General features: G+C 42.1%; 3 protein-coding genes across 6 annotated transcripts; 1 reads left to right on the top strand and 2 right to left on the bottom strand.

Moving 5' to 3' along the window:
• Nucleotides 1-77,574: 77,574 nt before the first annotated feature.
• FREM3 (FRAS1 related extracellular matrix 3) lies at nucleotides 77,575-165,000 on the top strand. Its single transcript, XM_035112018.2, has 24 exons — nucleotides 77,575-82,997; nucleotides 84,786-84,875; nucleotides 107,962-108,108; nucleotides 115,219-115,449; nucleotides 116,316-116,441; nucleotides 124,245-124,496; nucleotides 139,745-139,894; nucleotides 140,946-141,155; nucleotides 141,545-141,742; nucleotides 143,091-143,255; nucleotides 143,797-143,979; nucleotides 145,048-145,178; nucleotides 145,835-145,993; nucleotides 147,682-147,985; nucleotides 149,091-149,222; nucleotides 149,587-149,918; nucleotides 155,347-155,539; nucleotides 155,941-156,045; nucleotides 156,255-156,382; nucleotides 157,475-157,609; nucleotides 159,147-159,273; nucleotides 161,132-161,319; nucleotides 161,412-161,558; nucleotides 162,149-165,000. Exons 1-24 carry the CDS (start codon nucleotides 77,777-77,779, stop codon nucleotides 162,677-162,679), a joined length of 9,585 nt encoding a protein of 3,194 aa, XP_034967909.2. The 5' UTR covers nucleotides 77,575-77,776; the 3' UTR covers nucleotides 162,680-165,000.
• Nucleotides 165,001-165,443: 443 nt separating this feature from the next.
• SMARCA5 (SWI/SNF related, matrix associated, actin dependent regulator of chromatin, subfamily a, member 5) lies at nucleotides 165,444-189,154 on the bottom strand. 2 transcript variants are annotated; one of them, XM_035111682.2, is made up of 24 exons: nucleotides 188,768-189,154; nucleotides 184,035-184,109; nucleotides 182,041-182,207; nucleotides 181,295-181,395; nucleotides 180,247-180,347; nucleotides 179,158-179,337; nucleotides 178,136-178,291; nucleotides 177,915-178,046; nucleotides 176,648-176,716; nucleotides 174,036-174,145; nucleotides 173,710-173,936; nucleotides 172,879-173,000; nucleotides 172,634-172,786; nucleotides 171,940-172,072; nucleotides 170,664-170,812; nucleotides 170,383-170,502; nucleotides 170,176-170,286; nucleotides 169,516-169,629; nucleotides 169,222-169,344; nucleotides 168,527-168,659; nucleotides 167,557-167,675; nucleotides 166,888-167,100; nucleotides 166,053-166,163; nucleotides 165,444-165,713 (listed from the first exon to the last, which is right to left on the bottom strand). In XM_035111682.2, the coding sequence occupies exons 1-24, from the start codon at nucleotides 188,891-188,893 to the stop codon at nucleotides 165,648-165,650; spliced, it is 3,111 nt and encodes a 1,036-aa protein (XP_034967573.1). In that variant the 5' UTR covers nucleotides 188,894-189,154; the 3' UTR covers nucleotides 165,444-165,647. The 2 variants fall into 2 exon arrangements, with proteins under 2 accessions (XP_034967573.1, XP_034967574.2); XM_035111683.2 differs by having other exon boundaries at nucleotides 169,222-169,308.
• Nucleotides 189,155-198,464: 9,310 nt separating this feature from the next.
• GAB1 (GRB2 associated binding protein 1) lies at nucleotides 198,465-287,979 on the bottom strand. Of its 3 annotated transcripts, XM_060278631.1 has the most exons (12): nucleotides 240,019-241,241; nucleotides 237,970-239,778; nucleotides 226,272-226,566; nucleotides 222,751-222,964; nucleotides 219,585-220,186; nucleotides 216,541-216,626; nucleotides 215,745-216,051; nucleotides 208,763-208,852; nucleotides 204,867-204,960; nucleotides 204,138-204,261; nucleotides 201,891-202,010; nucleotides 198,465-200,635 (listed from the first exon to the last, which is right to left on the bottom strand). In XM_060278631.1, the coding sequence occupies exons 3-12, from the start codon at nucleotides 226,327-226,329 to the stop codon at nucleotides 200,477-200,479; spliced, it is 1,854 nt and encodes a 617-aa protein (XP_060134614.1). In that variant the 5' UTR covers nucleotides 226,330-226,566; nucleotides 237,970-239,778; nucleotides 240,019-241,241; the 3' UTR covers nucleotides 198,465-200,476. The 3 variants fall into 3 exon arrangements, with proteins under 3 accessions (XP_060134614.1, XP_034967501.1, XP_034967503.1); XM_035111610.2 differs by lacking the exons at nucleotides 237,970-239,778; nucleotides 240,019-241,241 and adding an exon at nucleotides 287,658-287,979; XM_035111612.2 differs by lacking the exons at nucleotides 208,763-208,852; nucleotides 237,970-239,778; nucleotides 240,019-241,241 and adding an exon at nucleotides 287,658-287,979.
• Nucleotides 287,980-288,358: the final 379 nt, after the last annotated feature.

The raw sequence follows: 288,358 nt of genomic DNA, 5'->3' as shown, positions 1-288,358 counted from the left end.
TTCCCTAAACAGGGCTGCCTTGAGATGCCTTCTAAAGGTCTGGTAGTTGTTCTCTTTGACCTCTAGTGGGAGGGCATTCCACAGGGTGGGTGCCACTACCGAGAAGGCCCTCTGCCTGGTTCCCTGTAACTTGGCTTCTCGTAGTGAGGGAACTGCCAGAAGGCCCTCGGAGCTGGACCTCAGTGTCCGGGCAGAACGATGGAGGTGGAGACGCTCCTTCAGGTATACCGGACCGAGGCCGTTTAGGGCTTTAAAGGTCAACACCAACACTTTGAATTGTGCTCGGAAACGTACTGGGAGCCAATGTAGGTCTTTCAGGACCGGTGTTATGTGGTCTCGGCGGCCGCTCCCAGTCACCAGTCTAGCTGCCGCATTCTGGATTAGTTGTAGTTTCCGGGTCACCTTCAAAGGTAGCCCCACGTAGAGCGCATTGCAGTAGTCCAAGCGAGAGATAACTAGAGCATGCACCACTCTGGAGAGACAGTCAGTGGGCAGGTAGGGACTCAGCCTGCGTACCAGATGGAGCTGATAAACAGCTGCCCTGGACACAGAGTTGACCTGTGCCTCCATGGACAGCTGTGAGTCTAAGATGACTCCCAGGCTGCGCACCTGGTCTTTCAGGGGCACAGTTACCCCATTCAGGACCAGGGAGTCCTCCACACTCGCCCGCCTCCTGTCCCCCACAAACAGTACTTCTGTCTTGTCAGGATTCAATCTCAATCTGTTAGCCGCCATCCATCCTCCAACCGCCTCCAAGCACTCACACAGGACCTTCACCGCCTTCACTGGTTCTGATTTAAAAGAGAGGTAGAGCTGGGTATCATCAGCATACTGATGGACACCCAGCCCAAACCCCCTGATTATCTCTCCCAGCGGCTGCATATAGATGTTAAAAAGCATGGGGGAGAGGACAGAACCCTGAGGCACCCAACAAGTGAGAGCCCAGGGGTCTGAACACTCATCCCCCACCACCACTTTCTGAACACGGCCCAGGAGGAAGGAGCGGAACCACTGCATGACAGTGCCCCATGACAGATAGCACCTGTACATGCCAGCCACTATGGTGAGATCTATTTAAATTATAGGACAGTGATACCTCGGGTTACAGACGCTTCAGGTTACAGATGCTTCAGGTTACAGACTCCGCTAACCCAGAAATAGTACCTCGGGTTAAGAACCTTACTTCAGGATGAGAACAGAAATCATGTGGCAGCGGGAGGCCCCATTAGCTAAAGTGGTACCTCAGGTTAAGAACAGTTTCAGGTTAAGAACGAATTAAGTTCTTAACCTGAGGTACCACTGTAATTATTTCTAAATTTTGCATTTATACACATAAATTAGCTTATGCAATTTTTATGCTGATTTGTGCCTTCTTTTGCCTTCTTTCCTGATGAAATATTTCTCATTTGGTGATATATAAGCAGCCAGTCTAGGAAAGAATCACCCTCCCACAATATTCTGAGGCATCCAGATGGGGAACAAGTTTTGTCAGGCTGTTGTATATGGAAAAATAAACCCAGGTTAATCTAATTTTCAAAAGACTTGGTGGAGTCTAGCAGTAGACCAGGCATATAGTTTTCCATGTCCCCTTTATTATAGTTCTTTCTATGGAATTTTTTTTTTACTACCTACTGACAAGTCACTTCATTCAAGAAACAATATAATTTATGGTATTATTTTCATCAGGCGTAACACAAGACTTTTCTAATTCTTTTGTTTTTTTCTTTTTATTGGAAAGAAGCACAACTGTCTGTTCAGATCTTGCAGCAACTATTCTTTGGATACAACCACCCGATTTTTGTCTCAAGAGTGTGAATTAACCACATGCCCTCACCCCTTCTAGATTTTTTTTTTGGTAAAGTTAATTTCCTCATAACATTCATTAGAGCTTAACTCTCTGTACACCAAACCAGATTGTTTGTCTTTTACATTTGGCAACGGCACAGACATATGATGTGGTAAGTGTTAAATATACCGCTTCCTTTCACACATGCCTAATACAAACAATCACTAATTCTATAGTACCTTTCATTTTACTGCCCTTTTCTAGGAACCTCTAAAGAGGGTATAGAAAAACATAAATAATGGTTATGTGGCAAAAATCACTTGCCCACATCTTTAAAAAGCAGTAATAACTCCAGCTTTACAGTAAATTTGATAGGTATCACCTTGGCCATATTTCATTTTGTTAAACAAACCATTTCATTTGATTGCTTTTTACAAATGCAAACTTTAACATGGCTCCTGGCAGCAAATAAGGAAAGAGACTGAAGAGGAAGCCAACATCTAAAGGCATGATCTGCAAGTTAAACACTTTCCAGACTTCTTTACTTTCAATGCAAAAACATAGGAAGTTGCCTTACACAGAGCCAGTCACCTCAGTCAGCTGATTTGTCATGAAAGCAACTTGTTAGTTACGTATTTGGGAGTGGTGGCGAGGTGGAGAGAGACTTTATGCTGTTTTGCCTTAAGTAACAAAGCATTTTAGACTAACTATAGGCACTGTAGTAATGGAAAATGGTAGATTTAAACATTGTCTCCAGTGGAATGTAGTACAGTACTGTACTCTGCTAACAGAGATTCAGCAGCCATCTTCCATTTCAATTGTTGAACAGTTAAAAACCTTTGTGTTCCTCTAGGCTTAGTTAGGCAATTAAGAATAGGTGCTTTCATAATAGCAAATTTTTAAAGTGGTTTTTATTATATAGATCAGCGTTTCTCAACCGCTGTTCCGCGGCACACTAGTGTGCCGCGAGACGCTGGCTGGTGTGCCGCGACGTGCGGCGACGAGAAGGGCAATTTTGCAGCTGCAAACTCCACCTCCCTGGGCGTCCTATTTCTTCGCCCCTTCTAGTTTCCACAGACCAATCAGCTTTCATTATTTCCATTTTCCCCATGCCTCACGTGACAGGATCATCCCAGAATCCTTTTGCCAAGATGGCAGCCCCCAGCAGCTAATAGTGCCGCACGTGTGTCTCTTTTTTGGAAAATCGAGCGGACTTCAAGTAGCTACTTTTAAAATATTCAATCTCCATCATTCAAAAGGTAGTTTGTTGCTAATTCACAGAGGCATGAAGACCAAATCGTCCTCTCACAAGTCCGAGAACACGCACAGGGTAAGATACGGGACGGCGGCGTCGGGTGGGGTGGATCAGAAACCCGGATCTTTTAAGAACTCGGCAGTGCTGACCCGCCGGAAAGCAATATTTGGCAAGTGTTTCTTACAGTCATAATTATAATATAGGGCGGCACAGAGTTAATTTTTTAAACTTTTTTAATGGTGGTGTGCCTCGTGATTTTTTTCACGGAACAAGTGTGCCGTGGCCCAAAAAAGGTTGAGAAACACTGATATAGATTATTGTAAACACCTTTGTTTTATTGATATAGTGGCATATAAATGTTTCTAAATACTGTAAATAAAATGATGGTTTGGAGGTGACATCCCACCCTTTTGTACTTTAATTTTCCTATGCAGTTGTGTATTAACCTGTTCATCAATAAACAGCCTCTTGTTCTGGGAATACGAAGTGAGTAAACCTGTTTTATATTCAAGGACTTATCGGTGCATCTTGCTCAGTTGTCTTTTACTCTGACCATCTATGGCTTTGCAGGATTTTGGAAACTTAAGAGGGTCTCACAGTCTCTGGTCCCCTGCTACTTACTACCCAATGCTTTTAACTGGAGATGTTGGGGATTAAGCCTAACACCGTCCACCTGCAGAAATGTTCATGCAGTTATGGTGCCTCCAAATGAATGGTACAAACAGTTTCATTTCCTTTATTGAAACCAACAGAACCAAAGTACAACTAAACAAAGCAGTTACATTTGACTGGATCCAGACTAGTGTAACAAATAAACGACTTGGCTTTAAATACAATTTTCACACATATTTTAAACCAGCTGTTTATAATTTAAGATGTAAGGCTACATTGCTCAGAATGCTCATTCCCACTAATAATGCATATTTTAGTCTTTATTGATAACCAGGCTAATCAGATGTCCACATAGATAATGCAAGAGAAGCTCAAAAGGTGAAAACTTGCACTTTCAAGTTACTGGTAATTATTCACAGTGGTCAAAAAGAAACAGTGAAAAGGGAAGGGAATTAGAAAATAAAAGCTGGAGAATCCTGGACTGGAACATTGGTGGTTTTCCAGGATGAAGCCATAGTCAGTGCAGGATCTGCTTCACTGACTGTACAGCCCTAGCATCCTTGACAAATGGCTGCATGTCCTCTGCTAAAATTTTAAGAAGGCTGTGAAAACCTTTTAAAACAAAAGATAATGCGTTGTCTTAGCAATATCCCATTTTTACCTGGTTATTACATTTTAAAAATATATATGAAGGCTATTTTAACTTTGTAATTCTTTGACTATTGCATATATTTGTGTGTGTTAGTAACAAATACATACATATGCTTACATACAACCCATGTGCGTGTGTGAGAGAGATCCTGGTTTGTTACTGTCTTTGGCTATTTGAAAATGTAAGTTATAAACGGATAAGAAATGGGTTTTGAGGAAAGATCTGAAAGGAGAGAGAGAAAGAATGGGGTTGCTTGTTGCTAGCAAAGAACCAGTGAGAAATTATTTCGTAGCTCTTGACGTACCGTGTTGTGTTAATCTTTTCTATCACACTCAAGTGCATCAGGTCATCTTTCAAGGCCTTCACTATAAAGAGTAGCTGATTACATGTAGAGATATTGTCTCTCATTAGCAGCTTTAAACTCATGGGTGGAGATCAAAGAGAACCAAGTGGCCGTGCCTCGTATGGATGAAAGGACACACAAGAAAGCCTAATGCAGAATGACAGCGACCGCAGGCCATCCATTGATAAAGTAGTCAATCCAATATCAAGATGAGAGGCCACATGAAAGATGGGAAATTTGATTACTGTGTGACCAACCCCCCCCCCAAAAGAACAACACCCCAAACCCTGGGCCTTTCATTATTTAAAATGGACATGATTCATCCTTCTCTGGGTGCTGTGCCCCCATGCAAGGGGATCTCCATAGTGTTCAGTAGACCTCTTTCTTCCTTCCCCCTCTGCTTCAATGAATGTGAATGGGTTGTGAAAGTGACTTAAAGGTTTGTGCACACCTCTTAGTCCCACCTTTCAGGCATAGGCCTCTATAAGGTATCCTGGAAGCTCAAGGCCCTGCTCCTCCTCCTCACTGTCATTGTCTCTTTGCTTTTTTCCATCTAAGCAAATAGAAGTTACAAGATTGGGGTGGTGAACTAGGATCCTCCACTTGAGGATGTATAGATTATGCCCACATGGGAACTGAGAAAGCTTAGCAAGCTATTCTTGTATTTAAGATCATGGTTTAGTTGTTAACAGTGCTAAGTCCAAATGAGTGGTCATTAGTAAGAGAAAGTGTTGCCACGAATGATACAATGGCTCTACAGGAAAACAGCAAGTATAAATCTCATTGCTACATTGCTGTAATTCTTCTGATTCGGGGCTCTGCAATTAAGAAAAATGAAATGAAAAAGGTTGCTTATATAGAAACCTTAAATAGGCTTTTGAAATCATTCTGTGCAATTTTAAACATTTTTTTTTAGCAAATACTAATAATGTTAATTTTCAGTGCAGAAATACGGTATGAAGCTTTTCAAATATCACTGCAACTGAAAAACTCAAAGCCATTTTCTATGCATTATTTCAGGGGTATTCAAGTCGACTCCTAAGTGTTGAGGCAACCTCCCTGGACTAATATATGTTGAGATGTTTAACTATTGGTGCAAAGTAATTCAAAAGTCTGAAGATAGGCTCTCTAAGGCCTGACCTGAGGAACAGATGCTGCTAGCTCTGCATATTTAATAGTTTCAAGATGTTTCAGATTTATTACTGCATTATGGACACTGAGTCCATTTAGAAATGTAACAAGGAACATTTTAAATAAAAAGGGCTAAGTGTAGGAGGTGCGCCAAAGGCGAACTTAAGTGATCTTTCCTCTTCATGTGCTGTGTACAGGTTGTTGTTGTTGTTTAGTCGTGTCCGACTCTTTGTGACCCCATGGACCAGAGCACACCAGGCACTCCTGTCTTCCACTGCCTCCTGCAGTTCGGTCAGACTCATGTTGGTAGCTTTGAGAACACTGCCCAGCCATCTCATCCTCTGTTGTTCCCTTCTCCTTGTGCCCTCCATCTTTCCCAACATCAGGGTCTTTTCTAGGGAGTCTTCTCTTCTCATGAGGTGGCCAAAGTATTGGAGCCTCAGCTTCAGGATCTGTCCTTCCAGTGAGCCCTCAGGGCTGATTTCCTTCGGAATGGATAGGTTTGATCTTCTCGCAGTCCATGGGACTCTCAAGAGTCTCCTCCAGCACCATAATTCAAGAGCATCAATTCTTCAGCGATCAACCTTCTTTATGGTCCAGCTCTCACTTCCATACATCACTACTGGGAAAACTATAGCTTTCCTTAAGCATTTCATGCCCCCAAATTTATTATGGAAAACATTTGGTATACAGTGGTGCCTTGCTAGACGAATGCCCTGTTAGACTAATTTTTCGCTATATGAATAGGTTTTGTGATCGGAGGTTGCCTCGCAAGACAACAAGGTTTTCTATGGTTGCCGCTTCGTCTTGCGAAGCGTGGCCATAAAAATGTCTGATCACAAATCTCAGTCTTCTCTTCTCATGAGGTGGCCAAAGTATTGGAGCCTCAGCTTCAGGATCTGTCCTTCCAGTGAGCACTCAGGGCTGATTTCCTTCAGAATGTTATTTTGCCATCTGTTTGTAATTGGCGGGCAGGTGGGCAAAGCATCAGTCACTCACTGCATATTCATCACCCAATGTTAATTATATTAGTTTAGAAAATCTGGTGTTGATAGTCAAAGGGTGCGGTACAATTACCCATCCAGTAGAGCCTATTACGGCAACTGCAACAGCTTCAGTATCAAGGTAGTTATCTTCCAGGATGTTGGCAAGGTCTGGGTTTGTAAATAGAGACATTGTTAAATGTCCATCAGCCTTGTCATACAAAGTGAGCTTTTTCTGTCCCCTGTTACAAACTGCCCATTGTAACCCAGAAGTACATTCTTTTGGAGATGTATAATCTTGAAGTGAAGCAAAAATCTCTAAAGATGGGATTATTGCAGGGATGATTACTGAAGATATTCACTAGTCTTGATCCTTCCTTGATTAGGAGAAGAACTCACAGTCTTTGTGTTTTATGATTCACAGCATGTCAGTATGGGCTAAGTAGCATGACTGGCTTACCTGGTTGACTCTTGATTTTCATCAGGCTCATAATATACCTTGGTGATGGAAAAATGAGCTGTGAGCATAAAGAAGGCAGGCAGTGAAGATTGCAAAATGATTTAAAGCTGGGCAGGAAAGCCCTAAGTATGCTTCCAACAGATTAGTTTCATTCCAAAAATAGTGGTTATGAGAGCTGTAGTGTTTAATACATTAGTTTAAGCAATTAAATATATATTTAATCGACTAAAAAGGTGTCCCTAATTAGTTAGTATTTATAGCAAATACTTGCGCAAACTGAAAGCAAGTACTGTTTTAAGGGACTTTTGTTCATGTAGAGGGAATGTCTGTAAGAACACCCTTAGAGACATTCTTCTAAACCTAGATAATGCTTGCTATGACACATATTGTCTAGAAACATTGACAGTTCACTCCCTGCTTCAGAACTATTGTTAATCAATCAATTAATTGACAAGTAGTGAAATCCTGTGAGCATAGGGGAGACATCATAAACTGAAGTCAGTGTAGGTTCTACTGGAGGTGTGGCGAATCTTTGGGTCTCCAGATGCTGCTGAATTAAAAGTCCCACCAGGTATGGGCAATAACTAAAGGTGATGGGGGCAACAAAGGTTCCTCACAAGGGTGAAGAAATGGGCAGATTCATAGTGTGCATATGTATGGATCAGAGGAAAAGACAGCTTTCTCCAGATCTTGTTGTTGTTGTTGTTGTTTAGTCGTTTAGTCGTGTCCGACTCTTCGTGACCCCATGGACCATAGCACGCCAGGCACTCCTGTCTTGCACTACCTCCCGCAGTTTGGTCAAACTCATGTTCGTAGCTTCGAGAACACTGTCCAACCATCTTGTCCTCTGTCGTCCCCTTCTCCTAGTGCCCTCAATATTTCCCAACATCAGGGTCTTTTCCAAGGATTCTTTTCTTCTCATGAGGTGGCCAAAGTATTGGAGCCTCAGCTTCACGATCTGTCCTTCCAGGGAGCACTCAGGGCTGATTTCCTTAAGAATGGATAGGTTTGATCTTCTAGCAGTCCATGGGACTCTCAAGAGTCTCCTCCAGCACCATAATTCAAAAGCATCAATTCTTCGGCGATCAGCCTTCTTTATGGTCCAGCTCTCACTTCCATACATCACTACTGGGAAAACCATAGCTTTAACTATACGGACCTTTGTCGGCAAGGTGATGTCTCTGCTTTTTAAGATGCTGTCTAGGTTTGTCATTGCTTTTCTCCCAAGAAGCAGGCGTCTTTTAATTTCGTGACTGCTGTCACCATCTGCAGTGATCAAGGAGCCCAAGAAAGTAAAATCTCTCACTGCCTCCATTTCTTCCCCTTCTATTTGCCAGGAGGTGATGGGACCAGTGGCCATGATCTTGGTTTTTTTGATGTTGAGCTTCAGACCATATTTTGCGCTCTCCTCTTTCACCCTCATTAAAAGGTTCTTTAATTCCTCCTCACTTTCTGCCATCAAGGTTGTGTCATCTGCATATCTGAGGTTGTTGATATTTCTTCCGGCAATCTTAATTCCGGCTTGGGATTCATCTAGTCCAGCCTTTCGCATGATGAATTCTGCATATAAGTTAAATAAGCAGGGAGACAATATACAACCTTGTCGTACTCCTTTCCCAATTTTGAACCAATCAGTTGTTCCATATCCAGTTCTAACTGTAGCTTCTTGTCCCACATAGAGATTTCTCAGGAGACAGATGAGGTGATCAGGCACTCCCATTTCTTTAAGAACTTGCCATAGTTTGCTGTGGTCAACGCAGTCAAAGGCTTTTGCATAGTCAGTGAAGCAGAAGTAGACGTTTTTCTGGAACTCTCTAGCTTTCTCCATAATCCAGCGCATGTTTGCTATTTGGTCTCTGGTTCCTCTGCCCTTTCGAAATCCAGCTTGCACTTCTGGGAGTTCTCGGTCCACATACTGCCTAAGCCTGCCTTGTAGAATTTTAAGCATAACCTTGCTAGCGTGTGAAATGAGCGCAATTGTGCGGTAGTTGGAGCATTCTTTGGCACTGCCCTTCTTTGGAATTGGGATGTAGACTGATCTTCTCCAATCCTCTGGCCATTGCTGAGTTTTCCAAACTTGCTGGCATATTGGGTGTAGCACCTTAACAGCATCATCTTTTAAAATTTTAAATAGTTCAGCTGGAATATCATCACTTCCACTGGCCTTGTTATTAGCAGTGCTTTCTAAGGCCCATTTGACTTCACTCTCCAAGATGTCTGGCTCAAGGTCAGCAACCACACTATCTGGGGTGTACGAGACCTCCAAATCTTTCTGGTATAATTCCTCTGTGTATTCTTGCCACCTCTTCTTGATGTCTTCTGCTTCTGTTAGGTCCTTCCACTTTTGTCCTTGATTATGGTAATCTTTGTACGAAATGTTCCTTTCATATCTCCAATTTTCTTGAACAGATCTCTGGTTTTCCCCATTCTATTGTTTTCCTCTATTTCCTCCAGATCCTGTTGTTGTTTAGTCGTTTAGTCGTGTCCGACCCTTCGTGACCCCATGGACCATAGCACGCCAGGCACTCCTGTCTTCCACTGCCTCCCGCAGTTTGGTCAAACTCATGTTCGTAGCTTCGAGAACACTGTCCAACCATCTTGTCCTCTGTCGTCCCCTTCTCCTAGTGCCCTCAATCTTTCCCAACATCAGGGTCTTTTCCAAGGATTCTTCTCTTCTCATGAGGTGGCCAAAGTATTGGAGCCTCAGCTTCACGATCTGTCCTTCCAGGGAGCACTCAGGGCTGATTTCCTTAAGAATGGATAGGTTTGATCTTCTAGCAGTCCATGGGACTCTCAAGAGTCTCCTCCAGCACCATAATTCAAAAGCATCAATTATTCGGCGATCAGCCTTCTTTATGGTCCAGCTCTCACTTCCATACATCACTACTGGGAAAACCATAGCTTTAACTATACGGACCTTTGTCGGCAAGGTGATGTCTCTGCTTTTTAAGATGCTGTCTAGGTTTGTCATTGCTTTTCTCCCAAGAAGCAGGCGTCTTTTAATTTCGTGACTGCTGTCACCATCTGCCGTGATCAAGGAGCCCAAGAAAGTAAAATCTCTCACTGCCTCCATTTCTTCCCCTTCTATTTGCCAGGAGGTGATGGGACCGGTGGCCATGATCTTGGTTTTTTTGATGTTGAGCTTCAGACCATATTTTGCGCTCTCCTCTTTTACCCTCATTAAAAGGTTCTTTAATTCCTCCTCGCTTTCTGCCATCAAGGTTGTGTCATCTGCATATCTGAGGTTGTTGATATTTCTTCCGGCAATCTTAATTCCGGCTTGGGATTCATCTAGTCCAGCCTTTCGCATGATGAATTCTGCATATAAGTTAAATAAGCAGGGAGACAATATACAACCTTGTCGTACTCCTTTCCCAATTTTGAACCAATCAGTTGTTCCATATCCAGTTCTAACTGTAGCTTCTTGTCCCACATAGAGATTTCTCAGGAGACAGATGAGGTGATCAGGCACTCCCATTTCTTTAAGAACTTGCCATAGTTTGCTGTGGTCGACACAGTCAAAGGCTTTTGCATAGTCAATGAAGCAGAAGTAGACGTTTTTCTGGAACTCTCTAGCTTTCTCCATAATCCAGCGCATGTTTGCTATTTGGTCTCTGGTTCCTCTGCCCTTTCGAAATCCAGCTTGCACTTCTGGGAGTTCTCGGTCCACATACTGCCTAAGCCTGCCTTGTAGAATTTTGAGCATAACCTTGCTAGCGTGTGAAATGAGCGCAATTGTGCGGTAGTTGGAGCATTCTTTGGCACTGCCCTTCTTTGGGATTGGGATGTAGACTGATCTTCTCCAATCCTCTGGCCATTGCTGAGTTTTCCAAACTTGCTGGCATATTGGGTGTAGCACCTTAACAGCATCATCTTTTAAAATTTTAAATAGTTCAGCTGGAATATCATCACTTCCACTGGCCTTGTTATTAGCAGTGCTTTCTAAGGCCCATTTGACTTCACTCTCCAAGATGTCTGGCTCAAGGTCAGCAACCACACTACCTGGGGTGTACGAGACCTCCATATCTTTCTGGTATAATTCCTCTGTGTATTCTTTCCACCTCTTCTTGATGTCTTCTGCTTCTGTTAGGTCCTTACCACTTTTGTCCTTGATTATGGTAATCTTTGTACGAAATGTTCCTTTCATATCTCCAATTTTCTTGAACAGATCTCTGGTTTTCCCCATTCTATTGTTTTCCTCTATTTCTTTGCATTGCTCATTTAAGAAGACACTCTTGTCTCTCCTTGCTGCTTTTTGGAAATCTGCATTCAGTTTCCTGTATCTTTCCCTATCTCCCTTGCATTTTGCTTGCCTCCTCTCCTCCGCTATTTGTAAGGCCTCGTTGGACAGCCATTTTGCTTTCTTGCATTTCCTTTTCCTTGGGATGGTTTTCGTTGCTGCCTCCTGTATAATGTTACGAGCCTCCATCCATAGTTCTTCAGGCACTCTGTCCACCAAATCTAAATCCTTAAACCTGTTCCTCACTTCCACTGTGTATTCATAAGGGATTTGATTCAGATTGTATCTTACTGGCCCAGTGGTTTTTCCTACTTTCTTCAGTTTAAGCTGGAATTTTGCTATAAGAAGCTGATGATCTGAGTTACAGTCAGCTCCAGGTCTTGTTTTTGCTGACTGTATAGAGCTTCTCCATCTTTGGCTGCAGAGAATATAATCAATCTGATTTCGATGCTGCCCATTTGGTGATATCCATGTGTAGAGTCGTCTCTTGTGTTGTTGGAAGAGAGTGTTTGTGATGACCAGCTTGTTCTCTTGACAGAACTCTATTAGCCTTTGCCCTGCTTCATTTTGAACTCCAAGGCCAAACTTGCCAGTTATTCCTTTTATCTCTTGATTCCCTACTTTAGCATTCCAATCCCCTGTAATGAGAAGAACATCCTTCTTTGGTGTCATTTCTAGAAGGTGTTGTAGGTCTTCATAGAATTGGTCAATTTCACTTTCTTCAGCACCGGTAGTTGGTGCATAAACTTGGATTACTGTGATGTTAAAAGGTCTGCCTTGGATTCGTATCGAGATCATTCTGTCATTTTTGAGATTGCATCCCATTACAGCTTTTGCCACTCTTTTGTTGACTATGAGGGCCACTCCATTTCTTCTACAGGATTCTTGCCCACAGTAGTAGATATGATAGTCACCCAAACTGAATTCGCCCATTCCCTTCCATTTTAGTTCACTGATGCCCAGGATGTCGATATTTATTCTTGTCATCTCATTTTTGACCACATCCAGCTTACCTCCATCCATGGTTCTTACATTCCAGGTTCCTATGCAATATTTTTCTTTACAGCATCGGACTTTCCTTTCGCTTCCAGGCATATCCGCAACTGAGCGTCCTTTCGGCTTTGGCCCAGCCGCTTCATCAGCTCTGAATCTACTTGTACTTGTCCTCCGCTCTTCCTCAGTAGCATGTTGGACGCCTTCCAACCTGAGGGGCTCATCTTCCAGCGTCATAACTTTTATATGCCTGTTGTCTTTGTCCATGGAGTTTTCTTGGCAGGGATACTGGAGTGGCTTGCCAGTTCCTTCTCCAGGTGGATCACGTTTAGTCAAAACTCTCCACTATGACCTGTCCATCTTGGGTGGCCCTGCATGGCATAGCTCATAGCTTCTCCGAGTTATTCAAGCCCCTTCGCCACGACAAGGCATTGATCCATGAAGGTAGGATCCTCCAGATCCTACCTTCCCCCAAAAGAATAAAATTAAAACACCAAAATAGCTGTCATAATGAAACACACAACTATTGAAGCCAATGCAGCATTCAAGATTAATGCCTCCCATCTCTCTCTCTCTCCTCGTCCCGCCCCCCCCCCCCAACACAGTGGGGAATATTGCTATGCCAAAATTTCATCCTGTTCCCCCACCCCCACCCCCATTCTCCATCAATTAAACAGAAAAGATAATACATTTGTTTTCTTTGTTCACTGCCAGGTAATCCCCAAGTGGATGTGTTGCTCAAAGGGAGCCACGGTGATGGAATATATATGGTTTTAGAAGCTTTTGGAATATTGGTTTTTCAAAAGTATAGGCTTTGGACAGAGGTGAGAGTTGGGAGGGAAATTCTGAACAGTGTCATGAGGAAGCAAGCTACATGACCAGCCAGGCAGGCTGCTCGCCACATTGTCCTGGAGCAGAGTGAATTGAATCACCCTCCTACCACTTACCCATGCATCTGCTCCAGCTTAGTCACGGGGTCAAAGAACAGTGGCTTTCCCCACATGGTGGGTGAAGTCTGTGTTCTAAAGAGGCTAATTGATGTCAGGCACTTTCAGTCTGATCGGTAGACCATGGCAAACAGGAGTGCCCGGATGAGCGACTGTGGCCGGAGACCAGCAGAACAATTGGAGAAGAGTGCCCTGACTTTATCATGCTGTTACTTCATTTGTCTTTCCTCTGGTTCAGCTCCTTTATTAATGACCAAACTTCAATCCACCGTGCAAATAAAGCTACAGCTTCCCATGCTGGCTGAACATGCCACTCCAATATACTAGCCTTCACATACTGAAACCAACCCTTAATCTGCGACTTAGCTTTCCTTCCAAGTTGTTTCCAATCTTCTTGTTGCATGCTTTTTTTTTTTTAAGTCTTCATACCAAGACAAGAGGCTGTCATTGCATTACTATGCAAATCTGTGTTAAAACACATAGTAATCTGAGCCATGTCCTCATGCATATTCGAAAAAGTTCTCAACCCCCAAGTTTTACATATAGTGGTTAGGGAAAACAATAGGCTAAAAGCACAAGTGATATTTGGGAACTGTTTGCTTAGGAGAATAAAACAATGTCTAGGAGAAAAAGATAATGTTCTGATTGCTGCCTCTGTAGCGCCGCCCCCGCTCCCAGAGGGGATTATTTAGGTTGAGAAATACAATACAGAGCAGTGATCTCCAAAATGCTTTCCCATAAACCACTTGGAAATTGCTGAGGGTCTTGGTGGGCCGCCTAATGATTTTTCTTCCCTCTTGTTTTGTAATTGTAATGTGCTGTGCTAGATGCTAAACTGCTTATTTTAAAAAAGTTTATACCCCCCCCCCCATCTTGATGCCAGCTATGACTGTAATCCTCTGAGGAAGGCAGAGCCAACTCCTCTGTCACTTCTGGTGTGTCCACTCACCTTTGGGAGGACGACCAAGTTATAAGACCAATGGAGCAGCCATTGTGCCTAACATTCTTTATATGTAAGTGACTGTGCATCTCTGCAATTGGCACCATGGACCACCTAAATAAAGCTCATGGGCCAAAGGGGGTCTGTGGATCACACTATGGGAATCACCGATATAGGGGGGTTGGCATCACAGCTCTGATTAAATTTGGCACTTTGTCCTCTCAGTGGCAGGGGGGGGGGGATGAGGGGGGAGGAAGGAGGGGGGAGGTCAAACCCAGCTTAAAATGGACCCCTTTGTTCCCCAATACCCATGGGGCTCACTGGTGGCAGAGGTGGGCTTGTGGGTGGAGGGAAAATGAAGGGACAGAGTTTATGTTGTATACTTTGTATGTGTTTTCTTTTTCTAAAAATTAATAAAAATTATTCAAAAAAATTTTTTTGGCACTTTCTGCAGTTGCTCTAATAACAATGTCAGAAGATCCAGTCACAGATCTTCCAGGTAATACTTTGGCCCCAAAGCAAGAGTAGCTGAACTATGGCCCTCCAGATGTTGGACTACAATTCCCATCAACACCAGCCAGCATGGCCATTGGTCAGAGATTATGAATGATAATGGTAATCCAGCAACATCTGGAGGACCACAGTTTAGCCTAAAGGGTTATATACTTAACAGGATAATTAACTCATCAGGTACATTATCTGTGACAATGACCAATGGTGTTCTTGCGTAATTTTAGACTCTGGACTGAACAGTCTTACGAGGTCCGCACATTTAAGAGGGTAATGTATATCACTTCACTTTCCCTGCTTTCACCATTCACCCACTTACGGACCTGATGACAGTGGCTTCTTGCTTTTATAGTAATAGTTTTGTAGTCACTTTAGCTAGGGAACAATACGATATTAAGAGAGTATATAATCTGATAATGTAACTCTTTCATTGTTACCAACTTTTTAGAGAGTCCTTTGCTATTTGGATTCATTTTGTCCTAAAAAGTCGTTCCTGGTTGGGTGTGTGTGTGTGTGTTTCCTCAGTACTTTCACCCCTCTGTTATTGTAGTTGTATTGAACAAAAAATATGTAAAAATGTGGTAAACCTGTCGATGCATTGCAGGGCCCTCTGCTGAGTAATGTCCTGGGCAAGTAGAGGAGACCCCCTTCTTCAGGCTTTCTCCTTGAACTCATGCAAGGCTGTGGTGGCAGGAGTGAGACTTGACAATGGAGTCCTCCTACCTATCACATGATTATTCACACATGAATAATCTGCACGATCAAATAGAGCTTCTGTGGTTGCCAGAACAGGGCCAAGCAAACAGTTATCGGATAGCAGGGTAAACAAGATGGCAGAAGTAAGGACAACTGACTGTCTTCAACTGGTTAATGTATTTTCCCTCTAATCAGCAGTTTGGCCAAGCCATTCTCCTCAGTCTTTGGCCAAAGAGTCTCGTCACTTCACAATTTACTTCAAGTCTGCCTTTCAATTAGGTAATCTATATGCTGTTTTCCTCTATTTTGAACACAACTGCTGGGGGGTGGCTCAAAAAGGGACCATGTTTATTATTAGCAAGTGAAGGAATCATAAAGGAAAAAATGAAGAGAGGTTGTTTTTGTTTCCATTGTGTTCCATCGGATCATTCCTGAATGACATTTTACCATGTAACAAAGAACAGTCATGTTGTTGTGCAACCCTCATGAATACCAAACTAGGATACGCTGGCATTGGTTTAGATTTTTCCTTTGTTATTCCCTAAAATATCAGGACTTTGACATATCCAAATGTTTTTAATATCTTAGAGGAACAAGGTTGTATTCCTCGACAACATGAATGCTTCCCATATGTGTCCTTTTGTTAAAACCACTTTTAAAATCCCCCTTAGATTTTTTTTTAGATGTTAAATAGTTGAGCATTTCTTTCAGCTTTTTGTGTAATAGAACACAGAATGTGGCATAGAGAAGCTGCCACATCTGACCACATCTAATAAAATAGTCATTCAGGATATGCCCAAGCCAGGTCTCATGGTCTGTATCTATTTCCTGAGAAGGTTTCAGGTTAGATTTTCTTCATTTTCCTTCCAGCTTCACGGCTCATGATTTGTGCTCCTTTTGTATCAAATTTAGATTTTGGACAGCAAGGTGTAATAAATGGTGTGGGCTATGCTGATGATTTAGATTTCATACTCACTCTTTACCATAAGGTCCCAGGGTGAGTTACAGCAATATAAAGACATAACATTAAAATTCCGTGAAACAATTTTCAATTGGAGAAATAGGATGAGTCCTTAAAAATATTTCTCAGTTCTCAAAGGTCATGGTAAAGATTTGCAAAGCCTCAAGCACATGATAACTGACGTTCTGCCACTGGGTGGCACTTGATGATGGAAGTAACTCTAGTGGGAATGCTAGGTGGTTGAAAGAGAATTGGAGAGGTTGAAAAGCTTGAGCCAAACCACAGGTAGCCAGCTGAGTTAAACCAGAAATTAATAATTATGTGATGCATGGAGTTGTACAGACAGCCTCCAAAGGAGCCCCAAAGATGGATGCCAGCCAGCTGTAAGAGTGAGAAACAAAGACAAGGGGTTTTCAAAATGACCCTTTGACATTAGCCTGGCATGAAACCTGCTATGTTCCTAGCAGAAGGAAAACTGGAAACAACTGTTGAGGCCTGAAGGAGGGGGGCAGAAAAACTTCATGGTTCAAACAAAACAAAAGCACAAAAGGGAACAAGCTGCTAAGCATGAGAAAAAAACAGCTCAAGTGCATTTTTTAAATGTGCATTTCAAGATGCATACATTGAGGGGGGGGGAACCACATATTTAAATATGTATTTTGTTTTAAAATATATATTAAATAATACAAATATTAGTGGATTTTTTTAAAATAAGGAATTGCAGATTAATGCTGAAGTGAGATGGATGGACTTCTGAATAAGCACATGTGAAATTGATATGGACAAGAAATAGACTTATCCATCCATATCTAATTTTGCTTACCTTCCCACCTGGAGAAGAGTCCTAGAGAACTTGAATGTTTGCTTAGTAAAAATGAGATATAAACTTCCCTTTGTGACATTTTGTTTTGTTAAGGTACTACTAGCTTGTAGCTTTTGCATTCTTTACCCTCCATGACAACATTGCATCAGAAGAGAGCCCCTTTGCCCAGTCTGGGTAGCAGCCCCCAGGTCTATTGCATTACTTACAAAATGTACATTTTGTCTCCTGCCTTGCATAGGAAGGCATAATGGCTACCTTCTGAACAGATAAGGTAAAAGTTAACAAACTTTACAATTACATACTTCTAGTTACAGGTAGGTAGCCATGTTGGTCTGACGTAGTCGAAACAAAATAAAAAAATTCCTTCTAGCAGCACCTTAGAGACCAACTAAGTTTGTCATTGGTATGAGCTTTTGTGTGCATGCACACTTCTTCAGATACACTGTGTATGCACACAAAAGCTCATACCAATGACAAACTTAGTTGGTCTCTAAGGTGCTGCTGGAAGGAATTTTTTTATTTTGTTTACAATTCCATATTAGGTAACGATTAAGATATATAAGGAATCGTATAATAAGGAAAGACCAGTCCTAGCTGCAGACAAGGGAACAGAACACAGCAGAGGGCAGCATTTACTAGTCATTATCACTTTTACTTGGCACGTGCATTTCCACTAAAAAAAACTTTTTAAAATGTTTACTACCGTGTAACTTAGTTTTTAAAGATTGATGAAATGTCTCTTTTAGCTCTTAGCCCTTTTAAAGACTAATGCAATTTTTGAGTCTTACCTATGTTCATGACAATATTTGATTGCTTAGTCTTTAGGGTGATAACAATGCTTCTGTTACTCAAACACAGAAAATATTTAAATAAGACCGCATGCTCAAAATAATTAAGAACAGATTAATTATGCCTTAACTAGGAAGAGATCCTGAACATGCATTCTTGTAAGTTTAGCACACATCAGTGGATCATGTGACATAAAGGGAGAAAGCTTGTAGAAGTTCCCAGGTTCGATCCTTGGCATCTCCACTTAGGGCTGGAAAAATTTTTCCTGTCTAAAACCCTGGAAAGCTCCTACCAGTTAATATAGCCCAAGGATCAGTGGTCTCCGTCTGATGACGGTGCATGGAATGATTAGCCTGATAATCTCCCCCACTCCTTACCTTCATGCATAACATAAAATGTTGTGCATTGTATTTTATGCAGGTTTATTCAAGTCATGGATCAATGCCTTGTCGTGGCGAAGGGGCTTGAATAACTCAGAGAAGCTATGAGCTATGCCATGCAGGGCCACCCAAGATGGACAGGTCATAGTGGAGAGTTTTGACTAAAGGTGATCCACCTGGAGAAGGAACTGGCAAGCCACTCCAGTATCCCTGCCAAGAAAACTCCATGGACAAAGACAACGGGCTTATAAAAGTTATGACGCTGGAAGATGAGCCCCTCAGGTCGGAAGGCGTCCAACATGCTACTGAGGAAGAGCGGAGGACAAGTACAAGTAGATTCAGAGCTGATGAAGCGGCTGGGCCAAAGCCGAAAGGACGCTCAGTTGCGGATATGCCTGGAAGCGAAAGGAAAGTCCGATGCTGTAAAGAAAAATATTGCATAGGAACCTGGAATGTAAGAACCATGAATGGAGGTAAGCTGGATGTGGTCAAAAATGAGATGACAAGAATAAATATCGACATCCTGGGCATCAGTGAACTAAAATGGAAGGGATTGGGCGAATTCAGTTCGGGTGACTATCATATCTACTACTGTGGGCAAGAATCCTGTAGAAGAAATGGAGTGGCCCTCATATTCAACAAAAGAGTGGCAAAAACTGTAATGGGATGTGTGAGGGACAAGGGATACAGGGAAGTCCCTCCCATCTTAAGTTCCAGCCCATCCCCAAGCGCTGGAGAGAGTAAGGAGAGCTCTGCCTCCAGCGGAGAGTCAGGAAGTGGTGTCCGAGGCTCAGGCAAGGTTGTGGAGCCCATGCCTCAGGTGGGACAGGAAGTTGGACGCATGGGGGGGAGGCCAATCCCCCCAACTCCCGAATTGCGACGCAAACGTAGGGGGAAGAGGTTGGGTCTGCCAAAGCTTTGGTGCTGGAAGAAAACGCGCCAATCGCCATTCGGAGGTTCTGACACCTCACCTTAAGGATGCATTTTTACCGCTCTGAACACTGTAAATAATCAGCACTTAATAAAAGCCTTAAAAGACCATGCTGGAGTCGTTACTCTAGAGTAGCCATATCAGGCCCTCTGACAGCAACCTCCGAATCTTTTTTTGGCTACTTTGGAGTGCAGCGATGAGCGCTCAAGAGGCTGAGCATTGGAGGCTGGAGGCCGAAGCAGCGAAGCAGGAGCTACGGAACCTCACAGCGCAGGCACAGCAGCAATTGCATGCCGCTCAGGAGGAAGCGCGAGGGGCGCAGGAGGAGCTGAACAAGCTGGTGGACCAGGTGAGGACAAAAGAGGAGACTGAGAAACAGCTAAGGGTGATGGTATTGGACCTGCAGAAAAAGTTGGAAGAGGAGAAAGCCGCTAGAGGTGGGGGGGGCGCCCCAGCCGCAGCTAGTCCAAGTGAGAAGGGGACAGAGCCTAGTCACCAAGTTTAGCGGCGACCCTAGGGAGTACCTAGGATTCGCCAACTTCTACAGGAAATTCATCAAGAACTTCTCGCGGGTTACGGCTCCCATCACGGACTGCCTGAGAGGCAAGCAGAAGTTCAGGTGGACGCCAGAGGCGCAAGCAGCGTTCGAAAGCCTCAAGAGGGTGTTCGCGTCCGACCAGAACCTGTTCCACGTGGTGCAGGATGCGCCCCTACGAGTGGAGACAGACGCTTCAGACCGGGCGTTGGGAGCGATCCTGTTGCAACTGGACGCCAACAGAGAGTGGAGACCTTGTGTCTTCTTCTCCAGGAAGCTTACACAGCCTGAACGCAACTACACGGTGTTTGATAGGGAACTTCTTGCGATCCACGCTGCTTTCCAGCACTGGCGACACTTCCTGGTGGGCGCCAAGCACCCCATCCAGGTGTGCACAGACCACAAGAACCTGGAGTTCTGGAGAACAGCCAGGGTGCTCAACCAGCGACAGATACGGTGGGCAGAGTTCTTCTCGAACTTCAACTTCTCCATCCACTACATCCCGGGGGAGCAGAATGTCAGGGCGGATGCCCTCTCCCGCAAACCAGAGTACATGGAGCAGGAGTTGCCACCAGCGCCCAGGCACATTCCCCCCCATCAGCATGGTCCTGCGGAGCAGCAGTGGTGAGCGAGGCAGAACTCACAGCACTGACGGCAGCAGATGAGTTTGCCTCCCGCATCTTCAGAGAGTTGCGAGGGGGGAGGGAGCAGGCTAAAGACTTTGAGGAAAGGAGGGGTTTGCTTTTTTACAGGGGAGCCCTGTACCTGCCCACCAAACAGCTGAGAGGTAAGGTCCTCAAGCAGATGCACGACAACCCAACGGCGGGTCATTTCGGAAGGGACAAAACCACTCACTTAGTCATGAGACACTTCTGGTGGCCAGGGGTGCGGGAGGATGTTCGGGATTATGTAAGGGGATGTGACACCTGCCAGAGAGCAAAGGTGGTCAGAGCGCCACCAGCAGGTTTGCTGGAGCCATTAGCCACACCGCACAGGCCGTGGGAAGTAGTGTCCATGGACTTCATCACAGACCTGCCGTCGTCCAGGGGCAAGACCGCAGTGTTGGTGGTGGTGGACCTCATGTCCAAAATGTGCCACTTTATACCGTGTGCCAGGGCGGTCTCGGCAGAAGAGACGGCCAAACTGTTTGTGGACCACGTATTCAGACTGCATGGATTGCCTTTAAGAGTTATTTCGGATCGTGGCCGCCAATTTGTTTCCAGGTTCTGGCGGCGGCTAATGAACCTCCTGCAGGTGGAGGTCAGTTTGTCTACGGCTCGGCACCCGCAGACCAATGGACAGGCGGAGCGGGTCAACGCCATTCTGCAGCAGTACCTGAGATGTTACGTCAGCCAGAGGCAAACGGACTGGGTGGATCGCCTGCCACTGGCAGAATTTGCCTACAACAATGCGGTGCACGTCTCCACAGGGGTGTCGCCCTTTAAGGCCAACTACGGGCGCGACCTCAGATCTTTCCCGGAGAGGGAGGGGGAGGAGGAGGAAGAGGGCCCACAGGCAGAGGATTGGGCAGAGGACCTGGAGACGGTGCACCAGCAGCTCAGAGAACACTTGGAGAGGGCCAAGGAAGCGTACAAGAAGGAGGCAGATCGCCACAGGCGACCGGGAGAGGTCATCAGGGTGGGGGACAAGGTTTGGTTATCCTCGGAAGGTCTTCCCACCAGGGGGCGATGCAAGAAGTTAGCACCCAGGAGGCTGGGCCCCTTCACGGTCACGCAACAGGTCAACCCGGTAGCCTTCAGGCTAGCACTGCCTGAGGACATGAGAGTGCACCCAGTGTTTCATAGATCGCTGCTGTCGCCGTACAGAGAAAGTACCAGGTTCAGGGACAGCGATCAGCCTCCAGAGGGAGGGGGGGAGACGGGAGACGCCCGACAGCTCAATGAGGCAACTGAGATTTTAGACTCAAGGAGAGGGGTGAGAGGGCTGGAGTACCTGATAGCATGGGAGGACACTCCGCCGTCCCACAATGAGTGGATACCGGTGTGACGACCCTGGTCCCACTCTACCTTACTATCACTGCGACACAGGAATCCAGAGGGGAAAACACCCACCCTCTTCTCCTGCCGCCTCAAAAATAAACCCCTTTTCCTAATGGGTTTCTAAGTAAGGAGAGCCTTCCAGCCTACGTGGCCTGGTACCTTAAGAAACTCTAGGCTGTCCCCCCAGGAATAACCTCTTGCCTCCTGTAAAGGGTCTCCCTCAGTTGGATTCCCCCACTGTAGAAGTTTGCCCTAGGCACTCTGGCAACTTCTTGGCACCTCAGGTTACCCTTCTAAGCCTCCTCCGTGTAACTTCAGGACACAAACCACCACCTCCCTGCCTGAGGTGAGTTTGGCCCTCTCTTGAGTCACCACGGCTGTGAGTCCTGGTACCTCGCTGGAAAAATACAAACGGACCTCTTGTTGGCAAAAACAGAGATGAAGTTTTATTGTGTTAAAAACATAAGTGATTCTTTAACGTGTCATTTATTAATTAGCTTTGTTCCAGTTGTACAAAATAAACTCAGTCAAACATTTAACTTTAAGTTTTCCTAGCCTCTTAACTGTCTTCATACAAGCCACCACATAACATCACACCACACCTTCCTCCCTCTCCCTCCTCACTCACCAAACCGACACTCCCTCCTTTCAAACCGGGCACAGTCCCGCCCCCATCAGAGTTCTATGCCAGTCAGGCTGGAGGTGGGTTAACTCTTTGCCAGCCGGGCAGAAATAAACATTTTAAAAGTGCTTCAATTTGTCACATATCTCCCCCACCACAAAGACATTGCGTCAGCTTGCTCTTAATTAACTAGAGCAATGCCAAAGCAATGGGCTTGGGGTCCAAAATACTTCAATGCATTCTATAACATTCATATTACAAAGTCAACTAAATTAACATCTCATAAACTTGTACACAGATAAACCATGTTTGGGCATGTGTTAGATTATAACGCCTTAGCACAAATGTTTTGCTAGGGTTCCCACCATTTCATATAATCATTTGCACCATTCTATACCTCTCAAAAATACCTGGATAAAGCGTCCGCTATGATGTTTTCCTTCCCACTTATGTGCTTACCCTGTGTCTATTACATGAGTTGCTAGGCTGGTCCTCCCTGGGATGTTTGAGAAGATCTGAGCAAACTGAGCAAGGACTAATTTTAACTGCTCCTTTTGCTCTGGGGTCAGACCTTCATCGAATGACACCTCTGCTAGAGTTGTGCCCTTACTTAGCTCTCCCCACCCAGTTAAATGAATTCCTTGGGTCATCTTCCCCTTTACTTGTAACACCAACTTATTTCTGTCAAAATAAGGCTTAAGTAAATTTACATGAAAGTTTTTACATCGGTTCCCTTCCCCATCTAACTCTACCAAATAGTTCACCGCAGATATCCTCTCGACCACTTTGAAGGGACCGTCCCACGACATCTCCAACTTCTTTCGATGTCTTGTTCTTAACACGAGCACACTGTCACCAGGCTGGAAAGTTCTGTCTCTTGCGTGTGCATCATACCACTGCTTCTGTCGACGCTGTGCCTGCTGTAAGTTGTGAGCAGCTTGCTCCCGTAGCTCTTGAAGGTCGCTCTGCAGCTCCTGTAGATACGTCACAACATCAGGGCTGTCGATCTGCTCCTCCCCTGACCACGCTGCTTTCATCAAGTCTAGGGGTCCTCGTGGCTGTCGTCCAAATAGGAGTTCAAAAGGACTGAACCCTGTGCTCTCCTGCGGCACTTCGCGATAACCAAATAGGAAGTGTTGCAGCCTCTCATCCCAGTCGTTAGGATGATTGATGGAATAGGTTTTTAGCATCCGGCTCAGGGTCGAATTAAATTTCTCCGTCAAGCCATTCGACTGCGGATGATAAGCCGTAGTTTTAACATGCTTAACCCCACAAAGAGTTAAAAGCTCTTCCATGGTCTTGGACGTGAAGGATGTCCCTAAATCTGTTATAATTTCCTTGGGGAATCCCAGCCTTAAGAATACCGACATGAGGGCTTTTGCTACAGTCTTTGAGTCAATGTCCCTTAGAGGTATTGCTTCTGGATAGCGCGTAGCATAATCCACGAGGCATAAAATAAATTTATTCCCCCTTTTTGTAACTCTGGAGATAGGCCTGAGGATGTCCACTCCTACTCTGGAAAAGGGCTCAGTAATTACAGGAATAGACTGTAACAAGCCTCGCGTTTTGTCCGCTCTTTTGCCTGCTTTTTGGCAGATCACACAGGACTTGCAATACTCTTCGATGTCTTTGCCCATCCCAGGCCAGTAAAATCTTGCTTGGATTCTATCACTAGTCTTTCTAATGCCTAGATGCGCTGCTGAGGGTGCGTCGTGTGCCATTTGTAGCACTTGCAACCGGTAAGCTCTTGGCAACACTAACTGTTTCTTCCTTTCCCAAACAGCAGCAGTTTTCCTCCTCCTAGAAATTCTATACAGTCTTCCTTCAATGGTGGTAAATAAGCAGGGGTTCTCCACAGTTACTTCTGCAGTAGGACTTTGTGCTTTACCCCACAGCTCTTTTATAGTTTCATCCTCTTTTTGATCACTCAAGAATTGGGCACCGTGCTCCTGGACCACTGGCACGCTAATCAGCCCTTCTTCCTCACCAGGCTCTATGGGTGACTCTATAACTGCAGGAGGATTACTCTCAGTGACTTGAGACTGTGACCTAGTTATCACTTGAATACGGTGCTTCTGACTAGCTAGGTCATTCCCTATTAAAAAGGGTACCTCCAATTCATTTAGGATTCCTACTCTCCATTTGCCACAAAATCCTTTGTAGGTAATATCAACTTCAGCTAATGGTACTTCAAAATGTGGGCCCCATATGCCTTTTAAACTATAGGACTGACCCTTGAGGTACTGCTCCTTTGGAACAAATTGTGATTTGACAAGTGAGACTTCTGCTCCTGTGTCCCTCAAACCTAAACAAGACTGACCATTTAATTCAATTGGCTCCATGTAATCTTGGTTGCACTCCTGCTCAGCCCTCCAGACCTGTAAGACCTTAGAAGTAGTCTCAGCTGGACTGTCTGATTTCTCTGAGCCTTCTGTCTGAGGCGAGCTATTTTCCTGTGACTGCATTACCAGTTTTACTTGTTTAGCTGCAGTAGGTGTAGTTTGCGACTTAACCAGCAGGGGGCACCTGGCACGTACATGGCCCTCACGATTACAGAAAAAACAAGTGATTTTCTTAGACCCTGTCTTGTCAGAAACTGATTCCCTGACAGGAAAATTTTCTTGCCTGTCTTTATTTTCTCTGTTTCTCCATGGATTACCCTTCTGTGAGTGTTTTGGGAATGCTATTTCATTGAAATCTCCTTGTAGTTCGTCTAAGACCTCGGCAACCTGTGCCACAGTTTTCAGTTTTTTATCCCTCAAGAACCAACGTAAATTGCTAGGGATTTGCTTAAAAAATTGTTCTAAACAAATTAATTGTTTTAACTCATCAAAGGCCTTCACTCCACTCCCTTGAATCCATCTGTCAAGTAATTTATCTAAGCGGCTAGCTAGTTGGGCATAAGTCTCTTTATGTTCCTTTTTTGCCTCACAAAAAGCCTTTCTGCTTTGTTCAGCCGTGAGTCCACATCGAACCCTGACCCTTTGCTTAAATACTTGGTAACTTGACAGCTCTTCTTCCCTCAGGTCAGCATAAATTTCACTTAGTATCCCACAAATTTGAGGTCTTAAATAAAGCATCCAGTTCTCCTCAGGTATTTGAAATTCCACACAAACGCGTTCGAAGGTAAATAGAAACGATTCGACATTATCGTCTTTTCCAAATTTGGGGAACCTTTTTAAATTAATTGCGATACTATCATTATTAACTGGGCTGCTAGTTAATTCTGATCGCAAACGTATCTCTTCAAGCTTCATTCTGTCCTGTTCTAATTGAACCCTTAGCCTCTCGGACTGCATTCTCTCCTCAGCTTCAATTCTAGCTTTTTCCCTCTCACTTTCAATTCTAGCTTTTTCCCTCTCCCTTTCACTTTCAATTCTGGCCATCTCAATTCGTAGTTTCATCAGTTCTACCTGAGAATCTGGGCTTTCCTCAGCCCCTTCCGTTCTTTCATCTCCTTTTGCCTCTCTGGGTTTTCTTACGTGAGTCATTTTCCTCACAGGAAAATCCTGATAGACTCAAACCAAACTAGGCGCGTGAGCTTTGAATTTCGATCACGACGCTGCCACCAAAAATGTGACGACCCTGGTCCCACTCTACCTTACTATCACTGCGACACAGGAATCCAGAGGGGAAAACACCCACCCTCTTCTCCTGCCGCCTCAAAAATAAACCCCTTTTCCTAATGGGTTTCTAAGTAAGGAGAGCCTTCCAGCCTACGTGGCCTGGTACCTTAAGAAACTCTAGGCTGTCCCCCCAGGAATAACCTCTTGCCTCCTGTAAAGGGTCTCCCTCAGTTGGATTCCCCCACTGTAGAAGTTTGCCCTAGGCACTCTGGCAACTTCTTGGCACCTCAGGTTACCCTTCTAAGCCTCCTCCGTGTAACTTCAGGACACAAACCACCACCTCCCTGCCTGAGGTGAGTTTGGCCCTCTCTTGAGTCACCACGGCTGTGAGTCCTGGTACCTCGCTGGAAAAATACAAACGGACCTCTTGTTGGCAAAAACAGAGATGAAGTTTTATTGTGTTAAAAACATAAGTGATTCTTTAACGTGTCATTTATTAATTAGCTTTGTTCCAGTTGTACAAAATAAACTCAGTCAAACATTTAACTTTAAGTTTTCCTAGCCTCTTAACTGTCTTCATACAAGCCACCACATAACATCACACCACACCTTCCTCCCTCTCCCTCCTCACTCACCAAACCGACACTCCCTCCTTTCAAACCGGGCACAGTCCCGCCCCCATCAGAGTTCTATGCCAGTCAGGCTGGAGGTGGGTTAACTCTTTGCCAGCCGGGCAGAAATAAACATTTTAAAAGTGCTTCAATTTGTCACAACCGGCCACGGAAGTACCTGAGGAATTTTTAGTGGAAGAGTTCCACGCCCTGTTCCCCCACAGGCCCAAGCCCTGGCACATGGAAAGGGAGGGAGAGGGGGAGGGGCGGGAGGAAGGGATCGCAGGCAGCAGCTCTCCATGGAGATGGGAAGCGGAATTTGAGGATACGGAAGAAGAGGTGTAGGTTTCACCGAGGTCGACTACGTCAGAGGCAGGAGAGGACTGGCAGAACATTTTTACTCCCACCAGCTCTGACGCCACTGACTTCTTGGGATTCCCGTCTTCTCAGGGGGAAGGGGAAAGATCGCAGGATTGGGGGGAAATTTTTACACCCACAGGCTCGGATGCCACAGACTTCTTGGGGTTTCACTCGTCCCCAGCAAGCAGAGAGCCCCTAGGGAGGGGGGGAGAGGAGCCTGGGAGGGGGGTGGATGTGAGGGACAAGGGATACAGGGAAGTCCCTCCCATCTTAAGTTCCAGCCCATCCCCAAGCGCTGGAGAGAGTAAGGAGAGCTCTGCCTCCAGCGGAGAGTCAGGAAGTGGTGTCCGAGGCTCAGGCAAGGTTGTGGAGCCCATGCCTCAGGTGGGACAGGAAGTTGGACGCACGGGGGGGAGGCCAATCCCCCCAACTCCCGAATTGCGACGCAAACGTAGGGGGAAGAGGTTGGGTCTGCCAAAGCTTTGGTGCTGGAAGAAAACGCGCCAATCGCCATTCGGAGGTTCTGACACCTCACCTTAAGGATGCATTTTTACCGCTCTGAACACTGTAAATAATCAGCACTTAATAAAAGCCTTAAAAGACCATGCTGGAGTCGTTACTCTAGAGTAGCCATATCAGGCCCTCTGACAGGATGCAATCTCAAAAATGACAGAATGATCTCGATACGAATCCAAGGCAGACCTTTTAACATCACGGTAATCCAAGTTTATGCACCAACTACCGGTGCTGAAGAAAGTGAAATTGACCAATTCTATGAAGACCTACAACACCTTCTAGAAATGACACCAAAGAAGGATGTTCTTCTCATTACAGGGGATTGGAATGCTAAAGTAGGGAATCAAGAGATAAAAGGAACAACTGGCAAGTTTGGCCTTGGAGTTCAAAATGAAGCAGGGCAAAGGCTAATAGAGTTCTGTCAAGAGAACAAGCTGGTCATCACAAACACTCTCTTCCAACAACACAAGAGACGACTCTACACATGGATATCACCAAATGGGCAGCATCGAAATCAGATTGATTATATTCTCTGCAGCCAAAGATGGAGAAGCTCTATATAGTCAGCAAAAACAAGACCTGGAGCTGACTGTAACTCAGATCATCAGCTTCTTATAGCAAAATTCCAGCTTAAACTGAAGAAAGTAGGAAAAACCACTGGGCCAGTAAGATACAATCTGAATCAAATCCCTTATGAATACACAGTGGAAGTGAGGAACAGGTTTAAGGATTTAGATTTGGTGGACAGAGTGCCTGAAGAACTATGGATGCAGGCTCGTAACATTATACAGGAGGCAGCAACGAAAACCATCCCAAGGAAAAGGAAATGCAAGAAAGCAAAATGGCTGTCCAACGAGGCCTTACAAATAGCGGAGGAGAGGAGGCAAGCAAAATGCAAGGGAGATAGGGAAAGATACAGGAAACTGAATGCAGATTTCCAAAAAACAGCAAGGAGAGACAAGAGGGTCTTCTTAAATGAGCAATGCGAAGGAATAGAGGAAAACAATAGAATGGGGAAAACCAGAGATCTGTTCAAGAAAATTGGAGATATGAAAGGAACATTTCGTACAAAGATTACCATAATCAAGGACAAAAGTGGTAAGGACCTAACAGAAGCAGAAGACATCAAGAAGAGGTGGCAAGAATACACAGAGGAATTATACCAGAAAGATATGGAGGTCTCGTACACCCCAGGTAGTGTGGTTGCTGACCTTGAGCCAGACATCTTGGAGAGTGAAGTCAAATGGGCCTTAGAAAGCACTGCTAATAACAAGGCCAGTGGAAGTGATGATATTCCAGCTGAACTATTTAAAATTTTAAAAGATGATGCTGTTAAGGTGCTACACCCAATATGCCAGCAAGTTTGGAAAACTCAGCAATGGCCAGAGGATTGGAGAAGATCAGTCTACATCCCAATTCCAAAGAAGGGCAGTGCCAAAGAATGCTCCAACTACCGCACAATTGCGCTCATTTCACACGCTAGCAAGGTTATGCTTAAAATTCTACAAGGCAGGCTTAGGCAGTATGTGGACCGAGAACTCCCAGAAGTGCAAGCTGGATTTCGAAGGGGCAGAGGAACCAGAGACCAAATAGCAAACATGCGCTGGATTATGCAGAAGCTAGAGAGTTCCAGAAAAACATCTACTTCTGCTTCATTGACTATGCAAAAGCCTTTGACTGTGTCGGCCACAGCAAACTTTGGCAAGTTCTTAAAGAAATGGGAGTGCCTGATCACCTCATCTGTCTCCTGAGAAATCTCTATGTGGGACAAGAAGCTACAGTTAGAACTGAATATGGAACAACTGATTGGTTCAAAATTGGGAAAGGAGTACGACAAGGTTGTATATTGTCTCCCTGCTTATTTAACTTATATGCAGAATTCATCATGCGAAAGACTGGACTAGATGAATCCCAAGCCGGAATTAAGATTGCCGGAAGAAATATCAACAACCTCAGATATGCAGATGACACAACCTTGATGGCAGAAAGTGAGGAGGAATTAAAGAACCTTTTAATGAGGGTGAAAGAGGAGAGTGCAAAATATGGTCTGAAGCTCAACATCAAAAAAACCAAGATCATGGCCACTGGTCCCATCACCTCCTGGCAAATAGAAGGGAAGAAATGGAGGCAGTGAGAGATTTTACTTTCTTGGGCTCCTTGATCACTGCAGATGGTGACAGCAGTCACGAAATTAAAAGACGCCTGCTTCTTGGGAGAAAAGCAATGACAAACCTAGACAGCATCTTAAAAAGCAGAGACATCACCTTGCCGACAAAGGTCCGTATAGTTAAAGCTATGGTTTTCCCAGTAGTGATGTATGGAAGTGAGAGCTGGACCATAAAGAAGGCTGATCGCCGAAGAATTGATGCTTTTGAATTATGGTGCTGGAGGAGACTCTTGAGAGTCCCATGGACTGCTAGAAGATCAAACCTATCGATTCTTAAGGAAATCAGCCCTGAGTGCTCCCTGGAAGGACAGATCGTGAAGCTGAGGCTCCAATACTTTGGCCACCTCATGAGAAGAGAAGAATCCTTGGAAAAGACCCTGATGTTGGGAAAGATTGAGGGCACAAGGAGAAGGGGACGACAGAGGACAAGATGGTTGGACAGTGTTCTCGAAGCTACGAACATGAGTTTGACCAAACTGCGGGAGGCAGTGGAAGACAGGAGTGCCTGGCGTGCTATGGTCCATGGGGTCACAAAGAGTCGGACACGACTAAACGACTAAACAACAAACAACAACAACATTCAAGTCAGTGTCACCACAGTCATAAAGGATTATGTCCCTGTACCTTAAGACCATGTAAGGCTGAAGTCAGCCCAACTCTTGGTTGGGATATATCCTTAACATAACTTTAATATACAGTAGTTTCCCTTTCATGGCCTTTAACAGCTTGGGTAGGGAGAGGGCAAGAAGTTAATTCACTGCCATCCCCCTTTCAATTAATGTTGGCTAGGGCATTCACTGGTGAACTGGGAGTACAGAACCAAATAACAGCAGTTGTTAGTCCAAATGAATACAGGATTCAACACAATATGTGTCCCATGATTTTAAATTACATTATTTTAAATGTACACACACTCAAACCTGACAAACCAAACTGAACATAAAAATATTAAAAACTGCATCTTGAGAGTGTTTTTGCCAACTTTTGTTTTATTTCACAATCCTTGTGAACCATAATAAGACTGCCACCGGTGGTATTTTGTTAGATGCTTGTTGTGTAAACTTCAGTGAAGTAATAATTTCCTGTTTCTGAAGATGATAATGACTATCAGCAGTTCTAGGAAAACAACACAGGTAAATATGACTAGTGATGCTTAAGCTCTGATGGCTGTATATACACTTTCAACTGATTCATATTACTGATGTGATGTCTTTTTCTGAGGGAAATAGTAGTACTAGTAGTAATAATAATAGTGGTAATTTCTCATTTCTTACTCATCCTATTCCACAGTCCTGCTCCAAGGCCCAATGACCTCTCTCTGCTTCCAGATTGATCCACAAGCCAGCTGTGTCAAGAGACAACAAAATTTTCAGGTGACCAAGCCAGGTAGGCATTTAAGTGGCATTACCTTAACATGGAACGCGGGTGGCGCTGTGGGTTAAACCGCAGAGCCTAGGGCTTGCCGACCAGAAGGTCAGCAGTTCAAATCCCCAAGACAGGGTGAGCTCCCGTTGCTTGGTCCCAGCTCCTGCCAACCTAGCAGTTCGAAAGCATGTCAAAGTGCAAGTAGATAAATAGGTACCGGTACCACTACAGTGGGAAGGTGAATGGCATTTCCATGTGCTGCTCTGGTTCGCCAGAAGCGGCTTTGTCATGCTGGCCACATGACCTGGAAGCTGTATGCCGGCTCCCTCGGCCAATAACATGAGATGAGCGCTGCAACCCCAGAGTCAGTCACGACTGGACCTAATGGTCAGGGGTACCTTTACCTTTACCTTAACAAAGAGACTGGTTTGACCAGTATAGCGGTCCCTTCCCATTTTACAGATACCAAACTACAAGCTTGGAGATCCACAGGCATAATCCAAAGCAAACCTATAACAATACTTTTGGTTCAGCACCTTCTTAGGACTGCCCCCCCCCTTGGTTTGTTTGACAGTTTGAAAACTCTGTAGAAGCACAGGAGACAAAAGTTGTATTTCGGACATGAAGACACTGGGAAACAGGAAACACTTGCACTTCATGTGTCTCCTACTCTTTTCAGTAACTTATTCCCTTCCATAATGTTTTGGGAAACCAGTGTTTTGTAGTGGTATTTTAAGAAGCCTGGCTTGCAAGTGGGTTGAACTGTAAGACCCCCATTCTGTGCCCTCACCAAGCCCTAGCTGCAAAAGAGCAATAGAAGTAACTTTTGTTTTATCTCTAATTCTCTTGGCAGCTTCCTGGGAGCAGTGGTTGTCTGACAACACTCCTGAACCAAACTATAATTTCACCTTACCACAAATTAAAGCTGTTCAACTTCATAACAACTATTATAAAAACAACTGTTAACCTTTTTATCTTCATCTGCCAGAGGAAGATTGGAAGGTGATGAGGCGAGAATCCACGCTCCCCTATAGACCTCTAGGCAGGTAAGATTTCCTAAAGTGAAGTAGTCTAGGGGTTCAACTGAAAAAGCAACAACAACAACTGTGCATTCTCCACTTATCCTGACAGTGGGTATCACAGAAAATCCCATTGAAATGGGTAGACCAGTAGGTCAGGTCGCTAGAACCTATTCAAAGACAAAGCTGTATGAACAGCACCTGCCATTTAGAAATGGTACGAAGTGAAACAGCTAATGAAATCAGAAAATAAGGACTGAATTACAATAGGCCTTATGCAGCCAATGGAGGCTGGTCCATTGTAGTGAATGAAGCACAGTCCCACTAACCTCAATCTGCCTTTATACAGCCCCCACCTGACTCATCCTTACCCACAACTAGTAGTTCCTCCTTCTTAGTCTTTGTGTTGCCTTTTTAAAGGAACTCATCAGGGAATAGGTTGTGGACCACACTAGACTTAGTTGGCTGTGCCCGACTTTGGCTGCTTTTGGCCTCCCTGCTTTCCACCCTACCAGCCCCAATGGGTACCAGGCGCTACTGTCTCCAAGAGTTATGTCCATTTTGCAGGATAGGATGGCTACTTTCTCTGACTGCATCTGCGGGACAGAGATATTTCAGCATAATGAATTTAAGCCAACATAGTGAAACTATTGCACTGGCAATATGCTGGGCTGGATGGCAGAATATGGCAAGGATGGGATATGGGCAGAACTGGGAGTGTGGCAAGGGAGGAGCACAACTCAGTGGAAATCCTACATTCTTTCAGAAGTTATATGCTCCCCTCCTTGCTGCAATAGCATAATGCAGAGGTGGGGGTCTATTTCAGCATTCCTTCATGGGCAACCTTCTAAGGACCTCACACCAGTGGTGGATGTGACAAAAGTGGGTGTGTTGAGACACTCTCCATCCTCAATCCAGACAAGCAAGAGGTATTTTTACAATTCAAGGACACATTCCAGCCAGGTGCAATTACTAAAAGGGGCACAGTGCAGCAGGCCAATGAAGGATGTGGTCTGTGGTTTGGGTGTGGATTGGGCCAGAAGAGAAGCTTGGAGTGTCAAATTTGATGGCTCCAGATCCATAGGAAAGATTTTGAAACTAGCTAATACGGCAATTGATAGTGATGTTCAGAGGAAACTTTATGAAAGCCTTTGGCAATTGGTATATGTGCCCCTTTATTTATCATGACCAAAATGCATCAACTATTTCCTTTAGCTCAGCATTCATCAGGACAACACAGTCAACCTGATGCCCAGGAAATAGCTATTTATTATTAGACTAAAAATGCTTGCTACAGTGTGGGATTTTCTTATCCTTTGCTGAGCTGGCTGCAATAGCAATGCCAAGAACATCTGACTGTACATAGGGATGCAAGCTTTGAAATGATTGTGGAGTACTTTTTACGGGGCCATAGTTTTTTTAAAAAACTATGGCAACCTGTTTATTGAGCATTCACCCTTACTGGTTTTCACATAGTTTGTATGGAGCTTATACACAGTTTGTGTGGAGGTTATAGCCTGCTGTTTATTGAGCGTTCATTCTCATTTGTTTGCGCAAAGGTTTTATGAGGTCACATCAAGTCATTATTATTTGAAACTTTCCAGCACAAGGGAGAGCAGCACAAGAGTGCCTAATCCACTTTAATTGTGCTATTTGTCAATATATGATTGGGGTTGGGGTGGAACATGGGCAATTCTGTTTGCATTCTTATCTACCTTGGTTCTGAGACAGGTATCAGTTAAAATATGCATATTCCAGACCAGCAGAGCGGAACTACACCTAAAGTAGTATTCATTCTGTATGTCTGCATATGTTATTTTTTAAAATCAGAAAACCTGTCAAAAAACCTTTCATATGTAATGGATGGGGTTGAAAAGCATAAGGAATAGATAGGCCCTAATTAGCTGGAGGCTCGCTTTCTTTCTTTCTTTCTCTCTCTCTCTCTCTCTCTCTCTCTCTCTCTCTCTCACTCTCTTCCTTTCTTTCTTTCTGTGCCCTTCACCCATTAAACATGTAAACAAATCACAGGTGGTAGAGCGCTGAAAAGCTGTCATTCTGGTTAACTAACTGTGTCAATTGACTCAAAGAAAACAGCACAATATTAATAGAACAAATCCCTCAAAGAAGGCAAGAAGCTGAGGTTTACCAAATGACCTGGGTATTACCTGGGCATATATATTACCAGATAAGGCCTAGAGGCCTAGTCCAAATCTTGGTGAATCAGGGAGGAAATTTTGCTGATATTTTTTGTTAGATGCCTCATAAGCAGTTTCTCTAGGTGCTGAGCCATTTACACAGCCATGCTAAGTTCTTGATGGCTGCAGTAACTATCCATGATCTGCTTATGTGAATAGACCACCATAGATACAATAGCACAGACAGATCATTCATATCACATCCAAGCCTGGCAATATAAGACATTCTGGTCCTGGGTTAGCCCTTGGCGTGGCAGCTGCAGGAGCTGAATGGTGTAGCAGAGCCACTGGTGCTAACACCTTCCCTTGGTCTGTGAGTCATCATTTTAAATTGCCCACAATATTCTTTGGAGCAATGCTACATACACTGCAGAATTTTTTAATGGTATCTTTCTGCAAGCACCTGGTAAACCTGTGGCAGGAGCCCGACGTAATAGGAGAAGCATTCAACTCAAGTCAAGGACTGGTCCTGATTACATTCTGCCTGGAGAAAGTAGTCAAGTTGTGAGTTCTGAAAAGCTTGGAGAAAAAGGGAATGCTGGCTCAATGCTAATCTCTTTGTTAATCAACTGGCTCCTTCATTTGAGTCATTTGCACTTAAAGGTGCCAATCATCATGTGTAGCCAAGGGTAGATAAATCATATGGCATGTGTATGAATGCATGTGCAATCTATCCCAATGTCTAACTAGAGGAAGTGCAATTACTACATTTGGGCCATTCCGTGAAAAATGAGCCTGATAAGAAAAAAATTATTTTTAAAATATACTTATTTTACTTATAGTTTCATTAACTAAACATATTAAAGTTCAATATTCCAAAGGAAAAAAGAATTTGAAATTATTTTTTTCATGAGAAATTTGAGCTTGAAGTTTCAGTATCACTTTTCTGATTGTGTAGCTTAATTTTGTTCATTTAGGTTGGCATTATTTTTTAAAGATAAACAAAAATTGTGGTTGTCATTGTTGGTATATTATTAAAGTGAATAACTTTGTCTACACATTGGACTTGAAAATTTTTAAATAGGTAAGTTATTTCTATTTTATTTTTATTATTGAATGGGATGCTGTTTCAGTGTCCCACCCGTGACAGCAAAAGGTACAAAAGTTTATTTTGTGATAAAACTAATTTATAGGTTATGTTTGTTTTATTGTGGGAGTATGTATTAGAGTATAACACACCTATCAATAATAAAAATGCAGTTAATTAATGTAAACACCATGAAATTTTAATAATTTTTTTCTGTCCCACCCGTGACAGTTTTCAGCTTGTTTTATTAGGTTGCTAACTGTTGTAGCTTGAGTTAGTGATTTCAGCAAGTGATTTCAGCTCTCTGCAGACAGGAGACAGATTCCTCATGTAATAATTCTTTATTCTGGCAAACAAGACTGAGGGGACTGAGGAGAGGAGAACTAGCTAGAAAGAGATACATTTTGGAGGGAACAATCTCAAGCAATCACAAAGCTGCCTTTTGGTGGAAACCAATAAGACTAAGGAGCCAAATGCAGCTGCTTGAATGAACCAATAGTAGCTGTTCCTTCTGGAACAAAGGCAGTTACCGTTACTTTACCCTAATGCGAATACATACAGTAATACAGATAATATAACCTTTGAATCAATACACAAAATGGGAAAGACTACATCTGCAGAACGTATGAGAAAGCTGCGTGAAAAACTAAAACAAGATAAAAACAAATGTGAAAGCTTCAAAGAAAAGGAGAGGGTCAGAGATAAGAAGAGGCGAGAAAAGATGAAGTTGGTAAAGAATTTGTCTGCAAAATCACTTATGGAATACAGACGGAAAGAAACTGAGCGCAAAAGAAAGTACAGACAAAAGATAAAAGAAAAAGAATCTAGGCCAATTGGCGACACTACTATTCCAGAGATTGGGTCATTTAAATGCCCACAATCTCTTGGAAAGGCTGTTACCAAAGTTAAAAGAGTGTTGCCATTAAGTCCACGGAAAAGAATAGCCGTGTTACGAAAGCTTGTGTATGAGAGTTCACCTCAAGCGTCAAAAACACTATTTGATAAAAGCCCTAAACAGAACACCAAAAGTTCTATTATTTCACAAGATAATATCGCAAAGGTCCATGAGTTTTATAATTCAGATGATATTAGCAGGCAGGCACCAGGAATTAAGGATGTCAAATCTATTAAAGATCCAACAAGTGGAAAAAGAATCAAAATCCAAAAGCGGCATATGAATATGACAGTCCAAGAGGCCTATGCCTTATTTAAGATTGATAACCCAACAGTTGAAATCAGCAAATCAAAATTTTATGAACTGAGGCCTAAAAATATTGACTTAGCTTCTCAAATGCCACACAATGTTTGCGTTTGCAAATACCACGCTAATTTCAATTTCCTAATTGAAGCCATAAGTAGGAAAGACATTTTTTTTCCTTCCACACATTCTGATCTTTTGAGCCTTACTTGTTGTGATTTGGAAAATGAAAAGTGCATGAATGGTGAATGCAAAAAGTGTGTACTTAATTTGCACACCCTAATTGATGAAGACTTAAACATGTCGTCTGAGATTTTCTGGAAGCAATGGAAAGATGACTGTTCTAGCCGGCCTAAGGTTTTTGAAGCAAAAGGAACCATAGAAGAAGCTGTCAATGAGCTACAAAATCAATTTAGTAAATTTAAGAAGCACTTCTTTGTAAAGCGATTACAAGCTAAAGCTTTCAAAAATATGAAGGACACAGTAGCTGATGATGAGGTGATTCTTCAAGTGGATTTTGCTGAAAACTATTTGGCAACATCGCAAGATGAAATCCAAAGTGCACACTGGACCCACAACCAAATCACAGTATTTACTGGTTGCGCTTGGACTCAAGGCAAAGTACGTTCTTTTGCCGTGGTTTCGGATCACTTAACCCACGACAAATACTCAGTATATGCATGCCTAAAAGCCATAATTGAAGAACTTAAGAAAGAATTTAACAGACTGACAAAGGTCAAAATCTTTTCTGATGGGTGTGCTGGTCAGTTCAAAAATAAGTACACACTGTCCAATCTGTGTTTTATGCCTGAAGACTTTGGTGTTGATGGGGAATGGTTTTTTTTTGCTACATCCCACGGCAAGGGTGCCGTGGATGGGATTGGTGGATTAACTAAGCAAGCAGTTTGGAATGCAGTGAAACAAAGGAGAGTAGTAATCAATTCAGCATCAGATTTTGTTAAATGTGCTGAAAAAGCAGTACCGAGAGTGAAGTTTGTCCTTTTAACACCTACTGATATCAGTGCAAATATGGCGATGCTAGATGAGCGCTGGACTTTGGTGAGGAAGATTCCAAACGTGCAGTCCAACCATTTTTTTAAAGCTAAAGACAAAAGAAGTTTAGTTTATGGACCTTCTTTTCAAAAGTCCACCCACGTAGTCTTCACAGAACTGTTCAAGTTAAAAGTTTCTGATGTTTACAGAGATTCTGATAGTGACACAGAAAAACAAGATGGTGTAGCAAGTTGTACAAATGAAACAGATGTGCCGGTGGTTGGAGTGAAGCCGTTTGTTGATGGAGTGACTATTGGGACATATGTTTTAGTTGAATTTGAAACAACTACAAAAAGACAAAGAACCAGGCCTACTAAATATAGATATGCTGCAATATGCCAAAGTAATGTTGAAGATGATGGAGAAGTCAAGGTGATGTGTATGCGAGCAGTTAACAATTCTGGAAAGCTGTTTCAAGTTGATGAAAAAGACATATCATATGTGCAGTTTGAACATATTCTTAGTATCTTACCCCAACCTAATGTTAAACGAGTCAGAAGGAACATTTTTTATGAATTTACTGAAAATGTAGATGTGTTTGAAAGTGGTTAATTGGCCCAGAGATGGACTAGAAGAAAATATTTTTAAAATAGATTTTAATTTTAGTAAATACAACATTATACTTTGTAGGCTATAGTAGATAGTAAGTATAGTAATAGCAAAAGGTTTTTTTGTAATTATTCCATTTTTAACAACCTTAATTGTATGTTAAATCAAGTGTATGCCAGACGCGTCCCACCCGTGACATTTCATTGTCCCACCCGTGACAGCATTTTTTCCTTAATTTTGTATCATTAAATTTCTTAACCTAAATTTCTGATTGCATAGTTGTAACCAATAAACATTGATTTAAACAGATATGCTGAGTTTATAATTGATTCACCTCCCAACTCACAGAGTTTTTCCATAAATCAAACTTATCTCAAGCTCCGTGTCCTTTTTTTGTCCCACCCGTGACAATACTTTAACATTTAATAAAATTGTCAAAAATATCCATAAAAATAATAAAAAATTAGTAAAATGTTCAGTATCTTATTAAGAACATAGTTCAAATTTTGGTTGTTAATTTTTATGTATATTTACATTCTTACACATGTGTGAATACCAAAAAACATGGTCCAAGTGTCCCACCCGTGACAATGGAATGGCCCATTTGTTTCCTTAGCAATGGCATCACCATGAAGAAAACAAAGGCCTCTGCATATTCCCACATGCCGTAAGAATCATTTGGGCACAGTAGGAAGACCTCTTCCTTGATCTGAAGCACAATATGCACATGCACATTCACAATGCCATTTATATGGCAACAGAATGTTGTGCAGTCTTTCAGAAAACATTAATAGATCTTTAGATATTACTCATTACATTACAATATTCAACATTTACACAAGAAGAGCCTGCTGGATCAGGCCAATGGCCCACTGTTCTCACATGTCCAACCAGATACTTGTGGGAAACCGCACAAACAGGATTCAAGCACAAGAGCACTCGCCCCTCCTGTGGTATCTAGCAACTGTTATTCAGAGGCATTACTGTCTCCAACTGTGAAGACAGACAATAGCCATCAGGGCTAGTATCTTTGATGGCTCTCTCCTCCTTGAATTTGTCTAATTGTCTTTTGCGGGTTGTTGTTTTTTCTTCCAGCTGGAGCTTTCCAGAACTCAGTTCTGGCACCTCTCAGGTGGACGCCATTGCCATTCTAAGAGAATGAGTTCATGGTGGGTTCCGGCACCTCTTTTTCTTAGAAAAATAGCACTGTTCTTTTAAAGCCCTCTAGGTTGGTGATCATCACTGTGTCCTGTTGGAGCAAGTTACATAGTTTAACTATGCACGATGTGGAGGAGTATTTTCTTTTATCTGCCCTGAATTTTTAAACATTCAGCTTCATACACAGAAGAGTTTTCAGAGATGCACAATGTTACATTGGTCCTCTGGGAATTCTGCTGTTATTTGTGACATAGCCAGAAGTATATAATCACTATCAATCTACCCCATTGTTTCAAAGGTTAGATTCCCACACAACCTATTTTGCCTTTAGCTCTGAGTTATTGAGTACTGCATTCCTAATGTTCTGTCACACTCCAGTAGCACCAAATATGAATGTTCTGTCACAGTAGACTCAGTGTTATTTACCTCACGAGGCACATTATTACCAAATTAACTCACAGAGCTCTGCTTCTCAACCTGTTTGAGTGCTGAGTAGAGAAGGGCCAGGGATTTATTTGTTTCCCTTTTGTGCAGGAGTCTGGTATACCCAATCCAAAGTTTCTGTTTTGCAGATTGGAACATAACTCCCTGCCAGATTATGCCCTTTCCCAGAATCTGCAACGTACTGTCGGTGCACAAAAAGTGCCCCCAACCACTTTAAAGTTGAAACAAAATGCAGCTTTTGCTGGCAAATACATTGAAAAGTTTACATTTAAAATAAATTGAGAGGATAGATCTATTCATTTTGGTTCTCCCAGTTTCTCATTTCTTCAATTCTTAAATTCAGTTCTCCAATTTTCAGTAACATCTTTCATTATTTGCTATTCTCTCTCACTCTCTCTCTCTGTGTGTGTAGGGGGAAAGATCCACAAAACTGTAAGTCCTGTTGAAAAGGGCAGAACAGCAGGAAAATTGAAGGTTTCATTGTAGGTAGCAAGAGACAGATAAATCCCCAGCCTCCAGGTGAATATGTTGGTTAAATGTTTAGATTAACTCATTTGATTGAAACAATTGGTGCTGAAGGAAGCAGACGCACCCTCTTCTGATGAACTGCTATCTCCCTGTAAAATTGCTGGGCACCACAACTTCCCTCAGGTAACACCTGCTTTCTTTGTTGATAGTTAAGCCCATGTCAAAACCAAGCTCCCTTTACTTAACCTAGCTTTGTTTTTGTTTTTTAAAAAAGCTTTTTGATCCTTAAAAGACCTGGCATAGCTGCAAGCAATAGCAATTACCAATAATAAGGGCTACATTTAGAGTCCTTTCCTCAGAGGCGCTGATCCTTGTAATTCAATGCACACCAAATGAGGAGAAATTGAAAGTTCTGGAATATGAAAAGAGTCCTACTGGATCAGAACAGAGCTCCATCTGGCCCAGCATCCTGTTTCCAACCCGGGGTAGCCAGATGAGTCTAGAAAGTCCACAAACAGAAAATATAGACAACAGTCCTTCTTCCCCCATTGGTTTTTCAAATCTACAGCAACTATATTTCCTCCAAATGTTGCGGTCTCATCTAATCCCATGAAATAGCCATAGAAACCTCTATCTTCCATAAATGTGTCTGATTCCCTTCTAAAGCCAACCAAGACCAGCATTATATCTTCTTGTGGCAAGATCCATAAATTAATGTGATTTATGATGGTGTGCTTTTTTCCCTTTCCTCCTCCTTCCTAAATCTGCTCCCATCAATTTAATCAGGCTACCTTAAATTCCAGAATTATGAGTGGTTAAACCAAATGATTAAAATACTACATGGGAAAACCACTAAGCCTGTCAAACTTGGGTTTTCCTATGTAGTGTTTGGATCTTTCGTTAAACCCATCGTTGGAAATATCCGAATACTAAAGCATCTCATTTCCCTGGAAATTTTGGAGGCAGTGTGATTTAGCTTTAAATGTGGTTAGATTTTCTTATGAAACTCTGTATTAACAGCTGACAATATTGAAACAAAATCTCAGAATGAAAATATTATAATTTCTAATGGCAATGTTCAGTGCAGTATATCTGGAAGTCACAACAAGACTGGCATAGCTAAGTCAGCTTTAAATGTCCAAAAATGCAAAGTCTTGTGAATTCATTCTATTCATTGATCTGCTCTCTTTCCCATCTGCTATAACTCTTTGATTCTTCCACCCAAATCTCTGTAAAACAATGTACTGGCATGTCATTAAGCAAGAACTAAGGAAATCGTTTTGCCAAATAAACTTTCCCGGAAGGATTTTTTTTCTTAGCATTAATACATTTTCTCGTTCTCTCTTGTTTTATGGGTTTGCTAGTCATGTCAGGAAAAGATGCTTAACGTAAAGATATTCAGCTCAGCTCTTCTTTGAAGGCTTTTCTAACCTGATACTATCTAGCTCAAGGATGAGCAAACTTCAAGCTTGTGGGGTCAACTTTCTTTTTTCATTAGATCCCTAAGATTCACCAACTGGAGACAAGTGATTGCATAATTTCCAGGCAGGCAGCTAACTAACTGTGTTAGTTTGTTGCAACAAAATAAATCGGTACATTTGCAAATAAATGCCTTTGTTGCAAAAGAACCCTCCATTGACCTCTTTCCCAAGCACTGTGTCCCTGAAATTTCTCACCTCTCATAGAAGTGGGGTGAGCATAACATTATTTTCTGTTCCACCACAGAAAACAATTTGTAAAACTTTTTTTTCCTAATTAGGGAAATATTTTACTGAACAAGGCAACAAATCATCTTACTTGCATGGCAAACCTGTTCGATGGTTGTAAATGGAGTTATTGGTGAAAGGGAGCTGTGCAGAATGGCAGAAGAAAGATAGCTGCAACCTTCAAGTCTCTGTCAAATGGTAGTAGAATCTGCCTGGACTGAAGCGTCACAGCGTATCTGACATTCTGTTCTGTCTCCTCTATTTATTTGCTTTTGATTCCCTGATAATGAATCTCACTGACGTTACTTTCATTTTCTGTTCCAGGGGTTATAGAAAAAAATTCTTCCTTCCTTTTAATGAAGTCTTATCATCTTTACTGGAAAACTATGGAACAGATTAATCTGGTTTGCATTACATTCTATGGGATGCATTACTTTCTATGGGTACTTTGGATTTGGAACACTTTCGTTTTGGAACAGACTTCCAGAACAGATTAAATTTCAGAACCAAGGTACCACCTTATTGACCTATCCTTCCCTAACCTGAGCTGGCTAGAGCTGGTGGGAACTGTCATTTAAAACATATGGAGGGCACCGGGTTGTGGAGGCTGGATTGTTGTTGTTTAGTTGCTTAGTTGTGTCCGACTCTTCGTGACCCCATGGACAAGAGCACGCCAGGTACTCTTGTCTTCCACTACCTCCCGCAGTTTGGTCAGACTCATGTTGGTGGCTTCAAGAACACTGTCCAACCATCTCATCCTCTGTCGTCCCCTTCTCCTTGTGCCCTCAGTCTTTCCCAACATCAGGGTCTTTTCCAGGGAGTCTTCTCTTCTCATGAGGTGGCCAAAGTATTGGAGCCTCAGCTTCAGGATCTGTCCTTCCAGTGAGCACTTGGGGCTGATTTCCTTCAGAATGGATAGGTTTGATCTTCTTGCAGTCCATGGGACTCTCAAGAGTCTCCTCCAGCACCATAATTCAAAAGCATCAATTCTTCGTATCTGAAGAAGTGTGCATGCACACGAAAGCTCATACCAAAATAAAAACTTAGTTGGTCTTTAAGGTGCTACTGAAGGAATTTTTTTTATTTTAATTCTTCGGCGATTAGCCTTCTTTATGGTCCAGCTCTCACTTCCATACATCACTACTGGGAAAACCATAGCTTTAACTATACGGACCTTTGTAGGCAAAGTGATGTCTCTGCTTTTTAAGATGCTGTTTAGGTTTGTCATCGCTTTTCTCCCAAGAAGCAGGCATCTTTTAATTTTGTGACTGCTGTCACATCTGCCAGTGATCATGGAGCCCAAGAAAATAAAATCTCTCACTGCCTCCATTTCTTCCCTTTCTATTTGCCAGGAGGTGGTGGGACATATACTGTTTAAAATGATGTTCTTGGATTTTCACACCAATCCTGTTTACTTTTCAGCACCAACAAACAACATACTTTGTCACTCAGCCTTTTGCAGGCATTTGATGAACGAAGTCCAGTTGCTAATGAAACTGCATTAAGTCAATTTTTCAATTATGTGTGGAGTTTTTAATTGTGGTATTTATTTCTGGTTTGCATTATTTGAATTTGATTAGTTTGTCTCATGTTTTTATAATGTAATACACCCTGGGATCAATAATTGATAAAGGGTGGACTAGAAGTTAAATGAATGAAAATACAGACTTCACATGATTTTCTAGATGGAAATGCTTTCCTTGTAGAAAATGTGTAAGATCTGAAGTAGCCATTCACAATGGACTTCAAAGGCTCAACTTTAATTTCACTTCACGTGCTAACAGAAAATGCTGAACTCACATTAGAATTGCCTCACATAGAAACAAACCAAGCCAATATTATGACTGGGTATAGAAGACATAATAATAAATGATCGTGTTCATTTGAGTCTTAGGGGAGGAAACATTTTATCCATGAAGCTCCCAGTAGCAGACAAAAATATATGTTACAAGTGTCAGGTAGAGATGTTATAAAAGTGCCTTGTAACAAATACCCATAATATCCTAAAGGGATATTCCTAGTGAGCAGGCAGTAACTTGTCCTAGAAGGCAACAGCAGGCGTGGAGGAATTTCAGCAATGCTTCCAATTGCTACAGCTTGCTGTCTGAAAATGTAAAGGCACCTTAGAGACCCAGCCATAAATTTACTTGGCTTGTAAATGTCATTAACTGTGTTCCATATGGAATTAATGATGGATGGACTGCCCTCATGTCAATTCAGAATCGGCTTGGATATTATGTGCTTTCTTGGCAAATATTTGGGAAGAACTCATCTGCTGCTGAGAGTTCTTTCCTGCCTTGTAATATTGCCATATGCTCTCCAATAGAGTCACGAGCTCAGTGCTTTGTGGCTGATGCTCAGGAGGCAATATGATAACATGGGTGTAGGCACGGGGGGGGCAGGAGGGGGCAATTGCCCCCCCTAGAAGCAGGGCCGCTGGCCAGCCTGCCCCGCTGACCGCCCGGTGCCATCTCCCTTCTCCCTGGCTGGCTGTGGAGCGGGCGGAGGGAAAGCCAGGCAACCGCTTTGCGCGGCTCTGGGGCTTTCCCTCCACCTGCCCCGGCGATTGCAGAGGGGGAGGAGGGGATTGGAGCAGCCCGATTTCGGGCTGATCCTGGCTCCCCCTCGCCCCTGCCGATCGCGGAGGGGGAGGAGGGAAAGCTGGCAAGGGAAAAGGAAGCTTTCCTTGCCCCGCTATGGCCCTTCCCCCACCCCTTGGCCCCGCCCCTTGGCCCGCCCCTTGGCCCCCCTGATTTTCATCCTGGCTACGCCCCTGTATGATAAATATATACAGCAGAACCTCTACTTACAACTGCCTCCACTCGTGGACGTTCCAAGTTGCGACCATGGCAAACCCGGAAGTAACCGACGGGTTTGCTGCCATTTGCACCTGCACAGGAGTGGCAATTGCCGTCCACACATGCATAGAAGCAGGCAATCGCTGCCCGCACTTGCGCACAACAGCTCCTCTCCCTGCGACCCATTTCGCCATAAGGACGGGACTCCGGAACGGATTGTGGTCATGAATAGAGGTTCCACTGTATATTGTCCTTTGAGAATTGTTCCAAACATCATCATTGGCAGACAGCCACTTGGAAATCCAACCCCAGGGGTCGGCAAGGTTTACCTCACCTGGGCTGGTTCACTCCAGCAGAGATCCCTTCATGGGCCGGATCGCACCCACCCACCCCACCCCCACGATTTCTGGCATCTGCGTCTGCAGAGATGCGATTTTGGGCATCTGCGTCTGCACAGATGCGATTTCCAGCACCACGCAAGTGAGTCCCCACGCCACGCTGTGCTGGTTTAGCGCAGCATGCAGGACTTGCCAAGTGGGCGGCTCGGTTCAGGGGCAGCTCATGGGCCGGTTAAACAACCTCTGTGGGCCGCTTGTGGTTGCCGTGGGCCTTAGGTTGCCAACCCCTGTCCAACCCCCTCAAAAACAAATACACTAAGAAACAAAAGAGGGTATCATTTCTTCTAGAAGTGAAGTCATTCTCTGAGTTCCAACCCTTACATTTTCAAAATAGCACCATCCATTCACAAAATGAGGGTATCATCAGGCTCCAATGATCTCAGAGGTTTGTATAAAGAAATTAAAAAAACCTAAACTATCCAGTGGGGACTGAGCATGCTCAGGGGGCACAGAATGCTGACTGATGAGAGAAATGAAAGAAAACAGAATACCTGGGAAGATAGAGGAATGGAGGTGAGAACCTTCAAACGGGGCATGGCTCCCTGGCTGGAACCCTAAAGAGGACTGGTTACAGGTCCTATTTTTTCATCCAGTTGGATGGTTGGTTAAGCTTGTCCACAGTCATAGCAATCAACGAGTTCAGTGAGATGAAGGAGTTTAACATTCATTTTGCACATGAATGAAGGCACAGTTGGGTTAGGGTACCTGATGGATTGAACATTGACTGTTCATACTTAGAAACTCATTTTACATTCTGAGCCAGAGAAGAACTTATTGAGGACATGTTGGTTGGTTCATAATATCTCGAAGCATTGTGATTTGGACAATTCACATTCCAAAGTTTGACAGAATTACTACATGGAAACCTTAAAGCTAGATTCATCTTTGGTGTGACTGAGAGGCTTAAAAAATAATATACTCATTGTTAAACTAAAACAGTCTGTCTTCATGGAAGTAAAAACATATCATTGCTTCAGTCTTATTTTTATTCTGTCAGAGTACAATTCCCCTGGCAATGCTTGTCATCTTTCAAGGTTTAGCACAATTCATTTGAAAAACAACATTAGCTACAGGACTAACATACTGCATGTGGCCATTCTAAAGAAAATAAATATAAATCAGTTCTGAAATTCATTGGTATAACCAGCCATAGACCTCACTTCTAAGTGTCTTTATATTTTGCAAGTGAGAAAACCATATGAACAAGCTGATGTTGATTTATAGCTAATGTGACATTTGCTGTCATGTTTAATAAAAGAGGCTATAGAGCTAGCTGAATATCAATGTTGAAGATGTACATTTTTTGTGTACAAAGCATAGAACTCTGGCAATCTAGAATTGCCCCTCTGTTAATATCACAAATTAATAGAGCAGTAATTCCAGATTGACAGAGTATTCTAGTTATATAGCCCCTTTGAATTAATGAACAAATTAATGGGTTAATGAGAACAATCAGAATATTAACTTATATTTATGGTCTGCATTACACCAAACCAAATATTTCTTCAAATTATTGAATGGGTTGTGTACAATAATTGACTATGTTCACAAAAAGCATTTGTCTACTTTAAGGGACATTTCTCTAAGTTTCTGAACAAAGCTAAGAATTGAAAACATCATAACAGAATGGGCTGTGTGTATTTAAATTTATGATGGTGGCTTTTGGAAAGGTGTTACAAGCTCTGTCTGATCTGCAAACAAATTTAAGAGTTGTCACAAAAGCCAGCTTAGTAGCTATAGAGAAGGTATTTTGGCCATCTCAAATCCTGCCTGTTTAGGCTATGGCTATGTCATTCATCTGTGGATAGCTCAGTTGGTACAGCATGAGCATGGATTTGAGTTCACTGTTGGGCAAAAAATTCCTGCATGGCAGGGTGTTGGACTAGATGAACCTCGTAGTCCCTTCCAACTCTACAGTTCTATGATTCAATGACCCTTGAATCCAGTAGCAATCCAGACACATAGCTGGAGGCTGCAGAGGAACCAGCTAAGGGGCTGGATCAAGCACAAGACTCTGAGCCAACTGATGGAGATCAGGAGGAGCCACAAGTTCCCCATCTTTGATCTAGGGTATAAAATGACTAATGCTGTCTAATTGAAAGGAAGCCAATGAAAGCTAATGTTATGCATTCATTTTCCCCATAAGCATTGGATATTCCAGTCAGAGCAATTTTCTGAACTGTGAAGAGGTTCAAGCAAAGGTTCAAGCAAAGTGCTACAGGAAAGAAGGATGGGATACCTTGTGGCTCATTGTCCTGTGGTGCTGCAGTGACAAAGGGTTATCAACTTTCAACATGTTCACTGTTGCCTATCTGGTTTCTTTTTACAATACACCAACAGAAAGCTTGAAAAAACAAACATGTACGAGGAGAAAAACCCATAAGTGATGCTTTCCCATCCCCTTGGGCCAAAGTCATTCCTAATTGGTGGTCAGGAATAGCATAAACTATACTTCAGAAATGTAACACAGTTTTGTGAGAGCCCCTATTTTTATAGCTTAGAAATCTGAACCAGTACGTTTGACATGAGACCTCAGCAGATCATCTGAACCTTCTTCCAGAATTAGGTTTACAGTACACTATTTTTATTTCTTGCTTCCTGCTAGTGCTTGTGCCTTAGAATAAATGCATGTAGGAGATCATGGCCAAAAAAGAGGCGGGGGAAGAAAGAAGCCCTATGACCAGATGTTTTAAAGTGAACCCTGAACCTTTCTTTACACACACACACACACACACACACACACACACACACACCGCTGGCCAGAAGTAGGGCCTGTTATTTATCTAAGCATGTCAATGTGCTGACAGAGTACCAAAAAGAAAGATGGTTAGCAGAGCTCCACAAATATACTTTGTGTGTCATTTCCCTGAAGGCAGAAAGGTGAATGGGTCAATCACTAGTGAGGCATTTGCTTTAGGGCTGCAACATTTAGTCAATTAATCAGATCACACTTGATTGATTAAAAAGGTGCCCCCAATTAAGCAGGCAGCAGATTTTACTTTTTTTAAAAGACAACTTGGTTATTATTTTTAGTACAAGGAAACCACATGTGGTATTGGCTATCTTAGAAAGGGCGTCTCTGTTCTGAGTCTGTCCCTGAACCCAACTATTGTATTTGAAGATATTGTTACAAAAGTTGGGTGCCTCCCCTCTCTCTGCTGGACAGTGGCAAGAGCCCTTGGGCTCCAAGGCACCCACACAGGGATAGAAGACATGACAGATGCTGTTGTGCTTTAAGAAATATGGTTTATTCACTGATCTGGTATGAAGTAGTTTTTTATGCTCAGAATTGATGTGTGATCACTTTCAGTTTTGCTTTTGTTTCCAGCTTTTTGATGCACATCATTTCATTTGAATCACACTGCAGAGAGAGAGAGAGAGAGAGAGAGAAATCTTAATGTGATTGAGAGATTCTCATCAACAGTCCTTTCTAGCTCTGGGATTCAAAATTGCCAAGTGTGCCACAGAAGGCAGTTGTCTCACTTTGCCTCCATGGGCGTAGCCAAGAGGGGCAGGGGGGCAGCTCCCAGCCAATCAAGTAAAACAATAGAAATATGGTACTTAACTAACTGACCAATCATGTCAGTTCTGCCCACCCCCAACAAAAATCCTGGCTACACCCTCAGGGGGACTCAATAAGAATCCTTTTGCAATGTTCTGAATACCATAAGATTGCAGGTTTAAACAAATCAGTATGTGCCACTATTAGGGTTGGGAGAGCAATTTGTTCACATATAAAGGCTAACCCACCTAATTTTCACTTTCCAAAGTAGCAAGTGGACTGAAATACAGGCATCTTTCAAAATTCACACATCTCTGAGTTTTGGAATGCAGTTCTCCAGGCAAATAATGTGCACAAAAATGCATATATTGGTGAAAAAGATATTCAATAACTTTCACTTCCTTTGTCATTGGTATGAGCTTTCGTGTGCATGCACACTTCTTCAGATGTGGTATCTGAAGAAGTGTGCATGCACACGAAAGCTCATACCAATGACAAACTTAGTTGGTCTCTAAGGTGCTGCTGGAAGGAATTTTTTTAAATTTTTTGTTTCGACTACGTCAGACTAACACGGCTACCTACCAGTACCTGTAACTTTCACTTCCTTTATCCACATCATCAATCAAACTGGTATGCAGGGAATTTTATTAAACTGCATTAAAACTATTTAAAGTGTCAGAAATTGTAAATGGTTACAGATATACAAGTAATTGTTCTATACTTCTACCTGCTGGTCAATGGAGATGGACAAAAAGCGGCAAGATAAACATGGCATTGGCAGGACTATAGGTCATTCTTAATCTTCATGCTGCCTGCTGTCAATATTTTTCAATGGAAATCACAAATGGAAAGAGATATGTTATGCCTCTTGAGGCCCTGTTCCATAAATAGCGCAACAGCAACAAGGGAAAAAACCCTTCAGTATTTATATACTGAGAGATAAAGGCAGGGCATTTGATCTCACTTGTCCTTTGATGCATATTTCCTTTTGTTGTATGAATCTCAGTGGTGCTTGTCTGTCACTTGACTATTAGGACAAGGCCCTAATTCATCCTTTGCAAAGATCAGACACTTTCCATGCCCTACCCAATTTGCCTACTGCACAAAAATGTGTGTAGATAAGCATAGAGAAAAATAATTGAAGCACAGGGAATGGGATTTTAGTGACTTCATTCACAGCTTGTGTTATGGGATGGGGATCACTGCCACATTAATACAGAGCAATAAATCTGCTACTTTGCAATCCAAACCTAAGCAGGCTTAGGTGGATTTAAGCATTGATATCAATGGGATTTACTTCCATGTAAGTATGTGTAGGCTCACGGCTTGAGAGTGCAATTTTAAGCACACTTGGCAATTTTGAATCCCAGAGCTAGAAAGGACTGTAGATGAGAATCTCTCAATCACATTAAGATTTCTCTCTCTCTCTCTCTCTCTCTCTCTCTCTCTCTCTCTCTCTCTCTCTCTGCAGTGTGATTCAAATGCAATGATGTGCATCAAAAAGCTGGGGGGGGGAAGCAAAACTGAAAGTGATCACACATCAATTCTGAGCATAAAAAACTACTTCATACCAGATCAGTCTATTTGACCATTTGGCTTAGTGCCATCTAGTCTCAACTGGCAGCAGCTCTCTAGGGTCACAGGGAGAGATGAAAATAATTGTGAATTTGTTAATGTTTGGTTTTAGACCTATTTTTAATTAATATTTTTTTAAAGTGGCTTAGAAGTTTTCTGTACAAGGTTTTCAAAGTCAAATGATGGTGAATTATTGTTGTTGGGTTTTTTTTAAAAAAAAACCTATTTGCAGTGTCTTCCAAAAAATATGTGAATATTCATCAGGAATCAGCAAAGGCTTATAAAATAATCCTACAGAAAAATAAAATTAAAATTCGAATCAGAATATTCAGACATTGACTGAAATACATGTGCTATGCAATATGGTCTATGAAGGATCGTAATCTCTTCTTCTGATTTGTTGAATAGCCACTACATTATCCCACTTCCAAACCGAGCTTCCAAAATCTAAAGCAAAAAAAGGGGGGGTAGTCTTGTAACATGGTTTCCAAGGGAAATTATGGGAATTAAAACAAGGTATCCTCTTACATCCCAGTTATTTGAAGGAAAAAACCCGTCAGAATGTGAATTCAGAGGTTTCTGATCTTTCAACTTTCTGCCATGAGGCAAATTCAAGTAAAGCTATGTGACCTCATAAAACTTTTAGAATACAGCCTGGAGCTCAGACTAACTAAGTAAAAGTTTTTTTACACTGCCATTGATGGATTGTGCTTAACCAATTAAGCAAAATACAGAGTGTACCTACTTGATTGTACGTGAGACTAAGGGGTGTGAATCTCCCATCTTTACTTCTTTACACTGTTGATATGCTAAATGTGTAGCATGAAGCTACTTCTCCCTTTTTTACTTTTTCATAATTACAGGTGTGGGGGCAGGAACCTTCCTGGGAATGCCGCATGCTGTGAAGGGATGCTTAACTCTCTTCTCCCCAGCACAATCAAAACCAAAATCCATTCCACATGATTAGAAATGTGGCAATAGGAAGTTTTGTTCTTCTAAGCACTCTAGCCTTGGGGATGACAATTTTAGTTCCAGTCACACTGGGGAGGGAAGAGATAAGCCTCTCCTTGCCGTGCTGCAGTCCTGGTAAAGATTTGGGAGGGACCATGTTGCATTCCTGGTAAGGATCATCCTGCCTCCCACCCATTTTGGCACCTGTAATTGATAAAAACTAACGTGGGAGAGAGATGCTACATGCAACACATTAAGCATAATATGTAGGGTTTTTTTCTTATCAGGACATGCTTCTGGTTAGGATCAGAGTGTAAATGGAATTTAAGTAAAGTCAAACATGTACACGCATATTTAAAAGAGGGATTTTCCCAACCGCTTTTTTGATGTAAGAGTTATAGAAAGTGAACTGCAGAGGTGTCGGTTTCAAAAGTTTTCCTTCTTTCAGCAACTGGCACTACCATGAAAGTTTGCTTCTTCTGAGTTGGTTAGATTAGACAACTGTATAGCATAATGCACAGGCACAGCTCTCTGACAGAATCTCACTGTGTTTTAGTTTTGAGAAAAAGCTAAGCTTTCTTGACAAAACAACTGCATCATCACCTCCACAAAGCATCATTTGGAAGCCAGGGGTACTTTGCAGACCCTCCAAGTGTCTCTATTTTCCAGGGACAGTCTCAGATTTACAGAAGCTGTTCTGGTTTCTGATTTGATTCTGGAACCTCCCGCTTTTCCTTAGGTCCCTATTTTCATCAGAGAAATATTGCAGGGTATAGTAGTAGTAGTAGTAGTAGTAGTAGTAGTAGTAGTAGTAGTTTATTATTTATACCCCGCCCATCTGGCTGGGTTTCCCCAGCCACTCTGGGTTGCTTCCAACAGAAAAATAAAATAAAATACAGTAATATATTAAACATTAAAAGCCTCCCTAAACAGGGCTGCCTTCAGATGTCTTCTAAAAGTCTGGTACCTGTAGTTGTTTTTCTCTTTGACATCTGATGGGAGGGCGTTCCACAGGGCGGGCGCCACTACCAAGAAGGCTCTCTGTCTAGTTCCCTGCAACTTGGCTTCTCACAACGAGGGAACCGCCAGAAGGCCCTCGGTGCTGGACCTCAGTGTCTGGGCAGAACGATGGGGGTGGAGATGCTCCTTCAGGTATACTGGACCGAGGGTATGATTTTGGGGTGTGTATAAATTCTTGGGGATCACTGTAAGGAGGTAACAGTAAATAAGGTGTGTTGAGTAAATGATACTTGGAGATGAGAGGCTTGTGACACAAACTCTCAGCTCAGAGCTGAAAATTGAAGCAAGTAAGGAATGTGGTTTGGTAAAAGAACCCCCCCCCCTTTTTAAAACTGATACAGATTTTGTCATATTAAAGAGTTTAAAATATTCATAAATATTAATTAAACATACTGGTTCTGAAGGCACAAAATTGGACCATTATGAACCACTACTAGCTGCTGGTACTGAATCAAGTGTTTTGGCAAGGCAACTACATCAATGGCTCACCTCTCCAAAAGGGTATGGGGAGAACCACACTCACAAACGACATGCACTGACCACATGAACTGACTAACAGTGTGGTGCTGAATTTTTATTAAGAATGATATACATAAAACTGACTTAGGTTGACCACACATGGCTGCAAAATTACAAGGAGCTTGGTTTCTTAATTTAAAAATAAATTAAAAGATTAGCATTTTGCTACTGAAAGGGCAAAAGCTAAAAAGATTAGCAATTTGCTTTTATAAATTCCGCCAATTAAAAAGCTCTTTCCTGATTATTGTTAACAGGAAACGTCTTTCCTGAATACTTAGAGTGATGTTATCATAGTATAATACAATGAATAGCTAAGGATGCCTTGTGCACGAGTTCTGTGACCTTTGGAGACCTGAGGAGACTCACATACTAGGAGTTCATTAAGTCATGATTAAAGGGTAAAAGCTCACTTGACTGCACAATTTTGGGACTGTAGGCTGTTCCTTGAACAAACATTCTAGGCAAATAGCCCCTTCTCACCAAGTTTCTGTCAGCAAGGGAATAAATGGGTTTTGTTTTGTGTTTTTCCCACATTTGGGGGAAAATAATGTTGTTCTTCCATCTGAATACACTACACAGCTTCTCTTTTGTGCAAAGGAAAACAACCCTCCTCTCATTTAAACTAATTTATAACTTTTGAGCTGAGATTACAAGCCTGATAATGTATTTGTTAGGCATTCAAAGATTTAACTGTAACAGCCTCTCTCCATGTTGTGTTTAAAGCAAAGTTGCCTCCCCCAAATTCATTATAAGATTGATTTGCTCATGTCAAGGGTCCATGGCAGACAAATACAAATACAAAAACCAACAGGAGTTCTCAAAACTGTATCCAGTCTGAAATGTTCAATTTCAACAATAGCCTACTTAGCAGTAAAATCCTAAACATATTTACTCAGAAGTAATGTTTATGGAATTTTTGTAAGCAACTTAGAGGCTTTCTTAAAAATCAGGCAATTTTGTTAAATAAATCTAATGGGATCCACAGTGCGATTCTAACAGTTTCTGCTCAGAAGTCCTACTGAATTGAGGGGGTCATTTAAGTGGAGTTGGACTAGTGAAGCATTATCCCTTAGTAATTGTGTTTAGGATTGGAGCCCTTAGATGAATCATAGGCATAGCTGCCAAGTTTTCCCTTTTCTCGCGAGGAAGCCTATTCAGCATAAGGGAAAATCCCTTAAAAAAAGGGATAACTTGGCAGCTATGATCATAGGTGTGTCCACTCAAAAGTAAGTTTCATTCAGTTCACTGAGGCTTTCTCCCAGGTAAGGATAGGATTGCATCCATAATGTATTACATGCATATTAGAATTAGTTTTCAAAGGAACTCGTTTCTAATATTTAATCAGGCACAACGTAACCATTAATAATTGTAGTGAGATGCTATTTACTGACATTTTAATTGTAACGAAAGCAGAGTAGGTTCCTACTCTTGTGACTCTAGGAAAGTAAGTAGGGTCTTTTGTAGGCGGGGGGCAACAGCAAAGAGATTCTTCCATGCACTGGCTTTTTCCTGAGTATGGAAAATAAGTGAACAAATAACATGGTAAATCCCATCCCACGTATGCGGTCTCTCCCCTGAGTTAGTAACTAATTTAAGAAGAGTATCCATCCAGAACACCAGTAGGAGAGCCCATTTAGGCAGTGTTGGCTCCAGGTTTTACCGGGGGGGGGGTTGTCCTTGGGCAGGATACCCTCTTTCCTCCCTGCAGTTGCCCACTTCCTCTCCTTCTGCCAATCCCCACTATTGCCCAGAGAGAAAAGGCAGATGAGTGAACAAGGAAGCAAAGGCTGCTTTTCCTTCTGTGCACTCCATTGTCTGCTGGTGCTCTCCCTCTGAGCCAGAGATACAAAGCCAGTGAGTAAACAAGAGGAGAAGCAGATCCTTCACTTTCTAGTAGCTAGCAGTAGACTCTCTGCATAAGTATGGGCAATAGTACCCAGTGATGCTGACTCCTTAAACCACCCTCTTCACCTCTGTAAACAGGAGCACGTGGTTTAATCAGACGGACAAATTGGCTCTGGAGACCACCAACGCTTGGAATTGGGAAGACAGGTGAACACTCCACACATGCCAGCCCACTGATTGCTATTGTCAATCAGGACTGAGCATGCTCAGTGACTGTTGAATGCTGACTGACTGTTGTGGGGCGGGAGCAGAGTTGAATGACTTGTATACTAGACAGCAGCACTCTGCCATGCAATGTTCTGCTGTAGATCCTATTTGTTTGGTCCATAGTTCTAAACGTCATTCTAAAATGCCTCATAATGTATTATCAGTATCTGAAGAAGTGTACATTTAACATAAGAGCATGCAGCTCTTCATTGGAAGGTTAATCAGTTCATCTTTTATTACTACCGAGATTCTTCTTTGAAGAAGAGGGGGAAAGGCTGGTGATTCTAAACACTTCATAAAGGTGTCTGGAGGCCTTGCTCACCAATAAATCAGAATAAAAGCAGAAATGCGTCATGACTCCTTGTTTTAATGCTCTGCTTTAATCCCAGTGAGAACTCTTAAACTGAGGATACATCCAGGTCACAGTTGATAGCCTTGAGATGAAGGTAGAGAAATATACCTTTCTTCCACATGTCCAAACATGCTAACCTATAGAAGTGCAAAGCAAGGGGGGGAAATCCAAAAACATCTGCTTCAGAGAGCAACCACAGTCTCCATTGACATCCATGGAAATTGGCAATGCAGTATTGGCAAGCCTAAACTGACAGAATATAAGATTTGGGACAAGAGTGGATTTACAGCCAAGATGAACTGTAGTATAACATTTCCACAGTATCCCCTAATTAACTATTGTGCAAGAGGTGGAAAATTAGGATTAGTTTGCCACTCTTCTCAGAGCAAACTGTTGACTCTGTCCGAAATATATGCTACTTTGAAATAAGTATAATTTATTGGGATCAGAGCCTAAAACAAATTTAAGGATATGAATGTTTATTGAATGAATGTCAAATTAAGGATAAAATACTGGTAGTGTTTTAAGGTTGCAGCTACATGTTATAATATTCCTACCTCCTTCCACCTAGCACAATGCTTTCTTTTATCCAGTAAGCTAGGGATAGCCAATGGAGTGCCCTCTGGATGTTGTTGGACTCCACTTACCATCATTCTCAGCCAGAATTACAGGAATTACCAACAATCGATGAGTGGCAGATGAAAATGATGGACTATGCTGAACTTGCTAGACTGACTTGCAAGATCTGAGACCAAGGAGAGACGAGGTTTCAAAAGGACTGGAGTAAATATGTGGACTATATGGAGAAAAACTGTAGATCTTTAAAAACACTTGCAGGATTGAAATAAATCCTACGAATTGACTAAAAAAGCTAAAAAGGAACTGCAAAAAACGGAGTTAACAAGAAACCCGCATGAAGGGAGGGAGGGAAGTCACAGCTCGGCAGAGCAAGATGTAAGAGGAAAATATAAGATGCCTTGTATAAAATATTGTGTTTTTTATTTTAATTTGTTAATTGGAAAATGGAATAAAAATTTATATGAAAAAAAAATACCATCATTCTCAGCCAGCATGACCATGGTCAGGGAAGATGGGAGTTGTAGACCAGCAACATCTGCAGGGCACCATGTTGGGTACCCCTACTGTAAGCAGCTATGGGTGATTTATGGTTGAGCAAGAGGAGTGGGGTGGTTTAACCCTTCCCTTCCCAGCTTTGTCTTCTCAAAATCATACACACACCCTAATAATTTTTCTGCGAAGAGGTGAAACATAGAGAGTCCCCCCATAAGTTTTTAATGGGGTTTGCACAGGCACCATTCCCAGGGAATGGTGCCCCATGACTTGACATTGAATTACTTAGCAGGTGACCATAGGAAGTTGATTTTGCTTGGTCAAGGAACCATTAGGAGCTGGATTCAATTGTTGCAAGCTGAACAGCTTGGTCCAAGAAGAGATTAAGAAAGACTGTGTTTGCCATCAGGTAAATTCTCTGCTCACTGAATTTTCTTTTCACAAATATATTTTTCAATTAATTGTTTTGTAGTGATATTATTATTATTATTATTTTGATTATGGTTATTGGACTTAGCCTGTTTATTTTCTGTAAACTGCTTTGAGCACAAGTATAACTGTGTGAAGCTATGACCTGACTGTCACTATAGATGGACAAATAAGTTAACTACATAACATACGGTAGTTTCCCAAATTACAGAATAATAGGCATGTGAGTTAACTTCTAGGCCATTTAGGTGGTAGATGTGTGACAGGCAAACAGATTTCACCTTGTGCTTCTCCCCTTCTTCCATGTATATATTCTGTCTGTCAAAAAGAGATTAGATCGAAACAAGCCAATCTTATGTCTAGCTTGGAGAGGGGGAAGTTAGGTCTCTGTTTTGCACAACTATGCATTCCTCTGAGCAATCTTTCCAATTCATGAGCTTTGTGCAATTCTCCATGAACCTTAAAATGAAGTTATGTAAACAAAGGATTATCTATGATGGTGGCAGGCAAGCGAATAGTCCACCAATAGGAGTAGGTGAAAAATGACACCAGCAAATTTAGGAACCAACCATTTTGGCACAGTCCCTTTATAGTTGGGCAGCGTTTTCTTTTTCTTTCAAAGTGGACAAATGCAAAAGCAGTGCAAGTCTTATGAATCAACAGACACAAGTTTGCACTGTGGAAAATTATACTGTAGACAAGTCCCTAAGTCTGCTGCCTTTCCACACTGGTCCTACTTAGCACTTTCAGCAGATAATGGAAGCCATTGTACTTTGTGGTTTGTGTAACCTTCTGTTTTTCATTACTCTTTGCCTTTCAAGAACTTGAACCAGGGATAAAGAGTAGCTAGATTAACCATACCATTCTCGTTTTCACCAAAACCCTTTCGTTCGGTAATCCTCACTTTTACCGTATTTATTCTCCTCCTCTAAAGCTATGGTTTTTCCAGTAGTGATGTATGGAAGTGAGAGCTGGACCATAAAGAAGGCTGATCGTCGAAGAATTGATGCTTTTGAATTATGGTGCTGGAGGAGACTCTTGAGAGTCCCATGGACTGCTAGAAGATCAAACCTATCCATTCTTAAGGAAATCAGCCCTGAGTGCTCCCTGGAAGGACAGATCGTGAAGCTGAGGCTCCAATACTTTGGCCACCTCATGAGAAGAGAAGAATCCTTGGAAAAGACCCTGATGTTGGGAAAGATTGAGGGCACTAGGAGAAGGGGACGACAGAGGACAAGATGGTTGGACAGTGTTCTCGAAGCTACGAACATGAGTTTGACCAAACTGCGGGAGGCAGTGCAAGACAGGAGTGCCTGGCGTGCTATGGTCCATGGGGTCACGAAGAGTCGGACACGACTAAACGACTAAACAACAACAACAACAACATTCTCCTCTTCATGACTGACTGTTAAGCATTTTAGGCTGACATATACAGACTTTCCAGGTGTCTTCCATCCATGAACCACTGTTCGGACCCAGACCCTCTTGGGTTCAGTGGGTGGCTCCATCATGTCACCCCAGGCCACATCCCATGTAAAAATTCCACAACATTTTACTTAATCTTGTAACCTTCAGATGTAACCTTTTGCAGTAACATTCCAGTAGAATATTGTAAATGGAATGGACTGAGACCATTGTAGTGCTTGAGAAAACCGAAGATAATATTATCTGCTATAAATAATTGGGTAAGAACAGAAGGATCATTTTATTTCTCCCTCCTCCTAATCAACTTCTGCCAAGACATGATTACCAAATATAGAGGGAATTATTTTGTTCTGCAAAATTTGCTAATTGAAGAGCATGCTTGCCCTACACCACAATTAAACTTAAAGGCATTACAACGTTCTTAGGTAGGTAGATTAAAGACTAACTCTGAAAGAATCTCTCAGGTGCTAGCAAGGAATTAACCTGCATGTACATGAAGATACAAAATTATAGCCACAAGGTGCATCAGCATTTAAAGTATATCATAACATAGTTAAAATAATTTCACCTTGGTATTATAAATGATAACTCAATTTTTCCTGGTATACAGAGAGCAAAGTCAGAACTTGGACCCCATTAATAAGTGAAGTTTTATTCATCATTTTTATGTACTGTTTATTATAAAAATAGCACATAGAAAGCTTTATGGTGATGGCTCAATAGCAGGGGTGCCAATTTGAATAAAATATTGGGGGGGGCTGGTAAGCCCAACCCTACATAATCAATCACATGACATGGCGTGCACACACACCATTTGAATGGGAATTCCCTTCAACTTGGGGGGGGGGAAACTATTTTATTGGGGAGGCTGAAGGGACTTCAGCCTCCAAGGAGTTGGCTCCTATTCTCAACAAGCATCTGACAATAAAAGAAATTGGGTTGGTCCTTTGTATACTTGCTCAGAACTTGAAGCAAATTCCACTGGCTCCCAAGAAAATATGGGGGAAATGACACAAGGAAGTATGGGAAGTTCTCTGCATTCAATGGGGCCTCTTACCTTTTTTCCCCTTGTAGAAACCCAACATGTCCCTTGGCAACCCACTTTTGAAACTTTCCTCCTGCTAATAATAGTAAACAACCTCAGCCATCTATTCTCCTTCAGCTCCATAGCAAGACCCAGGAGCAGGGAGCATGATGGGACAGTGCCATGGAGCCTCCCTCCCAAAAGCAACATACTGTAGCTGTTGGGAGAGTGGCTTTGCAGTATTCATTTATTCATTTACTAGTATCATGAAGCCCATTAATTTAACGGGTGCTAGAACAGACCTGTTGCTCTAGCAACCTCGGGGACATGCGCAGAGCACATCCTGCCGCGTGCCTGCCGCGTGCCCGTGCACACCCGCCGCTTCAGCAGTTCCGCCCGTCCGTCCGAAGTCTCTGTGCTCCAAGTCCCAACGGCTGTCCATGGGGCACATGCGCAGTAGCGCAATCCCAAGGACGCAGGGACTGGACGCAGAGACACTTGCACTTTATTATAAAGGATATTCCTCCAGCAAGCTCAAGGTGGCGTACTCCCCCTCCCCCTCCCCCTCCCTATTTTATCCTCACGACAACCCTGTGAGGTAATTTAGGCTGAGAGTGGTCAAGGGGGGATTTGAGCCCTGGTCTCCCAGGTCCTGGCCCAATACCCTAACCATTACACTACATTGGTGTACATTATTGCCCCACATGTCAGTCATTCCTGCTTGACCACCCATTTCCTTCAGACTCTACTTTTCAGGTCACTCTGTACATTGTTTCACTTCCTTCAGCCAACCTGTCTCTTGGCTGTTGTTCTGAGTACTCTTCCCTCCCTCTTCATGGTGCACAGCCCTTTAGGCCATGAGGTTTATTCAGAATTTCCTCTCTGGTTAGCTACTTCTTGCCTTAACTGCCTGCCTCCTTGGCTCTTCAGCTGCCCTGAGAGAGAGAAAAGGAACCCTGGCTATTTTCCGTACAAGGTTTGCTTCATTTTACAATCTTTATGGTAATAAATGGGTCAAATGACAAATACCGGTACTTATCTTGACCTTTGGTTGAACGAATGCTTTCCCAATCTCCAAAGTCCGGCAGGGGCTGGTGGAAGCTGGGAGATATAAAGCAGTCCTTGTAGCACACCTTTAGAAGTTTATCACTTCGGAAATCAGCAACAGGGAGAATGGGAAATTCTGCTCTTTGAATCCTGTTATTAGATGTATTATGCACTGCTGTGTTAATAGTGCTCTCTTTCAACAAGTTCCTCATTAAACCACTATGCAGGGCATTGATTTTCTACACCAGCGCTTCCATTTCCGCACTACATAATTTGGGTTTTCTCAAGCATTGTGAGGATCCAGTCAGAATCAGTTGCCCACAGTAGCAGAAATCTAAAACAAGGGGGAAAGTATAAGAGGGAGGTTTTATACTTGGCTATTGATAGGAACAGGTTGCCGGGGGTAGAGGGGCGAGTTGCAATGAAGCAAGGAGCTTTTTCTGCACACTTCCTTGTAGGTTGAACACTAAGCTAACCATGCAATGTGGTAATTGGATAGGTCTGAAATTTCCCGGACACATACGGGATCCATCCATTGGAAAAAGTGGGTGTATGACAACCCAGGTTGGAAGTGGTTTTGGGGGGGCGAATTTGCCCCCCTCCCCCCAAAAGCTCAACTTTTGTATATGGATTTTCACTTTTTGAAATATGGCAACCCTATAATTGGGTGACATGTTGGTTGCATGGTGGCCTGCAATGCACATTAAATTTGCACAATTGATTATTTTTTTCAAAGATAGGCAGAACTAGCATGCTTGTTCCCACTGCCCTCCCTTGTGTGTGAGTAGATATATGAAGAATAGTAATTTGTACCATTGAGTTAATTACAGGACAGATGTAGTGGCCCTCTCAGTCCCAACACACCACAATCCCCTGCAGATTTTGATGGTACTTCTTTCCATGCATCAGTTTTGTCTACGTAAGCACTAACTAACAGGGGAAGATGTGGGTTGGTATAAATATATAGTTAAGAAGGCAGTAGAAGAAAAAGTGCTAGGCAATTCAACTAGCAGTGTTTTCATTGTCATGAAGTACAGTATGTACATTCCTTTTCCTATCTGTGTCAGAAAACTTGTGAAGCAGAACTTGGACAGGCTGGAAATTCATCAAATGTGAACCAGAGTCAGTATCTTTTTTAAATAATCAATCAATCAATCCTGATTACTTTCATACAATGTGGCAAAATGTTCTCCGGAGGTAAAGAGTCAACATCAATTGTCAGTAGGAAAACTATTTCTGTCCATACTCTTTTCAGTGCCTACTAAAAATATTTTTGTTTCAACAAGCCTACCCAGATATTTAGAATGCTGGTGTGTTTTAAGTTTACTGCTGTTTTTAACTTCTTTTTAAAATGTTTTAATTGATTTTTTAATTGTTAATAATCTTGCTGTTTTTTTTGTAAATGGCTTTGAGGGTTTTCTACAATCAAGTGGTAGATAAATCTTATGAAATAACTAGATAATTACAATGTTTTCAGCTGCTGCTATATCCAAGACATTTCAAATGTGTGATTTGGAAGAGATAAATAGAGAGTGTTTGATCTGCCTGTAGCAGAGAATGACAATAGAAAGTGAGATTAAAGAACTCTAGGGTAGCAAAAGCCAAAATTTATATAATTACATGGTGGTTGTGTTATCCTCATAGCTAAGTCTTCCAGGATAGAGTTTACAAGGGTACTGGGAAGTGTTAGTTTACATTTCTCTACATTCTATATCAGAACTCAGCATACTCTGTACATAATGATATTAATTGACTGTGAAAATCTACCACTAATTAAAGGGGAAAGGCAAAACGGATTCTGCAATAGCCACTGCCTTCCCACAGTTTCTGCTCCCTCGGTCCAGACTTTCTTATATCCTCTCCTTTTCAGAGTATCCCTGCTATGAAAATATACATATACATTAAAGAAGGGGAAAGTGCTGGAAAGCAGTGATTTGAAGGAGAATGTCTTATGAACAACAGAGAATTAATGGAGGTTCAAGATGCATTGAACAACAATATGGACAAGCTCTTAGTTTTTAAAAACAGCTGCTCTAATGAGTTTCATATTGGAAAAAGTAAACACGCTCTTCTGCTAAAGGCTAACATTATGTTCTGATGTTTCTAAGCATCTACCCCATCTCCAAATGTACAATTTGGGGCATCTTCTGTCGTGGGTATGGTAAGTTACATACTTGGCAGCTTCAAAATCAACAAGCACAAAACCGCAAGAGGCAGCACATGCACCAAAGCGTTGAAGAAAAATGTAATAAATCAGAGTTGTAACCCAAATTATTTTATTTTAATGGCATGTAATTAACAAAATATCCATGGCAATTTCTTTGATATAGCAGATACTCCCAAACTCAGGTGGTGGCCTTGTTGGCTTAGGGATCAAATATGCTTTTTACCTTGAGCTTCTTCTTATGGTATGGTAGAAAGACTGGATCAAAGCATCTTTCTCCATTGGCAATTGCTTTGCTCCAACTATTGCAGGCACAGTGTCTGCTAATGATAGACAGATCAGTTTATCTCTAGTCTGTGCAGTTTTGCATGTTTTCATTCATATGACTGTTCCTTCCTGTTTCCACATTTATCTGTATATCAAAAATTGCAAATCTAAATAGTATCTATATGACTGCATGCATGCATTCTCAGTGCATTTGGTTACATTTTTAAGCCAATATTTTTATTGTAAAATTCAGAGAAATGCAAAATCAGAAATACAAAATCAGAAGGATAAGTAAAATTCTATTAGAATATTAGTCCAAGATGTGCAAATCATTTAAAAATTATTCATTAAAAAATGCAGACTAAATGCAATTGTCCTCCATCTCTAATGTCCAGCAATGAATATAGCTCCAAAACTTCAGCTGGTACAAAAAACTATTGCACAGTTAGCAACTAACAGAAGTCAGTGCCGCCATATTCCACTTATATTAATACATTGTTCCACAGTTTCTGAACAAAATTCAATGTGCTAGTTTAGACATTGAAAATCCTCAGTTGTTTGGGGTTTGGGTATCATGGAGGCTGTTGCAGATACCATCCTCTTTAGATATCTGATTTGCTATACACAAGAAGCAGAGAATCTGATGAAACAAAAGTTTCCATCAAAGGCATACTGTCTTATGCATACAACCCGTCTTGTGAGCATGTTTCAGTCACTGGCATTCTGATGACTCTTTCAAAATATACCAGCTGTTTAACTTTAATCCTCAAAAATGTATCCCAGGCAATTGTTATAAATGCTTAGAACTGTACTCTTAAGCACACAGAGAGATATGGGCAGTTTGATCCTGTGCATGTTTACTGAGATGCAAGTTCTCCTGAATTTGATGAGACTAACTCCCAACCAAATTTGCAAAGAATTGAAGTCTGAATGTAGGAAGAACCCCATTTTCCTTTGTTCTTTGTACTGTATGTAGGAAAATGGCATGTGTGGTCAAATGGTAAGCGCAAAAAATTTAAAGGCAGACTTGCATTTCTCTTCACAAAGCCTCTTTCTCCAAAATCCAGCCACCACAACCCCTTATTTTAAATTTTTAAAAACTAAGGAAGTATTTTAGAATTTCAGTATCATTATAGTGAGACTCTTTTATGGCATATTTGGTTGCAATTTAGACAAACTATCTCATATTCATTAGTATAACAAATCTATTTTGTTTGTTTGTTTGTTTGTTTCCAATCACTTTTAGGGGCAAGTGACCATTTTCACAGAATGACAGGTTATATATATTTGATTATTATAAAAATGCCACTTTTTTGCTATGTCTGTTCTTTAAAATCAGTTGAGGAAAATGGAAAGAGTATATTTAAAACACACACAAAAACAACCAGTGCAGGTGTTGCTATGATACTGTTACTTTTTTCAAATGCTTATTGTAATTATACACAATTTTCTTGCACAGAAGATTGGACTAAATGCCAGAAGGTCCCAGATTCATATCCCACCTCAGCCATGAATCACAGTGTGGCTTTGAGCAAGGCATGACTTCAGTTTATCTATCTGCAAAATAGGGATGTTATCTATCACATTGGGTGGATGGTACATGCTATTGTGAAAATTAAGAAGAGAAGTGGTGCAAAGAGAAAAGAAGATAAATTTCTTAACAAGAGCAAATTGAAAGCTAGGGATACCTGCTGAAAAGACTCTGAGGTGCTTTCTTTCCCTTTTCTTTATGGCTAAAGCAGTAACAGTGGAATTGGGGAGTGGGATCTAAAATTAGAGAGTTGGGGGTGGGAGCAGACTTCCTAAGAGCAAATCGTAAGCAAGTCTGACTGGGAGCCAACTAAATCCTCTCTATATTTATCATACAGTAGGTATGATGAACTCAATTCTCAAGTATCTGTGACTGAGCAAGTGGTGCATACAGTAAAAACTAGCATCTGGTTTCATAGGTCTTCACTAAACATATCGCTGAATTATGCATCCCCTGCCAAGAATCTGCAGTATGCTGTTAAAGGCCAACATGTCCGTGTGTAAAGCCTGATAAAAATAAAAGCAAAGAGGTTGATAGCTGCCAGAACAACACATGAAAGGGGCCAGGTTTTGCTTGGTGCTTTGTCTTTCTAAACCCCCTTGTCTGTAGCACAAGAAGTAAGAAATGGCAACCGGATGAATGATGCTGGCATCCGGTAACATCCAAACACTGTACCTGTAAGTAGGAATCCTAGTACCGGTATGCTCAAAACTTTTTCTCCTCAATTTATTGCGCATTCCACATTTCACCACCAGCAGCAGCTCTTTTTGTTGCACATGGTTTTCCAGTTTTTCCACAAAAGTTGTGCTTCAATTGTGAGGTGACTGCAGTGTCTGAATAGGCAGAGTGCAAGACCAGGAAAGGGTTTACCTAGAAATGGAGGATACAAATGAGTGAGTGAATGAATGAATATTTGAATCTGGGGAAATATGATACAGCAGAAGCATTGCTGCTGCTGTTGTGAATTTTCACCATTGTATAATTCTAGAATGGAAAAGCTCATCTAGCTTTATTTATTATGGGGTGGATATGAGAACAAGTAGGCACACACCAGTGGACACCCCTCTATTTCCAGACAGGGGCTTCATTTTCAAGTGGACCACTGAGATACAGTATTGCAAATAGGTTGTTGGCAACAGCTCCTTCCTTAAAAAAAATATTGTGTTTTTCCTGGCACTCTGGATTAAATGGGGAGTGGGTGGCATACAGGTTGGCATTTTTATGCCAATGATGTCGTGTAAACACTGCAACAACAACAAAAACTTGAGTGCATGCGTAGCACTCAATAAACACTCACCTGGAAGCACCTGAGGGCTCCAGACTCCCAGCACCACTAGTCCCTATAGACATGCACTTGTGACTTGATCTTAGGTGCACAAACAGTTCTCCCTGGGATGCAAATCTGCTTTATGCCTAAATCTTGCTGATATGGTAACCCTGTTTGTATTACAAGTGGATGCTCCTCCAGACAAAATGTTCTCTCTGTACAGAGAACTGACATGTCAGGGAGGTGTACTGGGGGATGTTGTTGTTATGAAGAAGCATTTGAGCATGTTGTAAGAACATAGGAAGCTGCCTTCCTTATACTGAGCCTTGTTCCTTATTCATCTGGCTCAGTGTTGTCTATTCTGACTGGCAGGGGCTCTTCCATATTATCTCTCTGATCCCATTTAGTACTTGAAGTGTTGCTTCCCTTTTGTCTGTTTTTAGATGCTAAGTCCCTTGGGATAAGGGTTTGTCCTCTCATAACCACCATGCCATCACTCCCAACACAACTTTTTAGAAACAACATTTTTCCTGCAAAGAAAAGCTCCATGGGAATTTCTCCTTGCATCTGAGGTCCTCTCCACCCCCATTGGCAGATTGCAGAGGGTGGATGTCATTTTCCATGGTGGTGCCCAGATTGTGGAACCACCTCCTAAAAGAGATCACCTTGTCCTGCTTTTGGGCAAGCTTTGGGGGCAGCTTTATTTCATCAAAAAAAAAAAAATTAGTTCTGTATCTTACCGTTTTGAAATTGCCTGCTGCTTTTAATTCCTGTTTTATTGCTGTGATTTGTTTTTCTTATTTTATTGTTGTGCATTTTAAATCCTAAGTGTACTTTAATACAGAAGGGCAGGACACACATTTATTTAAATGATAGGTAATGCTGTCTCGTTTCATGTTAAAATTAACTGGAGCATCATTTTAAATGGACAAGCATTGATCATTGGCTGGCCATCCTAAATAATCTTCTAAATATTATTTTTAGTGTGAGAGTCTTCCCCTATTTGAATCTTAATATATAACATCATTCATCATTACATAATCGTATGAGCAATGACCTATTTATAGTTTTTATCAACTTGTATGGGCAAAGCATTTCTCAATCCTTTTACTTTCCCAATATATTAATAGCCAATTAAATCTGGCAGCTGTTGAAAATAATAACTCCTGTGGGGGGGGGGGAGAATCATTCCGCTTAACACGGAATATATGAGTCCTGCTGCAGCTGTCTAGCCAGCTCCTCGTTTTAATAAATTGTAAGGCAATTATGTGAGTGAAGCTTGTATGAAACTGATTAGAAGACAGAGGATCAGAGATTTGATGCTCTGCCGATCAAAGGTGTGGAGGTACTTGGACTCAGCAGAACGGGGTGTTGTGCCCCTGTAGTGGAATGTGGAATTTCATGTGGCCAAGACATTTCTGAAGGGAGTCTTCTCTCCTACGCACGGCACAGCCCTTGCTTTGTAAGGAATCCCTGGATTGTTTGGTTAAAAGCTTACAATCAAACAAAACGTGTGTTTTCATATAGCTAAATACAGGGTTGTACATCTGGGAACAAAGAATGCAGGCTATGCCTAGAGGAAGGGAGACTCCCTTCTTGGAAAGCAGCCCATTGATAGAATGGGCTTTGAGGTCTTTTTTAGATAAATGCCACAATATGAGATACTACTAGAGCAAAGATGCCTATTTTCCAGGACTATAGGCTGCAATCCTCTGCACACTTACATTCAACCCAGCGGGACTTACTTCTGAGTAAACAAAATCCCAACAGAGTTTTAGAGCAATAGAACTAAAGATGTTTTCAAAAATTATGTTGTTTTTTTAAAAAAGTGCACCTAAGGTGGTTGTTGTTGTTGTTTTTAAGTATAGTCCTATAATGTGTGGATGTAACAAGCAGGTGTTTGGAAAATTTGTATTGTAGAAGGAAGGCAATCAAAGAAGTGTAAGATTGGCTTCCTCTTCTGGTTGAGAGCAGTCTCTGGCAATCCCTCCATGCAACGTGTGACATAGTCCTTTGGCTGCAATCTTCCACACACTTACCTGGGAGTAAATCCAACTGAATTCAGTGAGGCTTATATGCAAGTAGGCATGCATAGGACTGCACAGTTAGTCAATGGGAAGAGCTGGAAATTCAACATATTCTTGGTAGGCAGCTAGTTCCCTCCACTTGGCACCTGGTACCCCTTTGGACTGTAGTTCCCATCAGCCCCAGCCAACACATGTGTCCAAAACCTGAAGAGCTCCAGGGTCAGAGAAGGCTGAACTTAGTCAGCAACTATAGGAATACTGCAGTTTGAGAAATGGAAGAGGGGGGGTAAATAAACTCACTGGCGGAGGAAGAGGAGGGCGGAGGGAGCGCACCGCCCCTGGCAGCGTGAACCCGGTGGGGTGCCATCGCAGCTGCTCCCCCCCCTCACTGGGCGCCACGCCCCCAGGGTGTGTGCCAGGCCCCCGCCTACTCTCCCCCCTCCCCGGTGCTGGAGCATGAAGCTCCACCACTGAATAAACTATCTAGGAACCTGCATTATTGATAAGAATGCTGTGCTGACCAATTTGTATAAAGCAAAGATGATTGCCATATTTGCTTTTGCAATTAGGCCCTATCTGCACTATACATTTATAGCAGTATCATGCAACAGACGTGGCTTCTCCTAAAGAATCCTGGGACCCGTAATTTGTTAACGGTGCTGAGAGTTGTTAGGAGACTGCTGTTCCCCTCACAGATATACAATTCCCAAAGGTTTAGCAATCATTCCCAATTCCTAGGAAACCCTGGGAACTGTAGCTCACTGAAAGGAAAAGCTAACAATTCTCAGCACCCTTAACTACCGCTCCTAGGATTCTTTGGGGGAAAGATATCATAGTTTAAAATTGTATAATACTGCTTTAAATGTACAGTACAGTGCAAATAGGGCCTTGGTCCAATCACAGAGCATTACAATAGGCCTCACAGGCATGATGTGCTGTAATGGGCCACTTTCCTTCTGATAGGGGATTGTTGCATGTGTAATTGTGCTCTCTCTTTGGCTGAAAATTTGGGGCTGTTAGCATTGTAGATGATAAAAAACCATAGCCCTCTCTCAACATTCAAAAGAATGTGTGAGGCAAGCATAGGCAAACTCGGCCCTCCAGATGTATTGGGAATACAACTCCCATCATCCCTAGCTAACAGGACCAGTGGTCAGGGATGATGGGCGTTGTAGTCCCACAACATCTGGATGGCCGAGTTTGCCCCTGCTAGGTGTGAGGGCTCAAACTGAGCAGGGAGTGGGCCATTTCTGTTTAGCACAATGTGAGTGAAAAAAGAGGACTTTCCTTCTGCTGCATGGCTACGAAGCATTCAGTTCCCATTTTAAGCTTTTGTTTGGGTGGCGCTGTGGGTTAAACCACAGAGCCTAGGGCTTGCTGATCAGAAGGTCGGCGGTTCGAATCCCCGCGATGGGGTGAGCTCCCATTGCTCGGTCCCAGCTCTTGCCAACCTAGCAGTTCAAAAGCACGTCAAAGTGCAAGTAGATAAATAGGTACCACTACAGCAGGAAGGTAAATGGTGTTTCCGTGTGCTGCTCTGGTTCACCAGAAACGGCTTTGTCATGCTGGCCACGTGACCTGGAAGCTATACACCAGCTCCCTTGGCCAATAACGCAGGATGAGCGCCGTAACCTCAGAGTCGGTCATGTCTGGACCTAAAGTAGGGTGAGGAAGCTCTGGTTAAAGTATGGTTTGTTGAAACAAATCAGAGTTTCTTCAACAGGGGTCTCCAAACTTACCTGGCCCTGGGCCAGTGCCTCCAGCGCTGATTGTGCAGCGAGCTGGAGCACGCAGGAAAGTGCACCCATACGCGATTTCTGGCACAGTTTCAGGTCGTTGGAGTGTCAGAAATAGCTTGTGTGCATGCACCAGCGTAATTTCCAGTGCACTTCCGGGTTGCCGGAACACCGGAAATAGCTTGTGGGCATGCGCATGGGCCTCCTCCGACCTGGAAGTGCGCCGGAAATGACACCTGCACATGCACACAAGCTATTTCCGACGCTCCAGTGACCTGGCAGTGGGCAGCCGCGCCACGTCGGTAAGAGTGGGCAGCAACAGTGGGCGGCGGCGGTCACTGGGGGCCAGATAAATGAGCCTCGCGGGTCATATCCAGCCCCCTGGGCCGTAGTTTTGGGACCTCTGGCTTAGAACAGGAAGCAGGTGCTTCTGGTTTCCTTGCAGTCATGTGGAAGGAAGAGAATGGGAAAGGGTGTGCAAGCCCACATCTTGTTTGTTTATTCATGTAACGCTAAACAAATGGATTAGTAAGGTAAAGGTAAAGGATCCCTGACCATAAGGTTCAGTCGTGACCGACACTGGGGTTGCGGCGCTCATCTCGCGTTATTGGCCAAGGGAGCCGGCGTACAGCTTCCAGGTCATGTGGCCACCATGACTAAGCCGCTTCTGGCGAACCAGAGCAGCATACGGAAACACCGTTTACCTTCCCGCTGTAGCGGTTCCTATTTATCTACTTGCACTTTGAGGTGCTTTCGAACTGCTAGGTTGGCAGGAGCTGGGACTGAGCAATGGGAGCTCACCCCGTCATGGGGATTCGAACCGCCGACCTTCTGATTGGCAAGCCCTAGGCTCTGTGCTTTAACCCACAGCGCCACCCGCATCATAATACTAAATGGATTAGTATTATGTACCAAATGGCCCAGTGAGTAGCATTCAGGTAGCTATATCCCTATTCTAGTCATGTGTACTCCATAGTTAGGCCTTTGAATTGTGGTGTTTAGTATTACAACCCTATTTCTCCACACTTAATTTTAATCACACCTTTATTTAATCAAGGTATAGTCTGGGGATGTGTTCTGTACAGGAATTGCCTAAATCTCTCCTACTGAAACTAACTGTGCTTTAAAAAGTTTGCCTTTGGCCCAATTTACAATCAAGCATTTATTAAACTAATAAAACATCTATTGCACACATCTGATTTAATGTTTCTTACCCGTTTATCTATATCAGGGTAGTTCATACAACTCAGTGCACTATAACTAGATTGCTATACGAGTTTTGCAGTATAAGTAAATGACTGAACAGAATTTCTCTAACGCTTAAAGATCTAGAGATAATTTATCCCACACACCAACAATTATCTAGCTAAAAGCTACTCTGAAACTCAGAGCTAGCATGTCGGTACAACACCTTGGAATTAATTGAAAGCATGCCAGCAAAAGTTACCCGTTAAATACCATGAGCATTGCATAATGTAAACATACTCTATATTGATTGTGTGCTCAAATTAAAGTGTCTACTTTGTGGCAATAAAGAACAGTTATGTGCCCTTCAACATGGTATAAATAGTTACACTTTACTTGCTGAAACAAAATAGAATGACTCTTGAAATGAACTTGAATTTCAGAGACAGCTGAATCTAAGTCAATCACAGCTTCTCTCAAAAGACCTGCAGTTGTCATTGGCCACCTTTAGATCAGGGGTGATGAACCTTTTTCAGCTGGAGGGCCAGTTCAAGAACTGGCTTACCCTCTATGGGCCATTTTTGACAAGTGGGTGGAGATGGTCGCATGTCAATCAATGAGCTTGCAAGTCCCTTTGAAGTTGCCCATTTGCAGGTATGGTTTGGATTAAGAATAACCTGTGTATAGATATTTTCCCCTGCAAAGCAAATACTATCTACATTGAGACTGTTCTCAGTTTCAAATGAGGTTTCTTATGCTTGAGTAACACATTGCTTGCCTGGGTGCATGAAACTGTTTGTGCAGTTCATTGTATCCCAATGAATAATGGGTCGGAAACCAAGCTCTAGCATGATACTTCACAGCACTGATGCCCATGGCTGTTTATTTAGAGAGCAACCCTTTAACCTATTGCCTTCTGAGTTAGAAGAAAACACACAGCATAAAGAAAAATAAGCATTTGCAGATGCATCATTAAATAATAAAGATATAGGCCCTAAAATGTGTGGGATTAATCGGAAGGCCCTTTAAAAGGACACTGAAAAGCAACAAAATCGTCATATGGCCAGCCCTCTTTTGCAGTGAGAATTTGGCAATTGTGTTTGATGTGCAATTTAGTGCCAAATTGGAAAATTGCACTAAACGTTATGCATTTGCTATCAGTCCATTAATACGTAGGTAAATTGCTGCAAATCATGTGAAACACAACTATGTGATGGCTTTGGAAGCTCAGACACTTGCCTGCTGCTGTTTAGTTGTATAATCTGGATTTTTCTTAAAACTCTGTGAAATAGCTTCAGTCCCTGAAAGATCTTCCCACAATTTGTCAGAGTTAAATGAAGAATCGGATATCTGCCTGTGCAGTAAATAACTCAATACATTCATAGTCCTTTCCATCTGTCGACTTGATGTCTGTTCTTGATGCGACTGTGAATAAAGGATCATAGTGTGACGGGATGGTGCATTACCATAAAATCAGGTTTTGTGAAAGACCTTTCTGTTCACATGGCCCGCAGTTGGTAATTACCATGGTAATCTACTCTGAAATATCAACCCTCAAATACATCAAAGAGCTACCACAGTAAGCTACTCTGGTTGCTCACCACATAAAGGTTAATTTGTGTACAGCTATGTTTTCACAGTCGAAGTAATATTTTCAAAGGTGATAGAGATCAGCTTTACATTAACCAAAAAGAATGGCCAATAACTTTCATTTGTTCATGCTCAGCTGGAGTGACAAAGAACATTTTAAACACTGCTGCTGACTAACAGATTGCCAGAGGAAGTGGTAATATTATGTCTGTTGTTAATTTTTTTCCACAGCAAATATATTTATTATGGATTTTAAAATCAATGGGGCTTACAAGTACTTTGCAGAATCTAGTATAATAAAGGCACGCATACACAAAATTGTTACTCACCAATAAATTCAACATTTCCAAGCAGGCATGCAATTGAAATATAGGCATGTGCCTGTTCTAAACAGGAATGCTATTGTTTCATCTTGGATCCAATATTTGTAGGCTAAAAGGTTAAGATTGCCTGCATCTGTGGTGCAATCCTAAGCATGCTTACTCAAAAATACATTCCTGTATATTCAAAACTATGCACACTTGAGAATCATAGCTGCCAAGTTATCCCTTATTTTAAGGGATTTTCCCTTATGTTGAATAGGCTTCCTCGCGAGAAAAGGGAAAACTTGGCAGCTATGTTGAGAATAAGCCTCCACTTCAAGCAGCGACCTGAACCTAAGTTCAGCTATAGGGCAAGGAGATCCATTAATTTACCAAGAATCTATGCATGGTGTGAGGTCTGGTTCTTCTGCCTGGAAAAGCTGTAAATTTTATAAAGATCATTAATCTATGAGAGAAAACGAAAGTGATTTGAGTTTTTTTAAGATGGCGCTGCTTCGTGTTGAGAGTCGACGCAATAGGGACGCTCCAGACCAAGAAGATTTATGGGGAGGCTGGACTGATTAACTCACACAGGAGAAAGAACATTTGTGAAACTTTGTTTGACATTTATCTCAGCAGCTGGGAAATAATCGGTTGAAAGAGGAAAACATCTATGTGACTGTAAGGGAAAGATCTGGATTATTATGAACTCGGAGAGACGATTTGAACTTTAGAAAAAAGACAGCAGTGGACGGTTGCGAGGAATCCCCAATTTCTTGAAGCATGGGAACCCAAAAAAAATTTTCTAGATGATTTGGCATAACATTCGGTTTGATTGATATATATGTGTATAATTTGAAATAATGAATGTGATATAATTGGTTTTAATTGGAAAATTAATAAAAATATATTTAAAAAAAAAGAGAGAATAAGCCTCCACTGAAGTTAGGGGGACTTCTGAGAAATCCTTTATAAGCTTGCCCTGTAAAAGTGAAATGCTATGTGGAGTTGATGAAGCCTGTTCTCCATAGGATAGGGCTGCCCACTAGTCTTGCTTTGGAATCATTCCCTCTAATAGAAAATTCAGGTGGTTGAGTGCTCACAGGTTTGAAACCGAAGCAGGTCTACTAGGAAATAATAGGCCGGTATCGGTTGTGACAAAACAAATCTCTTAATTTTGGGTTCTCTCTGTTTCTTATTTTTCAAATCTTTTCAGTTCTCCACATTTCCTCAGCATTTAAATTTGAATTTCTCGTAGTACACACATTTTGTCATGCAATTTTGCCTAATATGCATATTTTTGCAAGCAATTTCCCAGCGCTTTGTAACTTAATACATGCATTTTATGCACATTTTACCCTAGGTATGTGCATCTTTGTACCCATTACTTGGCTGGACAGCTGCGCTGCAAAATTCTGAGAAGCACAAATTTCAATGTTTTAGTGCACACATTGTTTGGGCAACTGCAAATTAAGGTAGGTTTGCCTTTGCATTTCTCAGTTTGTGTTCAACGAAGCATATTCATTTTGTGTGTTTGGGTCACAACCTTCTGTTAATCCTTTTTTCTGCCATCATTCCTGCCATCTTCCTGATTTTAATCTGCATTTTAATTGGCCTGCTAAGTGGAAGCCTTCAAACCAATGGTTATGCTTGATTTTGTCCCACAAAGGATTATGGCATTCCTGTATAAATAAGTTCCCTCTGCATCAGAGCTAGTTTGGCCTATTTGATCTGCTCGACTTCTTGCACACTGCTGCAGTCCTATGCACAATTACATGGGAGTAAATCCCCCTGAATCCAGTGAAACTTACTTCTGTGGCCTATAGATTATGGCACAATCTATAGGATTGTGCTGCATGATACCAACCTACCTCCCATAACAAGGTAAGTGCCCAAATACTTGTTCCCCTTCCCTCCTCACTACAAGACTAGAGCTGAGGAGGACAGAAAAAAGATGCCAGCAGTAGCATAGTCTGTAGAGGTATGGCAGGATGGGAAATCACTAGCCCATGAGCCAAATTTGGCCCACGTTGCCTTTTTTGGCCAGCCACTCCTGTCTGTCACTTACCTGAAGACAGGCGCAGCATGGGTAAAGCCACAGCTCCCAAGGAATAGTCAGGAGTGGACCTTGCATTCAGTGCTGTTTAAATCTGGAGTACCTGTATGTGGTACCTGCACATTACGGCCAAGGGGCTGTAGTACATAGGGAAAAGTCAGGAGTGTGGAAACTGGCTGATCATGGAAGCTGTGGGACTCCTGGTGTGAAAGGTGGAGAAAGAAGCCCAGAAGCAAGTGTTGTGAGGGTGTTGGGGATGGAAGACGCTAGAGCAGCAGACTGTCACAAACCTCATGTGATCACCTAAAGATTCTAGCATACCGCTTTTGGGTTCAGAAATTTTTGAACAGGTCATACTATAGGGATTCAGACATTCCAAGAATGTGTGAAAGGGGTCACAAGCTCTCTACCACCAACCACTGGTAGCCACAACCTCTGTTTTCATGCCTTGGGTACACATGAAAATGGACTCTATTCACATGCTTAAAAACCCAACCAACATGCAGTTGGCTATACATGGTTATTGTGTGTGTCTGTGATAGACAAGGGTTTATCCACACAGCTCTGCAATCCTGGACCTCAATGTGTGATGGGGATTGTCAGAATCCTCTAGTGTGGTTTCGGGGCCAAGTTGCCTTTTAATTCCATGTGCTGACCATTCCATTTTTTCCAAATTTGTAATCTAGCTAATTATGAAAAAAAAAGTTCCCTGCAGAGATGGGGAAGGTGTGACACTTCAGTTGTTGTTGTTGGACTCCAACACCCAACAGCCTGGTCAGCATATTGGTTATCTAAAGTACACACACAAACATGTAAAGTAAAGGGACACCTGACCGTTAGGTCCAGTCGCAGATGACTCTGGGGTTGTGGAGCTCATCTCGCTTTACTGGCCAAGGGAGCCGGCATATAGCTTCCGGGTCATGTGGGCAGCATGACTAAGCCGCTTCTGGCAAACCAGAACAGCGCATGTAAAGGCCGTTTACCTTCCCGCTTGGAGAGGTACCTATTTATCTACTTGCACTTTGATGTGCTTTCGAACTGCTAGGTGGGCAGGAACAGGGACCAAACAACAGGAGCTCACCCTGTTGCGGGGATTCGAACCGCCAACCTTCTGATTGGCAAGCTCTAGGCTAAAATTAACTAGCTGTATCAGTGGTGCTATTTCAACCCTTTTCCCTTTGTCTAGCACCTTTTCTCTGTCCCGCTGCATACATTGCCCTATTACTTGAAGAATAGGGCACAGTTCAGGTTGCTTCCAAAACAAAAAACTAGCACATAGAATAAATTAGAAAAAGTGAGCAAACATAATTAAACTTAATGTCACTGGCAGCCCATGAGGACTAATTATTTAAGCCAATTTAGTATAATGTTTAGACCAAAAGCATTCAAAATCTGTTTTGTTTCAAATTAACGAAGCCACGTGAAACTATATAGATATAAGAACCAGAAGCAACAGTGCTTTGGAGAGAGCTCTTGCCATAAAATGTGCTATGCTTTGAAAGTTCATTTGAGAGAAGAAGTTTTTAAAATGCGGCATATGACAAAATGTATTAGACATAACTGGTGCTGTGCATGATAATCTGAAAATGAGACATAAAACAGATGCACGTTTTAAAATTGTCTAGGCCAATTGCCTAGAGAAATGCAAATGATCAGTGGAACAAGCACCACACACAAATACATTTAAAGTCTGAATCCTGCTTAGGTCTATTAGGAAGTCAAGCTTGGTGGTGTTCAATTGGACTCATTCTCAAGCCTCCACAGAATGGCAGGCTGGTCCTATGCATGTTTAGTCAGAAGAGAGTTCCTGTGTTCAATGGGAATTACTCCGATTCATCCAAGTCATAAGTTCGGATTGTAGGCATAGGCTTTTAGAATGTTTGCGTTTTATGAATTTGAAATGGCAATAATGGTTTAGGTTCCAATATGTTTATTCTTGGTGTTCCCACCCCAAATGTTATTTTTCCCACCCAGTGTTCATGAGCACAGACTTCAGGTCTGTGGATGTCACTAAAAGTTGCATGTAAGAGGGAACGATTAATGAAGCTCCACCCCCACACCTGGCATGTGTACTTGTTCAATGTTTGGGGGCGTAAGCAGCAGCCTCTCCATTTAGAGCTAAATGCAGTGAAGGAAAAGTGGTGAGCTGAAAAGCAGCAAGCTGTTGCAAATGAGTCCAACAAAATCGCAAAGCCAAGGGTACAAAGGGAGAGCAAAATCTCAGGGTTGCCGCCTGCCTGTTTGTGAATTTCTACCAAATACAAAGTCTTGAGGCTATTGCTATGTTAAATGGAGCCCTGCTTTTGCCTTGAGTGTCGTTCAGGTTTCCAGCAATTTGGGAGCAACTAAAGAGAGTTATAGCTATCATTTTTCTATGATAGGTGAGAAAGTGTCATGCGCTATGATTCTGTGCATGTTTACTTGTAGATAAGCCCCAGAGTTCAGTAACACATGCTCCTATATCAGTGTGCACAGAACTGCAGTCCCAAAGAACATCAAGCTGGCACTCAAGAGAATAGCACACGTTATATACATGTATTTGATTTAAAATGGTTACAGCTGTGCAAATGTGAAGCTATCAAAAGTCCCAAGTTTTCTCTTTGGAGAAGGAAACTGGTTAATTTATCTGAGCAGAGCTATGAGGCTTCACTTGCAGTAAAATCCTATGCATGTTCTCTCGTAGGTAAGCCATGCTACGTCCAACCAGACTTCCCCCAAAGTAAGGGTTGCAGCCTTAATTCCTTTGTGGCTTTCTCAGAAGGCGCTTTACCTTTTTGGCTTAAAAAGGGCTCCCTTGTACTTTACTTTTATGAAGAATCTGGGTACACCCAGTGGCAGGAACCCAGCGAAAAACACTCTTCCTATCCTACCCGTAGAACCAACGCAACAGCGCGGGGGAGGGAGAGAAGGAGAAAGTTATGTCCCGGAGCCACTGATTTCTGCACACCGAGTTCCGTGCCCAGCGAGGAAAGCTCTTCTCCTCGTTGAAAGTCGCCAGCGGAGCCCTGAGCGCGTCCCTCCCGCGCAGGGAGCGAGCCTGGCAGCAACCGGAGCTGGAGAGGGGAAGAGTCCCTCTCCCTCTTTTCGGGGGCTGGCTTAGTTGGCGAGGGAAGTTTCTCTCGCCGCTTTCGGCTGCAGGGAAGCGAGCCCTTGGTTCCTGGGTGGGCCGCGGAGGGGGGCGAGGGTGTTCCTGGGCGGCGCGAGGAGCTGCCAGCTCCCACCCACCCCCCTTCGCCTTCCCTTTAGTACCTGCGGCGGGCAGAGGCCGAGCCCAGAGCGCCCCGCTCCCAGCAGCGCGAAGGAGCCGGGGGTCGTGCACCTTGCCTGCCTCTCACGCCACAGGCACAGCCCGCCGTCCCGCCCCGTCGCCGGGTCCCAAAGCCCGCCGAAACTCCGGCGCGAGGGGCCCCAGCAGCAGCCACCGCCGAGGAGGCGCAATGGCCGGAGCGACGAGGCAGCTCAGGGCGCTGATGCTGCTGTTGCTCTACAGCCTGGCGGCGCCGGGACACACACAGCAGCAGCCCGAGCCGGTCGAGCCGTCGCTTCTCCTGCTGGCGGCCGAGGCAGACCCGCGCGCGCTCGACGGCGCCTCCGCCGCCGCCTCCGCCATCCTGGTGGCCAACCGGGGTCTGCGCGTGCCGTTCGGGCGCTCCGTGTGGCTGGACCCGGCCCGGGACTTGGTCCTCCGCGTGCAGCCCGGCGACAAGTGCGTGCTGACGGTGCTGGAGAGCGGGCCTCCGCCGGCGCCTCACCGCCCCGGCGCGCTCTCCCCCAAGCGCTTCCCGTGCACCTTCGGCCCCGGCGAGGTGAGGTACACGCACTACGGCTCGCGCAGCCCCGGCCGCGACCGCCTCAGCCTGCAGCTGCGCTACGACTCGCCCAGCCGCACCCTCGTCGCGCCCTTCACGCTCGAGGCCGAGGTGCTCTCGCAGCAGCTGCGCCTGCTCAGCCGCAACCTGCCGCTCACCGTGGAGAAGCTGCGCGGCCTCAGCCCGCCGCTCGACGCCAAAGTGCTGGCCTTCGCCGAGCCCGGGGAACCCGCTCGCCGCTGCCGCCTCACCACGCTGCCTTTCCCCGCGGGCAGCGGCAGCCACCTGCCCGCCTACGGGCGCCTCGTGGACTCGCACGGCCGCCCCCTGCCGGCGGGCTACAGCAATGAGTGCGGCCGCTTCCTCGACGACGGGATCCGCTACGAGCACACGGCCACCACGCCGTCGCCCAACCGCGACTACATCCCCATGCGGGTGGAGCTGCTGCAGCAGGACGGCGGCGACGACGACTCCGTGGAGAGCCCCGGCGAAGTGGAGTATTTCCAGGTGGTGGTTCGCATCCGGGAAGGCTCCGAGAACACCCCGCCCAAGCCCAGTTTTGTGGCTTTGCTCATGATGGAGGTGGACCAGTTTGTGCTCACCGCCATCACCCCCGACATGTTGGCTGCTGAGGACTTGGAGAGCCCATCTGACCTCCTGCTCTTCAACCTCACCTCGCCCTGGCCCAGTGCAGGTGGGCTCGATAGGGGGGCGACCGACGATCCCCACTTGCGGGGTTACTTGATCAGCACCGATGACCCCAGCCGGCCACTCACTTCCTTCACCCAGCAAGAAGTGAGGGAGCTGAAGATCGCCTACCAGCCCCCCACAGTGGACTCTGACCAGGAGCGGCTCTTCCAGCTGGAGATGGAGGTGTTGGACCCTGAGGGTGCCTCCTCAGAGCCGTTTGCCTTCATGGTGGTGGTGAAGCCTATGAACACGTTGGCCCCAGTGGCTGTCTTTAACCGAGTTGCTGGGCCTCAGATGATGCTTTTTGAAGGCCAGTCAAGGCCACTTTCTGACAATCTTGAAATCAGTGATGAGGACAACCTGGATGAGGTGAAGGTATGGGTTACAAGAGGACTGAAACATGGTGAACTCAGGGTTTTGGGTGTACCACCTGGCCGCCAGTTTTTTACTGCAGCAGAGTTGGGGGCTGGTCAGGTGATCTACCAGCATGATGGCAATGAGCACAGCTACAGTGATAACATTGTATTCCGTATGGGGGATGGACGACACCAGGTGGAGTTTCTTTATCCAATCACTATTGCCCCAGATGATGACCAGCCACCCATCCTCAATGCTAACACTGGCTTAGTCCTAAGTGAGCATCAGGTGGTCCAGATCTCTCCCTTTGTCCTCAGTGCTACTGACATAGACTCTGAAGACTCAACCATTCGATTTGTGCTTAAGGAGATTGAAGGATCTCCAGATACACCTACCCGTCAACGTCTTGGTGAGCTTCTGCTGCGTCAGGCAGAGATTCCATTTTCTTATGAAAAGGAGGAGGATGTGGTGGGAGATCATAGTGGGACATCCTCCTGGCACTTTGTGGAGAGTGAAGGTGTGTATGAGAAGAAGGTGACTGAATGGCTGCAACAGGACATCTTGGATGGAAAGTTGTTCTACAGACACACAGGGCCTCATAACACCAACCTAGTAATGGACCAGTTTGCATTTTATCTCCAGGATGATAATGACCCCCCAAATCAATCTGATGAGCAGGTGTTCATCATCAAGGTTCAACCAGTAGACAACCTGCCCCCAGAATTGTATCCAGGAACCACCTTGCAGATGACTGTTCTTGAATATCAGGTGACCCATTTCCGAAAGCGCTACCTGCGATACACTGATTTGGACGCAGATGACAGGGAGCTGAGATACATTTTGCTCACACCACCAACTGACACTGATGAAAACCACCCCGTATTGGCTGGAGAGATTGTGTTGACTGACAACCCCCTAATGTCCATTACACATTTCACTCAAGCACAAATAAATCACCACAAGGTGGCATATAAGCCACCAGCCCAGGAACTTGGGATCACCCCAAGAGTGGTGCAGTTCACTTACAGTGTAGAAGACACGGCAGGTAATTCTGTGCCAGGCACCTTCACGCTATTCCTGCAGCCAGTGGACAACCAACCCCCTCAAATCACCAACGCTGGCTTCACTGTGTCTGAGGGGGGCAGCTTTCTTGTCACCAGCAGTCAGCTAGATGCCACTGATAAGGATACAGACACTGACAGGATTGTCTTCACCTTAACTGAGGCACCTCAGCATGGCCACCTGCGCTACCTGGACGAGGGGTTGATGGTACAGGGTGAATCATTTCTGTTAGATGACATTGCTAATGGTCGCATATCCTACCAGCATAGCGGTGATGAGCACACAAGTGATTCCTTCCAGTTGGAAGTGAGTGATGGGGTCCATCAAGTGCCAATCACTGTTAAGATTGCTGTTCAGCCCGTGGATGATGAGCGTCCCAGCATCACTCTCCCTGGTAGTAATGGGCTTTTGGGGGCCTTTATTGATGTGCTGGAAAATAGTGCCACTGAAATTACTACTTCTCTTATCCAGGGGACAGATGAGGACACTGATGAACTGGCCTTAACATTTATTGTAGAGGATCCCCCCAAACTAGGCGATATTTTAGTGGATGGGGTGCCCTCTAAGAGATTCACCCAGCAGGACCTCATAAGCGGGACAGTAGTCTATGCTCACACTGGTGGGGAGATTGGTATGAAAAAGCGGTCTGATGCTTTTAATCTTACTATTTCGGACCTCTCCAGTGAGTGGGTGGTGGGAGGCAGCACAGTGGAAGGAGTGCGTGTTAATGTGACTATTTTGCCAGTGGACAGCATTGCTCCTGAGGTTATGGTGGGGGAAGAACCATTCACTGTTTATGAGGGAGGGAAAAATGTTTTGAGCTTGCAGCTGCTGGATGTGGCAGATGTAGACACCCCTGGAGATGATATTCTGTGTACCATACTAATACAAACCACTTCTGGGTACCTGGAGAATATCTCTCCAGCCCTTGGGTCTGAAAAATCCAGGGCTGGGACTCCCATTAGTGCTTTTTCCATCAAGGATGTTCGTCTTGGGCACATCAACTATGTGCAGAGCATTCACAAAGGGGTAGAACCACTGGAGGACAGATTCACTTTCCATTGCTCTGATGGTATCAACTTCTCGCCACACCAGTTCTTTCCCATTGTCATTATCCCAACTAATGATGAGAAGCCTGAACTGTTTGTACGTGAGTTTGTGGTGCTGGAAGGGATGAGCTTGGTGATTGACACTCCCATTCTGAATGGTGCTGATGGTGATATCCCTCCAGATGAGTTGCGCTTCTTTATAACTGTTCCTCCTAAGCATGGGCAGATTGTTAACCAGCTAACCACTGGCACTGTGTCTGTACACAATTTCACCCTGGAAGAAATCCGGGAGGCATCCAGCATTGTGTACGAGCATGATGACTCAGAGACTAAAGAGGACACTTTCAAAATCCAACTGACTGATGGCCTACACACCGTGGAGCAGGAAGTGTTAATTATGGTCATTTTAGTGGATGATGAGACACCCAGGATGTCTATCAATGATGGGTTAGAAGTGGAGATTGGTGAGTCCAAAGTTATCACTAATCGGGACCTCAAGGCCACCGATATAGATTCAGAGGACAAGACTCTTACATATGTTATTCGCTTAGTACCCAGGCATGGCCTTCTGCAGCGCATGAACAAAGAAGGAGAGGTGTTAGGCAACATTACACTGGGTATGAATTTCACGCAGGATGACATAGACCAAGGTTGTATTCAGTATATTCACACTGGCCAACAAGGAGTCCGGGACTTAGTTAAGTTTGATGTCACTGATGGCATAAATCCTTTGATAGACAGATATTTCTACATTACCATCAGTAGTATTGATATGGTCTTCCCTGAGGTGATCAATAAAGGAGTGACTCTGAAAGAAGGTGGGAAAGTGACACTCACTACTGACCTCCTCAGCACAAGCGACATTAACAGCCCCGATGAGCATCTCCAATTCAGTATCACCCGGGCCCCAAGCAGAGGACATTTGGAGAACACTGACAGCCCTGGTGTTCCTGTCACTACCTTCACTCAGCTCCAGCTAGCTGGAAACAAGATTTATTACATCCACACTGCAGAGGATGAGGTGAAGATGGATAGCTTTGAGTTTGAAGTGACAGATGGCTATAATCCAGTCTTCCGCACTTTCAGAGTCTCCATTACCGATGTGGACAATAAGAAGCCAGTTCTAACTGTCCATGACCTGAACATTCAGGAAGGGGAGACCAAACTGATCACTCCATTTGAGCTTAATGTAGATGATCGGGACACACCTGACCACCTACTCCGTTTCATAATTACCCAAGTCCCTGTACATGGTCAGATTATTTACAACAATAGCTACCCTGTGACCAGCTTCACTAAACAAGACTTAAATGAGAACTTGATCAACTATAGACACGATGGCACAGAAACGACTCACGATAGCTTTTCTTTTACTGTTACTGATGGGACCCACTCAGACTTCTATGTTTTTCCTGACACCATCGTTGAAACACGTCACCCACAGACGATGAAGATCCAAATCAATTCCCTGGACAATGGGGTGCCACAGATAGTAATGAATAAGGGTGCCTCAACTCTGAGAAATATTCCAACTGGGCACCTTGGCTTCTTGATCACCAGCAAATCCCTGAAGGCAGAAGACAGAGACAGCTCACACAAATTGCTGAAATACAAAATCACAGATGGGCCAAAGCATGGACTTCTCATTCATACGGGCCTAGGAAATGGAAGTGTTAAAGCCTTTACTCAAGGTTAGTGCTAATTGACTTCCTCCTTATTTGTTTCTTTGGAGTGTTAATTTCATGTAAATAGTTGTAGCTTTTACGATTATTGTTTGCTTTAAGATCTTGCACGATTTACAGATTCTAGTCAACAAACCACTTGCATTATAGAAGGCACACAGATTTTAATCCATTCTGGGATAGATGGTGTTTGATTAGTGGCATATATAGGTGTGTTTGTAAAATGACAAGTATTTTGTTAAAGAGCAGAGCCACAGCATACATTTAAAGTACATTGAACGCACGTTTAAAGCACATGACCTTTTCTTAAGAATTGCAGCAACTAGTTTCCCTCTCACAGACCTAAAATTCCCAGTACTGTACCCATAAACTCCACTTCCCAGGATTCTTTGGAGACATTCATGTGCATTAAATGTGTGTTGAATATGCCTTAAACGTACGGTGTGGATCATTAGCTTCAGTCCTCAACCAGCAAGGGGTGGGGGGTAATAGGGTCTGTATTACTGACTTTGTGAAGTGCTTTGAGCAATTAGAATGCTAAATATTATTTGTGGCTTCTTCCCTCCCTGTAGCACTATGATAACACAAGTCTGGATGCCAACAAGTTGTGTAGTAGCTATATAGAAACTGTTTGCTATTTGTGGGTTAAACCACTGAGCCTAGGGCTTGCTGATCAGAAGGTCAGCTGTTCAAATCTCTGTGACGGGGTGAGCTCCCGTTGCTTGGTCCCAGCTCCTGCCAACCTAGCAGTTCGAAAGCACGTCAAAATGCAAGTAGATAAATAGGAACCGCTACAGCGGGAAGGTAAACGGCGTTTCCGTGTGCTGCTCTGGTTCGCCAGAAGTGGCTTTGTCATGCTGGCCACATGACCTGGAAGCTATACGCCGGCTCCCTTGGCCAATAATGCGAGATGAGCGTGCAACCCCAGAGTCGGTCACGACTGGACCTAATGGTCAGGGGTCCCTTTACCTTTACATACACTGGTATGGACACACAAAAATAACAGCATTCAAAGAGCCACCCAGGTAGCTCTGTGCTCAAAGAGCATAGGTTTCTTGAGCAGCAACCTTGTGGCATAGGATGGAACATTAAGAGGCTGTTTCTGTACATCAGCCTTCCCCAACCTGGTGCCCTTTGGATGCTTTGGACTACAACTCCCATCAGCATCAGCCAGCAAGGCTGTTGTGGATGGGACAAATGAGAGTTGTAGTGCTAAACATCCAGAGTACACTAGGGTCCTTTTGTGGTGGTTGCCTGGTGTTCAGAGGAAAGGAAATGCCATTGGGTCTGCCTTACACAGGCCTTTGGCTCCTGTGCAAGTGTTCAATCTGAAGATGCAATTTCAGTGGATGTGGGTCACAATCGTAAAATTCCAGGTAGGTTGCATTCAGGGAAGGTACTGAATCCTGGAATTGTAATCTAAACAGCTCTTTGAAAAACAGAATGGCTCAAGTCATGGACTTGAGTTTTAAGATCACTTTTAAAAAGTAACTTTTAAGTTTCTCTTCATGTTTCAGCCTTTAGCAAAAACAAAAATACCCATATTTCAGCACTTTTTGTTTTGTTTTTAAATTTGTGGTTGGTTTGATTTGAGAATTGTTGCTTGCATATATTTTTTGTGTTGTATTTTGCATTGAAGAGGAGGATATTATGTATCCAAAATAAAATATAAAGTCTGCAAATAACATTTGCAGTTTGCGGGCATATTCCTTTTAGAAGTTCAAACTACTGAGAAGTCTTTTGTGTCAGCACTGTAGCGATTCAGTTACTCACATGGCTTTTTTATTATCCTGTTAGCTGATATTGATGACATGAAGATCTGCTATGTCTTGAAGGAAGGTGACAATGCAACTAGTGACATGTTCTACTTCTCTGTTGAAGACAGTGGTAAGATAAATTTCTTGCTGAAGTATACTCTAAAATCAACATGGGAATATTGGAATCAGTTAAACTCATACACTTTCTACTGGTAATTTGATAACAGTTTTAGGTGCAGTTTTGCCAGAAAAAGGGGAGGGGGTCCAGTTAAGGTTTACTCAGAATAGACCCACTGATTTTAATTGCCTTGAGTTAGTCATGTGCATTAATTTTAATGGATCTACTCTGAGTATGATTAACATAGAATGCATACCATGTATTCTGTGTATTTTTATTAACCGAAAACAATGCATGTTTATTTATAAGCAAGTTCCCCTGTGAATAGTGGTGCTTCCTCCTAGGTAAGTGTGCGTGGGATTGCTGCCTAGAAGTTGCCATTAACTTTGGCTTGATACAGCAGGTTAGGGACCTAGAATAGGTGGCAGGATCCCCGTGTTTGCACTTCTACCTCTTCCCTTCACACAATGTTTTTGGGCTACAGCTCTCATCACCCCAACCATTGGCCATGCTGGCTTGGGTTGGTGGGAGTTTGAGTTGAACAACATCTGGAGTGTCAAAGGTTCACCTGCTGCAAATGATTCTCATAATGTGGGTTGTACAGTTGGTTAGGTGGGGGGTGGGGGTAAGGGACAACTGCAAATTATGTTGTGCATTTTATGTTCCTTTTGCAAGTACTTTCCCTATACTTTAAAACGTGGAGCACAGGCTACTTTCATGCGGCTGTTCAGCGATTTATGTGACAAATTAAAAATAATAATAACAATTTTTTTTAAATGGTGTGTATATCAGTTGTTCAAAACAGGGGCTGTTTAGGAACATTGGAAGCTGCCTTGCACCAAGAGCAAACATTTGGTCCATCTAGCACACAATTGTCTACTATACTGAACAGCACCATGTCCCCATTAATTCCACCCCTACATGAAAATGCCAGATACCTTTTGCATACAAAGCTTGTGCTCAGACACCCTGGCATCTTCAATTTTAAATATTTTCCAGGTGTATCTAACCTGTCCTAGTGACTGGAAAATTTTCATAACACTAGGCCTTCTGAAGATGCCCTTGGACAAGAATCCAAACATGTCTCCCTAATCATTTATTGGTTGGTATAACTGTTTTTGTGCGTGCCATAAACAAATGCCTGTTTCTTTGTGCCATAAATTTCTCTGCATTCTTTGTTCTGCCTATGCAGGGAAAGTGCTCTGAAGTCTAGGCTGTGCATATGGTGATTGCTAAATATTTATATAGTGCTCTCAAGGTATATGTTCTTAAAGAATAAATCAAACAGAAACCTGCTAAATGCATGCCTTTTAACACTAGAAAAGTAGAATTAAAAGGGGGAAGGGAGGGATTTAAAAACAGTGTGGAAAATATGGAACATGTTAGAGCATATACTTTAGTAGTACGTAACTCAAAGCTCACTGTCGGTTGGTACAGTAATGGAGCATGAAGGCAGTCTATGTGATTACTTTTGTGCCTTCATTTTGCTTCCAGACTTCCATAAAATTTATAAAAATTTATACAGATTGCATTCTAAAAAACAAATACTTCTGCTAGACACATATCTACAATTGCTGTCTATTTAAATGATAAAGAAAATAATAGACTATAATTACTACTCTTGCAAATCAGACGGTTCCTTTGATAATTTAGGCTGTAGTTGTGTGGAAACACTTCCCAGAGAGCATATTTGATGGGGACACTTCCACATAATAAATTCACAGGATTCTGTTGTTTCATAAGAAAATTGTAATAAGATTCCAAGTTTCAAAAATGTCTGTTATTCAGGCTAACTTTTATACTAGATCATGATAGTTTTGGAGCATACAGACAGCTGGCTTTATCACATTATCTAGTATTATATTCCTAAAGCTCAAAAGGAAACTAACAAGTTGTAATACACTTATGTTCCTTGTGCAAGTAGATTGACCTTCTTTATCTGTAGTTTTTCGGCTGTTTACATCCACAGGCAAAGGTGTTATTATTGTGTCACAATTTACAATGCGTCTGGATGGAGATTGCATTCCACCGGATGTTGTACAGAGACAGAACAAAATATGATACCTGCTCCATATACTTAAATATATGCTTTAGTTGTCAAGTTTCATGGCGGCATTCTGAACATATAGCTGAGGTGTAAAGAACTGAATAACCCTTAAGAAGAAGATAATTAAGTAAAATGTATTCTGTTTACTAATGAGTCTGAAAGTCAGCCCAGAGGTATTAATAGATATGTAATTTAAAATGATAGGTATATATGCAAAATGTTGTTAAATCAGATTATATTCTCAATTATACATATGTGAACCTAGTGAAAGTGCACCAGGGACATAGTTAAATTGTTTGGATCTAGCATTGATTAATGTCATATGACACAGTATTCCAGGGTCCCAAGTACCAGGTTTAAGTGGCTAACAGCTGGGATTGTCTGGAACGAAATCATGTGTTTTGCAGAAATCCCTTAATGAGTTTGAGGCCTGTGAATATAAGTGATAAGGTGATACTGAAGCGGGTAGAAGGTGATAATCTGTGGCACTGGTTTTGAAAGCTGGAGGAACGAATGTGACATGAGTGTGAACATATCAATGCTAGATGCAAGCATTCATGATCCTTTATGGGTGGCTAGTAGATGTTGTCTTTATGCACATTCTTTTCCTACTCCAGAGAATGTAACAAATAACTCCATATTTTAGCACTGCACAGGTGTATAATTCTGATGTGTGGTTAATGCAGGAACAGGAACATTGCAGAACAGAGAAGTTTGAGAAGTTTCATTCTGTGAAGCCCAAGATCCCAGGTAGACTAGAAGTAGCAGCTGTCAAGGATTTATTTTGGCCAGGTGCAATTAGCCTTGTGCTGATTTGATTAATCAGCAAAGCCCAGGTGCTGTTAATTAGGTTCTCCCCCACCTTATTATTCCTTTTTATACGTAAGTGTGTATTTGTCGTTCTGCTGATTTTAAATAATAAAAACTATTTTTTTAAAAAAATAGGTTCTTGGTGTCTAAGTTGTGATTGGGTTGGCTGGCCACCAGACTTTCACAGGTTGGCAAAAAGACCCTATTAGTTCAGCTATACCTCCCAACATAAGTATGTCATGCTCCTCCAAAAGGTTAGTTTTGAATCCAGTTGTGGGTTCCAAGAATGTCTTCTAATCCTGCTTCTTTTGTATGTAATGAGAATTTAGACATTAACTTTTCTAGGTTTTATATTCTCAGCTAAAAGTTTGTGTAATTGAGAAGCTTGTTTTATATAAACCTTTACTGTATATTTTTTACTGGTCTGGGCTGCCACTTCGGAGTTGCTTCATGCTAGATTCAGTTGCCTGTATCTGTCTTCTATCATAAATTGTTATCTCCTGGTCTGGGCTTCTTCCCCACTCATAGACAGCAGCCTATTAGTATTGGCTTGTGTAGCAGGTGTTATAATGGTGCAGATGTGGGATGAGTAAAGCAGAGATGCTTTAATCCAGTAATTTAAAATTTTATAATGAATAATATTTTTTGTGTTTATATAGTGCGTAAGAGTGTTAAAGATGTTTCAAATACATTTGCCTTGTTTGCGTGACTCAGTAAGCCAAACTATGACTTACTGTGTCTCTGCAAACATATGGACTTTCACAGAGGAGCTTGCAACCCCTTTGTTCCTCCTCAATCCATTTTTTGCTTCTGAGATAAGATAAGCATCTAAACCTGGGCATGTGGCGTTTGCTTTTCACTAACCACTAACTTCTTCATGTGGTTTGTAATTGTGTGAGTGAATGACCAGATGGATAGAACTACAATCTCAAGTAGGAGTGTACTAGTGACAATTCTGAACTCTGGAATTACGCCAGGTGAATTCTGGGCACTAAGAGTGTATGGTTATTAATATGCAGATGATTGCTCTTTGTGGCAAGTGTTGGAGTAGATGCACTCTTTTCAATCTTTATGCTGTTGTTTCTGTTGTTGTTTATTTTAGAAGGCAAACACCTGTAATTTAAGAATAGCACATTTGGTTTTCCTACCCTGCACACCATATTTCTCTTTATATCCTGACTAAATGCAGAAATGTTATTTGCTCATTCAGTTTGTTAATATAATGGGAGCTTTTGAAGTTGTGGGATACAAATCTATTAAAATAGACAAATGCCCATAAAATGGGAGTAGGAGGGGAAATCCTGTCCAAATTATATTACTTTGAGATATTGCTTCATTGAGATTTTCTTGTATTGGATTTCAAGGAATAAGAATCCTCTTGTTTGAGTAATAATTCTCTGAGCCATACCTCTGTTGGGTACATTTGCATCCTTGGCAGTCTTACAGCTTGTAGGATCTTCCTTTTTTGAATGAAGCCAATATAGTAAGCAATAGACAAAGCTGTGACAGTGCAGATGACCCTTCTCTGCGCTTTGTCTCTACCAGTGGAAAAATATTGAATCTGAGTCAATTGGAACAAATAGGACTGAAAGAAAAAACATATTCAGTCCTTCTGTAACTGCCTGCAACTGACAAACACAAGTATTTAGGCTGCAGTCCTATGCTCACTTGCCTCAGAGTAAGCCCTATTGAGACTTGCTTCTGAGTATGACATGTATTGGATTGCACTGTTACTTGGTTAACACAAGGAATGCAGATCTGAATTTAGCTAAGCTAATACTATTTATGATGCAAGAGAAGATGTTGTACGTACCCTTGCAACCAACTGTTGCGTGTTTTGTGAGTGGATAGATAGGCTCATGGGCTATAACTGTAGTATCTAATGTAATAAAAGAAATACATATCAAATTGATTTCCCTGGGAAGTTAGGCCACTTGGTGCACATGAATACTCCAAACCAAGGACTATAGCCTTAGCTATGGTTTCTTGTTGCCCAAGGTATGCAGTAATGCCACTATTAACAGTTGGATAATAGTATGCAGTTCTGGTTAGAATTATGTATATTCACATTTACAAACCCCAAAGCAGTGTCAAATAAAATATTAGCTAATATATCAATTATATCAACACAAGGGATGCACATCATATACAGAAAATTGTTTTTATGTATAATACTAGGTGCACAAAAAAATCAGCTGATCTCTATGCACATCCCATTTATAAGCTGTGCACAAACTTCTGAGGCACAGTCAATGTCACGAAGTTCAAAAGTATGTGCTACATGCAACTTTCTATTTTACTTAAGGTTCCCTCGACTAGGGTGGCAGAATATTCATTATACACTAAGATTGATTGAGAAAGCTGGTGATTAGCAAACACAGTTATCCAGTGGGAGTATCTTAAAATATTACAGTCTCTATTTATTGCAGTTTAAAATACTGCAGTCAGAGAAGCTGGACATTATGTCTAACTTGCTTCTGGGTTTTTTTCTGTTGATTTTTTAAATTGTTTATGGTGTATGCTTCTGATCTTCTTTCAGAGTGAAAGCAGGATATAAATAATATTCAATATATAAAGGTAAAGGTAAAGGGACCCCTGACCATTAGGTCCAGTCGTGACCGACTCTGGGGTTGCGCGCTCATCTCGCATTATTGGCCGAGGGAGCCGGCGTACAGCTTCCAGGTCATGTGGCCAGCATGACAAAGCCGCTTCTGGCAAACCAGAGCAGCACATGGAAACGCCGTTTACCTTCCCGCTGTAGCGGTTCCTATTTATCTACTTGCATTTTGACGTGCTTTCGAACTGCTAGGTTGGCAGGAGCTGGGACCAAGCAACGGGAGCTCACCCTGTCACAGGGATTCGAACCGCCGACCTTCTGATCAGCAAGCTCAGAATATATAGTCTGTTTTTAAAATTTGCTTTATGGTTATATTGATGTTTGGCAGCCTGAGCACTAGCATGAATTGGAAAGACTACTGAAATATAATAGTAAGGTGTTTTTTTCCGCTTGTGTACAGATTAGACTTGCTATTGCTGTATTACCTCTGTCAATTAACAGGATTTTGTAGAAACTAGGTTTTTATGCTGCTATTCAGCAAACATATTGTTGTTGTTTAGTCATTTAGTTGTGTCCGACTCTTTGTGACCCCATGGACCAGAGCACGCCAGGCACTCCTGTCTTCCACTGCCTCCCGCAGTTTGGTCAGACTCATGTTGGTAGCTTCGAGAACACTGTCCAACCATCTCATCCTCTGTCGTCCCCTTCTCCTTGTGCCCTCCATCTTTCCCAACATCAGGGTCTTTTCCAGGGAGTCTTCTCTTCTCATGAGGTGGCCAAAGTATTGGAGCCTCAGCTTCAGGATCTGTCCTTCCAGTGAGCCCTCAGGGCTGATTTCCTTCAGAATGGATAGGTTTGATCTTTTTGCAGTCCATGGGACTCTCAAGAGTCTCCTCTAACACCAGAATACATATCAGGGAAAGGAAAACCACCCGTGGTGATCTTCTCCTCTCAGAAAAGGGATCTATGCAGTTAAGCATTTTGATATATCTATCTGTTTTATTTGCTTTAAAAAGCTGTGAAGTGTGTTGAAATAAATGTAATTTAAACAATGAAAATAGTTTCCAATGTAGGATTAGACTGTAGAAACTCTGCCTTATAAGGGAAGAAATCCTGGAAGCTGGCACAACAGTATAAACAAGAAAAGTATAATCCCCCTTCATTATATACCTCTAGCCGTGTTTAAGAAATATAATACTTTGCAAGGAATACTAGTTAACAAGCATAATGCCTATGCCTGACTTTTCAAAATAATATCCATGCTCCCAGTTGTCAAGTAGAAGATTTTTCTTGCCACATAGAAAAGAGCCACTTTCACTGTTAAATGGAGGCTATTATGCCACTCCTTAAAAGGTAAAGGACCCCTAACCGTTAGGTCCAGTCGCGAACAACTCTGGGGTTGCGGCGCTTATCTCGCTTTACTGGCCGAGGAAGCTGATGTACAGCTTCTGGGTCATGTGGCCAGCATGACTAAGCCGCTTCTGGCGAACCAGAGCAGCGCAAGGAAACGCCGTTAGCCATTATGTTAGCCATGCCACTCCTTAGCCATGACCAAAGCCTGGGAATACATCACTCTGAGTTGTCTGCTGGGAGGAGGGATCACTCAGTGGGAGAAGACATGAGGGAATTGCACCCTTTCAGCACTCCCTGGAAATAAAAGGGCCAAAAAAAGTAGCCAAAAGCCTACTGTACCTTAGAATATGCTTGCTTTCCTATTCACACACCTGAGTGAATGGTCGACCTAGCTGGGATGGCTGTGACTGCTATTCATTGACAAAAATGAGATTTTAAAAATCTTGCTCAAAAACTACGCAACATACATTCACCCCAATTCACAAAAAAGCATGCCAAAAAGAGGAATTTTTAAAACATTAATTTCAGTTTTCAAAATGATAATGTTTTGATTACCAGCAAAAAAATAGTCAGAATCACGCCTGCAGCGATATTTATTTATTTATTCATTCATTTATTTATTTATTGAAGCTGCTGCAACATCATTGTAAACTGATGTAAACACTGGTGCAATTTGTCCTACAAAAAAAGGTTCTGATGTGAAGAATCCAGGAAAATATGTACAGTGCTGTAGCTTGTATAATAACTTCCGTGGGTAGTGTGTTCCACAAGGAAGCTGCCATGGAACGAACCTCTGGCACACGCAGAACCAGAAGACAGGCCCCCATACATAACAGCAATGAACGGGCAGGTATAAATTGAGTACAATGATGTCTCAGATATTGTTCAGAGTTGTTTAGGGCTTTATACACTTGGAACAACAACAGCAACAGCAACATTATTATTATTATTATTTGTACCCCGCCCATCCGGCTGAGTCTCCCCAGCCACTCTGGGTGGCTCCATATTTATTATTAAAACAACGCAGCATCAAATATTAAAAACTTCCCTAAACAGGGCAGCCTTCAGTTGTCTTTTAAAAGGAAAATAGCTGCTTATTGCCTTGACATCTGCTGGGAGGGCGTTCCACAGGGCGTTCCACTACCGAGAAGGCCCTCTGTCTGGTTCCCTGTAACCTCACTTTTCGCAATGAGGGAACCGCCAGAAGGCCCTCGGCGCTGGATCTCAGTGTCTGGGCTGAACGATGGGGGTGGAGACGCTCCTTCAGGTATACAGGACCGAGGCCGTTTAGGGCTTTAAAGGTCAGCACCAACACTTTGAATTATGCTCAGGAACGTACTGGGAGCCAGTGTAGATCTCTCAGGACCGGTGTTATGTGGTCCCGGCGGCCACTCCCAGTCACCAGTCTAGCTGCTGCATTCTGGATTAATTGCAGTTTCCGGGTCACCTTCAAAGGTAGCCCCATGTAGAGCGCATTGCAGTAGTCCAAGCAGGAGATAACCAGAGCATGCACCAGTCTGGCGAGACAGTCTGGGGGCAGGTAGGGTCTCAGCCTGCGTACCAGATGGAGCTGGTAGACAGCCGCCCTGGACACAGAATTAACCTGTGCCTCCATGGACAGCTGTGAGTCCAAAATGACTCCTAGGCTGCACACCTGGTCCTTCAGGGGCACAGTTACACCATTCAGGACCAGGGAGTCCTCCACACCCGCCTGCTCCCTGTCCCCCAGAAACAGTACTTCTGTCTTCTCGGGAGTCAACCTCAATATTTCAACCTCAATATTTATTATTTATTTCATAAAATTTATACACAACTTGATTGTGTTTTTAAAAAACTGCTCAAAGTGGTTTACAAAAGATGCATGTTTCAGTATATTCAGTAGGGCTTACTTCTGGGACTGTGGGTATTGGTGCCTTAGTTCGGATCTCTTACACAGGAAAAAAGAATGATATACTGACTTACTGATACAGTTAAATACATAAAAATCCTTAATGAAAATTACATTTAAATATACTGAACATAACATGCTAATGAGTACAGCTAATGCTTTAAAAAAAAAAGAATTGGCTGAACATTAGCTTTTCAATTAGTGCTATTTAAATATTGCAGTTAGAAAAGCACCCTCTCCCCCTTACAGTGTTTCCATTGTACGAGTGAATGGTGTTAAATCTTTGATTTCTTAGCTAGTTGGGAATCAGTCACTAAGCCCCTTTCTCAGAGTGCCTGAGATAATCAATAGACTGCAAGCAAGGCAAACAATCTTTTCTCCTTTCTGCATCTTCATCTTTCGTCCCTGATTGAGAGGGGCTTTGCTATGTAAGTTGTTAGCACTGAATATAATTTTGAAAATGTTCCTTAAGCAGATACTTGGTTGCAAGCAACCTTTGGTTGCAATTAGTTTCAGTTCTTTTGGAGATAAATGTGAAAATGTGTTTGGTTTGGTTTAGAGTGAGGAGTTTTCTGCCTTTTCCAATTATAGCAGTTTTAAAAAAAACACCTGGGTGAATACCAAAGTCACCATTTTAATATAGCAAATAGGCTGCAGTGGACTTGAAAAGTGCTCTCCCAGTACACATTTTCTTGCATACATCTAATTTAGTCTCTAATTTTTAAATGTGACAAATAATATGTATTTTTAGTCCTTCACATGCCTAAAGGTAAAGGGATCCCTGCCCGTTAGGTCCAGTTGTGAACAACTCTGGGGTTGTGGCGCTGATCTCGCTTTACTGGCCAAGGGAGCCGATGTACAGCTTCTGGGTCATGTGGGCAGCATGACTAAGCCGCTTCTGGCAAACCAGAGCAGCGCATAGAAATGCCGTTTACCTTCCCGCCGGAGCGGTACCTATTTATCTACTTGCACTTTGACGTGCTTTTGAACTGCTAGGTGGGCAGGAGCTGAGACTGAACAACGGGAGCTCATCCTGTTGCAGGGATTCGAACTGCCGACTTTCTGATCGGCAAGCCCTAGGTTCAGTGGTTTAGACCACAGCGCCACCTGCGTCACTCAGGCACATATTAACAAGACTTAATTGCATGTGTCAGTCTCATTGATTTCAATATGCTGTTGAGTTGGTGTGTGTCAGTAGGAATCTCAGCCTCAATTTATAGCAGTCTGCTTTCCTAATTGCTATCCTCAGTTTGGGGGTAAAACTTCTTCATGGTGTGTGCTTCTGTAATATATTAAATACAATCAGCACAGCTGAATTTAAGCTCAGTCTTTCTGGACATTAATATTCTCAGTCTTGTAAAGCTAAGCAACCTGAGAAAGTAGATGGGTGCTTGCCTTTGCTTCTGATGGCACTGTTTTGATTGCTTTCTAGACACAACCATTTGACGCCTGCCATTTAACTAGTAATGGTTCATACTACAATGTTTGCCTGTATGTGTCCATGACAAAGCAAATAAAAGATACATTTCTAGCAAATTGTTAACGTTTGGAAGCAAAGCTAAATACTTGACTGAAATGCTATTGCTGCTTCTCCCTAATTAACACGTTGCAGCTTGCTCAGAGGTTATTAGTGTTTTAAGCAATATGTCAAATCAATTTCTGTGCTTTCAGTAAAATTACAGTAAAGATTATGAGGACCTCAGAGTTTATAAGGAGACCACTACACTGATGACCATCCAGGAATAGATGAGAAACAGGGCTGATTCAAAGGAAGTTCATCATATGTAGGCAAGCTGAGAACTCTTCTTTTTGAAACGCAGCATCGAAACCAGGCATCCCCAAACTGTGGCCCTCCAGATGTTTTGGCCTATAATCCCATGATCCCTAGCTAGCAGGACCAGTGGTTGGGGAAGATGGAAATTGTAGTCCAAAACATCTGGAGGACCGCAGGTTTGACATGCCTGCTCTAAATGAATGAGTGAATTAATGAATAAGTATTAAAAGCTGACATTAAAAGCTGATGTTTCTAATGCAGCATGGACTTCATCACAGTTGCTGTAGCAACACATATACACACAGATTTGATTAGGGCGCCATATCTTTTGCCTCGTCTAATTATATAATAATTTTTGGTTCTTTCAGCTGAATACCAAGGAAACATACCCTCTTTTTTTAAAAAATTGTTGCATCAAGTCTTGCCCATGGTTTTTATAATATCCCACGGAGTTTAGAATGTAGACATCCAGGTTCAAAATATTTTTCCTGAACTGATACCTCTTTGAACTTAAACCAGCTTGAGGCAGAGGTGTCCAGATATAATTGCAGCTTGGGGTAGACAACCTTTCTAAGCCTGCAGGCAACATTCCCCTCTAGGCAAACGTTTGGGGGTTACAAGTCAGCGGTGGTTGTGGTTGGCGGCAAGAGGGCCAAGCGACAAACATGAAGTTTACGTTTGTACAGTGGGCTATGTTTTGCACACGCTCACACACCCTTCTCTATCCTCCATTCAAGCAAGCAGGAAGAATTATCAGAGTTTAAGAGCACATTCAGTTCAGGCAAAAGCACTCGGGGCGGGGGAGGAGGAAGGCATTCAGGCCTAGGGAGTTGGAGTGAGGTTGAGGCAGTGGTATGGCCTGGTATGATCCCAAGGGCCACATAGAGAGGTTTGTGGGGCACATTTGGCCCTGGGGCCTGAGGTTCCTCCCTTAGTGGTGGTGATCAGGGAGGTTTGCTTTCTAATACTCTGTGTTGGCTGTTTATTGTTGCATTTCTGGTACCTGCACCTGACCTGACTGGAAAAATTAGCTGTTTTCTTTACGGTCTTAGCTCTTTCAACTGATGGAGCTATTTGAATTAGGAGCTAGAGGACAGATGCTTTCTAAACCTGCTTTACAGGAATTTTTGGAATTTTGAGCATTCTAAGACAATAGCTGTGCACAAGTTGTTGCAATCTACAGGGCAGACTGTGTAAAATAAATCTTATTTCAAGACTTGGAGTAAACTTGGCACCTTCACAAAATGGAGATGCAAAGCTATGCTAAAATGAGTATTCAATTGCTTAATAAATCCATCAAATTTATAGTTTTATCTCACACTACCACACAGTCATAAAGTGAGCCTTGCCAGACTCAGTCTGCCCTCTTAAAATGGCATTAGTTGTGAGATGCTTGTATCACTTCTGTTTTGAGGAATGGGTTGACAACTTGAAATGTATAATTACATGAGAAAATTGTTAGTGACTAGGTAATATACTGTGTCTTAATCCTTCATGAATATTTTTAGGCACTGTGCAACTATTAAAGCAATAAGTAGAGAAATATTTTACATGTCATGTCTACGCAATTATACCTATCTTACATATCTATCTGTGATTATTTTAAAATACTTAAGTGACTAAACTTTATTAATGTGTAAGTAATCATGTTAAGCAATGTTGTACCAGCTCTTTTCTTTAAAATACAATTTTGGTTTTTGAAGTTAAGAAACTTGGAGTTACTAACCTTTGGGTAAATGATCTAAAAGATAAAATGAGAAGCAAAAATCCCCACAGTGCTCAGTGTTGGATAGAGGAGGCAGCCGGTCCAGTGGCGTCTCACTCTGCAGATTTGGCCAGCGTCTGTGTCAGTTTTGGGAGTTTATTGATATGGCTGGACTGGGGGTGGGCATGAGGGAGTGGAGACTGCTTCTTTCCAAATGTATTTAAATTGTGCTTCAGTCAGTCAGTTCTTGGTCTAAGGACCCATTTGTCTACTTGCACTGTCTGGGGCAACCAGTGCAAGTAGATAAATAGGGCACCGCTTCAGCGGGAAGGTAAATGGCATTTCCATGTGCTCTGGCTTCCGTCACGGTGTTCCGTTGCGCCAGAAGCTGGCCACATGACCTGGAAAGCTGTCTGTGGACAAATGCTGGCTACCTCGGCCTGAAAGCAAGATGAACACCACAACTCCATAGTCACCTTTGACTGGACTTAACCATCATGGGGTCCTTTACCTTTACCTACCTTTACCCACCCTGCCACCTTCAACTTGGAAAGCCCTCCTTGATCTAGCTGTGTTCATTGGATACTGCAAAATCTTGGGTTGGCTGCCAGTTAAAGGAACTGAAAAGTAATTTAACTGCACCCTTATATTGCCTAGGCATGGCATGATTTTTCACCTTCCTCGTAGCTGAGGTAGGGAGCTTGGTATTACTTCTGAGATGGATGTTAGCTTCCATTGTCACAGCTGGTGCTTTGGAATCAGGAGCTGCTCCTAAGGCAAAAGTAGGGTGTGCTCTTGGGTAGGGATGAGGGAGAAATTAAATTTCATTCACATTTTAAGCCAGATATATCAAATTTGCTGTTTCTGAAACAATATGAAAACCAGCACACAGCCATCCCTCGAAATTTTCACTTATCTGAAATTTGCTCCATAGTTCTCCGACTGAAAAATGTTTACAATAATACATATGTTAGGGGAAAGTGTGCATAAAAAATAATGCATTAGTGAAAATAGCATACATGAATGCATTATATTTGGGGTTGCATCCTAAATAATGAATAAGATATGCTTCTGACAGTTGTCCTCGTGCACTAAACGCTGTAGCACTATTGGCTTATTTTTAGTTTTTTTAGGGTAAATTTTGTATAAACTCACCCTGAATTCGAATCAATGAAAGATCTATATAGACAAGTCATGCTTGTAATCCAGGCTAGACTATGATTTTGTACGATGATTTAATTTTTCCAGAGGGATCGGTAGCTGTGTTCATCGGTTACAGCAGAGATGGGAACCCTAAAGCCCCCAAGGTTCTGTTATCCTCTAATTCCCATGAGCCCTGGCCATCATAGCTTGCAATCAGGAATGATGGAACTTGTAACATCTGGAGGCGAAGGTTGCCCCAGACCTGTGTTATGGCAATCACAATAAAGAGTCTTGCACTGCAAAAGGGTGGAATGATGGCCCTATTAGCATCAGCTAGTAATGTAAGAATGGCTGTGTGGAGTTTGTTCCTATAGAAAATTGTAGCAGGAAGTTTATTCGTTTCCGTAGCAGTTGAGTTAAAATGTAATGCAATAGCTAATCGGCGAAATCACTTCATTCACCCTTAATTTCCACTCTATATTCAAGAACTAGCAGGAAGGAAATACTAGATTACTTAATACATTTGGAAGATAGCTGAGAAAAAAACCAATTCTTAGTTTTCATGGATGTTTGCCATCCTAGTTAATCCCTATTAACTTTTTAAAAAGGTTCCTCTGTTTGGACCAAGCATTTACCCCCATACGTAACTCTAGCTTATATTTCTGTATTACGGTTATTACTGCACGCATGTATGCATGCTCATGAAAGTGCTGCAGTTTTGTTTAATGTCTTGCTGACTTACACCTGAGTGGTAGCAGGGAGGGTGAACGGAAAGACTGTTTAAACAAGGATTTATAGCTACCTTTACATAGGCAATATAACAATGGGCCAAACAGCAGAGACCAGCGGAACACTAGCACGGGAAGAAGGGGGAGAAGCGGAGGAACGGATCCGTTCCTTCCTCCCCTTTCCCCCCCCCCCCGCTGCCTGTCCGATTCCCCGCTGTGTGACAGGCGGGGCGGGGGGGGGAAGCAGGTGAGGCGGCGGCAGGGAGAAGCGCTTCTCTCTCCCCTTGCCGCGCGCAGCCGGCATGGGACGCGGCTTCGGAGACCTTCTCTGAAGCCCTGTCCCATGCCGCCGCCAGTTCCCCAGAGCCCATGGAAACACATTGATTAAGTTTCAATGCATTCCTATGGGAAACCGGGACTCGCTAGACGAATTTTACGTAGGATGAATTGAGTCCTGGAACGAATTAAATTCATCTAGCGAGGCACCACTGTATTTGTTTTCCACATATTATCCCCAAGGATCAGTGTTCTTCCATCACACCAGCCCCAGCCCATGTTTAGCAACTATTGTAGTTAAAAACATGTGGAAGCCTCTGGCTATATCACTGTCAGTGACAAATCCTTGGGTGGATAGACCATAGGTCTCAAAATTTGTATAGAGTCAGAGAATTGTAGAGTTGGAAAGGACCCTGAGGATCATGTAGTTTAGCCCCCTGCAATGCAGGAATATGCAGCTGTCCCATATGGAGATAGAACCTGCAAACCTGGCATTAACAGCACCATGCTCTAATCAGCTGAGCTCTCATGTGCTTAGTGGTGTCCTCTTCCAATGCTAAGCACAGTGACCATGAAATACAGTGCCCCTCGCTTCACTTTTAATTGCCTTTCAAGCCATGGAAGATGACAGTCTGAAGTGCAGAGCCTTTTGTATCCTGCATTTTAGACACCTGCAACATCAGGGTACAAAAATGTGTGGGGAGCCTCTGCAAATACAATGCTTCAGCATATCACACCTGAAGAAGGAATTCCTTGTACCTACTCTGAACCTTCACAGGGGCTGGGGCTGGTGTGATGAAAGAACACTGATCCTTGGGGATAATATGTGGAACACAAATATACCAAATGTCTTCCATAATAAATTTTGGGGCATGAAATGCTTAAGAAAAGTAGATGGTGCAGGTGAGGGGAAATGCTGGCGTGAAGCATGGTGGGAGTGCTTTAATATATTTTCTTTTTCTGCCCCTCCTCCCCTCCCCTTGGGTATTATTATTGAACTTTTATCCTCAGATTATTATAACATTTTTACTGCTGAAGTTATTTTTTCCTTTTTGTTGTTTCCCTTACTGTTTCATTTATTGCTATACTGTATGTTGTTATTAATCACCTTGAGCTTCTTTCGGAAGCAAAGGTAGGGTACCAACATTCAATGAAACAAAGGCGCTTTCAGCAGTTAGCAAAACACACACACACATATATATGAATGAATACAGTGTATTATTTGTCATCTGTAATACTGTAAACCTGTAAGCACAGTTGCAAATTTAATCTTACATGTCGATCATATAAGAATGGCAAAATGATGAACTAAGTAATTGGCAAAATGGTGAGTTCTGTTGTTCAAAGCAGCCCATGTGTAATGAGACCTAGAGGATTTGTTGGAGCACAGGAAGCAATCAGAGACTGGATCTGTTGTCCTGCCAGCAACTTTTGCCAGAATAACAATTAGCGTTGGACTTTGTGGCAGTGTTACCGGCAGATGCCAATTAGGCATAAGAGTCAAAGGAAAGCCAAAAAAAACCTGTATTTCCTTGTCTGTTCTTACCCTGTCTCCACACTGAGTGGAATACTATCTAGCAAATGATTCTCTGGCATGTAGAGAAACTTATATTTCTGTCACAGCTCTTGGAACTTTTCCAGAATACTGGCAGGATATTTAGAGTCTTATGAATAGCTATCTATTCTTATAGCAGGTTTATTTTTACATCCTGTATTCATTTCACTTGAATACACTATGCTGGCACCCACAAAGTACATTTATTATATTTTTTCCAAGCACACTCTTCAAGGCACTTGTGTATGTATGTGTGTGTGTGCGTGCGCATGCACACACACACACACACTAATAGGATCAGTGTTTTTTTCCCATTCTAGGCTAGCAGTCTTGTGACTTTATAGATCCGTATGTATAAAATTGGACAGACATTCTGCAAGTATAGCGACGGGTGTCTAAAAGCCCTGATGTATAATTGATAATGACAGCAATGGGTATATAACAATTGCTAATTCTCTTTGAATTGTTTTGTGTTGGGTGGGAAGCCATTGAAGATTTTGATATTTTAATTATCAGATCATCAATGTTACATAGTTTATTCAAGAAAAGATCTATTGTTGTTGTTTATTAAATTTCTATACCACCCTTCATCCAAGAATCACAGGGTGGTTTACAGCAGAAAAACAAAAATATATACCATAGTAGCAAACAAAAACAATGGCCCTCCCTACACAGTTTAAAAGTCCATAGATTGTTTAAATAGCCAAAGGCCTGAGAGAAAATTAATGTTTTTGCTGGGTGCCAAGTCAGTGCCATATTCCTAAAGATGCATAGAGCAACTTTTTCATTTATTTATTATTTATTTTATGGTGTGTGTGTTTTCACTAATGTACAGCAGTATCCAATGATACAAAATGAGGCAAGTCCATCCTGCTAGAATGCCAGTTAGTTGCTGGCTGTTAGCACACGGGGCTCTGTAGTGATAAATGTTTGTCATGCATCACTTGCCTTAAACTCAACAATTTTTAGTTTGGACGGAAGGCCTATCTAGTCCAACATCCTGCTTTTACAGAGTGGCCAGATTAGGAAGCCAAATAGCAGGAAATGAGCCCAGTATCCTCTCTGGCATTTTGTTACCTAGCAACTGATAGGTCAGAACCATACCACTTTCGAACCTAGAGCCTGGTGAAGCACATAGTTCAGCTCCCTTCCTGGCTGTTCATGCCTGGCATTTAACAATAGAAAGAGGTGATAGTTTGTTTTAAATATGATTATCTTTCATATCGTGACATGTTTTGTATTTTTCTCCTGTTGAAAATGGTCATGAAAAAGGAAGGCTCTCTGGAGAAAATGGCAGAGAGTCTAATGTCTTTGTAAAGACCTGGCCTTTATTTGGATACTATTGGTCCTCCAGAAGTTGTTGGACTCGAGATCCCATCAGCTGCAGCCTGCAAGGCAGCGGTCAGGAGAGTTGTAGTCCTACAATAATGGAAGGGCCGCAGGCTCCCATGCTCATTCTTCTCATGAATCTGGATGGTGGGGTGTAACCTGTTAGGGTCACGACAATTGTCAATGTTGCTGATTGCATAGCCATAGTGTTGTACGTCTTAGCAGTGGGGCCACAAGTGGATGGCAAAGAGAAGGCGGAACGGTTCAACACCTACTTCGCCCCCAAAGGAAATCGGTGTCCAGCCCAGTAATAACAATAAATGTTGCAAGGATGCTGCTGCAGAGCAAGATAGGGAAAAGGTGATGTGTTGTAGAATAATCCAATTGAAGCTAACAAATCTTGGCTGGATCTAGGCACGTCAAAGAAGCGATTCAGTTAAACGTGTTGCAAACTCATACAGGGAAATCTGGTAGGGAATGATGGGACTCCACAGCGCCATCTGATGCCACGGTATTATATCACATACAACGCATATAAAACACTTTTTCTTTACCAATCTAGCAGAGTACCTTGTACTGGTTGGGAAGAAGCCCCCATAACAGTTTAAGCTTCAGAGCCCCCAAAATGTAAGGGCACCACTTCCTCTGCCTGCTCTTTAAAGATCCTATGTAAAGAGCAGGCAGGGGGATTTTATCTCCCTGTTTTTGTACTAAGTACCACTAATACCTTCATTTTTATTCACACTTTCCACTAATCTATGCGTTTTTGTAAACATTGGTTGAAGAGCTACATCACAAAATTCAGATAGGTGTGAATTTCAAAGGATAGCTATGTTTCAGTTTAGATGTTGCTACAGAAACTGCAAGTTTGATATGTTCAACTTTAAATGCATATTGAATTTAACTTCTCATCCACCCCTCATCCAGCCTTAATGTTTTGTGTTAGACATACAAATGAAATTAAGGTAATGTGTGTAGGAGAATTAAATCATGTTATATACAGATGATACTATGCCTTTCAGATGTCTTAGACTGCAGCTCTCATTGCATCTAGAGGTACTAAGTTGGTGAAGTCTAGTATGTAGTTATAGAATTAATAGGAATAAGTCAAAATTAGACTCAGTTTTGATGCTATATTGATGCAAGAATTAAAAAACTAAATATAATCTGGAAAATTCCAAATCCCTTGTTAAATACCTTGGTATATAAATTTACCAGAGAATATAAAAAAGAATTTAGGAAACTGGAAATCATGTTTACATATTTGGGGACAGTTGGGGTTTTTTAAAAGAGAAATTGGACAAACAGAATAATAATGGATGGGAAAGAATGGATGTATAAAATCTTGCATATGGTGGGAAAATGGGTGAGTGTTAAGTTATTTTGAATATTAATACCATTGATGGAAACTTACTATTATTACTATTATTATTATTATCATCATCATCATCATCATCATCATCATCAAAATCAGTTTCTGATTAATGCTTTGTAGCTTCTTCGGAAAGACACCAAGTACAACCCTTAAAAAGATAAATGTCTAAAAATGGTGGTGTGGCAGCACAGAGCAACTGACAAGAGAGAATAGGGAATACAATATACAGCAGGCACCCCCAAACTGTGGCCCTCCAGATGTTTTTGCCTACAACTCCCATGATCCCTAGCTAACAGGACCAGTGGTCAGGGAAGATGGGAATTGTAGTCCAAAACATCTGGAGGGCCAAAGTTTGGGGATGCCTGGTATACAGTTTGCAGCCTCCTGTTACACTTTCTTATTTTGTGTTGCTGCAGGCACTGGCTCCCTCTGATCAATTAACAATTAAGCCTATTGTCAGAGGTTCTTGCAACTACTCCAGAGTAACGACGCTCTGCATGCTTGTCTTTAAACAGTTTTTATTAGTGCAGTCTATTTACAGCGAGACAGGTGTGTAAAACATGTCTGCTCATTCCGATGCAGAATCCGGCACTGCCCCCCCCCCATGTGATCTTCTCCAACATAGGAGTCTCGGGACAGTGAATCTCCTCCCTTTCTTTCTCCTGCGTAATTCCGGAACTGGAGGAAAGGGTCTACACTCCATGCTTTCCTTCCCCCCCCTCTCTTTCCTCCCTCCTGTGTAGCCGGGGCTCTCCCATGCTGCTGGAGCCCTGGCCCTCTCTCTCCACTTCCTGACTATCCTCCTCAGAGCCCTCACTTCCCTCACTGCTTGGGGGAGGAGCTACTTCTGATGCAAGGGGGAGGTTCTCTGTACTTTCTCCCCCTTACACCTATTAAAAGAAACATTACTGTACCTCACTTCCTAAAACAGAGTCTTGACAGCGTGAACTCTGTTCATTAACTTAGTTTTCTGTTATCAAAACAAACAGTAGTTTTTATTTGTGTTTTACAGCGTAGTGTGTGCATAAAGGGAATGTGTTCTGTCAACAATTATAAATGAATATGTTAAGATATTAACATTTCCCAGTGACACTGAACGTAAGACAGCTTTAAATAATGTGACAGATTAGGAGACCCCTAATGTCTGAGCAAAGCTTTTATTGTATATACAGCTATATATAATAGTACATCTGTTGTAATCTTAGTTAAGGGAGGGTATCGGATCTCTGAAATGGATATGATAGGGCTTCTCACCAGCTAAATGTTGACCAGTTAAAATCCAGTACTCTTTTGAAAACTTTAAAATGGCTCCTTTACAGTGCTGCAAAAATATAATATTAGAAATATGATAGGACAGTCAGAATTCAGTTTTATTATCTGCTCTTAACTTTTGAATAATGGCATGTGACTTAATCTGAGTGGCGTTTCATCATTGCATCCATAATTTCATCCATTTGTACTGATCTGTTTTGTCTTTGAAATAGCAGAAACTCCTAGTATACGTAGATTTCATTTATTTAGGATTCTTCCAAGGTGGGAGTCTTCCTGTATGAGAAATAGATTGATGCTTCATCACCTAGACTTTGTGCTGAGTTGGGCAAATTAAGGAATTAAGAAAATTGTTACGTAATGAATAGGCTTTAAATTATGGCTTGCAGGAATATTAACTCTCATTGACAAGTCAGTGCTGTGAGTTGAATGGTGTTTGATCGAGGCTTCTGCTAAAAGAAAAGAAGACAATTTTTGCCACTTACCCCTTCCTCCCTGCAGATTCCCCATCCGCCTCAGCAATGTGTTCCAGTGGGGCTGAGAGGCCTTTCAGAGCTGCATAGAAGATGTTGCACAGGGAAAGGATAGTTAGCTAGAGTTGCTTCTTAGAATCATAGAGTTGGAAGAGACCACAAGGGCCATCCAGTCCAACCCCCTGCCGAGCAGGAAACACCATCAAAGCATTCTTGACATATGCCTGTCAAGCCTCTGCTTAAAGACCTCCAAAAAGGAGACTCCACCACACTCCTTGGTAGCAAATTCTTGCCTCCTTTCACAGATTGCTTCCACTAGATCAGGTATGGGGAGCCTTTGGCCCTCCACATAATTGCTGAACTAGAACTTCTGTCAGCCCCAGCAAGCATAGCTAATGACCAAAGATGATGGGAGTTGTAGTTCAGCAACATCTGGAGAGTCAAGGGTTCCTCAGACCTGCTCTAGATGAAAATCCATTCTGCAAACAGAATGGCCGCATTGCAATTCTTCTAGTGATCCACTATACTAAGGGTAGCTGGCATTTCTAGCATGACAAGGAAGTATACGGGAAAATGTGATGGGAAATGTCATCTATTTAACCTGTCCAAATGATGCTGAAAGACATGCACAAGGTGTGTGGAATGTTGTCATCTGCACTCTGCTTGGAAAAAGAGAAAGGCATTCTGAAAAGAATAGGCTTCTACAGAATCAATCAACTTGTATTAGCCCCAAACTAGCTGCTGTCCTAAAAATTCCCCTGGTGTGTCTTATTTGTATAGTCACATAGTGTTATTACTAGTGGCTACTGTATTTACGAAATGTTATCTTACCAAAATGTAAGATATGTAAAACACTCAGCAGTTTGGTAAACTAATCGCCCGACATCATTTCCAATTGAATGTGAGAATTTGACCACAGAAGGAATCAGCAAGAACTAAATTTGCCTTACACATAAATAAGAATTAGTTCACATATCTGATTATGATTTCTTTTAATCAGAGTTCAGAAAGAAAAGTAAAATTGATTTCTTTCTCTTAAAATCCTCTTTCCATACCTTGACCTCATATCATTTGACCTTTGGGGTAGAGAGAAAGGCAGCCCTGAAAAATGAGTGCAGTTGTCTTTTCTTTCACGGATGCTCAAGACATCTTGGTCACAAGAGTTCTCTTTTTTTGAAAGAGGGAAAAAAATGCAGACAACTTGTCATGGGAATGGAGACAACTTGTCATGAAGAGCTTGCAGCATCTGTCATCCTTAGGAGGAACGTATTAAGCTGACAGAGGCCTTGTGGCTCCATAGTATAAGTCACAGGTGTTATTAACCATAATAGCTCAGTGAAGAGACACATTTAATAAGAGGTATGCAGCTGTCATCTGGGCTAATTTGAGTGTATTTCTACCGGCAATTTCACCAAGATAACAGCGATTTGCAAAATACAGGGCATTTCTTGTCTTTCTCTTAAAAATTCAAACCTTAAGTATTTTCATGGGGTACGTGCAGTGCTTGTTCTTTGCATCCCAAAGGCCAAATAAGGAGTCAGACACAGTAGGTTGGGTTGAACCAAGGGCCACTTTGTTAAATAATGAGCCATATGAATACCTGCAGAGGGAAACCCCTTTAGGTTGGGGAGTAAACTGAACCCCAGGCCAAGCCTGCAGAAATGGGGAGTATATACACAAAACACTGCTGAACCGTTTGTTACATAAATACAATACTGGTAAATAGTGTTCATTAGAGAAATGGGGAGTATGGCAGTGGGGCCTGCACCTTATCCCAGGTATCACCCTGAAAGAGAGTAGGCACAAACCCCCACTGGCCAGAATGAGCAACTGGTGAGCAAAAGTCTCCTTCATGGCTGAGAAGCGACTCTAGGTCATACTGAGAGTTGCTGGGGGGGGGGTGCTGCTAAGAGAGGGAAAAGGGGTAAAGGTGGCCTTCAGCCTCTAAATAGGGAGTTGGCCCCACCCCCACCACTGTCACGTACGGGGGGGCAGTGTGGTGATGCAGAGCGTCCACCAGGAAGCAAAGGCTGACTCCCTGTGGGTGCCACAGATCTCAGAGGTGTTCTGTTGTTGAGACTAGCCGGCTGAATGGTATTTCTGTAATTTTCTCTGTTGAAAAATAATTTGATTTAGGGTATTCAAAGTACTATTCCACCAAGAGTATGATTTCATATTTTAAAGAACATTTCTAAGTCATTGCTATTCCCCTTCTTCTTCTTCTTTGGCAATCACTTGTAGCTGAGTAAAATTGTCTTCCATAAACATGGTTTTAACAATGAGTCCGTAAGTGACTGTGGAGGCCAATTCTGGACCCACGGTTCCTTCCACAGTGGGGACATTGGTTCCTGGGTGGTAGTTGATCACGGTGTGGATTTGCCAAGCGTGCTCACCACACACTAGTCAGCTAATTAAGATCTGGCATTGTATAGTTATTGTTACGAGTTGGGTGGGGAAGACTTCTAATTCCTGGATCTAGCAATTAATTAATCCAGTTAATTTGTAAGATTTGCTACACAGCAAATGGGTAAGAAGCAAAGCACCCCTCAGATCCAGATAAGGAAAAAATTGTGCTTTTATGAAGTTTTAATTATCAAGCAGTTTTAATTATCTTCTGTTAAACCCACTGATGTGTATTTTTCACTGTTACTAATTATATGACTGACTGAAAATCCCCCAAAGCCTTAAAAACTAAAATAATGTTTTTGTGAGATGTGTATGAGAGCATGCTTACATTGCATATTTAAAGAATATTGGGCTTCTTGTGCCTTATGTATTCTGTACAATAACATTTGTTTTGTGCCAATGAATTTTAGGAGGAAACAAGTTGAGGAGCCAACCTTTCCGTCTGAACTGGGCTTGGATTTCTCTGGAGAAAGAATATTATGTTGTAGACGAGGATTCGAGGGTTCTGGAAGTAACGCTCAAGCGGAGAGGATATCTGGGGGAGACATCATTTGTTAGTGAGTATACCTTTACTTTGTCTGAATGCAACTTTATTAGAGCAACTTACAAACCATCTGTCACAGTGGCGGTGGTGGCTACTCTAGAGTAACGACTCCTCACAGCTCTGCATTTTTATCCTTTTATTTAGTGCAGTCTATTTACAGTGCTGAAACAGTGCTATGTACATGTTGTCAGTCCGGTGCAGAACCTCCAAATGGAGATTCCCGCGTCTTTCTCCAGCAAAGTAGCCTGAGGATACTAAATCTCCGCCCCCGGCGCTTCTTACGCAATTCCGGGGTCGCTGGGATCGGTCTTCGTCCCGCGTTTTCCCTGCTTACCCCTTCCTTTCCCAAGCGGCGCCTTGGCTCGGCTACCTTGCCTGAGCCCTGGCTTCTGCTTCCTGATTCCCAAACATCCCCCTCCCCACTCCCACTTGCACTGGGCAAAGAGCTTGTGTTTAAGATGGGAGGGGGCTGCCTATAGCTTCTGTCCCTCACACCATCAAAATAGGATTAAAGGGTGGTATAAAATGCTTGAAAATAAGCTATACTCTTAATATTTAATAAATGCATTTTTGCAGTAAAACAGTCAATTACAGCAATTCTTGCCTTCCTTGGTTATCTTCACAGGTATTTTTTTAGAGTTTACTACAACAGAGTGGCCTTCACATGGCTTCAAAACCATGAATGCACAGGTTTATAAACATGTTCAGGATTGTGGACTGGTCATAATTGACTGATTCATGATTTATTGAAAAATTATTTGTTGCTGTATAGATTTTTAGGATGCATTCATATAATCCCCATTTATTTCATTGGTTACTGTGTACCAAGGCATTACTTGAAACATTTGGGTACTATTAACTTGTGTTTGTCTGCCCTGTTTTGGGTTCTGTGACCTCTTTAAAAACTATTTTAAAACTGCTGCAGTGTATATTGGTCTTAAGCAGTCATAGTGCACATTGAATGAGAGAGAAAGTGGCCAGAAAACTGTTAATGCTGTTTAATGTTTCACAAAAGCCGGTGAACTTTGCCAGCTTCAGCAAAATGCCTTGACTGCCTTTGCTTAACAGTGAACTCTTGTAAGAAACAGAGAAAAGAAAGTAAATAAGAAACACCAAAGTGTCCTTTATCAGATGCTTTTCAGAAGTATTTAGATAAATGTGAAGTGGAACATTCCAGTCAGCCACTGGATAACACATTCCTCGTAAGGCTCAGTGTGCGGAAATGCAGCACTACAGTGCCAATGCTTTCCTATAAGTAGGGTTGGGTGATCTGGTTTTCAACATCACAATATATCACCAGTTAAACATTGCAATATTTCGATATATCACAATATCTGAAATAAGGCTGGAACTATGTAGAGATGAGGGACGCGGGTGGCACTGCGGGTTAAAGCACAGAGCCTAGGGCTTGCCGATCAGAAAGTCGGCGGTTCGAATCCCTGTGACGGGGTGAGCTCCCGTTGCTTGGTCCCAGCTCCTGCCCACCTAGCAGTTCGAAAGCACATCAAAGTGCAAGTAGATAAATAGGTACCGCTCCGGCGGGAAGGTAAACGGTGTTTCCATGCGCTGCTTTGGTTTGCCAGAAGCAGCTTAGTCATGGTGGCCACATGACCCGGAAGCTGTACGCCAGCTCCCTCGGCCAATAACGCGAGATGAGTGCTGCAACCCCAGAGTCGGTCACGACTGGACCTAATGGTCAGGGGTCCCTTTACCTTTACCTATGTAGAGGTGAACATGGTAATGTCCTGGTAACTGCCACTACTTAAGGGTCTAACTCTAATTACTGGTACATTTTTATTTACCTTTAACATATTGTTAAAACTGTTATGTTATAGTACTACAGTACCAATAATAGCACATTTTCTCTAAAATTAAAGCTGTAGAAGTAATTAGTAGCACAGATAGCAAAGTTTCTCTAAAAATTAATTACATTACTAAACAAGAAAAAAAAGCAAATTCAGTGTCACACTTTTAGATATTCAAATATAATTCACTATTGAATCTTAGTTGAATGTATACATCGCACAACAGCAGTTATTTGATTGTTTGTTAATTTTCCTTTCTAAACCAGGACAAAATAGAAAGAATGAAATGGATAAATTTCAACAGAATAAAATATAAACAAATTTTTTATTTTTATTGCCAGGAAAAATTGCATTTCTTTTATAAACCAGGCTCAACCAAAAAGAATGGATAAAATTTTACGGAACAAAAATTATTAAATGAAAATTATATTTTTTGCAAGGAAAATTTTCATTTTGGCATTCTCTGGCAATAGAGATGTCCTTTGTATTTGAAAAACATTTACCAGCCATGCTGAACACACTTTCAAATGGCACACTTGATCCTGGGATAGCCAGAAACCTCTTTGCAAGCAACTTCAGCACTGGGAAGGATGCCTCATGTGCCTCCCACCACATCAGAGGTATAGCCATATAGGAGAAAATGGGGAGCATAAGGAGGTTGGAGGAGACACAGAAGAGGCTCAAACAGCAGAGCTGGGTGGATTTTTCTTTTCTTTTACTCTGAAGCAACTTGCAAGCCAACAAGCATCTCAAGACTACATTTCTCTCCTGCTTGCGATTGGGAAGGAGAAAGCAGAAGACTCGCAGAGTTAACTTGGGGCTGGTAGAGTCCCATGGGCAGCTTCTGCCCTGAAAGAAAGGCACACACAACAAACACTGGGTGTTCCCCCCCCCCTTTTATTCTGAAGCAACAAGCAAGCCACAATATCTCTCTCTCTCTCTCTCTCTCTCTCTCTCTCTCTCTCTCTCTCTCTCACACACACACACACACACACACACACACACACACAGGGAGAGAGAGAGAGAGAGAGAGAGAAGGAGAATCATGGAGCAAGGAAGGAAGCAAGGAAGGAAGGGAAAGAGTTAACAGAGAGCATGCAAGCAAAGCATTGCAGGGTAGATTGAGCTAAATAAACATTGGAACTCACATGCAGAGAGAGAGAAGCAAAGAAGGAGAATTGGGGCTCCTTCATGGAGCAAGGAAGGAAGGAACCTGGAAGAGAGAGTTGAGAGAGCCTGCAAGTGAAGCACTGCAGGGCAGACTGAGCTAAAGAAACATGGGGCTAAAGAAGCCTCTCAGCACAGATCCCTTGCACCTCCAGGAAAGTTCCTTGCCATAGTGCCATGGCTCCAAGCGAAGCATCAGCTGGGCACACCAACAGAGGGGGGAGGGAGTCAGGGAAACACAATCACACACACACACACACACACACACACACACACAGCAGTACAGTTTTAACAAGGGGCCGGCTGCCCTTACGAAAACGAAGTGTCAGCTGAGTTAATTAAAACAAATCTAGTGCTTTTTGCCACTGCTGGCTGCTGCTTCACAAAAACAAATGCACCATGGCAGGGGGGAAGGAGGTGCACCCACAAGCAGTACACACATGCAGATGGAGGGGGGAATGACAGAAGAGGTTCAAATGCCAAAGGAAGGTGTCTATTTTTTTACTAACCCCAGTTTATGTCTTTACGGGGAAAGTGCTCCAGAAGTCTGGACCTGCAGGCTTTCCCTAAGCCAACTACCAGCCTGGCACCTTTAAGCAAGAGCCTTGAGGGAGGAAGTCCTTTTCTTGCCGGCTGGGTGGACAGGGAGACGAAGAGCTAACCGTTTCTCAAAGCTCTGTTTGGCGATAACTGCCTGGCAATATTTAAGTCAGCCTGCTTTAGGGATTTGTGGTGATTTGCTTCTCGGGCAGGAGACAGGGAAGGTTGAGGCTGACAGTGACTGCTAACCGGTTCTCAAAGCTCTGGAGATATCTGCTGGGTGATATTTGAGTCAGTCTGCTGTAGTTATTTGCACCTATTTCTTGTTGCTGCAGGAAGCAAGGAAGAGCTGTCTGAGGTGGAGTTAGCAAGTGCTGCACACACAGGAAGAAGTGTCGGCTTCCTGGTTTTTATAATATTGTGATTTTTAAAAATACCCCACAAATGATACGTGATTAATTACAACCTCATTTTTAAAAAAAACAACGGTTATCATGATTTGATCTAAAACCCAATATCAGACGATATATCGATTTATAGCACAGCTATAAGTATATGCGTAGACATGCCTTCACTGACATAAATTGTAGAAAATATATTGTTTCAGTTGCAGTAAAGATTATATGACACAGTCTGTTGAAGAACAGTGGCATCCCATTTTACACACATACTGTATTTCTTGCTCAGTACAGCAGTTTTGAGTAATCATTTCTGGGTTCATTGCTTGCAGAAAAAAAAATCTGTTTGCATGTCCATTAACCAGGCAGTTGATGGGATGAAATTTGAGGCAGTATCCCAGCATACAGCTCTTTTCTGCCATTTTCATGGGTGAACCGATGCGAACATGCAGAAGAATGAGTGGCGGTGACATGTCAGATGACATTTGCTGTTGTGTCACACCACACATGGTGGTAGCTTGCTGAAAAAGCATTTACAGTTCTGTAACATAGCAGGATAGGGACCCAGGTGGCGCTGTGGTTAAACCACTGAGCCTAGGGCTTGCTGATCAGAAGGTCGGCGGTTTGAATCCCTGTGACAGGGTGAGCTCCCGTTGCTTGGTCCCAGCTCCTGCCAACCTAGCAGTTCGAAAGCACGTCAAAATGCAAGTAGATAAATAGGAACCGTTACAGCGGGAAGGTAAACGGCGTTTCCATGTGCTGCTCTGGTTTGCCAGAAGCGGCTTTGTCATGCTGGCCACATGACCTGGAAGCTATACGCCGGCTCCCTCGGCCAATAATGCGAGATGAGCGCGCAACCCCAGAGTCGGTCACGACTGGACCTAATGGTCAGGGGTTCCTTTACCTTTACCTTTAACATAGCAGGATAATATAGTGTAAAAGAAATGTTAGAAACTGGGCCAGTAATGCTAGCATTATAATCAGGAATACTAACACAATAATCCCCATATCTGAATGTGGCCAGATCTCCCTTTTTTTCTTCCATCATTTTGACACTTAAAAAACAACTATTAGCTGATCAAGTATTTACGAGCAAACCTGGTTGAGCAAGTTTAATGCTGACTTAGGCTTTCCTAATTATATCAAGCATTTCTAATTAGGTCTGGAGTGTAAGAACTGGAAGTCCTAAAGTGGAAATGGTTTTCACACTTCATAGCTTTCAGAAGTTTCTTGCAGGATATCAGGTTCTCCCAGACCTGGGTGAGGGATTCAGCTTGACAAAGGTTCATTATTCTCTGACAGAGAGGTAAAGTTTCCTAACTGATGGCGTCAAACCATAAATTAAACAAAATAGTTCACTTATTTAAGCTGAAATAGAGTAGAAAATGTTAGACATTAAGAAATTCAAAATCTAACTTCATAGACATTAAACTGCGCCCACTTTATTCTCCGTTTAAAATTATAGACAACAGTAAAATCACACTTTTGCAGCTGAAATTTTAAAAGCTGTCAAAGACATAGCCAGTATATTAAATGTGTTGGTAGAATTGAGTATGGTACCCTCTCACTTTTTTAAAAAGAAAGAAAACAGCTTCAGCCATTTGATTCTAATATGGATTTTAAAGCATCATACATTCAATAAGTAACAGAACTAGTTATTTAGGTCCATATTAAAATATCACTAAACTGAGGCATCATCAGTATTGCGGCAATAGCATTAAGAGCCACATAAATGTCAGGTTCTCGTTGGATAATCAAATCAGTAACATTAAGCTACAGCTGCAGTCAGTCTTCAGTCTGTGTTTGTGTAAAAACATGTACAGTGGTGCCTCGCAAGACGAATTTAATTCATTCTGCGAGTCAATTCGTTTTGTGAAAAATTCATCTTGCGAATCGCAGTTTCCCATAGGAATGCATTGAAATTTCTTTTTTTGCCCATAGGAATGCATTAATTAAATTTCAATGCATTCCTATGGGAAACCGCGATTCGCAAGACGAATTTTTCACAAAATGAATTCGTCTTGCGAGGTACCACTGTATTTACACATACACATAGCCTCCCAATTGGGGGTTAAAAATGAACCAATATTTTATATTCTCAAAAATGGGAGAACATGTGTTTTTATTTTTTGTGCCTGTAGACTAGGATGCATTTTACAATCTGTCTTGTACCCCGAGAGGGAAATGCAATTTTGTCTGCAAATCTCCTCCAGCATTCCATCTCAAGGTTGTTACTCTGCATACTTGGGTAACAACTAATACCACTTCCAGCTTTTCCTCCACCTCCATTTTGTCTATGCTGAAGTCTTACGCAGTTGTTTAAAATCTTCTTTAGTTTGTCATTGTAATAATTGTTTGCCTGGTCTTAAATTATTTTATTTTATACCCATGGAGAGGTATGGTACTTTTTTTTGTTGATCCTAATGAAGATACTGCTCTGCTGGGGATTTTTATGTACATTATTATTATTGCTTCCCCCCAAGAAAGATGGGCCACCTAGAAAAATTACTCTAGGAAGTGAAGATCAAGGCAAAGACAAACCTGTTCCCTGCTCACCACCTTTCCTTCCTCCTCACCCATTCCAGATTTTTGTTTACTCACCTGTATGTCTCTTTTGGCTGTTAAATGAGACAACAGGTTGCCACAGGCTGTAGAATGATGCCTTAGGCTTTCTGTCTGCACTATCTTTTCTGGAACAGGGATATTGGTATACAGGTGAAACTCAGAAAATTAGAATATCATTGAAAAGTGCATTTATTTCAGTAATGCAACTTATTATTTATTATTTTTCTTTTAACAAATGCTTTCTTTTGGAAATTCCACAGTAATCAAACAAATAGTTACAATAATACAAAAATAAACATCACTGTTACATTTCATTAATTACATTCCATTTATAATTGACCCGCCTAACGACAAATAATTACAACTACAACAAATAAAGGCTTGACATATCTTGCTTTGCATGTCATGCATCTATCTCATATATTGGTTTTAACTTTTAAGTTGCATTACTGAAATAAATGCACTTTTCAACGATATTCTAATTTTCTGAGTTTCACCTGTATATGTTATATACGGTATGTGTATATGACCATTTCCTGAAATTTCAAAAGTGGATTCTTTTTTTCTTGAAGTGGTTCCTCTTGGAAAGTAGAAAAAGTGAATATTTTCTTATCCCTTTTTTGTTATTTCTTCCAAATATTCCTTCAGGCATTGGGACTAGAGACGGAACAGCAGAAAAGGATAAAGATTTCAAAGGAAAAGCCCAGAAACAGGTTCAGTTCAACCCGGGGCAGACAGTGGCTACCTGGAGAGTAAGAATAATAGTAGACAATGAATACGAGGAATCAGAGCTTTTCCAGATTGTTTTGTCAGATCCAGTTATGGCTGCCCTGGAATTTCCAGAACGGGCAACGGTGGAAATTGTGGATCCAGGTGATGGTATGTGGTTTTTTCCTACTTTTTATTCCTGCTTTAATTTTCCTCCCCTATAAAGGCACTCCAATCCTGTCCCCATGGAATGCAATTCAGCATCAGATGACAGTAGGTGGAAAACAATTGTCCCCTTCTGCTTGCAGAAGGGTTTTTAATGCAGTGGATGCCTCCACTAATGGATGGTGGGGAGGGCACTTTTTGCCAACTCCCATCTCACTCTTCACCTGCAGCCTCTTCCACTCCTGAGAACTTGCTCCAGAGGATTTTGGGGACCCTTCAGAGCAGCATGGAAAGTGGTGTAGGAAACCACAGGGAGGGGATCAGTAATGGAACTCCTCGCTTCCTTTCTATTAGCAGAGACTTCCTGCTCAATCATACACTGTTCCATCAACAGAAGGATAATAATAATAATAATAATAATAATAATAATAATAATAATAATAATAAATTACTTATATCCCGCTCATCTGGCCGGGCCTCCCCAGCCACCAACAGAATATAAAAACACGATAAAACATCAAACATTAAAAACTTCCCTAAACAGGGCTGCCTTCAGATGTCTTCTGAAAGTCAAATAGTTTATTTCCTTGACATCTGGTGGGAGGGTGTTCCACAGGACAGACACCACTACCATGATAGCCCTCTGCCTGGTTCCCTGTAACCTCACTTCTCACAGTGAGGGAACCGCCAGAAGGCCCTCTGACCTGGACCTCAGTGTCTGGGCTGGACAATGGAGGTGGAGATGCTCTTTCAGGTATACTATTTGCATAAAAATACAATTGAATACCACCCAGTATAGATCTATCTACCTTAAAATATTTTACTTAATATTTATTTGAACTCTCCCTCTCCCCCATTCCACTCTTTTCCAGAATCTACTGTGTACATTCCTGGGTCAGAGTACAGGATAGAAGAAGATATTGGTGAGCTGCTAATTCCTGTCAGGAGATCTGGAGATGTCAGCCATGAATTAATGGTCATTTGCTCCACACATCAAGGTAAGGTGTTCCTTGCTACATTAGGCCTGCTGTTAGCGGTTGTCAGGGGGTGGCCTGCCCATAAGGCAAGGTGAAGCAACTGCCTCAGCCAGCAAAAGCTAAAGAGGCAGTGCCCCTGTGGACACCACACCACCTCCGTCATTGGTGGAGAAGCGGTGTCTGCAGTGGTGCCAAAAGATCTCATTAGATCTTTCCGGAAATAGCCACCACAGGTAAGGGGGACTTTGGCAGTGTGGGGCGGCACAGCAGCACACTCCCATTTTGCCTCAGGCGGTGAAACATGACACACTGCCCCTGATTGTCGTAGTGCCTCTACAGCCTAGGAGTGACTTGTAACGTATTTGCATCATACAGCAGAATTTGCCATTTGCGTGGCATGTTCAAAAATGTGTCACATATATTCATCCTGGAATATAGTTAAAGCAGATACAAACATATATTAAGTGACTGGGCAGATTTGCTCTAAAATATTATTTCATTTTCATTTGCTAGGAATTGTGATCCAGTTAAACCAACTAAACATATTCCCCCTTTTTTTCCTTTTGTGTACAAGCTCTACACTTCCTTTGATGGCAAACAGGTGAATCGGTTCATAACAAAACATAGTATCAGATAGCCAATGAGATAATTTATGCGCCAGTATTAGGTAAATACATAAGGTTTCAGGTTTCCTTAAAATATTCAGCTCAAATATCTTAGGTGCTTAATTTTTTTTTAAAAAAAATGTTTTACTACTTGTTATTGCAGCCCTGGACTCCTTTATGAGGAAAGGTGGGATAAAAATTTAATAAAAAAAATAATTTCCACAAGAATTATCTGTATAATTCACTCAAACTGCAGTCCTGCACTTCCTTAAGGCCCACAGAACTCCGTGGGATATACTGCTGAGATAATAGGTTGGTCATGGGCTCAGCTACTCATGTGGTTGTAAAATGACTTATAAAATAATTGTTTTGAAAGTGAACTGCTACAACATGCCAAGTACAAATGATACAAAAGATATGCAGAAACTTATGCTAGATGTTCAAGTATAATATTCTCTGGATATTGTTTTTTTTTCTTGTTCAGCTTATTCATATCTTTGTGGGAGGGCTGCTGGAAAATATGTGTGCTAGGTGATTATTATTTTTAATTCCTAGTTTCCTTATTAGGAAGCACTCCCTTTTGCATGGTGCACGTGCTGAAAGATTTATGCCCCTGTGGGTTAGACAGCTAGTCAAGTTGTTTCGGTGAAGCATGACAGCTGTTGGTCAGTTTTCAGATGTTAAGTATGCTAGCACAGCTGTGGGATGTAATAGGAAGATGAAAGCATTTAAAAAAACAGGTCCATAGCCACTTTTTACAGAGATTAGATTGCTTTGCCATTGCAGACTTTTATGCTGGGGTTGCTTGGTGGCCTTTCCAGAGATAGTGCTGGGAGTGTAAGCTTGCTGATTGATAGCAGGTCATGCAGACTGCAGTTGTATGCACACTTGGCGAGTAAATCCTGTTAAACTCAGCGAGGCTACTTTATGAGTAGACACAGGATTGCACTGGAGGTCTCCTTTTTATCTTGCAATTTCTCTTGAAAAGCACAGTAGATTTATAAATGGTCACTGTGATAGGAACCTGAAGGTCTGAACAGCTCTTTGTCAGGTCAAGGCCCTTCCAAAGGGTTACAATAATTTTTGTAAGGTTAAAACTACTACTTATTACTGATTATAGCTATTTTAATATTTATATAAGATTATGATTTAATAGTATTAAGAAATATAGGAGAATATAGGAGAATAGGTTTGAAAGCCATCAGTTGGGGAGCAAGGAAGTCACAGGCTTATGCAGCCAAATGTTTTATTTACTTTTGTGTATTAGATGTTATGTTGTATGGAAATATATGTAAAAACCAATAAAAATAATTATAAAAAGACCCTTCCGAAACTTATCGATGGGGTTGTGCAGTCCCCGTCCCCCCCCTGCCCGACACCAATTATGGATTCTGTGAATGGAATGCAGTCAAAAAAAGGAGTGGATATTTTTATATGCTGTGTATATGAAGCTTGCATTACTTCTCTATAAATATCAGGATGACCCATTTCAGAATTTGCAACTGGGACTTTGAGACCAGTTCAAACTAGAGAAGTTGCACTTGAGTCAATGGCACTTAATTCCAAGTACGCCTAAACTAATGTGCTTAGAAGTAATCTGCATTTATGTCTGAGCAAACAGGCACTGGGCTGCACTATCTGTGGGGCTGTATTCAACAGAGCTGCTCCATTCATACAAGGACTTCTGCTTGTCCAATGGAATTTCCCTTCTCCCTCCTTCCATTGAGCACCCCCCAAAAAAAAATCTGTTGTTTGGGTGCCCCCAGCCCTCCAGAGCAGATGTAGGGAGGTGCAAGGACATGAGAGGGAGGGGAAAGTTATGCTATGAAAGTGGAAGTCTTTGCACTAATGGAATGACATTGTTGGAGGCAATTCAATCCAGTTTTTTATTAATCTCTTTTCTATATTTATATATTGTCTAATAATGAAAGTTATTTGGTTTTCTAACAGTAGAACAACTTGGAATAAAAGTTAAAAGCATGAAACCTAAATATAGCATAAAACAACAGTACATGATAAAACCAACAGGACAGTGCTAATATCAGCAACAACAAAATCTTTGGTTTTTAAGTGCCTTAATCTAAATTCTGTTTTAATTGAAAAGAAAACCCACTGCTTCAAATAAATTCCTTTCTTTGTATATGTGCCCTTTCTAGAGATAACCATTCTTCTTTACATTCCTGCTATTTCTTGTCCAACATTTTGTGCTCCCCAAATGCAAAAGATAAAAATTATGCCTCTACATAAGATTTGGCAATGAGGGTGGTTGAGGAGTGGGATTTTTTTTAAGTATGTGCTGCTCTTCAACAGATTGTAGGGAAAGCATCTTAGTTTATATGAGGCGGCTCCCCGGCCCCCACACCAAAGATAAGGGCCAACTTCTAGATTAGGATTTGCTTATGGCCACATTCTCTTACAGTGAGCCAATGGGGGAAGGGTGGAGTGCCTTCCACTGGAGCTCAGAGAAAAGCAAAAGTTTCTTTTAAGTTTCTCCACTCTGTCAGCATAAGAAGCATTTGAAGTCTGTGCCACAGTGGCACATTTAATTCCCTTGTACTCCATTGGAAACTGCCTCGCAACACTTGAGAGAAGACAGCTGCTCATGTGACTGTGAGAGAGTACACCCAAGATGCCTTTGTAACCTAGGGTTTTCGTATATGGCAGAAGTGATGTTGGCTTCATTCTCACTGAGGTTAGAAACTTGTATCTTGGCTCTGCCACTTCAGATTCCAAGCGAGCGCTCAAATGATAGAATGTTCTTCCATGATTTCCACACATGTGCCCACCCTGCCCAAATACTGTGAGTGGTATTGAACTAAGTAATTCCAAAAGCAGAATGGATTCTGCTTATGCAAGGAAATTATCTCCTGCCGTCACACGTGTTGTGTCCCCCAATCACCGGATTTGCTCCAGAGGGTTGGAGGAGCCCCCATAACAAATTTAGAGGGAAGAGAGATGAGGAGAACATTCTATTTGCACGAGGGTGGAGGTGTTTGCTTGCTCTGAGGTGGGTTTGCACTTTCCTTGAAAGTCCAGGTTCACAGCTTGGGTGTGATTTCGGACATGGCGCTAACTGGGTAGGCGCAGGTGGCAGTTAGGGGTGCTTTCTGCCATCTTCAACTTTATGCCAGCCGTGACCCTATCTTGAGATGTTGAACCTTGCTTCTGTTGTAAGTGCTCCAGTGACTTCCAGGCTATACTTCTGTTATGCATTATATGTAAGGCCACCTATGAAGATGGTTTGGAAATTTCAGCTAGTGGAGAATTCTGCCAGTCGCTTACTGGTTTGAGCGGAACAGGCAGAGTATGTTACACAAGTACTGAGCCAGCTGCGTCAGTTGTCAGTACGTTTTCAGGCCCAATTCAAAGTGCAGATGAAGACCATTAAAGCCCTAAATGGTTTAGGACCAGCTTACCTTAAGAACCACCTTCAACTATATCATGTTGTCCATACCTTAAGATGTGCTTCTGCAGCCCTGTTGAGATGCCTGCCTTTAAATTCCAATTACAATTAGGTTGCTGTGTAATAAAATTGAGCCTTTTCAGTTGGGCTCCCCAAATAATGTAATGGAATTCAAATCCAAGTGAGAGCAGGCAAGGCTCCCCCCCAAATAAATATATATATATATATATATATATATATATATATATATATATATATATATATATTTTAAATGGGCCTTTAGGATATATGCTTTTTATCATGAACCTTGAGAGCTACTTAAGGTCTGTAAATTGGATGTTGTCTTTTAGACTTATCAGGGTTTCTTTTCCTTTTACTGTATAGTATGCTAGTTTATGCAGCTTGGATGGAAATGGCTATTTTGAGTGATTTTATTGGATACAGTATTTTAATAATTTTATTCTTGATTTTTTTGCGGATTTGTATTGTATGCAGTTTTAAACTGCATGAGGGGCATGCTTTGCCTAAAAAGTGGTCTAACAGCCTGTTAAACAAACAGATGAACAAAGAAACATACATAGCTTTTACAATAATAATGCATTCATCCATTTCCAACATCACATGTTGACCCTCATTAGTGATGAGGCTCTATTTTTTTCTACCAAGGAAGTCATCTACCAGCTGATCAGCTTGGGAGAGCCACATCCAGCATGGTATGGGAGCATGAAAATGGAAGTGAAGTATTGGGTTCCCTGCATTTGGGATTCCCAAAGTTTTCTTTTTAAAGTCTTTTGCTTCTGTGTTGCTGGTCTTACAGTAGTTTGGCTGCTATAGTTTTTTTTAAAAAAGAAATAGCCTTAGTGCCTTGTAGGAATCTTTTTGAAAGTCAAGAATTCAAAGGTCATATGTTATTTAATCAGTGAGCTATTACAGAGCCTTAATGCCATTTGTTCTTCCACCTTTTGTTGTTTACTGGCGTACGGAAAATCTTCAAGGGTGGCTTGGAATTTTGCAGCCTTATAAGCTGCCAACATTCTCTGGCTTTAACAAAACTAAGCATTTTGCTACCACACATTTGTGCAGTGATCCTAATTGTTGCTCTATACTCTCAGTTCTTAAGTAAAATGAGTCAAAAGCCCCAAAGACCCACTTTTGACAGCACAACACACACTATATTCAAACAGGCTAGAACGGCTTCACTTGAGCATATCATGTCACTTGAGCATATATGATAACCTTATTTGACCAATCCTCTATTTTGGGTATGATGTAAACGCTGCAGTTTGAGATTTGACTACAGTATCAATCTCCTTGTGCAGGGCTCAAACTATAATTCATGAATATTGAATGTACTGGAAATACATATTTAAAGTATTAACATTTCAAACTTCAGAAACGGGCATCTTTAATGTTCTGAAATATGTTTTATTTTAAGCAATCTGTTTGTGAAAGATATATTTAAAATAGCTTTTATCCCTCTTACTGAGTGGAAAAACTAAATACCAATACTGGAGTCAATAAAATATCAAGCTGTAAAATCCAGCTTAAAACTGAAAAAGTGATGAGATAACAACAAAGCTGCCATCCTAATAAATTTCCAGCAGAGTAAAGCAGTTTTGGTTTGGCACCTAAAATATAAAGATGCAGTACCAAGCAAATATTTCTGTGCAGGGTGTTCCATAAGTTGAGTCCCTCCTGCTCAGAGAGCCCTATCCTCAGGAGCAGGCCACAGGGTGGGGCAGCAGGGCTTACCTGACCTGCAGGCACCTGTGTTGCTGCTGCTGCATCCTGGGATAGAGAGAGGCCGGGGAGGTCTCTGTGTTGAAAATGCACCAACAGAGCCAATCCTCTCCTACTAGTGCATTTGCACCATCCCAGCCCCACCACTGCCTCCCTGCTCCCCCATTTCGTCCCAGTATGCAGTAGTGATACAGGCAACTGGCAGTGAGGTGAACAGTACTGTCCCAGCCCATCATGCTGGATTGAGGTGACTGTCCTGTTTGCCACCTGCCGAATGTGCCACCCCTTCAGCAGAAGAATAATTTAACATAATATGATTTTGAAAGCAAATATTCAAATATTCCAAATTGGTTTTAAAGAGGATTTGACTCTTTTTGAATTGAGTCTTAAATGGCTTGTGAAAACCCTCTAGATTTTTGTCTTTGGCTGTGTACATATCATTCATTTAAAACACATTTCAATGTGCTTTAGAATGGGGGGGAGGTGAGGTTGATTTTTCTTTTCTTATCAAGGTACTACAGTGTGTACCAGATACACAGATTTATAGCTTTTACAATGAATTTAATTCTATTACAACAATATTTGAATCTTGCTACACGCCACGCGGCTGCTTCAGGGGGAAGTTGAAAAGTGTATACAGTATAATAGTACCTCTGCAGCTTCACTGATGGTAAGCATAATGTGACTTGGTAGAGCAGTGGTGCATGTAAAAAAGTATTTCAAAGACTAATATACCCTGTTTCTCCTATTTTAAGACGTAGTCATAAAATAAGCCATAGCAGGATTTTTAAGCATTCAAGGAATATAAGCCATACCCCGAAAATAAGACATAGTGATAGGTGCAGCAGCAATGCCAGCCGTGGCAGGAGGAGGAGGAAAAAAACAAGACATCCCCTGAAAATAAGCCATAGTGGGGGTTTTTGAGGAAAAATAAATATAAGACAGTGTCTTATTTTCGGAGAAACACGGGTATCTTTCCGCAAGATAATGATAATTTCGGTGAAGCCAGTTCATTTGCTATTGTGTCTATTAATTTGAAGATATGAAGACATACAGCAAGCAGCGAAAAGAAAATAATCTATGTTGTTCAAACTATGAACCTTTTAGTGAAAAACTACAGTTGATCTCATACACAGTTTGATTTTGTTATACTGTGGTACACACAGCCAGATATTCTGGTAGGGTTTGTGTGTGGGGAGAGGTGTTCATAGCAAATTTAATGCATACCTTAAAAGATAAATAGTAACTAGAGCAGAATTTGACTGCTTTCCCTATTGCAGTTTTCATCCTTGTGACTGATCCTGCCTGTAATTTCAGTGAGTGTAATTTCTAACTTGGAAAAGAACATGTTTGACTTGTAAGAATTTCAGCATTCATAGTTGCAGAGGAAAAACTGATTGTCACCTGATGAATGTTTGGAAACCAAAAGAAGAACAGAGAAACCCATCTATGATTAAGAGTTCTTCCTATGGTTAATTCCATGAGACCAGGCATCTATTGTAGCCATATTTTCCTGCAAACATTGTTTGTTAGGAGCAAGGAAAGGCTCCACAGTTTGCAAATGCCAGAAATCCAAGTTTACCTCTGCCCAAGGATAGGAGGATCAAAGATGAGAAGGATGGCGGCAGGTCCTTTCAAAGGTTTCCACCACCTTGCTGGTCTTTGAGAGCCCAGTGAGCCACATGATATGTAGTTGCCCTCATAAGAGCTCATGAGAGGCTCCTCCCCAGTCCATGGCAGCCACTGCCCTGCCCCACAAGTTGTCTGGACAACGTTGATAAGCTTGCTGAGTCACGTGATCCCTGAAACCAGCAAAAGAGGTTGCTTGGGGGATGAACCATAGCTGTGGAGAACAGGAAACTGGCGCATTACGAAAAGTCATGATCATGTCATTCATATTGTTAAGCAGAGAGAATGAGGGGTTTTTTAAGGCTCATAACTGGTGGGGGTTTTATTTTTTAGAAAAAAACTAAAGATTGGAGTTTGAATGGAAATGATAATTTAATATTCTGCTGCTCAGAGATATTGTTCTCATCATTTTAATGCTTTTCATTCCTTTGCCACCCCCTTTTTTAGGATCTGCCACGGGTACGATTCCCTCCACGGTCTTGTCTTACTCAGACTATATTTCTCGTCCTGAAGACCATACTAGTCTCATTCGCTTTGACAAGGATGAGACAGAGAAAACCTGCCGTGTCATCATTATTGATGATTCGCTTTATGAGGAAGATGAAACTTTCAACGTCACATTAAGTATGCCAATGGGCGGACAAATTGGAACAGAATTCCCCAGCACCAAAGTAACCATTTTAGCTGACAGAGATGATGGTGAGTAGAAAGGTCCACAAAAGAGACATGCTTCATCAAACTGTATGATATGAAATGCATTTTTCATATTTTTCTTATTTTAGCTAGATATATTATGATCAAGATTGAGGCCCTGGTCAAGTATTTCAGTAAGCTGTTCCTTGTTCCTGAATAACATCTTGCTTCCTCTTAGAAGTAGATTATGGTAAAAATGTAGTAGCTACTTCTTCTTAAGTTAATAATGGACTTTTATAAAGCATTGTTACGGTATATAAGTTCTAAACAGTCCACCTAGAAAATTACACATTTTTATAGAATTATATATCCTATATGTTATATTCTATGGAAACAAAATGGGTTAGATCTGGATTGTGAGTTGAACCTAAGGCCTTATTGGAAGCAGTGTGAAATGATAGTCATGATTTCAGTTCCCATTCAGAAGAATGGGACATATGTGCAACTAACCTCGACTGAATCCAACCCAATGACAACAATATGTTGCCAGGACTTGTTGCTTTTCAATTTGGATTTCTGTAATGTTGCAGCTGCACACACTTATGGAAGTAAGCACCCTTCATCATTTCTATATTCTGCTTACTTCAAAGCAGCTGCATTGAAGATCAGGTTATAAGAATCCTTATTGTTTTCCTAGTACAAAATGAAATTTCCAGACAACTCCTGTCTGAGACGCATTTACAATTGGTTGACTTTAGGGTTCTGTGAGTGGCATGGGACACTTCTGCTGCTGCAGAAAGCAGGGGGGGGGTAACAGCTTTTGCAAACTCCTCCTTCCCCATGCAATGACTTGTGGCCCCTGAAAAATTGTTTGTAGATAGTGCAAGAGGAGGGAGGAATAAATGGCAGTCGCCTCCTCCCTCCTTTCTTCAGCAGAGGCTTCTGCTGGATCCCAGCATGGGAGGGACCCTGGATCCAACACAGTAAGTCATGTGAACACCGAGCTGATGTATGTTTTAAAAGATGAGAGGTACGTTAATGTTTGTGCAGTGTTGATTAAATTTATGCAGGTTAAAAAGTTGGTCAGTGTGCCATAATGCCAGAGGTTTGTAAAAGGATTTCATAAGACTACAGAGCTGGTTCTCATTATGAAAGAAGGTTTTTAATTTCAGGTCTTTACAAAACAACGAGTTAATCCTTTTTCATTATCAACACTCTGAGCAGGCTTTGTGTAATATCTAATGTGTAAGATCAGGAACAGTGCATTTATTCTTTTAATAGGTGTGAGTGTACATCAGTGCTCCCCATCCCCCCGAGACTCTAAGCAGTGCCCATTAAATGATGGGCACTTAACTTCCTTAAACAATAAATATTCTGAGGCCCACTTTCTCTGTGCAAAAATCAAAACCTACCACTTGGTTTTAAATGACATTCTGGTGTTTATTCAAACTAGAAAACAACTTTTTGATCAAATGCTGATTGCATACTCTCCAGAAATTCAAGGACTTGGGACAGATAGCAGCAAACAAATAGGCTGAAAGACAATATTTTGGTTTCCTCGGCGGAGAAAGGAAGAGAATGGGCCAGAGAAATCCCCAGTGAGTGGAGTTAATCAAGCCATAATGGCCTTTTAACTAGACAGAACTTGTCCAAAGGCCATTATATTTTCCACTTGCATTGCATCCCTGCTTCTTTATCCTATTTTGCTTAACAGGAAAGCAGAATAAAGAGGGAATTAAGCCATTGTGAAAAGAAGAGAATTACTTTCTTTCCCAGACTTTGAAGGCCAGGGTTTCCTTGACTTCCTGAAAAGTCCACTTGGCAACAACGGATGAAGCAGCTTCCCATGCTGTGTACTTGTCTCAAAACTAACGACATTAATGGGCACAATAACTAATGTTCCGCAGTGTGTTTCTTATCTCAACTTGATTTGGCGTTAGGATAGTCTGCTTGTCTGACTTCGGCATAGAGCTGTCTGTCTTCTGTTTCATTTGTGAACAGTATTAAGCATGTAAGTAGTTCAGCTGACCAGTTGTGGGTTTCAGTGCTTTGCTTAGAGGTGACTTACAAATGTTTTCTGGATTACTGTATTCTTTAAAAAACCTATTTGGCGTGTAGGATTTTCTTTGGAGAGGAATCTTCTGAGTGCAGGCAGTTGCAGGGGGACTCCAGCAATTCTGAGTCATGTTGGACGAGCATGAAAAAGCTTGTTTCATTTTGGAGTGTAGAGCTACAAGAATGCATTGGAGAGGGATCATGAAGACAATAGAAGGAACAGAAAATAAATTTGGTAATAGACTAACAAGGATTGGGGACATATTGCTGCTATAGATAAAATGTTGAAATAATAGGTAAGCAATATAGAAGATGAAAGGTTAAAAACAACTGAAGCTAAAACAGGAAAATTTAGATGAGACCTTCAGGCTGCTTGGAAAATATCTTACATGGCAAAAGGAGCAGGGGATAAGGTTATGGTAAAAAACTAGGAAATGATCTTTGGATTAGAAGTATGGAAAGTGGCAATATGCTAGCATACTTGGAAGATTTGCTTACGTATTGTGTTAGACCAAACGCAAATGAAGATATCAAGACTGACAAAACTAACAGAAGAGTTGGAAATAGGAAGTAACCCAAATATATACCGGTAGTAAATGGATATCAAAGCATAGAGTAGCAATAGCCCTTTTTATCATCCAAAACTTGCAGCAAAGGGTTTATGTGTACTTATCATACGTTTCCCACATCACATTTTCTTTAAAAGGAGAAAACTTCAATTTTTTAAATTTATGGTAAGACTTGTTAGATAGATCTTTCAAGTAAAGGACTTCAAGAAGGGTACATTTTCACTTTTTAAAAAAGATGTGAAGATTAGTCTGTTCACACACAAAGTAACAGAGAGATTAGTTAGAAATGCAGATAAGTGGAGGGAGGGAAAAATAATAGTGGCAGAAGATTTTAATGAGTGATAAATGAAAAATTAGACAAATCAAATTAGTATTCAAGTTGTGCACAGCTTCCTAAGGTGTTCCAACATTTCCAGCTAAGAAATGACATGTGTTTGGCAAATCTTAAATGAAGATCAAATTAATTATGCATACTATTCATGCCACTATAATTCATACTAAAAAGTAGGGGGGTTTTTTCTCCACTTGCATATTATTTCAAACATAAAAACAGCAAAGATTGGGAATAAGATTTATGTCAACTATGTAGTAATCAAAGGAATGAGTCTGGAAACTGAAGAGGTTTTTGTTTTTGGTTTGTTTGTTTTTAAAGGGCAATTGGAGATTGAATAATAATGTTACAAAATAGAGATGTTATAAATTTAATAGTTCAATATATAGATACTTTATGTTGTAGAGGAAGTAAGGCTGCCCACTTTCTCCTTGGTACTTAATTGCAATTCTCAGTTTGCACATCTTTCTAAACCATGGTTTAGTGACACATGAAGAAGTCACAGCATGCCTTGGAGCCCAATGCAGTTGGGAGCAGCTTTCCTCTTCCTCTGAATCTCAACTTGAAATGTCATCTGGACAAGGGATCTTGGCTTGAAACAAACTCTGGCCACTTTCAAAACTTCAAACCGTGGTTTCTGAAACTGGCTTGTTTGTTGTGAACCACAATCCCTGACTTAAAAGTGCCCAAGTCGTCCTCCTCACTGTGCATGGGTAGGGACAGGAGCCCTAAAGTCATGGCAGGTCAATCCCTGCTTGTGCACATCTTGCTAAACATAGTTTAGTGTGATCTGCAAATTAGTCTTGCATGTCAGTGTTGAGAACAGAGGGGAAATAATTTAAATTGGATAATTGCTGGAAAACTGAACAACAGAATGTAATTATCAGCTTGACAGATTAGGCGGTGTTAGAAAAGAGAGCAGAACTTTGGATAAGGAAAAATGTATTTCAAGGCAATGTTTATAGATAAATACAGAAATTTATCATGAAGTATTTATCAAATATTTTTTTTGTGGCAGTGACATTTTACAAATTCATTATGATGAGATTTGTGCACAGTTATTGTCAGTAAAATAAACTTTAAGAGTGTTTAAAGCAGTATAAATATACATTCCACTAGAGGTATTATTTACAAAGTTCACTGCAGTTTTCTTCTTTGTGTTAGAGTCAAGTCCAGCCTTTGTTGACCTGGTTCCATACTCCTGGGGACTGATGAGAGTAGAGGGTACCAGGTTGACAAAAACTGGCTGACACAAGGAGGAACAATGAATGAACATTGTAAATTACCTTTTCATTATTGAGGCAGGCCAGGTTTAAATACCCCAGAAGCAGGCCAGAGTGAAACCTTTTGGCTGCCCCCCTGGGTAGAGCCCGGCATCCAGTCTGGCTGTGATTGGCCAGATATTGGGCAGGCTAGCATCCACTTCCCAGGCCAGCGTGAGGCCAGTTTGGAGTCGCTCCGGCCTGGGAGAACACCTCCTGCCATGTTCCACACTGGGTCATGGTGCGAAGCAAGCACCAGACCTTGAAGGTAAATTGCCTTTTCATCATTCGTATATTTTTTTAAAAAAACCTGTATTTGCTTATAAAATTATTTTTAAAATATCCACTGTAAAATATTTGTGCTGCGTCATGTTAGTGAAAACTACAAAACTGTGTATGGCTTGATCTTTTTCCTGGGCCTATCAGTTCTGCGACAGAAAGAGAAATAAATTCAACTGTTATCACCTAACTAATGTTCTAAGGTTTATTGAAGGAGAGAAAGCTGTAGAACTGCAATTATTTCCATATAGTGTCTGAGTGGTGGCTGAGGGAGAGAGAGAAATTGTTCTGAGAGAAGACAATACTGTAATTCAGAGAGATCACTATCTGATACCCATCTGTCATTCACTCAACAATAAAGTAATTATACATAGTATTTCCTTTCTGTAAATCTGGTATTAGAGCTTGAAAGAGATAATATTAAGTGGTAAAAAAAACCAACCTTGAATAAAAACTAAATTTAAAGTGAAGATTAAAATGCTTGGAATATCATGTTTCTTTGCTCTATCTGGGCAGGAAAACAGTATATTTGGATCTGATGGACCTTGACATCTAAGTAGGAAATCATATGGGAATTCAGATGTGAGATCCCTATCCATTATTAACACCGGATTGTTAAGCTGGGCTGTTCAGTATTGCCACTGATCCTATTATGCCATTTCAGTGCGTTTCAGATTGAGGGCAGCTGAATGCAGGGAAAGGAGCTCTGAACAATGGCAGCAGTCGCTCCTAAGATCCCAAAATTTATCCTGTTTCCCAAGCATCTAATGCCTCCTTATGGGGATCAACACAGAAGTGAGAAACGGCTGCGTGCACAGTCACACCGTACATTTAACTCTCACTCCCCTGAAACTGGGGAACCATAATTTGTTAAGGTTGCTGGGAACTGAAGCCCTGTGAGGAATAAGCTGCAATCTCCCCCCCCCCACCCCTTTAGGATTTTTGTTCAAACAATTTTTTTGTACTTTTTCAAACTTTAGACACTTATGATACCTTCCTCTTGCACGTGGGTGATGATGTTTGAGCTGCATGAAGACTCACACTCGGGAAATGGATTTGCTATTGGTAAATATAGCATGGCATTGGTTTTTTAAGTTAGGGAGCACTCTTTAAGACCTAGTTTCTTTGAGTTTTGTTGTCGTCTTTCATTTTGACAATGTGCAGCAACGCACACTGTGGGGCATTAGACTGCGGAAGGACCTGGCTTCTGGGACTCTGGGAGTGATGTGCTGCCAACCTGCTCTTCTGGACAGATCTCAGAGGAAGCCACTTTTGTGCATTCACAGCAGAAACTGGCTCTGCACTGTGAAGGTAGACAGGAAATCAGTGATATTACAAACATACTACAATTGTTACTGCTTTTTGTTTTTTTAAAGTAATGAATATACATGTGATTTTATAAATGCACACGCAATGTTTTCTAAACATTTCTAAAGTATCAAGAATGATCAAAACAGGCTGCTGAATCATGATTCATTGCACCCCACTCTCAAATGTGCTGTCAAGGTGATGGAAATCTGGGCTTGACCTGCAGGAGGGGAAAGCACACAGCAAGTTTTATACCTTTGTACAATATGCACCATTTAGCTTCTCTCCCCCCCCTTCCCCAGCCTAATGGGTATATTGCAGGACAAGAGCCTAAAAAAACTGGTCAGGAAACCATGAGTATAAGTTGTATGGGCTGCATGCAAGGGTCTCTATTTGTCGCTGATGAACAGTTGATGGGGCCAGAAAGTAGAGTAAGCTACAGGTCTTTAGGCTAAAGTCAATACAGGCATACCTCAGGTATATTGTGAGTTCACTTCAGGCCACAGCAATAAAGCAAATAATACAATAAAGCAAGTAACACATTTTTGTTTGTTTCCCATTGATATCAAAGTTATGTTTACATTATACTGTGGTCTATTAAATGTGCAATAGCATTACGTTTTACAAAAACAATGTACATGCCTAAATTTAAAAAATACTTCAATGCTAAACAATGCTAACCATCACCTGAGCCTCCAGCAAGTCATAATCTTTTTTCTGATGCAGGGTCTTGCCTGCAGCTGCACCCACATCCTTGTAAGGTGCAGCAGGAGTTGCTTTGCAGCAGGGACAGGCTCCTGCATCCTTGTCTTCAAGTCCTTTGATTTGTTTTTTAAAAAAACAAAACCTGCAATATTTTTGAAGAGCAGTAAATTGGAGTGCAATAAAATGAGGTATACCTGTATAAATACTTGATCCAACTGGAGTTCTGCGTATTGGTGATGCAGGAATATTCATGCTCTTGCAAGGACAGCAGACCAAAGGTTCTGTCAGTACATTCATGTATGTTCTGCATTAAATTATTTTAAGTAAGGCATATGCTTGATGAAGTAAATGCTTAAATTGAATTTCGAAAGGTAATCAGTGACCTGTTGATCTGTAACATCACATGATGATTCCTTTTAATAAAAAAAAAAGCTTCACAAACAGGTAGTCAAGACAAAAAGCCAATCCTTTGATCTTGGTTTTCTAGATACGGCTGAATAATATGGCATTTGCAGCAAGCCCTTGATCATACACTAATAGTAAACTGTGGGTTCTGTGTTATTTTCTTGTTCTTCAGAAGCATGCCTTCTGATCATGTGTAGCTGAACAAAGGGTCCAGTTGTACAGTAATGAGCTTTGAAGACAGAGATGCAAACAAGTTGTGATTTTATAAGGAAACGGAAATCTTACCATGGTTCTCTACTACAGGAATGTTTAAGTGGCATGGCAGGTAGAACAGGTTTTGGGTCCAGTGCTTGTGCTTTTAAATAATCAAGGGAACAACAAGGTTATCCAGATAGCCTGAGTAAACACTGTAAAGTCTTCTTTGAGGAAAACAGAAATAGATTTTAAATTAGCCATTGGCTCAAAAGATTTGTGGCTGATACTAAGTAAATTAAAGGGTTTTAGGGGAAAGGCATTTCCTTCTTTGATATAGTTCCTGCTTCATTAGCTCATATATTTCAGAGCAGTGTAACTTTATCAGTTTTTTTCTTTTAATTTACAAACATTGTTATCTGCTGATAAATTTCCTCATAAAGAAACATTTGAAAATGTGTTTAAAATAGCTTGTTTTTATAATTAAAATGGAAAATTGTATATTTATATATGCATATAAACAGTATCGAATCCCACATAGCGTTAACCCTATGTTTCTGATTCCAAAAAGGTGTTCCCTTCTAACCAAGGTGGAATCTAGAAACATATAAAAAAACTGTGAATTAAATTTTTTAAAATTTGTTTTAAAAGTTTTGAAAAATATATTCAATTTGCCATAGCTCACTGTAAGGGGGTGGGCTTACAGGGAGCAGCCACCCCCCCATCAAATTCAGCTCCTCGGACAGCAGCGGAAGGACAGGAGAAAGGAAGCAGGAAGTGAGCAGAAGGGACCAGGGCTCAGGCAGCATACAAGAGCCCTTCCTGCAGCCTGGAATATCAGCAAGGAAGGAGGGGCCAGTAGAAAGTTCAAGCGGGGAAACAGCAGAGGAGCGTCCTTTCAAATTCACCCGGGAACTGAGGAGATCAACGGCTCGCAAACGCAGGGGGAGGAGATTTGGGGTCCCCAAACTACTCTGCTGGGGGAGGAGCCGAAAAGCGCCATTGGGAGAATCTGATAGCAATGAGTAGACATGTTTTCCTGAAGCTCTTGCTTTGTAAATACAGTAGCTTGTTTAATAAAAGCACTAAAGACAAGATGGTTTAGTGTCGTTGCTTGAGGGTAGCCAGCAACCTCCGTGACACTTACCATCACCATCTAGTGTCACATTTGTATAATGCACTTTGCAACACAATTAAAATGTTTCATTTGTAGCTGTATAGCAGAGTCCCATGCTTTGCTAGAGGCAGAGGAGAAGAGTGAGTGCTAAAATACAATAGCAACCTCAGCCTGTTGTTCTCTGCTCCTTCTGACACCATTTCTGCTGTTGGATGTGTGCTCATTAAGGCATTAGTGGCAATTGTTTCACAATCTGGCCACCTACTTAAGGAAATCGTTGAGCAAGAAAAGTCTTTAAAGGCTCTTATTATTTAACCTATTTCCAGTGGCCTGTCTTTGAAAGATTGTTCTTGGGATACCATGGGCAGAATAAGTTAATGTGGAATATTTTGCTGCCATAAGAAAAATGACTTCATTGTTACTGGACTACCTTATTGTAAAATATCCTGACTTTATTTATTTTGCATTATTGGTTTTGCTTGGTAGAGATGGAAAATGAAGAACAAGAAAAGGACATAATTTCTCTTCTGACTGGGGTGTAGCTCTAGCTACACGGGTTGTTGTCTTGCCAAGAGAGAAGAGGAGATATGTTAGATAGGCCTCTGTTCTCTTCCAGTTATTAGTGGGTTCCGCCTCAAAGCTTGCTGGCAGTGGGTTTAGGTCCATCTAGCAAGAGTGGATTATATTTCAGAGACAAGTGATTAAATCCCTGTAATAACTGAGGCGTGACTAGGGTCATGTTCTGAAGGCCTCCAGTCATGTCTGTTTAGTAGTCTCCTAATTAATTTTTGTATGAATAGGAAGAGTAACTATATTTAATTAAAATGTTGAGGATGCTATATAATTGCTCCTGCTCTTTTTAGTTTCTGTCCACAAACTGAGGCATGCACACTTTGTGCTTAATTCATTAAGCAACAGGAACTGTTACTATTGAGCCGCCATTGTTTTCTAGTGGTGCTTACAGTGGGCATCCCAGGACAGCCCCACTAAAAGGAATGGAAGTTGCACCAGTGGCAGTGCTCTGGTGGACAAACAGTATATACAAAACAAAAGAAACTGGCTCCCCCCCCCCTGCATCTTGACCACACTTGCACGGTTGGATGGCCACCTGTCATGTATGATCTAATTGAGATTCCTACATTGCAGGAAGTTAGACTTATGTGGCCCTCAGGGTCCCTTCAAACTCTACACTTCTATGATTTTGTGCTTCTTCTACTATATCCTATTATGTCTTGGGCTCTTGTGATTGGCACACCACAGGGGGTGGGGGTTGAAAATAGGGGATTGTACTCGTAAGCTTTAGATATTAAGTGCAGGTGCTTCATTACAGTTACACTAATGCAAATGCTGGGAGGTAGTTGCCATTTGGGAGAATGATCTGAGAGTGAGATCAGGATCTGGCCCTGTGCCCACAAATATTTATATAAATATATTTATTCTGAAATGTATTTATGGCATGGATCTTAATTGCCGAGGGCTGCACAAATGAAAATATGTGCAACATAAATATCTCACGGCATACCGTGTTTCTCATATTTTAAGGCATCCCCAAAAAATAAGCCATGACAGGATTTCTAAGGGTTGGTGAAAAATAAGACATACCCCGAAAATAAGCCATGTCGTGTAGCCCCGACCGAGCGAGAGGCGAAGGCGCGGGACCCAGCAGGAGCTCCCTGCCTGCTTCCCCGAGCCGTCGCGCATCGGGGGACAGAGCCGAAGATCGGAGGGCGCTCCTTGCTGGGCTTGACAAGCCCGGCAAACAGCGCCCGCCGATCTTCGGACCTGTGCTGTGTGACAGGCAGGGGTGGGGGGAAGCGGAGATCGTTCTCCGCTCTCCCCCCACCCCCGCCTGTCACCAAAGATCGGCGGGCGCTCCTTGCTGGGCTTGACAAGCCCGGCAAACAGCGCCCGCCGATCTTCGGACCTGTCCTGTGTGACAGGCGGGGGTGGGGGGGGAAGCGGAGATCGTTCTCCGCTCTCCCCCCACCCCCGCCTGTCACCAAAGATCGGCGGGCGCTGTTTGCTGGGCTTGACAAGCCCGGCAAACAGCGCCCGCCGATCTTCGGACCTGTCCTGTGTGACAGGCGGGGGTGGGGGGGAAGCGGAGATCGTTCTCCGCTCTCCCCCCACCCCCGCCTGTCACCAAAGATCGGCGGGCACTGTTTGCTGGGCTTGACAAGCCCGGCAAACAGCGCCCGCCGATCTTCGGACCTGTCCTGTGTGACAGGTGGGGGTGGGGGGGGAAGCGGAGATCGTTCTCTGCTCTCCGCCCACCCCCGCCTGTCACCGAAGATCGGCGGGCGCTCCTAGCTGGGCTTGACAAGCCCGGCAAACAGCGCCCGCCGATCTTCGGCCCTGTGCTGTGTGACAGGCGGGGGTGGGCGAGAAGCGGAGATCGTTCTCCGCTCTCCCCCCACCCCCGCCTGTCACCAAAGATCGGCGGGCGCTCCTTGCTGGGCTTGACAAGCCCGGCAAACAGCGCCCGCCGACCTGTGCTGTGTGACAGGCGGGGGTGGGGGAGAAGCGGAGATCGTTCTCCGCTCTCCGCCCACCCCCGCCTGTCACCAAAGATCGGCGGGCGCTCCTTGCTGGGCTTGACAAGCCCGGCAAACAGCACCCGCCGACCTGTGCTGTGTGACAGGCGGGGGTGGGGGAGAAGCGGAGATCGTTCTCCGCTCTCCCCCCACCCCCGCCTGTCACCAAAGATCGGCGGGCGCTCCTTGCTGGGCTTGACAAGCCCGGCAAACAGCACCCGCCGACCTGTGCTGTGTGACAGGCGGGGGTGGGGGGGGAAGCGGAGATCGTTCTCTGCTCTCCGCCCACCCCCGCCTGTCACCGAAGATCGGCGGGCGCTCCTAGCTGGGCTTGACAAGCCCGGCAAACAGCGCCCGCCGATCTTCGGCCCTGTGCTGTGTGACAGGCGGGGGTGGGCGAGAAGCGGAGATCGTTCTCCGCTCTCCCCCCACCCCCGCCTGTCACCAAAGATCGGCGGGCGCTCCTTGCTGGGCTTGACAAGCCCGGCAAACAGCGCCCGCCGATCTTCGGACCTGTCCTGTGTGACAGGCGGGGGTGGGGGGGAAGCGGAGATCGTGCTCCGCTCTCCCCCCACCCCCGCCTGTCACCAAAGATCGGCGGGCGCTCCTTGCTGGGCTTGACAAGCCCGGCAAACAGCGCCCGCCGATCTTCGGACCTGTCCTGTGTGACAGGCGGGGGTGGGGGGGGAAGCGGAGATCGTTCTCCGCTCTCCCCCCACCCCCGCCTGTCACCAAAGATCGGCGGGCGCTCCTTGCTGGGCTTGACAAGCCCGGCAAACAGCGCCCGCCGATCTTCGGACCTGTCCTGTGTGACAGGCGGGGGTGGGGGGGAAGCGGAGATCGTTCTCCGCTCTCCCCCCACCCCCGCCTGTCACCAAAGATCGGCGGGCGCTCCTAGCTGGGCTTGACAAGCCCGGCAAACAGCGCCCGCCGACCTGTGCTGTGTGACAGGCGGGGGTGGGGGGGAAGCGGAGATCGTTCTCCGCTCTCCGCCCACCCCCGCCTGTCACCGAAGATCGGCGGGCGCTGTTTGCTGGGCTTGACAAGCCCGGCAAACAGCGCCTGCCGATCTTCGGACCTGTCCTGTGTGACAGGCGGGGGTGGGGGGGAAGCGGAGATCGTTCTCCGCTCTCCCCCCACCCCCGCCTGTCACCAAAGATCGGCGGGCGCTCCTTGCTGGGCTTGACAAGCCCGGCAAACAGCGCCCGCCGACCTTCGGACCTGTCCTGTGTGACAGGCGGGGGTGGGGGGGGAAGCGGAGATCGTTCTCCGCTCTCCCCCCACCCCCACCTGTCACCAAAGATCGGCGGGCGCTCCTTGCTGGGCTTGACAAGCCCGGCAAACAGCGCCTGCCGATCTTCGGACCTGTCCTGTGTGACAGGCGGGGGTGGGGGAGAAGCGGAGATCGTTCTCCGCTCTCCGCCCACCCCCGCCTGTCACCGAAGATCGGCGGGCGCTCCTAGCTGGGCTTGACAAGCCCGGCAAACAGCGCCCGCCGACCTGTGCTGTGTGGCAGGCGGGGTGGGGGGGAAGCGGAGATCGTTCTCCGCTCTCCGCCCACCCCCGCCTGTCACCGAAGATCGGCGGGCGCTGTTTGCTGGGCTTGACAAGCCCGGCAAACAGCGCCCGCCGATCTTCGGACCTGTCCTGTGTGACAGGCGGGGGTGGGGGGGAAGCGGAGATCGTTCTCCGCTCTCCCCCCACCCCCGCCTGTCACCAAAGATCGGCGGGCGCTCCTTGCTGGGCTTGACAAGCCCGGCAAACAGCGCCCGCCGATCTTCGGACCTGTCCTGTGTGACAGGGGGGGTGGGGGGGAAGCGGAGATCGTGCTCCGCTCTCCCCCCACCCCCGCCTGTCACCAAAGATCGGCGGGCGCTGTTTGCTGGGCTTGACAAGCCCGGCAAACAGCGCCCGCCGATCTTCGGCCCTGTGCTGTGTGACAGGCGGGGGTGGGGGAGAAGCGGAGATCGTTCTCCGCTCTCCCCCCATCCCCGCCTGTCACCGAAGATCGGCGGGCGCTCCTTGCTGGGCTTGACAAGCCCGGCAAACAGCGCCCGCGTGCACTTTATTAAAAAATAAGACATCCCTCAAAAATAAGCCATGTCGTGTTTTTTTGAAGAAAAAATTAATATAAGACATGACTTATAATATGAGAAACACGGTATGTGCATAGCAACAGAAACACAGACATATTTATATACCAACAGCTGTTCGTTGCAATTTGCAATATGGTTTGAAGCTGCTTATCAGTGTTTGAAACTAGCAATTCCTTTGCCTCTGATTTCTTATTATGTCCCTTGTACGGTTTGCTAAATCACAGGAAGCTAAATATTGTGGACAGCTCACTTGGAGATAGGCAAAATACCCAGTGAGGCAAATTGGAAGTATTTTTCTCACCCAAATTGGCACTAATATTGTGAATATGTTAGCACCACTAATCATAGCATTGTTGGGCAGGGACTGTATTATATTCCACCAGCAAACTTAGGTGTGCTGATAAGGTAAGATCTGCAATTAGAGTTTGTCTTTCCTTTTCCATCTTCACAATGTGACAGATCTCATTGATCTGATAGGATGTAAGGAACATTTTCTTCATACTTCTTGTGAGAGAACTGGATTGTCTCATTATGACTTGGGTCAAGGCTGAGCTGAAAGTAGTTGTCAGAGATGATCCAGAAGCCAAGAACTGACCGAGAAGGCAGACCTGAGTGACCAAGATAGGAATTAGATCTCAGGAACAATGCCAGCAGTCAGAGACAAGGAATGCAGGGTTTGGTGGGGAACACCAGGAGGGAAGGTCCCTGTCCAAACAAAAAGAGTGCAATGTTGAGCTTGGATGGGTGGGGTCAAGGTTCCGGAGCTGACAGCTCACTGCACAGGGCAGCTGAACAAAGCCCTGTGGATAGCTCACTCGGTAGAACATGAGACTCTCAATCTCAGGGTGGTGGGTTTGAACCCCGTGTTGGGCAAAAGATTCCTGCATTGCAGGGGGTTGGGTCAAATGGCCCTCAGAGTCTCTTCTAGCTCTTTGATTCTATGAAGCTGCTGGTTCTAGCCTAGGCAGCTGTTAACACCTAGCAAATATTATCACTGTGCCTGGAAGAGCATCTATTCGATCTGTAAAGAATATAAGCATCAACCGTGGAAGCAGGTTTATAAACATTTAACTATGTGTGCTTCCAGATGTATGTTTGTTGTGCATTTAGAGCTGTGTTTTTTATCACCATACACACAAAATCAGCAGCAAAGTGCTAGCCTGTATTCCCAGGCCCATTTAATCCAGATCTATGCTTTCTTCAGAAAATCCAATTAAGTTTAAAGTAAGCCTGTCGCCAGTTATAATTGGTGACATCTCCCATTTGTAATATTCAGCTCCTGTCTAGAAGCACCCTAAGTTTGGAAAAAGTGTCCCCTCCCTGTGTTTTATTTAACTATCTACTGACAAATGAACTCCAATTGGTGAGGAGATGGCTTGGCATTCTTTGCCATTATTGCCTCCTGGGTGGTCAGCGCACAGCTGAACCAGCTGCCTATGGCAAAGTGCTGTGTTGTGCAAACGGTTAGGCTAAGACACGTTCCATCTCCTGCAGTTGTCCAATATCTGTGGGTTGGCCCACAGTCTTGTCCCCCCTGCTGCCACCCCTAGAATTATCCCCTCTTTGTGCATAAAAGTGCCTAAATATTGAGGTGCGAGCCAGGCAATCATAGCAAAGTGAGATGAAAAGTGAATGTGTGACTTTACAGAGAGTATTGTTTATAGACACACACTCTGTGGGTGACTGGGCCAGTACTTCAGAGCTGTTGTTGCCTACAAAATATATACCATACCTCATTTTTTTAATACCCAATCACCAGTTAAATCAATTTTAAAGGTTTTTAGAGTGCTTTAGGTTAGGAAAACCAAAGTAAGCATCCTCAAGCAGGACTGACACAATTGTTGTCTGTATGAAGATAGAGGAGCTGCCTTGAGGCCTGCATTGGAACTAAGCAGAATATCAATTTAAAAACCAAGCCCAAAGGCTGCTATATTCACTGTGTTAGACAAAGTATAATGAAATTGCTTTTAATTGAAAATGAACACATTCCCCATCCACCTGCCTAACTAATTAATGTGCTGAGCTGCTAAATTAGTGCTAGTTTCAGTCTGTCTTGTGATGTTTGATCTCTTACACTAAACAATGGGGTGACTACTTAAGCCCATTTTCACGCTGGCCTTTTCCCTGACCTGATTTATAACTTTTGGGATTCACCCTGATAAAAGGCAAGTCTTTCACTTTGAGGAATGAAGAATAATACCATGTGTATAGTAAATAAAGGACTCTGTTTTGTCAACAATTTTTGTTAATTGCCAAAAATCATTTTTTTAAAAAATCCGTTCCTTCATTTTGTTCCTTTCGTTGCGTAGTTCTAACTCATTTTTCTTACAAGAGATTTTCCTAAAAGGATTGCCCTGTTGATTCATTTGTTTGCAAGTTACAGGTTTGTTACCTGATCACTGTATTTTGGGAAATTGATGAGCTCTTAATCTTTTTTCTCCTTTTTATGTTCTGCATCTAGAACCCGCTTTTTACTTTGGTGACACAGAATATCATGTGGCTGAGAGTGCTGGTCACATCGAAGTTCGTGTTTGGAGAACTGGAACTGACCTGTCTAAAGCAGCCACTGTCACTGTGCGCTCCAGGAAAACAGAACCATTATCTGCAGAAGGTGAATTATTTTTTCCAAGAGGCATTACCAATGTGCTATATCTCAACACTGATCTCTGCCAGATACGTTTGCATTGTGCATTATTCAGACATACGCAGATTTTGCCAGGAAAATCTCAGCACAAATTTTCAATAAATAGCTGCCCACAATACTCCCCAACTGTTTCCTTCAGACACTGTAATTCCAGAGTGTGGAATTATGGGCAAAACTATAAGAGAACTTAATGTTTTTATTTTCAGAGTGCAAGTGAGGGATTTAATTGGTTTAATCCAACTAACCTAAGAATAATAATAAAACAAAAATCTGATTTGCTAAAAATAAATGTAATGGTTAATAATTGTTAATGAGCTGAAAAGCTACCGTACTAAAGAGCTTGCAGATGTAGTATCAGCCTCTGTCTATAATCTTTGACAATTATTGGAAAATAGATGAGGTACCTGCAGAGTAGAGGCCGGCAAATGTTAACCCCATCTTCAAAAGCAGGGTGAAAGAAGGCTCAGGTAAGACTCAGGTGACTGACCAGTCAGCTTAACGTTGATTCCAGGAAATGTCCTAGAACAGATAATTAAACGGCTGGTCTATGAGCACTTAGAACCAAGCCCTATGAAGAACTGTTGAGGAAGTTGGGTATGTTCAGCCTCAGAAAGAGGAGACTGAGGAGATATCATGGCCGTCTTCAAATAACTAAAGATGGAAGATGGAGCAAACTTATTTTCTCCTGCTCTTGAGGGTAAGACCCGAATCAATGGCTTCCAAGTTACAAGAAAGGAGACTCTTAACGAAACATCCAGAAGACTTTTCTGATGGTAGGAGCTATTTGACAGTGGAACAGACATCCACAAGAAGTGGTGGACTCTCCTTGGGTGGTCCCCTGTCATGCATTATTTAGTTGAGATTCCTGCAAAGCAGGGAGTTGGACTAGATGATCCTCAGGATCCCTCCCAACTCTACAATTCTATAATTCTATGAATAAAATAAATATTAATTTAATAAGACAGTTGTGAAATCTAATGGATGTGATTCTAAATAGTCCCTCTTGCTTCTTATGTAGCTGGAGTTGATTACGTCGGCATCAGCCGAAACCTGGATTTTGCACCTGGTGTAAATATGCAGACTTTCCGTGTGACCATCTTGGATGATTTAGGACAGCCTGTCCTTGAGGGACCAGAAAAGTTTGAACTTGTTCTCCGAATGCCCATGAATGCAGTGCTTGGGGAACCAAGCAAAACTACCATATTCATCAATGATACCATCACTGATTGTAAGTGCTATAGATTCTACAACCTTTCAGTTGCCTAGAAAATTCACTAAGGGGAAAGTTGTTTGCGGCTGCAATCCTAAACACATTTATTAAGTCCCATTGAACACAGTGTGGCTTACTTCTAAGTAAACATGCATAGGAACTGCTGCGACTTCCACGTTCGTGCTCCCAGCACACACCCACACACCTAATTATATTATGCACACACATTTGCACATCAGTAACCCTGTGTAACTGTTGATATGAGCTTAACGTTTTAACTTTTTCCCAGTACGAATGAAAGACAAAGGTGATGAATTACCATGAAATGGCCCCATATGAATCTGAATCATATGGTGATCATAGCGAGATATAAAAGGACTGATGCTGGAATGCTTTCCTCCCACTAGTACCCAAAGTCCAATTCAAGGAACCTGTATACACAGTGAATGAAAAAGATGGGCAACTGGCAGCTATAATTTACCGTAGTGGTGATGTTAATCATAAATCTACAGTCCGCTGTTACACCCGCCAAGGCTCTGCCCAGGTTATGATGGACTATGAAGAGAGACCAAACACGGATGACTCTGTAGTGGTCTTCCTCCCAGGTAAGGTCTCGTTCTTAGAAAGCAAGAGTTTCCCTCGCAAGGAAGCGGTTGCATTTTCAGAATTTCTCATGAAAGGGCTTGTTTTTATTTATAACTGACAAAAGTTTGTAGCAACTAAGGGTTGTTCCAGGCTTCCTTTTTATTGTGCATTCATTACAGTTATCTGTACCAGGCAGTTAGACGAAATCCTTCTTTCAGTGATAATTTGCAGTTGCAAAAGTTTCAAGTTCCAGTCGGTGCATGTTCTGTACCTTCCTGATGAAAAACTGCAACCTATACCACAAATGTTGTTGCTTTGCCCTGCTCCTGTTGTGCTGTACTGCAAGAGCACTCCCCCGGATGCCAATAATGTGATAGCAATGTGGAAGCATCACAGAACAACCAGGAAAACAAAATTATCTGGCCCAATATATATCCACTACTAATGCACTGCTATTGTGTTAGTGACATGTTACCAAAAAAACCCAAAAAAAAACCCCCGCTAGTCTAAAGGGGCCCTAAGTCTGCAATCCTATACATGCACATACCAGGGAGTAAATCCCATTGAATTCAGTTGTGCTTGCTTCAGATTAAACATTCAGCTCAGTTTTGTTGTTGGGAAATTAACATACAGTGGTACCTCGGTTTATGAACACAATTGGTTCCGGAAGTCTGTTCATAAACTGAAGCGTTCATAAACTGAAGCGAACTTTCCCATTGAAAGTAATGGAAAGTGAATTAATCCGTTCCAGACGGTCTGCGGAGTAAGCGTTCATAAACTGAAGCGAACTTTCCCATTGAAAGTAATGGAAAGTGGATTAATCCGTTCCAGACGGGTCCACGGAGTACTCAACCTGAAGCGTACTTAACCCGAAGCATGGGTGTAATTGGTTCCGGAAGTCTGTTCATAAACTGAAGCATTCATAAACTGAAGCGAACTTTCCCATTGAAAGTAATGGAAAGTGAATTAATCCGTTCCAGATGGGTCCGCGGCGTTCGTAAACCAAAAATTCATAAACCGAGGTGTTCATAAACCGAGGTTCCACTGTACAAATATTAAATCATTTTTTTAACGTTCAAAGGAGCTTCAAAGGGAGACTGCAATGTGAAGCCAGTGAATTACATTCTGGGCAATTCCCCCTCTACTGTAGTCCTTAATGTTCAGTATTCACACACACACACACACACACACACACACACACACACCAGCATTAGAGGAGGGGAAGATAATGTTCTGTAGTGTGAGCTGACATTTTCTTGCACAACATTGGAGACAACCCAGCAAATATTTAATTTGGAAAGTGGAGTTAGATTGTAGGTGCTACCCAAAATATTTATGCCAACTAATCTGGTGTTTTGCCTCCTGCAGGAGAGATTGAGAAGCCGTGTGTGGTGGTCCTTGAAGATGATGCCATCTATGAAGAGGAGGAAGAGTTCAGACTGGTGCTTGGAACACCTAAAAGCACTTCAACATTTGGTGCCTCCATTGGGGAACAAAAAGAAATTTTGGTGAAGATTAAAGATGAAGAAGACAGTGAGTTTATGAGCCACTTCGTGCTCATTACATATTTTCAGATCAAAGGTGTGGGATTAAATGGAGCAAAGCATTAGTTTATTTTCTCATATGCCCTGCATTCAAGTACAGTTTTTTTATTGCTTGTGTAAAAATAGCATTGTTCCCAGTAGTACAATCAATTTTTGTTGAAAAAATATCATGTTACTAAAAAACCATACCCGTACACTCCCCCAAGTGGATATCGGTGATTTTAAAATGTAAAGAAAGGTTAATCCAATAGCTGAAACAAGATAAAACAAGAAAATGAAAAGGGGGTGCAGGATGTATAGGTGAATTAATTTTAATGTTCTTTGTTGCTGTCCTGACAGACAGCTCATTGCTTTTCTTTTTTTCTTTCTGGTGTTTGATGGCTTTGTGTGCACATTTTTTGTTGTTCATCGCTAGAGACACCCTATAAGCACTAAGGTTACAATCCGACATGTGTCCTTAAGACAATTCTGCCTATGTATAAATAAAATTATTAAATAGGAGAGAGTGATGTTTTTCAGTTCTCTTGCAGAACCAGTGATTAAGTTCTCCGAAATCAAATATAGCATTCAAGAACCTCAAGAGCCTGGGGAGATTGCCATTGTAAAGATTCCAGTCTTGCGTGTGGGGGACAGTTCCAAAGTTTCCATTGTGAGAATCCATACTAAAGATGGTTCAGCTACCTCTGGAGAAGACTATAATCCAATGTCGGACGGTGAGACTTTCCTCTGAATCTTAGAAAAATTACAGTAAATGTTATTTATTTATACACACAACACCACCTTTCATATGAATGCAGATTATAAGTTTAAACCAGTAAAAACGCATTATAAATGAGCTCAGTTGAATGCAAATTAAAATACAGCTGAGTGCACAACAGCTAAGGCCTTCTCTTCCATTGGTCACCACCAGAGGTAGTTCCACAGGCTGTGGTACAACCAAGAGGGCATCGCCCTGAGAATTTCAGTACCCTGGGTGGCCTATATGGGTGCAGGTATTTCCTCCACTGACCAGATTGCTAAGTGTTTTTTTAAGTCAGCAACAGACACTTAAGCTTGACTCAGTAGCAAATTGGCAACTAGTGCTACTTATTTAGCAGAGATTTTTCATAATCAAAGTAGGCTGCTCCTGTTAGCAACTCAACCGCTCCATTTTACATAAGCTAAAGCAGGGGTCAGCAAACTTTTTCAGCAGCGGGCCGGTCCACTGTCCCTCAGACCTTGGGGGGGGGGATGACGACTATATTTTGAAAAAATAACAAAAATGAACAAATTCCTATGCCCCACAAATAACCTAGAGAGGCATTTTAAATAAAAGCACACATTCTAGTCATGTAAAAACATGCTGATTCCTGGACTGTCCGCAGGCCGGATTTAGAAGGCAGTTGGGCCGTATCCGGCCCCCAGGCCTTAGTTTGCCTACCCATGAGCTAAAGCTTCTAGACCAACCTTAAGGGCAGCGCTACATAGTGTGTATTACAACAGTCCAATCCTTAGATCCCTGTGGTCATCTGATTCCTGTCTGGAATCTGGCCCTACAGCCAAAACCGAGAAAGGGTGCCTTTCACTGCTAACCTCCATTGACAACAATGAGCACCCCTAGACTATTCATACTAGTACTAGGTATTTTGCTTGTTTTTTAGCAGTTGGTTTTCTGCCAGCCAGGTGCCCAACATGAATTTGACACGGTGTGTCAAGACTGTTGCCTTTTGGAACCTAGCCTAACTGTGCTGATGACTGGAGAGGGAAAGTTTAGTTCTTTCTATAATATATATTCATTTCAGATATTGAATTCAAAGAAGGAGAAACAGAGCACTTTGTTGAGGTTGAAGTTTTGTATGATGGAGTGAGAGAAATGCGTGAAGCATTCACAGTGCACTTGAAACCAGATGAGAATATGGTAGCTGAGACACAGGTAAGAACCAGGTCATTTTTGGTTAGTTGCGGACACATTTGCTTTTGATCATGATGATTCAGAAACAGCAACAAGTAAAAGTGTCACTGTTTTTTTGACTTCCTCAGATGCAAGTTTTGAGGACCAAACTAGACTGGAAGCCTAGGATCAGGTCTCCTGCTTTTAAAAAACAAACAAACCCGTTTGGTATCAGATACACAGGACCTGAAATTTCACTGAAGGAAATTTCATCCTTCTCTCTTTTACCTGATTTAAAATCCTCCCCCTAAGTGCTATTTGAGAAATGTGTCCAAATACAATCTAATTGTACCTAGTTGAACCCTCAATGAAAAATACCTATTTTAATTATGTGCCTAATCTGTGCTCAAACATCTGTTTTGTGGCAGAACTTCTTTCACATACAAACAGCCATCTGAAGTCATCTGGCTGTTTGTTTGTTTTTATTAAAAGTTTTGGAAATTGTATCCTGTATGAGTTAGCTTAGTGCATTTTTAAAAAGATATCTTGTAACAGACATAGGGTGGATCCAAATGTTTCCTTACTCCAGTGGAAAGGAACTTTTCTGCTCAATCTTGCCACCGTTGCACTATAAACGTTTACAGTATGCTTTTAGGTCCCCTTGCAGATGGAACCTTCTTTTCTGCCTTTCCTTTCAGATGAACAAAGCTATTGTGTACATTGAAGAAATGGACAGTGTGGCAGATGTGACTTTCCCAGCTGTGCCCCAGGTTGTCTCTCTCTTGCTGTATGACGACACTGCTAAAAGCAAAGGAAACCCCCAGCCTCCAACTGGCTACCCTGTTGTGTGTGTAACGGTACGCTCTGCTCTGCCAGCTCTTCTCCAGATTTTATTTTCTAAAGGTCTGCTATTAGCTGGGAAGTGAACACTTTCTGGATGTGTAAAACAGTGGCATGGACTCCCTTGGTAGGTAGGTGGCCTCTCCTTCCTTGGAGGTTTTTAAGCAGAGGTTGGATGACCATCTGTCATGGATGCTTCAGTTGAGATTCCTGCATTGCAGGGGGTTGGACTAGATAGCCCTCGGGATCCCTTCCAACTGTACAGTTCTATGACTCTGTGATTCTATGATCTCCTTAGCTCTTCTGGAGGTTTAGGGCATGCATTCAATTTCAATACTTAGAATTACACACCTCATTTCTTGAGAACTGATTTTTTTTTAAAAAAATTGAGAACTGATATTTGGCATTTTATAGCAGTTTTAGTTTTCAGAGCATATTATCTTCATTTTGCATGCCCGTGAGATGAGTCACTTTTACTCCCATTTCACAGATAGGGAACTGAGGTAAAGAGATACAGTGGTACCTCGGTTTATGAACACAATTGGTTCCGGAAGTCTGTTCATAAACTGAAGCGAACTTTCCCATTGAAAGTAATGGAAAGTGGATTAATCTGTTCCAGACGGGTCCGCGGAGTACTCAACCTAAAGCATACTTAACCCGAAGCATGGGTGTATTTGGTTCCGGAAGTCTGTTCATAAACTGAAGCGTTCATAAACTGAAGCGAACTTTCCCACTGAAAGTAATGGAAAGTGAATTAATCCGTTCCAGATGGGTCCGCGGCATTTGTAAACCGAAAATTCATAACCTGAGGTGTTTATAAACCGAGGTTCCACTGTACGTAGTAAGATGCTCAATACCACTCAATGAGCCGTATGTAGAGGTTGTATCCTATCCAGGTTCTTACTTTTCTGTTTTGGAAAACAGAGGCCAGTTTAAACTTATTAAACTTTCCAACCCTGGCTCACAATTGGATGAAACCACAAGAAAAAAATGAACTTTAGTTCCTGCCTTTTCTCTTTTTAGCTAATGCATGGTATGATTTACATATATTATATCATAGAATCATAGAATCATAGAGTTGGAAGAGACCACAAGGGCCATCCAGTCCAACCCCCTGCCAAGCAGGAAACACCATCAAAGCATTCTTGACATATGCCTGTCAAGCCTCTGCTTAAAGACCTCCAAAGAAGGAGACTCCACCACTCTCCTTGGCAGCAAATTCCACTGTCAAACAGCTCTTACTGTCAGGAAGTTCTTGCTAATGTTTAGGTGGAATCTTCTTTCTTGTAGCTTGAATCCATTGCTCTGTGTCTGCTTCTATGGAGCAGCAGAAAACAACCTTTCTCCCTCCTCTATATGACATCCTTTTATATATTTGAACATGGCTATCATATCACCCCTTAACCTTCACTTTTCTTTCCCTTCCAAACACCTGGGAGGCATCTGAGCTGTGATAAACTGAAGGCTTTCAGCAGTATCAGATTGTTAATTTTAGATGCCACGTACATTAAGATTCATTTCCTCAATTATTATGAAACTAAAATGCAGCACCTATGGTGATGAATTCGGGAGAGAACTCGTTAAATACTAATGCAACATGAGGAAAAATACCTTTTACTCAAAATTTGATCTGAATTATTTACTTTCCTGGAGCAAGTTTAGATATAACTCGATGGATTTATTGTATGTTTCTATTCAACTTCAGGCATGCAACCCCAAATATTCAGATTATGACAAGACTGGATCTATTTGTGCTGCTGAAAACATCAATGACACGCTGACCTTGTATCGCTGGCTTGTCAGCGCTCCAAGTGGCAGTGATGGGGTGACCAGTCCCATGCGAGAAGTGGACTCCAACACTTTCTTCACCAACACCAAGTCCATTGCCTTGGACTCTATATATTTCCAGGCCGGTTCAAGGGTCCAGTGTGCAGCACGTGCTGTCAATGCCAATGGAGATGTGGGTTTAGAATTATTGAGCCCAATTTACACAATAAACAGAGGAGAAGGTAAGGAAGCAGAAAGTCTTCATGAATGAAATAAAATCAAGTGGCTTTTGTGAAGCTGAAATAGATGTTTGTTTCAAAGGGCTTTTTCATAGTTCAAGGACACACACAGCGGATGTGAAGCACGGGATGTAGGGGATGTGGTTGGGGGGTCTATCCTGGGGAAGGTTTGGGGGCCAGATAGAGAAGCTTGGAGGGCCACATTCAGATCCAGGCCTGAGGTTCTCATTCTCTACAAAGTTGCATAGTATATGCCTGCTTCCTATAGTGCTTTCCCCTTGATGAAATGGGTGGAAAGGCTTTGGAAAGCAATGACTTTGCACACAGGGATGTTATGGCCATTTGGCCAATGTGCTGAGCCAAGCCATGGTTTGTCTGAGCATGTCATCCAACCCTTGGCTCATGTTTCATTTCCCCTGCTGAACTACAAGCTGTAAACCAGAGGGCAAACCTTGGTTGTAGCCCATCACATATTTTGTCCGGTTATCATATTTTGCTTCCACCAAGGGTTTCCTTACATCTTGCAAGTGAAACTATAACGTAGGCAAGTTCCATAATCAAAGCAAGGAGAGCTCTGCTCTCACGTGTCTGCTCTGCAACCTGCTGGAACTGGACATTCTAATCATATATGGATGGGTATATGGATCATACCTGTGGGTAGGTGGGCAGCAGGCACAGGCCCAATATGGCTTAGTTTCATCATCAGGAAGTGAAATAAAAGGGCAGTCTCAGTCCATACAGCAGTTCCTGTGAATGAGAGACCCAGATGGCTCCAATCCCAATTGGATTAGCTTCTGTGATGCATATTATAGCTTCTATCTTTCCCATGGAGGTAGAGGAAAGCTTCATCCCACACTGGTTCCTGTCCTGTTGAATTGGGGGTGGTGCTGCAGGGAAGAGAAAGTAGACCTGCTGCTACTACTCAAGTAAACTGGGGCTGTGCCCAGTAGTGTTGGCTTCACAATCAGATCAAGAGTATATTATGTCAACCATAAGATTACATGTTTTTTAAAGTATCAGCATTTTAAAATTTGGTTCTTCCAAGGCAAGACAAAGCAGAATTACTCTCACTTTGTTTTTAATCAACCTTTTGCCCTTTTCCACGTAGGCTTGTGTCAGCCCCGTATACCGGGAACGGTCGGAGCAGAACCTTTCTCAGCCAGAATACGTTACACAGGTCCAGATGATCCTGACTATTCCAACCTGATCAAATTAACAGTTACAATGCCTCATATGGATGGTAAGTACTAGACACGTGCATTTTATTAATACTGAACAATTACACTGATGCAGCACTATCTGTCATCACAATCACTTGACTCGTGATTCATAACAAATAAAGAGGAGGTACCCAGCTAATAGTTAAACACTTGGATTCACTATCTCAAGGTGGGATGGTAACCACCAATTTAAATGGGTTTTAAATTCATGGAGATAAGGCTACTACCAGTGATGGCTATCCTGTCCCAGAATGTACCATTTGTTAGGGAAGAACGGGGGAATGGCTTTGTCCCTGCTTGTGGGATTCTCATGGGCATCTGGTTGTCCACTGTGCAAAACAGGTTGCTTTATATGGCTCTTCTTGCATGTTCTTCTATTTTCAGGGATGCTGCCAGTTATATCAACTAGACCTTTGTCCAACTTTGAGCTGACTCTTAGCCCTGATGGCACTCGTGTAGGCAATCACAAGTGCTCAAACCTCTTGGATTATAACGAAATTGAAACAACTTACGGATTCATCACAGAGGACACCAAGAACCCAGAAGTGATTGGAGAAACTTCACCCTACCAGTACAGCAGCGCTGTGCGATCTGCCAAGACCTTGCGTTTCTACCGTAACCTCAACCTGGAGGCCTGCCTGTGGGAATTTAACAGCTACTATGACATGTCGGAACTGCTGACCGACTGCAGTGGCTCCATTGGCACAGATGGTCAGGTATGCTGCATGCGTGAAAAGGAAGCCTATGTAACTGAAAAGAAAATGCACTTGAGTTTGCTGCATGAGAACTTGGGAAGCTGCCTTTATGAAAAAACAAACTAATCACCTAGCTAGCCTTATTTGTCCATTTATCAACTCCGAATGGCGGTGGCTATTGTGGGTGAGGTCTTTTACATCCCTCGCTGCCTGACTCATTTAAATGGGCAGGCTCTGCCACTGAGCCCGTCTCTATGGAAGCCATGGGGTGATAATTGAGTTTTACATGGCAGCTGAAGGGTATATTGGCATCAGCTCCATGACTGTACTAACGGGTTTGTGGCAGTGGGATTTAGTTTCCTTTCTTGTGTTTTGCTTTTCTGTGCAATACTTGATGCATTTCCAATACCACATGTGTTGTTATTAATGGTCCATATCTTATAACAGGTTGAGTTGAAACACCAAATAGCGACTCTACCATCGGAAATTAATTTGCTTGGCAAAATGTCATCATTGACATTTTGCAAAATGACATCATTGACCTTGTATTTCTTAAGACATCTCTGTGGCACACTGAAATAGGGGGAGGGGGTTGCACAAGATTGAAAATCAAGGCTTCTTGAAAAAATACTTTTCTTAGTGTTCCTAAGACTCAGGTGCCCTAATAAACTACATTTCCCAAGGAATCTGGTTTCTGGAGCACAGCTATGTCAGGTATAATGAAGCCCCCTGGTGCCAATGTTTGGCATCTCCACTGCCAGGTAGGTTTGGGAGAAAGTGGAGGCTGGTGCCAAGCTCATAATGATCCACGCCAAGATTTCAGAGGAGCTTTGGGAGCAAATCCTTTTAACACATCATGAATATTTAGAAACATTTGGTAAAAGTGAGGAGGGGCTTTCTATTCCCTACAATTCCCTTTATTTCATTCTGTTCAAGTTTCACTCTTCTTAGCGTAACCTTACAGAGACTAATGGAGTAATTTTGTTTTAATTTGCATTGTAATGAGATTATGGAGTCTTGTGTCTGTAATTCCCAGCAGCCCCTGCTGCTACTCTGGCCTGCTCTTCCCTGGCAAACACAGAAGCCTAAGATGTTACATTTTGAGCCTTGTACTTCCATGCCACTCCCTTGGTGGCTGCAAGCTTCCTTCTTTATCTGTCCTATTAAACCACACTCTACTGTTAGCCACAGGTCAATGTGATTTCTGGAACCCACCCAGGTTAATACAGAGCTTGCTAAATCTGAATTGCCTTGTTACGGTACCTTCAGATTAGCTAAAACATGACAGCCTGGCTAAAAACTGGTACAAACAGCTACCTGCTTGTAGTAGCTGTGTCTTGTTTTGTTTTTTAGCTTGCACCTGTGCCAGCTGTGCCCTCTTATGCCAAACAGGTTTCATTCTCATTTATCCAGAGCAGAGCCTGCTATGAACACATGAAGCTAACTTATATTGAGTTCATCATTGGCCCATCCATCTCTTACTAGCTGCAGCGTTCTGGTGCATCATATGGAGATTTTTCTCGACTCTTCTAGCTAAAATATTTGAAATCTGGAGGCAGAGACAGGTCCAGGATTTATTTACTGTGGGCAGAGGGCAGAGGTGGGCAGTTAAGTTAGAAAAAGTAGTTAATGCAAGCTGAGAATTCTCTTATGTTACTTCTGCTCTTCTTAACTATTTGTATTCTCTTGAAATGTTGCCACTGTAGGCCCTTTGCTGGTCTTGGGGCCCAGGCAAATGCCTGACTTTGCCACCTTCTGGAGTCAGTCCTGAATGGAGATGCTGAAAGTTGAAGCTTTCTGGGATTTTTGCATACAGATAATGTGCATGTCCATTGAGATACGGCCCCTCCCTGATGATCACAGAACTCCTTTACAGGAATAGTGGCCGAATGTAGGTTTTGCTTCTTCCACACAAGTTTTACATTCCCATTTGCTGGGCTCCAAGAAACTGCCACAAACAGCATGGCAGTCATGTGCAGTGACTCTCAAATACTTTGCATGACCTCATTAGAAACACTACTGTATTTGATTTATGACAAACACTGCTCACCTCAGTAACCAAGATGGATGTGGAATGGGAGCTCACTGCATAAACGGCACTGCAATAACACGGACATCGCAGTCACTTGCTGGGCAGGCAAGAGTGAGGTCTGGCACACAGTGTGCTCCTGGCAAGGGAATGATATACTGATTTGCACTAATACAGACACAGTCTTCTAGAGATCCCACATGTGAAAACCAATGAATGATTGATCTCATCTATCTTTAAGCTGACTCATTCCCAACTTAAATCTTTACAACATTCCCTTGATTAGTAAAAGCTGATGGGTAACTCAGCATCTTGTATTGAAACCAGCTATTATTGTAAAACTGTAAGCAAAGCAAAATGAACAGTGTCGAAAAACTCACTTGTGCGGTCATGTTGGCTCATACCACACACAAAGGTTTCTAGTGGTTTCCCTGCCCCCTCTTTAAAATTCATGACAGTTGTAGCAAAATAGTTCTGTATGTAGTTCAGTTTGGTTGTTTCCAAATGCATATGCTCCTGTTAGTCACCTCTGCCCAGCCACCCCCATCTGGACTCTGCTCATTAACACAGCCTCCTTCTAGCAGCACCTCTAGAAAACACACACAAGGGTTTAGGATCTTGTAGCTTGAAGCTGCCTAGCAACAAGGCTTGGACTTTCACAAAGGATTCCCAGACTCAGAGGCAGGCACGTTCTATTTCATATGCAATTAAGTTAATCAGTAGGACCATAACATGATGCTCGTTGGTGAGCATACATGATCATCTGTTAAACTATGTGGCACTAGAAGTTGCATGCTATATGTGTACATTGGATTTTTGTGTGAAGGACATAAACCTTTTTGCCACATGATAAGCCCTTATCCTTGAATTTCAAAAGCCCCTTTGCCATGAAATACACGTGGAGCCACTTTCAAAGAGAGAAGCAAAGATTTCCATTTATGTGCTGCTTAAACACAAGTAAAAGATGCCTGTGTTGATAGCACATTCATTGCAGCAGGTATCACTGCAACGCGGAATTTTATCTTGCAAGTTCAAGGAAGATGAAATATCACATTGTAGTGAATGGGTGAACATTATTCATTCATTCATTATTTTAGTTGTAGTAGTCATAGCACAACAACAAGAAGAAAAACATAACAATAAAAGAAAATAACTGTTCAGTGATTAAAAGCAGCAGCAGAAGTATTTTTTCAACTAAATTCTGGACCGTCTAGAGGGCTTGGGAGCTAGGGACACTGTCATACAGTGGTTCCACTCCTTCCTCCTGGGCCGTGTTCAGAAAGTGGTGGTGGGGGATGAGTGTTCAGACCCCTGGGCTCTCACTTGTGGGGTGCCTCAGGGTTCTGTCCTCTCCCCCATGCTTTTTAACATCTATATGCAGCCGCTGGGAGAGATTATCAGGGGGTTTGAGCTGGGTGTTCATCAGTATGCAGATGATACCCAGCTCTACCTCTCTTTCAAATCAGAACCAGTGAAGGCGGTGAAGGTCCTGTGTGAGTGTCTGGAGGCAGTTGGAGGATGGATAGTGGCTAACAGATTGAGATTGAATCCTGACAAGACAGAGGTACTGTTTGTGGGGGACAGGAGGCGGGCGGGTGTGGAGGACTCCCTGGTCCTGAATGGGGTAACTGTGCCCCTGAAGGACCAGGTGCGCAGCCTGGGAGTCATTTTGGACTCACAGCTGTCCATGGAGGCACAGGTCAATTCTGTGTCCAGGGCAGCTGTTTATCAGCTCCATCTGGTACGCAGGCTGAGTCCCTACCTGCTTGCAGACTGTCTCGCCAGAGTGGTGCATGCTCTAGTTATCTCTCGCTTGGACTACTGCAATGCGCTCTACGTGGGGCTACCTTTGAAGGTGACCCGGAAACTACAACTAACCCAGAATGCGGCAGCTAGACTGGTGACTGGGAGCGGCCGCCGAGACCACATAACACTGGTCCTGAAAGACCTACATTGGCTCCCAGTACGTTTCCGAGCACAATTCAAAGTGTTGGTGCTGACCTTTAAAGCCCTAAAAGGCCTTGGTCCAGTATACTTGAAGCAGCATCTCCTCCCTCATTGTTCTGCCTGGACACTGAGGTCCAGTGCCGAGGGCCTTCTGGTGGTTCCCTCACTACGAGAAGCCAAGTTACAGGGAACCAGGCAGAGGGCCTTTTCGGTAGTGGCACCCACCCTGTGGAATACCCTCCCACCAGAGGTCAAAGAGAACAACAATTACCAGACCTTTAGAAGGCATCTCAAGGCAGCCCTGTTTAGGGAAGCTTTTAATGTTTGATTTCTGTATTTTAATGTTTTGTTGGATGCCGCCCAGAGTGGCTGGGGGAACCCGGCCAGATGGGTGGGGTATAAATAAATTATTATTATTATTATTATTATTATTATTATTATTATTATTATGAGTAAAATTTAGTTGAAACAGTCATGCAGGTGGGAACCCTGGCCTGTTGGTCCATGGAGGCTTAAAGATGTCTTCCACCTGTCAGGAGTCACTGCTCTAACACCTTTGTGCATGTAGTAAGCATGTATAATGGGCTAGACAAGAGCATCTTGAAATTTTTGTTGATGATAATTGAAATAAAATTAGGATCATTTACTTGCCATATCAAGGTTGGGAAATCTGTGGCTGCCCAGATGTTATTAGACTCCAGCTCCCATGGGATGATAGAAGTTGGGAATCCAGCATAATCTATAGGGCAAGTCAGTAAGGATTTGAGTTGCATTTTAATTTTGATCAAAGGCTGGGGGACCGCTTTTATTATTGGGTGTTTCTTATTGTTTGGAATTTGAGAAACATGATTTGTTATCAATGCTGAAAGTTAAGTAAAGGGGAAATGGGGAGCAAGCTTCAGTTTAACTTCCCCAAACTATCTGCATTGTTGTTTCTTGAAATGACCATTTCACTGAACAAGAGCTTAATCATTACCCATTCACTTCCAGAAAGTTGGACCGGAATGCACTGGAGGTCACAAACGATTGTGAGACTGTTAGTATAAACTTAATCCTATAATAGCTGTAACTCCAGATTACACTTTGGGATGACTGTCAAGTCAATTCCAGGGTGTTTTTGTTCTTTGCCAGGGTTGCACCCTAGAAGCCAGCAAGAGTGCCTGCCTGCCTGCCTGCCTGCCTGCCTGCCTGCCTGCCTGCCTGCCGGCTTGGATTTGATCCCTGCTTCGTTCTCTCACACTTCAACACAAGCTGCAATTCATTCATAAAGCATCAAAGTGGATTTCTAATCAAAGCCAGAGAAGTTTGTTCAGGAGCCAACATGTACATACACACACTCAGAACATCTGTCAAACTCAGCAACTCAGGACGGAATGAGGATGAGACTTAATACCATTCCCAGAATGGTTGTGAAATTGACTTTTCAGGATGCAATCTGAACATAGCATAACCAAATACTATGGTGTTTTGCAGGTGTTAAATCTGGTCCAGTCGTATGTGACTCTGCGAGTGCCCTTGTATGTCTCCTATGTCTTCCATTCCCCGGCTGCTGTTGGAGGCTGGCAGCACTTTGACTTGCAGTCTGAGCTCAAGCTCACCTTTGTGTATGATACTGCCATTCTTTGGAAGGATGGCATAGGAAGCCCACCAGAAGCTGAGCTCCAAGGTGATTTTGTTCAGTTCTTATTTAATTGAAGCATTTTTACCTCACTTTTCAACTGAAATAGGGTTTCCAGAATGGCTCACAAAGACCAATAATGGCAGCCCCTGCCCCTGGGTTTACAATGTTGAGTACATTTTGCTTTTTTATTATTACTACAAATAATTTATTCATCACCTTCAACACGCTCTGTGTGCTCCTCCAAAACTGTACCAGTATATTGTTTTGGCAGGGGAAAATGAAAATTTGGCCCATGTTTGCAAATAGAGTTATTCCACTGAAATCAAACAATCTGAAAATCACAGTAAACTGGGATGTACGTAGCATCTGATATTCTCAAATGCTACAAGTGGCAAAGCTTTAATACCTTTTTGTATATAGTAATGGCAATGGTTGTTTGAATTTAGGCTCCCTCTACCCAACCAGCATGCAGATCAATGATGAAGGGCGGCTTGTTGTCTACTTCAGGACTGAGATTCGATTCAGAGGGCAATTTGTGATGTCCCACCCAGGTAAGATTAGCTTTTTGCTTTACACCTTAGGTATGCAATACATCTTAATAATCCTCCTTATTCTTTTTGGTGGAGATTTTGTTTTGCTTTTTGTGATCAAAGAGAAGTGAAATATTTCTTTTCAGAAATCATAGGGAGCCCTTGTGTGCCACTGTGTGCTGGATGGCAACATTCATTCCATCATAAAAACGTGTCCTTCTCCTTGACAGGTACTTCTTTGTCGTCAATGGTGATGTCTGCTGATCACCCTGGCCTCACATTTACACTCAGCCTTTCTCAAAGTGAACAAACCTTCCACCAGCCTATGCAGCAATGGAAATTTGTCTCAGATTTTGCTGTGAGTGCCAACAATGCAGTTTTCTGTAGTACCTTTTGAGGGGGGCGGGGAGGCTTGTGGCTGTTACATAATACATTGTTCTTACAACTCTATGATTGGTTAAGCTGATAGATTGTGTGTTCTCCAAAACCAATACATCTGCGTATTTTGTCCAGCATTTTGCTACCCAGCAAGCTTCATGTATGGACATCACTCCTCCAAATTCAACACCATTACAGTGTCCCCTGCTGGGCACTAACTATGGAGAAACTTATGCCCAATTCACACAGTGCCTCTTGGAATCTGGAATGTAGAATTTTCTCAATTCCCAAAAAAAAACCATCAATACTTTTTATTCTTTATTAACTGAACTGGTGTTTTCTTAAGTATTGAATTTAAACTTTATAGTATATACTTATTGTAGTTCCTTTATTTTCATATTTTTTTGGTATGGGGTCCTTTGCTTTGTATGTATTTGGGTTTTTTAATTTATTTTGTAAGCTACTTCGGGCTTCCTTTTGGGGGAGAAAAGCGAAATGCAAATTAATGATGAAATAGTGGAAGATTTATATACCAAAGAGATGTCAGCCTCAACATTGGTTTCGAATGAGAACTTTAGTCACCTGTGATTCTTACTGCTAGAAGGAAAGTCATAATAATGGTTTCACCTTAATTGAAATATAAAATACCTGCCAGCTCTGGATACAGACAGAAATGAACACCAATCTTTTAAGCCCTTTCTTGAATCCTAAGCATATCCAGCCCTAAGCATGTTTGCTTAGAAGTACATCCCATTGAGTTCAATGGGGTTGCACTTTAGGATTGTAGGATAACAAGAAGAGTTGCATGATGTGGGTGGGTGTCAGAATCAGTCGGTCAACTGCTGAGTAGAAACAGCTGATGCTCTGCTCAGAAGCACCCACCATGTTTCTTAAAAAGTAGATGCCCAAATACAGATGAATTAAAACAGCCAAGTGAAGCAGTAATATGCTAAAGAGTCCATTGATGAATGTTGTATCTTTTTGTTGTTATATATATGTGTGTGCATGTATTAAACTAAAGCTCTTTTAAACAAAAACTATTCATATTCTGATCTTGCACCCCTTATTGTAGGTACGTGACTATTCGGGTACTTACACTGTGAAACTTATCCCCTGTATTGCTGCACCCAGCCAAGAATATACCCAGCCTGTCATTTGTAGCCCCCGGGAGCCAATCACCTTTGATCTAGATATCAGGTTCCAGCAGGTAAAACCTCTCTTGTGTTTAATGCTCTCAACAAAGTATTTTGACTGCATTTATCTGGCACATCATGCACACTCCCATGGCAATTAAATTGAACTAAATTGTTTACTTGTGCAGCTCATCAGCCGTAGAGGCTGAACTAGTTTTGCATACTGTATTTTTATTTTCCTCTGACTTAGAAGAGCTGGTCCTGAACATTTAAAAATCCACCAACTTGGGGTGAAGAGTGGGGAGCAGAATTAATGTTTAAATTTACAGATGTTTAAAGTGGGCTGTATCCAATCGCGACTTTGAGCTAGCCAAAGCACCAGACAAGAAACCCCATTTTGCCATATTTCTCCTTGCACTAAGCTGCTATTGGATACAACCAATCTTCTTGGCTATTGACTGCAGTGCTAAACTTGGGTATGGAATTTGATGTCCCACTTGAGTCAAGCCTGCCTTTGAAAACCACAGCCCTGTGATTTAGGCACACTTATCGGTGTGTGACATCAGTGCTATGTTGGCTGGGAAGGATTGCGGATGGGTACAGGGAAAGAGTGGAGCTCATTTGACATGCCCACCACTTTGGGCAGCAGCTCCATGTCCCTTTCCACTCTTGAAGTAGAAGAGAGGGCACTTCAGTGAAGAGCTACTAGCTAGCACAAGAGGGCTGTATTATAGTAACTGATTTGGACTGTACCACTGATGGCGTCTTGCTAGTCCTTGGTCTCTCGTTTTTAACCAGCTGCATTGAGCATCAAAACTAGCCCAGTCCTTTAGTGGTTTGTGAGCGTTTGGCCCAAAATCCTTCTCCTGGAAGTGCCATAAGATGGGAGGGATCAGCCAAGATTTAAAAGCTATACCGAGCCTAATGAATGGGAAGAAAAGGGGCATAATTCATTAGTAGTGGTTTATTTGTAGAAGCCCCCAGGATCCATGCCCAAATCACCAGTTAAAGGAATCAAGGAAGGAAGTGGTGGGAAGGATCTTAGCCTGAGTCTTCATTCAGAAGCTATTGCTGTTCAGCACAGATAATACAAGCCTAGGTGGACCACTGGTCTCACTCAGTATGGTTGTCTTCAAGACTTCTGCACTATATTATGAATAAAACTTTCTGATTAAAGTGTGTTTCTTCTAATAAATGGGTTAATGGATTCAGTCTACTTGCACAGACTCTGCTCTTGTGCAAAGAGGTTGTTGTTATTATTTCCATTTCTATACCGCTTTATATTTTTAAGAAGAAAAATCTCAAAGTGGTTTATGCCTACATTAAAACATCAGATAAAACAATCCAGAATAAAACATTATGAAATAAATTCAAGTATACAGTCAAAGCAACATAATTAACAGGAAACTAAAATATTATTTTAAAGATTTCAAAAGAAAAGTTACTAAAGAAAGTTAAATATAAAATACACATTTAAAACAGTATAATAAGCTGTTTTGAATTTGAAGGGCTAAAGCAAGCAAGCTGATGTTGAGCAAGCACCAGAAAGAACTGAAATTGAGAAACTAATAGCTGAATTTCAAAACAGTGATTCTTTTTCTTTTTATATAGGTCAGTGACCCCGTAGCAGCTGAATTCAGTCTAAACACCCAAATGTTCCTGTTGTCGAAGAAGGACCTCTGGCTATCTGATGGCTCCATGGGATTTGGAGAAGGAACTGATGTTGCATTCACAGAAGGCAAAAAAAAAGCTTTACTCTTTATATATAGATGCTGGCATGATGCTACTTTTAGCATCCTGTTAGGATCAATTGATATTCTTTCTTCTTAATATTATTCTCTACCTTTGACTAATGCTATGATTTCATAGTTGAGAATGTGAAAAGGGAATAGAAAAAGGAGGTGTATTTTGAAGGAAGAAGATGCTTTAATAAAAGTTACCAGGAAAAATAACTCTGGTTAGGCTTCAAGGGTGTTTTAAAGGGTGGTTGTATTTAAGAACAATTTCTTGAGTTTCATAGTTATTGAACAAAGTGTCCCTGAATGAAATTGCTATTAGAAAGTATGATTCATAGTGTTCTTAATGCGTTGCCTACTCAAAGTGTTGCTAGGAAAACAAAACCATCTGTTTGATCAGTACTTAATTAATATCTATTATGCTGAACACCCTGGGCTTGTGGTTGGATGTGGGTTGCCCCCTAGTGAGGAAAAGTGGGGTTGCACTCAACAAGTCCTTACAAGATGGTTGTATCTCTGAGAACTGTAGAGAGAATGCTTAACTAGGATTGATGTGAAGTCATTTAGCAAGATAAGCTTGTGCAAATTCACTTAAAACATTAGTCAGCACAGTAAGTGAAAGCCTGATTCTACCACCCTGATTGCAAAGTTACTTTGCTAACCAAGTAAGGTTAGCACCATTGCGTACATCATGCAAATTGAGCATAATTGCTTTATTATGAACAATTTTATTCTGCTTGACATGGGGGCAATGAGAAGTGAAGCACCACTTCCTTTTCTGCTCTGGTTTCTTCTTAGCAGACATCACTTGCACATTTTAAAGTCCAACTTTGCTGACAAGAAGCCTAAAAAATTGCATATGTACAAAATAAGAGATTCTCGGAATGCTTAATTCTGCACATTTCAAATTCTCTGCAAGAGCAATATGTTAGTGGAGTTATGAGATGCAAATGGTCCAGTTTAACAACTGGGGGGCGGGGTTTGCAGGGGAGAGGTTATGAAAAGAATGTATTTAAACCTTCTCACTACTAAAAAAACAAAAACCAAACCCACCACTTTGGTATCAGAAATGCAGTGGTTTCAGTTGGATACGTACAGCACGAACAGAGATTTAAGGGTTCCTGGTTTCAGAACTCAGTGACCCATGCTTTCTAGACAAGGTGTGAGGAACCTTTGGCCCTTCAGATGTTGCTGAACTTCAACTCCCAACAACCCCAGCAAGCATAGCCAATGGCCAGAGGTGGTGGAAGTTGCAGTTCAGCAACATCTGAAGGGCCAAAGGTTCAGAACTTGCAGCTAGTTCAAAATACTGTGGCTCACCTACTAATGGAAGTCACATTAATAGAGCCTATCTTGCAACAACTTCATTGGCGCCTGGTATCTTTTGGCCTTTAAAAAAAAAACGGAGTGGAGGACCTAGATCTTTGTTGGATTGCCTTCCCCATTATCAGTCCACCTGTTCACATTTTCATCTGAGACTTCTCTCCAGGTACTTCTGCTTTCTGAAGTGCAGCAGATGGTGACATGCAAGAGCCTTTTCTGTGGTGGCTCCTCACTTCTGGAATGCTTTCCCAGAGATGTTCATAGGGTGCCTGCCTTATCAGGGGGAAAATATTCTACCCCCCCCCAACTTCTAAGAAATATTGAGATCTTTGTTTATGCTGTGTTTTAGGATACCGGGCTTTATTTAAAGTAACACATTTTATTTTATTGTATGATTTTTTAATTACAAAATAATGTTATTTTTTTCTATATTGTATCTTATTATTTTTCTGTTGTCTGCCCTATGGGGTCTGATTGTGTTTGAGGTAAGGGGTATCAATGGTATTCCTAAATAATTTTTTATTAAAATATTTCTAGGCTCTGAAATCTATGTTCGTGTCATGGTGGATCCTGTCCAGAATTTAGGGGATTCTTTCATCTGTAACATTGAGAAGGTGTTTTTGTGCACTGGGGCTGACGGGTATGTCCCCAAGTACAGTCCAGATAACAAGGAATATGGTTGCCTAGCAGACTCGCCTTCCCTCTTATACAGATTCAAGATTCTGGTATGTACCATGGTACACTACAGCACTGTCCGAATACAAGTAGTTTGAAATCCTGAATGTAATGTACCAGTGTTGGTTTCTTTGTCTTCTAGGATAAAGCTCAGCCTGATACCCAGGCAAAAGTGTTTGGAAATATGGCCTTCCATGCAAAACTTGCCGTTGATCATGTAGATGGTTATCCTTTGGTAAAGCAGCCAGGGTCTGATGGATTCAGCATGTTGTCGACTCCGCTATTCCAGGTAACTTCTGAGAGGAATATTGTTCCAGAACTCTTGTTATGTTGGAAACTAACTTCCTAACTAGCAAGGTATTTTTCAAAACTACTGCAGTTTTTCGAAATGCAGCCTTATTTGTGTGTTCATTGCAGAAGAGTGATTATATATATATATAAGTGTTCTGGGAATTTTGTCAAAAACGTTTTTGCTTTCTTTGTTGCCACATAAATTTACATGAAAGACAATTTTTGGCACCATCAATCCAAACCTATTTATGATGAAATATTTTTTCATGTCAGTGGAACTAAATAAATAAATCAGTTAAATGTTATTGATCAAGGGATGCATAATAATCCTCACCTTAAAAACCTCCTGGAATAGATTGTAAACATTTCATCTTAAGTGACTGTATACAAAACATGTTTTATGTTTGCATACTGTGTTGTCAAAGTCTGCCCCCCTCCCATACAAAATAGCATTGTCATGTTACTTTTTGTCAGGAGCAGTACTCTGGGAGACAGTCATTTTTGAAATCTTGAGCCCCAGAGAGATTAGGAGGCATTTAGCAACTTAATTTTGCTTAAAGTTGTCCTGTGTGTTTTTAATCTTAACAGGTAGCAGCAGGTCGAGAATGGTACATCCACACTATCTACATGGTTCGGTCACGTGAGAATGCCCACAGAGGCCTTGGAAAGAGAAGTGTTGAGTACCATCACTTTTTATCTTCAGCCAGTGGAATCCCAGGTGCTACACATTCTGGGCGCAGTCGGAGAGCCATCTTGGATGCCCCTACGCTTGCACAAGATATCAGTGCAGATAAGAATAGAGGCACCAACATCCAGCACATAGCTCTTGACCGGTCTAACAAAATTGTTATTGACCAGAAAGATTGGTCCCTGCCAGGTAAACCATACGAGAAGCCGGTCCTGGAAATTACTGGAAGCGACATGGAAGACAGGATTGTACCTATTGTCGGAGGTGCAGCTGGGTTGCTGCTTCTGATCAGCACAGTTTTGATTATCATCCTCCTATTGAAGAGAAAGGGACGTTCTACTAATGGGAAAGCAAATTCCTGCACTGGCTATTCCAGCAGTAATGAAACTGTGACCACGCGGCACAGCAGCAGTGATAGCTCTGAAGTCTAATTACATCACAAAGGTGAGGGTTGTCGTTTGAAGATACTTCATTTCATCATTAAAAAATGGTATTGGGGGGCTGTGTTTGCACAGACTTGGGAGCTGCCGTGTTGGTGCTAGGTTGTGTGAGATTCCAGCATACAAAAAGTGTAGCAAACAAGATGAAGTGTGTAGAAGTGTGAGTGCTTTATTTATAACTTAACTTCCTCCCCACCTACCCAGGAAAACAGGATGGATTCCTGGAATAAACCTAGCTTTCCCCCTTTCTTCTTCAAATGGTGCTAAAATAAATAAATCATCAGCTAGCCTTACCTACCATCATGAAAGCCTGGTGCTCCTCAAAGGGATATTGATTTCCCTTTTGTTTAACTTGTATGATGTCTAGTTATAACCGTCTTGTATATGGAAAGGGGTGGTGTGAGGGAGAATGAGAGGGGTCAGAGTTTATGAGATAGGGTAGAAGAAAAGTATCTGTAATTAAATCTCAGAGCAGAATTGTATTGTCCGAGTGGCTGAGAGATACACTGGAAAAATGGAAAGCTAATTTAAAGAGTATTTCCCAAATGGATTTACCAACAGGTATTACAAACATACCTTAATACAAGACCCTAAAGCTGACGCGTCCTTAGTATTTTATCTTGCCTTTTACAATAACCCTAAATTGTTACTAGATGGCCCTTCCTTTTGTCCGCCTGCAGTTAGTAAAATGTCCATTAGCTTGGCAAATTTTGTAAGATATTGTGAATAACAAGACATTTATATCCTATAATTTGTTGTCAGATTCATTGAGCAAAAAAATAACTAATCCAGCTATGTAATCTCCGAACCATCAAATGCAGCCACTACAGTATAGGAACTTGGAATCATTACCACCAAATATTTTGGTAAAGGGTTGTGCATGGTTTCTTATTTGTGTGAAGCAGCACCGTGTGGTTCAGGCTGTTCTGTTCCATGTCAGGTAACCCTTTACCTTTGCCCACATTTTTGAAAGAATATTTGGCACTGGTCAGCATCTGACAGACTCAAATTGCTGTAAAATGAAGACAGTCATATCCATGACAACTAAATACAGCAACCATCTCAGTTTGCCATACAATTATTCAAGCAGTGAGTATATATAAAACTAAAACTGAAGTTAAAGGTTCATTTATTCTACATGCAGCTTTTGTAAATTTCATGCATGAATCTTTCTGCTGAGCATTGCCTACAGCTGAGATATTGGGTTCAGACAAGGTCTGTTCACTGGCAATTCAAATATGTTTACAGCAGAATTTTATGCATGTTTACTCAAAAGAAAGTCATAATTTTTATGAGACATTTTCACTTTTATTTTGCTTATCTATTAAAAGCTTTTTTAACCATGAAAAACTTAAGTACCCATACTTAATTGGTCAGATTTTTTAACAGATAAGAGGTGGTGCCTATTTTAGAAGTATTTGCTTTTTCATTCAGGAGGTACAAACATATATGCAATTAATTAAAATTTCCTTATTGACTTAACAACACTGTTTACAATGTTCAGTTATGTGCTGGGGGGGGGGGGGGGGTTTAAAGAAAAAAACCCTAACTGATAAAACTGAAATGGGAAAGCTGTCAATTGATAAATCTGCCTTCTACAGACTAGTGAGCATACACAAAATGACAGGGCTACAGGCTAGCCCTCAAAACCTGGAAATTGAGCTTTACTATGGCAGCTGACCTCAGATACTTCATTTAGCCACTGTGGCACAGTAGACTGCAGCAACCTTTGCAAAGGAGAACAGTTACTATGTGCTTAAAAGCCCACAATCCTATACCCATTTATGTAAGATGTAAACCCCATTGAACTCAGGACTTAACAGTGCAATTATCTAAGCTTGCTTGGAAGTAATTGATGCTATGCATTTTAAACTAAGGTGGGGGGGGCTGCTCCTCCTGCCTACCTGGGACCTGTTTCTTCCAGAGTGCAAGGGAGGGCAAAGCAAATTAATCCAGCAAGTCCCACCAACCAAGTCTCTCTATTGTTGAAACATCTGCTTCAGCATCCCAAGTTGCTGAAAGGGGCTAAAATGCAAGTATTCCTTCATTACCTCACCTTCTGTGTGCCCTAGCTGACCAGCTCCTTTCTTGCTTTTATAGAATCAGATTAAAACACACATTTGACACTGTTGTATATTTCTGCAATATGCTTATGCTACTTGTTTTTCAGATATGAGCAAAGCCAGTTCAGGCAAGCACTGAAACATTATCATTGAATTTGTCCTGTTGCTTATACGTTCTTATAATTGTGACCTTACACTTTTCATTGTGAAATTGCCAAAACATTTTATAAAGGTTTTTTTCTTTCATATTTTTGTGTGTGAATTACTTGTCTTCCTTACGATTCTCATGCTGTATTACCCCTGAATAAGCTGGTCAGTTCAAGCTAAGTTAAGAAAGCCTAGTTTGTACAACAACAATGAAGGAATCAGTACCAACCACTGCAAAAGTTGTTTGCAGGTAAGTGAATACAAAAGATCTCTCATGAGCTGGACTTACCTTTGAGATTTTCCTTTGCCTATTTCTTATGTCCAGCATAGCTTGATCTGAATAACTTACTCCACATTAACAAGTAGTCCCAGCACCTCTAGATTTCTCTCTGTCACTGTTAAAATAGACAACTGTAAAAGCTACTTTGTGTTGCTACTTCTGAACCCAACAAATCTTGAGCCATGAATTTCAACACTATTCATGCAGAAAGAAAGGGACAACATATAAAAAAGTTAGTGACCAGTAAATGAAGTCTATTTTTTATTTCAAGTGTTAATGGTAAAAAAAAGTTCAGCACAGCTGTTTTATTTAAAAAAGTGAAACTACATTACTATTTTTCTAGTTCAGTAAGTAAACACATGAACCCAATGTCCTTTAATGACATAATAGTTGAGAATTGTACAGTACATCTTATGAAGACCCGTAAAATTAAAAAACTACTTTAAATTTAGTGATAAGAACTTTGAATTCACATTTTTAATTTCTTTTTCCTCCCTCTACCATCAGGAGTACCGTCCAGCTTACGTTTCTGCACCTGGATAGGGAGGGAGGGAGAGAAAGATTAGATTTTAGTCATAAGTTAATTGGCCATGATCTAAAGGACCACAGAACTACACTGAATAAACCGAAGAGTACTTTTGATCAGAGGAGTTAGAAAGCACCTTTTGAAATGGCAGTGTGTCAAAATTTCAGTGGAACAAACCCCCAGACAGAGCCTTTGGAAGCAGCTACAGAGGCCAGAGTACACATGTTCCTTCAGGGGATGATTTGGTCAAGGATTCAGATACAGAAAATGACTTTTCAAATTATGTGCCGAAATCAACAGGTTCTCTTCACATAAATCACTTGTAACAAATTCATATTTTACACTCACCAAAGATGGCTTTGGGCCCCGTTTTTTCTTCTCTGCCTTCTCTTTTTCTTCTAATTCCATGTTTTCTCTTTCAATCAAAGTGATTAAGGTGTTGCATCGTCTTTGCAGCTCCTGAGTCATGAACAAGGAAACAGACCCAATTATATAGTAGCCACAACACACAAATAGTTCACACAACTACATCCTACTCCCAGTAGTCTCTGAATCAATCTGTGCTGAAGAAAAGAGCAGCTTCAAGCAGCCAATATTACATAAGTAGAGGGAAGAATGAATATGATCAAAGTAGAGCCCACTAGCACACTGCTGTGGGCATTAAGTGAACTCTTAACAAGGAAGGGTGTATGTATAATTTTTGAAAAATAAGTCATAGGTTTGATTTCTGCAAGTGGTGCCTATCATATACAGGGGTGACTAAGAAGCTTCCCAGTTTGGGGGATGGGAAGAAAAGAGATAGGAAGGGGCCCATGTAAGTCCCTCAACCAACACCATTGGAATTTAATAAATAACCACATTGGTGAATACAGCATTAGCGAGGTTAGCGTATACATATTTTAAGTAGACATGTGACACCTTGACTTATAGCCACATAAGCTTACTTCATCAATGTTCATATTTTTACAGTGAGCCTACAAAAGACCCTCACGGTAAACTTGCCGAAAATAGGGGCAAATGCTGTAAGTACACAGGAGACAAGGCCCTAGTTGCAACAGTTTGTTCATTTTGGCCTAACTCCAAAGCAGGTTCCAGTGTGGAAGGCAACAGCTCTAGTTCTCTGAAACAGAGTTTCTGAAGAGGTTCCTTCAAAAGACATTGATACATGCAAACTAATACGTACCATTGCAGTTCTAGACTTGAGGAACCAATCAAATCTGAATTGGGGAGAATTGCGAATACATTGCCTCAACTCATCATAAACATTTTCTTTGTCAAATCCTAGCTTGTGAAGCATGCAGATTAAAAAGCGATCTTCCTCTTCTGTGTAATTTTTTCCTTTGTTAGTGCCATATGATATCCTCAGCTGGTGAAAAGGGGCTTTGTACCTGCCAATCTAAGCAAAAACAATTTAATGCACAGAACTAGACATGCATCAGTGTACTGCAGGATAGACATGACCCACAGCTCCATAGCACTTTGAAACATGATTTAAGTTATATATAACTATACTTTTCTAGCAACACTGAAAGCATCATTTGTAGAAAATCAGCCTGTATAACCCAACCCACTTTTTAATGGGCTATATTTTCTTTCCAATTGTGGATAATAGACTGTTTTAAAATTCGAAGAGGAGTAAACTATTCAGACAGTAATAAAGAATTAAATCTGAAACACCAAGAGCACTTCACAGTTTCATGACTTAAGACATGTCAAGCTTAACTTCTGAAATATGGAAAAAGTAACGAAGAGAATAGGAAAGACAACATTTAAATGAAATGAAGTATCAGTAGTATAATATATCATTACCCTGAAATGCCAGTGTAATTAAAAAGAAAGAATATATGATTACCTTTGTGTCAAGTGCCTTTTTAATACTAATCCGCCTTTGAATTCGAGCTTCACCTCTTTCAATCTGTGCCATTATCTTTTCTATATCCTGGAGTTCATTACATCGTTCCCAGAAAACAGCTGAGGGGAGAATTATTTGCTAGTTACATCTTACAAAAAGTTCATCAGTTTCATAATCTTAATTAGGTTAAATAAATATGAATTTATAGCTACTGATATGTAAACAGTCAGAGCTAATATGATGTAACAATTAGTGTTGGACTATGACCTGGTAAAATGAGTTCAAATCCTCACTCAGCGATGGAGCTCAATAGGTGACCTTGAGCCAGTCACATCGCTCAGCGCAGCCTACCTCACAGGGTTGTTGTGATGATGAAATGGGGAGGGTGGGGAACCATGCTCACCACCTCGAGCTCCTTGAAAGAAACTGTGGTGCAAGGAACTTTCATTTTATGTTTATATAACGTATGTGCTTGCAGCTTTATGTGGAATACACACACAGAGAGAGACTTTTTGATTTAAAAATGATGCAAAAATGGCACACACCGGGGGGGGGGGGGAGAGAGAGAGAGAGAGAGAGAGAGAGAGAGAGAGAATAAGAAGATGATGCATGCAGGGGAAAGGTGGAAAAGAGCAGAGAAAAACAGCCAGCAGCCTTCATGAGAGTAACTGGATACTGGATGCAGAAGAGGCGGCTAGAGAATAGAGCTGGGTGATTCCTGGTTTTCAACAGCTAAATAGCGCAATGTGCAATATACTGTATCATTATGTCTGGGGTGGTTAACCCTTTTGGCCTAGGAGGTCATGTTTTCTGCTATCTGCGCTGTAAATAGTATGCACAATAAAATCCTTAAAGACAGAACGGACTGGAGTGTCTTTACTCCGGAGTAGCCACAACAATCCCCTGACAGTATGCATGCCTATTCAGACATAAAATCATTCCCAAAACTTCTCACAAAAAAACCAGTTACCAGAATATTCAATGACTTCCTCTGGAGTTTTTCCTTCTACTTCCCGGGCTATATTTTCAATGTCATCACGACCCCATTTTTCATTAGCTTTGATGAATTGATTGAAGTCTCTCTTATTCCAATTTGTGAACCCCTTAAGAAATAGCAAGATAGGTATTTAGGATTTTCACGTTTCCTTCAAAGGCAAACTTAACTGGGTCATCAGCTGCCTTGAGAACTTTCTGGCTAACTTAAGGGAGTTAAAACTTTGAAAACAGTGTTCTCTCTAAGTGACCCAGATAAAGCTTTATTTATCATGTAAATTTGTATCCTACCACCTTTTAATGTAAAACAATTCTAGGGTAGCTTACTTCAAGATAAGAACTAAGAACAGCATCAGGAGAATACATGAAAACAATTTATTCAGAGTTTAAAATCTGAAGGAAAAAACAAATACTAAACCTGTCTAGCATCAAAAACAGAAGGCACCAAGAGAACCCTTTATGGGGACAGTGGGTTTTATTATTTATTAAAATGTATACACCACTTGATTGTAAAAAAAAACCCTCAAAGTGGTTTACAAAAGAAAAAACAGTACTTTGAGTGCTTCTCAAAAACAAGTTTTAAAGAAGAAAACAGATCAGTTTTCTCTTTGTAGTATTAACAGAAATGAAATGTAGACTTAGCCAGAATATGTTATAGAAGGATGACCATACCTGGGTTAGCAACTTTTCTTTTTCTTCCAACTCTTCTTCATTAAGGGGCTCAGCTTCATCAATTTTAATTTGCTCTTCCTTTTGTGCCTGGGATGCATTGGGTAAGTCAGGATTACGAGGTACCTAAAATTTACCAGACATCACCAAATACTTAAACTAAGCTTTCTATATAATAAATTATTTGACTTTACTAAGATTAAATTAAGATAAACCAGTGGCAAATTATATGGCATCAAAACAAAATATAAATTTATTTAAATTAAGATGAAAAGCAAAGCATTGATCATAATTTACCTTGTACCCAATGGTTTTTCTGTAATAAAGAATCTCTTTTTCCAACAGTTCAAACAAACGTGGTGGAAAGAACTGGAAATCCTGAACATTAGGCTGTTTTGGAGGGCGTGGCGCCTTAAAAAAGAGACACACAAATCAAAGAAAAGAAATCAAGCCTATTACACCATCAGGCCCACTAATAAAGTAGGCAAATATTAGCAACTACAACCTCCCCAGAACAAGAACTACACAAGATACAAACTACTTCCAAATCATGCCAAAGGAAACATCAGCAGAATAAATGTTTCTCAAATAATAGGACCTAGTATGGCAGTCTGTCTAGAGATGTAGACTTGTGTAATACAGTCATACCTCGGTTTAAGTACGCTTCGGTTTGAGTACTTTCAGTTTAAGTACTCTGCGGACCCGTCTGGAACGGATTAATCCACTTTCCATTACTTTCAATGGGAAAGTTCGCTTCAGGTTAAGTACACTTCAGGTTAAGTACAGACTTCCGGAACCAATTGTGTACTTAAACGAGGTACCACTGTATGCTTAATTTTACACAAAATGGGTATTTTGGAAAATAACGGCTTTAACAAACTAATTCCACCCCACCCTCCCCATAGCAAATAAGCTATTTTTTTCCCTTATTATGTTCTGGTTTATGAATAACCTTACTTTTGGTGCTTTTGGTTCACTGACACGAAGAGCTTCCCTGAAATAAGCATCAACAGCATAGTTTGCTTTTCTCTCACGCTTAGGTGGTTCAATCCACTCTGTGAATGCCATCTGCAATAAGCAATATTGTTGGATAATGAAATATTAGCCAGTCTACAGATCCCAATACACTGCGTGAAATTCTAGTCACTAAAAGCCCCTCATTACCTTTTGCTTCTCTCTATAATCTTCTCCTTCAAAGTTATAGACACTTGACTCTGTATCCACCGTAAAATTTCTGAGTGAGCTTTCACCCATGTTGGAGAGTTTCTCATTCATTTCTGCAGTCTAAAAATACAAGAACCATTTTTTCAATAAAACTTAATGCTTCATAACCAAATGAGAATTGCATGCAGTCAAGACAAAGCATCATTAGTGGTATTTAAATTTTGAACTGGAAAAAACGAAGCTCACATTTTATTCTGGTATTTCATAACACGTTAACTTACTTTCTTTGCACCTCTTTCCAAAATACCATCAATATCTTCATCTGTAATTTCACTCTCCTTGGAAGCAAAGACATGGGTAGCTCCATGCCTAATCATCTGCAACATTTCATCTTTCCCCAATTTGTTCAGATTTTGATCCACCAGTCTTCCTGAATATGAAAAATGTTAAGAAACAGAATGTAACACTAAAGGTCAAGTACTCTGAAATTTGCTGTCGTAAGAATGTTTTTAATTTTCTGTTTTGAAATCTGGGCAGCCATAGAAGCAGTGCTATTATTTGAAGTGCCATTTCTATTGTATTCCCGACAATGCTAAGCAAACACTTTTGATTAAATTAGTATGAGTGTACTCAATCTTTAAACACTCTACTTTTGCCGTGCAGTTTACATTATTTTTTCATGAAAAAAAGAGATTTTCTGAAGCAATATACAATACTTGAGACAACAGGTGAACTTCACTATAACCTATAGAAAACAAGTAATTTTAAAACACTTGGATCTTTCTTTCTGCCTGGCAACTTGTAATGTCTGATAATGGCTTCATAACAATTACAGACCAGACTTTCTGAAACCACTTTCAGTAAAGGTATTTTTGTAACTTCCTGTTTTTTGTGCAACTGAAATAATACTGGTCACTAAAACAATATATTCTATGTACAGTGAAGGGGGAAAGTATTTGATCCCCTGCTAAATTTGCCCGTTTGCCCATGGGCAAATTTAGCAGGGGATCAAATACTTTCCCCCCTCACAGTAAATAAAAGTTATTTAATAGTACTGATTTAGCCCATGAAAGTTATACATCTCCCTAAGATTACTTAAACATTTTTCCTTTTTTCTGGATTTAAAAAAGTCGAAAGTAATTCTTCACACAGTGCAGTTTAAAACTGTAGTATTTCTTGCCAAAATCTGGGCAGTTTCAAAAGGGGATTAGATAAATTCATGGAATAAATTACTATCAATTTCTACTAGTAATGAAGGTTATATTTTAGCTCCGGTATGTGATGTAGTGTATCCTGAATACCAGTTGACAGGAACAGAGCAGGAGAGACATTGTACCAATACCATGAGGCTCCAATAGGCATCTGATTGGCAACTTTGGAACATGATGCTGAACTAAATGGCCCTTTGGTCTGATCCAGTAGGGCTTTTCTTATGTTGTGTCCACACACTACCACAAAATGTGCATCATAAAACAACTTCTTAACTTACTAAAAACACCCGATATCAACCAATATCACTGTGCAGACTTGTCGAAAGAAAAGCCAAGTTCTATTTACCTTGTTGAATAACTATGGAATCCAAGCGAAGTTTCATTTCTGCTCTTTCCACTATTCTTTCTTCTACAGTGTTGTCTGTAATAAACCTGAATACTCTAACAGTCTTTGTTTGACCAATTCTATGTGCTCGATCCTACACAGAAAAGAACTCAATATTTAAGTTATCCACAATAAAGCACTAGCATTATATTGAACTATATTCATGCAACTCTGCATAACTTAAAATTTATTCATATGTATGTAAAAGCCAACATCTTGAACAACTTGACCAGAAATGATAACACTGAGAAAAACTTTCTTTTATTTATAAAAGTACTTGTATACTGCAATTCATAAAAAAACCAAAGTGATTTACAAAAGTTGAACATAACCCATACAATTAAAACAATATAACATGTTAGATATCAGTCAACTACTGTCAAATTGGGGAATAATTAACGATACTCCTACAGATGATCTCAGTGTCTGAGCTGGGATGTAAGCGTTCAGGGAGCCCCTGAGTTACCCTGGACCTAAGTTGTTCAAGGCTTTGTAAATTAATACAAGAACATTGAACCTGGATCAACAGTAGATGGTACAATTTTAAAATAGGCTCTTGCAGAGTCAACAAGTGTATAGCATAAAAATGTGTTCAAAAACAAAGCAGAAGTGAGATTCAAGTTCATGACTTCTAAGGTACGCTTAAGAACCTTACCATAGCTTGTAGATCTACTTGAGGATTCCAGTCTGAATCATAAATGATTACAACATCAGCTGTAGCCAGATTGATTCCCAAACCACCAGCTCGTGTGCTCAGCATGAACACAAACTTTGAGCTTCCAGGTTCATTGTACGCATTAATGGAGGCCTATATAAAAAGAGAGTCAGTCGGTACATCAATATTGGTTCATAAATTTTCAAAGAGAAAAAATATTAAGCTTAATTGTTCTGAGCACCTACTTGTCTCTCATCATGAGGCGTCTGCCCATCAAGCCTACAATATTCATAGTTTCGCCACATGCAATAATCTTCTAAGATATCTAGGACTCTGGTCATCTGACTGAAGATTAGGACGCGTGAATCTGTTCAAGATTTTAGAAGATAGTTCAAAGTAAACTGCAATCTCAAACCAATTATTATCAAGAATTTTAAGAAGCAACTGCAATATTTAAGGCAATTCAGAAGTATACAGCAAATACATAACTAAGAACACTAATTACACAATCACATACTATTGTTATGCATAAAGCAACTATGAAACCAGTTTAGATCAGCTGTTCATTAGTTTGCAGAGGTGACATCATATGACTGACAGGTGGACCATCCATCAGGATTGAGGGAGGAAGACGCACCCCTGGACCACATCAACAGGCAAATATTTGAACAGGTTCTATGATTTTGGAATATTGTACACAACTTTTCCAGGAAGAAGGGCTGCCAGAAAGGGTTAACTCCAGCACCTTGCGCCTAAAGGAATATTTGCAACTAGTCAACTGTTTGAATAATGTTAAGGGTACAGAAAGGGCTTCTCCAGGAATAGTCTCACTACTATACCGGTAATAAAGATTAAGATTCGAAGATTTCACTAACAGGCAGACCCTACAAGTTGTGTATAGTACTGTCTAGGATCTCAATACACCAATCTTGTTCCATTTAGTAGTAAAGACTGAATATCACTAACATATTCCTACAAGGCACTACAAAAAGCCCATATTGGGCAACTATTACCTTATCAAATAAGAAAAGAGGAAGTTTCCCACCTGTATTTTACCAGTAAGATTAACATGTTACCTTGTTCTTTCAATTTTGGCAACAGTTTGTCCAAGACAACCATTTTGCCACTGTTAGTAACCAAATGCATATCTGTTGTGTAAGGTGGGCCAGGCTCTGCTCCATCAAACAGGTATGGATGATTACAACATTTTCGCAACTGCATAAGAATGTTCAGTAATCTCATTTTGTCCAGTTTTCCAGCAGAATTCAATATATCTATGTCCTTCATTAAGATTCTTGTGTACCTGTATTGAAAGAGTAAGGCAACTGAGGATCATGTCACACACTTTTCATACGCAAGATGAAAGATTTTGTTCATTTATATATTAATTTCAATTACTTACCATTCTCTCTGCATTTTGCTGAGACCTACATATATTTTAACTTCCTTTTTCGGTGGCAAACTTTTCTCTACTTCAGCTTTAATACGACGTAAGAGAAATGGTCGTAGCACCTACCAAAAACACAAAAAGCAACACATGACTTCAAATTGCAGTACTACACGTGAAAGACTTATTCATATTACAGATACTTCAGAACTATATTGCTTTCCACCCCCTTTCAATATGACAGGCTGTACGTGCTGTAGGCATTCCATAACTATGTGTGTTAAGATATAAAAAGATGCAAAACATAATTCCATCTGCATACAAGGGTATACAGTGGTGCCTCGCTTTACGAATGCCTCGCACAACGAAAAACTCGCTAGACGAAAGAGTTTTGCGTTGCGCGAGGCATTCGTAAGACGACAAAATTTTCTATGATCGCCGCTTCGTCTTACGAAGTGCGGCCATAGAAAGCGGCAAAGGAAGATCAGCTGTCAGCGCGGGAAGCTGACAGCTAATCTTCCTTTGCCAGGGGGGACGGAGCCGAAACGCGGCGGTGCGGCAGCTGCCCCTGCCTGTCTTCCCCTTGGCTCGGGGAAGACAGGCGGGGGCAAGCAGCGCCCGCTACGATTCGGCTCCATCCCCCGCCGCCACCTTTCGCCCCGCACCCCAGACACGGAGCGCAATTTCGGAGGCAGGCGAGAGGCGGCGGCGGGAGAAGGTCTTCCCCCGCCGCCGCCTCTCGCCCCGCACCCCAGACACGGAGCGCATCTCCGTGTTGGGGGAGGCAGGCAAGGCGATGGCTGGGTCTTCTCCCCCCGCCACCTTGCACACATCGGATGGGGCTTCAGAGACGTTCTCCGAAGCCCCGTTGCATGCCGCTGCCAGTCCCCCAGAGCCTATAGGAACGCATTGATTAAGTTTCAATGCATTCCTATGGGAAACTGGGACTCGCTAGACAAAAAATTCGTTACACGAATTGACCCGTGGAACGAATTAATTTCGTCTAGCGAGGCACCACTGTACCTGGTTTCTGGTTCCAAATACATTGCCATACTTTGTATCAGAGGCAGGGTAGATAAAAATCAATGATTTTTTTTTAAAAAAAATCAAAAAATCGGATTTTTTTATTTAAATCGATTTTTTGGATTTAAATTGGATTTTTTTTAATAAAATGCTTTTTGAGGAAAATATATCACCACCCAAAGGTTATTCCATCATGAAATAAAGATTAGTTTTTTAATTATGTAGAATAAGGTTGTATATGTTTAATTTTGGGGGTAAATAAATTCCATTAATCCATTCACAATGTCATGCTCTTCCAGAGGTTTTTGTAAGATTATTGGGCAGTTTCTCTGCCTACAAGATATTATCACAGGTGCTTGGTTTACTTTTGCAGTTCTCAAAACTGAATTTGACTCAACAGAGATCACATGCCTCTTCTTCCCAGCAAAAATGTTATAACATGAACAGAGTTGAGAAAAAGACCTTAATCCTATTGTTCTACAAACCTATGAATACAGAAACAACCCCTTCAGTGCTAAGTTTCAAGAAGTTCAGTGAATAGAATAGAAACAATATTTTTCTGATTGTTTGGAGTGGACAGTATTTAAGTTTTTCATGTGTAGGCTGGGCTGACAGTCTAAGTTTCTTAAAATATATATATATTGTTTTTGTTTGGCCAAATTAGTTAACAAACATGGATGTTTGTTTTAGCAAATAACATATGCTGTAATGTTATTGTTTCAGTTGAATAAATCTATTTAAATTGTTATTATTAAGGTAATGATTATTTTTCTCCTTCCTAAGTACAACAGTAAAGTTGTCCAAATATGAATGATTAACCTATTAAACTGGGGATAAAAACTAATATGAAAAGTTGTTATTCTAAAAATCTTCATCTACTTGCATATTAAAGTTATACCAGCAAGAATTAGTCTTTATGTAGAAAACTATGATTTAAATCAAGCCTTACTGACTAGTGATTTAAATCGTGATTTAAATCAGTTTGATTTAAATCAAATCCACCCTGATCAGAGGCTTCCCAATTGAACCCAATCTCTTATTAATCCCAATATATACATCAATTTTTTGTAACGTATCAACTGAAGCTTACAAGCAGAAAATTATTCATCTCCCAAGTACTATTATTTATTTATTCATTCATTCATTCATTCCCCGCCCATCTGGCTGGGTTTCCCCCGCCACTCTGGGCGGCTTCCAACAAATACCAAAATACATTAAAATATCACAGATTAAAAACTTCCCTAAACAGGGCTGCCTTTAGGTGTTTTCTAAATGTCAGGTAGTTGTTTATCTCCTTGACCTCCGATGGGAGGGCGTTGCACAGGGCGGGCGCCACTACAGAGAAGGCCCTCTGCCTGGTTCCCTGTAGCTTTGCTTCTCGCAGTGAGGGAACCACCAGAAGGCCCTCGGCGTTGGATCTCAGTGTCCGGGCTGAACAATGGGGGTGGAGACGCTCCTTCAGGTATATAGGACTGAGGCCATTTAGGGCTTTAAAGGTCAGCACCAACACAATGCATATAGAAAGTTGATTGTGTTACATAGAACAGTAGAAACATTCCTGTGAAGTTCAATGGATTAAACTGATAGTATAATTAAAATCTCACCATATGGAGCCGTTCCACTAGTTTTTGATCCCCAAGACAGTTGTTTGTATCAAACCATGAATCAAAATCCTGTATTGAAGTATTAAAAAGTTATAATCAGTCACATTTCAGAATAAGATTACCCATTATTTGTCTAAGAACAAAAAATTGGTATTTGTTCTTGTTATGTAGTTCTGCAAAGGCTAAATCCAAGTTTTCAGGATGCATACATAACTCTTATAGTTCAAGCTTTCCTTGTGAAGTGGTAAGAATGTTCTGGCTCTGTTCCTGATGAATTAAGAGACAGAATATGCTGCAGATTCCCTTCAGATAAGTATTTGAAAATTAGGTGCTAGGCACTCATTAACTCACAACTCCTACCTTTCTTGCACTAACCATGACTTCACATAACACATGCACTGATGCAAGCCATGGATAATACAATCCAACTTCCTGCCCAGCAATGCTTTGCAAACCTACTTTATGCCAGTTTCACATTTGACATTGCTTCTGTTTTTGAATTATATGTGAACCAAAGTCAAGACTGCATTGGGAGGAGGAAGTTACACTGGAAAGTAATGTTCACAAGGCTCCTATTTGCAAACCATAGTTTTGTAAAAAGTCAAAATTACATCTGCCACTAGCCAGATAAGTCAATTTTCATGTCCAAATACAAGGTAGCCCAATCAGCATCAATAAGGGATTATTTCTGCCTTGCGTGCATTTGAAGATTCTAGAGACCTGCATTGGTTTGTTCATTAGCATAAATACATAAAAGTTATTCTCTCAAATTGAAAGTCTTCCCACTTTTTCAAATTATTTACATAGGATGGTGTATTTTTTTAAAAAAATCTAGCTAAATATGCTTTCACTAATTCTTCCTTTTGTTTTTATCAACTATAATCTTCCTGAAAAAGTAATCTTATATTTCTGAATAGTCCCAAGGAGTTCAATGGGGTTTACCGTACATCCAGGCAAGATGATAAAGTTTGTTTCGTGGAATGCTAAGGATGCCTATTGCCATTACTCTGACAATTGTAAGTACATTTGAGAGGTTTTGTGGCTAACAAAACTTCACCTACACCACTTTCTCCCAACCTGCTGCCCTCCAGACATTTTGAACTACAAACTCCCATAAGTCCCAGTCAGCAGGTTGGGGAAGGTTGCTATATACACAAACCACCAAGCATTATAAGAGATCTCTCATGAATGTGCACACCAAATATAAGTAGTCAACAGTATTTGATAAGCAAGATTAAAGTGAATTTTAAAAGTTGCAAACCCTTACATCAGCTGAATTAAAGACATCTGGCAGTAAAAAGTTAAGAAGTGCCCAAAGTTCATGCAAGTTGTTCTGTAATGGTGTTCCAGTTAACAGTAGTCTATTTGTAGTCTTGAACTCTCTCACAATTTCTGACAACTGAAAGAAAAATACATATATATATTAAACTTGCAGAAATATTTTTTGCATGATTTAAATATTTACATCCACTGGGTGTTTCAAAATACCTTTGATTTTTCATTTTTGATCCTGTGAGCTTCATCAATAACAAGGTATCTCCAGTTAAATTTTTTGAACACAGATTTCTCTTTAATGAGCATTTCATATGATGTTACACAGACATCCCATTCACCAGGCAACAAGACATCTCGCACAAATGTGGCCTATTAATAAGAGGGAGGAAAATGATTTGAAAAACTGTAAAAATGCAACTGTTATTTCACATATTTCACAAAGTACCCTGGTCACCTCAGGTTTGATGCTGGTTCTTAAAAGTATTTCTCTAGACCAGGGCAGTCCAACTTTTCATACAAAGTGGGCTGCAAGAGTACTTCAACACAGAACCTGCAGGCCACACACAGAATTAAATTTCCAAATCATAAATTAAAAGTGTAACATATTTATTATAATTTAATATACACAATAATGTATGTACTTTCATTAACAATGCATGACATAAAAACTTTTTTTAAGGCTTTAAGATGATTTTTCTTGAATGTTGCCAAAGGCCTCATGGGCGAAATGTAGCCTGTGGGCCGTGAGTTGGACCACCCTACTCTAGATCATCTTAAAATGTTCTGCAAATTCAGGACGATATAGAATTACAGCCTGTGGGATGCGGAGAATATGGGGTTCTGGGGGGTATCTTTCCTGATTCAGCACACTTGTCTTTTTCCCCCATCCTACCACATCAGAACTTAAAAGAAAGCTGGTGCCTTAGAATGCAAGAACCTGAGTCACAGTCTCTGGAAATCTGTTTGTTAATAACATATAGTTTGTTGCCTTGCTTAGCTGTTGTTTGTTTTAAACTAAGAGCCCTGGTTTGCATATTCTGCTAAACAAAGATGCTTTGAAAGTGAAACTAAACTTAGCAAAAAGTCCTTCTCTTCAGAACATTAAATGAGAAATGGGAGGAGCACAAAAGCATATTTCACTCAAGGTAATCCACGTGGTACTAAATCTTGGTTTAGCATTATGTGCAAAATACACCAAAAAGTTTTAGGGAAACACTGAGGTGGTTCATACTCACTCGCTGGTCTTTGTCACCTATCAGACATACTGCCCGAAGAGTTGGCACCCATCTCTTAAACTCACTCATCCAATTATGCAAAGTTGATTTGGGAACTAATACCATATGAGGACCAGGGATATTTCTGTAGTGTTTCATATACCCAAGGAGAGAAATTGTTTGCAGTGTCTTTCCCAGACCCTATTAACAGAACATATATCAAGTTAACTTGAGAAGATTCCAGTCACCAAGATAAAATAACTAATATATACATATGTAGGGGGTTAGACTAAATTACCCTCAGGATCCCTTCCAATTCTATGAGCTATGTCTGCTCCCTTAAATATTCTTACTAGCCAAAAAGACACAACGGACAACAGAAATGCCCTCTACTCAAGACAGAACATGTATAAAGAAATCCAAACACAGCTAATTCTCTAAAAACCACATTTTTGCAGCTGTCTATATTTGCAAAACTTTCAATCAGTGCACAGGCATGTCTAATTTCTCTTTCAGCTGTGCTGGACAGGATTTGTCCATTTCCCAAATTATCAGATGCGCATTTTTCTTAATCTTCTTCTCCAACTACATGCTGCATTTATCAATATAACCTGTCACACGCCTTAGAAGCTGCATCAGTTAAACTGAATTTGGAAGCAACTCAGTCCAGAAGCATCTTTCAGCTGCTTGCCAGAAGCAGGAGAAATAAGCAGTGAGGACATGTTGATGCCAGTTTCTCAAGCTTCTTGAATGCTAATTATCCAACAGATGGAAACATCTTCCTACAATCTCAGAATATTGGCCTTTCTAAATGTGAAACACTCTTAACCAGAAAAGCAGCAACTTGAGAGCCTACATTGTTCCATAGAACAAAAGATATTCTCTAGTTGGATTTTACTGAGGCAAATCAGCATATGAACGTCATTATGTACTGTAAAGTGAACTGTTATTTGTATTTGCTGTTATGCATCTAGTTTAAACCAATGTCAGATTTAGCCACAATGTAGTACAAAGACTCTGACAAGAAGAATGTAGTAACTATTTCAGTTTAGTATGATTACATATAATTTAAATTTGATTATCTCAGACAAAATCAGTTGTTGCACATACCATTTCATCTGCTAAGATACCATTGATGCCATTTTCATACAAAGAAATGAGCCAATTCAACCCTCGGACTTGATAATCACGCAGTTTCCCCCATTTTACATCTGCAACAAAAACAGTATACAGTATAAAATAGTTAAAGTCACCATTAATAATACTTACAATGACCAAAAAGAAAACATAGGAGGATAGAAGAATATTTTAGTATATATCCTAACAGCGAGCATGGAAATTCTTGGGGACACCAGGACCATGAAGCCTCAGCTGCAATAACAGCAACTAGGGTACCCAGAAGAGTTTCTCAGTTCTACCTGGAGATTTGCTGAACCTCAAGTTTTGGTCAAATGTCCTAACATCTTGTTAGCCATTGCACAATACTTCCACAGGTAAGCCAATCAACACAGATGAGGGAGAAAGCCATCCTGATTGTCTACTTTTTTAAAAAAACAACAACAACCAACAACAGAGTTTAGCTCAGGCATCCCCAAACTTCAGCCCTCCAGATGTTTTGGACTACAATCCCCATCATCCCTGACCACTGGTCCTGTTAGCTAGGGATCATGGGAGTTGTAGGCCAAAACATCTGGAGGGCCGCAGTTTGGGGGTGCCTGGTTTAGCTGGTGCACTGTAATGACAGCAAATTCCTCTTGGCAACGAGCATGGAACACACCAGGGGAATAAACCAAGTATTATAAAGGATCCAAACAGACTATGTACACACTGCCCAAACAGATCACTACATTTTTATTACCTGCAATTACTTTTGGTTGGTTGATATTTGGCAAATGTAAGGGTTTCTGTAAAATTTGGCAGAAAGCATTCTCTATTTTACTTTTAAAGTACCGTATTTTTCCGTGTACAAGACTAGGGTTTTTCCCCTTAAAAATAATGTCAAAAATTAGGGGGGGTTTTATACTCTGGGCCATCTCCCTCTATTTTCTTAAATCCAAGTCCCCCAAAATAGGGAGCGTCTTATACATGGGGGCGTCTTATAGACGGGAAAAGGTAAGTAATTGATATTGCACCACAAAGAGCAAAAGCCACTACATACATGATGGAGAGTCTTCAAAGCGAGTGCAGACATTAGTGGTCTTTGAGCTTTCTGTTAACAGCTCCTCATCCTCTTCCTGTTCAGTTCTGCGATGGCGGTAGCTAAAAACAATGCATCAGTCTTAAGTATGCAGCAACTACCATGTATACTAAAACACTCTAAGAAGCATATTGCCCACAATATCCATATTGTACACAAGTACAAGGAAGACCCTTGCCACTCTTTCCACCTCCATGTCCCAACTGGAGAGGAAAATGTTAGTAAATGTCAGATTGCAGAAGTGAGCTGCCATTCCCTTATCCAATCCCAAACTGAAAAGAGTAGGATGAGACTGTCCCAGAACTCATGGAGTCACAAGCACAAGGTTGGGAACAGCAGCCTGCTCCTCTCACAGGCATTATCTGGTAGCCATCAATTCTGAACTGGCTACAAGCCAGGCAATATCTTTGAATCCCTGCAATACCTAAATACCCTGATCTATGAATTCCTCTTTTTAAAAGATTATTTTCCCAGTCATATGATGCTAATAAATGTTGACTTTGTTTTTAGGAAGTTGTCTCTACACTATTGAATAAACTTAAAAGAAAAACACAGTTTATACACAAGTGGCTTTCTTTAGAATTGTGCTTATACATTGGAGTTTATTTTTTAAAAAAACCAATTCACCACTTTTTATGCTCTAGATTGACACAAATGTAAAAAGGATACTAATTTCAGTGATAATCAACAGAATGGGTAGTACTCACTCTCCAACTGATAGCAGATTTTGTTTTTCATCCTTCTTTATTCGTGGCCGTCCTGGTTTCATTTTCAAGGGTGAAGTTGGAGTCTTTTGAGCAGCAGGCTGAATGAAATGAGCAAACAATTCTGTTTGCTTCAATAGATACTCAAATCTGTTTGATCTGTCTGTTTGCTGGAATAAGAATGAAAAATATAAGCAAAGATGCAAGCAGGATTCTAGAATTGCATTAGTTTTCAGCATGTCAGAATCAACTACATTTTGCCCAATCTAAAAACATCCTTCCTGTTTAGGCTAAGAAAATCTAAAGATGTACACACACTGAACATTCAACCCTGGTTCTGAAGACAACTCTTTTGACATCAAGTTCATTGCCATGGTTAAAAAGCTAACATGTACATGTTTCTACGGGGGGAATGCAAATTTCATCTTTAATTAACCTTCCAAGGTTGAAGAGTAGATTAGCAAAGTTCAGAGGGTTTTTTAAAAAAACAAAACAAAAAACACTATTATCTACTGAGTTCTCACATGCACCATTAACTGAAAAGTTGTAAATGAACATTTAATCTAAGTGTTGAAGTGTTCCTTCCTGAATGTACAACCACACTACTAGTAGGAATACTAGTCATTATTTGAAATATTTCACTTCATTCCATAAATAATTATTTTACTTCATTTCTATGCCAGGTGGCGCTGTGGTTAAACCACTGAGCCTAGGGCTTGCCGATCAGAAGGTCAGTGGTTCGAATCCCTGTGACGGGGTGAGCTCCCGTTGCTTGGTCCCAGCTCCTGCCAACCTAGCAGTTCGAAAGCACGTCAAAATGCAAGTAGATAAATAGGAACCGCTACAGCGGGAAGGTAAACGGCGTTTCCATGTGCTGCTCTGGTTTGCCAGAAGCGGCTTTGTCATGCTGGCCACATGACCTGGAAGCTATACGCCGGCTCCCTCGGCCAATACTGCGAGATGAGCGCGCAACCCCAGAGTCGGTCACGACTGGACCTAATGGTCAGGGGTCCCTTTACCATTTTTTTACATTATATGTATGCATTTTATCATTCTTGTTCCAAGGAAGGAATGCCTCCTCCAGTCAGGAGAAAGCAGGTAGCAGATATTTCCACACAGCAAATATTAACTGCTTAGACCATGACATGAAACAGGTATGCAAATAGAGAACATAGCAACTGGTTCTTTAAGACTAGAAAAGACTAGAAGACTACAGTACACACATTCATCTTTTCTGACTCTCTGCTGGCAGAATAATAGAGAAGGATAACATGAAAGTTGTCTGGATGTCCTACAATGTTTGCAAGTTTGGAAACATGGCAGGATACTCGAGTGTCTGGCTGTTACTTCTGTTTCTCAGGCAGATACGCACAGAAGACAGCAAATATCGGAAGTCTCTGTAATGCACATGTAAGTTGTCTTTCAACCCTTCTGAGAAGACAGGGTGGGAGGACAGGTGAAAGCAGAGAACAGGAAAGGATGTCCAAGCCTGACATATAAGCAGTTACTTAGTCTCTAAGCATCGGCAGTGGCCCCACACGGCTCCCTCCATTCTTCCACAGCCTTTTATTCTTAAGGTAATAGGTATTGAGAAACCCAGGTGGGGACACCACTGCCCTTCAGAAACTATCACCTACCTAAGTGCCAAGTCACAATTGTCCTTTTCCCCTTATGAACTAATTCCTAGTTCATAAGAAGGGGAACCAGGATGTAATTGCACTTGACTTGTGGAAGCATCTCTTGTTAAGTCTTACCACAACTGTCCCTACCACACTGAGTCTATGAATGGTGCAAAGGTGGGGGAGTCCATGGAGAAGCAAGAGGTACAAATGAGAAACAGAAGAGGTCTGTGGCACACAAGGCAAGTGAGCAGGATAAACAATATTTTCTGCAATCTTATTTGCATTGTGATATGAAATCTCAGACAAAAAGAGATTAACATCTTTATCATTCTTCTAAACCATCTAAACAATACTTATTAGTATAAAACTACAAACCATTTTCTCTTCATATGTAGGATCTGGTTCTTGGTTCTCTTTTTGTATTCCTGGAGATTCGTCATCAACTACATCCTGGAACATAAAAATTAAAGAGAGATACTTTGTTTTCTTTCTGCACCTCAAAACTTCACAAATGTGCCAAGTATTTAAGAAGCAGGTAACCCAAAGTGGTGTTTCTCATGACAAGCTGCATATCTCCACTATTTTGTCTTTTTGGCATGGTTATACAATTATGATGTCACTTCTAATCTATTTTTTTAACAGTCTACCCAATCTAATAACAGAGATGACAAACTACCATATTTTCCCATCTATAAGACACCCCCTATTTTTTGGGCAACAACCAATCGCCAGTCCACCCTCTGCACTATCCATGTAGAAGACGCCCACTGATTTTTTATTTTTTTGGGGGGGGAGAAATACAGTATATTAACATTTGTTGTCTTGATCTCATGCACCTTTTAATAATGTTGACTGTCCAGTGTTTATTCCTTTCTCCCTATTTAGAATTATATTACCATCAAATTGCTGATCATACTGGGTCTTCTACTGAAGATTGTTAATCTAAATATTTTTTACATTACAATAGTTTTATATTCTATTATTTATTCATTGCAGAAAGTTTCAGTAGACATTTTGTAACTTTTAAATTGATAGATGAAGAATATTGTAGACAGTACGTTTCAGCATTTACAGTGGAACCTCGGTTTATGAACACCTCGGTATATGAATTTTCGGTTTATGAACGCCGTGGACCCATCTGGAACGGATTAATTCACTTTCCATTACTTTTAATGGGAAAGTTCGCTTCAGTTTATGAACGCTTCAGTTTATGAACAGACTTCCGGAACCAATTACACCCATGTTTCAGTTTATGAACGCTTCAGTTTAAGTACTTCGCGGACCCGTCTGGAACGGATTAATCCACTTTGCATTACTTTCAATGGAAAAGTTCGCTTCAGTTTATGAACGGTTACTCCGCGGACCGTCTGGAACGGATTAATCCACTTTCCATTACTTTCAATGGGAAAGTTCGCTTCAGTTTATGAACGCTTCAGTTTATGAACAGACTTCCGGAACCAATTGTGTTCATAAACTGAGGTACCACTGTAATTCTCCACTCAATACAAGTACTATAGTAACATGGTAACAAGTATGATGGGAAAGAAAGGCAGTAAGTGAGCTTTATAACATAATGCATTTCCAGAGTGATGTGAAATTTATTATACAGCTATCGGAACCTATATAAACATTTTCTTTCCCTGTGGCCTATTTAGCGAAAGCAAATTATAACCTGGGGGTGGGGGAGAGAAGGAAGACAGAAAAGAAAACAATCCATATCACTTTAAGAGGAAAATTTATCAGGTCACAAGGAAATTTTAGTCAAACAAAACAATTAATAAGAGTTCATTTTATTTAAAAGCTAATTTACTGACTTCCAGTTCTCCAATGTATTTGCTTTTAAATTGGCCGATATAGTTTCAATGAAGTCTTCAAATACAGTCCTGCATGAAGCACATTATGGTAATCCAATTGGACTATCATCACACATGAATTGCCATGGCCAGAAAAGGAGTCAGTGGGCATACCCAAGTTTGTAATAAGAATGCTATTGGTCACTGTTGTTACACCAGCCATGAACCTGATTTTTTAGGGGCAGTGTAAACCCATCCTACACAGATTGCGCACTAACTATACTAAGTAGGTTTACTCCTGCTAGCAATAGCCCTCCAGGTGCTCTGTGCATGTTTATGTGCATGTGTGTGTGTCTTCACAGCTCTGCTACCTGCATTCCTGATTGATGCCAGAGATTGGATCTGGGACATCTAGCATGCGAGGCAATGCATTTTCCAGTCAAATTTTTTAAAAAGTAATATTGGGGAGGTAAAATGTAGTAATGGATTTAGCTTGAATAATGCCTCCCTTTTAAGGCATTTAAGTTACAAACAATGTTAAAATTCCTTATCTTGTAAACTGTCCCATCTGTCATATTTGGATGAAGGATGGCATTATAAACAAACAAACTGTTCCAAATCCAGATCCTGTCAGGAATAAGTTTCAGTTTGTTCATCCAATCTTCAATTGCATTCCCAGGATTAAACAATGACAGCTAGTTGAGTACTAACAGCATACTGATGTCACTGTACCCCATGTCTCCAAGCCATATCACCCGACAATTTCATGTTTTATAGTACAGGAAATAAAATGAAACATTTGCACAACCCACAAGCCAGCAACCATGGGGTGGAACCCAGCACCACCTCTTGGTCCAATCACTTTAAGACCTCCCCTGGATCCAACCTGGAAAAGTTATCATGGTTATATATATGAAGAAAGACACAGAGATCTATAAGAGTCAACAGGGATGACTTTTCCCATCCATTTCTCCTATATAACCAGATCTAGTTCAGTATCATGCAAAGAAACCCTGGCATTTGAGAGCAACTACACATTCCAATATCTAAAGCAAGAATTGACACTAGTCTGAAGTTATTAAAATCAGTTGGATCTGCTGAGGGCTACCTTTAGGAGCAGACAGGGTACACTTGAAAAAGACCACAGGGACTGTAGGGACCACTGTCTCATCAAGGAGGCATATAGCAGCACCTCCATTATGCAGCATACTATCCTCCTATGACATATGTATTTAACCAGGGTGGGCATGGATACTTTTCAATTTGTACAGCCCAATGATGTGGACAGGATTATTGGCAATGTGAGAGCTGCTAGATCCTTGGCCTTCCTGGCTCATTAAAAAGGCCAGTGAGGGAATGGCTGTGGGTAAAGAAAGGGGTCAATGCCTCCTTACAACAAGGAAGGGTTCCAGCATGCCCAAAGGAAGCAGTTATAAAACCTCTATGGAAAAAGCCCTCCCTGAATATTGGATAATTAGCTGCCTGTTTTCAATATTCCCTTTTAGGGCAAGATACTAGAGTGTGTCTCCAGAACTCTAGTGGTTCTGGGATTCAACTCTAGTGGTTCTGGGATTCTTGGAGCATTTCAAACTGGTTTCAAGCCTGGTTATGGGACAGAAACAGCTTTGGTTGCCTTCATGGATGACATGCAAGAAACTGTACAGGAGTATGTCCCTGTTGGTTCTTTCAGTGGCTTTTACACCATCAATCATTATATCCTTCTGAGTCACCTTTCTGAGATGGGACTTGGGTGCACTATTTTACAATGGCTCCATTCCTTTCTGGAGGGGCACACCTACAAGGTGGTGCTGAGGGATTCCTGTTTGAACGTTGGGCATCAGCTGGTGATGTTTCTCAGGGTTCTGTCCTATTCCCATGGCTATGGAACAAATTCCTGAGCCACAGCAGGTGAAGGACCCCAAGCATTAACACTAACATCCCCACTTGGTACCTCAACACGTTAACAAAGGTAAAGTGATCAGCTTCACAACACAATGGTGTGTGAAACCATACAAGGTACCCACTACCTATTATTTATCCCTCCCCCTTTTAAATCAGGTGGTTCAACAACTTGCAGCCCTTGGGTTTGTCTGTATGAGTAGAACTTTTAGTCTATTACCTGTTGCTGTGTATATTAACCACCAATATAGCTATACTGTATAAGGCCAGATTACACAACATAACAGAAAAACACCAAAGTCAAAACTATGAGGCTGCAAGTACCAGGCAATAAGTCATTTTGAAAACAGCAGGATCAGGTTTTTTAAAGTCCCATATTCCCCCATATTAGCAAAATGTATGGAAATGTATATAAACTAGAAACAGGTGCACAAATGAATAATACAACATGGTACCAAACATCTGATTGGGGCAGGATGGGCCACTTGTTATATCAAAGTATCCTAATGGAAGGCCAACCACTCTGGCTTTGTACCGGACACACAAAGCACGAAAAACCTATAACAACGCCAAAAAATATCAAGCAGGCCGTTTGTGTCGTATCCCCACCGTAGAAACAACCCTTCAAACTGCGTGCACGCATTGGGAGCAACGAATTCACTAATCGACCCAGTTTGCGAGCAGGGTAACTTTCGTGTGTAGTTCATCCTGATTTCACTTGTTTGAGGCTCACTTCCGATTAAAAACACCTTTAAGAACTGGGCCGTTTGCGGGGATCGCGGTGTGTGCGGAGAGGGAGGCTGCTTCCCTCGGAGGGATCTGTGCGCCCCCTTCCCACCCCAGTTAGCGCTCAGTTGCTTGCTTTGTCGGGCCGCTTGCCACGGCAAAGAAGAGGCAGAGGATCCCGCCTCCGGGAGAAAGGAAAGAAGGAAGGAGTCTCGTCGCTGGAGGTGCCAACCAACGCGCCCGCCGCCCGCCTTCCGCGGGGGGGAAAGCGAGGGCAGGACGCGCGCACGGGGCTCCTGACGCGCACACCAAACGCACGTTGGCGGGGCTTCCCGAGGCGCTTCTGAGGGGAGCCGCTCCTCCTCCGCCTGCGCTCTCTCTCCTCCTCCGCCTCCTCGCTATTGTCTCAGCCCCACGCGGCTCGGCTGGGGCCCAACCCGGCCGCTCTGAGGCACCGCCGGCGATAGAGATCGGCTACAACCGACACTCTCTCTCTCGGCGCTCCGGTCGAAGGAGAACCGCGTTGAGGGGGCGGCATTGGACCGGCATAACGACTCCTGCCCCCCCCGCAACCCACCACCGGAGCGGGCGAGTGACGAGCCCCCCCACCGACCGGGCAAGAGCTTCACACCTCGCCGCTGCCCCCCCTCCCTTCTCATCCGGGCGCCGTTTCCCTTTTTGTTTCCTCACCGCTCCTTCGGCGTTTCCTCCGGGCGGCCCCTCCGCGGCGCCCGCCCCCGCGTTCTCCGCGACGGGAACCGAAGCGCCGGCAGACAGGGAGCCGGCGTTCTCGTTCTCCTGCCCCGCCGCAGACATAATGGATATCCCCGTCCACACACGGGCGGCGGCGGCGGAGGCAGAAGAGTGAGGCCTGTCTCGAAAACTCCGCCGCTTAAATATAAATTGATATATGTCTATATGAGGACGGGTTTCGTCGCTAGTTTTGCTCCGCGCGACTCGGGCCGGTCCTTCTTCTTTTATTCTTCTAGTTCTTCTTCTCCCACGACCCCCTCTCGCCGCTGCCGCCCCGGCTTTCTCAGCGCGATCCCACCAACCAGGAACAGAGCCGGCTCTCGAGTCTCGCGAGAAAAGTCTATCGAGGGCGGAGAGGAAGGGAAGCCGAGACGCCGGCGCTCGCCGCACACGGACTCTGATTGGCTAAGAGAAGAGAGAGGAGGCGGCACGGGACGCAGCCTCCGCGATTATTTTGGCGTGAGGGCGGAGTAGGAGGGATTTGGGGAGCGCGCGCGGGTGCGCGAGGCCAGAATCAACGAGGGAAGGGCGGGGACTGTATTTGCGTCATTTGAGTAGCGGGGACGGCCCGAGTTCGTTCTTTTCGCGCGTTGGGAACGGGGCCGAAGGCGGGACGAGCCCCTTAGACGTTGGACACTCACACTGGGACGTTTTCACACATGATGTTGAAGGCGCGTGCCAGGATCTGTTTGGGTGCCTGCCATTTTTTTTTTTAAATAGTAAAACACTTGTATTGCTTAATTTTATTTGCGAACCTCCGGCCTGCTGCTGTAGCGCATCTCTCAGATAGCTAAAATAACAACTTGATGATTAGAAACAACGACCCGATGTGAAAGCGAAACGGGGACAGGCCAGCAGATATATCAAGTGCGCCACATTAAAAACATTACCCGCAAAAGAAAGCGAAAGCCTGCTGGAGTTTGTTTTTAAAGACGGGAAGCGTGAAGAGGCAATGCATTTCATATTTCTTATTTCGTTAAAGACGTTTTTCAGCTCTTGTGGAATTCCAAGTCCCTTCAGCCCCTGGACAATGGTCATGGGGGAGCTGGAGTCCCCAAAAATCTGGGGAGCCGTTGCCTTAAAACAATATAATCCTGATCATACATTTAACTACAGTTTGCAACATAGGATGCAATTTTGGAGTTTTATAAAATCGTGTCCATTTTTTTGTTTTCTCTAGTCATGCAAAGGTGGGGAAAGCAGGACAAGCTGAAATTCCCTTTTCTAAATTATGAAAGTTACACATCACCTGTCCTTATTTGAATCAAGTATGCACATTCCCTCTTTTAAAAACAATTACTAAACGAAACGTAAAAGTAACGCCACTCTCATGACCCACTTAAGAGAAAGATGTGAACAGTGAGCCCCACACCGCCAGTTAAAGACCAGCGCTTTAAACAATTGAAGCTGATCATTTCATGTGTTTTCCAATTCATAATAGCATAGAAAGCTGCCAAATTATCAAGAGGGTCACTTCTGCTAATTTCAACACCCAAGAGTCTCTGTAGGGAAAGAGGTGGTCTTTCAAATATTTGGGGCCTGAGCCATTTGGGGCACCTTGAGTTGGACCTGGAAATGAACTGGGAACTAGTGTAGCTGTTTTAAAACAGTTTTTCTGAAATCTAAATAGGATCCCAGCCAGTAATATGGCCACTGCATTTTGGATCAGCTGGAAGTTTCAAAGTCGTCTTCAAGGGTAGCCCCTTGAACACATTGCAACTATCCAGTCTCAAAGTTACCAAAGGATGGAGTGTAGCTGTTGGGATCCGCTAATCAGACCCAAGCTGCCTTGGTCTCCCGTAATCACTCGTTTATTCAGCTGAGTGTGATGGTGAAGCCGCCCCAAATAGCCTTTGTTCATACTTTTTATAGGCATCTCCCTTCCCTTTCCCCCTTTCAAGGTTCCTTGCGCTGATCGAAACAGGACACCCTGCCTGGACCTTGAAGGGGAGAGATGCCTGGCAGAGGGAGGTTTTCCTGAAAATCGCCTAGCAACGTTATCTGGTCTTCACATATTTGTAGCTCACCCTCCTAAATTCTAAAGCAGGCACTTTTTTACAGAAGCAAAATGGCATCAGGGTAACCAAAAAACAGGACAAGAACAGGCCTCTCTGGCTTTTCCTGAGTCCCCACACAGCAGCCAAGTAATTTCTGTCCATAATAGGCTGCAGCTGGCAGACCAGTTGGAGCTGGGAAAAGGCACTCCTAGCTATTCAGGCCACCTGAGCCTCCAGGGACTGTGTTGAATCCAAGAGCAGCCCAAGTAGTGATTTGTACCCACCTCCCAGGCATGAGAACTTGGGATACATACGATCTCTTGTCTTTTCAGAATTCAGCTTCTGTTTACTGACTTACATCCAACCCATCTCTGCTTCCAAGCACTGGTCTTAACACCTACCAGTAAATACTGCTGTTTTCTCTATGGCAGTTGTAAAGCCTACATTGGATAGAATACACTGTCGCAGAAATGCAGACACTTCAAGTGTCTCTATTTTCCAGGGATGTCCTTGATTTAGAGAAGCCGCCACGATTTCTGATTTGATCCCGGAATGTCCCTATTTTCATTGGAGAAATGTTGGAGGGTATGGTAGGATGTCCCTGTTTTCATTGGAGAAATGTTGGAGGGTATGGTAGGATGTCCCTATTTTCATTGGAGAAATGTTGGAGGGTATAGAGTTATCCAACCCCAAGCCATCTGAAGGCAATCCTGTACTGTAAATAAGGAGGGTTTTTTTAAAAAAAAATGTTTAATGCTTTACAGTATTACGTATGTTTTTATATATGTTGGAAGCTGCCCAGAATGATGGGGCAAACCAATAAGATGTGTGAGATATAAATAGTAAAATTATCATTATGGAATGGGATATCCCTATTTTCATTGGAGAAATGTTGGAGGGTATGGAAATGTTCACATGTTCACCACTCTTATTATTATTATTATTATTATTATTATTATTATTATTAATACCTCACCCATCTGGCTGGGTTTCCCCAGCCACTCTGGGCAGCTTCCAACAAATGATTAAAAATACCTTAAAACATCAATCATTAAAAACTTCCCTAAACAGGGCTGCCTTCTGATGTCTTCTAAACGTCAGATAGTTGTTAATTTCTTTGACATCTGATGGGAGGGCGTCCCACAGGGTGGGCGCCACTACCAAGAACGCTCTCTGCCTGCTTCCCTGTAACTTTGTTTCTCGCAGTGAGGAAACTGCCAGAAGGCCCTTGGTGCTGGACCTCAGTATCTGGGTTGAACGATGGAGATGGAGGCGCTCCTCCAGGTATACTGGGCCGAGGCCGTTTAGGCTTTAAAGGTCAGCACTAACACTTTGAACTGTGCTCGGAAACGTACTGGGAGCCAATGTAGGTCTTTCAAGACCGGTGTTATGTGGTCTTGGCGGTTGCTCCCAATCTAGCTGCCGCATTCTGGATTAGTTGTAGTTTCCGAGTCTCTCTTCCATATCAACAAAAAATCACCTGCTGCGCCAGCTTGAGGGTTTTTTTTTGGGGGGGGTCATTGGGCAAAATTCCCCTGTGGCCTCTCTCCTCTCTGTGATCACCCACTAATTCTCCCTCTGCTTTTGGGCCTAGTCTCCATCACAGCTCAGAGAGAAAGAACAGATGAGCAAGCAGCTGGGGCAACTGCCATTCTGTTCGCTTACATTGTTTGCTCTCCCACTGAGCCAGAGACAGAGAAGGTGAGCAGGTCACATCTCACCTCCCAGATATGAGAACTTGGGACACAAAACACCTTGTCATTTTAGGATTCAGCTTCAACTTCTTGGCCCACATCTAGCCCACTACTGCCAATAAGCAATGCACCTCAACTGCCTCTCTTAAGTCATATGGAACAGAGAGATAGAGCTTGGTATCATCCACATATTGATGACACTTCAGATCCTCTGATGACAGCTGTTACTAGCTTCATATACGGTAGTTGTTAATTTCACTTCCTGCACTCTTTTTTCCTTACCCATCCCTTCAAATGATACATATGCATGCACCCCACTACTCTAGCTCCAACATTTCTCCGTTGAAAAAGAACATCCTACTATACCCCCATCAGTTCTCTGATGAAAATAGGGTCGTCCTAAGGTAAAGTGGGACATTCCAGGTTCAAATCAGAAACCAAGACAGCTTCTCTAAATCAGGAGCTGTCCCTGGAAAAAAAGGGACACTTGGAGGGTCTGCCCTACATGCACAACCCCCATTTTCCCTTATCACCATTTGCATTGCTGGCTGTGAATTGAGATAAATTACAATGTTAACTGCAGTGTGGAACTGTTGCTTTAATTCCACTTAGAGCTTAAAACGGAAGAGAGAATATTTTGTAATGCCGAGAAAACCTAGGCTGTACACACACTCCCTTTTGCTCTGCATCCTGTGTGCTCCCACTGCTGGTTTGGGAAGTGGTGTACACATAACTTTAGTGACAATCCAGATCTATCCTGTCGTTTCTAATGAAATACTATATTTTGACACATTTTCCCCGAATCAGCTTTAGTCCATATCGATAAAAAGACTAGCTGCCTTTTAAGCTGGTAACATGTAGGCAGCCTTTGGCTTTGTATACACCATTCATTTAAATCACATTATTCCCTTCAAAAAACATTTCCTGGAAAGCATAGTTTGCCTTTCACAGTACTACAACTCCCAGTACAATTAACAATCTACAGTTCCCAGGATTCTTTGGAGGAAGTCATGTGCTTTAAATGTATGGCGTGTTCACAGTCTTAGCGTAGAACCAACCTAAATTAGAATTGATGTCGGCAACTTTCAACAAAGTGTTGGTTACAGCAGGCCTCCATGGAATCTTTCTTGGTTCAGATATGATAAGCCCCTAACCACTCAAAAAAAGCTTTGCTGGCTGGCACTGCACTGACTGTGGTGGCAGAGAAGTATGATTTATTTGCTGCCATCATCACAACAGAGTAGCCTCTAAAATTAGCTGCATCCTGTGAGGCAGATGTTCACTATGCTGGAAAATAAAATAAGTTATAAAAGTAATTGCTTTTGCAAAACATATCAAACTGTACTTTCAAGTTAAATAATTTTAATTACATTCAGTAAGTCATGGGAAATTAAAGAATGACCTTGAGAGAAATTGAAGACTCTGAAGTAAAACTTAATAAGCAACTTGCAGACTGTGAATACTACAGAAACAGAATCCAAGGTCAGTGAGCATCAGAAGGTAATTGAGAAAGATGTCAAAACAACCCAAGTATCTCCAACTCCCTTGTTAGCCTTGCTAGGAATAATAGATGAATCAAATCAACATTTATCTCCTCAGGAGATGCTGAAATTTTTGCTGGTAGTTGTTCATTTCGAAATAGCTAAAGGTTGGCATTCTGCAATAGAATCATGGTATCCTCAGATGTGGTCTACAGCCTTGGCTGAGAAATTGATGTGCCCGATCAGAGGCAAGATGAGTCCTTTATCCTTCTACAACACTTGGCATCCACTCATTTGTGACCTGAGGATCAGTTGCGACAACCTGCCCAGACCCATCAAAACATCTGAAGAGACCTGTTGGATTCGAGTCTCTCTAGACATTATAAATGGGTTCTAACTTTAAGCTCCTGTTACTCCTCCCCCCCCCAATAAATACAGACTAGCTGCTATTGTTTATTGCATTTTAAATTATGTTTGTTACATGTGAAAAAGCAATAGAATACTTTAAAAAGCAGGTGTTATTGCTGTTGGTTTTTGTTCCTGAAGTCTTCCAAAGAGTGGTTTAGGCTAGGGTTTGGCAAGGTAAAAAAATGTGGCCATTTCAGAATGTTTATTTGGGGAATTTGAGTTTTACATAATAGGCAGAGTTGGGTTGGCTACTGGGACTGGGTGGTTCCTTCCTTAACTTAGATTTTTATACTGCTGCAGTTAGGAATGTGCTATTTTTACTTTTACTCTGGCTCAAAATAGTCTAATGGGCTGCTTAATCCTGATGACATCCCACCCCCTGCCAACCCACTTTACCCCTAAATCTGCCTCCCACACTTCCCTTGACCCTGCCAAATCATTGTAGTTTGTAGAAATCATCCAGCCATGATTGAGGCCAGCAACCTGTTCTATTCCACCACTGGTTGAATACCTATGCCTTCAAATAAACGGCCTCGGTCCAGTATACCTGAAGGAGCGTCTCCACCCCCATCGTTCTACACGGACACTGAGGTCCAGTGCCGAGGGCCTTCTGGCGGTTCCCTCGCTGTGAGAAGCCAAGTTACAGGGAACCAGACATAGGGCCTTCTCGGTAGTGGCACCTGCCCTGTGGAACACCCTCCCACCAGATGTCAGAGAGAAAAACAACTACCATACCATACTTTTAGAAGACATCTGAAGGCAGCCCTGTTTAGGGAAGCTTTTAATGTTTAATATATTGTTGTATTTTGATATTCTGTTGGAAGCTGCCCAGAGTGGCTTATTATTATTATTATTATTATTATTATTATTATTATTATTATTATTATTCTAGTTAGGGAAGGGATATTTGCACACCTGTTAACATTCTTTCAGGTTCAGAAATTTTCAAGATGCTTGGTTAATCAAGGGCCTTGCAAGTTTTTGTACCTAAAAGCATACTAGCCAGTTAACCTTCAAGGAAGCATGAAGCCTAACTTTTGTGATGGGCTGAACCCTCTTGGAAGATCTCATAACCTATACATTATGCTTCATTGGCTAAATTGCTGATATTTATCCATTTCACGAATGGATGATCCACAAAGGAGTGGAGATACTGGTGAACATGGGAGCCAACTCCCAGGGGCCGCGGGGGCTTTGGCCCCCACAATAAAATATTTGAGGGGATTGGGCCCCCACAAAGTTGATGGGCATTCCCATTCAAATGGAGTGTGTACACTGCGTCATGTGTGTCACGAACATGAAGTGTGGAAAGCTCTGATCTACAGGGATGTTGGAGGGGAGGCCTCCTTCCACTGCAGTACACAAGAGGGAGCTCATCACCAATTATGGTTTTGTGGATGTATTTGGAACGTCTATTTGGGGACCGACTGAAATAAGAACTAAATAGTAGACCATTAGGTCTTCCCAAGAGAAATTACTAGGATCTCATATTTCAACAACAATGTCGTAGATCCAAATGTGTAGTATTTGCAAATATAATTCGTTTTGATCTATGTTCTTAGCTTTACATAATCTGCTACGCATTTTCTCCATTTTGAGAGCAGCCACCAGACTAGCCATGTAACATATTCAGTTTCATTGTTAAAGTTGTAAACAACTGGTTGGCTCAATGAAGTATATAATCTTGTTTAATTACTATTTCTGTTTTGCTACCTCCTTATAAGACAGCTTGATAAATGCCAACTAGAACACACTACTGTACACAACGGGTAGTAGTGGTGTGGCTTAGCGCAAACAAGTGTGCAGGTCCCCAGGGATAAAATCATAGCCACTTTGCTGCTTCTCTGTCCTGCTGCTACCATGCTAACCCATTGCTTGGTTTAGTGTTACATGCATTATAGGTTCTGAGTATGCAGGAAAGGTGAGCAGATTCACACAAATATATATAGTTTCATGTTAATGCCAGTGAGAGTTAATTCTTTTCAACTGATATGCATGTTGAATTAAGTCTTGTGGAATTTTAGTATGTGTCCCAGTTGCCTTCTGAACGTAAGGTTGGAATATATAGTATCAGCAACACAAATCACAGTAAGAGCTAAGCTATGTATTCTCCTTTGCATGCAATCCAAATTACCATATTTTTCTGTGTATAAGACTAGGTTTCCCCCCCTAAAAAATAATGTCAAATATTAGGAGGCGTCTTATGCACAGATACATCTCCCCATTTTCTTAAACCTGAGTCCCCCCAAATAGGGTGTTTTAAACATGGGGGTGTCTTATAGACGGAAAAATACAGTATGTACACAAAGGTCCTCTTCCAATTATAAATCTTGTGTTTATACTGACAATATAAAAGGGAATTGGGTCTCCACGAACCCTCAAATGAAATATTGTGTGTGGGTGTAGTTGAGGAAGTACTAATTTAATTCATAATTTATGTCACTGTCATCGTTCGAAAGAATTGCTATTACTGGGAATGTAAGGCACTCTGTACTCCAGGCCCATCAGCAAAAATAAAAATAAAAAGTTCCACTTAGGTAGGACCATAGATCTATAACCCCAATGAGGCCCATTATGGGGCTTTCCTGGCTGCTGTATTCCACTGCAACGTGTTCCCTTCTTGAGCTTGGGGGAACCGCTTGGAACTCTCTGGAATGTGACACTGGGATACAGCTGGTAAGGAGAGACACAATGGTAGAAATTGCTATGCATGGGAAGAAATGCTTTCTGCTCCTACAAAAAATCTACATGGTTGTGTAGAATCCAGATTGGCCCAGCTAAAAGAAAAATGCTTGGAAAAGCTTAGACAGGTGGTGCCTTTCAGGCATGTCCAAAGTCCGTTTCGGGGGCCTAATCTGGCCTGCATTTGGCAGTTTATTTCCTGGAATAAAATCCCAAAAAAGCTCAACAACTTCAACCCTAAAAACGGTTAACAACTTTGATTGGCCCATTGGTCGACCCTCACGGCCCTTCACTTCATCAAATCTGGCCCTCTTTGAAAAAAAGTTTGGACACCACTGTTTATACATAATGCAGGTGGCACTGTGGGTTAAACCACAGAGCCTAGGGCTTGCTGATCAGAAGGTCGGCGGTTTGAATCCCTGCGACGGGGTGAGCTCCCATTGCTCGGTCCCAGTTCCTGCCAACCTAGCAGTTCGAAAGCACCTCAAAGTGCAAGTAGATAAATAGGTACTGCTACAGCGGGAAGGTAAACGGCGTTTCCGTGTGCTACTCTGGTTTGCCAGAAGTGGCTTTGTCATGCTGGCCACATGACCTGGAAACTGTACGCTGGCTCCCTCGGCCAATAATGCGAGATGAGCGCCGCAACCCCAGAGTCGGTTACGACTGGACCTAATGGTCAGGGGTCCCTTTACCTTTTAAGTTCTTGTTCAAAAATTCTGATTATTAAAAAGAACTCTCATTGCATTTACCTAACCAAGGGCCTGCCCATACCTCAATTTGATGTGGACTGTGAAGCCCTACACTTTGAAAATCTGAATAGGAGAGCTACATTAACTGCATAGGGAATCCTCAGATTTTGGAAGGATAAAGTGTGGGATGGCAGTAGTCGGAGAACACTGCATGGATGGGGGCGTAGGGGTGGAATGGGGGGGGTGGATTCAAGGAGACATAAAGGCTTCACAATCCACATTAAGCCAAGGTATGGGCAGGCCTTGTTTTAAAAAAGTGCTTCCCCTGGCAGCAATTCGTCAATTCAATCTTTTCTTCTCCCCCTTGGTTATCTCATACCCACCTAATCAGTAAGAAAACGAGGTGGTGGGGTGGCCTATCCAAGTGATGAATGGGCTTGTCTATTTAAAGCTGTAAAGATTGCTGAGAAAACAGGGACAAAGTAGATAGTGTTCAAACATAAAATAATGCTAGCAGGACAAGACTGGATACAATGCTGCCATGGCTGCTATCATCTTTTTGAGATGGTTCACAACTTCTAGGCTGGGTTAATAATCCACATTCAAATGGCACCAGAAATTGGCAACTCAAGAGCTTTGTAAATACATTGCTGTTTTGTGAGTTTCAGACAACTGCACACATGTTAACCAGAACAACTTGAATTTATTTAAAATTCATCTCAGAATGAAACGTGTTTAGTTTTTATTTTACAAAAAAAATATTGAAAACATCAAAATATTTCTAATTTAAAAAGAAACCATGTTAGGAATAAAGGCAATTTACATACTATTGAGGGGATGACAACAGGAAATTAGGCACAGTATTAAGGCCAGCATTCATTAAAACGATACTAATGCATTTCTATGTTCATTTGTAACTCAAGAGGTATGGAGAAGAATTTATTTTAATGCATCCGTGTGAGAATGAATTAGTAATTTGCCATTATAACAAGATTAATGGATTGATTAAGGTGTACATTTTCTTCCTTGCAACTAAATTTGGTTTCTAATTTAGGGGAGGCTGCTATTTGAAGGAGGGGTAGAAAATTAATAGAACAAAGTACTCAATATGGACTCTGTACCTGGGGAAAGAACTTTATAAAAAAAGGAGAGAGGGAATGAGATCACTTCAACATACCACCTTTTTTAAAAACAACAACACAAAATGTTAAGAGATATCAATTGCATAGGAATTTAAATATAAGGCCAAGCAGGAAACTAGGCATAATAAGGATCATTAAAAGAGCACTATGGTGTCAAGACCTAGGATGACATCCTACCAAGTCAGAGTTGAACCACTGAGCTCACTGGACATTAAGTCCATTGATTTCAACAGGTCTACAGTGAATACGGTGAATAACGCTCATAGTATTTCCATCTGAATTCTACTTTAAAAAATAAAAATCACAGTATTTTCTAGTACTACAAACAGTGAATGTCAAACTGTCTCTTTAATTTTCATACTGACAACCAATATTAAGGCTTGGTAGAAGTAGAAAACTTAAAACTTGTTGTTTAAACCTGATAAGTGTGTTAGCACCACAGTGCTATGTACGTACCTGATCTCAAGAGATCCTACCTTCTGAAAATAATGTAAAGTAATGGTTTGCAAATGAAGTGTAAAGTTACTCGTTACTGCACCCCATCAGTGATTTGCAGGACTATGTGAAGTTTAATTCTTCAGTTCGAAAGATCCCTCCCTGCAGAATCCTTGCTCACTGAACAATGAACACTGTCACAAATTAAACTACAATAGGAGCTCCAGTATTGGTGTGATATTGCATAAGACAGAAGGGTATATCCTAAAACCAATAATGACTATTAAGTCACAGCCATGTCTGTTAGGAAGGTAACCTGTAGACTTCCAAATATACTTCGCATGTATTAAATATAAAACATAGGTATTTAACAAATCATCTCTTGACATTTCAAGTAGATTAAAATTGTGGAACTATTTCTTATTACAGTCATACCTCGGTTTAAGTCCGCTGTGGTTTGAGTACTTTCAGTTAAAGTACTCCGCGGACCCAGAAGTGTTTACTTCCGGGTTCCGCAGCGCACGCATGCACAGAAGCGATCTGCACGGCACGCGCATACGCAGAAGCGCTCTATCGGCGCTTCGCACACGCGCAGAAGAGGCACTCCGTTTAAGTACAGTTCGAGGAGCGAATGGCTTCCTGGAACCAATTGCGTCCTTAAACTGAGGTACCACTGTAATTCATTTTTGAGCTGTTAAAATGCACTTCAGACCTTGATTTCTATATCATAAGTAGCTTACTTTCTAGAATGCTATAAAATATAGTAGCGTTGGAAGAAATAGGTGTTAGAAGTACATTAGCCGGGGAAAGCTGAACCAACATTTTAACGGGGGGCAAAGTGCATAAGACATTGTAATACTACAAATGTGTTAACTTCAGGTCAAAACTTCTCTGGGACCTAAGCAATACTATTTTACACATTATTTTACATTGTATGATTTACCCAGATGCCACAGGTTACTGTTTTATCTCATGGTATTTTCTCATTGATTTTCATATAACTGGGGTGGGGGGGTGGGGGAATCATTCAAGAATTGTCCAGTACTCTTCCATCAGTTAATGGCATAACTGCAGCCCTTTTTATAAATTTGAGGAGGATGACAAGAGGGTTTTTTTTTTCATTTTACACTTTTAACTGGCGTTTCAGATTCTGTGGATTGCCTCCCGTCTGTCCAAGCTTCCCGCGTACTCTTCAGCGCTAGTGTTTTCTGCTGGTCAACTACAACATAATCCACTCTTTCATCCGCCACACTGCTGCCTGAACCGCTGCTCTTTTTCTGGAGACAAAATGAAGAAGAAAAGGGTAAGAACAAGATAAGCTAATACAAGTCTATGGGTTGGCTTCAGAGCATCCTTTTCATAAGACTTCTTTGCAGAGGGGACTAAGATTCAGCAGGGTCTCCCAGCAAGGGAAGGAGGGGGCAGTTTTGGCCAATCCACCCCACTGCCCTGGCAAATCTTCAAACCATCAACTACACTGTTCCAGGGAGACCCCAGCTCTTGAGAACAGCTTTTCAGGGGGCTGCAGGGGAAAGGAAGAATCTGCACATATTTACTTCCCCCACTTCTTCAAATGAGAGTGTCCAATGGGCAACTCAATGAAACCCAGGTCCCTCCAAATGTATCAGTGAATATAATTATTTGCACTGTACCATTTTTATTAAAACAACACCTATACACCTCACCTACCCTCAAAACATGGTACAGTATGTAGAAAATTGGCTGCAAGAAAATCCTAAGTGTAACCATATAATGGCAGGTGACATTAAAGATTCCATGGTTTTCCATAGGGTTTCCCAAAACTGAGTCTCAGGGTTTCCCAAAATTGAGTCTCCAGCTGTTTTTGGACTACAACTCCCATCATCCCTAGCTAGCAGGACCAGTGGTCAGGGATGATGAGAACGGCAGTCCAAAAACAGCTTGAGACCTAAATTTGGGGAAACCTGTGCTAGTTTATTGGTGGCAAGTTTTAACTGGTAGATGAAGCTGGTTTAGTATTAATAGGCAGAAGCCAATTTTAATTAGTGAGGCTGATGATAAAAGTCATTTAGTTCTTAAAGCTATATTAATTGTGATGTGGTAATGAGGAATGAAAAAGCAAATATGAAATACAGCATTTTCTCCTAAAAAATAAGTAGTTGTCCTGGGACAATTTAATAAACAAAAACATACCTGTATCTTGATGGAGAAATAAAATCCCCTGACACAATGACTGCCAGATTCATTGCCCAGCACAGTTTTTCATTCCCATTGACTATTATGGGAGGTAATGAACTATAGTAGCCCATTTCACTGATTCGTTGTAGTTCTGCCAATTCTGCAGGCATGGCAAGGGCTGTATTATGTTGTGTTATGCACAACCACACTCCATGAGCCTCATTTCACCCTGTTCTGACAGTCTGACAATGCTGGAAGAAAATCTATACTAGTGAAATATTTCTGCCAGTATGCCAGGGAATCTCTAGCAACATGTCTTGTTAGCTCCAGAAAGGCACCTATATTGTCACTAATAAACCACTCAGTTTTGTTTACCTTGCGAGGTGGGGTAGATTTTCCAGAATCTAAATCCAGATCTAAATATTCCACTTGCTTATCTTTAGGTTTTACCATGGGACTGCTTCCCCCATCGAGACTGCTGCTCCCAAACAGAGCCTGAAATTATAATTAAAATGTTTAAGTCAGCAACAGTGACAACTTTAATGGAATGTCGTGCTCACTGCACGACATGTGAGAAACTGACTAGTCACATCGCATTTTGCAACATGCCTTGTAACATAGCCCTGAATATAAGCGAATCTGAAAATGAGGTAACAAAAATGTCATTCTTGAACCGTTTAACTACCTGTGTCCCATACTAATAAAGCTCAAGCTGTGCTATATATTTTAAAGAGGTATCATACCTCAGAAGGTCATGGATTCATCTCAAAAAGTTATGGGATCTGTAGTTTGCTAAGGGTGTAGAGAGTTATTACTACAGTGGTACCTCGGGTTACAAACGCTTCAGGTTACAAACTCTGCTAACCCAGAAATAGTACCTCAGGTTAAGAACTTTGCTTCAGGATGAGAACAGAAATCGTGCTCCAGTGGCGCAGCGGCAGCAGGAGGCCCCATTAGCTAAAGTGGTGCTTCAGGTTAAGAACAGTTTTAGGTTAAGAACGGACCTCCGGAACAAATTAAGTTCTTAACCAGAGGTACCACTGTACTACTACAATTTATTACCCCTGCCCCTTTACTCAAAGGTCCCAGGGCAGGTTACAACAATCAAAATACAACACTAATATTAATGTAATATTACACAATATTTAAAACAGTTTAAAACAACTAATAATTACAGAAATAAGGAGGGTCCATATCTATCGTCTAAGGGACCCAGTGACAGGGTGAGCTCCTGTTGGTCGGTCCCAGCTCCTGCCAACCTAGCAGTTTGAAAGCACGTCAAAGTGCAAGTAGATAAATAGGTACCACTACAGCGGGAAGGTAAACGGAGTTTCCATGTGCTGCTCTGGTTCGCCAGAAGCAGCTTTGTCATGCTGGCCACATGACCTGGAAGCTGTACGCCGGCTCCCTCGGCCAATAACGCGAGATGAGCGCCGCAACCCCAGAGTCGGTCACGACTGGACCTAATGGTCAGGGGTCCCTTTACCCTTTACCTTTATATCTATCATCTATCTATCTATGACGTAATTTGTTCCGGAGGTCCGTTCTTAACCTGAAACTGTTCTTAACCTGAAGCACCACTTTAGCTAATGGGGTCTCCTGCTGCCGCCGCGCCACTGGAGCACGATTTCTGTTCTCATCCTGAAGCAAAGTTCTTAACCTGAGGTACTATTTCTGTCACGGCTAAAAATTGGCCGCTGTTTCTTTAATGCTGGGGAAGCTGAGTCAGCGGCCTGGGCCTGCTGTGACTCATGCAACCTTTCACCTAATTGTATTGTACCTGTATATATGTAAGTGGTGTTAGTTACTTGGTTGGTTGGTTGTTTGGTTGGTTAGAGAAAGCTGGTGGTGTTGATGTCTGTATAGTTAGTCGTTCTGCAGTTAAAGACTTTTAAGTATAAAAGCAGAATATACTCTGCAAGGACACTCTTCGTGGAGTCTTTTGTGCCAGGCAAAGCAGGTCAGAAGCTTTGGCATATTTTTTCAAAACACTGACAATTTCTGGGTTAGTGGAGTCTGTAACTTGAAGCGCCTGTAACCCAAAGTACCACTGTATAAGGAAGGTCCCAGACACACTTCTTTGGAAAGGGAGTTCCACAACTTAGGGACTGCCACAGAGAATGTCCTCTCCTGGGCCACCCCCTACCCTGAGCTTCTGAGGGCAGTGGAACAACCAAGAGGACACCCTCTGCAGATCTTACCTCCCAAGATGGTATGTAGGGGAGGAGAGGGTCTTTCAGGCATTTGGGCCCTGCATCATTTAGGGCTTTAAACACTAACATGAGCACCTTAAATTGGACCCAGAAATGAACCAGCAAACAAAGCCACTGTTTTAAAACATGGGATATATGAGATCTGAGAAGGACCCAAGCCAGCAATCTGGCCACTTTTGGACCAATTGGAAGTTTCTGAGTCATCTTCAAGGGCAGCCCAATGTAGAGTACATTAGAATAATCCAATCTGGAAGTTATCAGAGCATGTAATATAGTGCCTCCACCACCCCCCCCAAAAAAAAAGTTGCGATGAGTGGTATGATACCACTTCAAATGTATAGTGCAGATGAGGTCCGTGACATCATTTTAGAAAGAGCTGCACAGAGTACTTAAAATGAAAACTACATACTGGATCATCACTGGACTGATTTGGATTCATGGGTACATAATTCTCTTCACTGTCATGTGAATCACTGCTGGAAGTTGTGCTATGGACTGAATCTGGTCGGGGAGACAAAGGAAACCTGGAGGAACTAAAATAAAGAGACACTGGTTTTAAAAAGTGAAACTGGAACCATCTTATGTATGCTTTGCAGCTGTATTATTATATTTGTTTAAAATGTTTATCTATAATATTTATACTTCCCCACCACACCTTTTTTTTAAAGAAATAAAAGTTCAATGAAGCTTACATAAAATACAATGAAAACCTCAGTAATAACCAAACAGAGGAACAGATTGAGAGGTGATAATCATTACAGCAGTATCAAAATGTAATTTAAAAATCCCATTTCTGACAATGCGGCATATATTTGTGTGTCTCACGTTGTGAGACAAGATGCCAAGACACCAAGAAAATGTGGACCTGGGTAGGAAAGTAGGTTCTCCATCGCTGCACTAGGGCATATGATGCATTGAACATGTTAAGAAGTAATTCTGAATGAACATGTGTAGTCTTACACTGCAAAAACACACGAACCCAAAACACACAATCTCAACACTGTGAGAACTTGTTTATAAGTAAGCATGCATAGAACTGGGGTGAAATGCTTATTTTCACACCAAAGGTTTACTTGTATAATACACACACATCCACAAAAGCAAATTTTTAATTTCTTAAAAGGGTGAGAAGACTTACTCTCGTGTAAAACTTCTGGTGATCGGAGATCTAACTGGAGCTGGCAATTCTTCCCATTCAGGGAGAGGTTTTATTTCTAGTGGTGCTGGTTTTACTACATAAAGAAGCAAACAAGTTTTTAAAATAATGTACTAGGAAAGAACTACAGTTCCTCAAAAGGAATTCTTACAATATTATTGCAATGCCCATTATTTTAAGGTCGGTGAGGAAATAATTCGGAATAGGAATGTGTTAAAATTAGAGAGCTTCTTCAAATACTTGAGTTTTATATACTGTATATACTTTCAGTTTACTATCAAACACTAACTAATGGCTACTGCTAATTGAATGGTGTAACAGCTAACAATTACTACATTTAGAATTGTTAATGTATGAATCTACTCTATGAAGTGGCTCCAAATTTCACCTTTTTAGGCTCTTGTGACCACAGCGAGTCATTAACAATCTAAACTGAGTCAAACTCTCACATAAACAGCATGGTTGTTGTTTTGTACACAAACTGCTTTGCTACAGAAACTAGGAAGAAAAGGGCTTTTCTTTGCACCTTTGCTCTTCAGGTCCGTTTGTCTTCTCTTACACATGCAGAATTTAATAGGTTTCATTAATGCACATTAATAGGAAAAGTAGCTTTGAGCCTTGAATGCTTCCCCTTCCACTCTTGTGTACCAGGAGAAGTTCAATAGAATTTAGTTTTACTTTCCATGAATCCAGACTTATGATCCAGAGATCATGGTTTAAAATAAACGCTTATTTATTTGGTGGTTTATTTTAAACCATTTAAAACTTTTGTCAGTTTCAAAACAACTCAACTTCAAAACATCTTGTTTTGAAACACACTAGAAGTTGTTTCAAACCATGATCTATGTTTCATAAGATTCCACAAGCCAGGATTCTAAATGCTGCCAAAGTCCTTCACCCAACCATGCAGGAAGAGATGGGGAATGTACAAGCCTGAGATTTATGTACAAGCTCCTTCCTGGTTATGCATATAGGGCTAAGGCAGCCATGGTTTAGAATGAAATGTCAATGCAAACACCACCTTTCTGCATATTTATTTACTTTTCAAATTCACACACTGTTTCACGGCCTGAGATCTTCAAGGGTGGGGTCACTGGGGTGTATAACCAAGCAGAGTTATATCTTGCAGGTGCATTTTTTAAAAATTGTCTTGATGTAGCATGATTATGTAACTCTATCTTAAGGCTCTGCTAGTTTGGGTGAGGGGGCAATACTTCTTGGCAATTGAAAACAGTCCATATTAAAATTGCATAACTGCTATTTTACAAAATAAATAGCTATGAGTAATATTCAATGTCTGTCAAACTCAGAGGAGCCCCATTGAAATCTATTTCAGTGTGTACTCTGATCATGTTAGTTGCACATCACCCTATACCCCCAGCCTTATCCTGCAATAACCGCCCCCCCCACACACACACAGAGAGAGAAATTGATCCCACCTTCCTAGGACTCATTGCAGTGTATCTGCAGGCTAGTTTATTTAGGATTAAAGAACAGTTTTAAGCACTTAGGTCAGTCACATACAGTAAATTATCGGCATATGGTGTTTCTGACAGACCTAATAAGTATGTACTCATAAGTACATCACCATGTTTAGGGAAGTTTTTAAGGACTGATGTTTTTATTATATTTTTAGATATGCTGTAAGCCACCCAGAGTGGCTCGGGTATGAATAATAAAACTATTATTATTACAGTTGTACCTTGGTTTTTGAACAGCTTGGTTCTTGAACGTTTTGGCTCATGAATGCTGCAAACCTAGAAGTGACTATTCCAGTTTGGAACTATTTTTGGAAGCCGAACGTCCAATGGGGCTTCTGCGGCTTCCGATTAGCTGCAGGAACTTCCTGCAGTCAATCAGAAGCCACACTTTGGTTTCTGAACATTTTGGAAGTCGAACGGACTTCCAAAACAAATTCTGTTAGACTTCCAAGGTACAACTGTATTATAAGTAAGAACCACTGACTTCAATGGGACTTATTCCTAGGTAAGTTTATGTAGCAGTACAGCCGTAAGCACTTTTCAATACAGTGGTACCTCGGTTTATGAACACAATTGGTTCCGGAAGTCTGTTCATAAACTGAAGCATTCATAAACTGAAGCGAACTTTCCCATTGAAAGTAATGGAAAGTGGATTAATCTGTTCCAGACGGTCCGCGGAGTACTTAAACTGAAGCGTTCATAAACTGAAGCAAACTTTCCCATTGAAAATAATGGAAAGTGGATTAATCCATTCCAGATGGGTCCGCGGAGTACTTAAACTGAAGCGTTCATAAACTGAAGCATGGGTGTAATTGGTTCCGGAAGTCTGTTCATAAACTGAAGCGTTCATAAACTGAAGCGAACTTTCCCATTGAAAGTAATGGAAAATGAATTAATCCGTTCCAGATGGGTCCGCGGTGTTCATAAACCGAAAATTCATAAACCGAGGTGTTCATAAACCGAGGTTCCACTGTATTTATGAGACTAGATAACAGGGGTCTGTTTTGCAAATGCCCAGAGTAGGGGACTGCACCATTCACAAGCTTTCATTACTTCAAGGCACTTGGTTTTCAGAGCAGTCTGAAGTAGCAGGTCATATTTAAAAGTGTCTTAAAACTCTCAGGCAGATTCTAAAGTGTTTGTGTGATGATGGGGAACATCATTACTGTGAAGCACTTTTAACAAGTCCTCTGAATCATTTGAAAGTATAAACATGCAAATGTATACTTTATATTTTGACATAAATAAACTTCACAGGAATTTTAAATTGTGCCTACACAAACATATCTTGGAGTAAGTCCATGGAAATTTAAGTGCTATGATATATACAGTACATCTGTCTCAGACAGAGAGAAAGACTATGAGCAATCTCTGAATAAGTTTCCCTCAGATATCTCAGCACGCTCATGTTCCTTTCTATTATACTTCCAGCTGTCATTAGATAGATAGATACAAGGTTCAGTTTTAAGAAGGTGTTAGGACTTAAGTTAGTCATAAAGTAATGGTCTACAGTGAAAGCCTTTTCCTCGCATTCTGATTATGTAGCGAGAGGAAAATACATTCTGCATATACCTAAAGGGACTGTTCTTTGTCACATATTCCAGATTCTGGGGCTGCAGGAACACTGCCTATCTCAAATGGAGCTCCACACAGCTGCAAAGTCTCCAAAGGCACCAATATTTTTTGAAAGCAATATGAGCAGCAACTTGTCCGCTGATTGATGGCAGCGACAGTTGACAAATTAGTAGATGCATACTAGGAGCAGAAAAACTGCTTCATCCAAATGACAGTGAGATCTATTCAGCATAAGGGAAAATCCCTTTAAAAAAGGGATAACTTGCCAGCTATGTCTACAGCTAAGGTATATGCTAAATGGTGATTTGGCCATTATAACATGCTACTTTTCTAGCATTATTTAAAACCTTCCTCTCCAATGGGGCAATGCAGTAAACACTAGCCTGTCTCAAATTTTCAGTGCTTGTTGTATGAAGTTGTTTTTTTAAAAAAGTATTGTAATACTAAAGTAGTCCTATAAAGATCCCAATAGCTGCATCCCAATAGCCACACTATCTGCACCTTCAAGTATTTCACATTAGAAAACGTTAGTTAAAATCACCTGCAGGCTGGAAATATATTGGAAAACAAACAGTTATACAATCATTAAGCAGGCAGAGCTAATTGCTGACTGAAGGAAATATGCTTTTATGTACAGCATATTCCATTTTCTGTGTGCCAAGAATGCCTTTTCTTAAGCAGGAAATATTGTGGCTAACAAATAAGCAGACCAATAAATTGAGATAAGAGTAGCAGCGTCCATGTTTTTTTAAATAAGAGTTTCCCTTTTAGAAAACATTTTCATACACAGCCCCAGATACCATGCAGTGCTGAAGTACATACCCTTTCTTCTTGTAGTAAATTCACCTATGGTTTGGGAATCTGTTCGCTCTAAACCATGTGGCTTAGGTCTTAAAATTTTAGGGCTCTGACCTAATTGGTAAAAAGAAGAGTCTCTCTTAATATAGTTTTATTTAAAAGAATAACTGGAAAAATGGAACCCTATAAACAAATTGCCAAGCCCCTTGCAGAAAGGTGATGCTTAGAAGCGAAAGCAAGCAGCTGGTGGAGGAAAGAGTCCTGCAGTGTGGCAAAAGCACATGCTAGTGCATAAGCACGGCATTCAGAATGCATGATGGAAACATGCATGAAAGAGACAATGTAAGAAGAGATGGTAGAATGCCATCAACTGATGGGTCTCCTTAATTATAGGAAGGAGGTTCACAGGTGGTGTTGGCATACCCCCTGAAAGGCCATGCACACAGTTTGAAAGTGATCCTAGATTTGGAGCTGACTGAGAAAGTGCAGGGGGCATCGGTGGCCAGAACCACTTTTCAGCACCTTCTGCTGGTATGCCAAGTGCACCTCTATCTGGAGGAGCTGACCTTACAGCAGCAATCCATGCTCTGGTCACATCCAGACTGCTGCAATGCACTCTACGTGGCACCGCCTTCAAAGACGGTTCGGAAACTTCAGCTGGCCCAGAACTGGCCAAAAATGCACATCCAAAATGTATGTGAAGGGTCATTGTGGGTCACAATCTGTAATGGCCAAGTTCATGCTAATTCCTGTAGGAAAATATCTTCTCTGTGTTGCCTTAAATACTGCTCTTTATGCCATAAAGCAATTTTCATCGGGGGTCCCACTGATGACCTTCTTTCACAAGCACTTGGGGAGGACTTGGGTTGATTTCTAAGAACATTTAGCCCTCTGGCTAGGAATTTGGTATTTCCCCCCAATTCTGGTGACATAATCAGCATATATCCTAGTCTGCATCATGCCATCTGGGTTGGTAAGTATTCAGCAGAAATTACCAGGATCATTTTCTTAATTTTTGTTATGACTTTACTGTTTGTTTAATATTACATTTATATCGCACCTTTCCTCCAGTGAGCTCAAGACAAAGTACATAGTCGTCTCCCCATTTTATCTTCACAGGAACCCTGCCAGGTAGGTAATATGCCAGGTAGGTAATCTGGAGAAATAGTGATTGGCCCAAGATTACCCAGAGAGGCTCTTTGATTTGTTTTTTATTAGCCTCTTCATTAATGCTGCCAGATCTTATTGTTTTCATGGTGGTAAAAAAAAAAGCATGCTCCTAGAGGCATGACTATCTTTTCCTGGGTTTTACAGGCAGCATGCAAGTCCTGATACTGGACATAACGTCAATATGTGCTGCTACACATAGTGGAGGGCAGTGGGGGGGGGAGAGAGAGAGAAAGTATCACAGTACCTACTGAACACATGAATTTGGAGAATATGTTTCTGCCAGGGCTTTGGACTAGATGATCCTCAGGGTCCTTCCCAACTCTACAATTATATGATTCTATAAGTCTAACTCAGCTGGGGAGTCCTATACAGGGCAAAAAGGGTCAGCATTTGTAACACGAGCCAGGAAATTCGACTGCATACCGTAATTTGAGGTAGTGGGGAAAGTTTTCAAAGAGCAATAATCATGCTTCGGATTAACCCCATTGGCTACAATGGGGTTGCACTGGATACTGATGCACTTTTGGGATCAGTTTAGTTTTTTGACCCTGTAAACCCACAATGATTTGAGCCCATGCTGTTTATTGGACTGTGTACCAATGTCATCCTGCTCACATTTTAAGAACTGCTTTTGAGGCTTACCCTAGCATGCCTGTCTCCTAGGTTAGTAAGATGGGTGTCTACAAGGGAGATGACCTTCTCTGTGGTGGCCCCATGGCTATGGACTTCCTTCCCCTTGGATTATGTCTAATTTCTATATTGTAGGCTTTTTGCAAGGGCTATAAATAAACAAATAAGTAGATCTGGACTACCATCATGTGCTGGACTACAGGGCCGTCTTAAGCATATCTGGCGCCCTGGTGCAAAGATCGCTCCAGCGTCCCCCCCCCCGTTTCCCAGCGCGGCTGTCTGGTGGGCGCAGCGCAGCTGCCGTGAACTCAGCAGTGTGGCACCCCCTGGCGGCCCGTAGGGCCGGCCCTGCTGGACTACCACCATGTGGATGTCTCCACTGTCCTGTACGAGAAAGATGATTAGTAATAATAATAATAATAATAATAATAATAATAATAATTTATTATTTATACCCTACCCATCTGGCTGGGTTTCCCCAGCCACTCTGAGCGGCTTCCAACAGAAACATTAAAATATACTAATTCCTTAAACATTAAAAGCCTCCCTAAACAGGGCTGCCTTCAGGTGTCTTCTAAAAATGTGGTAGCTGCTTTCCTTTTTGACATCTGATGGGAGGGCGTTTACAGGGCAGGCGCCACCACTGAGAAGGCCCTTTGCCTGGTTCCCTGCAACTTGGCTTCTCGCAATGAGGGAACCGCCAGAAGGCCCTCGGAACTGGACCTCAGTGTCCTGGCAGAACGATGGGGGTGGAGACGCTCCTTTAGGTATACTGGACCGAGGCTGTTTAGGGCTTTAAAGGTCAGCACCAACACTTTGAACTGTGCTCGGAAACGTAGATCATTATATTGGAAAAGACCACGATTACTTTCCAGCAAAATCAGTCTTCAAATACAAATGAAGCTGTTCCCCAGCTGCAGCAGCCAATGGGACCTCATATGTTCATCTTCTTCACTGCAGGCCATCTCCTTGGCATGCTAAGCTTAGAATCACTTTATGAAACAAAATTCCACGTAGAAAAATGCATGAAAACAGTACGTGATGATCAGACATGCATTACTACTAGATGTGCAGTGTACATGCTCAATGGATGGTGGTAGAAACCTCCTGGTGAGTGCATATTGCATGTTCTGTGCACAGATACTGATTCTGCCTCCGTGGGATGACTATTTGTGGTTCTTGCACTTCCCAGTGTCAGGGTGAAACAGAGCGACTGTGCAAATAATTTAATTTTGCCCCAAATGAGTGGGTGTCTGCCACTAAAGATGGGGGGGATGAACTCTGGGGAGAGTGAACTCTCCTACATACCAATGCTATGGAGCTAAACCTGCCTCCTAATCCTACTCCTGACCCCCCCCCCCAATTTTTAACATTAATGTGCTGTAAAAAACAACATCACTAAGACAAATTGTGGCCTTCTGGGACCATGCAAATGTATGGGCTCATAGAGAGGAGAGGAGAGGAGCTCACAGCCACTTTGCTACTCTCTGGCCTTTTTTACTCATGTGCTGCCCTACCCTTAGCAAAGCCGATATTTGCCATCTGAACATCGGTTTCTGGTTAAGTTTTCTCCTTCCTAATTACGAATAAAACTTGTTTTGGAGCAAGAAAGTAACTGCGCCAATCGATTTTCTTTAAATAGGTATCTGTAAAACTGTGGATTACTGCAGTTTAAAACCAAACAAAACCAAATCCAGGAATAATTTCTAATCCCCAAGATGCAGCATTTGTTTACAGAGGACATCCCATTTTAGCTGTTAATAATAGACATGACTTCCTTTTGGTGAAGACAAATTCACAAACTTGTGCTTGTCTTAGTGTACTTACTGTATCTTATTGTGCTGCACTGTATCAAACCACAGCTTTTAATGCATTTATTGTTGATTTGATTATGCATTGCCATTTTAATTTACTTGTGAACAGCCTTGCAGATCATTGTTATTTGAAATGCAACCATAAATAAAATAAAAGTTAAAAAGAAATGTAGAAGACTTTGTTAGCTCTTCTTTATATCCCATGTATTGTCTTGAGGTCCCAAATCATTCAAGTGGGGAAGAGTCCATTACTCATACTGAACCATGTTAATATCCATGTACATCTGGCTTAAACAGTTTGTGGGTTACAATCTATTCTAGTCTTCTCTACTACAGTAACCTAAAATTCTCAGTCATCTTGAGGGCTACAGAACAGAATATAAAATTTAAATAAAAACAAAACAAAACCTTTTCAAAGAGACTTTCAACTCAGTTACCTACTGTTAGATTATTTAACACAGAGAAAAAGAAATGCTCTTTTACCAGCCACAGGGAAAAGTTATTTATAAACAGGGTAAATTAAAATTTAGTCAGGAGTTAACCTATAGTATTGGACCCTAAGGTAAGTTGACCTAAAGAAAGTCATGGAAGGAAAGTTCTATGTTCTCTCTCTCTCAGTCATCCACAGAGGCCTTTCAGGGGTGCAGGTTGATGCAAAAAGAATAATGAGAAAGGAGCTTTCCTTCCATGAACTTCCTTAATTAAGCTTCTCTTGATATCCAAGCAAGAGGCACTTTAAAGATCCAACCTAGATATCTCTAAGGCAGAATACTAGACAGCTGTCATTAGTTAAGCAAGTTTAAAGTTTCCTAGCAGTGCTCACAATGTATCACTGCATATGAAATGCTATGTTACTATCTTGACAGAGACAGGTACAGTATATAAACTAAAAAAGCAATGTTACATCATTGTTTTAACACAGCTTCAAAGACAGGGCCACAGAACAAACCCAAGAACCAAACTTGAAAGTGAAATTTATTTTCTGTTTTGCCTTATATAAAGGGGGGGACATATATGCATGTATACTTATATATGAAATTATAGATCTTTTCCAAGCCGGCACGCAACAACTGTATTTTCTCTATGTCTTCAATTTATAAATGCAAAAGTATCAAATTCGGTGGGTGGGGGGAAGACCTCATTCTTCCACCTCCAGCATCAGAGGCCCTATACCTCTGAATACCAGTTGCTGAGGAACAGGAGTTGGAGAATTGGTACTGCACTCATGTCCACCTTGTAGACTTCCCCAAAGGCATCTGACTGGCCCCTATGGGGAACAGAATGCCTGTCTAGATGAGCCATCTTCATCCATATGTACTAACAAACGTACAGTATTCCAATTTCTAAGTTCCGATTCCGAAGTTCTAAGCATGGTTTTTTAAACCTGCATTTTGCCATCAAATAGTTTTCTGTACTATTGGCTTACAGCTTAACAACGATCACTATTACAGCTCTACTGAAGGAAAAGGCCGATAGCAGGATAGACCGCAACAATGCTGAGCCAGAAAGGAAATGCACATTTCAAACAAGATCTTTCTGAGAACTTTGATCTCATCCATCCCTCTAACTGCGAGCACTGTTCTTTTTCATTCTTTGTTACCAAACAATTCAATATGGTTTGTTTTTGTTTTTGTTCCCTTTAACTAATAGATTTTAGATGAATGCCACCCAGTAGTGCTGAGAGGAAACCGGGATTGTCCCAAGCTGAAATCCAATTTGCTAGCAATGCTGCTTGCAAACATACCATCACCAACACATGCAAGCTTTGCGAGGTTTAAGCAACAGAAAGCATAATTACCCCAAATGCATAATTCAATATACACAGTGCTGTCAAAAAACATTCTTGAAATGACATTTATTTTTGACACATATATGCTTAAACATTTGGTGCCTTTTAGTTTTTTTAAAAAAAATTAAAACTTGCTTGCCTCCGTATGGCCATTTCCCCTGTGAATGAGCCACAGTGGGCCTTGGGCTCATTTACTTGCCTCCATCATTTCCCTCAATATGCAGGTCAGGTGTTGGTGTTTAGAAGCTTCTGCTTAGGCCTTTACTTTAATCACAGTTTGCCATGTTAGCTGAATGTTGCTGTAACCAGTAAATATGATTTGTTTTAAAAAACCCGATTTCAGTCAATTATGGCGTGAATAGAAACTAGCCATACAGTTAATGTTCATCACAGTTTGTTGGTCTGGATGTGATTAAGCAAAAGCAGAAGCCTCTGCACTGCCGCTTCCAGCCACATGGAGAAAGGTGAGAGGGTGCAAGCCTGACACTGATTACAACACATTCCTGCTGGTCCACATTACGCTCAAGTAGTGTGATGTGTGAATGCAGCCATTAATTCACAATGCATTACACTGGCCAATGCTGCCAGGTTAGGTAGCCTCTGGTACAGCCTTCCAGAGGGCTCTTCCTCATTTATGGAAACAGCTGTTAACTGGGAGAGGAAGATTCATGAGCCAAATGCAAACAGCTAAGTATTTGACCCTTCAGAAAGGCATATGCGCATAGAAACTCACTACATTTAAATAGACAGTACAGAAAATCTGACGGTCAGCTGCCCCCATGTTGTTTGTAATTCTGAATTATGGATTTTACATGAATGAAAAAGAATGCAAAACTGCTAATACTTAACATATGCCTACCTGCTAAGGTTTTTTAATGCTAATTTTAAAGCAGCAGCATCTGTATTATGTATGGAATGTAAGAATCCCAGCTATTATATATCCATTATCGCCTGAATGTGTACTTCTGCTAGCCTTACAAAAAAATAAAAATGCTAAAGCAGGAACCTCCAAACGTCGGCCCTCCAGATGTTTTGGACTACAATTCCCATCTTCCCCGACCACTGGTCCTGTTAGCTAGTGATCATGGGAGTTGTAGGCCAAAACATCTGGAGGGCCGCAGTTTGGGGATGCCTGTGCTAAAGTATAAGTGGATTCTAAACACAAATGAAAACACAGGTTCTGATCCAGTCACAGTTTTTTTTTCACCTATGATGAGAAGTTGCAGTACAATCTAGCGATTAATCAAAACAACCGTGAATATATTCAGTGTTGAGGTCTGTGTGTTTTAAAGAAAACTGTAAACTCTTGTTACAGGTAGGTAGCCGTGTTGGTCTGACGTAGTCGAAACAAAAAAAACATTCCTTCCAGCAGCACCTTAAAGACCAACTAAGTTTTTATTTTTTTTATTCTCATACCAAAATAAAAACTTAGTTGGTCTTTAAGGTGCTGCTGGAAGGAATTTTTTTATTTTGTAAACTCTTAATATTGCTGCTTTAATTTGAAGCAGGATTTTATTCTGTGGAACAAGATGGGTGGGTGGAAGGACAAAACAAGGATCATGAAACACTCAAGAGCGGTTGGCAGTGCATGCCCCTTCCTTACCTTTCCTGTCTGGCTTGAGGTTCCTATCCACTGGTGGTGGTTCACATTCAGCAACAGGGACAGGCCGCCTGGGAGGGGTCTTGGGACTCGACCTAAACCCCATGTGTGCTGGCGGAGGGACTTGCATTCCAAACAGGGAAAAGTCAAAAGTGCCAGGAGTCATCGGCACATAGTTCGTCATTTCCTGGAAAGGTTCAGTAAAACTGCTAGAATGCTGCCGCGGGGGAGAGTTTGGGTTCATGGGGACATAATTTTCATCCAATTCTTCACTTGAAACGCTTCCCACAGTCAATAGGCTTTTGTTTTTCTGGAAACAAAAATGATTCCGACAGCAAGAAATTAAACAACATTCTGAACAGGTGAACAGAATTTAGCGTAACACCTGACCAGACTCAAAACATTTGTGCGTCTTTTCCCCCCTTTTGCAGGTTCAATGGAATTGCTTCACCCCATTTGCATTGTACAAGCTCTAGCCAGGATCTCCACTACATTTTGTCTCTATCTTGTAACTGACTGCCACACAGTCTACAGGTTTTTAGTCAGGTGTGGGGGTGTGTGATGTGAGCTTTGCAGCCTCCCATGTTCTTAACCCCTATCCCCATCACTTACCTCCCCTCCCTCCCAAGACTCAATTGCCTTCCCTGTTGTCTCACACAACACTATGAACTAGCCCACTTATCATATTAAGAACAAAGCATTCTGTGTAGAGGGATTTCACAGCCCTGTCTCCATCCGTATCAAAGTATATATAAGCAGATATGCCTTGTGCCAATGTTGAAAATCAAAACATACTTACAAAGTGGTTATGAAAACCTTCCAATGAGCTTGATCTGTCATTTGGAAATGTCCGTGGAATGAAATAGCAATCTTGAGAACCCATATCTAAAGAAAGGGGAAGAAAGCAAGCATTGTTTTTTCCCTTTTTACACCTGGTGGCATAACACACACCATTAGCTGCAAATAGCACAAGGGAAATTTCCTGGATGCTATCTTGCTGCTGTCTATGTCTGGTTATGCAGTCTGAATGCAAGCCACTACCAATCCTAAAATCTGGAAGTAACGAAAGCACCCAGACCACATGAAATAGAAGAAAGTGAGGAGTAATTTTAAAAAGAGGGAGATCTTACAATAGAGTATGTATTTAAAAAACCAAGAAAGCAAATAACTGTTGTAGTAGTATTACATTTCTTACCGCCATTCACCACAGATTACAGCAGGCTTTTTAAAAATAAATAAATAAATAAAATAGAAATACCAGGAAAGGCAACATTTCACACACAACCATTCTGAAATGCACAGCCCAGCCCAGCCTAAAGTGATACAAAACTGAACATCTTCATTATGAAAAACCATGTTGACTAGTGATTGGCCAATACATGTGTGTCTTATTGGACAACATTTGGAAACCTCCCCTTACTCCTTCCAGGCCCCATTTGTTCACAGATGACTCTGCCTGCCCCACCCCACCCCACTTTAGATTGCTAACAATTGTTCTATGTGCTGCCTTCTGGCTTCCCCTTGTTCCCCTTCTTAATTCTTTAAACTCACTTTTCACCCTTGGCATTTTTAGCCCCATACCACTCCCCCAGTTTGGCCTTGTGCATTGTCTGAAGGTTTATCCAGAATTTGAATTTTACACAAAACCACACCAAGTAAATTTTAATTAAAATCTTAATTGCTTCAGAAAGCCAGGCCATCACCGAAGCTCTCAAGCGCCTTTACAGAGCCGGGAAATGGCTGAGGGCATCCATACGTGTTATTTATAAGGTGCGATCATTGCACATGGTACTTTGCAGATCACACAGTAAACTCTTTGGAGTAGATTATTAAACTGTATAAAGACAAGAAAAATGCAAGGCAAGCAGAAAAGAAGGGAAAATGTAAGAGCTATATATAATGAGTTACGGGTGTGCCATTAGACAACTTCAGTTTATATAAGGTTGGGAAAGTTTATTTTAAAATTGTGGAGGCCATCTTATTAGGTATCTGTGATTGATTCCAGACATCCACAAAGCATAATGTCAACTTCCACTAACTTCTGCAAACTCAGTAAATATTGTTTTAAAAAATCTGTTCAAGTTAAGTACAAAGTAGATCAAGAGTTTTTGAGGTCTATCACGTCCACCAAATTTTTTTGAGGCAGATCCTTAATAAACAACAACAGGGAGCTAAGACAATAATCACAATCTATCCATCTTGAATTTCTAGTTCATCTTAGCAGTTAATGTAGCACATCTTTTCTTTTTTATTTGTTTGTTACATTTATATACAGTACCACCTTTCCTTCCAAGGAACTCAAAATGCTGTACATGGTTCTCATCCTTCCCATTTCACCCTCACAACAACCCTGTGATGTAGGTTAGGCTGAGAGACTGTGACTGGCCCAAGGTCATTCTGTGAGCTTCATTGGCTGAGTGGGGATTCGAACCTTAGTCTCAGAGCTCACGGTCCAAAACTCTAACCATTACACCACACAGGCACATCATACATCAGCATATTTGTAACATGAATTCAGAGTTGCACTGTCTTGATTCTTGCACAAAGAGATTTCTGCTCACAGGTTCCTGCTTCTCAGTTCCCAAACAACCCCCTATATTTAAGATCTTCACTGCTTTACAAGAAAGGTGAAGTAATTACCTATATGAAAAGTTTTCCCTGGCTGGAAATCATCTTTCTAAAAAAATTAAAATGAATTTCTGGTGATTCAGATTAAGTAAGAAAGGTAAAGATAAAGGACCCCTGGATGATTAAGTCCAATCAAAGGTGACTATGGGGTTGTGATGCTCATCTCTTTTCAGGCCGAGGGAGTCGGCATTTGTCCACAGACAGCTTTCCGGGTCATGTGGCCAGCATGACTAAACCGCTTCTGGCGCAACGGAACAACATGACAGAAACAAGAGAGCATGGAAATGCCCTTTACGTTCCCACCACAGCAGTACCTATTTATCTATTTATCACTGGTGTGCTTTCGAACTGCTAGGTTGGCAGAAGCTGGGACAAAGTTACGGGAGCTCACAGATTGCGCAGCAGATTCGAACCGCCGACAGTGCTGCCCACTCACTCCAGATTAAGTAAGCCAGTGTAGTGGTTAGAATGTTGGACTAGGAACTGATAAATTAGGGTTCAAATCCTCATTCAGCCATGAAGCTCACAGAGTGACCTTGGGCTAGTCACTGCTTCTCAGCCTAACCCACCTCACAGGGTTGTTGTGGGGATTAAATGAGGGGGGGGAGAGAACAATGCACACCACCTTGAACTCCTTAGAAAAAAGGTGGGATCTGAATACAAGGAAGCAAACACTTGGAAGCCAAAATGAGAGCTTGTGAGTCCACTTAACTATCAGCCAGAGGAAAACATAGCCTGAGTCAATAGGCCTCAACCAATGCAAAGCCATCTCAGAGGTAATTTGCAATGGAGAAAAGAAAGGACTGCTAAATCCTGCAAGTAGCTTTCCCCCTAGAATATCCCTGCTTCCAGCTGTTTTTATCCCTGCAGAGTTCAAAGCCCGTATTTTCAAGATAAACCCAGGTCTGGAACGCTGCAAAGTGTATTAGCAGCTGAAGAAGCACCAGGGAGAAAGCAACTAGGAACGGAAAAGTTAAATACACCTTTCCTGCCCACATCCTCAATGCAAGTTTCCCTCTCTAAAGAGAATATTGAGAATCAGTATGTGGGAACTGAGGTGTGGTTTCTCACAGCTGAAGTGTAATGTGTAGTCCCCCCCCCCCAAGAACCAAGATTTCCAGGGCAGTTCTCGCTCGTTTTTTTAGAGAGGCTGAATTTTGGGAGCACCTCAAGGAACATTTGTGTTAAAGCATAGCCAGATGAAAGAACACTAACCTTTACGAAATATATTCAAATCCATGGTGGAAATTGTGTTGCTGCGCGATGGGGGCATTCCGCCAGTAGGGATGCAGTAGCTGCTATCAGTGTCTGAGGAAGTGCGGGAGATACTGCACACCTCCACAGGTGAGCGGTCTGAAGGAAGGTGAGGTTTCGGCGGCCGAGGTGGAGGGACATCTGGAATAGTCTCTAGCTTCGAACTCTGAGCCAATGTTCCTTCTGGGAAAGTTCGTGGAATCTGGTACGTGCTTCCAGGTGTTGGGGGAATGTCATAACTAATAGAGAAAGCCTTCAGTTGTGCATCAAGAGAAGATGCTGCAGGTGGAACACTGAAAACATGTTGCTCTCCATCTGCATCAGTCCCAGAAGGAGATGGCTTCGGTAAAACATCATGCGAATAACTCCTTGGCAAATTATAAAGGCTGCCATCCACAGATACGGAGGCAGCTCTCGGCGGGGGAGAGTCATAGACACTTTGCTGTTGAAAAAACCCATTCACTGCATGCTTGTTCAGCGACTGTACAGATGTTTTATGGGAAGGCACATTATCATTGCAGTCTGTTTCTGAAGAGGCAGTTTTTGTTGAGTCAGACTGTGACCTAAATGCAAGATTTTTTAAAAAAAGAAAAGAAAAGAATTTCTTGGCATATCCCAAGTTTATTACAGGAACTTTTGCACATTTTGCAAAATAATCAGCTGAAAACAGTGAATCACAACTGTAAACTATAAATAATAGTTAGATTTTATGTGAATCACATTCATGCACCTATAACATATGGACTCTTTACACTAGTAGAGGAAGTTTCTTTTTGTGTTAAAAAGGGTGAAATCACAGAGGCTGCATATGCGTACATGTCGATCTCATTCTAATGTTTGGATCCAAAGGGTAGCTTCACAGTGATGCTCTATAATTCTGCATGGTACACTGCTAAAGTATTAGTTCCTATCTGTCTTGTAGATTTCGGGTGGGAAGGGTATTATAGTTGGGGTGGAGGGCCAAAAACCACACAAGTTGAAGATGAATCAGGTGACCATTTCCTAAATTAATATTTGCAAAGCTGGTTACAGTCAAAATGTGAGGATAATTTGGAACATGTTGGTTAAGTCTTAAGTTCACCACCCTGGGCTCTTTTGGGATAAAGGGCGGGATATAAATTGAATAGATGAATAAATGTTAGGTACTATTTTTAGTCACAATATACACCCTAAATAACTGAACAAGATTTTTTTTTCAATTTTGAAGTATGCTCATCAGTCATTTCAACTGTGAGATTTTTGATTTCAGTTTGAGAGCTTCAGTTTCATCCTTTTTATTTAAATACTGTTTGTTTTTTAAAGCAAGCAAGCTTGATGTTATAATAAGGGGAAACCCTGTTAAGATGAGACAGGAACTGAGACGATTTGCAAATTGTAACCCATTGCTACATGCAGCATTGATTGCATTTTGTGGCCATTCATAAAACCACTATATAACACATAGAGAGAAGATGTTTATGTTCTAAAATCAGCAAGCCTATCTTGCTCACAGAGCAGGGAATAAAAAGTGAAAAAGCCTTAAAGAAGGCTGAGGCATGAAATGCTTGAATTTGTTGACACAGGGCTGCACTGGCAAATCACAGGGATGCTAACCCTTGGCACTCCAAGAGTTGGTGGACTACAACTTACATCATCCTTTAATGAGGCCATGCTGGTTGGAGCTGATAAGAGCTAGGAGTCCAATGACATCAGGAGGGTCACAGGTTAGCCAGCCATGCGGTGCACCATACTTAATGTTTCCCCTCAAACATGTGGCTGGGCTCCTGCTTCACTCCTCCCTGGAGCTCAACCACGCCCCCTGAGTTGCAGTTACTTCCAAACTAGGAATTGTGAATTGCTTCATTCCAAACAAACCATGATGTGGAGCCAAGGCTTTTTATTGGCTTAGCAATCATAATTGGCTTGGCACGGAAAAACCACAGTCCCCATGTGGAAGTAACATTAAGCCAGGGGTCGTGTTTCTCCGACATGCTAATGGGGAGGAGCAATATGCAAGCCGCCTCAAACTCCACAGTGGAGCATTAACTATGGTTTACTATGACATGCTAACTGGCACGGTATGAGTAGCATGGCTACCTGTCATTTGGGGCTGGGCTGGGAATGCAGCTGTTGGACTTTCCTCAGGGGAAAGAAAAAAAGAGCAGAAAACAAAGAATGCAGGGCAGCCACAGCATTCTTCAGTTATGCATAATAATAATAATAATAATAATAATAATAATAATAATAATACCCTGCTCATCTGACTGGGTTGCCCCAGCCACTCTGGGCAGTTTCCAACATAATATACAAAAACACCTCCAATGCTTCTTCTTTGAATCATTTTTAAAAGCACCCCTCCAAAAAAAAAAAATGCCCACAAAAGCACAAAACAGCTTCGCACACTGAAACACGATCCTTTTTGTACGCTTAGATCCTCCAGGTGGTAATTATTTGCATTGCTTATTAAAATTTCACAGCACAACGTGCATCACACACACACTGAAATTGATTCAGGCAAGTTATAGCTTTGAGGTTAAAGTCTAAACACAAGATCCCAAACAATTCACATTACACTCACTGCAAGGGAATCTTTTTACTTTCAAAATCCTCCAGCAGTAAATACTCCTCCCCTTCTTCCGAGATTATGTATGAGCTGGTTTACAAGTGCATGATAAAAATTGAGAGAGGTCAGCAACACAAACTATTTTGAACAAAAAGCAACCTAGTTCTAGGAAAAATCATGGATAAATTTTGTTGTTGTTTTTTCCAAAAAGTGTACCGATGTTAAGATAGGTAAGTAATTTGAAGGTTCGTAGCATCTTGACCATGGTGTGCCATAGGGAGTAAATTAAGTGCACAATAAACCCAGTGAAATAAATTGGTTTAAATACGCACTTATCCATTTGTCAGACAGGAGCCATGTTTTGTGAGGGGTTTTTAAAGGACCAAATAATATAGTAATGTTAATACATCATCACTGTCAATGGTTAGATGGCAACACTAAGTCTGTCCAAGACTGATGAGCATCAAATGCCACTGCAAGTGGAGGAGATAGGCTTTTGCAAGACATGTTCAAACTGCAACAGCAGCAGCCAATGTCGGATTTGTCACCATAAGCACTTTTATGAGGAAGGAAGTTAACATTTACCTTGTGGGTTCAGGCTTCTTGCTCTGACAGTTAATTAGTAACAGGTAGTCTTGTGGATCTTCTTGACTTGAGGCAGACTCTGATGGTGGGATGTTAATTAGCTGGTACGGAGGAGGTAGGGATGGTTCTGCTTGCACAGATGGCAGGGAAGTGTTGACAGCCGAGGGCAATTCGGCAGGCGCCTGTAGAGAACTGCCAGGTAGCTTCACAGCATCTACAAATGCAAAAAGCATGCAACAGCATTCAATCCTTGCTTAATTGCATTTAAGCCTCTTTAAATCAGAGCCAATTGAGGCCTTTGAAAAATCAATTAATCATGAGATGCTCAGTCAATTAATGTGATTTGCATTTGAATAAATGCTACATTACTAACGGGGGGGGGGGGCAAATGGCATTACAAGCCTGTAATGTAGCCTGCTGTTAATATCCTCATACTGGGGTGGATGCAACAAGTGCCCCTTGTTGGAAGGAGTGGTGGCCTGTTCCCTGAAACACCCCTTTTCCTGCCAGTGGGTTGATCCAAAGTTCCATTCAAAGCAACAGCACGGCATGGCTAGCCAAGCCATGTAAGCCCCCCCCTTCAATGGTCTCTTCCATCAGAAATTCAGTCCAGTTGGGGGAAATGTGTATGCCCTACTCATCATCTTGCCAGTTTCACTATGCAGCTGCTGCTCCTTTCTTCCACTCTTCTTCTTGCCAGTTGGGAGAAGGGTCTAATCCTGTTTTAAAGCAGTGTAAATTGGTGGCCATCGGCACATCTTGTGGTAATCAATTCCATAGTTTAACTACCTGCCTTGCGCTGGGGGATACAAATTACCTGTCTTGAGGTGAGAACAGCTAGACCCAACCACTAACATGGGTCAAGAGTTGTGTCTGACTTCTTACTGTTTCAAATGTGTCCCTTGGTGAATCTGCATGCTAAATTTTAACATCAGAAAGCCACAGCAAATAACCCCTGAAGACCTTTCAGAATAGCAAAATATTCATTTCTCTCTCTTTAAGAAGCACACCCCTATGTTGGTGTAGCATGCTGTTAGGATCTCTTACTCGTGAGTAGGACCCTGGTAAAGACACATGCCTGACTGGCATGTTCTCTCCCTCCTGGTCCATCGTTCGGGAGCTTCAAAAGCTTTCTCCAGCCCGAACATCACAGTGACTGATGCCAACTGACATCAGCACACTTGCGGATCTGCAGAGTTTGCACAGTTGCGTAACAGAACTCAGTAGCACAGCATTTGGCTAATCTACGTTTATTTACATATAAACACACACGGAGCACTGCAACATGGCTCCCTCTCTCTCTAGCATCAGACAGCAAAGAGAAACAAAGAACAATAGTCCCACTTCACGGAACACCGTAACACAAACATCCTGTCTCCGTCACTTCCCACTTCCCACTCTGTGGAATGTAAACATATATAATCATGTGATAGACAACAATCCCATGACTGCAGCACAGGGAATGAATCTCCAACAATACACATAAACTGGATCTTTCCCAATACCCAGCTTTACATGAGCAGAAAATTACCACCAACCTTTTGAGAAATAATAAATACTTTAAAGGCAGCGTGAACATTTTTAGATACCAGCTCCACCCCTCCACAATGATAAGACCTTAAGCAATGTCAGATTCAGACACAGAGATGGAGGCACACTTCACAAAATATGGGAAGAGGCAATGGAAAGTGATGAATCAGCTACAAACAAAATTGTCTTGCAGTGATTGTCTTGCAGTGCAACTCGTTTTCAGGAATGAGTCACTTAGGACATTTGTATAGAAGCAAAACAATCCGACTGCACTTCAATTTGATACCAAGTAGAAAATGTGCAGATACAATGGCAATGGACATTAAGTGATTAGCTTACAAAGGAGCATGGGAAATTATTCCCAGAAGGTGTTTTGTCTGCAAGCTGTAAACCATGCAAATTCAGAGCACATCCAAAGCAGGGAGTACATCTGAATCACATGCATCTATTTTGATTAAAAGCCCTCACGTTATTTTGTACAACACTGTGAACATTTGTACAGGCAACTTCCTACATCTCTTTTATCCTACATTCAATATCATTTTGTATCCTGTAAGTTAATAAAGAGGCAGAGTCTACACACGCAGTGAACTAGGGGTAGGAATGAGGTGGCAGAACAGACTCTACTGCCTCAAGACATGTGTGGATGATGCCAGTTTCAAATCCTCCTCCACACTGAAAATGTGTGTTCATAGGATCTTTCAAAACAATCTGAGAAGCGAACATGCAATTGGTGTGGACGCATGGGCTCCTGGAAATCAGCTGACAGGTGCTTTGCGCCTCCCTTTTTGCTGCCTGTGGCCATTTGACCTAAGCCAAGGTTTGACTTAATGTGTTGTACAAACCGGAACTCACGGTTAAGCTCTGTCCTCACTAACCATGAGCTATAGCCAAGGCTTGTTCCTGGTCACACCTTGTGGTTAGTCTGGAGAGAGCATAACCCTAAGTCCCATTTCAGAGGACTTGGGGAGCATATGCATTTGTCCTAAGCCAAGGTTTGGTTTAATGCGACAACTGAACCAGGAGCCATCCTACACTATAGCTCCAGACATGCACTGGAGCTTCTTCTTCCTCTCCTCTCCCCTCCAGCTCCCCACAGGTCTTTAAAATTAGCTCCAGAGGACACACCAGAGCAGATATTAAGGGAACATAGGAGAAGAAGTCCCAGTGCACCAGCAGAACCCTTCTATCTTAGCTTCCAAGCATTAATGGTGAAATGGGGGCAATGCGACATCTTGGAGACATTGATGGTGCATTAATACAAGCCAGCTAGACATTCCTCGTGTTAAAAGTGCCATTACATGGTTCAAGACATGCTGGGAAAGTCAGAATAGTCAGTGAATAAATTCTATTTCATCTCTATGAACTAACAGCAGGGGGTAGCTGTTGAGATCCTTGGGGAATTTTGCAATGGTAGGTAACAAATACTAAGTCAGGTTCCATTAATTATTATTATTTTATTGCTGTGTACTAAAAGATCTGCTTTTCTGTGGCCACTGTTCCACTTAACCACAGTCTGGCAAGTCAACCCCACTGCTCATCTGCAACCAAGCTTTAGCTGTTCAGCTAGCTTATTACAACCACAAATATATATGTTTAAATCCACAGCCAGACAAATTATAAAAGCTCGTAACTAGCCACTATGCAAATACTGTCCTAAAAATATTCAAGCCTATAATACCAAATACAGAACCTTTCTATTTTGCCTCCAAAAAGGCAATGCCTTCTAGAGAAACATACAAAAATGTGGCTTTATATAGTGTAAAGAATTCAAAACACAACTTTTCAGTTGTTGACCGTGTCTGGTCTGCGTGATGACCCAATATTTGCAAACTTCCAAACACTGTGCTGTGTTTTTTTTAAACAAGCAAACACAGCACAGCAGACATCTGCACTGCCTTGCAATTGTCTCATAGAGTGCTTTGGTATTCCTAGGGGAAAAGAATACAAATTAAATGCTGGGGGAGGCGGAACCAAGGGGGGAATCCTACCTTCTTCAGTAGCGTTGAACCCACAGATTTCACAAATACATTGAACCCACTTATTCATCTCCTCTTCACTGTCGGCAACCAAGTAGAAGACTCTGTCTATTGTGTTGATGTCAAAAATATAGCTGTTTTCAAATTCTTTTTTGTTAAATGTCAATCCAGCATCCACTTGTTGACACAAGTTCAAGTCAATGATACGAATTGGTTTCTTGGCATGGTCGTTTTTGTAGTATTCCAACACATCTGGATCCCCTGTCAGTCGACCACTGCGGAGAACAAACCATCTCCTCTTCCATGCCTAGAGAAGGGAAGGCAAAAAAGATTCAGGCAATTCATATTTTATACCAGTGCATTACTCAGCCAGCGCTGGACACAATAAACAGTTTTGCAAAATATTCAAAGCTGTAAAATTGTATCTTAGACCAAAGTTCTGGGAATCTTAAATATCACGAATTATTATTTAGTTCACTAAACCTCCACTAAAAGGGACAGCAGAGGCACATGACAACAGAGGAAAAAGGAGGCACATGGTTGGTCCAGAGTGCAATCTGTTACTAAGAAACTCAGTTCGACTGGAACTCTGCACATGCCCCGAGACATCGATCCAGTTCACATGTAACGCTAAGCAAAGCCACAGCTAACCATCAAGGAGCAATCATATGGGTAAGCAAAAAACAAACCATATCTTCAGCATGCAAACTATGGGGGTCAGGTGTGCAGCCAACTCTAAGCCAAACAATGATTTAGCTCCTGATAGCACAGTTGATGTAGAGATCCAGACAGGGGCCACAATTTCCCCTCTGTGCTCACTTGTCATGCCAAGCCATAGTTTGGTTGAGCAGTACGTGAGTACTGTGGACAATCAGTGCAAGACGATAAGAGAAAACTGTGGCAGTTCAAGTTTAGTCCCATCATGGGAAGCTCTAGTGGCTTCTACAAATATCTCTACAGTAGCTGCTGCACAGGAGAATTTCCCTGCAAGAACTGGTATGCACAATCAATCATGAAAGCCTAATTGCACCACCCCTCCCCACCCCAATATCTCAGCAACATAAATTCAAACAACATTAATCACTTCTAGGACACCTTCCAGCAAGCACCTACGTCTGCTAATTGAATTAAGTCAAAATTTACAGTAAGCCTAACTTTGAATGGGAAATGCCTCCACCTCTCCCCACAAAAGGAATCTCAGTCACCAGTTTGGACAAAGACTCTTTGTGACATCCCTGCCACTATGCAGCAGGAAACTTGCGTTGATAAGCTTGGTAATGACTCAGCAACTGAATTAATTAGCTTCCAATGTTCCCCTCCATCTTGCTTTGTCCCTAACTAACTGCCTTTTGTCTTAAGAGTGACTACTTCCCTCAGGAAGTCCTGTCCCCTCACTTCCCACTTTGTTCAGTCTTCTGGCCAGGAACGTTGCTCCACAAGTTAAGTGTTTCTCCCATGAGACTGCCCCATTCACCACACTTTGCCTAGTCTACTTGCCGTCAAGGATCCGCATGGGAGCAGACCTCCTCCCTGCCTCTTCTCCTTGTCTGGTGGTTTAGGCAGGAACTTTAAGGGAATGCAAGTTTCACGTGCTCTCTGGATAACATTTGTATTTTAAAATCCTATTTGGCTGAGTGTTCCAAGGACATCAGAGTGCATGCTTGGGATCTCTAGAAAGCCTCCCCTTCTTTCTCTGGGACAAATAGTGTTTGGCATGTTATTCCTCTCACTTCTCTCCACCTGCTTCATTTCTTAAATCTTGCCATCTTTCTGCCCTCCCATGGTCATTTGCATTTGATCGTTCATCCTACTGGCATGCCTTGGCCTCCTCTGCGCACTGCAACATCCCTGACAATGCTTCTCACTTCTTACACGACAGCAGCCATTAGACTCCCTGCCTCCATCTTTTGCTGTCTCTAAGATAGTAAGTGTCAACTACTGGTTCAGGCCATGTGGGTTTGGATAGCCTGCATATAGTTTTTTTAACAACCAACCCAGCTTGCAATTCTGTAATAGTGCATTTGTTGCGTCAAACCACAAATCAAATTACTCACTCACCACAATTTTGGCACACAAATAAGTAATTATTATTGTGTTTAACTTCAAACTGGGACTGAGTTGTATTTGCTAATTCCCCCAAGTGATTGAAAGTGTAGGTACAGTGCAATAACCTCTGTGACATATAGTAAACTTTGGAACAAAGATTTCAAATATCATACCTTCATGGTTGCACTTTTAAACACATGTGTTCATGTAACATGAACCAGGACATGTGTAGGCTTGGTAACAACAATCCCAATAGGTAACTGGCAGCTCTAAGTAGCATGCTAGCTAAACTCACAACTGCAATACAAAATGCAAAATTCACAATTCTGGAATTCTGAATGAAGACAAGAATGAAAAGTCTTCCTCTTCTAGACTATAATTTATATGACCACATACTATCATTGGAGCTCTCATTGTGGTGCTGCTAGACAAACTCCTGTGTCACCCAGGCAATTCTTCAGTTTGCTTGGAACAGAGATGGCAACTTGGCACAGCCTCTATTAAACAGCTTTGAAGCAGAAGTTCCAGTACAACCCATATTTGTGCAGTTTATAATCCAAATACTTGTTTAACTTCCAATTATGTGGCTTTTGGGGGGTGGAAAGGAGAGGGGGAGATGCCTACAGGCAGAAAAAAAATATCTGATCTGGGTAGAGAGTACATCCAAGGAAGGGTTGCTCTCTACTGAGACCAAAAAACCAGAATTGCCACTAACAACAGCAAAGGAGGAGGGTCACTCCATCAAACAGCTTCCTGTGAGGATTCCAATGCTGTTCCAGTGCAGAAGGAACAGCCCTGTCCCTCCTGACCCAGAAGTTGTTACCTGCCCCACTTCCAGATCTGATTGGGGAGATCATTTTTATGTGGAGGGGCCTGAGTTTGCTTTCCCCCTCCACACCCTTCTAATACATGAACAAAACTGTTAATAAGACAGGAGTGTTCTAATAAAGAATGCTGTAAGTCCTATGTGGTTGGTATACTCTTAATAATGATCAAGTTCTTTGGGTTGTGTAAAAAATGCCAAAGGGGAAGAAGGGGGGGGATATACAATACAGAATAAAATGCTGCACAAAGCCGAGCAATTTGTTTAATGATGTGGTTGCAACACACCAAATGCAGGTAATTTGGAGGTTTACTTCCTAATCCTGCACATTCATGAGTTGAAATCGCCTCTGTATTTCAGCGCTAACAGAGACCCAATTCAACATGGAGGGTAAAATACAACTCTCACTGGAGCCAGTTTCATAAACTGATAATCCAAACAGACCTTCTTTTTAGCCTAGCATGCCACAAAGCACCAAGTATCTGAAACAGTGACTTTAGACCATTAACACCTGCTTCTGTGCCCCCTCCCCTTATCTACCCAGAAGATTTCTTTTTCCACATAGTGAAAATGGAAATGTTTATTTCAGTTGCATAATGAGTCACTCACACTGAAACTGGCACAGACTATCATCCGAAACAAAAGCAATTCCATAAACTACACACTAATAAGGCAGACACAAAGCTTCTCTGGATTATAGCACAAAAGCACAATTTAGCAGCAGAATAAAGCTTGAAGCTAGACAAGAGAACTGACATCAGCACGCGTGCTAATCATAGTACAAAGGCCCTTCTATGTTTTGTCAAACTGAAAAGGGAACCCACATAAATCACTCTTTGTTATCTGAAAATATCTGGGATTCTTGAAGCGTGTTCTATTTTTAACATTTTAGTGTTGGCTGCCTGGTGGAAGCTCTACATTGCCTTACTGAGAAGTGCTTCAGAAGCCCATGCTACACAACAGAAGTTAAGGAGTACAGCTTTGGGAGGTACTTTCCAAACCAAAAACATTTGGGTTGTTCCCAAACAGAATTCTTACAAAGTTTATACATTCATTCGCCCATGCAGAGAAAAATCCACTTACGTTTTGCAACTGGGACACCTGATGTTGAAACTGAAAGAGCATGTTCAGAAAGGCTAAATAGATCTTTGCTTACAGAACTGTTACTACAATAAGCAAATGTTAACTTTTCGTCCAAGACAGAGAAATGAAACAGCTTAATCCAAACCATAATTAGTGTTTGTATTGCATGGATGTTACACCACCAGCCCTAAAACTGAGGATCAGAATGTTGATCAGTGAAGACAAAAGGGACAAAAGCTCTGAGGAGGAATGGGCTACAACCAAAACAATTTACAGCACAGTAGCATGTATGAATTTTAAAAGATGATGCTGTTAAGGTGCTACACCCAATATGCCAGCAAGTTTGGAAAACTCAGCAATGGCCAGAGGATTGGAGAAGATCAGTCTACATCCCAATTCCAAAGAAGGGCAGTGCCAAAGAATGCTCCAACTACCGCACAATTGCGCTCATTTCATACGCTAGCAAGGTTATGCTTAAAATTCTACAAGGCAGGCTTAGGCAGTATGTGGACCGAGAACTCCCAGAAGTGCAAGCTGGATTTGGAAGGGCAGAGGAACCAGAGACCAGATAGCAAACATGTGCTGGATTATGGAGAAAGCTAGAGAGTTCCAGAAAAACGTCTACTTCTGCTTCATTGACTATGCAAAAGCCTTTGACTGTGTTGACCACAGCAAACTATGGCAAGTTCTTAAAGAAATCGGAGTGCCTGATCACCTCATCTGTCTCCTGAGAAATCTCTATGTGGGACAAGAAGCTACAGTTAGAACTGGATATGGAACAACTGAGTGGTTCAAAATTGGGAAAGGAGTACGACAAGGTTGTATATTGTCTCCCTGCTTATTTAACTTATATGCAGAATTCATCATGCGAAAGGCTGGACTAGATGAATCCCAAGCCGGAATTAAGATTGCCGGAAGAAATATCAACAACCTCAGATATGCAGATGACACAACCTTGATGGCAGAAAGCGAGGAGGAATTAAAGAACCTTTTAATGAGGGTGAAAGAGGAGAGCGCAAAATATGGTCTGAAGCTCAACATCAAAAAAACCAAGATCATGGCCACTGGTCCCATCACCTCCTGGCAAATAGAAGGGGAAGAAATGGAGGCAGTGAGAGATTTTACCTTCTTGGGCTCCTTGATCACTGCAGATGGTGACAGCAGTCACGAAATTAAAAGACGCCTGCTTCTTGGGAGAAAAGCAATGACAAACCTAGACAGCATCTTAAAAAGCAGAGACATCACCTTGCCTACAAAGGTCCGTATAGTTAAAGCTATGGTTTTCCCAGTAGTGATGTATGGAAGTGAGAGCTGGACCATAAAGAAGGCTGATCGCCGAAGAATTGATGCTTTTGAATTATGGTGCTGGAGGAGACTCTTGAGAGTCCCATGGACTGCAAGAAGATCAAACCTATCCATTCTTAAGGAAATCAGCCCTGAGTGCTCCCTGGAAGGACAGATCGTGAAGCTGAGGCTCCAATACTTTGGCCACCTCATGAGAAGAGAAGAATCCTTGGAAAAGACCCTGATGTTGGGAAAGATTGAGGGCACTAGGAGAAGGGGACGTCAGAGGACAAGATGGTTGGACAGTGTTGTTGGGCAAAATACGCACCAACCGAGTGGCAACAGCGGCAGGGTTGACGAAATAACAAAGTCGTCTTCAGTATCTTTGCTTGCTTTTATTTACAATTATATACAACACACTCCTCTACTCCTTTCCTCTCATTTTACAATACATCACCACCACACCCATGAACCATTTGCTTAAATACAGAATTCAAAATAGTCAATTACCCAATCACATTACAGTAAGCAAACTCTACCTTCAATTATTCAAATTAGCAAAAGCTCACAGGTGTGCTATCATTCAGATCAAGGTTACAAACACACATCTCTGTGTAGCACCATTGACCACATCAGTCTTAAAGGAAAAACCTAACAAGTGTTCTCGAAGCTACGAACATGAGTTTGACCAAACTGCGGGAGGCAGTGCAAGACAGGAGTGCCTGGCGTGCTCTGGTTCATGGGGTCACGAAGAGTCGGACACGACTAAACAACAACAGCATGTATGACTACTCGAAAGTAAGGCCTCCCTGTACTCAATGCGGCTAATTCCCAGTGTATCAGAATGAGCCACAATTCTCTCATTTACTTGCCTTTTAAACAAGCAAATGCTGAGGTTTTCCCTATTTTTCCTTTAATTACCGTAAGATAGTTGCTTTGTATCATTTTATATGTGAAAACTCAATGCACTTTGCTTTAAATATTCTCACATTTGTTTTATGGAGTGCTACTTGACAACAGTGTCAAATGTCACAATAAACAGAAGCGTGATTCAGGAATTCAATCATGCGCTTTAACTCCCTACGCAGCGCAAGACTGGGGCTGTGACCACTGGCCCCACATAACCACCTGACCTCCCTGTGGTATGCATGCAGGATCCTCCCCACTGAAACCACCAGGGTTCCACATCATGCGCAAGAGCCGGAGGCAATGAGCATACAACAAGCTCCCCCTATAGACATCCTCTTGCCAATGTGGGGGCAGAGACAGCCCCATCTTCAACTCCACACACAACGGTTACTCAGACATTCAATGGAAAGTTGGTGCCAGGTTGATCTTAGAAAATGGTGAAATTATTATTTGAGATGAACGGAGTTCCATGTCTCTTAATGCCTTTTGCAAAAACTTTCACAAATATGAATGAACTGTGGAAAATATTCAGTGCACCTTTACTAAGATATTGACCAAGATATAAAAACACTGTGCACTCACACCTCGTAAGGCTTGTTTTCCAGGAAGCCTCATCTTTTCTAGCAGGGGAAAAATAAGGAAAAAACAGCCTCGGTGGAAGTTTCCACTCCACCAGCTATCATCCTTATAATCTGTTCAGAATACACACACACACACACACACACACACACACACACACACACACACACACGGCCAAAATTTCCTGTTTTCAATCTATTGTCACCATTTGCTAGTTTTGTGTTGGTCAGTTCTAACTTTAGCTTGCTTATACAAACAAAGAAAACATTGAAAACAGAAAAGCAGCATTGAAGCGCTTTGTGCTTAGCAATCTGAAATGGAATTTGTTCAACTACACTGGAAAAAATAATAGGAAAAAAACAGTCAGAAAGGCAAGAAGAACAAAGAGAGAGAGAAAGTTTGCTATGCTTTGCAGTTGTTACATGCTTAGTAATTAGTAGTTTTTTATGCAACCCAAAGAACTTTATCACTATTAAGGGTTTACCAACCAGGTGGTGCTGTGGGTTAAACCAGTGTTTCTCAACCTTTTTTGGGCCACGGCACACTTGTTCTATGAAAAAAATCCCGCGGCACACCAACTCTGTGCCGCCCTATATTTAGTTTAGTTTGGAGGGGAGACGTAATCATTACACACACAGGTGCAAAAAGTGCATGGTGTAAAAGTTGGAGTTTAATGGCAAAAGACTGTTGAGGGGTTCCTTTGCGGGTCTGTTCTGCATTATGTCCTTGGCGGAGCCACTCGCCGCCTTCTCCCCGTGCGCGCAGCCCCGACGGCGGAGTTTCTGCAGCGGAAGGGAACAAACGACGGACCGACCTCTGATCGGTCCCTGTCTGTGTGGGCTGGGGCTTCTTGGTGAGGCTCCCTTTTGAGGCTCCCACATGCGGCTCCGGAGCCGCGGGTTGCCGACCCCTGGGCTAGCAAGAAGAGCACCTCACCTTCTGCAGGACTCCTTGCCGAAGAGGCCGCTCACTCCCGCGCCGACCAAAAAACTCCCGGGCGCCGCCAGCAAGAGGAGCGAGAGCGAGACAAACAGCTGCGGTGGTGGCTGTTGAGAGCTGCGCTCGCCCCGCCCCCGTCGTGACCCGGCCGGCTTCCTTTCCGGCGGGTCAGCGCCCCTAATGGCGGCCGCCAGTCACGTGACAGGGCAGCAAATCGCCCTTCTCGTCGCCAGCGTCTCCCGGCACACCAACCAGCGTCCCGCGGCACAGTACTGTGCCGCGGAACAGCGGTTGAGAAACGCTGGGTTAAACCACTGAGCCTAGGGCTTGCTGATCAGAAGGTCGGCGGTTCGAATCCCTGCTCCCGTTGCTCGGTCCCAGCTCCTGCCCACCTAGCAGTTCGAAAGCACGTCAAAAGTGCAAGTAGATAAATAGGGACCGCTCTGGCGGGAAGGTAAATGGCGTTTCCATGTGCTGCTCTGGTTCGCCAGAAGCAGCTTTGTCATGCTGGCCACATGACCCGGAAGCTGTCTGCGGACAAACGCCGGCTCCCTCGGCCTATAGAGCGAGATGAGCGCCGCAACCCCAGAGTCGGACACGACTGGACCTGATGGTCAGGGGCCCCTTTACCCTTTAACCACATGGTACTTAGCGCTATTATAGCATTCTTTATTAGAAACACTCCTAGAATGCTGCTGTCTAATTACAGTTTTGTTCATGTAATATAAGACTCTTCTATAGGCAATCTCAACCTGTTGTAGCCATGTGGCCAGGGTTATCCAAGGATTGTGTGAGATGTACAACACACAAAAGTAAGTACAGTGGTACCTTGACTCTTAAAATTAATCCGTTCTGGAAGTCTGTTCCAAAACCAAAGTGTTCCAAAACCAAGGCGTGCTTTCCCATAGAAAGTAATGAAAAATGGATTAATCCGTTCCAGACTTTTAAAAACAACTCCTAAAACAGCAATTTAACATGAATTCTACTTTCTAACGAGACCTTTGATCCATAAAATGAAAGCAATAAACATTATACTGCAGCCAGACAATCAATCAATCAATCAATCAATATCTGAATTGGGTTGCACACAGTCACAAAAACAAAACAAAAAAGCCACAAAAACGCAAAATAAATAGCAAAAACAGACAGACCTCAGCATAACACTCAAAACAGAAGCATGGCACTAAAAACAGAGCACGTTCGGCTTCCCAAAAAAGTTTGCAAACAGGAACACTTACTTCCGGGTTTGCAGTGTTTGGGTTCCAAGTTGTTTGAGTACCAAGGCATTTGAGAACCAAGGTACCATTGTACTCCTTTGCACAGCTAAAAACTTAGGAATCCACTTCCACAATATGTGGTGGTGCCCATCAACTTCGTTTTAAAGAGGCATTAGACAAATTTATGGAGGATAAAGCTTTCAACAGTTACCGGTCATCATAGCTATGTACTACCACCAGAATGAATGTGTCTCTGAATACAAGTGTTTGGGACTGATGGTGGAAGAGCACAATCTCCCTCATGTCCTGCTCTTGGGATTCCCACAGCAATTGTGGAAGCAGGATGCTGGACTAGACAGGCCTTTTGGTGTGAAGCAGTATGAAGGCCCCTCTTACGTTCATGTATGTGCTAAAACTCTAGAGTTTTATTATTCCATGATTCTAAGGTACAAGTGTTCACAAGCTCAGTTTTCCATCACTGTTAGTATCCACATGGTGTGATAAATTATAATGCAATAACTTTAAACTAATCTTCCTATGTACCTACAGTTACTCATTAACCCTATGTTCAAGTTATTAGCTTGAACAGTAGCAAAGGTAAGGTTTAATTTCTGTGACACCAGTCAGGATGACTGAGAAAATGTCATCCTGGCCCCATCAGTGGTGCCCAACAATCTGGAGAGCTGGTGTAGTTTAGTGGCTAAGAAATTGAGCTGTGAATCTTGAAGTCTGTGGTTCAATTCCCACCTCTTCCATAAACTCATTAGATGGTCTTTGGCAGGTCACGCTTTCTCATTGTCAATTCCTACACCGCATGCACAATATGGGAGATAATACTAACCTTATAGAGTCATTCTAAAAATTACAACTAGCTAATGCATGTTAAGGACTTGAAAGTGCTACATACATTTTAAATATTAATATCAATAAACTTTGCCATCTTCACTGGTTCCAAATCCACTCCCAGACCTAAATCAAAAGTTTTTAACACCCAACACTAAAGGGAATGGTAAATATGGAAAGGATTTGGCTACATGTCTTCTAAGAAGAAATACAGGTATGCCAAGCTGCCCTCGGATTCTCAGTGTATTATGGGTTACTCGTAGAATCAGACCATTTTTAATAATGGGAATGATTTCAGAACATTCCTTTGACTTAAAATCATAGTATGAATATCACTCCCATGATATCCCATCTCATTATTGCAAAAACAAGGGTAGTCAAACCTGTGCTTTTGGCCTGGTTCAGATGTAACAGGAAATCATGGTTTCCTAATAAGCCCAAATTGGTCTAACCTGTGGCATTTTTTTTTAGTTGCATGCTATGCTTGCAATATGATCAATGATAGCATAAATCTTCAAGTATATATATATATTTTGTTCAAGAAACATTTTCTGTCTCTTCTACAACTGTTCTCCTAACTAGATGAACGCATTGGAAAGATGTATTGTTCAATAAATTCCTTTCATTGTCTAGCTTTTGTAAAACTCATTTGATATCATGTTCCATTCCACCATACCTCCAAGTGGTTCATTCTGGTGGCATTGCTGTAACAGCAGTTCAGAAGCCACCCTATATTCCGCTGTTTTTGTCCAGTGGGTCCCTTTTTTCTATTAAGACAACTTGGAGGGGCTCTTTCAAGTGCCGCCCCTCATTACTCAACTCTTTATTAATGCCCCTTGTCTGAATAAAATGTGCAAGCTTTGGTGTAATCTGCTCTCATCAGAACGCATAAAAAACAGAACATAAGGAGAAACCAAAATACCTCTCCACTTTAAATGCACAAACTTAGATATGAAGAACAAATGCACTAAAACCAGTCTGTGGTCAGGTTTTGCTTTGAAAACCAGCAGCTATCACATAACCTTCCAACCTCTCAAAGTGATAAAAACTACATTTTAAAAAGTTTAATCCAAGTTTACACCTTTCTACTTTTCAATGCTTTTTTTTAATGCACATGCATTAGCAAAATTTGTTATTTATACAGACCAATGCTGTATATTACTCAGAAGCAACACTGTTTTCAATGACGCTTAAAACTGTATAGGATTGCAGCCTTAATCAGTTCATGTAGCCCCTTTTACTTTCCTGTCGATTTTTAAAATTGTAAACCTCCTGCTAGGATTTGTGTTCATTTTTACTTTCTGTACAGCTCCTAGCAACTTTAAGAACTAAATAAGCAGCAGCAACAACAACAACAACAACAACAATAACAACAGAACAATACACCAGAGATGGATTGCTGAGAAAGACAGACCCTCATATGTTATCTTCTGCTGCTGGTCTTTTCTTCCTTTCACGTTCCCTTTCAGTTTGATGAATGAACATTTACTTTAAAAAGTACAGTATAGTAATTTGTTATGAAGCCACACTCTTACATATGAATTCATGACTGTGCAATTAGAGACCTTGAGAGTAGGCAATTCAACACAACCTCAACTCACACAACGAAAAACAACTTTCTTGTGGATCAATGAGTATTACAATCTACCAGTTTCATTTTAACAAAGTTACAAGAATGCTCTACTCTGATTTCCACATGTAACATGTCGTAGGCAAGCAGCTGTTTCTCAATAAATGCCATCTAGATTAGCTCCTAAGAACACTGTTATTCAACAACAAACATTAGAAGTTGGACATTACTATACTTTTTGAAAATGTTCTTTCAGGTTCCAAGTATTACACGCTATCAAAAAATGACTGTTCTTGAAGTCTGAACAGTGACTATTTAAAATAGACTGAATATATATCATTAAATCAAACAGAATTGCTTAGGAGGAAAAGTTTGCCGTAATTTTCTAAAAGACATTTTTAATAGTAAATAAAGTACCTTCAGAGTTGCTTTTATTTGCCATTGAAACAAGTTTAAAAACAGGACTGTGCATATGTACAAAAAGACCTTGAGACTGGATAATAAAAGTACCTCATTTTGTTTTCAGCACAGCCACAAAATCCCGACCATTTCAGTAGTTGTGTCTACCTCAAAATAAGCACAGCGTTAAGTCTTCCTGTCAGCTTTCCATCTCGTTATACACCACCCTATTCTAATAACCTTTGACCAACAGGAAGCAGACACAATAGAATGAAAATAACAGCAATTGTATGCATTCAGAATGATTTAATGTAAAGGAAAGAGGTACTTATTTCACTGGTGAACAAACTGCCTAAAGCTGATTTTATCCTTGCATACCAAATACTATTTTTGTGCTGTGAAGGGGGGGGGGGAGGACAGTGAACACAGTTGTCATGCACAGTAAACCTATAAAACCTAATGCCAAAACTCTTATTCTGTTGATTTGTATCTTTCTATGGATTCTCTACTAGAATTATTGCTTTTAAAAAAACCCTACATCTCTACATAGAGCATACGTTTTATATTTCATATGCAGTCCTGCAGGAAAGTTTTAATTGCTTGCAAATGTTGGCAATTATTTCCTGAAAAGAGGATAGTCTGAATGGATGTGGTTCGGTTCAGCTACTGGAGCTAAGTGGGGAAGAGTCCACAGAGAACCATATGTAAGCCATTCTGAACTCCCCAGAGGGGGGGGGGAGGGGACCAGGGTACAATTGTAATAAGTACATTTCTTGTTTTCCACTTTTCATTTATTTAATCTCACGAGAGAAGGCTGGCGGAATCATGGATTGCCTTTCCTTTTTTGTAGCTCCTCTTTGCTCAGCTTTAAGATTTCCCAGTGTCAAATTTATTTATTTGACACCCGGCAAAAGAGCAGCTAAGAGCCTCTTCAGTTATGTGAGCCAAAGTGCGCTTGGAGAAGTTCAGAACACGCTTTTCACTTCCATCCTGAGACTGGAGCCTGTACTGCCATAAAGCCAAGGAATAACTGAAAAAGGATATCCTGCTCCCCCCCACATGCCTTTAAAGAGACCAACAAAACCAGATAATACTTCGCACAAGAGATACCAGGTGCTACTTTAACTGACAAATAATCTTAACATGAAATAAGGTTCTAGTGTTGGATTAGCACTCACAAAACTGAGTTAAAAATTAATAGTGTACACTGAAAGTTAGGAAGGAAGGCCAGGAACTAATCATGATGGATAGAAAAGGGGGGGGAAGACCAGAGCACTTACTCACAGCCATTTGCATGTAGAGGGCTTCACAGAAAGAAGGGGAAGTGACTTTGCCACCCCATCGGCCTGACCCCTGATATTATGTGGCTCCCTGGCCCCACACTCCCAACATCTATGCATGAAAGACTGAAGGAAGTTCTATGTGTGTAATCTTCCCCTAAGAAGACATCCGTGCACAAAGTAGGTTATGGGGGCTGGGAACCATACACTGTCAGGGGCAATGGCATAGGACACCCCCCCCCCCCGCTTACCTATGGGACCATCATCAAATGAATAATGCCCAAAGGGGGCTGCAGTTGTGCTAACTTCTGCTGGACTCCACATCTACCAAGAAATTCCATGCCTTATAAACTAAATTTACCATTCCGGGAAGCTTGCAGGTGCCTTCTCATGGACAAAAACAGTTACACAAAAGGCATCTTTGATTAAAATGTGGACCTCCTGACCCAGACTCCAACTCCAGTCCTTGGCTTCTGTTCCAACTGCATTTCAACATGCAGAGCTTTCTGCCATTTGGCAACAGTAAATCTAGGAGCAGGGAAGTGTACTGCACTTTCCTGTAAAATAAAAAAATTCCTTCAGTAGCACCTTAAAGACCAACTAAGTTTTTATTTTGGTATGAGCTTTCGTGTGCATGCACACTTCTTCAGAACTTCTTCATCTGAAGAAGTGTGCATGCACACGAAAGCTCATACCAAAATAAAAACTTAGTTGGTCTTTAAGGTGCTACTGAAGGAATTTTTTTATTTTACTTCGATCCAGACCAACACGGCTACCTACCTGTAACCTGCACTTTCCTGTGATATAAAGGACACCTCTGTGCATTAATGCTGCTAAAAATAGAAAAAATAGTAGTGCACGTCCCTCACCAAATATACAAGTATTCCTGAACACTTCTTATTCATCTCCTTTCTCCCGTTCTGCATTAGAGGCCCACGTTTAATTTATGAGCCGCAGAAGAACTATGGCTTCATGTTTCCTTTGTTTTCCTCGGTGCTCTGTCACATCATGTTTGGCTGCTTTCAGCTTACCCCCATTTGCCTTTACATTTACCTCAGAAGCAACTCCCAATGGCATTTCTTTAAATGTAGCTTTTATTGCTTGCGGGCTTTTTGAGACTAAATGTTTTGGCTCAATGCCAGTTATACACGTGGCTTGTTGACTGGGCTTCTTAGGAGAAACGCACACATGTGCAAACATAACAATATAGGTAGCAGCAAAGTTTACGTTTATGTTCTTCACAGTCCTGAACACTGGTAGTTGCCTGAACTCATCTTCAGGATTATCTCTCCAGTGTAGATCTCACAGAACTAGATGCATAGTTCCCTGGTTCCTGATCGTGATCTCTGTTTTACTGTCCAGATGTGCACGGAATCCAGTTAGTCAAGAAAACATATTGTGGCACAGGGAAAGACACCTGCAGAACCTTTAAGTGATCTGAAGAAGCGTGTTACATAAAACACAGCACGAGGAGATGCAACCCTCAAGCCATTTTCACAAGTAACTTTTGGATTTTTTTTTTGTACTTCCTGATTCTGTAAGGCCAGCAAACAGAAAGGACCTCGTACTAAAATCCACACGTTGCACATCACAAGCAGCCTAAAAGGCCCTTAAAGATATACAAAATGGAATATGTACCAACATACATAACATAAGCCCTTTTACTCCATGTTTTACACACTGAAACAGTTGCCAGGTGAGATTAGGGACATCTTGTCCTCCCACATGGTAGGTTATAGAGATGAGTTATAGAAATGAGTTATTTAAGAAAACAAACCATTTGAAAAAAGATGTATCAAACATATTATACAAATGTATTTCCCAACACTTTAAAGCCTTAGTAGACTATATTACCAGTCAAGTATGGATAACTGGAAGGTATACACTTTAATACCAGGTTCAAATGAGGTAGCAGGGCAGAGTGCCCTCATTCAGCTTCCATGCAGCCATGCTCTTTCCAGGATAGTCCACTCCAGTCTCTCTCCCCCCCCCACCTCATTCTCAACTTCCCCCAGAACACTAAGTTAGCATGCTGGACCTATTTTTAGGTTTCCACCTACCAGTTTTTGCTTTTGCAAACCTCGGCACTCCCCAAGGCCAGCGTTGGGGGTCAGCACTGTTGGGCACCTGCTAAAGTTCACAACACTGCAGGTGGTGACTCCTGACTCCCAGAACCTCCAGGCTCTATTCACCTTTCTTATCCACCATAAAATATGGAGGTACACCAGCAAACAATTGCTGTCTTGCGCTTTCTTTCTGGGTGGTTGTGTGTACTGGGAACAGAAGGAAATGCCAAACAAAAGGGCTGCAGTTACCAGTGGCAAAGCAGGAGATGGAGCTGCTTAAGGGGGGGGGAGGACTGAGAGCATCTTGCCCAAGCTTCCCCTTCCCAGCATCCTATTATCTAATTCTTGTGCATGGATGCCACCATTTTGGTTACAAAAGGATCCACACTGGGAGAATGGGTTCTCTGTTAGTATACAGAACTGATACATGAACAAATACATAAACATACAAGGATTCACAACATTGAACGCTTTTGCCAAAGTGAGCATTACACAGCACAAATTTCAGCCCCAAACAAAACAAAGTCATATTTTGCCTCAACACTTTTGACTCATTCCGATCATTTATTCTTAAACCGCTGCTCACAACATTTGGCAGGTGGTCTCAATCCTGATGCTTGTGAATTTTGGCAAGAAAACCCAGCACTTACTTCACACTTCTTTAGTTGCATGCTTCTCTGAAAGGAGAAACAGATGCTGCCAGCCTCAGTAAGCTTGCCTTTCCCAGCTAAGGCGCTGCATCTTCTCACAGCAGAACAAAGTTTCAGATCTGGCCAGCCTGAGAGGCTCAGAGATATTCCAGATAGCAACACACACACATTTTTAAATTTAAATGCTGGATTCCAAGCTGCATTCCTGTGCTCCCTTTAGCCACAGAAAACCGCTTAGAGGTTAAAATAGATTCTCTGCAGTCCACCCTGGTGAGACAAGTCTTCACTTGCTGCCAACTGTGCTACCTTCTCATTCGCACAGCTCACTTATATGAATTTGACATTACTATTCCGAAGCAACTGATTCCGATCTCTTAAAAAGCATGTCCGCCACTCCTGCCTTTTGCTTCAAATTGCAAACAACCCATCAACAAGGTCTGCTTCCTTCAATACAAGTACTATGGAACTATGGAGTGGCAGTGGCTGAACATGACAACAGCATCAGTGTCAATAATTTAATTATGCTGTGGGGTCCGGTGCAGACTAGCTTCTTCATTTTAGCATAAATTTGGCTTGTGTTGCTTATACCACCTTGCCTTAAGGCTGTTTCTGCCCTATTTGGGAAGCCAACTCAACAATAGGCACCTTCAGATATCCTTTTTATTGTGCGTTCATTATTGGTGTTCAAGTTGGCATCAGGCAGTAATACCCCAGCCAGCATTCAATAGTGTTTGCCCACCCAAATGTTTTGGGGCAGACATAATGCTTCGTTTCCAATTAGTTCATGTCCCATAACTTCCTGCTGAAATCCTGTAACTCTTATAACACACATCTTCTGGTTTATGACTATCCCCCTCCATAATGCAACAACACTGGTGAAGCATTGCAGAATAACCAATAAAGCAGGATGAGGTGTGGATGGTCAAGTATAAATCCACCTCCAAAGCAGTATCGTATCATCAATGACATGTTGCAGAGTACAACTGCAAAGAAAACCCAGTCTGGAGAGGACCATTTTGATTAGGTATTGCTGAAGCAATTGGCCCATGTCTAGGAATGATTAGTTGAGGTCTGTTTGTCTAGCCAATCTATGAAATCATCTCTTTTTAAAATATGAACTATTATGTAGTACTGTCTCCACTCAAAACAAGATAATTGCAATGAACTAATTGCAAACATGGATAAAAAGCAATGGGAAGTAAGGTGGGGGAAGGAGAAAGAGAGAAAGAAAGAAGGCAGCACGAGAATCCCCCCCCCAAAACCCTTTACTCTCTTAGATCACCTTCCTGAAAGTGGGGTCTGAAAGTTCATGTGGCATTCCTGTCTATATACGTTGTATCTTGGGGACAAGTAATAACATGGAAATACGCTTCTCAAAAGCATTACCATTTGAAGTGCGCTAACTGCATGTGCTTATTTGCACCTACATGAATTCTGGATCTTTTACACGGGAGCTCAGATCCTTTCAAGTTTGCAAAATGAGCAACCAGGAAAAAAACACCACACATAAAACCGCAAGTGTAAATGCAACTTCAATACTTAACATTTAATAAACCCCACAGCTGGCATAGAGTGTCTGTGCCCCTCCAGACTCTATTGGGTCACTGGGTCCCCAACCCTGCCTTCAATGAACACAGGAATCATTTTAGGAATCACAAAGCTTGTATGTAGATCAAAATCTCACTCTTCAAACAAGCACGTCCACGAAACTGTCTCTACTTGTCACTAAACCTATGCTGTTGTCTTGTAAGAAAACATCTAACAAGCTCATTCCAAGTAAATGAAGCCATCACAATTTTAGTATTTCTTCCCTGCTGTAGAGCTCATGAAATGATCTTGAAATGCTCAAATCAAGGTTTCGATCACCTAATGAGATGAGGTAATTTGTGTGTGTGGTTTCACAGTGCACTCTGAACGGCAACCCATTACACCAGTCCCCTGGCACAGGGCTAATCAGCTTACCATCTAAACACAGCATTGAAACACTGCCCTGCAACATCTAGAAGCAAAGAGAAAGGGGGTGGGGTGGGGTCATAATTGATTACATGCCATTTCTAAGCCAGGTCTTCAAGGCAGTTTATGGATTTCACTAATTTTAGCAGAAAAACACACTTGCATGTTCTACTAAAGTTATATAATCAGCATTCCACTATTTACAGCTTATTCGCCATTGTAATCTTTATAACACTGCCGACTGACGAGTCTACCATATTTTATAGCAGAGAATACACATCATTTATTGCACAAATTAAATTACAATCTCCAAATAAAATCCTTTATTTCACAGGACACTCTTGTACAGAATTATTCCACTAAACATAAGGTCTAATTTGACAGCATTGTTTCATGTCCCCGTGTCCTCCTAATTTGCTTTGCATTCTAATGCATATTCCTTCCTAGGTGTCTTCCTAGGTTACAAGCTACGTAAATTGTCACGGGAAGTAAAGTTTCTGACATTGTTCCAGAAGACTAGTGGCAGCCCAGTAACATCCAGTGGGCCACAGGTCCCTCAACCTGTGGCCTGCCAGATGTTGCTGGATTGAAACTTCTATCTGGTCTAACCACTGGACAGAGAGCATGTGAAGGGCCCCAGGATCTCTACTTCTGCTGTAAATCTACATTTTCCTCCCAAAGCAGATCCCAAACCTGATTTTTGCCAGACAAAATTTCAAGTACCGTACCTATACCCTGCAAAACGCATGTTTCATTTTCCTGACATTCTGAGGCATCTCTCTGGAGAAAAACTTTAACAAATATCTTTAGACTTCCTGCTGAAAAATCTTCAACACATTGCTCAATATGGTCCGCAAACAAACTGATTTAGTTTTGCAGTCATATATCCCAGTTGCTTTGTTCATCATTATAGGTTTCTATAGTAAACTTAACCAAGGGTACAATGGTCACTTCTCTGAGGGGAAAAAACCCTGCTAATCAAGGGGGAGGGGAATCAAAAAAGCAAATGAATTTAAGATGGACTCCCCCTCTGCTCCAGCAACTTGAAACATTTGAAATTAATATAAAATTGCACTTGCCATAGCATTACATAATGTTGTAGTGCCTATTTCTGGCCATTGTTTCTTGTCACAGTCCCTGAGCAAAGATGGCCCAGACACAGACAGCAAACTACGTAATTCCAAGACTAGCAAAAATACAAAGGGCGACATTGTCATCCAGAATAGCTGATGTAGGGCAAAGAGGTCAGGGATTCATATGGTCTATTTCTGCATCCATCTTAGCACACAGGAACCAGATTCTGCGATTTTACACCATGGCAGTTTCCATAGAACCCTTGTTGCATCTGCCAGAACCCACAGATATCAAATGCCAGAAGGCGAATTCTCCGGTCACTCTCACTTTATCAAGATGTCACTAGAGAAGAAATTGATCTGAATTCCATAGGAAGGCCAAATCACATTGCTTATTCATCAGTAATTTATGTTAAACTTTATTTTTCATATTACAGTTGCCTAGATATCAATTAGTCAACTTTAGCTCTTCTTGCAACAGAATCTGCAGGTGGGAGGCAAGAGGGTTCAGAAAGGCCTGACAATAGGACTCAGCCTGATACAAGATGACACATCATTTGCAAAGGGTAGAAAACTACCAGCATCACCTCTTTTTAAAGGCTCAATTTCTTAAAACAGAGTAAATGGCTTCTCCTCTACTTTCTAATGCCGCCACCAATCTGTAGATCAAATGCCAACAAAACTGCACAGAGGTCCATCATTGGAGCACAGAAAGGAAGACAATCTACAGGAGACACGACTTTCTTAAAAAATACTGAATGATCTGAACTCTTAACACGAATTAGCAGCCACAGATGAAAAATCATTACTCATCTAGAACAAGGCGCAGTAGATGTAGGAAGCTGAAAACTTCCAAGATAAACAAGTGCACAGTTCCAATGATTTTAAAAAGGCCCTTTTTCAAAGTTAGCTACACTTTGAGTCTCTGTTTTAATCACTGTTAAATCATTAGCTTTAATCATAATTATCCAAGGCAGATGGTTACCAGTTTTTTATCTGGAGCTTTAACAGCTGTCATAATAAACAAAGAATTGTGTAAATGGTGTTCCCTATGTTTAGATGAGGCAATCTACTGCAATGTGATTTTAATGCTTTAGCACAAGAATTTCAGACACACCAATCTCCCATGGTAGGCATCGTCCAAAAATGCAAAGATATAGACAGAAAGCCCTCAGTATCTGTTCGCTTACTTTACTTAAAAAAAATAAAAACCTTATGCTGTGCAAACTGATGGCATTACTTCATTTTTGTATCTGTCCTCATAGAATCACAGAATTGTAGAGTTGGAAAAGATCCCAAGGGTCATCTAGTCCAACCCCCTTTAGTCCAGGAACCTCAACTAAATCATATATGGCAGATCCAACTTCTGCTTAAAAACTTCCACAGTCGAACAGCTCTTATGAAGAAGCTCAGGTCAGCACATGCTACTTTTGTTGTCAATGATTACCTTGAATCAGAATGAGAAGAATCTTTATTTACATCAGCCACTAGCCATAGCAATAAAACAAAATAAAATGTACTGAAGATAGAAGTACAAACTTAACTATAGAAAATACATTTTGGGGGTTTGCGTCAATAATGAGACAAAATGGCTGGTCCAGGTTCCAACAAGAACCACACTTTATGCTCAGTAAGTGGTTTCCCCATTCTAAGCCCACCACCATCCATAACAACTCAACACCAAGATACATTAAAGCAATCACTGGATGACTTTTTGATGTTTGTCCAGTGTAACTGTAACCTCTATATGATCCTTCATGTTCCCTGTTAGGACAACACAGTCCACTTTACACTAGATGTAAAGACTAGTGAGACTGGAAAACACACACACACACACACACACACAGAGAGAGAGAGAGAGAGAGAGAGAGAGAGAGAGGGAGAGGGAGAGGGAGAGGGAGAGGGAGAGGGAGAGGGAGAGGGAGGGAGAATTAACTATTACTTACCATTAAGAAATAAAATGTGTAAACACTAAAACAGTTAACAAAGACAGGATAACAGGATTAATATATGCAGGAATAATTTGTAATGACATGAAAAGAAATATTAAAAGTATTCCAAAATGACAAAATTTCTCACTAAGTCATAACTCCAAGTAGATCCACTGATATCTTTATGTAATGAAAAACTCATGGTTTAAACAGATTTTTTTTAAAAAAAGAAATTGCTCATAAAATATCCATGTATCTATTTCAGTGCTGGCACACACGTTCAAAGGCTGGAAGTAAAGTTGCAACGTCTTATTTCTTTAAGGCTATGATCCAAACACTCATGTGGGAGTAAACACAATTGGCTACAATGGGCCAACTGTGAACAAACCAGTACAGTATAGGACTGCACTGCAAGTTTGTGTTTTGCCACAAGCCACATAACATCCAGGGATTCATGAATTTGATGCTTCTTGTATTGGTAGAATCAGACACATCAATGTATAATAATCACTATTTACAAACCTACTACATAAAAACTCAAAGCCATGTATAAATAGGAAAGTCTAAAGCTCAGTTATAATGCAATACTTTATTTACATATATATTTATTTCAAACCAAGGGATCTTGGGGCTGCAAAATGGCTTACATGGATTATTATACTATATATTACAGAATGATTGTCTACCGATCTTAACTTACAAGGCTGTTGAACAAGACTTTTCTTCGAGCAATGGATGTTACTTAACAGAGGCAGACCTTTAGCTATCAAAGCAGCATCAGTTTGCCCAACAAGGAAGAAAGCAAAATGATTCCAGAGAGAGAGATGCAAAGGGGTGAAGAAAAGAGTGGAAAAATAGATGATATCAAGTATTTAAGCAGGGTTTTGAAGCAGCGAAGAAAGCAAGATAGAAAGAGAATAACATACCGTTCATCCAAGCTGAATTTCTGCTTATCTCTGAATCACATCATCATACTGTTCATTAAAGTGGTCTTCACAGAAGCTATACACAGAGCACAAAGTGGCCTTCAGCCAAGTCAGTGACTTCAACTGCTCCATATTCATACAGTAACAGAAGCAATACACAGGGGACAGAGACAGAAAATGGAGTGGATCAGACAGTTTGGTCAAGCCACTGCCTGCATTCAAAAGAGAGAAAGAGGGAGGGAAGCTGTTGCTGCACAGCAATTATACAAAACAGACTCAGTTTTGTTTTTTAGAAAAAGAAGCTTTAGAGATGGATTCATTTGTCTGAAAAGACTGCAAAGCTTTGGTTATCCCCCTCCCCTTCCAAGTACTGTTTATATTGTGCATTTTTCAGTTCTGCAAGTGATGGTCAAAGTCACCACTACAACTGCATTAATAAGTACAACTGGGGGTGGGGACATGGTCTGGAAGACCACAATACCTAAAATTTGCACCGACGTATTTTCTTGAGATAACAAAGGTGTGCACTGCTTCAACGCAAATTGTATAATGTGTAGTATCTGACAAACTCATCCTAATCAGACACCTCCCATCATTTTTTTGCGACGTTCTCTGGCATTGCTACTAACATCCTCCATCAAAAGTACTTGTATCACAAGGACCCTTCAAATTATTATTATTATTATTATTATTATTATTATTATTATTATTATTAGAACTTGGTCCCAAATTGTTCAGGTCTTTAAAGGGTACCTCTAACATTTTAACTTGAGCCCAGAAACAAATGGCAACCAAGGCAACTGATGGTAGTTTGGTAGAATATGATCAATCTCCACAAGCATTCTGACGGCTGGATTTGTGAACCAGGTGAAGTTTGTAGACATACAGTGGTACCTCGGTTTATGAACACAATTGGTTCCGGAAGTCTGTTCATAAACTGAAGCGTTCATAAACTGAAGCAAACTTTCCCATTGAAAGTAATGGAAAGTGGATTAATCCGTTCCAGACGGGTCCGCAGAGTACTTAAACTGAAGCGTTCATAAACTGAAGCATTTGTGTAATTGGTTCCGGAAGTCTGTTCATAAACTGAAGCGTTCATGAACTGAAGCGAACTTTCCCATTGAAAGTAATGGGAAATGAATTAATCCGTTCCAGATGGGTCTGCGGCGTTCATAAACCGAAAATTCATAAACCGATGTGTTCATAAACCGAGGTTCCACTGTACTTCAAAGGCAGCCCTATGCATAGAGCGTTGCTGAAGTCCAGAACGTTGCTTTCACACCCTGCTTATGTGCTTCTCTGGCAGGCACAAAATGTTGGTCAACATGAACCCCTTGATCTGACCCAATAGGGTTGTTCTTAAGATTTATCCAGAACATTCCATTAAGACGATCATTATGGAAAAACAGAAGTGTATCCAAATTTCTGCTCATCATAAGCCAAAGAGGACCTTCTCAACAGAAGTCCCTATTCAAGGAAGTCAGCTGCCTATGGAGCTCACACCTGTTTGCCACTTTGTAGGCTTTCAGATAACCTAGTGAAGCATCCTTACGCAGAATGGCTTTTAATGGATAAGGTGGAAGTTCAAACGGATTTACTTGCTTCTGTTGTTGCTCTTTAATGTCCATTATGCTTTATGAATATTGATTTTCATTTGTTTGCAAGCTTCCGGGAATCTTAGAAATGAGGTGGGATATTAAATTCTTAAATAAAAATAATATATATAAGCACCAGAAGCCATGCTGCTGGCAATCAATTTCTAATACGAGGTTCTGGGGCATGCACCTCTCTTGAAGACATGCTGTCTGATCAGAACATTTGTTACTGCAGGAGAAGAACTGGATGTGGTTACATCATAGGCTAACATGCTTTACATCTTAACAATTCTTTGCATCATAAGCCTCACTTGTTACACCACATTTGTGCCCTGCCCTTACTCCAAAAGAACTCAAGAGGGACATATATAGGGCTGCTAGGTAATCAGGTCAGGTAATAGCCAAGAAGAAGTTTGCTTAACCTCAGAGGCAGAACCACAATTCACCATTGGTGTAGTTCACATGCAACACCAAAGCATGGTTTGTATAGTTGTATAGTTGAACTGTGGCCCAACCAACTGAACAGAAGGAGATGAGTCTTGGCAGATACCGACATACAAAATATTTGCAGAATCACTCAACAAAAATGCTTCATGCTTTGTACAGAAGCGAAATGCATTCCATAGCAAAGGAATGCATCACATCCACACCACACATTGCTTTCCTCAAAGAATCCCTGAAAACTGTAGTTTACTCTTCATGGAACTACAGTTTCTAGCACCCATAGCAAACTGCAGCTTCCATGATTCCTTGGGGTAAGCCATGTGCTTTAAATGGTGTGGATGTGACTTCTTCTGATTAGGACTTTTGGGGACTATGTCCTCAGAACGAAAGTGATTTTGGTCCATCTGCTCACCCCAAGTTATTTCAGAAGGATTCTGCTTGCACTGAACACTTATTAGATGCAGATTTTTACAAACACAGAAAATTGTTGACTATTTTGCTCCTTCCAACACAGAATGCTACAGGGTGGAGAGCAGCACCGCAGCCGGCCTGAGAGAGGGATGTGGCATGCCAGGGCAAGCATGGAACACACCAGTGCACCCACCCACAAACAAATATGGAGGCGAGAGAAAGAAGAGCACAGAAACCTCCACGAAGGCCCATTCACCTCTTTCTGATCATCCAGACACCCACTCACTTCCTACCCAACTGTTATTCCCATGCAGATTTTGCTACTTGCTTTAGGGTTGGAGCAGGATTTTTTTTTTTTAAAAAAAAAGCTGCAGATCAAATTGGCATAGCGAAGCAGGCTTATCCACCTACTCTGCACAGTTAAAGCAGGTGGATTTGGCATCTAGTACAGTATTATGGTGGTACCAACCAACAGAGGAGTTGGGTTAAATGACAAGGCATTGCATGAATTTGGTGCTGAGCATAAACATTGATGAGCATCCAGAGCCATGTTTATGGTAAAAGTATTACTGTCACTTTCAAGGGGCTGGAACCCATGGGAGGGCAAAGGATCAGCTTCAGAACTGTCCAGTTACAAGCAGTATGCTTGTGAATACCAGTTGCTGGAAACCACTGGAGGAGACTGCTATTGTGCTCAGGTCCTGTTTATGGGCTTCCTCTAGGCTTCTGGTTAGCCAGTGAGAGAACAGGATACTGGACTAGATAGCCCAGCAGGCTCTTTTTATGTCCTTATGGATCACACACTCAGAATCATGGAAGTCATACTTAAGGAAAGGCTCTTTCAATGCCAAAAGATAGGGGAGAAGGAAACAATGCTAGGCTCACCCTAGTCTTCTCCAACATGGTGACCAGATGTCGTTGGACTACAACCAGTGGCGGACCTTTTGGGGCCCTGAATATAGAACTGGGGGCCCCTTTGCAACCAGCAATGAGGTCTGGGTAACCACTATTTTCTTCAGTGCTGTTGTTCCATGGCAGATCACCACACCTTTACAACATCTGTGCTACTGACTCTCAAACTTTGGGATTGTTGAAATATATATAACAAAAGATTTACCAATTTGTGTTGCACCATTCAAATTGGGTCTACTAGACCCAAAAATTGTAAGCAATGTGGACTAAAGTTGCTTCAGGGCCCCCCAGGGGATTAGGGGCCCTGAAGCTTCAGATTCATTCGTTTCATAGTAGATCCACCCCTGACTACAACTCCCATCATCCCTGTCCACTAGCCATTCTGGCTGGGGCAGATGGGAGTGGTAGTCCAAAATATCAGGTTAGGTTAGGGAGGGTTGAACTAGTCTCTGCATAGCCCATAGCATTTTCTGCTTGAATCTTATACCTGGCATTGTTGTATTTAAATACAAGCTGTGTCCTTAGTTAACTCCAAGTGCATGTCTCAACTCTTCATTAAAAGTACAGGTGCAATACATACTAGAATTAGAATATAGCAGATGACACCCTACTTTGTTCCTACATCTTGGTGCAGTTAGTGGAAACTAGAATGGCAGACTGGAGAAGAACCTTTTTTAGGAGGCGGTTAATTTCACTCAGAACAATGTAAACTATAAACTCTCCCCAACTGGGATGGTGGCGGACGATGGAGAAGCTGTCTGTTCTTTCGCAACAAGTTGCAGGAGATTGGGGAGAGATAATGACTTTTTAAAAACTGTCCCTCAAAATGGGTTTGCCCTTCAAGCACTGCCACTTTCATAAGGCCTCAGCTTTCCAAAAAATCACAAAGCATACATTTTGCTACATTGTGCACTCTAGAATTTCCACACAGTCATCAAAACTGCATTTCAGAACAAGCCTCGACACTACCTATAGCAAGAGTTAGCTATATCAAATGTACGTCAGCTCAGGCCCACTCTAATAGTACAAATGCATTCATTTACCACTCATTCAAGTGTCTGATGCCTGGAGGCAGAAACAGAGGGAGAAAGTTATTATAAACTTAGCACAACTGCCAATAATGTAAAACCTTTCCATGTACCTCTGCCACTGTCTAAAGCAGGCATGTCAAACCTGCGGCCCTCCAGATGTTTTGGCCTACAACTCCCATGATCCCTAGCTAGCAGGACCAGTGGTTGGGGAAGATGGGAATTGTAGTCCAAAACATCTGGAGGGCCGCAGGTTTGACATGCCTGGTCTAAAGCATTCTTTCTCAGCCTTGGGTTACTAGATGTTGTTGGACTACAACTCCCATCACCCCTAATCAGCAAGAGCAGGGGTGAGGGATAATGGAGTTGTAGTTCAAGAACATCTCAGATCTAGATACCCAAGCTCAGGCAGGGGGCCGGTCAACTGTCCCTCAGACCTTGTGGGGGGGCGGACTATTTTTTTTGGGGGGGGGGAATGAGCGAATTCCTATGCCCCACAAATAACCCAGAGATGCATTTTAAATAAAAGGACACATTCTACTCATGTAAAAACATGCTGATTCCTGGACCGTCGGTGGGCCGGATTTAGAAGGCGATTGGGCCGCATCCAGCCTCCGGGCCTTAGTTTGGGGACCCCCTGCCCAAGGTTAAGAAAGGCTGGTCTAAAGAGGCACCACTGAGATGTTTACCAAATACCAATCATCAATCTGAAAATGGTCTAAAGAAAAAAAATCTCAACCAAGAGAATGAATTCAGTTGGTAGGATAAAATAGCATTAAAATGGACACCAGTGCTTATCTTTTTTTCAAAACAACTGGTAGTTTTCGCAGCTGTTTCAATCAGGATACAAGTACTCCTCTCCAAAAAATATGGAATTGTATTTATCCTTTTGATATAGGTTCCCTTAGGAGGATTTTTCTGTAAAAAGACGGTCTACAAATTTAATAAATAAATAAATAAAACATGGCTATCCTAAGTTCCTTTTCCTTTTGTATGAACACAGAGAATTGCACTTTGAAAATAACATTTTACTCGGGTTCCGGTTTCCGCCTGCAGGAATGGCGGACCTGTTTTCCATCTCTCTGACCTTCGTAAGGAATTTGGCGGTTGCTAGGGGAGTAAATGGCAACCCCCTACCCTCTCCGGGGGTTACGGAGAGGGGCCGCTGGCCCGCGATGCCCCCAGACCCACTCCGACTGTTTTTGGAGTGGGGGGAGCTTGGGCTGAGCACTTACGACGGCCAGGACTCCCGGACGCTAATCTGCATGGCGGGGATTTCCATGGTTAAAGAAGATAATTAGGCTTAAATCTATGGACATACTTCAGAAGGAGGGGAAGAAGCGCTGTTTACTGCTGAGAATTTTAAGCTGCTGAGTGAGAGGAGTCAAAGAATGTACGGCATCTGGAAGAAGGATTGATGGGGACGGAGCGATAAGGGAAGCAAGTTTTTATTTTTTCTTCATATTGTTGCCTCGTACCTTCCCGGACGCGATGTCCTGGCTTGTTTGGAGTGAAAGAGAAGCAAAAGACTGTGTGAGTTGAACTTTATAGCTGTTGTTACTGAGCATATTTCTTAAAGATGTGAAGTTGCCGATGAGAAAAGCCCCCCCCTAGTCAGACGGAAGGAGCTCTGGACGCGTTCGGAGGATTTATGAGCTGTGACGCACTTTAAATTGGAGCAGCGACCTGAAGCTAAGTTCAGCTATAGGGCAAGGAGATCCATTAATTTACCAAGAGTTCATGGTTGGATGTTTGGGTCTCCTGCCTGAAAAAGCTGTAAATTCTATAAAGATAAATAAATCGTAAATCTTCATGGCTATGAGAGAAAATGAAAGTGATTTGAGCCTTTCAAGATGGCGCTGCTACTTCGTCGCAACAGGGAGCTCCACTAAGAAGATTTATGGGGAGGCTGGACTGATTAACTCACACAGGAGAAAGAACATCTGTGAAACTTCGTTTGATATTTATCTCAGCAGCTGGAACAATCGGATGAAAGTGGAAAACACCTATGTGACTGTAAGGGGAAGATTTGGAATATTATGAGCTTGGAGGACGATTTGAACTTTAGAAATAAGACGGCAGTGGACAGTTGCGAGGAATTCCCAATTTCTTGAAGCATGGGAACCCAAAAATAAATTATTTAGATGATTTGGCATAACATTCGGTTTGATTGATATATATATGTGTATAATTTGAAATATTGAATGTGATATAATTGGTTTTAATTGGAAAATTAATAAAAATATTTTTTTTAAAAAAAAAAAAAGAAAATAACATTTTACTCAACTAATTTTGCCAAAAGGGTAGCAAAAATTATATTCCTATTTTCCCAAAAGATTTAACACTGAGAGAATACAGAATAACATTTCACAAATGATAACTACCTATAGAAAATAACTAAATAAGCCAGTCACCAGTATTGTGGTTTGTATCAAAGTTAGTCACCCTAACCCTTTCCAGCCATCACAGCATAAAACTAATGTTGGACATTTGTGAAACGATTTAAAAACCATGCTAACACCAAACCATCAGGTGGCAGGACACATGCAGCATTCAAACTGAACCAACTTTAAACTACTCAGCCAAATATTCTGGATGTGTTCTGAAATTTTAACGAATTCTGAAACATGAAGGACCTGTGCAAAGAGAACAATGGGAGCAACCACACTGGGCTGGAAACAAATTTTAGGTTGAAAAATTACATTTAATATGCTGTAGAAATTATTCATGATAAGCAAAACACACACAAGAGAATTTCTGCTTGCTTTTTTCTTCTTCTTTTGAGTGAAAATGTTTAATCTTAAAAAACACAAAAGGTCAGATAGCCACAAGACAGGAGCATAACAGAAAAGAAGCATTTATTACAGAGGCACAAATGGCAGAAATGTCAGCTTTTAGCTGAACTTCTAAAGGGGGGGAAAAACAATTTTTGGACAATCTGTTCTTTGCATAATTCATTAGCTGCATAATTCCTATGTTGGGTAATTTATAAAAGGTTACGCAATCAACTAAACACCACCTGATAGCTCAGCTGGTTAGAGAATAGTGCAGGTTCAATCCTCATACAAGCCAGCTGCATATTCCTGCATTGCAGGGGGTTGGACTAGATGATCCTCAGGGTCCCTTCCAACTCTACAATTCTATGATTCTATAATTACCAACATCTGCAGCTATTATGTATTAGCTGTTCCAATATTTTTTAAAAACTGTTTATCTGTCCAAAAATGCAAGAGCTTTGCCAATTCCCTCTCAAATACCAACCAGAGCTGATTTGTAAACACTTATATAAATTTGCTTTAAAGACAGACAGCCATCAACTGCAGAAGCAGTTTATTTATTAGTAATACTACACAAAGTTTTGTAATAAGAGATGCAAATTGCAGGCGCTGGGAAGAAAGAACATACCTAAGTTTCAAACAAGTTAATCCAGTTTAAATATTTGCTCTTTGAACTGATACAGCATAGGCCTATATAAGGTGTAATGAAAGAGAAGAAAAAATGCAAGCATGACTATTATAATTGGATTGTGCTTTCTAATTTTACCTTTATTTAAAGAAAAAAAACAGCAGGGAAATCATACTGTCATGAATGTGAACCCCACCCCGAAATCAACAGGGCTCCTCCAATAATCAAGAGTCCTTTCATAACAAAATGAGATATTACTAAATCACGAGAGTTGGTTCACTTCTCCCTTTAGATTTCTGTTTATAGATACTGGTTCTAAACTTGAGCCCAACCTTTCTTAAAAGACTGCCTCTATACTGAAAGCAAAGACAAAGCAAAACAGAGATAGCATCTTGGAAAATTTAACGATGGAGGCCTAGAAAGAAACATTTAAGCACTAAAGCAAAAATTTTCCTTAATGGAAAATTCTTGCTTCCAGACAAAATGAGAACGAACCACCATCTCTTTCCATGAATAAATTCAAGGGAAACAAAGATCAAATACACTGTGGTTCCCAGCCCTTCATAGTCCAGTGTGGCTATATTCCTAGTCCTCAAAACCATAGTTTGGAGGCTTGCTACATGACACACGTTTGTGTACTTCCTGGTAACCTCAGTGATAGATTACTGCAATGCATTATACATAGGGCTGTCTCTGAAGACAGTTCAGAAACTTCAGCTAATGCAGAATTCAGCAGCCAGGTTGCTCGTGACAGAGCATATTACACCGATCCTGATCCAACTGCACTGGCTACCAATTAGATTCTGTTTTTTTTTTTTAAAAAAAATATTTTTATTAATTTTCCAATTAAAACCAATTATATCACATTCAATATTTCAAATTATACACATATATATATCAATCAAACCGAATGTTATGCCAAATCATCTAAATAATTTATTTTTGGGTTCCCATGCTTCAAGAAATTGGGAATTCCTCGCAACTGTCCACTGCCGTCTTATTTCTAAAGTTCAAATCGTCCTCCAAGCTCATAATATTCCAAATCTTCCCCTTACAGTCACCTAGATGTTTTCCACTTTCATCCGATTGTTCCAGCTGCTGAGATAAATGTCAAACGAAGTTTCACAGATGTTCTTTCTCCTGTGTGAGTTAATCAGTCCAGCCTCCCCATAAATCTTCTTAGTGGAGCTCCCTGTTGCGACGGAGTAGCAGCGCCATCTTAAAAGGCTCAAATCACTTTCATTTTCTCTCATAGCCATGAAGATTTACGATTTATTTATCTTTATAGAATTTACAGCTTTTTCAGGCAGGAGACCCAAACATCCAACCATGAACTCTTGGTAAATTAATGGATCTCCTTGCCCTATAGCTGAACTTAGCTTCAGGTCGCTGCTCCAATTTAAAGTGCGTCACAGCTCATAAATCCTCCGAACGCGTCCAGAACTCCTTCCGTCTGACTAGGGGGGGGCTTTTCTCATCGGCAACTTCACATCTTTAAGAAATATGCTCAGTGCTATAAAGTTCAACTCACACAGTCTTTTGCTTCTCTTTCACTCCAAACAAGCCAGGACATCGCGTCCGGGAAGATACGAGGCAACAATATGAAGAAAAAATAAAAACTTGCTTCCCTTATCGCTCCGTCCCCATCAATCCTTCTTCCAGATGCCGTACATTCTTTGACTCCTCTCGCTCAGCAGCATAAAATTCTCAGCAGTAAACAGCGCTTCTTCCCCTCCTTCTGAAGTATGTCCATAGATTTAAGCCTAATTATCTTCTTTAACCATGGAAATCCCCGCCATGCAGATTAACGTCCGGGAGTCCTGGCCGTCGTAAGTGCTCAGCCCAAGCTCCCCCCACTCCAAAAACAGTCGGAGTGGGTCTGGGGGCATCGCGGGCCAGCGGCCCCTCTCCGTAACCCCCGGAGAGGGTAGGGGGTTGCCATTTACTCCCCTAGCAACCGCCAAATTCCTTACGAAGGTCAGAGAGATGGAAAACAGGTCCGCCATTCCTGCAGGCGGAAACCGGAACCCGGCTACCAATTAGATTCTGGGCCCAATTCAAAGTGCTGGTTCTGACCTATAAAACCTTCAACGGCTCAGTACCACAATACCTCAAGGACCACCTTTTGCCATATGAACCTACCTGGACCCTGAAATCATCTTCTGAGGCCCTTCTTCGTGTGCCTCCTCCTCGAGAGGATTGGAGGGTGGCAACACAAGAAGTGGCCTTCTCTGCAGTGGCTCCCTGTCTGTGGAATGCTCTCCCCAGGGAAGTTTGCCTGGCACCTTCGTTATACACCTTTAGGCACCAGGCAAAAACCTTCCTTTTTTAACCAGGCCTTCAGATGATCTGACTGACATCCGAAGCCCCTTTTAAAGCATGGGTGTTTTGGGGGGGAGAGTTATTGGGTTGTTCTTTTTATTTTGATTATATATTTTGTGGTTTTATGTTGATTCCCTCTCTCCTTGCCAGACAAACTATAGTCAATGATGACTTATCTCCACAGTCAATATCTTTAAGCCATGTGATCTGGCCCTAAGTGCAGACCCCTTCTGAATCGTTATGGACTCATGCATTAAAGACCAATGGCCTCAGAAGAAAGGTAGGAATGTTGGTTATTGTCTGATCAAGGCCACAGAGTTTTACAATCCTAGTCTTATTTTGACTCCAGCATTTGTTTATATTGTACCAATAGGAATCTGAAAGATTCTTGCTAACCTAATGAATCCACAGTTTGGTGATATTTTAATCCAGGTTTTCTGTGTCTACAATCAAGCTTCTCTAAGCATGGAGCCTAGCAATTTACTTATTTAGAATTTAGACTGTAAATACACTGATCTGTCCTACTTTACCAAAAGCACACTAAAATAATCACAAAGGGGCAGCATCCCCAAAGCTGGCTTATTCTTTACAAGAGAGAGAGAGATAAAATAAGATTGATATGATGCTAGTTGCCTCAGAACTGCACATATGCACACATAATGACAATAGCCATAGATGGCGCACTGTAAGAATGTGCTTTGGTAATATTACTATCATTCGCTTTGCAGTTTTGGAATCTTAGCAGTACTTGCCCAACAAGATAGGCAAGTTTGAATCGTACAATAGGGTAAACAAGCCTCAGAGAAAACATGTAGCAGGACAAGTTGAAACACTTAGTTGGCCCTCAGTATCATGAAGGCACTTTCTTCATTTAAATGTATTGCCACTGCTCGTTAGGAAGTTATTAAGATCTGAGTTCAGATGTCCCTCTTCCATTAGAGTTCCCCCCCTCTTGCAGAACTACTAATGAGAAAATAAAGAATGCATAATGGAAACAGATAAAAATAAGTTCTAGAACAGGCACAGGCAACCTCGGCCCTCCAGATGTTTTGGGGCAACTCCCATGATCCCTAGCTAACAGGACCAGTGGTCAGGGATGATGGGAATTGTAGTCCCAAAACATCTGGAGCGCCGAGGTTGCCTATGCCTGTTCTAGAGAACTCAAAGCATTACCTCTTTGATAGGTGTTCCATTCCTCTGTGATAAACCTGTGGCTTATGTCATTTTATCACCCATTCATTGTTTTAGACCTATGCATTTGGCAGATCACATTCACACTGGTGATGCAACAATAAAACCGCTAGCACATTTGCAAAGCTAAGCAGGGCTAAGTATGGCTTCAGCTTGGATAGTATTAGAGTAAATTCAGCAGTAAGAATTATTGGGATATTAAACTGAGAAAAAGAAAATATTGGGGAAAATCTGAATATGTAGTGGATAAGAAAATTATAAGATGAAACCTGGAAGGGGGGAAGAGAACTCAAAATCAGTTGTGTGTTTTACATCTGGATTATTGTTATTGTTTAAATTGCAAAAAGAAAAGTGATTAATTTTAAAATAAAATAAAATAAAATTGGATAGGGGTGACCATGTGTTGAAATTCTAGCATTGTAGGGAGTTGGACTAGATGACCCGTGGGGTCCCTTCCAACTCTACAATTCTATGGCACACAAAAAGCAGGCCTCTGAAAATTCACATGAGCTGCAGGAGATTCGTGGCAACAAGAGGGTGACAACTGACAACATCTTAAATGCTAAAAGGGGACACGTTGCACTTTTGTACCGGTATATTTCAAGAGTAGCTAAGTCTGCCATTTCAAGAGCAGTGAAGCAGACAGCACAGCCAAAAACAACAGATAGAAGAGAAAAGCTGAAACAATGACAGTGAAACCAGCAAAGACTTCAGCAACGAAGGTTTTACCCTGCGAAATATAAAGAGGGATACAAGGAGGACTCTTAGGTTGGGTATGCATGTTCGAGATAGCACACGGAAGCTGCTTTAAACTAATGGATGTGGCAGTCATCGCATGGTAAACTGTTCTTCTAAAACAGCTCAGCCCCGAGACTGGGCAATCTGTGTCTTCCCAAAGAGGTTGGTAGTAGTTATGGCGAATTACTGCACACATATGGCTCACCACATAAAAGAACAACTTGAAATGGCCTCCACACGGCAACAATCATAGACACACTGACCCAAGGTTCTTGAACTCATTCTTCCTTCCTCTCAGAGTCAATTGATCCATGTCCCACCAATAACATCTGGACCTGTTTGAAGGTTGGCATGTTATCCCATTCCAACCATCTGTGTCTTGTATGAAGCTCACTACATGTGCAGACCTACTAGTCTTCAAGTACATTTTTGGGAGTGGGGCAAAAATTCAAGTATTGATTTAAACTAAGCACCCAATTGCAAGACTATAGGCTTCTTATGGTTATACTCAGTCAAAACAATTTACATCACTTTAAACGCGATGATCAGCTTGGGATTGTTTGATTACTCAGCATGACATAAAATGCTTGAAAGCCCAATGTCATGGTAACGTCATTAGAAACAATGAGTGCATGTAGTTTTATTTGTGAATATGTGAAACTGTGTTGCAAGATCTTGAAGAACTGCAGACACTTGGGGCGGGGGGGAGGGTACACTCCTCTGTCGTCAAAGCACTGCTAGCCATCACCGATGACTAACCTACAATGTCTAAGGCAAGAAGCATTGTTCTTGAATCAACTAATGTCATCACTTAGGCGAGAGTACCCAGAAAAGCCTCAATTGTTCTGTACTGGTGCAAAAAAAGCTGTGTTGACATAACTTTGAAAAGCTGCTGCACAGCGATCATCAACAGCAGATACATCTAGATCTGCAAGCGGCTACTACCCAACCCATAATCAGCTGTGTTCATGCCTACAGACCTCAGAGAGTTTAAGCATGGCTCTCTGTGTGCTGGATTCTGGCTCTAACAAGTGATATTATCTCAGGCTGCTTCCAAATGGTTGGCTCCTGGTGCTACCCAAGCATTGTTCTTCTATCGTGAGCTGCAAGAGGAATTGCAATGGACTTCCGCACATTATCGGGAGCAGTGCACTCTTCCCATTTGTGCATTCCACTATGTTCCATTCAAACCACTGGGCATAGCACAGCAGCTGTGGTGGAATCACACATTCACTATGGTCTTTGTCAGGGTGCCATTTTATAACCTAGAGGAAGCGCCATAAGGTTCAGTAGAAGAGCAAATGTTTTGCATGCCAAAAGGTCCCAAGTTCAATCCCCAGCATCTCCAAGTACACTGGAAAATACTTTTGTCTGAAACCTTGGAAAACCACTGCCAGTCAGTAGACAGTACTGAGCTCATATCGCAATAATTTTGCGATGTGTCTTTTAAAAAGCAGGAAGAAGAGAGGTGGTGGTGGTTGTTGTTTAGTCATGTCCGACTCTTCGTGACCCCATGGACCAGAGCACGGCAGGGACTCCTGTCTTCCACTGCCTCCCGCAATTTGGTCAGACTTATGTTGGTAGCTTCGAGAACACTGTCCAACACACCATAATATCAAAATGCTGTGGTTTTCATTGTTTTTAAAGCTGATTTTAAAAACTCTTTTCACCACTATTAACCACATGGCTAAAATAGTATTACGGTAACTAGAAATAGGTTTTTTTGGATGGGTGTTGAAATCAGCCACCACCTCTCAAGCAGAAGTTTCTTTGCTCATGCAAGAGCACAATCAGATCCAAGGACATTTTTTTAGTTTGGGCTTTCAGAGTTACATTTTCCTTAGCTAAAGGAAACAATAAATGCTTTAAGCAGTGTTTCATGGCGATAAATTGTACTTCTAGTTAATTAGTATCCATTAGCCTGTAAATTTAATTTTCTGCTTCAAATCTGAGTTATCAAATTATAACAAGGTTCTATTGAATTCTACTAGTTACAGTGAGTAATTGACTAAATTAAAGGGCATTCCCGCCCTTCTCAAAAGGTTTTCTTTAATTAAGAATGGAATTACTGCCAAGATCTTCGAAAAACAACTCTCTGCATTGCCTCTCAGGTTGTTTTTAAAATTCTCACTGCAATCTTCAGTCACATTCAGACATTTGTTTGGAGCATCATGAAACCACAGAGAAGCACATTGGCTACCGGCTCCTCTCTTTATCTTTCTCCTCCTCCTACTGCATGCTGGCTTCAGTGTGGAGATGCTGACATACATTAAGCCTGAGTTCATTACATTCAAATAAGGCAACTGTGGCTTAGGTAAGTGTCAGAGGGCCTGGTATAGCTACTCTAGAGTAACGACTCCAGCATGGTCTTTTAAGGTTTTTATTAAGTGCTGATTATTTACAGTGTTCAGAGCAGTAAAAATGCATCCTTAAGGTGAGGTGTCTGAACTCCCGAATGGCGATTGGCGCGTTTTCTTCCAGCACCACAGCTTTGGCAGACCCAACCTCTTCCCCCTACGTTTGCGTCGCAATTCGGGAGTTGGGGGAATTGGCCTCCCCCCTGTGCGTCCTACTTCCTGTCCCACCTGCGGCCTGGGCTCCACAACCTTGCCTGAGCCTCGGACACCACTTCCTGACTCTCCGCTGGAGGCAGAGCTCTCCTTACTCTCTCCCGCGCTTGGGGATGGGCTGGAACTTAAGATGGGAGGGACTTCCCTGTATCCCTCGTCCCTCACATCCATCCCCCTCCCAGGCTCCTCTCCCCCCCTTCCTAGTGGCTCTCCGCTTGCTGGGGACGAGTGAAACCCCAAGAAGTCTGTGGCATCCGAGCCTGTGGGTGTAAAAATTTCCCCCCAATCCTGCGATCTTTCTCCTTCCCCCTGAGAAGACGGGAATCCCAAGAAGTCAGTGGCGTCAGAGCTGGTGGGAGTAAAAATGTTCTGCCAGTCCTCTCCTGCCTCTGACGTCGTTGACCTCGGTGAAACCCACACCTCTTCTTCCGTGTCCTCAAATTCCGCTTCCCATCTCCATGGAGAGCTGCTGCCTGCTATCCCTTCCTCCTGCCCCTCCCCCTCTCCCTCCCTTTCCATGTGCCAGGGCTTGGGCCTGTGGGGGAACAGGGCGTGGAACTCTTCCACTAAAAATTCCTCAGGTACTTCTGTGGCCGGTATCCACTCATTGTGGGACGGCGGAGTGTCCTCCCATGCTATCAGGTACTCCAGTCCTCTCACCCCTCTCCTTGAGTCTAAAATCTCAGTTGCCTCATTGAGCTGTCGGGCGTCTCCCGTCTAATGCTCTATGATAAAGGAGACTCTGTGCGCGTCATCTGGGAATTCTGCTGCATGCAATTCCAGCGCATAATTTATTTCTGTCTCGAATCCTAGGTACTCCCTAGGGTCGCCGCTAAACTTGGTGACTAGGCTCTGTCCCCTTCTCACTTGGACTAGCTGCGGCTGGGGCACCCCCCCCACCTCTAGCGGCTTTCTCCTCTTCCAACTTCTTCTGTAGGTCCAAAACCATCACCCTTAGCTGTTTCTCAGTCTCCTCTTTTGTCCTCACCTGGTCCACCAGCTTGTTCAGCTCCTCCTGCGCCCCTCGCGCTTCCTCCTGAGCGGCATGCAATTGCTGCTGTGCGTGCGCTGTGAGGTTCTGCAGCTCCTGCTTCGCTGCTTCGGCCTCCAGCCTCCAATGCTCAGCCTCTTGAGCGCTCATCGCTGCACTCCAAAGTAGCCAAAAAAAAGATTCGGGAGTTGCTGTCAGAGGGCCTGGTATGGCTACTCTAGAGTAACGACTCCAGCATGGTCTTTTAAGGTTTTTATTAAGTGCTGATTATTTACAGTGTTCAGAGCAGTAAAAATGCATCCTTAAGGTGAGGTGTCTGAACTCCCGAATGGCGATTGGCGCGTTTTCTTCCAGCACCACAGCTTTGGCAGACCCAACCTCTTCCCCCTACGTTTGCGTCGCAATTCGGGAGTTGGGGGAATTGGCCTCCCCCCTGTGCGTCCTACTTCCTGTCCCACCTGCGGCCTGGGCTCCACAACCTTGCCTGAGCCTCGGACACCACTTCCTGACTCTCCGCTGGAGGCAGAGCTCTCCTTACTCTCTCCCGCGCTTGGGGATGGGCTGGAACTTAAGATGGGAGGGACTTCCCTGTATCCCTCGTCCCTCACAGTAAGATAGCACAACTGGGTAATAAACCAGGCTCCAACCATGAGACAATGTAAAAAGTCCTTGTCTACTCTGGTAACCCCATTGCTCTCAAGGTGTTTGAGGGAATAGCTAAAAAGACATGAAGAAGAAGAGAAGAAGAGTTTGGATTTGATATCCCGCTTTATCACTAAACCGAAGGAGTCTCAAAGCAGCTAACATTCTCCTTTCCCTTCCTCCCCCACAACAGACACCCTGTGAGGTGGGTGGGGCTGAGAGACTTCAGAGAAGTGTGACTATCCCAAGGTCACCCAGCAGCTGCATGTGGAGGAGCAGGGACGCAAACCCGGTTCACCAGATTACAATACTACCGCTCTTAACCACTACACCACACTGGGAGGAAGTACAAGTTATTTAGTGACCACTCCAAGATCAGATTCAATATGTGCCTTGACTTGAGCCAGGATGATTCTTTTTTAAAGACCACACTCTTAAAGGCCATAGGATCAGCACAAGAGCAGCCCAGCAGCCACACTTGGGTTCATCAAAGATTGTGAGGAGAACTGGATTCATTCATGCGACATTATTGTTTACAGCAACCAGTGCCACTTCCCTGGCAAAAAAACTTAAGCATTTAAGCCATCCTGAAATGAGCAAAGCCAGACAGAACATTTCAATCCTGCTTCATCTGACCAGCACAAAGTGCTCCTGTATCCATGACAGATCACCACAATACTAACGTAGGGTTAGTAATAGGGTAATAAAGAGCAGAATGGCCTGGTTTGCACAAAATGCTAAGTTACTGCATAATAAACCATAGCTTAACATTTTGTGCAAACCAGGCCATTCTGTTCTTCTTAGCAGTACGTGCTAACTCTGCCCAATATGACTGCCAACAAACCATTATCTGAAGCCATGGTTTGTTGCTGGCTTACCAGACTTGGTTTGTTTTACGGTAATTATGGTTCGGTATTATGCATGAACTCAGCACCCTTCTCAATCTTTGAGCACTCCACCCCAAACATTCACCAAGCTACAAAGGCACAAAGCAATAGCAGCTGATAAACTAACTAAACTTTGGAGAACAATCCACTTTCTGTAAGGCTCGTTCAGGAATTCTGGGAGGGCTTCAGGACATTTCCTGATAAACGTTGAGCATGTGTGTTCTCATCAGTCCTGTAAGTGGCTATTTCTACCATTGGGCAGGGCCTGACCAATGGGGTTTCTGTCCCCACTACATTTCTTGGATTGTTTTAGAATGGATTTACATTCTTCCTCATTTCCTTTCCAATGTTAATGATATGTGCATGTTGTATTTTACCATGCTATTTATCAATAATTATATGTCAACAAAGGCTTCCCTAATACAAAGATACCATCAGATAGATTTTTCATCCCATTCCTTAGGCAGGCACTTATTAGAGCAGCAACACACAGAGAGACACACAGATATGTCCACTTTAGGATTTAACATCCGTGCCTCATCTTTGTGCACTCTACAACACTAGGAGTTCCAAGAAGCTAGCATCCCAATATCGAGAAATTGCTTCTCTACACTTTTGCCCTGCCTTTTAAAAATCTTCTTTGGAGACACAAATGTTGTAAAGCCATAAGAGATACATGCATTAATTTTTAATGACTTTCATCTAATACGGTAAATTATTCAGCAGTGCAATTTCTTTCAGCAGATTATAATAAGGACAAGATGGTAATCTATAACTCGATAACAGGGTGTTAGAAGTTTGCTCCTTACCAAACTTTACTGCAATAATCCAGAGCCAAAATGTTCACCCTCTCTTATTTAATAATAACAATAAATTTTTATTTGTATCCTGCCCTCCCCGGTCGAGGCCGGGCTCAGAGCTGCTAACATCATAAAAACAACACAATTAGCATAAAAACAGGTGGTTAGTACAACATGATCATCAAATTCCTTCAATTTGATACAGACAGTATTTTTTAAAATAGCCTTTTTGGTTCCTTTTAGATACAGTGGTACCTCGGTTTATGAACACAATTGGTTCCGGAAGTCTGTTAATAAACTGAAGCATTCATAAACTGAAGCGAACTTTCCCATTGAAAGTAATGGAAAGTGGATTAATTCATTCCAGACGGGTCCGTGGAGTATTCAATCTGAAGCGTACTTAACCTGAAGCATGGGTGTAATTGGTTCTGGAAGTCTGTTCATAAACTGAAGTGTTCATAAACTGAAGCGAACTTTCCCATTGAATGTAATGGAAAGTGAATTAATCCGTTCCAGATGGGTCCATAGCATTCGTAAACCAAAATTTCATAAACCGAGGTGTTCGTAAACCAAGGTTCCACTGTAGTTCTAATTATCAGAAATTTAAGATCTTTATCCCATAAAATTAGTAAGGCACTACGCAGCTTCAACAGTGCTTACAGCAAATATATAGCTTCTTCTATCAGTTAAGTGAGTACTGCATTCCAGTCATCGCCCTGAAAACACCTCTTACCTCAGGGCTGGGCACTAACACTGTAATTCCTGTATCACCACCCTCAAAGGATTCATCATATTAGCAAAAGAACAAACAAACCTTCAAATAGATCAAAAGTTCCAACAAGCTCCACGCCACAGAAAAGTTTTATACAGCATGCCTGATCACCACTTCTCAGTGCTTTCTGATCATTCTCCTAAACCTTGGTTTTCTTTCTCTCTCATGTGGAATGGTCAATGCCAGTAACTCAAGTGTTTCAGAAGAAATGGATATTCTCAAAACCAGTAAACTAGGCCTTAGATATTTTGTTCTTCAACGGAAGTTGATGGGAGGTGGCACAAAGGACATCAATGATAATGACAGTTCAATTACAATTCAAAGTAAGCCATGCATCATAGTAGAAAAGTCTGCCTGAGATAGGCAGGACTAGACCTGTCCAAATTTGGCAACAACTCCAATGTGGTATATTACAAGTGCATCAATACAAACCCAGGGCTCAGCTATGAACACAGCTCTCAAATGCTTGGTCACAGAACACACTTCACAACGTATCCTTAGATATTTTACCCTCCAACTCATCACTGAAGTCTGGTTCAGATGCAACAGAAAATTGTGGTTGCCTGCCTCAGGCTTGTGTGCTTCTATTCACCTCTCCTTCTCCTTCTAAAAGAAAGAGAAGGGGGGGGGAATATGCCACTTTCAAATGATACCAGAGCTCCACATGATGCCCACCCAGATTCAATAAACTGTGGTTTGCGTGAACTATGGTTAATGGGACCTAAGATCTGAAACAAAGTTTAGGCTTGTTCTCAATAACCAGATTTTAAAACCATGGTCTTTTGAGCTCAGATGTCATGAAAGACTGTGGTTAGTTTTTCCGCTAGCATATGAAAGTAAGAGGAGAATGAAATGGGAAGGCAGATAATGGAGAACAGCAGCCAAAGTAGATGGTGAACAGGGAACAAGCAGGGTACCTGCACACAGCAGGCTCCATCTGGTATGCAGGCTGAGACCCTACCTGCCCACGGACTGTCTCGCCAGAGTGGTGCATGCTCTGGTTATCTCCTGCTTGGACTACTGCAATGCGCTCTAAATGGGGCTACCTTTGAAGGTGACCCGGAAACTGCAATTAATCCAGAATGCGGCAGCTAGACTAGTGACTGGGACCACATAACACCAGTCCTGAGAGATCTACACTGGCTCCCAGTACGTTTCCGAGCACAATTCAAAGTGTTGGTACTGACCTTTAAAGCCCTAAACGGCCTCGGTCCTGTATACCTGAAGCAGCGTCTCCACCCCCACCATTCAGCCCGGACACTGAGATCCAGCACCGAGGGCCTTCTGGCGGTTCCCACATTGCGAGAAGTGAGGTTACAGGGAACCAGACAGAGGGCCTTCTCAGTAGTGGCACCCGTCCTGTGGAACGCCCTCCCAGCAGATGTCAAGGCAATAAGTAACTATTTTACTTTTAGAAGCCAAACTTCCCCTGTTTAGGGAAGTTTTTAATGTTTAATGCTGTACTGTTTTAATATTCGGTTGGAAGCCGCCCAGAGTGGCTGGGGAAACCCAGCCAGATGGGCGGGGTATAAATAATAAATTATTATTATTATTATTATTATTATTATTATTATTATTATTATTATTATTATACAGCATAATGGGCATAATGTTGGTTATCGTACAGCATCCTTTTTTCTTTTCCAACCATTAGTGGGGCAGATACAGAGTGCAGAAAATCCTCTGTTGTGGCTCCAGCTGCACCTGCCATCTTCAGTGGTTCAGAGACACTCTGGGGAAATGAAAATGGTGTCCATAGCTGCAGTCTCAGCCACAGCCACTTCACTTGCCCACCTGATAAATGTTAAATAAAAGAAAGAGCCCTACCAGGTTCCTGGTAGAGTATGAGAGTAAGACAGAGCATTGCAAGGTGTTTGTGGGGGAGTGGGGAAGACAGTGTGGTAGCAGCAGTGGAGCAGCCAGAATGGCAAGTAGGGGAGCCCAGAAGGCACTTTATTCAGGGCTCTCTCAAACCTGGCACCACTGCTGCCTTAAAGCATCGTCCAAGGATGAGTTGCAATGACAAAACTTTTCTAAAAAATAAAATTAAAAAATGAGGCTGAATTCAGACCACAATGTTATACATCTTAAGGTCTCAGTTACATGTTATAGGTGGCGCTTTATCCTCCTAGTCAGTTTTTGCAAAAATGAGCATTTACGTATTGGGGAACTATAAAATTATTTGCTCCGAGAGACAAATCTATCTTCATCTGAATTACAGCGCCACTTCTCAACATGTCTAACAAGGTGCCGCCCCCACTTCCAAAGAGGCCACAGAGGCCTACATTAGCATAGGTCACTGGCTTTTACTAGCCACTGGGGGCTGGGAATCAGCGCTACGCTACATAAAAACTTAAGTTGCATCAATGTTTTATGAACATCTGTTTTTGTACGTGGGTTAGATTCCAGAATAAATTTGATGTGCACATAACCAGATTGCTAAGCCCTCTAAATGCAAGAAGGCAGGAGCCTGGGTGTGTCTTGAGAAAAAGGAGAAAGAAGCCCTGCTCACTTAGTCACTACTTCTGCTCTGTGCAGTTCCTGGGCCCACGTCACCTCAACAGCCCCTCACCTTGACTGCCCTGCCCTGCAGTAAGTATTCCACAATTCACTTTTGCTTCCATATCACTTCCTTACCTGCAGCCTCTTCATGTGCAACAGAGCATAGATCCTGTATGTGCATCAAAGCCAGTGCTAAGCCCTGTATCAGCCCTAGCTTGTTTTCTTATCCTTCTGGTGCAGCCTTCCTGTCACCAAGCAAATGCCCCCCCTCCAAAAAAAAGCAGGGTGCTGAAAAGGAAGCAGTGAGAAAGCCAAATGGACCACTTCTCATGGAAGAGAATTAGAGAGACTAGGGGCCACAACCAACAAGCCCCTATCTTGCAAGCCTAGCTGGCACATGGAAGCTGGTGAAATGATGTGGCACGGCGTCTTGGATGAGAGTCTGACCAAGGAGGCAAGTTGTTTTGATTCTGATTTGCCTCAGCTTGCCAGGCTTTCTTCATCAGAAACAGAAAGACTGTCTTCTTGTTCACTGTTTAGACACTACGCTAGCTCTCTTAATAAAGACCAATGAGCCCTTTGGGAAAACTTTTTTTTTCCAAAATGGTCCCAATTTGGTATGTGACCCAGATATGAAACCTCTAATTCAATGCAGTGAGCCAAACCTTTGCCCCAGAACAAGAAGCTTACACTAATGTTTAAAAAACTAAATTGTAAAACTGATATTTGTGGCATGCCAACTCTTAGTAGAAGCACCATTATTTCAAGTTTGTTACAGCTACATTTGAAACCATCAAAGAGGGACAACAAAAGACTTGGAGAAAGCAGGTGTATGCCAAGAACGTCCATGCAACCCATAATACCCATCCCTTTGAAAAAAAAAGGGGGAAGGCTTTCAGAATCTCAGTTTTCACCACCCAAAAAGAAAATGTGTGCAGCTGTCATCCTGGTAGGGAAAGAAGGCTTTGAAAATGAAGCATGAGGTCAAGAAGGCTAGCAGACCTTCACATTTATCTCTCATACCACAAAGGAATAGTGAATGAAAAACATTTGTCACGTACATGCCCGGGGAAGGCTCTGTAACAATGAAGAAATTTGCTTCATTCTAACTGCCAAAACTATAATTCCAAACGGACTTCTCTCCAAGAACTCATTTTGTTCAATCCTAAATCTCTATTCAGCATATACTGAGATCCCAGTTTATGAAGCCCATGCAAACCTCCAACATGCAGCATTCACTGTGGACAATCCAGAAAAGATAGTACCATGTATACTCTTCAAATTCCTGCAAATTCTACACAATTGTGATACTTTTTTATAGTGTAAGGAGGCATGCTGGACTCTGGCATCATGCTAATCCAAATCAAGACTTGGCACAAATATACAGGATCCATGTGAAATTTGCTCTCTGGTTATTCTGCTGCTTGCACTAGGGCAGCCATAGGCAACCTTGGCTCTCCAGATGTTTTGGAACTACAACTCCCATGGTTCCTGACTACTGGCACTGTTAGCTAGGGATCATGGGAGTTGTAGTTCCAAAAAATCTGGAGAGCCAAGGTTGCCTATGCCTGCACTAGGGCATAGATTTGTGGTTTATAGTTTGTCTGGGAGAGCTTAAACCATGGCTTAGCTTGGCAGAACACAGCAGCAGTAGCGGAATGGAAACTCCCCCACCACCCAGTTAACCCTAAACTGCTAGTACATTTGCAAAGCTAAGCAGGGTCTGGTATTGATTCAAATTGGATGGGAGACCTCATGTTGAGATTCCTACATTGCAGAGGGCTGGATCAGATGACCTCTTGGGATCCCTTCCAACTGTATAGTTCTGTGATCTTCTATGATTAATTCTTGTTGACACAAGCCAGCTTCATAAATCACGGTGTAGAGGTAGCTTGTTTTAGGCAGACCACCATCAGTGATGTGGGGTAGAAAATTTTTATTTTCTTTATGTATTTGTTTCCCAAGTTCTTTAACAACAATTGCAAATACTGCAATAGGCAAACTTGCAAGTTTCATAGATTTTAGCTTTGTTTGCAAAATAGAAGTAAAATAAACATGCTGAATTAGATCCTGTTCTAGGCCAACATAACATTTTCTGATGCAAACTGAAAATGTTCTTATGCAAATCACTCTATGCAAATTAGGACTTTTGATATTTTTCCATGTCAACATCTTCCAGAAATCCCACGTCACTGACCCTAATTAAGTTGAAGCACAGCTTGTTTGGTTCAGCCAACACAGCACACTGTGGTTAATTTTTTTTTAAAGAAAGCAGCAAAAACTTGCAAGGTTCTCCTTGAGGCAACATGCTGTGAAGTAGGAGGAGGGGGTGCACATGAACCTGGAGGGAGGGTTGACATATTTTTGTCACAATAAACCATAGTTCATCATGACTTCCAAAGGCAGCCAATGTATACAGGTACACATACTAGAAAGCTGCACTCAGTCACATTTTCCTGGCATGCATATATGCAGAGAAACAGAAATATAAACGACTGTATACACATGCCACCTTTTTCTATATATTGGTGCTTTCTGTACAGGAAATGCATAATTTTTAAAGTAACCTTTGGTGTTCAAAGGAACAAGGCTGAACACATCGCACTCAGAGGAAACTGTTGTTAAGCTGCAATTCAGCTAATAACTCCTGTTCTGAAGTAACATTTCTTCTACTGCTATTTTAAAAGCAATCCCTTTCTGGGAAAAAACCGGCACAGCAACTACAATTGTTGTCCCTTACAAAATATGCTTTGTCACCATATAATTATAAGACTTTCATAATCCACATACACGAAAGGACAAGTCAAGTGTTTCCCAATTTTGGAGGGCTTAACTGTAAAGATTAGTTGTCTTTGAATACTTTTCGCAGTGCAGGATGATTTCCTCTTTTCAAACCAGCTTAGGGGAAGCTAATACGATGCTCCTGAACTACAATCCTCATCAACCATTGCTATTGGCCTTGCCAGCTGGAGCTGATGCCAGTTCTAGTCCAAAAACTTATGGAGGGAGCCATGTTGGTAACCCCTGTAAGGTCAGCCAAACATCCCTCTTCTCCAAAACACCAAGGACTCTAGGCCTCAGCATGTAAGTAGTCACACAGGAGAGATGAGACACTCTGAAAATACTTTTCACAGCTATTTGCTGACTGTCACAAGTCTAAGGTCACATCTACACTGCACATTTAAAGCACTCATACAGCTTTAACAATCGTGGCTTCCCCCAAAGAATCCTGAGAACTGTAGTTTGCTAAGGTTGCCGGGAACTGTAACTCTGTGAGGGGTAGTTAAACTACAAATTAAAAGAAATTTACTCTATTAAGCCTCATATTGGATTTTCTTTTAGGCACTCCTACTGAAGGTCACTTCTAACAAGCTGAAGCATCCTTGTTAAGTAGCAAGCTTGATAGGTATCTGTTTAGAACAGGTAATGGAAGTCCCCACAAGAATCTCAGATTTTTAATGTACTGCATTTCCATCCACAAACAGGCATTTTGTACAAATATGAAAAAAAAATTGTACGAATAAATGAACAAAGGAAGGAGTTACACCTGTGTTAGAAATAGAGTCCACCTAGCATGTAGAGAAATGCAAACACTCTATCTCATATCCTTTGCTAATCTGGTGCCCTCCAGATGTTTTGGAACCAAGCACTTTGCCTTGTTGGAAAGCACTTTTATTATCTCTCTCACCAGGACTGTGCATCTCAAATTCATGCAAATGAACAGACAAGCAATGAAACAAAACTAAAAGGGGATTTTCAAACGTAGCCATACCTGTGCTGAACACATGCAAGCCTGGATTAGTTAATGACCTAACCACAAGGTTGTTCTGAGTGCAAACACGATGAAAGACTGCAAAGCACTTCCCAAATTAAAAGTGTTACATATGCATAGATAAACAGTTCTATGATATATATGTGTCCCCTTGAGAGTTTTCCTGTTTACATGAATACAGGTTCTTGCAAGCCGCTTGTAATTTAAGAAACTGCCCCGGAGCAAAGTTGCTGAGCTACACTTTGTTTTTGCAAGCCAAGCTTTCGTTAGAATAATTCACTTTCAGTTCTTTACAGGAATGCCAACATGAAGGGTTTGAAGAATTAGCAAATGATGCATTCTGAAAAAGCCAAGGTAAAAGGCTAGATTCAGTTGTCCACAACCTCTTCCCAAATCCACTTCAGATGTCAGAGAGGAGGCTCAACTAAGCTAGTCTATGTGGAAGTGGGGAGACAGGGCTTTTTTAGCATAGAGGATCAAGCCACTCAGCCCCTACATGCAGTCTGAAGTGGTACAACCCAGACACAGATTTACTGCAGTTTGTTTGAGCCAGTGTAGTGGTCAGAAAGTCCGACTAGGACCTAGCAGACCAGGGGTTCAAATCCACACTCTACCATGAAGCTCAATGGGTGATCTTGGGCCAGTCACTGCTGCTGACTCTAGCTTATAGCTCACGAAGTGGTGAGGATAACATGAGGACAGGGAGAACCACGTTCACCACCTCAAGCTCCTTGTGGGAAAGATGGGACACAAATGTAATAGTGAATGAAAATAAATTTTGCACAACTTGATTCAGACTGGGTTATATCTCTCTTTTTTGCTATATTTCCACACCTAATGCCCAATTCATTTTCTCTGTGGCCACACACTGTTGGGGGTCATCAGGATAAGCGAGCTACGTCTTGGGAAATACGGGCAGAGCCTATCACTGGAACCACTGACATTATATCGGATCCCTCCCAGTACCAATAATGGTACTAACTGCAAAAACACAACATGGAAAAAAAACCTAAATAATTATTCCTTACTTGAGGGCTTGAGATTACTCCAACTAGAAGCCCACCTAAATAAAATGGCAGTCAGTAGCCTCCAGGAGGGGGACTAGGCTCGTTTTGCGAGGGAGTTTTAGAGATAGGGTACAACAACTATGGATATAGGGATGACCAATGGATATTTTCATTTAGTTACTACATTTATGTCCTAGCTTTCCATCCAAGGTGGTGTACATGGTTCTCAACCACACCCATTTTTCTGCACAACAAGCTTATGAGGATTGGGACATTAAGCTGAGAGTGTGTGTCTAGTCCAAAGTCACTCAAGGAGCCTCATGTTTAAACAGGCATTAGAATTTGGCTCTCCTAGGCCTGGTCCAGCACACTAACCACGACATCACACAGGCTCATAGAATTGCATCCTGGTTCATCTAAACACCAACAAGCCAACACTGCCCCCCAGATTGAGATGGGAGATATCCCAGCATACATAAACATTACCCACTGGCACCTTAAAAACAAGCAGACAAATTTGCTAGTCCCAACAGGACAAAGTTGACCTGCTATTCACAATAGATGCTGCTGGAGTTTCTCCCCAGTGTTTTCAGCATCCGTTTAATGGATCTCAATGCCACCTATACACTGGATGCTTTGCTAGCAATTAATGTTGCTTCTTAATGGGCAGAACAACATCACAGTTCTGCTTCAACATGAGAAAAAAATGGGTCGGAATTCTTTAATGCAAATCCAGGCAATTTTTCCTCCTGTAAGGAAATTCTTCAGTATAGCAAAGCTTCCAGGGCTTAGGAGTTATGAGTGCTGTGTCAGATCATTTTGGGAAGAGAAAAAACCTGAAAAACACAACGGACCAGATGTCTGCCTAATAGCTTCAAAGTATTCTTCCTCCCACTTCTTAAAACACTGCACTGAAACCACATGTAACAAGTGCAACTTCATACTTACAATCTTCAACCCAGATGGAAACCGGGATTTTTTCTAACACGTACATGGATTCACTAACAGGGTGTGAAGGTGCAATTTTTCTAGATACACATGGAAGTGTGCTTTACAGAATTAAATAAAAAATATTTCCAATGGCAATCAGACTTCCTCTCCCCTTTCTCCCAAGAGAGACCTTTGAATAATCGCCAACCCAGACAAGCTCCACACATACATTGTTACCAAGATACAATTACATTTACTGTATCCAAGTCTATTGGCCACAGGCTTTAATCAGGTCTTTGTACAGAGCGCACATGATCAACCTTATATTTGAAAAAAAGAATGTTGGCATCGAAGATACGCCTCCTCCGAAAAACAACTGAGCCTTAGAATATATAACCTCCAGTAACTTTCATCTGAGAAACACCACCTTTTGTTCTAAAGTGGCCTTCAGACTAACAACACAGAGCTTACGCAAAATATGTAGCTATGGAGTTCACAAATCAAAGGAGAGAGAGAGAAACTGAGCCATGCGAGAATCCACCAAGAGCTGGGTCTTGCTTCTTATCCCAGAACTGTACACCAGTTTAAAACAGGGGTGGCTAACCTTCAATGGCTGGAGGAGCATCCTAGGCAATTCTCCAGCATTGGATGTAGCCACCACAAGCACACCCACCTACACTCCTGTGGACACCAAATGCCAATATACAGGCTCATGGAGACACACACACACACACAGGCATAAAGGGTTCCCGCCCCCTTCCCACCAATCAAATTGCTCACTGGCAGTGTAAGAAACTCAGATATATAAGCCAATCACCAAATGGCACATTAAACCCAGGTTTTGGTCGCCACAACAGACTGACTAGTCACCATCAAACCCTCTCCCCCCACAGGGATTGTTGTTTTGGTGCTGTTGTTGTTATTTCCATTTATATACTGCTTTATATTTTAAAGGGGGGGGGGAGCTCAAAGTGGTTTACAACACATTAAAACATTGAATAAAACAATCCAGAACAGCGACAAGACATCTCCACAGATCGGCCAGTTGACTGGCATGGGGACGTGCGCCACTGCAGAAAATGCTGCTGTACACCAGTAAGAGGGTGGAGATGTTGGTCGCCAAACTTGGCAGCGAAACATCTTCCGTTGGTCGCAACTGGATCCACGCCAGTCTCAAAATGAGTCTGGTGCCTGGGGAATTTTGAACATTCCTCACTGGATGAGACAGAAGGGAATATTTGCATCTCCATTGTGACAGGGGGCAATATTTTGACCTCTCCACCCACCACAGTACCATGAGATTATAATTGCCCCCTCTTCACTGATCAGGTGATGATCGCTGGTGAACCACATCTTTCTATACAGCATTAGCATATATTGGGAAGTTGCTTTAGTCCTACTTCAGCACATCACATTAAATTCTTCTATAAAATTGAAAGCCCACACATTCTATATTCTGGGAAGTCTGGCATGTACATACAGCTCCCTATCAGGCTCTGACCATGTTCCGGTGGAGTACTAAACCACTAACTACGACTAAGCAAATTAGCTGAGGCACACAGTTTGAGATCTCCTTCTTCAATCCTTTCTTTTGCGAGTGGGGAAACAAACCACTGAGCAACTGGTTCAGCACTGTGCCTGAACCAGTGTGCTGTGTTTCTCTCCATGACCTGGAGCTAAGATTCAGGTTTGTTATTGGCTTCCTGTTTGTGGGTTGTTTTGCTCCTCCAAGTTATGAGCATTGGTTCATATGCAACACTAGGCCAAGGTTCCCCCATGCCTTCCCCTTGTGCGTAGGCCAGCCATCCCCAAACTTCAGCCCTCCAGATGTTTTGGACTACAATTCCCATCTTCCCCAACCACTGGTCCTGTTAGCTAGGGACCATGGGAGTTGTAGGCCAAAAATCTGGAGGGCTGCAGTTTGGGGGTGCCTGGCGTAGGCTCTTTTCCTTAACCATAGTTAATGGGTTAGCGGATGCCCAAATGCAGCCTTTGCTTTAGTCAGGATGGAAGCTTAGCAAATAAGCATCAAAAGGAACCAAACCTGTTGGCAGCACAGTCAAGAAGCTACAATTACATGTGATGTACAAATCTATAGGCAACGTCTTAAAGTCTGGGTAGACAAGTCTATTAAGCAGCTCCTCTGACCATGGAAGCATAGCAAGAAGGGCTATTTTATAGTGGCAGGAATTGTTGGATAAGAGGAGCCACCTGGGTTATGTCTCATCATATTTAGAAGCTGAAAAAAGGGTTTTATGGCTGTATATATTTACGGTAGCTAGAATGTCCATGGCCGTTATCCCTGTAGTTCAAACTTAACAGCACCTCTTATATACCGGCAACACTAGTTTCTCACGAAAGGCTAGCAAGTAACTTTAGTATGAACTATAACAATTATCACTGCAAGATATGCACAGATATTGCAAACTGATACATCAAGCTACATATTCAGAGGCAGAGTGTTAAGTCACACCTCCATGTGGGTGTGGAATTAAATTTTCCTTTAGCTACACAGCCAGAAAACACTCACTAGTGTAAAAAAGAATTTTATCAGAGATGCCAAATATCAAGATCCTTAGTCATCTTGAAATAAGATAGATTTCGCTTGTCAATAAAAAATAAAACTTCCTGATTTACTGCCTTAGCAAGACTAACACTATATACTTCATTTATGAATCGCTCCCATGAAACATCCTGAAGTGATTTGCAACATATAATACAATATACATTCGCTAGACGAATTTTTCGTTATAAGAAAAGACCCGTGGAACGAATTAAATTCATCTAGCGAGGCACCACTGTACAACGCTTATAACACCTTTGCCAACAAAGGGGGGGGGGACTTCAGATGTAGCATGTTGTTGTAAATTTGGGGTGGGGAACCGTCCTAAATGCAAGAAATAAATGAATGTCAGAATTTAGGATAGGAGGGGAAAATGCAAGCTACAGAAGTGCACCAAAAACACAGGGGATCCCTGAAGCCGCTTATGCAAACCAGCCTTGCCAGGCTGGTTGAATGCAAGCCTTTATGAAACAAGGGCCAGGCACCTACACATCAAAGAAGGTTCTCAGGTCTGTGCAAAACAGGGTTGGCAAGGTGATGGGGATGGGTGTGAGGTGACAGTAAAATGTGCTGTTTTGAGAAGGCTTGGGTTTTTGGTGAGAGGTGTGCTGGGAAGAAGTAGGAGACAGGCCAGACCTCCATGAGCTGCTGGCCAGGCCAAAACTATATTGGTTGATGCCTGAAGAAGCTGCAACTCAAAGACCGGGAACCATGACTGCTTTGGACTCAAGCTTGCTGAAGCTATGAGAGGAGCAATGAGAGACTCTCTTGGGGGTATAATGTTCTGCACCCGCTCAATTGCAGACTTCCAGAGGCAAATACGTGTTCATAAACCATATTTCACGGAGACACTAGCCTCCACTGTGCCTTGATCTTCCCAATGGAAACATAACCCTGGGTAAGTGCCTGAAATCCCTGGAATCTCACACATCTTGTGAGGATTGGGGTGGCATGAAACAATATATACCATATATACTTATTTTTTAAGGAAAAAATATTTTTTTTGAAAAAAAATATGACTATACACACTGAATCATCGTCACCATCGATTTATGGTCTACAAACCAGAAATGAGATCCAAAATAAAACCATACAAAACACCATCATATTAAGTACAGAGAAAATACAAAGCAGGTTAGAACATAAATGCTATCTGCTCAACTATGAATATATAAAAGGCAACAAATGCCCCAATAAAGACCAGATCAACAAACTTACTTTGGAAGAGCAAGGCCAGAGCAAAAAACAACAACAAGTTAGCTCCAACTGAACCCACTCCTTATCACTTCACAGGTAATGAGTGATGTGAATGGTTCTTTCTCTCCCTGTTCCAAGATTGCTTTTAATTATTACTATCTGCACAACAATCTCAGCTTTCACAAATTATTTAATAACTGTTCCTTAGTTCAAAATCACTTTTTCCTCCACCCTCCACCCACCTTGCTTCCCGTAAACAAGGTCAACACTCTTGACTGCAGCATGAAGTGATGCCTTGCATGTGTGAATGGCCAGTACAGATCCAACACAACAGACTGAACTTGAATTTCACCTCCAACCACACGCCTTTCAGCAGGGTTAGTTGACACACTCAGCTGCCAATCAAATATAGATGGATCAAGCAGTATATATGGGTGTGAGAACCAGACCCTGTTTCTGCATGAGCAACAACTGACAGGGAAGCCTGCAACATCTGTTCACGAATAGAGACATCACCTAGTCCACCTTGGAATAAACAGCATAGAGATGGAACATTTCCTGCAAGATCCATTGCCCAAACATGACTAGACAGTTCCGCAAAAAGGGCTGAAAAGCTGCTAGCACACAACAGCATTGCTATTCCCATGTCAAGGAATCTGCCCTCTCAGCAAACAAGAAACAGTTTCATGCATCTTAAAATGTCAGATCTACTGTAGCCTATTAAAATATTTACACAGGAGAAACGGTAGGGTGCTATAAAAAGAAAAACATTTTCTTGTCTCTAGTCTCCCCCCCACCCCCACCCCGTAATTTACAATCTAAACATTTCTATCCCAAGGGCAAAGCTTCTTTCCAATGAACTGCATGCAGCCAGAAGTAAGGGCGGGGGAAAGTGTGCCTCTCAAATATCAAGTGTTAGGGAACAAGTTGCAAAAACCTGGCATCAAAAATTACGTTTAGAAACGGGTAGAAATCAGATCACCACCATGAATGCGTGCAAACTTTCTTTCCCTCCCTACCCCAAAAATAATCATAACAAAAACTCAAAATGTACACCTATTTACACACATGGAGGTGTATAAAAGGACAGATAAACAACAAACAACCAATGGCTATGAAGAGCCAAAGCCAACGACCTGCATATCCAAGGCTAAGGTCATGCCAGCCCATAATTATTGCCATAAGAACTGAAAGGATGGCCTACTTCCATATGAAACCTGCATAGGCATTAAGAAAATCACAGGAGCCTTTTCCTACATAGGATAAGAGGTCCTTTTCAGTGTTTGTGGTGCAGCATTTTTGGAATGACAACCCCATAAATCATCACCTGGTGCCTTTTTTGTTGAAACTCGGGTCCCAAATTCATATCTTTTTGTTTGTCTGTATTTCAAGTGGTACATATTAGCACTATCGTTTAAACATCTGGATATACAATCAGAGAAGGCAAATTTAGGTTGCTGAATAGGATGTTGAAATCCAGGTGAAATTTTCAGAAATGTTACCTGTTCTGCACGCAAGGCCAACAAGGAATCAATGGACAAGTAGCAGTGGCACCAGGAGGAAGGATTTAAATTTTTGTTGGGGCACATGATGGCATAAGCCAGACCAGAACAAGACACGAACTTCAGACTATTGGTGTTCAATGTCTAAAAGGTTGCAGCACAATTTTTAAACAATCTCTGGGTATGACCAGATCTAAGTACATGGATAACAATGACAGCAACTCCAAAAAGCTCAAAAAATTAAGAGGAACAAACTTCACAGAATCACTGTGAGTAGAAATACTAGACCCAACAAGTAGTGGGGACATAGTGGCCTGTTTTGCAAACCATGCTAAGTCAAACCATGGCTTAGTATGATTGTACAAGCTCCCCCACAAAAGAGATTTCAGCTACTTTCCTCCTCCCTGGTCATTCTGCTGCTGCAGAATGGCTCGGTGTCTTATATGAACCTGGGCTCATGGTTTAGCTCCTCTGGCAAGCCACAAAGCTGTAACTCCTAGGATAATTTTTGGTTACAGGTCATGGTTAGTCCAGAGAGAGCTAAGTGACAACCCTAGGTTCAGACAGAATGCTAAGCCAAACCATGGCTTAGCTCAGCACAGCAGCAGAACAACTAGTGAGATGAACAAAACAGTTGCAATCTCCTCTCCCAGAGCCAAGTATTGATGCTAAGCCATCACTCTTATGACCAAAACATTGAAGGTGATCTTGAAATGGAGAAAAATCAAGGGCACAGCCAAAGGAAGAAACTATTCTAATGTGAGACGTTATCTATATTTACAATGACCGGATACATACACATCAGGTTGCAACAAGGAGGTGAAATTTCTAGAAACAACAAATGATTGTCCCTTATAACCATTAGCCGAGAAGCTGGCTCAAACTTGGACTTAATTCTGAACAAAGCCCATAATCTGGTGAAAGATGTAAGAGTTACTGAACCACTGGGGAGCAGTGACCACAATGCTATCCAATTCAACATATATGTAAATGGAAAGTTGCCTAGAAAGTCCCAGTGCAGTCATATTTAATTTCAAAATAATTGAAGTATTAGCTAGAAAGAAGTTGGAAGCAAGTCTGTTAAATGGGTCAAATCTCCCCAAGATGCTTTGAGGTTATTTAAAAACCAGAACAGAAGCCTAGATAGGGCAGATAAGAAAAGTATGAAACAAGTCACCAGTTAGCAAGCAGAGTCAAGGAAGACAGAAAGAGCAAGAAAGTTTCCTCCAAAATGTTACAGCCTTGCCCAGCTGAGGAAAATTTAAAGAAGCAGCAATTCTGGCAAAAGGAAATCTATGCTGGCAAGCAAAAACAAAAACAGCAGGAGCTCCTTGCTACAAACATCAAAATGGCCAAAAAACTTTTCTTTAAATATATCTGAAGCAGGAAACCAGCTAACTATGGAGGTGGCTGTCTATGAATTGCAGTCGTATTTAAGATGCCATCCAAGCGGTTAGCTGTGAAAGGGGTACTGAAGAAACTTGGGAAGAATGCAGAGGCAGAATGAATTCTTTAAACCAGTATTCTGTGTGGAAGATGTTGGACAGATACTTGTGGCTGAACCGCTTTCCCAACCCCCAAGAGGGCAGCTGAAGTACGGTAGTAAGAGGCAACAGGAACTAACAAGCTACAGCTGCAATCCCATCTTCACTAGCCTGGGAGTAAGTCCCACTGAATTTAATTAAACTTACTTCTGAGTAGGTATGTATAAAACTACACGGTAAAAAAACACAGAAATATGTAACAACACTGAGATTAGACCTATTACCAGATGCTTGGTAGGTAGGCAATGTAGCGCCAATTTAACAGGGGACAGCTGTACAAAATTACAAGCCCATTGCCCCAAATGTGTTCCTCATAAACTAGTGAATATTTCTATTAAAGTTAGAATTACTGAACATGTGGAAGAACAAGTCTCACTGAAGGAGAATCAGTATGCTTCCTGCAAAGGGAAATCCTATTTGAGTAACCATTTTTGCAAGGGAAGGGATTGAACAACATTGCCAGCAGCCAGGCTGGCACAAGCATGGGGAATCTGTGGCTCTTCTGGTGGTGTTGGGCTCCAACTCCCATCAGTCCCAGCCTCAAACTGGCCAGTGGTGACGGATGATGGAAGTTGTAGTACTTGGAGGTTACCAAATTGGGGAAGACTAGCTTGCACACCTGCTCCCAACCTGGCTCAATACTGATTCTGATCTTGACACCCTCTGCCAGCTGCACTTCGCTTCTGCCTCTGCCCCTTCTGATCTCCATACGCCTTCTCAATAAATCAATTAGAAGTAGAATCGACATAGGCAATGCGCAACACATAATTGAACTGATGGCATCTGCTGTCAAAATATGTGTTGATGGCAGCTGGCTTACATGGCTTTAAAACAAATGGCTTTAGACAAATACATGGCAGCTAAAACTGCCAATAGCTATTATCCTTAAAAGGAACCTCTCCATGTTAAAGAGACAGCAAGCCTCTGGTAAAAGTTGCTGGAGGAAAGACATCACTTCACATCCTATTTGTGGGCTTCGCAGAATCATCCAGTTGTCCAGTGTCAGAAGCAAGATGCTGGTTGACCACTGTGAGAATAAGGATGCTGAACTAGATGGGCCCTTGGCCTGACCCACCAGATTCTCTTTTGCTGGGATAAAGTAACTATCTCAGGAAAGTCTAGTGGAGTTTCTGTACAATGTTGACTGCGTGCTTGGGAGTCCCTTTAGTTTTTAATGTTGTCCTCCCTCCCCAATATTTTTGGTACTCCGTAATTCATAGTAGTTGCAAATTTGACAGATCTGCAAATGCAAAACAAGAAAACCTGGCATCATAAAAGGAAAACCCAGATCGCACATATCTAAGATCTTTTTCTGATAGAATGGGGCATGAAAGGAGGAGGAGGATACAGGAGGAAAGAGCTTTCTGCTGCTCCAGTTTTTCAAAAGATATACTACTGCTCATCCACTTGAGTAAGTTTACATGAGAGATGGTACAGCAACACATCTTTTGAATCTGTTTTGAATCACTTCAGTCATTCCAGTAAATTTATTCTAAGTGGCACCACACCATTTAGATCCCCAAGAGCACTGTGGAAAAATGAAACCCTGGGAGAACCCAGTGACATTTAGCCTGATCAAACTTACTCAAGAAAAGGTGTGGCAACTTGCTTTCTGAAATTTTCAAGCAACAGTTTCCTTTAATGTTGATTGGGCAGAGCAACAGTCTTAGGCTAAACACAACCACAATAATACTTATCCCAAATCCAGCTCGCAAAGCCCTCCAACTTTAGACCTTAAGCTAAGTCACAGGAGAAAAACAATGCATCAGAACTTGTAAGCTAAGCAAAACAGGAGTCCATACAACCAGTTAAAGGGCGGGTTTGAAGGGAAGATAAAAGCTTGCTTGCAGTCGTGAACGCCAAGTAGGGGATTTTACTGGATCACAAAACATGTGAGGCAATAAAGTTTCACACCAGTCAGGAAAGGAAATGTGAAGTGAAAGTCTGCCATACAGCATTTCTAGAAGCAACCCTGAAGCACAAATATGCCTGCAGTAGGCACTAGGAATACTGCATGAGAAATTCTTATTTATCAGCCTGGCCTCTCCTGCTTTTGCCTGAACATAGTTGCTTCAGCCCTCTCCCCAATATGAAGCCAATTAACAAATATCTGCCAGAAAAATGGATGGAAATTCCACATATGAGTCCCACTTATTAAGTTAAGTATGATCATCCAGTTTATCTCTCAGTACAAATGCCTCAGTGGGGTTGACAGAGGAGAAAAGTAATACACATTGAACCAAAGCACGTGTGACAAGACTATAAATAAAGGAGTTAATGATTACCCCAATTTATTGTACTAATTGCTCCTAGGAGCCCGCCTCAGAAGAAACAACAACTGGATCTCTTCTAACAAAAACAATCCATACACCCATTCACCACACCCAAATGGAATACTTCTCTGCCTATAGACACAGGTTTTATTAACTTCCTTACCACCCCCATATCATAAAGTGGTAGGCTCTTTCTTCTTGATATGATACTTCACAATCTACTTCCCAGAGGCCAGAGATGGAGAACACTTAGAATATGGATGACAAATCACTAATGAGGAGATGGAAAGAAGACTTCAGAACTGAGGGGTAAAACCTTTACTAGTTCTAAAGAGGCACTTGAGGAATTCAGTCTTTGGACATTCCAAAATAGACTGGGTTGATCTGCATCTTCCAAACTAATACGGAAATTGGAACATAGTTATCCACTAGCTTTCACAATTCCTGAATGTTCCAATGCAGTTCTTAGTTCAAAAAACAAGATAACCGATATTGACAGCACAATCCAATTAAGTTCAAATGGGGCTTACTCTCAAAGTATAGGATTCGAGCCTTAACCATTTTTAAAAGATATCTTACATTTCAAAATTCATTTTAGACAAAAAATATATACTCAGAAATGTGTGTTTAAATACATATTTCTATTCAAACTGTTGAATAGAAATACATATTTCTATTCAAACTAAGCAGATTAACATGGGGTGAACACAAAGCAAAAGAGATGCAGACTGGAAATAGACTTATTCACCCATCCTAGCTTATAGTATAATATTTGAATGATTGATTTGTGTATTTTTATAACATCTTTCTGTTGAAACACCCTAAGAAGAGGCTTGCAATTGAAAGGAAAATAGGAAAAGTATTTAATATACTGCAGCAGCAAGACTAAATGGATGATATCCTACTGAGTTGAACTCAGAGTAGACCTATTAATATTAATGGACAAATCAGTCATGCCCTTTGACCTCAATGGGTCTGCTCCAAGCATGACTTAGTGAGCTATTGCCCTATAAATTTGATCCAAAGACTTTCTTCCTTCCTTCCTCCAAATGAAGAGGCCTTCTCCATTAGAGGAAGGTAACTTTTGAACCTAACCCAACGCTTCACCTAACAACAAGTCTGACACTATGGTTGTATTCCCTCATTTTTTTGCCTGCATGCTTAAATGTCAACCATAGAGAAGTGATTCACCAGCCTAGTTGCTTCATATACTGTTCCTCCAAAGATTTATTATTTTGAACTGCTATTCCACAGAGACAAGCTCATGTGGGCTTTTCCACATGTCAATAGTTCAGGTCATGGCCAAAGCGTTCTCTATGCAGAAGCCCAATTTCATCTCATCCCAAGATTCTACTCAGGTACTGTTTTGTAAAATGGAACTTGCTCAAACCACTTATCCCTTTACCACTTCAATCTCAGATTTGCTTAAAGGATCAAGGTGTTTAACAGAGCTTGAAGCAAGACTACGGGGCTCTCCCTTCCAAGGATAAATAACTACCGGGTATGTGATAACCACCACTGCAAGACAACATTCTGTTTAACCAGAGGTGACAACATGCAAAGAAAGAGTTAAAGGTTAATAATGATATTTATGTATTTCTAATGTTAGGATGTCTACTCATATAAACTACTTGAATGCCTCCATTAGTGAGACATTTCCTCTGTAACAGAAAATGATGAATTAACTACTTCAACAAGCCAAACTCCGCTAAGCATTTAGAGCCCACCTACCACTTTAAACAGTAGTGGCTTCCCCAAAAGAATCCTGGGAACTGCAGTTTCCTAGGATGCTGCGAGTTTAGGAGACACTGGGATGCGGGTGGCACTGTGGGTTAAACCACAGAGCCTAGGGCTTGCCGATCAGAAGGTCGGCGGTTCGAATCCCATTGCTCAGTCCCAGCTCCTGCCAACCTAGCAGTTCGAAAACATGTCAAAGTACAAGTAGATAAATAGGTACCGCTACAGCAGGAAGGTAAACGGTGTTTCCGTGCGCTGCTCTGGTTCGCCAGAAGCGGCTTTGTCATGCTGGCCACATGACCTAGAGACTGTACGCCGGCTCCCTCGGCCAATAACGCAAGATGAGCGCCGCAACCCAAGAGTCGGTCACGACTGGACCTAATGGTCAGGGGTCCCTTTACGTTTACCTTTATTCCCCTCAGAGAGCTAGAATGGTGTAACAATCAAAATCTCTCTCTCTAGGGGAATTGCAGGTCTGTGGGGAGATAGGGGGCTGCTAACAACTCTCAGCACCCTTAACAAACTAGAGCGCCCATAATTCTTTGGGGGGAAACCATGACTGTTAACAGTGGTTTCATAGCGCTTTAAATGTCTAGTGCAGATGGGGCCTTAGGGCTAGACAACTCTTATAAGGTGAAAATGGTTGGTTTTGTTTTCTAAGGACAGTCTCTCTTTTTGTTGTACTAACTAGAGTACTTAGTGTTTTGTTTCTGTTTTGTTTAGAGACCAGAATCCAATGGTGTAGTTTGAGAAATTTTATGCCTGAAGGTATGAGAGAGAATGGGCAGTCTCATTAGCACCCCTAGGAGTGAAAGGATTAAATGTAAAACTTGAGGAGGTAAAGGTTTGGTATTAAAACCAAACGCTTCCAGGAGTATTTGGTCTTCCTATCAGAATCTGAATGGCACTAGGGATAGCACAGTTCTGCCAATTAGTTACATCTCACTGCAACTAAAATACATAATCTATAGAGGCACCACATATTAGGAGACGGCTGCAAAATCATCAATGATATATGTAAGAATCTGTCATGGGCAGATTTTATGTATACATGACTGCACAGCTCAGATATACTAGATCTGTGAGCATTTCAAATGGACTAATACATCTGGGAAGGAGAATGAGAGAAGAATCTGGGTTTTTAAAAAATCACTTGGTTTCTAAGCATCTATGGTACCACCTCCACCCCAAAATCACTCTGTTACTCTGATACTCTGGCTTCTCCATTGGTGTCCTTTGAGTGGCAATGTCTGCTGCACATTCAAATCATACATAAACACACAAGCTTAGATAAGTTGTGTTATATGCACACTACACTAGGAACCCATATGGCTATAGGTTCACATGTAGATCCAACAACACACATAAATGCATGATTATGCACATGCGACAATCTGTTCACAGCCTGCATGTTATTTATTACACGGGTGTCCTTTCAATGGGGGGGGGGGACCCAGTGCCTTAGATTTGTATTTTATGCTGCAAATCGGATTCGACAGACATCATATACAAGGATAACCAATGGAAGTTCGAAGAACAAAATTATCACCCGATTCCAAAAGGATCACCCGTCTTCCACCACCCCCTTTTTTCTTTTTAAGACAACCGTTCCAGGAAAAAACAAAACAAAACTTTGCGTCCTCTGGACTCAACTTCGCCCGCTCCCCCACCGCCATCCCCGGCAAAGGGCAATGATAAAGAAGAAGGTGGTAAAAGTTGTGTCTGCTCAGGGCCTTTCGCAAAACGCTGAGAAACCAGAACTGCGCACTTGGCAGTTTTGAAAAGTACTTGGGAGGCTGACGGGCTCCGCGGCTGCCCCGAGCACCTTCGTGGGCAAGCCGAGCAGCCCCGCTCGCAAGGGAAGCCTTCAGCGCAGCTCAGGTTGGGTGGGACGCTCCCGGGACCGAGAGAGGCTGAGGCGCAGGAGGAGGAGGAAAGGGAGAGCTGAAGAAAGGACTGAGGGCGAAAACACACACACAGGAAGGAAGGAGGAACGGAGAGCGGCGGCGGTGGCGGCGGCGGCTGCAAGCCGAGGGACGCCCCTGCCAGCGCAAGCCGCAAGCCGCGGCAAAAAAAAAAAAAAGGCACTTACGTAGCGTTTCAACTTCTTCTCCGGCGGCGACTTTCGGAGCCAGCCCGAGCAGACCACTTCGCCGCCGCTCATGGCTGCTGCGCACCGGGCGGAGGGAAGGGAGACTCTTCCTTGGGCAGCTGCGGCGCGCCTGGGCCGAGAGGAGGCAGCCCAGAGAAAGAGAGAGAGGCGCGCACACAACAGGAGCACCGCGCCTGCCTGCCTGCCTGCTTGCTTGCTCCGGCCTCCTCCGGCAACTCTGGGGGAAGGGAAAGAGGAGGGGAAAGAGGAGGAGGGAGGGAGGAGGAGACGGCCGGGAAAGAGCAGGAGAGGGAGAGAGGGAGGGACGGGCCGAGAGAGGTTGTGTATTTGTGTGTATCCAAAGGCTCATACAGGCAGAGAGCCGACGTCGGGCCGGAGGGACGGAGGCGCTCCTTCTCCTCCTCCCAGCCGAGGGGTAGGGAAAAGACACAGAGCGGCCACCGTAACTTTCAACTGCTTCGGCTGGCAGCTACTGGGCAAGCCTGGACGCTGCTACAGCCCGCGCTTTGTCCCTTCCTGGTACAGCGGGGAGGAGGAACCCGGCCGGTTAGTCCCGTCCCCGCTTTAAGTGCTGCCTCGACGGGCCTCGATGCAGCTGCAACGCTGAGCCAGTTCAGGGGACGCCCCTCTGGAATCCTGAGGGCGGCGGAATTCTGCGCTCAGAACGTCGGAACTGTTAA

Source organism: Zootoca vivipara, chromosome 9, assembly GCF_963506605.1.
Source record: "Zootoca vivipara chromosome 9, rZooViv1.1, whole genome shotgun sequence".
In the NCBI taxonomy this organism is placed as follows: domain Eukaryota; kingdom Metazoa; phylum Chordata; class Lepidosauria; order Squamata; family Lacertidae; genus Zootoca; species Zootoca vivipara.
Note: the sequence above shows the minus strand (reverse complement) of the source record. Positions and strands in the feature narration are given on the sequence as shown.

Bases quoted from the DNA above. Each gene is read 5' to 3' on its own strand.
- GAB1 (XM_035111610.2), bottom strand. From the start codon at position 287,729: ATGAGCGGCGGCGAAGTGGTCTGCTCGGGCTGGCTCCGAAAGTCGCCG. The intron at 216,627-219,584 runs GTTAGTGTTCTT...CCCTTTCTTTAG, and splicing joins TTTGAATATATTTCGTAAAG to ATATGGGTTCTCAAGATTGC. The intron at 204,961-208,762 runs GTATGTACTTCA...TTCTTTATGTAG, and splicing joins ATTTACTACAAGAAGAAAGG to TAAAACCAGCACCACTAGAA.
- SMARCA5 (XM_035111682.2), bottom strand. From the start codon at position 188,893: ATGTCTGCGGCGGGGCAGGAGAACGAGAACGCCGGCTCCCTGTCTGCC. The intron at 179,338-180,246 runs GTATGTGCAACA...TTCTGTTAATAG, and splicing joins GTATCTTAGCAGATGAAATG to GGTCTGGGAAAGACACTGCA. The intron at 172,787-172,878 runs GTAGGTGCTCAG...CTTTTTATATAG, and splicing joins CGCCTCATGATGAGAGACAA to GCCTCCATTAATGCGTACAA.
- FREM3 (XM_035112018.2), top strand. From the start codon at position 77,777: ATGGCCGGAGCGACGAGGCAGCTCAGGGCGCTGATGCTGCTGTTGCTC. The intron at 116,442-124,244 runs GTAAGGTGTTCC...CCCCTTTTTTAG, and splicing joins CATTTGCTCCACACATCAAG to GATCTGCCACGGGTACGATT. The intron at 139,895-140,945 runs GTGAATTATTTT...CTTCTTATGTAG, and splicing joins AGAACCATTATCTGCAGAAG to CTGGAGTTGATTACGTCGGC.